This window comes from Canis lupus, chromosome 36 (genome assembly GCF_003254725.2).
Source record: "Canis lupus dingo isolate Sandy chromosome 36, ASM325472v2, whole genome shotgun sequence".
Lineage (NCBI taxonomy): Eukaryota > Metazoa > Chordata > Mammalia > Carnivora > Canidae > Canis > Canis lupus.
This window is the reverse complement of record NC_064278.1, coordinates 3,526,831-3,784,109: the sequence shown is the minus strand read 5'-3', so window position 1 is coordinate 3,784,109 and position 257,279 is coordinate 3,526,831. Positions and strand designations below refer to the sequence as shown.

At 39.3% G+C, this 257,279-nt stretch overlaps 2 protein-coding genes and 2 long non-coding RNA genes across 15 annotated transcripts; 2 read left to right on the top strand and 2 right to left on the bottom strand.

The window, feature by feature from the left end:
* The first annotated feature begins 16,052 nt into the window (after positions 1-16,052).
* Positions 16,053-95,469, top strand: ACVR1C (activin A receptor type 1C). Of its 3 annotated transcripts, none has more exons than XM_025471146.3 (9): positions 16,053-16,184; positions 46,422-46,652; positions 68,597-68,833; positions 73,618-73,848; positions 76,464-76,631; positions 78,189-78,345; positions 80,160-80,284; positions 82,444-82,574; positions 88,327-95,469. In XM_025471146.3, the coding sequence occupies exons 1-9, from the start codon at positions 16,115-16,117 to the stop codon at positions 88,450-88,452; spliced, it is 1,476 nt and encodes a 491-aa protein (XP_025326931.1). In that variant the 5' UTR covers positions 16,053-16,114; the 3' UTR covers positions 88,453-95,469. The 3 variants fall into 3 exon arrangements, with proteins under 3 accessions (XP_025326931.1, XP_025326932.1, XP_035553416.1); XM_035697523.1 differs by lacking the exon at positions 16,053-16,184 and adding an exon at positions 16,353-16,487; XM_025471147.3 differs by lacking the exon at positions 68,597-68,833.
* On the bottom strand, positions 73,378-133,996 carry LOC112674729 (uncharacterized). Of its 7 annotated transcripts, XR_007408540.1 has the most exons (7): positions 133,854-133,996; positions 132,659-132,768; positions 97,691-97,722; positions 96,514-96,587; positions 77,781-77,931; positions 75,395-75,540; positions 73,378-73,833 (listed from the first exon to the last, which is right to left on the bottom strand). It is a non-coding gene; the product is annotated as an uncharacterized LOC112674729 (long non-coding RNA). The 7 variants fall into 7 exon arrangements; XR_003145542.3 differs by lacking the exon at positions 77,781-77,931; XR_007408542.1 differs by lacking the exon at positions 97,691-97,722.
* LOC112674728 (cytohesin 1 interacting protein) lies at positions 127,407-200,524 on the top strand. 4 transcript variants are annotated; one of them, XM_035697560.2, is made up of 9 exons: positions 127,407-127,658; positions 128,147-128,237; positions 175,971-176,020; positions 176,249-176,303; positions 180,265-180,367; positions 180,576-180,669; positions 183,500-183,569; positions 194,540-194,606; positions 197,141-200,524. In XM_035697560.2, the coding sequence occupies exons 2-9, from the start codon at positions 128,235-128,237 to the stop codon at positions 197,596-197,598; spliced, it is 900 nt and encodes a 299-aa protein (XP_035553453.1). In that variant the 5' UTR covers positions 127,407-127,658; positions 128,147-128,234; the 3' UTR covers positions 197,599-200,524. The 4 variants fall into 4 exon arrangements, with proteins under 4 accessions (XP_035553453.1, XP_035553446.1, XP_025326933.1 ...); XM_035697553.2 differs by lacking the exon at positions 127,407-127,658 and having other exon boundaries at positions 128,082-128,237; XM_025471148.3 differs by lacking the exons at positions 127,407-127,658; positions 128,147-128,237 and adding an exon at positions 169,495-169,758.
* LOC112674730 (uncharacterized) lies at positions 150,342-173,107 on the bottom strand. The gene is made up of 4 exons (XR_003145545.3): positions 172,978-173,107; positions 164,712-164,817; positions 151,089-151,621; positions 150,342-150,893 (listed from the first exon to the last, which is right to left on the bottom strand). It is a non-coding gene; the product is annotated as an uncharacterized LOC112674730 (long non-coding RNA).
* Positions 200,525-257,279: the final 56,755 nt, after the last annotated feature.

Here is a 257,279-nt window from a genome sequence, read left to right as displayed (position 1 = left end):
GTGATGAGAAAGTAACCACCATTGTGTGCTTTATCACACATAGAAATGAATTCAAAGAACAAATCCTAGTGCCACAGAGATGAATGTTATCTCACATCAAGGATGGCATTCTTAATGATTAGGCATTCACGTTCATAAATAGCTTGGGGGTAAAAGGTGTGCAAAAGCAATAATTCTGAACGTGGTTGTGGTAATAAGATGTATCCTAACTACTTGAAGACTGCCCTAGTATCCGTGCATGTTGAGGTATATTTAGGAAAATTTTTGTTATTTTAGGCCAGTAACTGATGCTAGTTAATAAAGAGGTTTTAGTTAGTAAATAAGATTAATGTTACACCAAAGAGTCAGTAAATACTGGTTGTTCCCAAAACTGGCTATGAATCTGAATGACCAGGGCTTTAGAAATTCCAAGGGTCTATGGGATAGATGAAGAGCATTAGTGGGAAAAATGGAATGGTCCAAGGTATTTGTGATTTGAACAACAAAAAACTCATAGACATTTTGTGACCTACAGAGTTAGAGCGACAATATATAAAATAAGCATGCCTGCTCTGAGCGTATTAGCATTCTTAAAGGGTGAAAAAAATGTATTTAGGTGTGAGTAGAAACCTTCGTTTAAAAACAACAACAACAACAAACCTACTTGTGTTTGCTTCTATGCAGTAGTTTTCAACTTTCTTGGTTTGAGGGCCTCATTGAGAATCTGAACAAGATTATGGCAAGTTTCCCAGAGTTTCGCATTTGCATATTCATGCAATGTTTTGAATATTAATAACCTCTTCTCTAATGTTCTTGGTCCTATTAAAAAAACTGAAGCAGCATAACTAACAACTAACAATAGATACCATTAATCCAATCCTTACCAGTTTTCCAAGTTCCACCTAGATCTCCTGAATTAGAAGCTTCAGGATCTCAAAAATACACAATTTTATGAAGTTCCTTCATTGGTTCTCATGAAATTAATTGGATCTCTATTAGCCAGAGAAAGAAGGGCTTTTTAGAGTCAGACATACTTGAGTTAAAAATAAAAACTTTACTCTTAACAATGAACTAGGGCAAGCCTTCTGAGCCTTAGTTTATCCACCTAAAGAATGGGAATGGTAGCTGTCCTCACACCAGTGTGGCAAAGAACGTAGGACAGCATCAGCACACACTTCTAGCATATAGTAAGTACTAGAAATATCTGTTATTTATTGTGCGCACTCAAAAAAAGCCTGCTTGGTTTGCAGTGAGGATATTGCCTGAATATTAAATAGTTATTTGAGCTAAGAGATTCATGGTTGTATTATTTACATTAAATGTTAAGAACAGAAATAGTGATACTAGAGCAAAGATAACACTGCAATGGCATGAGCTGGAGATGGCTTTTATTTGAGCCACATACTGTGTAAACACATTAGCAAGTCAGAGCTGGCAGAAAACAAAGCTCACTGACCCCTAGATCCACAGGCCTTATCTTTAACCCTAATGTTGCGAGGCTTTTGGAAGTTTTCCAAATCTTAAAGCTCTAAAATGTTCATGCCAATACCATAAATTCTTGGTTGTATGGAAGGAGACTCTTTCAAGTATTCAGAATAGTTCTGAATTGGGGAAAAAATAAAACAAGCTATGTCTTATGTCTAGCAACAGCAACAACAAAAGTATCTTTGAACAGGATGCGATAAACTGTGGAAAAGAGTTAAGGTTTTGAGATTTATCCTGATTAGTTTTTTTTTCTGATTAGTTATTTGGTCAACAAAAAGAATAATTTTATTACAAATGCTAGCTTTTAAAAGGACAAAATGGGGAGTCTGGGTTAGAGAGGGAAAAAAAAAAAGGGCAGTAGAGGCACAAGGTAAAATAAGTCCGGGAATGGGAGAAAGTAGTCCCAAACAGGAGAAGCAGTGATGATTGCTGGCAATTTTGGTGGGATTTTAAAGTAATTTTGCACAGCTCAGTAATTCACCTGGGAGTTTTTCTGTCATTTCTTATGTTAATGCGTCTTTGACATATCCAGAGATTTCTGGGGTGAGCCAGGCATACTCAGGTCAATGACAGAGTGTCCAGAAATAGAACCAGATCAATAAAGGAGCTTCCTGACTGACACTTAGTGAGCCATGAGGCCACTATTATTTTTTAGAGAAACAGCTTATAAGATAAATATATGCTCAGAGCTCATGAATGTTCCATTGAAATGGAGAGTAGAGAAGAGTGATTGTGAGTCAGTATCTTCATAATGAACAGAGCCAACTTACATTTGCCTTTTTGCAGTGATCTCCACATTTTTCATTCATGGACTTTATTGAAAATCTGAAATATGATTCTATATACCCTTCCTGGAGAAATATTTTGCATTTACATATAAGCATAGTGTTTTGTGGATTGATTACCACTTTTCTAATGTTCTTGGTCTTTCTTTTAAAGATTTATTTACTAATTTATTTGACAGAGAGAGAGAGAAGTAGGGGGAAGGACAGAGGGAGAGGCAGGGAAGCATGCTTCCCGCTAAGCGGGAAGCCCAACTGGGAGCTTGATCTCATGACCTTGAGACCATGACCTGAGCCAAAATCAAGAGTCAGACGCTTAGCTGACTAAGCCACCCAGGCAGGCTCCCCTGTAATGTTCTTGGTCTTATAGGGAAATGAAAACAATAGAACTAGAAATTATAGCTTCAATTAATCATTGGTTAACTAAACCAATGAGAAACAATAGCTATTAAGTCCTTACTATGCTAGAGACATTGTGCTAAACTCCCTCTATGTGTCATCTCATTTAATCCTTACCTTGATGCTATGAAGTAAAAATTTAATTGGCCTCATTTTATAGATGGGAAAACTAAGGCATAGGGAAGTTACACAGCTTGCTTAAAGCTCTACAGCCAGCAAGGAGCAGAACCTGGAATCAAACGGAACACTGTTTGATGCCAGAACATATACTCTTAAGCAGTTTCTCATATTATCTGATTTTTTACGTAATATTTTTTTTCAGGCACTTGAGGTCCAATGTTCCAACCTAGGCTCTGAAGGATTAGTGAATCCTTTGAATTTATATACTACATTGTGTGTGTGTGTGTGTGTGTGTGTGTGTGTGTGTGTGCAACATGCGTGCATGTAATATTTGTTTTGCTGGAGGTGCATAGTTTAATCAGATTCCCTTAGGATATCTCAACCAAGCAGTTAAGAGTCAGTCATGTAGCTATTCCAGGGTTTAGCTGTGGATTAAGTAAGGCCATCAAAGAGTCACATATTTGGGCCACATGGGTTATCTCCCTTCTACTTCTCTCACTTCACAGAATTGCTCGTATGGATTTGGTTTCAGAATCAGGCCCTAATCTTGAACTGAAGCATACTACCAGAAATAGCTGTACAAAATCGACTACTGTATTTTTCTTCAGAGATATTTTTGAGTATATTTTTAAATATATCATTTGGAGTCCTTTAAAGAAAACCTCAAGCAATAAATGACTTTTGGAAGAAAGAAAATACCTTCCTTGTGTATGATGAAGAATGTAATGATGTATCCCTTTATTCAAAAGCAGAAATGTCAGACTCAAATCTGCAACGCAGCTATAGTGCTTATGCAGGGGCCCTTGGCCTATATATTTGCACTTTACCTTTTCCTCAGTCATAACCATCTGCTCCAATTTGTATTTTTCCTTGTTTTGAATATATATATTTCATATGTTACTGTAAGGCATCTCAAATTCTTCATGGAACACAGAGAAATATAAATTAAAAATTTACCTTTGGTTGCCTCTGCCTTTTCTGCCACTCTATGCCTAAAAAGAGGCAGAGCTCTGAAATCTTGCAGAAATTTGTTCTTTAATACCTTAACCTTCACCAATACAAAAAAAAAAAAAAAGATCCTCACTTAGGGCAACATAGCTGCAATAATACAAACACCTTCAATGGCAAACACTTTTCTAACTGATTAACTTAGGAGAGGATTGTATCTTGTTTCCCTCCTCCCCCACGAATGCTTATCTGAGGCGAGAAAGATGACTTTCATTCACGATTAGATTTTCTAAAAAGTACCTCTATTATATAATTTTGTGTTTTGAATCCAGTGAAGGCCATATGCTTTCAACCCCAGATTCAAAGGGGCAAAGTTCTCTGTCAGTTATGTATATAAATGTGTTCATAAATGTGAGTACATAAATGTGAGGTCTATCCCAGTCAAAAGCCCAACACACCAGGACAGGAATTGGCCAGTACAGTGATATCTATGCATACAGTCGGTATTTTTTCTCAGGGAAGAATTCTGGATTTTTTTTTTTTGAGTAGTTACAGTAAGTAATTGGTTGAGAACCCAAACCTTGGTGCCATAGAGTATGGCTCTTGAAAACATTTTAAGTCAGGATGAACCAACCAACTGAGCTTTTCTAGGAGGTTATAAAAAATCAGGAAAAAACTCAAGACACCTTCACTGGATGTCTAGTTTAAAAACATGTATCCAGAAAACCTTATTACAGGTTTTAATTATCTCCTGTATACCAAGAGAACTCTCAAATTCTTGCTTCTAGCCAAGACCAATCTTCTGAACCCTAAACCTATTTTTTAAATTCCTGCGTCCTCAGCTCCACTTGGGGTTCTCACAGCCACTTCAGACTCAAAGTCTTAGGCAGGATTCATACGTATCCGATCTGACTCTTCCCTTTTTTAGTGAATGACATCTTCGTTCCCTCAGTATAGAGATCAGAACTCTTGGGCATACCGAGAATATTCCTCTCTTTTCCTGCCTACTCCTTCCTCAATAAAATTCCCTTCTTTCCACCTCCCCTGCCCAGTGGGTTCTTGCCAAAACTCTTTTATTGCACAGATGACTGAATAATCCTCCCAGCTAGTGACAGATTTCGCTCGTGCCAAGGCACAACCCATTCTCCACACTAGGATCTATAAGTGATGTTTTACTATTTCAGTTTGATAATGGTATTCTCTTTCTTGAAGTTTTTCAATGACTTCCCATTACCTTAGAAATTAGGAAACTAGCCCTTTATCGGATACTTCATTTGTAAATATCTTCTCCCATTCTGTAGGTTGTCTTTTGGTTTTGTTGACTGTATCCTTTGCTGTGCAAAAGCTTCTTATCTTGATGAAGTCCCAATAGTTCATTTTTGCTTTTGTTTCTTTTGCCTTCGTGGATGCACTGCTGGGGATTTACCCCAAAGACACAGATGCAATGAAACGCCGGGACACCTGCACCCCGATGTTTCTAGCAGCAATGTCCACAATAGCCAAACTGTGGAAGGAGCCTCGGTGTCCATCAAAGGATGAATGGATAGAGAAGCTGTGGTCTGTGTATACAATGGGATATTCCTCAGCCATTAGAAATGACAAATACCCACCATTTGCTTCGATGTGGATGGAACTGGAGGGTATTATGCTGAGTGAAGTAAGTCAATCGGAGAAGGACAAACATTATATGTTCTCATTCGTTTGGGGAATATAAATAATAGTGAAAGGGAATATAAGGGAAGGGAGAAGAAATGTGTGGGAAATATCAGAAAGGGAGACAGAACATAAAGACTCCTAACTCTGGGAAACGAACTAGGAGTGGTGGAAGGGGAGGAGGGCGGGGAGGTGGGGGTGAATGGGTGATGGGCACTGAGGGGGGCACTTGCCAGGATGAGCACTGGGTGTTATTCTGTATGTTGGCAAATTGAACACCAATAAAAAATAAATTTATTATTTAAAAAAGTAAGAAATTAGGACCTAAGTCCTTCATGTGGCCTAAAAGACACCCACCTGATCTAAATGTTTATTTTTGACTCATCTCTAGTACTTTCCCATCTTGTCACATTGGCCTTATTCAGGTTTCTCTAAAACCATGCACCCTCTTGCCTGAGTCCGTCAGACACACACACACACACACACACACACACACGCACACACACATGTACACATGACACCTAACTAATTTCTATTCTACTTTCAAGTTCTCTTCAGCATACTTGCTACTATAAACTTTCTACTGTAAACTTTCCTTGCTACCTCCGACAGATCAAATTTATCTTCTTACATATTATAGAACCCTGGATTAACATCTCCCATGTTGTAGATGTTCAATAAATATTTCTAAACAACTATGTTGATTTATTTAGAGTTTTATTAACAAAAGAAGTTGCTGGAATCTAAGTCTGTTTGACTTGTGTGTCAAGAAACCATTTCCATTACATAATGATCACTTCTGAAAGAATGAAGAAAAGATAGCTATTAGCAATAGTGCTTTGATACATAAACTAAAGATGTGTTAATGGCCCTGAAAACTTAAAACTTAAATAAAACTTTGGGGCTTTGTAGAAGTAGTCTTCATCTAATCAAGGTGGAAAACAGCAAGTTTTCTATCTTGACATGTGCTATTAGAAACTTTGACCTCTGAGGTTTATGAAAGCATCTAAAACCATTCTTGTTCTCCATTTCATTTATCCTAAGGACATTAGAGCTTACTAGATGTGTCTGTGCTATGGCATGACATGTTTCAGGACCTTGAAGAAGCAGATGACAGCTGGTTGTCCATTTCCATGTCTCTATCTTATTTTCTGGGCTTGGTTTTTTAGAGACAGCTGCAAGTGGGTAATGGAATTGGCCATCCTCTTCAGGGAAACTCAGCTTAGGTGCTCTTGATTTCAGACTTGACTGCCAGTCATCCACAGAGAGATAAATCTGGTGTTACAGAGAGTTGAGACCCTTGCTACTGTGTGTGTGTGTGTGTGTGTGTGGTGTGTGTGTGTGTGTGTGTGTGTGTGTGTGCATTGTTTCTCTTCCATGCCTTTTTGCATTGGATTCTGGTATGGTTATTCTGTGAAGTGGTATCTATGTGGGTGGGAGGAGAGTGAAGAATTTCACTTTAAAGAGTTGGATATTCCTGGAGTCAATGAGGTGGTAAAGGGGAGGATTCTTGGAAAGAATCAACATTTAGAAGGTAGGCTTAAAAATGCAAGAGGAAATATCTGTTGCTCTCTGGGGTCAGCCTCCACTTCATTAAAGATGGCCCCTGCCAAAGAGGGGCCACAGAGAAAGGAACCTGGAGCTGGGGAAAGAGGCATGAAGAGTTCTCTAGAGACAATAAGATAAAACAAGAGCAAATGATATTTTGTGAATTATGTTGCCTAGTTGTATGGTTTTGTGTTTATCTGGTTTGTTTCCTTTTTTATTGTATCTGAGCTTTAAGTGGAATTTATTTAAATGCTCCATTCCTGCATTAACTCTAGTACTAGATATTTAGAGACCAGTTGTGGTCCACATTTGACCCAGAGTGTTACAGGTGGACATTTGCTTCTACTTGTGTCCCTCATGTCCTCACTCTCTGGGACCATGTGATGGTGGCAGAACTGATTAGTAGATATCTATCCATCTATCTCTTCCCCACTTACAATATTCTCCCCATTGAAATCACAGAAGATATTAGACGTATTGAGCAAGATTCTGGTCTCCTTAGAGGAATATCTTTAGAATCTTCTTACAGTAACATTTCAAGTTTCTCCAGAGCTCTCAGATTTCTGCCTAATCAGGTTGCTGTTCTTTGAAAGTCATTGAAGAAAAAATTTTCTCAAAAAAAAAAAAAAAAAAGCTGAAGGGCACAGTAAACAAATACCTATAGTAGTAGTCTGATAGAATTTTGTTCATTCTGAAATACAACATAACAACCCACAAACATACTATTTCTTGACATTTCTTGATTGAACGGGAGGAATGGGCCAGAAATAGGATCCTTTTGTGTAGGGAAGAAGGAAATAAGAGAGGCTAGGAATATCAAAGGCAAGCTGGGGTTACTTTGCCTTTTTTCTTGGAATGAGGCATATTTACTTTCAACTAGATATGGGTAACAGGCCCTGTTCTGAGTCCTTTTGCTCTGTGGGGAAAGTGATAAGCTATGAGCCTGGTTATGAGCTATGAGCCTAACTCACATGGTTTGGAGTGATGGGCCAAGTACTGGGTGACTTTTTCCCCAACCATAGCAGGGTTTCTTAGAGACCATCTGACTCCCAGAGAATGCATAAATACAAGTATCAGTGCATTTTACATTTCTACACAATAGATAAGGAGGAGGGGAGTACCAAGAAAATAATGAATCCCATCATCCAAAATGTCATGGTTTGCTGTATGTTAGAAGTCCTGATATAAGAGTCATCTCAAAGGAAATAGGTGGGTTAATAATGGCTTATGAATTCTCAGAGCAGAGATACATTTGGGGATCTTACCACAAGACAAGTACCCCAATTTGGCAACAGAATTATGAAAGATATTGGGTCACATAGAAAATCCAACCCTGTTGGATTTTATTGAGATGGTCCACCATCCTTCTCCTCAGTCTCATACTTGTGTTTCTGGAGCTTCAGACAGTCGTGCTTTCCATCCTTGTTCTTTTTAGTTTCTTTCCTATTAGGTTTTGGAAGAAGCCCTGATTTCTGTGTTTAGGGACAAGAGGCCTCATCTGAGGGAACAGAAAGTGATTCTTTTTGATATATGTATATGTATTTTTAGGGCTTTTGTCATTTGCAATCTTTTTTTGATTTTTTACATTTTATGTTTCACATTTTGTTTTGAAAAACATGGAGACCCAAGCCCCTGCCAGACAAAGAAACAGGCAAATAGGAACAAACAAAAATACATGGTCCCTTTCATTTGGAAATAGGTCACTCATGCCAACCAATATTTGCGCATAAACTTCATTTATCATCAAAACAGAAAAGGCAAACAAAGATCCAGTATTTTTCAAAAATTTTAGCAACAGTGTGACTTGTGATTTTTTAAGTTACATTTAAGTATTCTACTCTTTTCTTTCTCAGGCAAGTGATTAAAAATCTGTTCCTTGCGTTTGTTCAACTTTTTTGGAAATTCAAAAAGACTCCGCATGATCTTATCTCATATCAACAATTCTATACAGGGGAAAATAGTATACCCAGTTCACGAAAATAATATTTATACCTCTTTATATTTGCATAATAAAAGAGTATAAAATGTGGTAAAGCTGTGGCTCATAAGGCGTACAGGAAAAAAATCTCAATTTCTGACTGTAGCTTTGGAAAGATTAAGTAATGTGCCTAAATTTTGGAAAACTGAGACTAGAACTCTGGTTTGTCATTTCTTTTGGACCACCAGCACCTGTGAGTATTCATCCAGTTTGAAGGGAATTCCCTACTTTATGAATCCCTGCATCTTTATAAAAGCCTGATGCTCAGCTCCGAAGTCTCCCTCGAAGCTCCCATTAGGATGAAGGAAGTTGCAGCTAGTATTCAGATGCAGTGGTTGGAAAGGCTTTAGCTGTCCAATCTCAGGGTGGTAATGGTGCAAGATGCATGGTCTGTGCTTAGTGAAGTGACAGAGGCAGAGTATCTCTGAGGCCAGGTGTGTGGCAGGATGGGCACACTGTCCCTGGCCATGTAGCTTCCAAGCCTGGTTCATAGACTTTTCTAGAGAAGCTACGAGCTACTTAAGATTCTTTAATACGTTTAACTCTTGCTTAAACTTATTAGGGCAGCTTTCTTTGTTTGCAACTGAAATCTTTGACTGATATGTAGCTCAAGTTATTTACTGGGATGACTTAGCCCACAAGCCAGAGAGTCTTTAATGAACACTCTTTGGTCACTTAAAAATGTTTACTCACTCTCAGCTTTGGCAATCACTCTCATTATGTGTACTTTACCCAAACCACTGTCTCTGGCTTGGCAATATGAATACAAAGGGAACAAATCTTTAGTTATAAAAATGCCACTTGTTGTTCAGCTAACTCATTCACTCAACAAATATAGTGTCAGTGTGAGGAGAGCGGAGGGGAAGATGAATATACACTTGGTAAAGCAGGTTTGGGGTAACACAGTTGAGGGTTTTAAATGTCATTTATTCGTTCAACAAGTAGCTATTGAGTGCTTATTATGAGCTAAGATGATTTCAAATGCCAATGTTAGAATTGCTGGTGTTAGAAATGGCAATATGTCTTAGATAGCTTTCAGTGCTAGGATCACACCTTTGCTATAAAAAGATCCCTCTGGCTGAAGGTTCAGTGGGAATAGATTGGAGAAGAGTGAACCTTAAGGAAGGGAGAACAGTTAGGAAGCTTTTTTGACATTTCAAGTAAAAGAAGATGGTTGATCTGAAGTAGAGTGGTGGCAGTGAAGTGGAAAGAAGTGAAAAAAATTGAGAAAATTTTTATAAGAGTTAAAATCCATGGAAACTACTGATTAATTGTTATGTGAATGATGAGAAAGAAGGGAGAGAAAAGGAAAAACACCAAGGTATCTGGCTCAAGTGGTGACAATTACTGAGATAAGTAAGACAGGGAGAGTAGGTTTGGGAGCAGGTTCTGTTTTATACATGTCAGTTTTGGCCACTTTTGGAATATGTAGGTAGAGAGGACTGTAGGATATAAGCACATATCATAAGCACATAACACAGAAATAGACATGAAGTCATGGAAAATTATTAGATCACCAAGGGGAAGTGTAGAGAAATGATCTAGTGCAGCAGTTCTCGATGTATGATTCAGGGACCCCTGAGGGGTGCTCAAGACTATTTTGGGGATTCACAAGGTGAAAACTATGTCTATTAGTATTGCTAAGATGTAACTTTTCTTTTCCAGTATCATTCTGGCACAAAGGTACAATGGAATTTTCCAGAAGCTGCAAGATGTGTTAAGGATGTCATTGCTTTGAGGGCTAATGGAATGTATGCTTGTGTACCCCTGTGTTTTAAAATTTTCTCAATTTAAATTTCTAATATGATAAATGTTGATAGTTCTAACCCACTTAAACATAAGCTCTCAAGGGTCCTCAGAATTTTTGAAGTGTAAAGGGATGATGATATCAAAATGTCTGAGAACCAGCAGCCTAGAGAATTTAGCCTTGATTCTACATGCAAGGGTGATCGTTAAAGATTTGAGGGCATGGGAAAACATAATCAGGGTCATGTTAATAGAAAGTTATTCTGATGGCAGTCTTGAGGATACATTGTGATGGGGATGACATAAAGTTGTGGAGGTGTTTTGGTTGGTAATTATAACAACTCAGGGAATGAATATACTAGGGGCTTGAACTTTGGAAATAACAGTGTGAATGACAACGGACAACACAAAAGGAAAATAAATGTGATTTTATTATTGACTGATTGTGGGTCACTATTAAAGAAAGGAAAGGAGTAAAAGATAACTGGTGTTGGAACTATGTGTTTGGAAGAAAGGTCTTGTTTCTCCTACCATTTTAAGTATAGGAAAAATGATCCTTGACATCTGATGAAGATTCATGAGGTAAGCACTATCTAATAAAAATATGATGAAAGCCATAATTCTAGATTTCCTACTAGCTGCGCAAAAGAGGTAAAATTAATTTTAATAATATATTTCATTTAACCCAATATATCCAAGATATGATCATTTCAATATGTAGTGAACATAAAAAATTATTGAGATTTTGGGGGATATTAAGTCTTTGAAATCTTGTGTATATATTACACTCACAGTACCTATGAGGTCAGACTAGTCATATTCCAAGTACTCAAGAGCCACAAGTAGCTAGTGGCTACCACCTTCAACACAGCAGCTTTAGATTATTATTTTGCTTGAGTCAAGGTCATCAGAATGCCAATGCTGATTTGGCTGGGAGTGAAATAACTGTTTCTTTCTTTTTTTAGTTCTTTACTCAGGAAGGGATGGATTTGTACTGAGTCCCATAACTCACTCTGATAGAGTATAATTACTGGCCCTTTCTAAGGAAATGAGCCAAGGGGTAGCGGCCTGCTTACCTGGAACTGAATCTCTGACCTGCATGTTACAGACAAAGCCTGTATTGAATGCAGCTGATCAGCCCAGCACACTGACACTAGCCAGTGCGTGGGAAAACAGACAAAACTCAGACAAAGTTTGAGTTGTGTGGAGAGACCATAGTTATAGTATTAAAAGGATATGGAAAATCAGTGAAGGGGTGCAACCATTTTGGAAGGTGGTGAAAACAGTTAATGTAAGTACTCAAAGACTTTAAGCTTTTAGAGGTGGTAGTTGATTAAAGAACTGTTTGATGCCCATTATCATATCCACAGAGATGCCATTATTTTTCTCCTTTATGAGACTCGAGCTGTCCCATGAAGTAGACATAGTGAAGGTACACACTGTAGATCCTTAATAAAGCTCCTGAAACACACGACTATTTTTATGGAATGGCATTATCAAAAGGAGGAGGAGAATAGAGGTGAAGCCTAGGTTCCCTAATAGAAAGATTTCTGGGATTACAAGATGAGATAGATGAGCGCAAATGAGTGTGTTGTAGGCTCCTTTAGGGAGAATGAGTTTAGGGAAGGAAAAATGCAGTCAAATGAGAACAGATTAGACCTTGATAGTATATAGCAAATTATCGTAGTATGCCTCCTCACCATATGCTCATTCCATGATAAGTTCATGTTCCAAGATGAAATGAAAAATTAAGATGCATGGCATTGGAGATTCTAGAAAGGATAACAAAAAAAGAAACATGTATGATAAAAAAAATCCCAAACGATCATACCCAACAAGTAGTCATTTTCAAAGTTCAATTATTATACACATTTATTTGCCTTATTAATTAGGGATGTTAATCTGCAGATGTATCAAGTCTTTATAGCTTAAAGTCCTTATACTTGTTTCCCTTGGTTATGTAAGATTTATTAAACCAAAGTCTATTTCACTGGTGGGTTATGAACTCCTTGATTATTGCTGTTGTTTTCTTTTGATTATGAGAATCCAAGAGTCATGATGTAATGTTGCTATGGTAATGAATATGTACAAATAGATGATTAAGGGTGGGGGGGAGGTTAAATCCTAAGAAACACATTTGCACATAAATTTTTTCCAGTGAATAAAAAAACACTCACACATGAATTTTTGTTGTGTACAAAAAATATAAAAGATGTATTATATTATGTCATATCTTTTTTTTTCTTGGGGTTCGATTTTGCCAACATATAGCATCCTCAGTGCTCATCCTGTCAAGTGCCCCCCTCAGTGCCCATCACCCAGTCATTGCCTCCCCGCCGCCCACCTCCCCTTCCACCACCCCTAGTTCGTTTCCCAGAGTTAGGAGTCTCTCATGTTCTGTCTCCCTCTCTGATATTTCCCACTCATCTTCTCTCCTTTCCCCTTTAATCCCTTCCACTATTTCTTACATTCCCCAAATGAATGATGAGACCATATAATGTTTGTCCTTCTCTGACTGACTTACTTGACTCAGCATAATACCCTCCAGTTCCAACCACATCGAAGCAAATGGTGGGTATTCTCGTTTCTAACGGCTGAGGAATATTCCATTATATGATATTATATCATATCTTCAACAAGCAGTGCATTGTGTTTCTTATATTAAATGATGGAAATCACTCAATATGCTTCAAAGGGTATTTTCTCAATAATAGTTCTCACACAAAATCTACTGGATTAGAACTGGATTAATTTCTATAGGGGTGTGTGTGTGTGTGTTAAAAGTATACTCTTTTAAGTAAAGACTGGACACATTATGAGGATTAAGTTTTTTTCTTGATTGTCACAAAGGTGGTATATACCAGAAATATTTATAATTACCTAAGAATATACTTTGCCAGCTCTTGGGGTTTAATACCTTTAGAGTGACCAACTCTTTACTTCAAAGCTTCTATAGAATTGATGTTGGAAGAAGAACATGCACAAGGGGACAGAGAGAAGTAGTATTTGAAGATGAAATTTAAAATACTTCTATGGGGCGCCTGGGTGGCTCAGCTGGTTAAGCAGCTGCCTTCCGCTCAGGTCATGATCTCAGGATCGTAGGATCAAGCACTGCATGGAGCACCACATCGGTCTCCTTGCTCAGCAGGGAGTCTGCTTCTCCCTCTCCCTCTGACCTTCTCCCTGCACGTGTGCTCTCTCTCTCTCAAATAAATAAATAAAATCTTTAAAAAAGTAAAATACTTCTACAAATTAAGTACTTAGCTTTTGACATACTAACCTTTTTTGTGTGGATATGTCACAGAACTTTGTGCAAAGAATTCAAAAGATCCTGATTCCTTTACTGCCTGGCCATCCGTCCACTGGCAAGGCTCCTAACAACTCTTTTTTTATACTGTGCCTAAGACAAAGGTGACGATCCTTGCCATTTGATGAAGATTCATTAGACCAGCACTGTTCAGTGGACATATAACACAAGCCATACGTAATTTAAAATATTTTAGTAGTCGTGTTAAAAAGTGACAAGAAATAGGTGTAATTAATTCTAGCAATATATTTATCCCAGTACTTCCAAAATATTATCACTTCAACATAAACAACATAAAAGTCACTAATGATATATTTTATATTCTATTTTGTACCAAGTCTTTGAAATCCAGCACGTATTTTATACTTCTAGGCCATGCCAGTTGGGACTACACATTTTAAGTGCTTACTCCCTGGACGTGGCCGCCGTACCACAGCGTGTGGCCAGTGGATCACCGCAGCAGAGCGTGCACCCCTGGCCTCAGAGGGCAGTGCAGAGTTTTTTTTTTAGAATACTAAAGTCATTCAATATTAGACTTCTTGGGTACGAACCTTGCTTTTTGCACAAGATGAGAGCTTTCCAACAGGCAGGGGTGTTGCTCACTGTATTCAAGAGACAAAATAGATATTGAAAGTAAATATTAGTACATTAGTACAATGCCTGATAGTTTAACAGCGCTTTCACATTCACTCCTCCTTTAAATCTTGGATCCATGGTTCCAAGAAATCAGGGGGAAAAGGGGAGATGAAGTTCCAATTACTTTTGAAGAAGCAGGCGCAGACACTAAATCCTTCTCTTTCAGCTCCAAATCTCATGATCCAACGGCAGATCACAAACTAGGGTTCAGTTATCAAATAATGAGTGAGCCAAGTCAGCCAAAATATAACGTGCCCTAGCATTTTCTTGCTTTTTTTTTTTTTTTTTTTTTTTGAAGCATCTGTTTTGTGGGTGTGTGGAAGGGCTCAGTCTTGTCCCACAACTCCATTTGTTTGTTTGTTTGTTTGCTTGGATCCAGAATAAAATTAGAACAAAGTCTTTTTACGCTTAGGAATGTTTTGATTCATCCGGGGTGGTGGCGGTGGGGGTGAGATCCCCAGGACTGTCACCAAATCCAACCACCCCCCCCCCCCCCCGCGATCTTGTGATAGTGAAGTGAGGGAGCTGCGTGGCTTCAGCTCTGGTCCCTCGCAGCCCTCACAAAGAACCCGCGTTCTTCGGGGCTGAGGTGGGAGGAAGCAGGTCGTAGCTTTTACTCCGAAGCATTTAATTCGTAGGACGGTCGATTTTCAAGGAACCCCCCAACAGTGGCGACAACTCCAGCGTTGGGTTTTGGGCTTTTTGGGTTGTTCGGATGACAACCATGCCATCCGTTTCGCTGTGCAGGCTGCCTGCAAGGATTGGGTTTGGGCTACTTTCTACCAGCTGTAACGCTGCCCTTCCACGTCCCATCACAGCCCGCGGGGGAGGCTCACTCCCTAGACTCGCGGCTTCGGGAACTGGGCTCAGCCGAGCTCCGCCGACACGGCTCTCCGGTCTCCCGCGATCCGGGCCCACGCCGCCCTGTTCCGGCCCCGTCCCCGCGGCCCCGGGGTCCCCCGGGGGGGGGGGGGCGGGCGGGTCCCGTGCCCCGGGCCGCGGAGCAGGGCGCGCGCAGGTGGGCGGTCGGGCCGCGGGGGGTTGGAGGGGCCGGCGACCGCCCTGAGCCTGCTGCGCCCCGACCCGCCCGCGTAGAGACCTGAGCCGGCTGCGCCCCGACCCGCCCGCGTAGAGACCTGAGCCTGCTGCGCCCCGACCCGCCCGCGTAGAGACCTCGGCCGGCTGCTCGCGGTCGGGGCGCGGGGGCGCGCGGCTCGTCCGCGGGCGACCGTCCGTCCGGGGCCGCGGGCGCTCAGCTGTCCCGAGCCGCAGCCTCGGCGGCGCCGTCCCTCCGCCCCGGCCCGTCCCCAGCTCTCGGGCCCCGCGGGGCGCGGCGGGGGCGGGCTCGGCCCCCCCGGAGCCGGCGCGGGGCGGGCGGCGGGCGGCGGGCGGCGGGCGCGCGGGATGGGGGCGGCGCGGGGGGGCGCCCGCGGGGCTTAGTGCGGCCGCGCCTCCCGCCCGCGCCGGGAACTTCAAAGCGGCCCGCGCCGCAGCGACCGCTCGCCGGGCTCCGGGACGGGGGGCGGCGGGGCCATGGCCCGAGAGCCGCGCGCGCCGCTCCGCCAGGCCCTGCTGCTGCTCGCCACGGCCGCGCTGTCGGCAGGTACGCGGGCGCTGCTGCGGCCGGGGGGCAGCTGACGTCGGGCAGGTGTGCGGCCGGGAGGGGCGGGGGGCGGGGGCGGGGGCGGCGCGGGGGGCTCCGGGGCCGCGGGGGGGGCGGGGGGCGGGGGGGGCGGGGGCGGGCTGAGCCGCGGGAGCGGGGACGTCGGCAGCAGCGGCGCCAGGTGCGCGGGCGGACCCGGAGCGTAGCCTGCGCGGTTTGCAGCCACACTGCTTTCGAGGTACGGTCTTCGCGAAGAGTCGCAGGGAAAAAACCTTCCGGCAAGCGCCCCAGCGTTTTTAGCAGGTCTGTGCCTTGATAGGCTAAATAGAGCCCTTGGCCCAAGCTAGAAACCAAACATCTCTTTTGATGTTTACTAGCAACTGGGGCACATGCAGGTCCGGTGAGATCCCAGGGTGCCGTGATGAAAACCCTCCAGCTCCGGGACTGTCTTCCCAGGATATAACGTTATCCCAGGATACGTGAGCGGCAGCAGCTTCCTTGCTAACTCATTCTTTAAAACGTTTGGATCAGACATTTGAAGACATTTGCACACAAAAACCTGGTGTTTTTTTCCCCCCGTAGAGCTGTACTTTGTCCGAAGCTGATTTTTATGCATTTCTGTTTTCCCAGATGACAATCTGTTTGACATTAATAGCTATACTCCAGGGTGGTTAGTTTTCCTCTTGGTGACATGTGCAGGGGAATGTTTTGAATAGTGTGATTGCTGTCATGTGCAGATTTCATGTTTCAGATGGTGTGAGAGAATCACTAAATACAATATTCAGATGAAAATTCATTATTGGACTGATTAATTAATACAATATGAGGATTCAAGCATTTTAGTTATCTTTGGAAAAGCACAGCCTTTTAGGAAAGCCGTTACTCAGAGACTGTCCAGAGGATAGTGGGACAAAGTGAAATACTTGCAGAGTTAGTAAATTCATCAATGGGAAGAAAACCGACAATGGGAGAGTCTTTATAAGAAATAACTGGAAACTCCACTGACTTGGAATACTCAGAGTACTCCTGACGAATTTAATAGGTTTTCCAAAAAACAGAAAAAGAGAATGAAAAAGCCTTCTAGATATCACAGTTTTGACTAGGCACCTGTGAAATGGCCTCCACACGCTGTCTGTACAACCCTTTTTATTTTAGGGAGTTAATAACTTTGATGCAGACATTTAAAGAAATACTCAATTTTTAAAAAAATATAGCTTGAAAGTCATGTTTTATTATATGACAGACTCTTTAGAAAGTTTCGAGGCCCTGGGCATAGCAGTACAGGAGAACATGCCAGGCTGTGGTCTTTAAAAGAGATGGAAACTTTTGACATCGAGATGTACATAAAGGAAAAAAAAACAGATTATCCGTTCAAATGTGATTTTCCTCCTCAAACTTTGAAGGCTAAGAAAAATGCCCAATATGGACATGATGTGTCAGTACAGAAGAGAAGTACTTACCAAAATTGAACTTTTACAATAAGCTTTTCTATGTCAAATGCAGTCACTTTCAAATCTCTTTTAAGAACTTTATCCCTCTTTGTGTCCCACAGTAACAATGTCTATTGCTGTCTACTTTTTTGTTTTGTGTGTGTGTTTTGTTTAAAGATTTTATTTATTTATTCACGAGAGACACAGAGAGAGAGAGAGGCAAAGACACAGGCAGAAGGAGAAGCAGGCACCATGCAGGGAGCCCGATGCGGGACTCGATCCCAGGACCCCGGGGTCATGCCCTGGGCCGAAGGCAGATGCTCAACCCCTGAGCCACCCACGTGTCTCTCTGTCTACTTTTTTTTGAATCTTAACTTTTATACACATCTATTATTTGGTAGAGGGAGTCAAGTTAGTTTCTTTATTTCATTTTTAAAATTGTTTTTCTCATGTGGTTACCTACATCATTTTTTATCTAGTCACTTTTATAAATTACATGGTTCATCATAATGGATATTTTTGAAAATGTAGGATAAGTTGCTGCTAACTCTGTGATAGCTGGGTGACAGAAAACACCAACCTACCAGTTTGACTTTGCTGACCACCAGGCCTAGGAATTTCATTATCTGGAGACATCGATAAGCCAATAAACCCTTTTTTGCCTGGGCTGTTATTCCCCAGCATCTCTGTCACCTAAGGCACGTCTTGCGCTAGCAGTAGGGTAGAAACCATTGCTCCTTGATGAGGCTCTTAGAGGGTTATCACTGATGGAAACAGAGAAGGTATTTATTGGTCTGGGCTGGCTAAGAAATTAGTCTATCATGAGTTACTCTAATTATCTAGTTTCCAGTTTCCCTGTTACTTGGTAAGAGAGGCCTGACATGATCTCACATTTATCAGGATATTAAAGAGTTGGCACAAACTATCCTGGAGATCTGAAGTTTGAAGCTGTGATTGGAATATTCTATGAATTTATACATTGTGCATTCTCTACTAATTTCATGAAAGTCCTGGGGCTTCTGGTTGGGAAAGGATTAGTTAGAGTCCAGAAAGCTTAAAAAAAAAAAAGGAGTCCAGGGGGTGTCCGGGTAGCTCTATTGCTTAAGCGGCTGCCTTCAGCTCAGGTCATGATCCTGGGGTGCTGGGATGGCGCTCCCACACCCCATCCCCCAGTCTGCTTCTCCCTCTCCCTCTCCAGCTCTCCCTCTGTGCTGGTGCTCTTTCTCACTCTCTCTCTCAAATAAATAAAGTCTTTAAAAAAAAAAGAGTCTGGAAAGCTAGATGCTGTTGCTCTAGAAGTAAAAAGATAATCATTTCATTTAATAACCAGGGTAGGGGTTTCAGGTAGGGAGATTTTTTTCACTGCACAGTTTAAGGTGTGCTGGAAGTGAAAGTGAAAGCCCTGGGCTGGCTGAGTGCATAAATGCAGATGTTGCTACCTTTGCCCTCCTTTAAGCAGGGTCATTTATTGGTCGGTTGACACACATGTGACAGGAGGCTCCTGGTTCCAAGGAAGACACTTCTTTGGCCCGGGAGAAACTCTGTGCAGAAGTCCTTGGGGGCATATTTCTTCATTAACTATAGTGCCCCAACCTGCTATCTAGCCTCAAGTTTACAGGAGTATCAAATAGAGTTCCTCTGCTTGGCTATCATCCTACACAAATAATTGTAAGGTATGAGAGAGGAATGGGGGAATGATACCAAAGTTTTGCCCGGAGCATTGGAGGAGCAGAGCCCTGTGTGAGGCCGGTGGATCACAGCAGGAGCAGGTCTGGCCCAGGCGGGCCGGGAGGGGTGGAGCCCAGGGCGGCTGCTCTTTCCTTGTGGGGACTTAGAATGCCTCGTGCACCCTAAAGTGGAGATACCAAGTAAGCCATCGGTTGTTTGGGATCCAGGGTTCAGGGCGCAAGGCTAGGCTAATGCTAAAAAATCGAGGGTTAAGTTAGTTGCTGTTTCATCTGATTTCACGGGTGTTCCGGGCTTTGGCCTGGCAGCCCGACGAGAGAGAAATACTGCGGTGAGCTAAGCTGCTCCCCTTGCCTGTGGGGCTGACCCTTTGATCAGCAGAAGTACAGGGGAAGTTGCAAAGTTCACACACACACAAAATGTTTTTTTTTTTTTTTAAGATTTATTTATTTGTTTATGATAGAGAGAGAGAGAGAAAGAGAGAGAGAGAAAGAGAGGCAGAGACACAGGCTCCATGTAGGGAGCCCAATGCGGGACTCGATCCCGGGTCTCCAGGATCACGCCCTGGGCCAAAGGCAGGCACTAAACCACTGTGCCACCCAGGGATCCCCCCTGTTTCTCTTTCAGGGGAAGTGCTTCCAGGCAGTAGGCAAGATGCAGTTCGTTGTATTTTTCTTGGCAGGACTTGTATGTCTTACTGTAAATAAGAGAAGGTTAACAGGACTGGAGAACGGACAGAGTCAGAGCCAGGGAGGTGGTTGGCCTCACAGGCCCTGTTCATCGGAGGCAGACGGAGGTTTTCGAGCAGGTGCCTATGAGACAGTCAAGACTTAGGAGCAGGAACTAAAGAACTTGTAGCTGATGTTAATGTAGCCCTGCCCATTTCCCAAAGGACTTGCAAGTCTTGACCTGCTACCAAATGATTAGTATTGGCTTCAATTTAGGATTTGTAGAGGACAGTGACCTATAAATGAACAACTCTATGCCTGGACCATTAACAAGCTCAGATGGATCTGTTCACGTGTTTGTAAAGAGTCGAATTAATAAAATAAAGAGAGTTTATTTCTAAATATAAGTGGAAAACAGAACTAAACAGGAAAAAAAAGGGGGAAAATTCTAAGCACAAAGAGTGGTCTGTGTATTATTCCTTTTCACTTCCATCTGTGAAGCCACCTCTGGATCTTTCATTGCTTTGGCCTTCTCTATTTTAAATATTCGCAGCTGATTGTCAGATCTCAGGTTTTATCCTTATGTTGTTTAAGAAACTGGGATAGTAAAGGGATATGTTTATAAGTGATATAGAATTTCCACTTTTCCTAAGCGAAGAAGGGATACCTAAATGCCCTCCTGTCTCAGCCGTGCCTCCTGCAGTGTCAGAGGGGTTACTCAGGGTGACACCTGGAAAGGAGAGGCAAAATAAAGCAGGTTGGTTACCTGGTACTTCGTCCCCAAATTGCACGGCAGATCTCTAACGTACTCCTCTTTTCAAAACTAGTTTTAGTAATTAAACAGCCTAAGGATAAAAGGGAGGAGGCTGTGGTCCATCAGCATCCTGGATCCTGACGCCAACTGAGACGCTGTGTGCTGCCTGCAAGGTGAAGCCCGGACGGCCGAGCGGGGACCTCTTTCCCTTGGGCCTCACGTTAACCCAGCCTTCCTGGGAGCTCGGGCGAGTTTCAGGCAATAATGTCAGGGGCTACTGCTCAGGGAGGAAGGGGTGGAGAGAGGTGGTTGGTTCTCTTCTACGAGGAAGCGGGTCCTGCCCTTCCCACATGTGCTGCCTCCGGAGAAGACGGGACTGTGGTCATGAACCCCATGCCTTTCCCATTCTTTGAAAGCTGCTTCCCTAAAGCCCAGAACCTCTTGGTTCCCTGGAATGAGGACAGTAAAACCACTACTCCTCATTCTTAGGATCCACTAAAAAGTAAAAAGGAGGGAGGAGGTGAGTAGGAGTGTGAAACAGGCATGAAGACTTTATTTCCGTAGATGCCAATGCCCCTGTTTCTCAGGGGATGCTCCTTTGCCTTATCATGTGGCTCTTGAATTCACTTACTCTGGCCAACGAGGAGAATAAGGCCCTGCTCTGTCCTCATTCTTTATTTTTTCTCCTTTAGAATAATTTCCCCTTTCTGTTGTTCTCTTCTGTTTTTTAGAGTAGGTATGTGAAGATACTGTTTCTTTGGAACTGTTTTAAATTAATCCCCTCAAGAATTCATGGGTGAATCATTCAGTATGACTCAAGAGCTTGGCTTATTATTTTTTTAAACAATTTAAATTTGCCAGTGACTTAAGGATCCCAAATTAGATCAATCTACTTTTTCATTAAACTTTTCACATCAAGAAAACGATTAGGATGCTTTAGTTTTGAAAGTGAGACACATATCTTTTCTAATTTGTTTTATCATCCTTATCTCATGATAAGGTACAATGATAAAGACGCCATATCTGGTGTTGATGGAGTTCCTTTTACATTTTTCGCTTAACGCCATGCTTGACTGAAATAAGTACTCCGTGGTCAAAAACAGGATTAGAAATAAATCTAACCCATTATGGTCCGGACAATGATCATTTTAAAGCAAAATGTTTAGTTTCATAAATGCGTGCTTACCCAAGAGATGTTAACTCAGAGGGTGGTAATCCAGATTAACACAGCTTTAAGGAACCAGATTGTTTTAAAACAGAGCCAAATATATTAAAGAGTATTAACTCATCACATCTCATAATTTTATCTGATGACATTTTTCTGGCCTGCTCCCCTAAAAGTGTGTTTTTTTCTTTTCTCCATCACTATTATTGCTCTTCAAGAGTAAAGATCTGCTCTGTGAATATTTGCCTGCTCTAGTAATCAAAGTGAAACTTTGTTCTCACTCAAATTCCATTAAAATCTGTAGTGTTATTTCCAGGAAGTAGATAATATGTTGTAAATTTGAAACACTAAATAAAGAATAAATATATGATTAACAGAACGTTTCTTACAGAATAATAAATGTGTAATTAAATGAACCTCTCTTTTAAATTTTTTTCCTACGGCTATTCTCTAGCTGTATATTGAGTATATTATATTAAAAGGTATTACTTTTTGCACAGAGAAGAAAGTTGACTTCATTAAGACAAATGGACCTCTTTAAAAGAATGAGATTTATTGTGCCAAATCAAGATGAAGATGCTCCTTTAGAATTGCTTTTACTGAACTCTGCTTTAGGTATTGCCATTATCATGAAGTTTTTCCTAGTGTTTCTTTGTTATGTTTTTAATATCTATAGAATTTATAGTGCTGTCTTCTCTTATATCCCTGGCATTGGGAATTTTAATTTTCTTTCTTTTTACCTTGATCGATATAGTTGGAAGTTTATCAGTTTTATTGAATTCGGGACACCTGGGTGGCTCAGTGGTTGAGCATCTGCCTTCGGCCCAGGGCATGATCCTGGAGACCCGGGATTGAGTCCCATATTGGGCTCCCTGCGGGGAGCCTGCTTCTCCCTCTGCCTGTGTCTCTGCCTCTCTCTGTGTGTCTCTCATGAATAAACAAATAAATAAAATCTTTTAAAAAAATTATTGAATTCTTTCAAATAAATAGCTTTTGGTTTTCTGGATTTTCAGGGTTATTTTTTCTTCTTTAGTTGTCTTCTACTCTAATCTTCATATTTCCTTCCTCTACTTACTTTGATTTATTCTTTTTTATTCTAGCTTCTTAAGTTGGTACTTTAAATCAGCAGTGGGCAAGCTTTTTCTTAAAGGATCAAATAATACATAATTTAGGCTTGTGGGCCAGTTTCCGTTGCACCTCCTTAATTCAGCCATTTTCATATAAAAGCAACCATAGACAATACATAAACAAATAGGTGTTGCCTTATTTTTAAAAAAGATTTTTAATTTATTTATTCATGAGAGATGCAGAGAGAGAGGCAGAGACATCAGTAGAGGAAGAAGCAGGCTCCCTGCAAGGAGCCCGATGTGGGACTTGATCCTAGGACCCCCAGGATCACGCTCTGAATCGAAGGCAGACACTCAACCACTGAGCCATCCAGGTGCCCCTAGGTGTTGCTTTATTTACAAATAGGCCAGCCAGTGGACCATAGTTTGATGGTCTTTTCTTAAATCATTCATTTAAGACCTTTCTTCTTTTCTAATATAAGCATTTAAAGCTTCAGGTTTCCTTCTTGGCAATGCTTCAGTGCATCCATGAATCATGCTATGTTGTGTTTTGCCTTTCAGTGAGTTCAAAATATTTTCTAATTTTCTTTATGATTTTCTGGGACTTGTGGGTTATTTAGATGTCTGTTGTTTAATTTCCAAATATCTGGGGAGTTTTCAGGTTGTTTTTTGTTATTGACTTCTAATTTAAATCCACTGGGGGTAAAAAAAGTAAAAAAAAAAAAGTAAATTCACTGGGAAAGAACATAATCTGTGTGATTTTAATTTTTCTGAATTTGTCTATTTGTTTTAGCATGTGTCTAGGCATGTGTCTGACCTAGTGAATATACTACATGCTCTTGAAAATAACATATATTATGTTGTTGTTGGGTGGAATATTATATAGATGTTATTTAGGTCAAGTTGTTTGACAGTGTTATTCAAGGCTTCTATATCTTTTCTGATTTTCTGTCTTCTTGATTTATCAATTACCAAAAGACAAGATGTTGACATCTCCCACATCCATGTGAATTTGTTTACTCCTCTTTTTAGTTTTTTGATTTTTGGTTCATGTATTTGAAAAGTTTTTAAATTAGTACATATACATTAAGATTGTTTTATGTCCTCTTAATGTGTGTTTATATCATTAGGCAATCTCCCACTTTACCCCTGGTGGTGTTTATTATTATGACACACATCTCTCTTTATCACTGGTAATCTTTAAAGTCTGCTCTGTCATTAGTATCCCAGCTTTCTTACGCTTAATATTTATATATCTCTTTTAATATAGCTACTCCAGCTTTCTTTTACTGAGTGCCTGCATATCATAAATTTCCTATCCTCTCATTCTAAACTCTTATTGTATATAAATGTATATACTTATGTGTGCACACACATAAATATATGTTTAAATTGGGCTTCTTGAAGAGAGCGAGCTTTTGGTTAGGTCCTGCTTTTTTATTAGGTCTTATATACTTGTCTTTTAGATAGAGAATTTAGACCATATACATTTAATGTACTTATCAATATGGTTGTGTTTAAATCTGTCATCTTGTTATATCTCTATTTCTTTCTATTTTTGCCTTTGGCTTAATTTAAAAAGGTTACTATTCTGTATTTCCATTATTAGTTATTATAAGCTACATCTCTTTTTTTGTGATTGTTCCAGATTTTATAATAACCATCTTTAAATTATTGTACTTTAAGAACCTTATTATCATATTCTTCCATTTTCCTCTTCTTGTCTTTTGTGCTATTAATCTCATATATTTTACTTCTAAATATCTTATAGACCTTGAAAAAATAGTTCTTATTTTGGCTTAAATATTTAATTACCTTTAAATGAATTAAAAAGAGGAATGTAGGATTTTGCATTTACCGACCTATATATCATTTTTGTTCATTGCTCTTCATTACTCAGTGTAGATGTGATTTTACATCTGGTGTCATTTTCCTTCAGCCTGAAGAACATTTCTTGTATTTCAGTTCTTGTGACAATGAATCCTAATGCTTTTTTGTTTTCTGGAAAAGATTTATTTCATTTTCATTTTTCCTCAAAAATTTTATTAAACTTTTCATCAACTGACTACCTCACACCAGTCAGAATGGTTAAAATTAACAACTCAGGAAACAATAGATGTTGGCAAGGATGTGGACAAAGGGGAGCCCTCTTACATTGTTGATGGGGATGAAAACTGGTGCAGCCACTCTGAAAAACAGTATGGAGGTTCCTCAAAAAGGTAAAAATAATAGAACTACCTTAAGACCCAGCAATTGCACTACCAGGTATTTATCCAAAGGGTACAAACAAAGTGATTTGAATGGGTACCTGTGTCCCGATGCTTATAACAACAGTGTCCACAAGAGCCAAACAATGGAAAGAGCCCTGATGTCCATCAATAGACAAATGGATAAAGAAGGTGTGGTATATACATATACAATGGACTATTACACAGCCACCAAAAATAATGAAATCTTGCCATTTGCAATGATATTGATAGTGAACTAAGTCAGAGAAAGACAAATACCATATGATTGAACTCATATGTGGAATTTAAGAACCAAAACAGATGAACATAGGGGAAGGGAAGGAGAAATAAGATGAAAATAGAGAGGGAGGCAAACTATAAGAGACTCTTAACAATGGGAGACAAACTGAGGATTGCTGGAGGGGAGAGGGGTGGAAGGATGGGGTGACTGGGTGATGTAATGAGCACAGGTTGTTATATACAACTGATGAATCACTAAATTCTATCCCTTAAACTAATAATAAAAAAATTTCATCACCTAGAATTGAAAGATATTTAGTTACCATCCACCCATATATCCACCAACTAGATTATACCATTTTGCTTGCTTTATCACATATATATCCATTTATCTATTCCTCTATTCATTAATACATATTATTTTATATGTATTTCTAAATAAATTACAAATATCAGTACCCTAGCCTCTAAATACTTCAGTATGCATATTACACAAGTTCAGTATGTGCTATCATTTTTCTCTTTTGATGAAACATTTATATATAATAACATTCATAAATCTTATATGTGCATTCATGGTGTTTTGAGAAATTCATTCTCTTAATCTTTTCAAGATATTAATCATAAACATCACCACAATGAGTTTCCTCATGTTTCTACCCATTCTTTAGTACTTATTTTTTCCACTTTAGATTAGTTTTGACCGTTGAGTGTAATGCTTTGTAAATGCCAACTAGGTAAAGTTTGTTGATAGTATTGTTCACATCGTCTATATTTTTACTGAGAGGGGTGTTAAAAATCTCCAACTATACTCGTAGATTTATCTTTCTCTCCCTTTAGTTCTGTCAGTTTTTATTTCAGGTATTTTGAAACTCTCTTATTAGGTACACACACATTTACAGTTGTCATGTCTTCCTGATGCAATGACTAATTATTATGAAATGTCCCACTTCATCTCAGTAATCCTTTTGTCTTCATATCTACTCTGTGTAATGTTATATATAACCATGCCAACTTCTTTGTGCTTCATATTTGCATGTTTATTTTTCCCATACTTTTACTTGCATGCTATCTGTGTCTTTACATTGGATGTGCAACTTTTGTACATAGTATATAGTTGGTTCTTGATTTTTACCCATTTACTATATGGCAATATCTGCCTTTAATTCAAGTGGTTAGGCCATTAACATTTAGTGTAATTAGTGGTATGGATTCAAGCCTACCATGTTGCTATTTGTTTCTTTTTATTGTTTCTGTTTCTCATTTGTTGCCTTTTTTGAGCTAGTCACTTTTTTGAGTATTCCATTTCATTCCCTTTATTGATTTCCTAACATTCTCTTTTAATTAGTTTTTTAGTAGTTGTAGGCTTGTGTGTATTTTTTCTTAGTTTAATATTCATTTTGAGTCAGTATTATACTATTTCATACATCGGTCTTTACACTTGACACCTCATTTTGCCTACTTTACTTCCCCTTTTATCCCAGGACACCTCCTTTACATTTATAGTAAAGACCTTATAATAGTATGATTACATTTCCCAGTAGTGTAATTATATTGACATCAACCAAACATAATGAGACACACAAATAATCAAGGAAATAACTTGACTTGCAAGAAACAGGGCACTCTTGATTTAGGTATGATGCAAATGTTGGAACTATTGTGTAGGAATTTAAAATAATTGTGACTAAAACCTGTAGTAGAAAAAGTAGAAAATATGCATGAAAATACATGGCATTTTAGCAGGAAAAGAATATAAGGAAATTTCAAATGGAAATGCTAGATGTGAAAGCATGAGATGAAGAATTATACTCTTGATATGCTCATAGACTTAGCACAGCCAAAAAAAGAATAATGAAATTGAAGATAGACCAATAGAAATGACCTTAGAAATGTGTAATTATAGTATTATAAAGTCATTACACTAAAGTGGAAGGTGTCAGGAGGTAAAAAGGAAAGAGTGAAAAGGCCTCAAACAGACATCTAAGAGCTGAGACAATATGAAGTGGTATAACATATATGTAGATGGAATCCTAGATGGAAAAGGGACAGAATGGGATAGAAATTTGAAGAGATATTGGTTAATAATTTTCCAATTACAATGAAATATATCAAATTACCAATCACAGAGGCTCAGAGAAGCTCAAGCAGGATAAGTATCTCTTTTCCCAAAACTCACACTGTTAAACACATCATATGTGAATTGATGAAATTCAAAGATAAAAGTAAATCTTGAAGGCAGCCCGAATAAAATAGATCTATTACAGAGGAACAAAGTTAAGAATTACAGCAGACTTCTCATCAGAACTGTGCAAACAAGAAAACGATGAAGTGACAACTTTAAAGTGCAGCAAGTATAAAGCAACCAAGTTTTCCATACCACATGAAGTTATCTTTTATTTTTTAGAGATTTAGTTTTTTATTAAAGAGAGAGGGCATGCGTGCACAAGCAGGGGAGGAGCAGAAGAGGAGGGAGAAGCAGACTCCTCGCTGAGCAGGGAGCCTGATATGCAGCTCTATACCAAGACCCTGAGATTATGATCTGAGCTGAGGGCAGACGCTTAACCAATTGAGCCACCTATGCACCCCTGAATTTATCTTTTATTTATTTTATTTTATTTTATTTTTTTAAGATTGTATTTATTTTTTATTCATGACATAGAGTATCTTTTAAAATAAAGGTGAAATGAAGACATTTCCAATAAATAAAAACTGAGAATTCACTACTCCCCTGTACAGCAAGAAATGTTAAAGGAACTTTCTCAGAAAGTATCATAGATTTGAATGAGATTTGAATGCACAAAAAAAAATATCTCTGGAAATAAATGAAGATAAATATAAGATATATTTTCCTTGACTTTAATCACTCTAAAATATCATTGACTTTCTAAAGCAAAAATAGCAATGCTCTTTGAGTGTATAGCATATGTATAGATAAAATGTAGACAAAATATACGACAGCCTTAGCACAAGGATGGGGAGGAGAAATTGAGAATATACAATTGTTTAGTTTTTTGTATTTTATGTGAAGTATTATAGTATTATTTCAAGTTATACTGTGATTAAAGATGCACATTGTACAACCAAGAACTACCCCTAAAATACTGAAATCTAAATTAAAATATTAATGCATAAATAATATAATAAAGTACATAAAATGAAATAAAAAATTTTAATCCAAAAATATGACAAAATGGCAAAGGTGTACCAAACACAGTCAGAACAAATAGAAAGCAACCAGAAAAATGGTAGATAATAAACAAAATCAAAGACTAGATGTTTCTCACTACAAGTGAAAACAAGCAAAGATGTCTGCTCTTACCAATTCTAATCATTACTACATTGAAAGTCCCAGCCAATGCATTAAGATAAGAGTAATAGGGACACATGGATGGCTCAGTAGATGAACGTCTACCTTTGGCTCAGGGCGTGATCCCAAGTCTGGGGATCAAGTCCCACATCGGGCTCCCCACAAAGAACCTGCTTCTCCCTCTGCCTATGTCTCTGCCTCTCTCTCTGTGTCTCTCATGAATAAATATAAACAAAATCTTAAAAAAAGAAATATATAAACGGCATACGGATTGGATAGGAATAAGTAAAATTTTCTCTATTCACAGATGATTTGGTTTTATATAGAGAAAATGCCAAAAAATCTCCAAAAAAAGGAATTAGAACTGATAAATTCTAGTTCAAGGTTTCAAGACACACATTAATACACCAAAATCAATTGTATTTTTATATATACTAGCAATGAAAAATTAGAAATTGGAAAGCCATTTACAATAGCACCTAAAAAACCATGAAATACTTAAGTGAAAATCTAACAAGAATATGGAAAGTCTGTTGAAAGCTATAAAACACAATTGAATGAATTTAGAGAAGATCTGGATAAATGGAATGTTATACTACATTCACAGAATCAAAGTCAAAATGTTAATATAACAGTTATCCCTCTATTTGGCTTATAGACTCAGTGTAATCCCAATCAACGTCCCAATTAAAATTCCAGTGGGGATTTTTGCAGAAGTCACCAAGCTGTTTTTACAATTTATGAGGAAAGATAAAGGAACTAAAATAACCAAATCAGTTTTGACAAAGATCAAAGTTGTCATATTTACAGTAACTTATTTGAAGACTTATAAATCTACAGTAATTAAGACTGTGTTATTGGCAAAAGGAGAGGCACATTGATTAATGGAATAGAATAGAGGGACCAGAAGTAGACCCATATGTATGTAGCCAATTGATTTTTTTTTTTTTTTACTAAGGTACAGACAATGCTATGGTCTTTTCAACAAATTATTATGGAATAATTAGATATTCATATTCAAAAGAAAGAAAGAATACCTCAAAATATGCTTTACATGTGTACAAATATTAAAATGGACCATCAACCTAAAAATAAAATCTAAAACTATAAAAAATTTTAAAAGAAAAGTAGAAGAAAATCTTTTGATCTTGGTTTAAGCAATATTTCTTAAATGTGACCACCAAAAGCATAATTCATAAAAGAAAATATTGAAAAATTGGATTTCATCAAAATTGAGAACTTATTTTGTTTTGAGAGATACTGTTAAGAGAATGAAAAGACAAGCCATGGCCTGGGAGTTAGTATTTACATGACACATATTTAATAAAACACTTAGAACATATAAAGAGTTCCCAAAACTTAATAGTAAGAAAATACCCAATAAGAAGTGGGCAAAGAATTGAACAGGTATAAAGAAGACATATGAATGTACATAAGCACACCAAAATTGCCGAGTATCATTAGTCATTGAAGAAGTCCTTATTAAACTACAGCGGTATGCCCCTGCACGTCTATTTGATTGGCTAAAACAAACAACAACCAAAAAAAGAGCTCAAGAAACCAAAGATGACAATATCAAGTATTGGTAGGAATCCTAAGTAGCTAGAACTCTTATCCATTACTGGTGAATATAAAGTGAAAAAACACCGGTAATTTTATATAAAGTTAAACATACATTTTATATAAAATATAGTCATTTCAATTCTAGATTTAGCAAAGAGAAATGAAAATTATTCCCCACACAGAGCTGTATATTAATGTTTATTACAAGCTTATTCTTAAATCAGAAAAAACTGAGGAAAAAAGCCCACATGGCTTTTAACTTGCGAATGGATAAACAAACTGTTGTATGTCCATTCAGTGAACTACTGATGTATGCAAGAACCTGAATGAAAGCCTTAAGAAGTAAATGAAAGAAGCCAGAATCAAAAGGCTGCATTCATTTGACATTCTGGGGAAGACAAACCTCAGGGACAGAAAGTGCCAGGGGCTGGAGTGGCAGGAGTTGTCTAAAAGAGTCTGAGAAAATCTGGGAGGAGGGGCGATTGAACTGCAGTCGTCAAAACCCATAAAACTGTACACTAAAAAGGATGAATGTTACTACATGTAAATTCAATCTTAATAAACCTGATCCTCCTCCCCAGATTGGAGAGCATGTATGAGAACTAAGAAGTCTTATATCAATCAAGAAGTCAGCCAGTACCGTTTCAAATTGGTTAATTAAGAACAGCAGTGTAGTTTTAGAGTTAATGTCCCATATATGGAAACGTCCTAGAGAACAACGAAAACGGTTAAAATTGCCTTTGTGAAGTGAGACAGGGGAGAGAAGTGGGTCACTAGATAAATGCTTTCTATTTTAATTTTTCCTATATATATATTTTTTACCATATGCACTGATAGGGTTGGTTGTACAAACAAAAGATATTTTAAAATGACACAGAATTGATTTGCTTTTGCTATGTAACTTCTATGTAAATAAGGGATTTCTGTTAAAATGTTTTTTGTATCATCCTCAGCCTGTCAAATGGCATAGATTGAAGTGAAATCAAATTAGGCTAGATCAGACTATGTTTAATTTATTAGACTGGAGTAGTGATTTCTTCTCTGGGCAAAGAAAATTTCAAGTGAGGGACATTTTCCACATGTAGATAAAGCCTATTGTAAATGCAGCATTACTCCCCTGCTCTCCTTAGGTGAAAGCATTTGGTTCGACTTGAAAGGTCATTTATCACCTACAAGGGAGCACTTATGGGCTGCTTGGGCTGTTTTTGTTGGTTTCCTGTAGCATTAAGCTTGCTTATGGAGAATTTTGCTTGCGTCAGCAGTCCATACACAGGCTCATTACTGCATTAACAAACCTCATTTTGCTGAGTTAGATTAGAGGTACCCCTTGTTCAGTACAATGTCATGTACACAGTGGGCAGTCAGCATTTTCTTGATTGTCTTCCACACAGTAAGGGAAGTCACGATACCTGTCTCAATCCTCTACCAAGACAGATTTAAAGATGAGGGGTAAAATTATGGAAAGATCATCAGGCTAGCAAGTCTGTTGGTTTACATTTCAGGATCAGGGATGTTTCCAGTGTTGAGTGGCAGTCATTCTGTAATAATCATCTATCTGAATTTTCAGGGACAACCAGCTTTCAAATATGCTACCCTATTTTCAGACCACAAATTCCAATTTTTGGCCTAGAAAATAGAGTTGCTATAAGCTATGGAGTAACATGGCAGTGGGCATGTGGATGTTCACCAGACTCCACCAGCAGTGTGATTTTAAAGGCTGTGCACAATTGCTGACTGATGGTATCCCTGTGATTTCCAAAATAAATCTCCATGAATGAAATACTTCTACAGAGTAAGACATGATTTTAACAAAATATGATCTTAGTGTCATAGTATTAATATGTGTTCATTATAGGAAATTAGAGAAAAGTGTTGAAAAATGTAAAAATCACCTTTAGTTTTTAGCTCAGAGGAAGCCACTATTAATATTTAGATATATTTTCCTTCTAGTTTTTATTCCTGTCCATATATATGTAAATTGAGATCATATCCTCTATGATCCTACTTTTTTTTTCTTAAAGATTTTATTTATCTATTTGAAAGGCAGAGAGAGAGAGAGACAGACAGAGAGAGGGAGTGCACAAGTGGGGTGAGGGACAGAGGGAGAAGCAGGCTCCCGCTGAGCAGAAAGCCCAATTTGGGGCTCCATCCCAGAACTCTGGGATCATGACCTGAGCTGAAGGCGGATGCTTAATGGACTGAGCCACCCAGGCATCCTATGATTCTACTTTTCATTTAATATTCACAGTGAGCAATTTCCATTCTATTTAAATATTATTAAAAACAGGATATTATGCCATCATATGTTTTGTCAAAATTTACTTAAACATTTTGATTTAGGGAGATTTTTTATTATTTTCAGTTTTTACTTTTGTGAATAATAAACTGCAATGGAAAATTAAAATAAAATTTTGTTTTCTTGATTATTTCATAAAGAGGAAATACAAGCACAAAGAGTATAAACATTTTAGGAATCCTGAGACAAACATTTCAGATTGCACTCCCCAAAATTTGTACCAGTTGTTACTCTACCAGCTATGAAAAAAGGTGAAATTTCACTGATAGCCCCTTATCACTTCTGGGTGTTTTAATTTGCAAAATCATTTCTTAATTGGCAAGTGGAAATATATATTGTCATTTATTTTGTTTATTTTTTCATTGACATATTTGTCCTTCCCAAATTTATTTGTCAGACCCAAGGAATAATTTGTCAGACTCAAGAAGGGGAGAAAATTAATGTAGTAACCAATATAAGAATTAACATTCTGCTCTTATGTCCGGCCTATGCTCCAGGATGTGCTCTGCTGAACACCACGGAGTTCTTTATTACCAGTTATCTCTGCCTCCTTTTTAAAATGGAGACAGTGGGGAGCAAAACACACTTCTTCTTCTTCTCTAGCATCCTTTACGTCATGCTTCAATTTTATTATGGTTTATGAACCAGGAAAGAACAAGTGAACCCCTTTTGGGTTTTGGTGGGGGAGAGACCTCTTCCCACTTACCTTCCTCATGGAGCCTCTTCCTGTGGGACGGTCAAGCACCTTTTATGTGTGTCACAGCAGCATTTCTCCTATCACGTTTCTAGACTGAGCCTGCGAGGCCTTGTACTTAAACAGACACGTCTTTTAGCCCAGTCTGCCTCTCCTGTTCATTCCTGGTTGTGCTTGGTTTTACTAGTGGAGGGGACTTCTTAAGTACAGGACCTTGTCTCCCCCCATCCTTTAGCCTCACCAAGCAGAGTCTTAGGTACTGAGATCTAGTGCTCTCCTAAGCGGAGCCCCACTTTCCCACCTTCAGCAGCCCCCCGACTACAAGACTGAAGCTTCCCTGCGGACTCAGCTCTGGAGAAGACTCTTGCGGAGTCCGTTGGAAGGGCAGGGTGGGCTCTACACGTTCCCTCCTTAGGGAGCCTCCAGCCTCACCTAGGAAGCAGATTCCAGCTGCTCCAGAAGAGACACTAGCCTTTGGGATCAATCCAAGAGTCTGAATCTGTTAAACTGATTGCCAACCCCCAAGATAATTGGTTTTTCTGAAAAGCTAGTTTCTTCACTTGATCTTAGCCAAAAGGCCAAGAAGCGGTATTTGAAAAACTAGTTTCTTAAAAAAAAAAAAAAAAAAAAAAAAACTAGTTTCTTAACCTAAGTCCATCCCTCCGTTAACTCAACAATTCTGACTCCTGTCGATCCCGAGTTTTTAAATGCTGAATATTAACATCGAACATTAACCGTCTTGTCAAGCAAAGGGCCTTTTCTACAACCTAGTCCATCTTGTTTCTGAATAGTAAAAAACAACAACAACAAAAAAACAAAACAAAAAAAAACAAGAATTAACATTCTAGATACTTCCACTTTTTAAAAAAGATTTTATTTATTTATTCATGAGAGACACAGAGAGAGGCAGAGACACAGGCAGAGGGAGAAGCAGGCTCCCTGCGGGTGGCCAGATGTGGGACTCGATCCCAGGACCCTGGGATCATGCCCTAAGCCAAAGGCAGACAACCATTGAGCCACCCAGGTGCCTCAGCTCTTACTCCCAGGTACCTTCTATGAATAGAGGAGCAGGAGATGCTGCCGTCTTATGCTTGCATAATATAAGCTCTTCATACTATCTAAGCCAGGCCTTAGTTTTGGGGTCAATTTCGGAAAGAGGCCCAATTAGGATCAGCCTTTAAGAAAAAACTTTCCTTCTAAAATCACTTGCCCTCCTTTTCCCCTTTCAACTCTTCACTTGGCAATCTATTTTTAGTTAGATCATCTTACTTTGGATAGTTTCCTTTTATTTCTAGATTGAGAATTATCTATTCCTTACCATATCTGATCATATAAATGAATAGCTGTGGATCATGATAAAAATTTCTGACAAGTGAACCCCTGAGAACTCAAGGACTTTAACTTTTCAATTTTTTTTTTTTTTTGCTACTTTCATTTTAACTTGGGATAGTTTTGTCTCTTTTCCTATCCGCATATTCTTTTAGCCTTGTGGTTTGACTATTAACTATTGATTACTTGTTTCTTTACTGATTAGTTAGTTGCTTCCCTTAAAAAAGTCGGAGCTTCCTTAGCTTTAAAAACTTACGTTTTTATCATTAAATTTTGTAGTTTATTTCTTGTCTCCCAAGTAGATTGACCATGTCATGTGCTCCTGTTTTCCTTCCATGACCAGGTTCTTTGTGATCCTCTCCCATTTGTTTTCCTTCTTTTGTACCTCATGGGGATTTGAAACATGAAACTAGATTTCTATGACTTAATGGACCTCCAAAGTATGAACTCAAGATTATTCACTTCAGTCCTTATCAGAATGATACAGTATTTTCCTGAACAATTTGCTTTGTTAACTATGATTCCAGGACAACAATTTTTTTATATATATATCAGACACTCATATTGTTCTTGCTGATATTACATGGCAGCCAGGGTTTTCATTTCTTTGGGTATTACAACTTTAGAACAACTGGCGATCATCAAATTGAATTCTTTCTTGGACAGATCAGTTGAAGGCACAGAAGCCTCGAAGGCCACATTAGTAGAACTAGGATCAGAACCTCAGGTCTCCTAACATGACCCTAATGCACCAGACTGGATTAGAACAACTACACTCTTCCTCTCTTTACCCAGGTTCATTTCCTCATGCAACACAACAGCAATCTCTGCATATCACCACAAGTTGTTGCTGGAAATTGTAGCTTACTGGAGTTGGTTATAATTGGTCATAATTTCCCATGTGAACAGTATTAAAATTATATTGGATGTTCCTGATCAGGAGTTTATTATCAAGTAAATCATAGATACAATAAGCAAGTTATACAATAAGCAAGTTGAATGCAGTTGTGTAATGATCCAAAAATTATATATCATCCTCCAAATTTTGTAAAATAGACTCTAATGTGCAGGTTGATCAAATATAGTGCTAAGCTCTGTGCCCCAGTACTGGTGGAGGCGTTGCCTAGAGTGAACTCATTGAGTTGAGGCCAAAAGGCCCAGTAGCCCACTCACTAAACAAGGAAGTTCCTTGTTGGCCAGACCACTGATCTGGGACTATTAGCTTTCTTTATTCAGCTTTTTTTCAGTTTTCCAGAATATCCATATTGAGTAGAGATAGCAGTATGGAAAATTGCCTTTTCCATTTTAGAGAACATTCCTACGTGGGTTATGGCCATTGATTGTGAACAAAACAAAGCGCAGGAACAGGTTGGGCACTCAAGCTCTGCCTTCTGATACATAGTCAACCCCCAGATTAACAATTTGTTTCAGAAAAAGACAAAAGAAATTGAACATTATAGAAGATAATTATATTTTTCAACATTTGAAATTTTAAAAAGATATCCTTGATCTATCCCTCAGTCTATAATTCTTTATATTGTAATGTACTTGGTATTATAATAACCTTTCTTTTTGAGATGGTGGTATGGGGTGCTTCCCCTGGTCCCCAGTGTTCTTCCTTGGGGAAAGCAAAAATTTAATGCAATCCTGATTGAATCCCAAAATTATTTTTGAAATTCAACTCGTTGATGAAATCTCACAATCTGGTAATCACTATCAAGTATGATTTTATGTGAATATCAACAGCTATATGGCCAGGGGCTGACAGGTCTGGAATGCGCTCATGCCAGTGCCTGGCTGAAAGCCTGAGGGTCCCCCGTGACCCAAGAGGAGGCTGGCAAATGGGTCAGTTGAAGAGAAGGTGGAAGACCCAGGGCCCTGTCCTAGGGAAGGGTTCCCAGTCCCATCCTGCAACTCCAGGGAAGGCTGAACTTTTCCAACCTCTGTGCCTGGGTTGCAGAGATGCCTTTGGAACTGGAAATGGGGATCCAACAGGGTGTATGTGTGTGTGTGTGTGTGTGTGTGTGTGTGACAAGAACACGTTGGCAAGTTAAACCCCATACATATCAGCCCCACCCACAGGAGACATTTCCCACCGTCTGTCTCATTTTCCCCAGGGTGGTAGGGATTGCTGGAGGATCTATGACCACTACTGAGAGGGTAGGTCGGACAGTGGAGGAGGGAAGTGGGCTGGGGATGGTGAAGAACTATTGTGCTCTTCAAGACTCACCTCAAAGAAAATTTCCTGCCTGCACCTGTCCCTTCTCCCCCAGATTGGATTAAGCAGTGCTCAGCCTCTGTGCCCGAACACATTGTGCGCACGTCCCTGACTGTTTCACCACACTATTCCAATGTGCTTCGACTCTACAATGCCTTTAGGGAATGATCTTTTTTTCTTTTCTCAGCTCTTAGCATAATATTTGACATACAGTATATGTTTGGGAAGGTGTATTTTATACATCAACTTGGCTAGGCCACAGTACCTGCCTGCATATTTGGTCAGACACTAGTCTGGATGTTATTGTGAAGGTATTTTTTGGATGAGATTATTATTTAAAGCAGTAGACTTTCAATGAAGTCGATTACCCTCCATAATTGGATGGGCTTCATCAAATCAACTGAAGACTTTAAGAGAAAAAAAACTGAGGTCCCTAGAGGAAGAGGGATTTCTGCCTCCACACAGTCATCAGATTTAAACTGCAATATCAACTCTTCTCTGCAACCTACCTTGGAAATTTTGGAATTATTAGCCTCCACAATCCAGTAAACCAATTCCTTAAAATGAAATCTCAGCCTCTCTCTCTCTCTCTCTCTCTCTTTGTGTGTGTGTGTGTGTGTGTGTGTGTGTGTATACATGTACATCCTACTGGCTCTGTGTTTCTGGAAAAGCATGGCTAATACAATATTCTTTAAATAATAATTTAAAGAAAAATTTTAAAAACTAGACATTTACCATAAAATAGTTCAATTATCACCTGTCAAAGAGATTTATTTATTAGATTTATGTATTACCTAACACCACAATCAAATCCACATAAATTTAGGGGTTAGATGTATTACAAAAAATCATAAACTGGATGAGGATTTTCTAAGCTTAAAGGCAAAGGAAGAAAGTGCTAAGTAAAAGATGGATCAACAGAATTTCCATCTATTACATTAGTTTTTTTGATAGCTATAAGTAAAGCTCCATAGAAAAATATTTGGAGAAGATGTTAAGTCATTTTGGGGATATGGGATTAGGAGTGATGTATTTGATTTTACTTCTTTATATTATATGTATTATATAATACATGTAACTTGACTTCTTTTTGACAAGGGATAAGTACTTTTTTTCCCTTCCAAAACAATGAAGGTGGTACATTAGGAAGAAATAAATAAATGTGATAGTGGGGAAAGTTGTATGTAACACATATAGCAAAGGATTTCTATGTTTATAAAGAGCTCTTTAAATCGATTAGAAATTTAAGACTAATCAAAGAGCTGAATGGCATGGACAAAAAACTTACCCAAGAGAAAATCCACAGGAAACATTTGGAAAAAAAGTTCAACCCCAATCATAGGGAAATGCAAATTAAAATAAGATGCAACTTCCACCCACCACTTTATTAAGATTTTAGTGAGAATAGCTAATGCTGACAAGTGTATATGAAATGGGTACTTTCATACAGGGCCAGTGGAAATCTTAATTGGTACAACATTTCTGGAAAGCTATTTGACAGTGTCTCTCGAGAAGGTCTGATGTTGTAATTCCACTTCTGGGACTCTAGCCTGGGAAACTAAATTTGGTTAAAGATTAATCCACAGAGATATTCAACACAGTGTTATTTAATTGCAAAAATTGGAAACAAGTGAAAGGCCTGAAAGCAAGAAAATGCTGGATATCATCCAGTTACACTAATGGGAGGTCTGTAAATGCCATTAAGTGACTATAAACAAGAGATCATAAAAGCTTATGACATGATGATAATAGAATAAAAAGGCAGCATGTAAAATTGTGTTTATAGATAGAAATCTATTATGGAATAGAAGAAAACTGGAAGATAATATACCATAATGAGAATAGTTACAGGGTTGTGAGTTTTTTTGTTTGTTTGTTTGTTTTTTGTTTGTTTGTTTGTTTGTTTTTTGGTTGTGAGTATTATGTGTTTGGCCATTTTGCATTCTTCTGTAGAGTTTTTTATACTTTTTAATTTAATACATGTTTCTTGATTTTTTAAAAAATCATCTGTCATACCCTATTGTGGGCACTGGGATGTGATGGTAGATGGTAGTAGGAAAGATCCCTGCCTTCGTGGATTTTTAATTCTGGTAGGGCTGATACAATAAATTAGCTTACTACAGATTACGGTATATGCCAGAAAGGATGGGGAGCAGATCACTCATCAAGAAGAATGTCTGATGATTTCCCTGAGATGGTGACATTTGAGCTGAGCCTGAAGAATTAGAAGCAGAGGACGCACACTACAGGCAAAGGGAATAGCCAGAGGAAAAAAACGTGAGGCAGGAAATAGCTTGTTATCTAGAACTATGAAAAGGAGACCAGTGTGTCTGAAGGGCTGTTATAAGCAATGAGGTTCAAAAGTGGGAAGCACCCAACCCAGACCTACTGGCCTATTAGGTCACAAATAATGATTGTGGATTTTATTTTATTCTAGATGTAATTAGAATCCATTGAACATAGATAGCTCTTTTCTTCATTAGAAGACAATAAAAAAAATGCAAGACTAAGAGAATGGTTTGGTGAGGAACCATTTAGGCTGGTAGCCCAAGAATATAACTTGTTGTTAAATTAAATGAAAATTACATGGGAGAGTGGCAGAGGAAATGTGTCTTGTGATTAGGAACACTATTCTTTGATATGATCCTTTGATATAGGAGGCCCCAAATGAGGTCCTTTTCTTCCATGGATGACCATAAAGTTTTAAGTTGGCCAGAAGATTGCAGGAAATGTGCCCTCCCTAAGGAGATAAGCATATACTCTAAGAGATGTCACACTGTTCCCAAAAGCAGTCATCATGCAACCGCCACCCCTGCCAGCCTGCTGCTAACTACTGCCTTGACTTCCAAAGGCAGGAAGGAAAAGGCTATCCTCTCCACAGCTCAGAATCCTTCTGCATTTCATGCTTTCACAGGGATATTTTCAGAGAATCTGCACAAATAATATTGCCATCCCCCTTTTAGACAAGTTTATATCCCTTTATGGTTGACTTATTTTTGTACCATACTGTACGAGCTTAGGGGCTAATGTTATTAATAGTAGTTTTGGAAAAGCATTTCTTTGAAAAGTGAACTTTTCAGTTAATAACTGTGCTGATAAGCAAAAATGTTAAACTGATCATTTTTCCTCTTTTAAAAAGTTTTTAAATTGTACTGAAAGCTTTTTGACATTATGCCGCAGTACATGTCCTTTCTGTATCTAGTCCTCATTTTGAGGCTATAAGTAACTAAATAAATAGCCTAATCCTGGCCAATTTTGAACTCTACTCTTTTTGTCAGCCATTTAGACATTATTGGGAAGTGTTTTCATTTCTGTTTAATAGAATCCGGTTGCTATGGTGTGGTACCCTTGAATAGCTTTTGGTCTTGCGTGCCATTTCTGTGATGGTATATGATATATATGTCATATATATATCATATTGGGGGATTAGACTCTGGGTGTCTGGCCCAAGTCAGAGAAGCTGTGAACTTTCCCTTTACTTCCTAAAAATATTGTGCTGATATTGGAAAAAGCATTAGATTCCCATATGATACAGGACAAGATAAATCATCTTTAATACCAACTGGAGAAATTTTGTTGGATTATAAACTAGTAGGATCCTTTCATCCACTGAAATACCAGTGCGTGAATTTTGGGGTATAAACCTATACTTTGGGTGCTATCTCTTTTTATCTGTCATACATAGATAACCCTGTAGTTACTGGTATTGAGAATTGCAACATGGGCTCAGAGCAGGAAAAGACTATAAAACTGGGATCTTTAAAAATCTTTTAATCTGCTTCCTGACCTGATCACATTTCAGGTGAAGAATCTAAGATGTGGAGGTGTAGTGTTGGGTGGTTTGTGGTGGAAGTGAGCCGAAACCTCCGGTTTCATTGAGTGTTACCTGTGGACTGAGGACATTCAAAATGGCTAGTCCTATAATTCGAAGTGTGCTGGACTCTTCCTAATTTGAGCCCTGCAGCTGGAAGTGAAAACAACTGTCCTGGATGGAATCCCTCCCATGAGAGTAGTTCCTTTTCCTTCTCAGCTATAAGGATGAGGCCTTCCTGAACAGGGAGCATAATTACCACTTAACACAAAAGAACAGTTTTCCTTTATGCTGGATGTATTCTCATATTTTAGGAGTTCTGAATGTCCTTAGATACAGCCTGGTAAATAGAATTTCTAAAAGTAATGTCTCTATTGAAAACTCCTTTGGCCAAAAGATTTACATTCATATTGTCCATATTTCATTAATGCTGCTTTCTTTCTCTATCATATTTTTCCCTACCACAAAGAAAGAGAAATGATTTGAAACGACCCCATGACATGAAAATCAAATGTTGAAAAGGAAAAGAAGGGAAGATAGGTCTTTGCCTGATTTCCTTTGACCCCGTCTGGCTTTCCTTTACATATCCTAGTGCTGGTTGTCCTGGTGTTCTTTTCATATTCAGCACATGGATGAGCTTGAATTGTTCCTTTGTTAACTCAGAAGCCTGCAAATGATGAAAAGATTATATATGCAGCAGGTCAAATTTGAGACAGTTTTCTGAATTAAAAAAAAAGTTGTGTTCAGTACCCTACTCTAAAATTAGGGAAATGGAATCAACTGATGTCTAGAGAAGAGGGAAGGGCATATGTGTCAGAAATTGGTGTAAAGCACTGGTCAATAGATATTTCAGCATATAGACCCAAAATGTAGGCAACCAACTTATTGAAAATAGTATCTAATTCAAAACAACTAATATTTTCCAAGCAAATATTTGGCCATTTAACGAGAATAGTGCAAGTGCAAAGAATAAATGCAAATCAATGAATTTGGTTCTTTTTCTGTAGTCTGATGGTTTTTACATTTCTGGACACCAGGATGTGCTTGCCATCACATGTAAATATGGATGAAAATTTATTTTCTGGTTGATTAGGAATGTGCACATCCTTTGGTTTCATGTGGGTAACAGATGTCTTGTGAGTAACAGATGTCTTGGCTTTTACAGACTAATTGGCAAAAAGGGGGAAAGGGGGCTAATTAAAGGGGTGGGAGGAGACGCAAGAAAAGTGCAATCTTTCTTGTGGGGAAAACTCTAATAGACCTCCTTATTCTGGGTAATTACCTCCTTCTTCAACTTCATTTGCTATCTTTCCATATGACTCAAGTACATTATAATGGGAAAGTACAAAATAAAGAAACATAAGGCTGGACTACTGTCTGCTAACAGCCAGATTTATCCTGTCATGGAATATTCTAGTATAATTGACTCAATTAACATCAGTCTTTTAAAAAACAAAATATGAAAGCATAAGTCTAATCACTAAGGGCAACTTATGTTTTAATTGGCAGCACAAGGGTTCTATGTTGAGGGTGGTTGATATAAATATAATTTAATTATATACCAAATGTAACCATATAGTGGTTTGGTGGGAAACGAAAAATGCAAGACTGAGTATGTTGTATGTTAGTGATACATCTTAGGTTTCTTTCAGTTTGTTGTTTGTTCTCCATCAGTGCTCTGGTACTACCAGTTGACCTGGAATAGATGAAAACATTTAGCCGATGTTTGAAGCTGTTATCAACAAATTCTCAGTTTTGTCAGTGTTTTCCATTGTGCACCATTTAAAGTGAGGTGGTATTTACTGTGTCTTAACTCTATCACCTGGGTCTGAATTACTATTCTTATTCATACCTTTTATTTAAAACTGAAGGAAATTTTTATAGCTTGTTAAACATTCTATGAGTATCCATATCATTCCTTGATAAGAGCTATTATATAATCATATTTATAAGGAGCTAGTAGTCTTTCAAAGAAAAAGTATCAGGTTAGGTATTTAGAGGTTTACACTTGATACAAAACTTAGACAATCTGAAAGATAAGGTTACTTATGTAGATGCACACACATGATAATTGACTCTTATTTAACCTCCTGTCTTCTCAGAAAATAAGTAGGTACAAATTTTTTTTAAAAAAGTATCATTGTGTTTTAAAAGATAATTAGGATAATACAGGGCAACATCTCAATCATCAATTGTTAATTATTAACTTCTTTCTGCTGTATTAGAATTATATTTTATTCAATTGCGAGAAATTGGTGAGGTTGGAAAATGTTTTATGAACCTATCATTTAAAAAAATTTTTTTAGATATGTATCAGCTTTGGTGGGGGCAGAAACAACATTGCTTGTATAATCTAATAACTGCTACATTAATTCAGCCACTTGATCTTTTTGACCCTCATATTTCATTATCTAGAAAACGGAGACGATGGCATCCCACATTTGCACTGGGAATTATGCGTAATGATAAACATACATGAAACTAACATATGTTTAATTGTTGAGTGCTTTATGGTTGTCTTCCTTCCATGAACCCCTCTTCTGTAGTTAATTGCATTGATTTCCAGGTAGGCTTTTCCTGGAAACAGAAAATTCATGGAGACTCTGATGAGGAGTCCAGTAATAACTGGTTTGAGACTGTGTGTCAGGAGACTTAGTCTTCCCAACTTCAGCGCCTTAAAATATGAGGATAAAGAATAACCACAGTGGGTTAAGTTTCTTCAATGTCAAAACGTTTTCTATATTTTGCAGTTGTAAATTTCTGTGAATTAAAAAAATCATGGAGTCATAAAATGGTGGCACTCTGAGATTTCAGGATTTGGGATCCACTACCCTGACCCCAGTTCATTTCCCATTTTCAGAAGTAGGCACTGAGGCACTGTAAGGTCAAATATCATCTCTAAAGGCAATGAGCATGTTAGTGACAGAGATAGAACTGAGACTTTCTTTTCCTGAGTTCTTTATCTAGACCATGGCCAAACACCACCCTGCTGTGTGACTCTCTAGATTCTAATCTGGGCCATTTGAAGAAGGAGAACATTCAAGTTACTCCACAGAGTAGAGAGGGATGCATTTCTTTGTTATGCCTCTTAAATTTTTTTTTCATTTATTTATGATAGTCACAGAGAGAGAGAGAGAGAGGCAGAGACAAAGGCAGAGGGAGAAGCAGGCTCCATGCACCGGGAGCCTGACGTGGGATTCGATCCCGGGTCTCCAGGATCGCGCCCTGGGCCAAAGGCAGGCGCTAAACCGCTGCGCCACCCAGGGATCCCTGTATGCCTCTTTTTTTTTTTAATTTTTTTTTATTTATTTATGATAGTCACAGAGAGAGAGAGAGAGAGAGAGAGAGAGAGGCAGAGACACAGGCAGAGGGAGAAGCAGGCTCCATGCACCGGGAACCCGACGTGGGATTCGATCCTGGGGATCGTGCCCTGGGCCAAAGGCAGGCGCCAAACCACTGCGCCACCCAGGGATCCCCCCTGTATGCCTCTTAAATGGTCTTACAGCCTAGTCCATTCAGCCATTCCTTTATGGATTATGAATGTATTTCAATTGTTAGCATAAGACAACCAGCTTTACCTCCTCTGGTAGGGCAAGTCATAGTCACTGATGGTTACATAGGCTTCCTGTGCGCCAGAAATTGTTCTAAGAGCTTTATGTAGATTAATTTATTCTTCACAACAGTATGAGGAGGTATATTATTCTTCTCTTCATCTTTCATATAAGGAAATGGAAGCATAAAGAGGCCAAGTAATGGCCAAGATTCAAAGCTAATATAACGGGGATTTGAAGGCGTTTGTCAGATTGGAATTGAAAAGTACTAGAGAGAGATTCCACTGACAGAAGACACCTGATTGGATGGATAGTGACAATATGAGCTCTCTTTTATACAAGGAAAGGGACTTAAAACATTTTTCAGATCACCTGGATTTTATACATCTAGCTCTACTGAATCCTAATCAATGTAGATTACAAGGTTCTACTGTAGCACATACATACCAACAAATGCGTATAGTTGACTGCTGAACAACGTGCATGGAAAGGCACCAACCCTTCACACAGTTGAAAATCTGCTTAATGTTTGACTCCCCCAAAACTTCACTAATAGCCTCCTGTTGACTGGAAGCCCTACCAATAACATAAACAATTAACACATATTTTGTATATTACATGTATTGTATACTGTATTCTTACAATAAAGTAAACTATAGAAAATAAAATGTTATTAAGAAAACCATAAGGAAGAAAAAGGATATTTAGAGTATGGTACTGCATTTATTGAAAAGAAATCCACTTACAAATGGATGGGTGTGGTTGAAACCCATGTTGTTCAAGGGTCAGCTGTAGATTTGTTTATATTAATCTCCCTTAGAATAAACAGAGGAGTGAGCTATTATGTTTGGCCCAATGTCGTTAATAAAAGAATACTTTATTTTATGATGTATTTCTTTTATCCCATAATAAATATGTTTATAGAAATGGTATTTTTATATCAATCAAGAAAAATGACCAGAGGAAAGATAATTTTTATTGGTCAATATGTAATTTGTTCTTTCTTACACAGTTATGTAAGAATATTATCCATATTTGCCCTTATATTGATATTTGAAGTCAAGTATAAAAATTATTATTTATGTATCAAAAATTGTACAGTTATAACAGTTCCAATTTCAGTAATTAGCGATTTAAAGACTTCAATTCCAGTAAAAAATGATTTTTATTATAAAACTTGGTGCATTCAGATAATTGTGGGGAGTAGTTATGATTTAACAGAAAACTCATTAGAATAATAATACAAAAGGCTTATTTAGTACTGTACTATTTAAAAACAATGTAATTAAATAAAATTTGAATAAATTGTCACAACCACTGAACTTCATGCTGATGGATATTTTACATCAGCACAGAGGAATGCTGTGTCACTTGGAACATGTGAGTTCATGAGCGTGTGGGGGGGGGGTGTTTGTGTATGTGTAGTAAGTGAGGAGGATCGAGGAAATTTATACAGTGGACAGATTAGCAAAGTCCAATTTTTGAAAGTTTTATTGATGTTGAGATATTAAATTCTACTGTTGATGTATTTTGCTTCATGGAATAGATGTGTTCATTAAAGAAAATTGCCTGAAGGTCATGGTCTCTGTTCAGATGACTCTTATTCTATGATGTATTTCTTAGTGAAGAGGGGGAAAGTGTCATGGCTCATCAGTGCCTACTATGACAATAGCAGTAATATTAACACATCATCGAATATAAGGGTAAAGAATCACACTTTTTTGTTTTGTTTTTAGAGCGGTAAATTTCTATGATTAGGTTTGTGTTTAGAACATTCACTTAAAAGTTCAAGGGAGAAGGGGTCAATGAACAGAGCACCCTGGATGGTTTGGTTACTTAGCTCTCCAACCACAGTTTACAAGTGATACTGGACAGCACCCCTTGGTTGCTGTGTGGCGGTATCCCAGCATTTCATGAGAGCTGTTGACTTAGAAATAGGCCAATTGAGTTTGAGAAGGAGGGACTTAGACCATGGCCAAGAAAATGGTTTTATAATGTAGTAGCAACTGAATAAAGTCACAAAAATACAAGCAGTAGTAAATGATGATTGGGCCACCTGTGTAATAAAATGCATGACTGCTGAGAACAGTAGCCTGTGTTTATCCAGTGCCGTTCATTGAAATCCTTCTTCAATTCTAATTAAGATTGAATTCTTAAATTCAAGTATTATGAAATAAATTTGCATGATATTTCTATATCTTAAAGCTTTCTGTCTTACACTTTTCAGGATTGAAATGTGTCTGTCTTTTGTGTGACTCTTCAAACTTTACCTGCCAAACTGAAGGAGCATGCTGGGCTTCAGTTATGCTGACCAATGGAAAAGAACAAGTGATCAAGTCCTGTGTCTCTCTCCCAGAACTGAATGCTCAAGTCTTCTGTCATAGTTCCAACAATGTTACCAAAACAGAATGCTGCTTCACAGACTTTTGCAACAACATAACACTGCACCTTCCCACAGGTAATGCATTTATCTTTGTTCATTCCAAATGTAATTGTACTCTTGGGAAATTATAAGCATAGTAGGCCTTCATCATCCCATGATGTTTCTTTAAGTAAGAAAATCCATTTTATGTCTCTCCTTTTTTTGACTGGTGACATTCTCTAGAGCCTAGATGAGGTTGATTTTTTTTTAAATTGCACAAGACTGTCAAAACATTGACAACAGCATAATAATTTTGAAGACATTTGTCCACGTGGATTGTATTTTTTGAAGTGATTAATGGACCTAAAGTAAAATGTCAATTTGTATGAATTCTTGTAAAGGAAAGAAATTAACACATATATGAAGAAAAAAAAAGATAAAAGGAAGCAAAACTAAAATTAGTAGATTGCCAACTTTTATGGAGACAAACTCTTTTTCTCATGGGCACCTTCTGCATATCTTCTTTGCCTGCCCACACTCAAGTGCAAGCACTTATGAGCAGAAAGATGGAGGTAGGATGGAAAGTAACTCTTCCTTATTGTGCAGATATAGTCTTGCCTTTCACCCAGTTTCATGGTGCTTTATCCTAATTTACAAGACACTGACAATCAGTCTGGTGTTTTTTCAGTAATTTTGGGGATGTTAAGGGGCAAGTAATTAAAATCACAAGCTAATGTATGACCTGAAAATACTATGTAGTGGGTTTTCTTTATTGTTTATTAATTTAGTAATAATCCAGTGCTTATTGATATGCTAATATAATATCTTCACACAGATATATAGTCTTATTTACAAAGTGACATTTTAAGGTACCATTATCCAATCTCAGGTCTTCCTGCGTCACCCTATCAATATCCTACTCCGGTATTTTTAACCAATTTTTTTTTCAATAAATTCACGGTTCCCCTTTCCTACCAAAGAACATTTATTTTATGCAGAAACTTGGCGTCACTACCACAAAGGAAAAACTGGTTTCCTTACCATATGTAGAAGACAACTATGTACAAAACCAAACATAGCTACTGCATTCCAGTTAAGTGTTTTGGATTTTCTCTGTGTTTAAGAGGGAGAAGAATGCGATGTTCAAGACATACTGGTACAAAATGAGGCTTTTTGATCATCAGCAAAACTAAGAGAACTAAAGAAAAAATTATCAATCATTATGTGATTCAGTGTTATTTAAATCATGTTTGTTGACCACTCCAAATGGTCTCAAGAACCCTTAGAATCATTTCATGAATCACCACCGGTACTTGTCCCACTCTGGGAATGTTCTAATTCATTATACTACCTATTGCAGCCTTAGAAGTCATACTTGCCATATTTCATCTTGCAGTCTTGATTCTTAGACCACACTTACTCCCCTGCCTCAGATTCCATAGACTTCCTTGGTTTGGTGGTGATCTGGCATTTGTTCTGGGTATTTTTCTTCCCTTATATTTTTCTCCCAGGGTTATGTATGGGCCCAAGACAGCCTGAAACGGAAGTTCCCTGTATCTGATGCTGGTCTTCCCGTGACCAAGATCCAAAAATTAAGGGGGCGGTAGGTCTGCGTTAGGCTGTAGTGGTGGCATCTTTGAGGAGGCTTCTCAGTAAAGAATCACTCACAAGACCACATTCAGCCATTCAGGATGGACACAAGACCGTAGTAACGCTGAGAGCAACAGTTCTTGGAGGACAAGATGGTTCATATGCAGTTGGGCAAATTAAAGAAACTCGGTGTAGCTAGAATGTAGGACCTCTCCAGCCTAACAGTAAGCTCTGCCTAACAACTACTGAGAACCTTATGTTCTACCCTCAAGTCCATGTAGGAACCAGTCTTTTTATTTAAAAAATCAATTTTATTGAGGTATAATTTAGATATAAAATGCAGAAATTTTGAGCACACGGTTTGATAAGTTTTGACACACATATACCCCATGTAACCACCACCACTTTTCCATTGCCTCAGGATGTTCTCATTCAGGCCCCACTTTGACCAGGGCTAGATTGATCTATTTTCTATCACTATAGACTAGATTTATTTTTCCCAGAGTTTCACAAAATAGAGTCCTTCTGGAAGATACTATTTTGCACATGGCTTCTTTCATTCAGCATCTTTTTGAGATTCATTCATGTTGTTGGGGATATTAGTAGCTTGTTCCTTTTTTTATTCCTGGGTGATACCCATTATATGAATATAGTATAGCTGTTGCTGTTTTCCCCGTAACCCACTGATGAGTATTCAGATCTTTTCCATGTGGGGGCTGTTAATAAAGGTGCTAGGAACATCTCGGTATAAGTTTTTGGATATATGTGTTTTTTTATTCTCATGAGAAAATACCTAAAGGTGGAATCCTAGGATCATATAAGTATCTACTTTACAAATATAATCTCCCAAGTAGTTTTTAAACTGTACTGTTTTACACCCCCCACAGAAATATACAATAGTTCCAGCTGGTCCTATTTTTACGGTCACCTAGGATAATCATTTTTTTTAAATTGTAGCCTTTCAAGTGATTCAAGTGATTGTGTAGTGGTATTCCACTGTGGTTTTAGTTTGCATTTCCTTGATGATTAATGATATTCAGTTATTTTTAGGTGCATATTGGACAGTTGTGTATCTTCTTCTATAACATGTCAAATCTTTGCATGTTAAAAACATTGAGTTATCTTCTTATAGTTGAATTTAAAACTTCTTTATATATTCTGAATAACGAGTCCTTTATCAGATATGTGTATTCTATTTTCTCCCACTCTGTGGATTGCTGTTTTCATGAACATGCCTTTTGCAGAGTAGATTAACATTTGATGAAGTATGTATTTTGCTATTGTTTTTATGTGTCATGCCTTAAATGGGGAAGTCTTTGTGTACTCAAAGGCTGTAAATACCCTCTTTTATGTTTTCTTCCAGAAATTTTAATATTTCAGCATTTACATTTAAGCCTATATTCAGTTTAACCATAATTTGTGTTACTATGTGAGGTTTGTGCTACTATGTGAGGTTTAGGTGAAATTTTATTTTGTATATGGATCTGAAGTTGTTCTAGCATCAATTGTTTGAAAATCTATCCTTTCAATTACCTTGCCACTTGGTTTGAACCATATATATGAGTGACCATATATATGTGGGTATATTTCTGGCCTTGCTCTTCTGCTTCAGTATTCTGTATGTCTATGTTTATGTCACTATCCAACATTCTTTATTATTGTAGCTATTGTAGCTTAATATAGTAAGTATCAAAGTCAGGTCCTGTGACCTCTCCAACTTTGTTCTTTTTAAAAGTTGCTTTGGTTCTTCTGAGTCCTTTGCATTTCCATTTAAATTTTAATTTTTTTAAAATTTATTTATGATAGTCACACAGGGAGAGAGAGAGAGAGAGGCAGAGACACAGGCAGAGGGAGAAGCAGGCTCCATGAACCGGGAGCCTGATGTGGGATTCGATCCTGGGTCTCCAGGATCCCGCCCTGGGCCAAAGGCAGGCGCCAAACTGCTGTGCCCCCCAGGGATCCCCATTTAAATTTTAGAATTAGTTCGATGCTTTTTGCAAAAACACATGCTGAGATTTTTATGAGATTGAGTTGAACGTGTAAGTTATTTGAAGAAAATGGTCATGTTAACAATATTAACCAGGAATATAATATGCTTTCCCATTTTTTAAATTCTTTTTCAGTTACTCTTAGCAATGTTTCGTAGTTGACAGAGAACAGGTCTCGTATGTATTTCCTGGAATGTATAAGTATTACCTGTGTTTGGGTGCTGTTGTGAATGGTGTGTTTAATAGCTCCATGTTAATTATTAATGTATGAAAATAAAATTAATTTTGTATATTGGCCTTATTTCCTACAAGCTTGCCAAAATGAATTATATGAGTTCTGGTAGCTCTTTTTAAAAATTCTTTGGGATTTTCTACATATATAATCATCATATCCGTGAGTACAGACAATTTGACATCTGTTCTGATCTGTATGCATTTTATGTCTTTTTCTTGCTTTTTTGCACTAACACTGCTAATATGATGATGAATAAGAGCGCTAAGAGTGAAGATCCTTGCCTTTCCCTGACCTAGGAATAAATGCACTCCCTCTTTTACCATTAAATATGATTTTAACTGTAGATTTTTATGGATTCCTGTTATCAGTTGATGAGATTTGTTCTTATTCCTAGTTTGGGGAAGGTTAATCCTATATGGATATTAAATTTTTTTCAAGTATTTTCATGAATTTATTGAAATTATAGCATGATTTTTCTTCTCCAGTGTATTGATGTGATGATTACATTAATTGGTTTCCAAATATTACTTATAACGGGGAAGATATGTGTTGTCTAGCCAGTAATTAATGTGTCTACACAAAATGCTATGTGACATTTATTGAATTCAAATTTTTGCACTGAAACTAAGAAATTTTGTCTTTTAGTGACATGGTATGGTCAATGGACATGAAATTGAATAGGATCGTATGTGTAGTCATCTTGTGTCGGGTTGTTCTGTCTGTAAGGCAGCACTAAATGGTTATTAGCTGTATTTGGAACAGCAGCTGTTTGGAAAGGAGCTTCCAGGCTGAGCACTGACCCAGCCACAGTGCCAAGAACTCCACTATTTTTGTGTCATCAGTAAGCGTGATTGATATCCATCCCCTGCTCTGCTTGGAGGACATTTATTACTTTCAAATGTGGTTACATATACATGAAATATACAGAAGCACTGTGCAAAGTAAAGAGTGTGACATTTCGACAGTGTTCATGTTCTGCATCACATTGTGAACAAAATAGGAAAAGAGACAGTGGTTCACTGGAAGAGATTGGAGAAAACCTGGACTTCCCTTCTTGGTTCCTCTGAAAGCCAGGTGGATCCTTGCCTCTTTGGCTCTTTCAGCCTTCACCCCAGGCTGTGGGGCCATTTCTGGGTAGTGACTTGATGGGAAGTGTAGTAACCAAGGCTTGTGATCTTTCAGCTGACCCTCTTCTGTCCTTAAGTCCTATGTGTAACCATTGGGCTCTTGCTTTGTTTCTTTGTGACAAAATCCCTACCTTGAATACAGCTCAGGACTTTTCTTCTCCCTGCCCCTCTCTGCTTGTGCAATTGTAACTCAGCAATTGGAAAAATGTAGACCCTCACCCTTTACCTCCTAAAAATCCTTTTAAGTTTGGTTCTAATTTCTAAAGCCTTAGACTAGTGGCTTTTATACAGGTTTCCACTGTGGCACACAGAAAGAAATACATTTTATACAATTTCCCTCAAACTGCATGCACACCAACTGACGTAAGAATTTTACAGAATATGGGATCCCTGGGTGGCGCAGCGGTTTGGTGCCTGCCTTTGGCCCGGGGCGCGATCCTGGAGACCTGGGATCGAATCCCACGTCAGGCTCCCGGTGCATGGAGCCTGCTTCTCCCTCTGCCTATGTCTCTGCCTCTCTCTGTATGACTATCATAAATAAATTTAAAAAAATTAAAAAAAATAATTTTACAGAATATATCCTTAAAATGTATGAGGTTCCATATGAATTTTCCTTGAGTAAGAATTCTGGTGAGACTCCATTAAGAAATTGTTCACAGTTAAAGAAACACCACTTTAGTAGGTATTTAAAATGTGGTAATTTAAAATGGAGCAAGGACACTTATTATTTTCATTTACTTGCACAAAAATCTATTAAGAATCTAGTTACTGTTTTAATCTAAAATGCTTTCTAAATGGCCTTTAAAAGCCTTTTACCGATTCATTTTTAATACTAAGTTGTATTAGATTTAAGTTGAATTAATTTAGATAATTGTAAGCAAGGTTTGATTTAGATCACATTTAATTCAATCATTTGCCCTTAAAAAACATACTTTTTTCTTTGACATTGCACACAGGTTTAATTTTTAGGAGTTAATAATTTGGGGGATAGAAGCAATTTTATAGTTTGATAGAGATAAAATATCAGAAAAAATTTGCCTCCTTCCCTGAAGCTTATTGAAGTTGGTATCTTTGATGTCGCTGGAGTGACCTTCCAAGTTCAAGTATTATCACAAATATTTAGAGATTTTTTCCTATATAAAATTTTGAAAGACAACATCCATTTCCAAAAAATAGCCTTTTATTTGACTAGTGTTTTGAGTTCACATTTTTATTAACAGCAAATATGTTACTATTTTCACAAAACAAGTTTAGTGCTAAATATTTAAAAGTTGAATATAGACCATGCAAATCGGTTAAACAAGAGAGACATATACTTTATGTAGTGTTCCCCGTCTAATGTATCCTTCCTGTTTATTTTTAGATCAGATAAGAATAGCTATCTGCAATTCCCAAGATATCTGCTTACCTTTCTGGATATTACTTTTCTCACTCTGACTCCAGCTCTGACTTTAATTTAGTACTCCAGGCTTCAGGAAGCTTCCTGCCTAGTAACTCCTGCAATCGTCCACTCTCAGTTTCCTCTGAATTTAGGAGAGAAAATTTGTCTTCCAAAGTAACTGATAAATTCTTCCATTTCAAAAATAAAAGACTTATTTCCACAAATTGCTGTGCACTTGGTGGGGAGCTGGGGAATCAGGTAGGGTAAACACATAATAATAGGTTCCATTCGCATTGGAAGGCGTTTGGGTGTGTCTCTATGATGGATTTTGTCTGCAAGTCTTCTGATGGGTTCTCTTCAGTTTTTCTCACAATTCTTTCACTGAGTTCGTGTGAGCTGGGCCTTCTGTATCTATTTCGTGTCTCTTAAAATCTTTCCCCCATATTTTCTAATGCTTGAATCTCTGATGGTTTTAATATTTACAGTTTTTGTGGGTTTGGATGTGCTGTTTTTTTATTTTGCTGACTCATATTTTGGTGGCTGCTTACCTTGTGTTTTGTGATTTTTGAATGTGAGCTCATGTTTTTGGGAACTGTATCTGTAGGACACTTTCGGGCCTGTATTTAAAATATGTTCCTCTAGAGAGGATGTACATTAGCTTCTTTTAGGTACCTGGGGATCTACCGACTGAAACCCATTGTTTCAATTAGGTTTATTTTGGCCAACATATAATATGTTTAGTTTTTTTTTTAAAGATTTTATTCATTAATTCATGAAAGAGAGAGAGAGAGAGAGACGCAGAGATACAGGCAGAGGGAGAAGCCCCAACATATAATATGAATTCAAGCTCTAAGCCTGCCTCTAGTACATACTTGGGGTATATACCCTGTATTCTAGTATTCTATGGTATATACATGGGGTGGGGGAGAAATTCTTGAAGGTTTTTTTCTTCTGTATCAAAGTCAAGGTTCAGATTCTGTCTCTCTCTACAGAACACTTTGTGTGTTGTTTATTTCCACTGTAATGCCATTCTTAGCTGCCTGATTTATATGAGGATCTCTGATCTGGCCTTTCGTTGTCTTAGGAACCATGTTTCATCTTCTGATCTTGTGCTCCAGTCTGGTAAGCTGTGTAACCACCAGAAGCTGACAGATGCCTCCAGGGTAAATAGCAGTCCCAGTGCTCAAGTGTCTCTCTGGAGTTTTGCTTTATTTGTGGCTCTGAGCAATTCACTTCTTTTCCAACAAGCTTAATCATGTAATAGAAAAAAAAAAAGACTTTTTCATTTATATTTTATTCAGCATTTTTGTGTATGCTGTACCAAGAAGGGCTTCTGTGGACATCTAAAGTGTAACTTGGCAGAAATGGAAATTCCAGGATAGTTTATTTTTGAAATGATGCTGGCATAATTATCTATCCATCTGGAAGAAAACAGGGCTGTACCACAGTGTCATACCATATACAAAAATAAATTACAGCTTGATTAAATATCTAATTGTGAAATATAAAACAATTTAAATGTCAGAGGAAAATTTAGAAAAAAGATTTTTATGACTTTATAGTATGGAAGCTGTTTTTAAATAAGACAGGAAATCCAACTGTTATAAAAGGAAAAGAGATATAATTGCATGCAAACTAAAATAAAAATGAGTAATGAAAGATAACATAAATAAAACCAAAGATAAGTTAAATATGGCATAGAAATATTTGCAGTATGTGTGACTGGAAGGAAATTAACCATGAGAAGGTAAAGAGCTCATATGTGTGTACGTGTGTTTATGTGCCTGTGCATGGCAAGAGAGTGGAGAGAGAGAAGGACAGGGGGCACTAAATGAAAAAGTGAGCAAGAGACACAAACAGAAATTTTATGGAAGAGAATGTTCTAAGTGGTCAGAGTATTGAAAAGATGTTCAACATCACTCATAGCTGTAGAGATGCAAATTAAAACAACCATTCTTTTCCATCCATTAGATTTACGTAAGTTAAAAGAATAAGGTATCAGTCAAGATGTTTTCTAGTAAAAGTACCAGAAACCTAGATAATAATGTCTTAATAAGGCAGTTTGCTAACTCATCATGGTAGGAAATCTGGAGGTAGATTGGTTCTAAAATTTGTTAACAAAGAAACTCAACAATGTCATCAGCGTATTTCCAGATTTCTTGTTATATGAACCAGTAAACACTCTTATTTTTACGACAGTATTATATGACTTTCTGATACTTTTATCTGATACTCTTTTCCTCATGTGTGTCTGCTTTCTCTAATATGGAACGTGTTGAGTTTTATTATTAAGGATCTCAAGGTTGAAGGATGACGAAGGTCAAGAAACACAATTTGCTCAAATTAGATCATCTAATAGAAGTCACCATGTTGAGCAGTGATATCAAAGGTCTCTTTGCTTATTGCAGGTTTAAATGAGATATAAACCCATCTCCTTCTAAGTCCAGGGGGGCAGGTTTGGGCTTATCACTAAGCAGAACAGGAGCAATGAACGACAAACATAAAACTTGTTCCTCCGAAGCTATGCACAGGGCCTGGACATCACATGGATTTTAGGCCTATGTTCCCATTGCTTGAGTGAGTGGTACGGGGACTCTGCAGAGAACAAACTTTCTTTAAGGCAGTCCCAGACTATTCTCACTCCCAAGTCTGCCAGAAGAAAGTACTAGCTCTCTAGAGAAAGAGACTTTAATGCTAGGCCTCAAGCAGATAAAATAGATACTTTTTCAAGGACAGGAACAGTACATAGTGAAGAATAAGCACCCCAAGCACACAGGGATGCAAGGCAGCAAGCATGAGCCAGCAGAAATTTGGAAATATTTTTAGGGAATAGAATATTATAAAAAAGTGACCTACCAGATTTGAACAATAACAGAATAAAACTTTTTAAAATTAAAAATATAACAAAAGTTGAAAACTTAATGGATGAGTTTAATAACAATTAGTATAAGGAGAGAATTAGGAATCTCATATAGAGTTCAGAAGTTTTTTTGTATGGAGTAGTACAGAGAGTATGTGATGGAAAATATGGAAGAGAGAATGACAAATAGAGGAATGCATAAAAAGATTTAATGTATACTTTTACACAGTGGTCCTAGGAGAAGGAAGAAATATTTGGGAAAAAGTCTCTGCAGAATTAACAGCTCAGAATTTTCTAGAATTGATGAACAGCAATCTATAAATCCAATAAATTCAATCAATATCAAGAGAAGAAATAAAATGATAGCCAAACCTTGAAATAGCATAGCAAGCCTGCAGAACACCAAAGACAAAGTGAAATCCTAAAAGTTGACAGATGAAAAAGGTAAATGAAATTCAAAGGAGTTACAGAAGAACTGATATCCTTTCAATAGCAAAAAGTAAAAAGAGAAAAAATGGAATTATATCTTCGATATTCTCTAAGGAATTAACTGGTGATCCATAATTCTACAGAGCAAAAATATCTTTAAAGAATGAGGTTAAGTAAAAGACATTTTCAAAGTAACACAAATAAGTGAGTTTAACATTATCAAAGTCTTTGATTAAGGAAATTCTAAGGATGAACTTTAGGCAGAAAGGAACTGTACCAAAGTTCTGGCATGCAAGGAGGAATGAAAAAAAGGTACTAACTATGTAACTAATTCTAAAGAGCATTAATCTACAAGAGCAGCAATGTCTTCTAGGGTTTTAAAAATAGAGATAAAATGGTCACTCAGTATAAAAATAGCATACTGTACATATCAAGAGAGGGGTAAATGGAATTAAAATTTTCTAAGGGCCTTTTTTTTTTGTCAAGGTAAAAAGATTGTTAATCCTTATGCTTTGAAATGTCTCTGTTGTCATTTCTAAATTACTTCTAAAAGAGTAGAGTGTGACTACGTTCCTTCTAATCTACAATAGGAAAAATAAAACAATAAAAACTATCCAAAAGAAGTAACGAGAGAGAGAGGCAGAGAGAGAGAAGCGCGTAACAGAGGTGACAAAAAGAAAGCATCCAAATGCCAATAATAATTAAATGTAAATAATTTAATGTAAATAGACTAAGCAAAAGTTACCAAACTAGAGAAAACAAATCCAATTAAGTATCATTTTAAAAATGTCTTGAAAAAGGAAAGTTTACAAAAATGTTGAAGTTATTTTGATGGAAAAGACAGACCATACATACATTAAAACAAAAAATGTTAGCTTCTTAAAAAAAAAAAAGATTTTATTTATTTATTCACAAGAGACACAGAGAGGCAGAGACAGAGGCAGAGGGAGAAGCAGGCTCCTCACAGGGAGCCCGATGCGGGACTGGATCCTGGGACTGGGATTCACGCCCTGAGCCAAAGGCAGACACTCAACTGCTGAGCCACCCAGGCATCCCTGTTAGCTTCTTTATATTAAGAGAAGACAAAATTAACTTTAAGGCAAAAAATATTACTAGAGTTAAGAAGGGTCATTTTGTAATGATTAAAGTTTCAATTTACCAGAGATTCTTAATAAATTTAAATTTCTGTGGACTTAAGGATGCGACTAAAAAATAAAGAAAATATTTCGAGATCTATAAGGAGAAATGCAGAATTCTACAATCTCAGAGGGAGATTTTTATGTCAGTCTTGGTAATTGATAGAACAAGTAGAAAAAATAATTAGTGAGACCATATAGAGTTGAAACAATATGGTTTTCAAGCAGCCTAATTTTTAGAAAATTGCAATTAATCAAATCTGAATAGTCTTATGATGATAAAGACCATAGTTTTTAAAAGGTAGTGAAAAATATTCCCAGAAAGAAAATTTCAAAGCCCATGAGGCTTTACCAGAAAATTTTGACAAACTTCCAGAAACAGATAACTCACACAAACTCTTCCAAAATGTAGACAAAGAGGAAACACTCCTTCATTCATTTTATGCATAATCTTTTCTGAAAAAGATTTTATTTATTTATTCATGAGAGGCACAGAGAGAGGCAGAGACCAGACAGAGGGAGAAGCGGGCTCTCTGTGGGGAGCCTGATGTGGGTGGGACTCGATCCCAGGACACCAGGATTACGGTCTGAGCCGAAGGCAGACATTCAACCACTGAGCCACCAGGTGCCCCATTTTATGCATAATCTTGATATCAAAACCCAACAAAGACAATATAAGAAAAGGAAATTACATGCCACTCTCATATTTGAACATGTATGCAAATATGCCAACTTGAACATGGAACCATATAAGAAAAGGGATTCTGGGAACCACAGTACAAGGGTAAGGAAATCATTTTTCATCAAATCAGAGTAAAGGTTACCCTTGATGAGGGAATAAGGTTGTAATCATGTGGGGGTATCTCAGAGTGAGGGCAGAGGGGGAAAGGGGATGAAGGAGGGTGGTGATGCATGGGAACTTATCAGTCTTTTTATACTCAACCTATGTACGTATGCACTTTTCTGTATATTCACTATATTTAAAAATAAAAGAAGAACAAAACATCAAGTTTCAAAGTTGTTTGAGTTGAGGTGGCACATTCTATTAACATCTAAGTTGGTACTGGAGCGCTGAACAGCTGAGGACATTATGTAACTCCTTATCAATTCTTGTACAGTCTGACTTGTCTCTTTGCACATATGTTCTTTTTCTACCGAAAAAATCTAATAGATCAAGGTTTATCATGCTTGTAAATAAGAGTTTCAACGACATATTGTTTTCTCCCAATACCCACTTAGTAGCAGGCCCTAGACTTTTAGCTGATAATATCAGCTGTCCACCTAACACAGTATTTTCAGCTACTCTTACTGATGCGTGTGGCCGTATGACTAGGTTCTGGCAAATGGGATGAGTGGCCAGAGGAGTGTTTTGGAAAACTTCTGAGCAGACCCGTGAAAACAGAACTGATACGTTCTTATGCCACCTCCATCATGCTGCCTGGGTGTAGAGGGTGGAGTTTCAGTGGCTCCCTCGGACCACGAGGGTGCAGAGCCATATGCGTGGCGCCATATGCGTGGCAGCATGGGAGGTCCTGGCTGACCACTTACCCTCCTACCCTGGACAACCCATCTTCAAATTACTTTCACACGAAAGAGAAAAAGGAACTGCTGTCTGATTTCCTTTGTTATTTGTGGCTAAACCCAGTTCCAATGAACATAGAAACGACAAGTCCTCCAGAGTTCTTTCTGCTTTGGGGTTATAGCTGGTTCACAGACTGGGTTTGTTTGACCTACAGTTTCAGCAAAAGGAAAGAAACATGAATTTCATGACATTGTTAAAAATTAAGAGTTTTATTATAAAACTTCTAGATATCTGGCTTGCCTTGAACAATCAGGCATGGCATCCTTGAAGTCTACTTGGTGGTCGAAGCTGAGAAGTAACTCAGTCTTCCTTAGCAGACATGGGCTTTCCCTGTTTATTCACTCTGTCTCTGTGTAGCAAGCCTTTTCTATTTTAAAACAATTTTATGTGTTTATTTAAGAGAGAGAGAGAGAGAGAGAGAGAGAGACCAAGCAGGGGGAAGGAGCTGAGGGAGAGGGAGAAGCAGATTCCCTGCCGAGTGCAGAGCCCAACTCAGGTCTCCCCCTGGGGCTGGATGCAGGCTCATCCCAGGACCCTGAGACCATGACAAATCACGATTTGGCTACTTAACCGACCGTGCCACCAGGCGCCCCAGTGTGTATAGCAAGCTTATACCCACTGGCCTAGAGTTCCCACTATCAATAGTTTAGTAGATTTCTACTTTAGCATAGTTGAGTTACTCTGTTTAATACAATTTTATTTTAAACTTTATTTAAATTCAATTTACCAACATATAACACCCCATGCTCATCTCATCATGTGCCCTCCTTAGTGCCCGTCACCCAGTTACCCCATCCCGCCACCCACCTCCCCTTCTGCAACCCTTTGTTTTCTGTTGAATACAATTTTAGATCTCACTTTTCTTCCTGATTATTAAGACGTATGTCTCTCCTTTGTGAAGGAATCGCATTTTGTGGCTTGATTCTCTCATGGTTGGATTGCATTTCGGTTTGTAACATGATTTCTTGTGACTCTAGGTGACATCAGAGACATGCTCAGAGAAATAGCTGTGATATCAGATAGCATTGAGAGCACTCTAAAAATTTCTATGAAGAGTCATCGGGGATAAGGTCAGGAAGCCCCGGCAAGAGAAGCTGGGTATTTACTGGGTTAATTTTGATAGGAATTGCTATTTAGTTCGTGCTCACACTAATTACCACCTTTCATATGGAAATCGACTATTCAACAAAAACATCCAAATTCCAGGTATCTTTGTTTCCATTTTGCTACCAAAACATACAGCACTTGAAAGGGTAAATGTGCTAATAATTTCCTTTCAGGTTTCATACACTATTTTAATAATGCTATTATATTTTTTTGCTTTCCAGATAATTGGTTTCAGTAAAGAAAAGACACGCACAACATTAAAATATTGGGTGCTTTATTAACCTCAGTACAATTTCCACCTTCCTGTTCTGTTCTCAGATGTGTAAAGAGAAAAGGGGAAATTGATTATTTATATCAGTCAGGGTAGGTAAACAATGCATATTGATTAGGTCCATGTCTAAATTAGACTTTCATTTCAACCAAACTGAAGGATAACATCTGAAGGAAGATAAACTGCCAAAACAGTACAATTAGATTGATCAAAAATTAATGATTTTAAAGGATGCTATAAGTATATAAATTGCGCTCTGATCATATTATTCTTTTGGGACTTTAAAGGTCTTGTGATCTACTATCTTTTAAAAAATGCATTGTTGTTTTCTAACTTTCTTATGCTTTTCTATTTTAAACCAATTCATCGCTCTAGTCAGTCTAAGGTGACATCTACATGCTGAGAAATACTCACGGGACCCCTTGTGGAATTGTTCTGCTATCACATGAACAAATCCATTTATAGCTCATTCTCCAAGGACTCGGTGCACACCTGACAGGTGTGCCAGACAGGGTTTTTTTTTTTTCTCCCTCCGTAAACTGAAAGGTGCTATGATTTTTATATTTAGGAAAGTGCTCTGAAATATAAGGATACAAAGAAGTCAAGCTTGTGCTTCTAAAGTCTAATATAGGAAGGATTTCCTACCCCAGGAAACAAGTACACTGATTTCAATTATGAAATTTTGTTCATAGGGATGTAATAGGAAATTGGAAGTAAATTTATAACTAATTCTAAATTGAGAATTTCACACTATGTGAGCACCTACTCTCTCAGTTATGTAAATACTATTACCTGTTTACTGAAATCCTTTTTGGGTGATTATTATGTATAGGATATTGGACTGGGTCAAAATAGAATCATCTCACACCAGTCTTTTCCGAGTGAAAAGACAGCTACTTTGTGTGACTGTGTATGCTGTGGGAGAATTTATAGTAGTGTGAGCCTCAGGACAGAGAAGCGTAACTTCTCCCTTGTGGTCAATGTCTTTAAATGCCTTCTCTGAACGAGGGGGAACTGTGATAGGACATGTGGGTGCTACTTTCAAGGATCTTTCCTTTTTTCCATGTAAAAGTTTGGCTTAAGGAAAAAAAAAAACCCTGAAATATTCCTTGAATAATTACTATCTAATTTCTTTACAAGTAGGTATCATTTGAGAATATGTGTTTTGATGACAGATAAACTCACCTCTGGGTGGATGCACTGAAGTTGAGAAAAACCATGGAGCTGATTTAAATTTTCCTTTCTACATTTGATTAATCTCATCTCTGTTTAATTCAAAGTTCTACAGACCCCAAGTCAAAGATTATATTCTTCAATCTCACATTTCTAATTCCTTAATGTGTAAAAACATTATTCTTAAATTCAGACAAAAGTGGACAAGAGAAGATTTGGAGATACCCAGTGTTCCTCACCTACGCCCAGAAGCCCCATAACACAAGGAGAGTGTTATACTTTCCTGTTATACAGGAAATACTTTCAGGTGCAGTGCGACCCACATGCTATAAAATCATGAAATAATTCCAGGGGAAGACAGCATGTGCAAATAGCCATTCTCTGAGCACAGTGGAATGGCCCATCCGTAGCTCGTCTGATCCAGTTAAAAGGCAGAGATCAATGCTCTTGTTATTTCTGTCCCCTTCATTCACCCAGTTGAATCTCTAGATTAGAAGGTATTATTTTTTTAACATTTTTATTTATTTATTCATGAGAGACACAAAGAGAGGCAGAGACACAGGCAGAGGGAGAAGCAGGGTCCTCATGGGGAGCCGGCTGCAGAACTCGATCCCAGGGCCCCGGGATCATGAACTGAGCCAAAGGCAGATGCTCAACCACTGAGCCACGCAGGTGTCCCTAGATTAAAAGATATGCTGCCCTCGTTCAGTACTTGAGCTTCATGTTGATCACAAACAACCTGTTCGACATGATTATTCTTGCTCTGTGGAGAAGGGTGACCATTTGCTATTCCCTATAGTGGAGTATGTTGGAGGAATCTAACCGAATTAACTTCTAACTGGATTATTCCTGATGACACTTATCACTTAAGGGTCACTGTGAAGAAGTAGGAAACTAGGACAAGCTCCAGGGAGTGGAGGGCTGCCTGCAATTAGGGAGTGCAGAATTACATAGGAGTGTTAGACCAATAAAACTGATATTTTTGACTTAGCAGCTGAGATCCATTCTACTTCATGTAAGTAAGTGTAGTAAGTACATGTTCCATATTTTTTTCCATATTGTTTTCTATTGGACTGATTGATCATGAATGGAATTCTTCATCATGCTCTTTCTCTTATCTCTCACTTCCCTTGCTCTTATGTAAAGTTGTCTTCATATTTTTACTTTTGGAATTGCTTTGGAATTGTTCCCTAGATGGATCATGTATTTTTTAGTAGAATTTAAATTCCATGAGGATGTGGACTGTGCCCGACTTTCTGGCATCTTCACTAGACAGTTGTTCTCAGTGCAACATTATACAAAGCAATCCATTTGGAGCCAGTCCTTTAGTTGAGCAGTAAGAAACCGATTCAAAATGTATTTTCGTTATCATCAAGCAAATGTTTTGAAATGACGGTATCCACATTTGAGGAGGATTTGAAATGGCAGGTTAAAGAAGGTTCATCAGGAAGATTTGGGGGACTTCTCCATGCTTAGCCACTCTGTTTTTGACAAAAGAAATTATTCCTGTGGAGCTCATGAACAACATATGTCTTAGAGGCAACGTATTCTCTTGTTTCAGTTGCATGTATTCCTTCCACGATTTCCCCCAGAAACCTGTGAATGAAACTAAACAAAGACCCTTTCATTGACGTCACGTACCTGTGTAATAGAGGATTTAAAGGGTAGGTGGATGGACCACAGCATTCAGTTGACCCTGGTGGCATTTCCCCCATGTGCCAGGACAGAAGCAGACCCGTCAGAAAGCATCTCAAGCAGCGTTATCTTTTTTGGTTGGCTTACTACCTGAGAACACGCTCCAAGCTGGAAAAAGAAATGCTTTTCCTTGTAGGGGGAATGGGTGAGGAGGCAGTTGAAGACTTTGATATTTATACATTCATGAATGTTATCTTGCAGGATGGTATCTTTTCACTTGGGGCAAAACTTTTAATGAAAGGAATAAGAGTGGTTTAATATTAAATTTGCCTGTGGTTTCTTTAGGAGTGTTTTGGATTCTCTTCAATTTCTCTAGGCTACTTGCTCCAGAGGCTTCTGGGAAGGAAACACTAACCTTGTAAAGTCTTACAAAACTTCACTTTGGATGGATGGAGACCTCTGTTTTCTTTGAAGTTTTTTTTTTTTTTTAATATTTTATTTATTTATTCATGAGAGACAGAGAGAGGCAGAGACATAGGCAGAGGGAGAAGCAGGCTCCCCAAGGGGGGCTGGATGTGGGACTTGATCTCAGGACCCTGGAATCATGACCTGAGCCAAAGGGCAGATGCTCGACCACTGAGCCACCCAGATGCCCCGTCTGAAATTTTTTTTTTTTTAAGATTTTATTTATTTATTCATGAGAGACAGAGAGAGAGAGAGAGGCAGAAACACAGGCAGAGGGAGAAACAGGCTCCATGCAGGGAGCCTGACGTAAGACTCGATCCCGGGTCTCCAGGATCACACCCTGGGCTGAAGGCGGCGCTAAACCGCTGCGCCACCTGAGCTGCCCTGATTTTATTTTTTAACCGCTGTCCAGCCAGCACATATCTCTTCAGTTACTCTATTTTCAAAGAGCTGCTTTTTTTTTTTTTTTTAAGTTGGTGGAGGCAGTGCAGCAGACACAGAAGGAGAGAATCTTAAGCAGGCTCCACATGCAGCACAGAGCCCAACTCAAGGCTCAATCTCACAACTTTGAGACCATGACCTGAGCTGAAATCAAGAATTGGATGCTTAACTGACTGAGCCATCCAGATGCCCCTTTTCAAAGAGTTACAGTTCCTCACCCCATTGTAATGTCTTAGTTCGTAGTCAGTTGAAGGTCATTTAAATGTAGTGAAGAAATGTGTCTCTACGTGGAACAGACATTCTATAAGATTTCCGTGCCAATGGTCAATATGGACTATTTGAAACAATTGATCTGTCCATAGATCGTTTAGTTCTATGTTAGCTCCACTTAGTTCTAAGTCATCTCCTACTAATAGCATATGCTAAGAAGATATAAATTAATTAATTTAAAGGTCACATAAATCTCATAAACATCAGTAATCATAAAAATTATTTTTAATAAGGAAAGAGAAGAGGTCAGCAGAGGAGGAAACATGGGGGTCATGGGGATCATACCCATATTATCTTTTTCTTTTAATCTTGAGGATTGCTTACCTAAAGCTGGAAGTAGGGAGTGGCAAGGAGGCGCTGTCCTAGGAGAAGCTGAAGCATCGAAACTAGTCCTGATATTTATTTGAGCAGTGGCAGTGACCATTGGCTTTCATCAACAGTTCCACTCAGGTTTGTAGGGGAAGTTGCAAAGTTCACACACCAAATGTTTTTTTTTTTTTTTTTTTAAGTCCTCCTTTTTCACTTCCTCCCTCTCTTTCTCTCTTCCTTCCTTCCTCCCTTCTTCCTTTTTGGTTGTTGTTGTTTTGTGTTATCTTTCTTACATCCATCTACCTTTCCCATGACTCTCTCCAGCTATCCAAAATCTTCCATCCCCATCTGGTCAACCCTTCTGCCTGCCTTGTAAGTACTTCATTCTCTGTGTTGACTTGGTTCAGTGTATTATAGAGCTTATATAGGGAAGATACTTGTGAGTGAGGCTCCTCTCACCCATCTGGGCTAGTGCTCCCCCACCCCCATTCTATTCTATTTAATTCGCTAGGGAGTGAAGTAACATGAGTGGACAATGCAGTACTCCCCAAATCTCACTTTTAGGTTTTTTTGTTTTTGTTTTTTTACTTAAAGATTTTATTTATTTATTCATGAGAGACACACACACAGAGACATAGGCAGAGGGAGAAGCAGGCTCCTCGCAGGGAGCCTGAGGTGGAACTTGATCCCAGGACCCCGGGACCATGACCTGAACTGAAGGCAGACGCCCAACCGCTGAGCCACCCAGGCGTCCCTCACTTTTGGGTTTAACATAGTCCCCGACGGAGCTACTCAGATTATGGAGAATGCATTTCATTTGGCACAGTCAATCTCAAATTGGAAATTATTGAATAATAAGAGTTGTCCTGTGATTTAGAATGTAAAACCAGCTAGGAAACAATGTGCTCATTAAAGGTAACTTATTGGGGATCCCTGGGGGCTCAGTGGTTGAGTGTCTGCCTTTGGCCCAGTGTGTGATCCTGGAGTCCCTGGGTTGAGTCCCGCGTCGGGCTCCCTGCATGGAGCCTGCTTCTCCCTCTGCCTGTGTCTGTGCCTTTCTCTCTCTGTGTGTCTCTCACGAATAAATAAAAAAATCTTAAAAAATAAATAAATAACTTTAATAAGGTAACTTATTAAAATGTGTTCTTAACTACACTACTATCTCCTTTTGCCATGACTCGGTGGGTGTAGACTACAGTTTTTTTTTCATTTATCTCCTGCAGAGATTACAATCAACATTTGGTTTAGAAGATGGCCTTACAAATGTTTGCTTTAAAAATTGCTCAGTGTTGAAGGAGCTCTTTCTGGATATTGCTTCTAGCCTTTTTCTAGCTGAGTAATCTTTTTTTATTACTAACGCCTATCAGTAAATTTGCTCACAAAAGTAGAAACATTGCCCATCTGTAATAAACATCTTTGAGAGCAGTAACCTTCACTAGAGCAGTACACTTTTATTCTATTTTCAGGGTTGCTGACCTTTTGCCTCTTTATCGGTTACCATAGTGATGATCTGAGCTCTGCTTAATAGGGCTTTACTAAAATGAAGACAATCAATAAGCTTTTTAACTCTAATGTTTATATTGATAGCCCCTGATAACATATATTGAAATAAGATAATCATATAAATGTATCTATAGCGGAATCTTATTCTTTAAATTTTATTTTTATTTTAAAAACTTGTTTAATTTAGATGTTTATGGAGGTTCCAAGTGATTAGGCGCTTTCTGTGGCTTTCATAGGATTCCTAGAATACCATGGTGAAGGACCTAAAGATAGAGACACAACTTGAAATGTAGATATGAAAGATCATTGTGAAATGGATAATAAAACTCTTTTATAACAGCAAACGTTAGAAGTGGCAGATACCACGGTTAATGATTTCTAAAGCAAAGTCAAGTCCGAGAACTCTTTTAGTCCCTTGTCATGAGGATATTCAAGGCCAAGTTCTCCTCATCTGCACCTGTACAACCTCTGATGCCTTCAGAGGAATCCTGGAACACCTGGAGCAGGAACATTGGTTATCTGCCAGAATTTCCTGGGCAAAGTAAGAAGAGCAGGGATTATGTTTGTTTCCAGAGTTCACGTGACATTTTAAGATCTTTTACTTAGGGATAGTATAAAAAAACCCAAAAAAACAAACAAAGAAAGAACCCCACCTAGTTTTTTGGATTATAATGAAACTCTTATGAACACATTTTTGAGGAATTTGATTCCTTTTCCTTGAGAATGAAATAATATTTGTTTTAAATTTATATTTACATATTCCGGTTGACATGTTTTAAGTAAAACGTAAGTGCATTTAATGTAATAAGCTCTCCAGGATTGTCGTCGTACAGGAGGGAGACGGAGGAATGGTTAATTCACGAGGTCTGTTTTGTCGGCAGGGTCATTTGTTTAGACTGTAAGGGACAGGTGTTGTGCTGCTGCTTTGGAGAGAGGTCGTCTGCAGGCCTGGGGGGGGGGTCCCCTCGGTTTGCTCCAGGCACCGAGGCCACAGATGGAGAAAACAACGTCGGTTCGCTTTGGCTTCTCTTTCTCCAAAGCCTGCGTCCTTCTACTTCTGTGATGTTTGAGAACCCGAGGCTCCAGAATTGTGTTCCCATATCCTACAAAATACTTCCTAAGGTTTATTAAAAACGAAAACCAACGTCCCTGATGATAGGACTTGGGGATGAAATGACATGAAATGGATCCTGAGGCTGTCTTTGGCGAACGAAAAGAAAATGAACCATGTGCTCATTTCAAGGGTCAAAATTACTTCTTTGAAAAATATCTGTCATATGGGTTTTTCCTGTATCACTGTTTTCCCTAAATTAAGATTTCTTAAGTGCAAGATGAACTTTGGAAAAAGTGCCTAGCTGTGTTTTCATGTCAGACCCGCAAATTTAATTACATCCTTGCGCTGCCTGGCTTCAGTCACCGTGTTTATTTTTCTAAAACTAAAAATCTCATCCCTCCCTCCCGAGAGCGAAGCCGGCAGGGCCTCCGGTGCTCGAGGCCTGCCGGGGCCCAGGTAGGCGCCGCCGCTTGCTCGCCCCCAGCGCCCGTTCGCGGGGTAGACACAGGGGAGTGGCCGGGCGGGGCGGGGGGGGGGCAGCCGGGCATCGGGGCCAACCGGGATCGGGGCCAACCGGGGGGGGGGGGGAGGACGACCGGGACCCACCGCAGGGCCCCTCGGCTTCGCTCGCTCACGCCCGCCCGCTCCGCCGCCCTCGCGCCCTGCACGTGAGCTCCCGCCCGGCCGCTCGCCCGCAGATGCAGCTCGCTGGGGGGGAGGGGCGGGGGGAGGGGAGGGGGAGGGGGCGGGGGGGAGGGTAGAGGGGCAGGGAGGAAGGGAGAGGGGGCAGGGGGCAGGGGAGAGGGGGCAGGGGGGAGGGGAGAGGGGCCGGGGAGAGGGGGCGGGGGGCCGCACCTGCGCTGCCCGGCTTGGGGGGCGCCTGGCCTCGGGGCTCCCGGGCGTGCCGTCCCGCAGCCGGGGTGGGGTGGGGGGGTGGGGGGGCCTGTCCTCCCGCAGCCCCGGGTCCGCCCCTTGCGGCCCCCTGCGGCCCCCCATTGCCCCCCGGCCCCCCTGGCCCCCCTGGCCCCCCGGCCCGGAGCGGGAGCCCCCGACAGAGCGCGGGCGCCGGGGTCCGGTGCGGGGTGGGGGGTGAAGGCTGCGCTCCGCGGGAGGGCAGCCGGGAAATGGGGAGAAAACAGCTGTCACCCGCCTCGGCGGATTTTATTTATCATTATTATGTTTTAATAATAAATTTATTTTTTATTGGTGTTCAATCTGCCGACACACAGAATAACACCCGGTGCTCATCCCGTCCAGCGCCCCCCAGTGCCCGTCGAGCCTCGAGCATTCTGGGAAGCCGCCCTGGCCCGCGTGCCCCGGGCGCGGTGATGCTCCCGCCCCGCCCCTTCCCGCCCCTTCCCGCCCCGCCCCGGGCCGCCGAGCCCCGCAGCGCAGATGCCCGACCCCGCGACCCACGGCAGTCCGGGTTCGGGGAGTGTCCCGCTGGTTGACTTACGCTCCTGTGCTTTCTCTTGTAACCGAAGCCTCCGCAGACGCCCCGGGGCTCGGGCCCGTGCAGCTGGCGGCCGCCGTCTCGGTGCCGGGGGCCCTGCTGGCGGCCGCCGCCCTGACCCTGTGCGCCCGCCGGGGGCGCCGCTGCGGCCGCAGGAAGAGGAGGCGGCGGAACGTGGAGGAGGCGGTCCCCGAGCGCGCCCTCGTCGGCGCCGGCAAGACCCTGCAAGACCTCATCTGCGACGTGGCGGCCTCTGGATCCGGCTCCGGTAGGTGCTCGGCGCCGCTTCACAGTGAGAAAGAGACTTGGTCAAAAAGATCTAACACCAAGGACGCGATTATTCCGAACTGTGTGGCTCAGAGGGCTCGACGTGCCGTAGCATCCTGTTGGGGGGTTGATGAAGAAACACGCTGTCGGGGCCAGAAGGTTGGAGTCTTCCCCGTTGCCTTTTCTGCCTTTGGGTAGTAAGATTCTCATTTTTATATTCGTTCAGAATTTATTTCTGAAGCAAGACAGAGTTCCCCTTCTCCCTCCTCCGTGACGGTCAGTAGTAATCATTGCTGCTCTCTTAGGATGTTTCATGGGCACAAAAGTCACCACATCCAGGGAGCTGAATTCTGAGGCAAAGATGTCAGTTCTACAAAGTGGAATTCCTACAGTGTCTTTGCTTGGTGTAACCAAAGTCTTCAGAATCCATAGTTCCCCACCCCCACCCCTCCCCCCGCCCCGGATGTGTGTGTGAAGTGAACAGGGAGCTGACCTGAAATTAGGATCAAGAATGTATTCTTTTTTTTTTAAAAAGATTTTATTTATTTATTATTTGAGAGAGACAGAGATAGCAACAGGGAGCACGAGCAGAGAGGAGAGGGGGAGGCAGACTCCCCGCTGAGCAGAGAGCCCCACGCAGGGCTCGATCCCAGCACCCTGGGATCATGACCTGAGCCGAAGGCAGGTGATTAACCCAGTGAGCCCCCCAGGGCCCCCAAGAATGTATTCTTAAAGCATAGAAGCGGAGATGGTAGGGAGCGGCAAGCACTGCTGGGCTGGCGTTTGCTAAGATGCTATGATAGTTCTGTTCTTCTCCAGAACCAGGGGAACTCCAGGACCCCTGGTGAAGCAATTCAAAATACCAAGCTGTTTTATGGCCTAAATGAGTCTCGTAGCACAAGCTGTATGAGGGCATTTTGGGTTTCTGGCGACAACGCAGATTTCTCTATAATACCAGACTTTCTAAAATGCCCGTTCCTCATGTATATGTCCAGAAATCCTGTTGGCATGTGGTACAGCGGAAATGTGAACCAGGATAAGCCTGGGGGGGGGGTCACTTCAGAAGCCCCTGGGTCCCCCTCTTGCTTGGAAGGGTCATTAAGGATGATTACCCCAAACAGACTTTCAGAAACTCCACAGCCCCTGGCCTTTAGGAGCTTCCAGACAAGCACAGTTAACAAGGGCAGATGACCGAGGGGCGGTAGCATCTGTATGAGCATCTGTAGTGAACATCAAGCAGCTTTAGACTCACCAAAGAGTCCAGAAAAGAGAGGCCTAGTTCTGTCATTCACAGAGCCCAGGTAGTCTGTTGCTTCTGGGGGCAAGATCGCCTGCTCTGTCATTGACAGTGGTCACAATGTTTATGCCACAAAGGAGGTGGCAGGTTTTCAAAGGAGGCATACCAGGAAAATTTTATAGAACTAAATTCCAAATTAAACTATTGCATGGAAATCTGACATTCTTCCTTTAAAAGTAAAACTGTTCAGATGTAGTACTCATTCCTTCCCTGACTTTACATCCCAGGCCCAGCGCTGGCTAATTTCCTGAACGCTGGTAACATTTTAGGCACAAAATATGAACACAGAGAGCTCTGATTTGTGCCCACTTCCTCTAATATAATTTCTTTATAAAGTTCAAGTGATTAAATAACCATCTATTTAATGCCCCCCAACATTTCAGTTCCTCTGAAGACATTAAGTAGAAATATGTATTTTAGAGCTCTTCCTTGAATATATTTAAGATGACTAAGAATTTCCTTTTCAAATAAAAGTAGTGGAGATTTTATAACCGGAGACTGGATATTTATTTAGTTTAAGAAAATAGTCGTGAGCCAGGGCATGAAATTAAAAAAAAAAATGAACATTAAGATTTTTGGTGTTTTTATGCACCTTTAAACCTAAATCTGGATTTAATGCCTGCTGGACTCTCATCTTTAGATTATTCTAAGATCATTCTTAAAAAGAAAGCTGTAAATGTATCCAAGCCCAGATGACTTTTTTAAATGACCAAATCTAAAGAGTTGTAGGCACTTTCTCTCAAAGCCAGCTACATCCACATCCATGTGGCAGTGAGCACTGGCCAAGAGTAGCTGATGGCAGCCTTTGGTAATCAGAGAGAACGGGTCTAGCTGCAGGGAGGTTTCCATTACGAAAGCTCATTCATTGGGAGGAAATCAGGTGGTTCTGCTCCCTCTTTGCTTCTCCTAATTGGCCAGCCAACTTTAGGCAAAGGCAGTTTGTTAGAGGGTAAGAAGTGAACAGTATGAAGCTTATTCCTGACCAGGTCAGGGACATATTTCAAAGAGATGTGATACCTGCAAGAAAGGAGAGTGGACTGATGTGCTGCTGGACTGGTTCTGTGAATGGATGGTGTCTCAGGTGGCTCCTAAGAGACTGGGGGAATCACTGCTTTCCTGTCCTAATGTAACATTTCTGAAAGGTGGTGACATTCCCGAAAGATGCCTTCCCATCAGACAGGCATTCCCTTCTACAAACCCTGGTTAAAATTAATAATAATAATAATAATAATAATAATAATAATAATTAAAATGAACCTACAGGGAGAATTGAAGTCTCTGTATCTTTAAACGAAATCTCTAAGCCTATGAACAAGAACTAGATTATTTGAGGTGGTTGCCTGGAAAGATACAGAAGCAGCTTTTACAGAGTTTTAGTGTCTTAGCTTACTTGCTGTGCTAAGTACCTTCGATGTTGTCTTACTTTGTCTACGGTCTGTGGCATTGGTCTTGTGCTTTGGTCAATTTGCAGTTTGAAAACATGGGCTTATCCAGCTCTCTGGTCAGCTCTTGTTGGTTGCGGTTGACAATGGTGATGTTTTTGCGAGTGTGTGCCTGCAAGACTGGGCCCGGGGGGGTGGGGGGAGGGGCTGGGGGAAGGGAGGAGAGAGATTGAGATTGCAGTTTGACCTGATAATTGCTAGTACAACTTTTATTGTGCTGTCAAGTAGTAAACTTGACCGTATTCAGTAGAAACAGCCCTTAGAGTTATTGCTGGAAGTGTTCCCAACAGGAGAGGACAGCAGGCACATCCACTGAATGGGGAGATCAAGAGTTTGGACCGAACACCAGTATGTTAGTTTAAGGTCGGCCTCCCACTAAAGCATATTTCTGGGCGAGTCTTGGATTACTGCAGGGCCCTGATTTTCTCAGCTCTAAAATGATAAAGTGGAACTAGACAATCTCAGAACTTTCTGGCTATGGGGCTCTATGACTAATTGTTGAGATCCATAATAGCAACCTTATAGTCTGTGCTTATTTAGCCACAGTGGGTGGTTCTCATGGAGAGGAGAACATCTGAACAAACCACGGCTCGTTTCAGGAGCAGAGGCCGAAGCCTGCAGAGCTTACAGGGCTGCAGAATGAGAGTTTCCAAGCCATCTGAGTACGAGGATAATAACTAAACATGACTTCCCAGAGTAAACTTCTACTGTAACCTCTTAACTCTTTTCTTCTAATTATAAGAGTAATAAGTACCCGTTGTGGAAATTGAGAAAATGTATATTAGAAAGAAGAAAATCACGATTCACCCTGATTCCACGAAATAGGAATAACCATCATAGCATCTAGCAAATTTCCTTTCCAGTCTATCTCCTGTGCGTATTTTGAATGGCTAGGTACACTTACCTAGATGGCTGGTAAAATTTACTGTGCTATTTTCATTTAACATTATGGCAAAAGTATTTTCCCATGTCATTAAGAAATGCCTCCTCATAAGCAGCAGCATCATTATCATTTGCTCGAAGTAATCTGTTCCAAGATAGAATATTAAGGGCTCACCATTATTGAGCGTGTACTCTACCAGATACTGTGCTAGGTGCTTAACATGCTTATTCATTCTTGTATTACCCCTATGAGACAGGGGTAATATCCCCTATTTTTTATCTAAGGAAGCTGAAGCTCAGAGAAATCCCGTTACTTGCCTGTGGTTACCATGTGGCACGGCTGAAATTTGAACCTAGGTCTTTCTTATCTGTCCTCTTAATCGCTGCACTATGTTTAACCTTTTTCTATTATCTCAAACATTCCCTTCTATTTCCCATGAATAATAATGTATCAAATATTTTGACGTAAGTGTTTCTGTGTTTTGCATTAAACCCTTAGGATAGAATTCTAGGGGCGGGGTGGGGGGGTTATTGGTTCAAAGAGCCTGAACTTTTCACATACACTCAGAATATATTTTCTTTGAATTTTTTTTTTCACAAAGGATACCCGTTTGATTATTTTCTTTTTTTTTTTCGTTTGATTATTTTCTATGACGATGCCTTGCTTTTTGTGTAACATGATTACCTCCCTTGATTGTTGAATCTGATTCTTCACTGTGCAATTTTAACTTGGTTTAAAAAAAAAAACTCACAAGGGATTCTTCTGCTTCCCTAGTTGTACTAGAAACAACGCATTTTTTTTAGAGGCTAATGGCAATTTTTTTTTTTTTTGACCTTTGTGTATTTAGTAACTTGACTAGCTCTCTGGGCAAATCAGGGAGATTTGCAACAGTTTTGGAAAATCAGGTATCTGTATCAGTAGGCTATGTTCAAGAAATCTTTATTTGGGAATGTGAGAAGAGAAATTCATATTTAGAATTTGGAGGGTTTTTTTGAGCATGGTTTGACATTAAAGTTTGGTATAATGGTGCTTAGTTCTTCAAAATTGGTAAGATTATGAAAGCGCTTAAATGTTTGCCTTTTTATGAGAAAACAATGGTCATCATGACAGTTCTTTTCTGACACTTGCCTGTTTTTAATCAATTCCATCTTTTCTTTGGTTAGGTCTACCTCTGTTGGTTCAAAGAACAATTGCAAGGACGATTGTGCTTCAGGAGATAGTAGGAAAAGGTAGATTTGGTGAGGTCTGGCATGGAAGATGGTGTGGGGAAGATGTGGCTGTAAAGATATTCTCCTCCAGAGATGAAAGATCTTGGTTTCGTGAGGCAGAGATTTACCAGACGGTTATGCTGAGACACGAAAACATACTTGGCTTCATTGCTGCTGACAACAAAGGTATTTTCAATGTAATTGGGTTCAGCAAGTAAATATGTTATGTCTATCATCAGGTCAAGATAAATAATTTCTTTGTTTTAATAAAATCTACATAAAAATCTAGTTTATTTATTGAGGGTAGAAAATGCTTTTCCTCTTCCTCACAGATAAATGTACAGAGCCATACAATAAAGGCAGGGCAAACAAGTAATATGAAACCATAGTGACGCCATAGCCAGGTTGATATTTAAAATATTGGGTGACTGGTGTGTCACAGGAATCAACCAATCAGAAGAGCACCTTCGGCTGGCACAGAGTCCTGGGGAAACCCTGCCATGCTAACTTTTATGCCTTATTTGCCCAGAGATCTGAAAGCATCTTGTCAGGGGGTGTGGTGGGAGGTGGAGGAGGTTGCTTTGTGTATCTAGGGCAAAGAAAGGCATTGGAATTTTGAATACCAACTGTTAGCCAGTGAGGACAGAAATATTTCAATATTTTAATAACTGGTACAGACATACCAGCAAGTGCTAGCTGAATATTCACCTTTGCTAGGACTGTAGTTATCATCTATATAAATAGGCTTCGACTCCAGGACTCACATTTTCCATGAACACAGAATGGCAGCAAGCAAATTAATTTTAGTGAAATTTTCTATTAATGTACTTTGAATATGAATTATATCTTGAGGTTTAACATCAACAACCCCAAACAGTGTGACTTTTTGAGTTTTGTGGCACAAGACAGAGCAGCAATGTTCTGGTATTTAAATCAGTATTCATAAAATATGGCATAAATCCCTGAGTCATCGGGGACTAGATATAGTTTGTGGGTTACCTATGCTTTCTTTCTTCTTTTTGCATAGCTTTTACTCATTTAACTGTGCATCAGTTCCCATAACAGAGGGAAATAGGGCACAAGGATGAGCAAAACTTGACCCAATCAATTTTTTTATTCAAATCAGTAATACTTCATGAAAAATTTTGGTGAGGCAGAGATTGCAACCTTTATCTAAAACATAGATTATCTGTGGATATCAGGGATCCATCATTGCCTATAAAAATTAAAATCTATGATTATTTTTGTCTAGTATAAGCTTGATTCTTATTAAGTAGATGACAAAAGAGGGGCTTAGAACTATTGTACATTTTGGCCATAATTATGTTTGCTGATGGCATGTGTTGTCTGATTTGCCAGGTATAAACTGAGTAGAACCAAGATGAGCTTTGAACAAAACGGGTTCTTTCCAAATTCATAACTTCATATATATATATATATATATATATATATATACTTTGAAAATATATCCAGACTATCAAAAATGAGATATTTCTTAGTAAGCTTTGAACTTTTTCTTTTCCTTGCTAAAATTGAGCTGAACTGCACCTACTGATTAGATTAATTAGCATTCTTGTCAAAGCAGTAATGACTTTAGTTATATGGATTATTTTGATGTGGCTAATTTAATCATGATGTTTATTTGATTATAAAACAATAGGCCCAAGAAAGATCATCCTTGATTGTCTCTTCTTCAGTTTAACAGGTCTGCCTCTGTCACTGGCTTACTTACCAGTGGCTTTGTGGGTGATTTCAAATGACCGCTAACATCCTGTTACATTCTCATTTCTAAATCTTTTGTGGTATTTTTATAGTTCCACTTGTTAGTCAACTGTCTGACAAAGACGTTGATGTGAGAGGGCAAGACAGCCCTTGGTGCTGAGCAGGGAGAGAGAGAGGTATGAGTAAGAATTAGTTTTATACGTGGTCAGTTTATGACTGAACTTTATTATGCTATGTTGATTTCTGTATTCCTAGGAAATTTTATCACTACCCAGATTTGGAAATTAAATATTTGAATTAAGAGTAGCTTTTGTACATAAAGCATTTAATAGAAAAGTCCTTAGCATATGTTCATTATACCTTCCCTTCTCTGAGCGTCAGAACTGGTCAGGACTGCCCAGGGCTGTTGTAGACACTATTCTGAAAGCTAAAGCTAACTCTAGGGATTCTAATACCTGGAGAAGTTTTAGGCTAATTTCTGTTCTGCTAAAAATATTTTATAAGCTGGGTTAGCTTTTGGTTAAACGAAGGAAATTATTTGAAAATGTCTAATAACTGTATTTGACTCTTTAACGCAAGCTTTTGGAGAAAATCGACTTCGTATTTTGAAAGGTGAACAAGGTGAACATTCTTAGACTTTTAGAGCTTTTATTACAGTAATAACACATTGTGTAAACTTGGTGCATTTCTGGCTCGTGCTGAAGCAATCTTTCTTAAAAGCTCACCATAATTTATAGCACAGCACTGAGCCTAAACGCAGCTGTCAGTAATTCCTCTTAGAATGTGGTACTATCAATACATAGAGGGAATAAGAAAGGAGTTGTCACTTGGTCAGAACCACTCTCACAGCTTCCTGTAGCTATGGTGGGTACATACAACAGGTCCCAGTACATCAATATCTTCAGGGATTCGTTGAGAAATTTTACTTTGCCATCTTGGACTGTCAGCATCATCACTAAAGGAATTAACTTTGCTTTGTTAACAACATAGATTTACTTTAAATGCTGACAGTTGCTAAAAGCTTTTGGTTTCTTCCTCATCATATACTTACAGCAATACAATGACTTTTTCCCATTTAGATAACGGAACTTGGACTCAACTTTGGCTTGTCTCCGAATATCACGAGCTGGGCTCTTTATATGACTATTTGAATAGAAACATAGTGACAGTGGCTGGCATGATCAAACTGGCACTTTCAATAGCTAGTGGTCTGGCCCACCTACATATGGAGATTGTTGGGACACAAGGTATGCGTTTTCTTTCTAAGTTTTTTCTGCTTGAGTATGAGGGTAGAAACATCAAGTTGTGTTTTAGTGTTTTGCTGTATTTCAGTTTATTACAATGATCAAATGTAACACTAAGAAACAGTGATCAAAGGAACACTAAGGTACTTTATAAAGCTGAGGGTACTATCATGGTATAGCCAACTCTCATCTACATACTCATCATTTTATATGTTAGCCATAATAATATTTTTATACTGGGTGGCTCCAACTTTGCCATTTAGTGTATATACCTGGGAGATCTTGCTTTGGTGGTAAATGCTCTATATTCAGAGAATATAAAAAATTTAAATATTTACCTTTGATAGATAAAATAGTTGGAGATGGTAATGTGATCTTGAAAAAATATTTACTTATCATGTTCTCAGAGGCCAAATAATAGCCACTGTCTTTTCTATTTATTGAGTTAATAGAGAATTTACTCTAGAAAGTCATTTATCCTGTCAGAGCAGTGGTTCTCAAATTTGGATTTATGATCCTTTTAAACTCTTAAAAATTATTGAGAACCCCAAAGGTTTTTATGTGTTTGGGTTCTATCTTTTAATATTTACTATATTAGAAGCTAAGATTGAAAAATTGAAAAATTATTTATTGATTTGCTTAATAATTAATCAATTAAATATTAAATAAGTTTCAAAAATTTGGATCTTTTTTTTTTATAATACAAAACCAACCTAGTGAAAGTGATGGTTTTGTTTTACACTTTTGCAAATATCTTTACTGTCTGACTTAATGTATGGATTTTCATGCATATTCTTCATTCAGTTGTTCCATCATATTGTTTTGTTGAAGTATGTGAAAAAAGGTAACATCACATAGACATGTGTTTGGAAAAGAGTCTCAAGACTCCCAAAGATCTGGGGGGTCACATCTGAGAACTGCTGGTCTAGGGTAGTAGAAGTTTGAAACTTGTTTTATAAGAGAATATTTGCTATGTTCTAATGTGGATGTAGCAATGCTAATTCTTTCCCTGTTCATGCAACAAAAATTTATTAGTGGCCACTAAGTGCCACCTAGTGTTCTAAGCATCAGAGACATGCTGATGAGTAAGACAGAGGCACTGCCCTTAGGCAGCTTAAAGTCTAGTTGAGAGAGACAGATAATTAAACACACATGTAAAGGGGCACCTGGGTGGCTCAGTGGTTGAGCGTCTGCCTTCGGCTCAGGGCGTGATCCAGGGGTCCCGGGGATTGAGTCCTGCATCAGGCTCCCCTTGAGGAGCCTGTTTCTCCCTCTGCCTATGTCTCTGCCAGTCTCTCTGTTTCTTATGAAAGAATAAATAAAATCTTTTAGAAAAAAACCACATGTGAATGAACGATATAATTTAGATAGTAATAAGGGTTATGAAGAGGGCAAAATGGAGTACTCTGTGGAGAATGACTGGGAATCGGGATGTATGGACAGGGAAGACCTGTCTTAGGAGGTGACATTTGAGCCAGGTCTTCAAAATGATTCCTTTTGGAGAGAGTCAGTCTTCAGTAACAAAAAGGAAAAATGAGTATTCTTTCTTATGTTTCATAGGTAAACCTGCTATTGCTCATCGAGATATAAAATCAAAGAATATCTTAGTGAAAAAATGTGAAACTTGTGCCATAGCAGACTTAGGGTTGGCTGTGAAGCATGATTCACTACTGAACACGATAGATATACCTCAGAATCCTAAAGTGGGAACCAAAAGGTAAGATAACTTTCATAGCACACTCAGATGTATGACTGCCCTGTAAGCATGAAATCCTGGGATGAGTATGTGGGGTTTTTTGGGGAGTGGGGTCGGAGTGGGGGTCTAAATGGAAAATCATTAGGCCCAGGAAAGCGGAGAGTCTTTTCTGGGTCATTGAGAAGTCAGTGACACAATGCTTATGAAGCAAGGATGGTTGGCATCTCAGTCATATAGACAGTAGCCATTTGAGTGGCGAATCCAGTAGAGAGGGAGGGAGGGTGGAAGAGATGATGATACATTATTTTGAGTGCACCACTTTCTGAGAATACATTTTCCTATGGGTAGGAAGGAAAATAAATGTCATCAGTATATAGCTCTCCAAAGCCATTACACTCATAAATGAACTGAAGCTCGGGGCTAGATCTGTTTGTTCACTGTTCTAAACAATAGATGCAGGGTCGATATATGGAGATAGATAAGTGAGGGACTCTAAATAAATGCGTACATGTACTACTGTACTCCCCTAATATTTAAGAATATGTAACATTTTTTTTTGTATTTACTGTAATTGCACAAGTCTCCCAAATTGATGTATATTAGGATAATAGGAGCTTGGACATAAGTCCCACATTCAAGGAAAGAGTCTCTGAAAGTTCAGAACAAGTACAAGAGAAGCAGAACGTACTACATTTGTATTACGACAGGCCCATTAGTAATGGGATTTCTGCTGTTTTCTTGTTCAGGACAGCCTGTGGCCATATGGCCAGCATACTTCCATTTCCTTTTATTTGAATATCAGGCTCATGCTACTTTGACATAATTCGTGGGTTCTTGACCTTGAAATCAGAAAACAACCAAAATATTTTCCCGGAGTTGTTAAAGACTCTTGGGACTACGGACTTTCTGGTACAGTTGGCCTCCAAACCATATTTGAGATTCCAGGCCCGTCCCTCGGATCCCTTCACTTGGTTCCCTAGGAGAATTTAATGAGGCTCCAGGAACACTTCAGGGAAGTTTATTCAAACCCAGTGGCCCTGTGGGACTTCTTTTCTCTGAAAAGTAAGCTTCAACTTGCTCATCTGACAGCCTCCACATTAGAGACCCCCAGGGAAGTCTTGGATGCTGGATTCCTTCAGAGGATCTAAAACTTTTAAGAGTTTTTTTTTTTTGGGGGGGAGGGTAGTAATTGCATCCTCATCTTAATATTCTGGGAAATCGTCAAAATCCCCCTAGGACAGCTAGACTCCATCAGCTCCAATGGGCTGTACTTTCTTTGATTTCATCTTATTCAACTAAGGCTGTGCTTTTCTTGTAGCCAATATATAATGTGTATGTATTTCTTGAAGCCATAAAATTGTTCATTCAGAGAAGGTATTTATGGAATGCTGCTGAGCACTCTGTTAGAGTCCTGGGCCTACCACGATGAATAAGAGGTGCTCTTTGCCCTCAAGGAGCTTTCCATGGCAACGTCTGTTAGTGGAAGTTGAGTTCCATCTCTCTTATTGAGTGCTTTGCTTACTGAATTTCCCTCTAGCTTGTCCTTGCAAGTATTTGGCTCCTGGCACATGTGCTTTGACACACTGAGTAGGATGACCTCTAGTTTTATTTAAAACGTTTTTAAAATTATAGTTCAGTCAAAATAAAATAAAATAAAATTATAGGTCAGTCAATAACTGTATTATTTAAATTTAATTTATTACAGTGGCTTAGATCTACTTTCAAAATTGATGTAAGCTATTGATTTATATTTTGTGTGAGGATTTATTAAGGTTGTATTTTACCGGATTGCTATAAAGTCATACAGAGGATCTGAGATGTGCGTGTTTTTGAAGGTATATGGCTCCTGAAATGCTTGACGATACAATGAATGTGAATATCTTTGAGTCCTTCAAACGAGCTGACATCTATTCTGTTGGTCTGGTTTACTGGGAAATAGCCCGAAGGTGTTCAGTTGGAGGTAAGGTGTTGGAAGTATTCTTCGCATCTGTCTTTCCTTGATGCTCTGAATATAAGATATGATTTCTATGTATTTGTTAAGCACTATATTGAATCATTTTTTAACATTTAAGAGAATACCTTTTGCTGGTCTTTCCAGTGGCAAAAGTGGAGCATCCTACATAAAATGATGATTTTTGTATTATGATTACAGCTCAAGTAGGGGTGACAAGTCTCTTGATAATTCTGATTTTCTTAATGATATTTTGCAAAGCACTTGAAAATTTTCTTGAGGTTGTATGAAGTTAGCTGGATCCCTACTTTCTAACAGAAATTGGACCCAAACGTGTTAAATGACTTACCAAAAGCCACGGGACTTGAGGTCTTCTAGTTTTCAGGCTTTTCCTGTTGCTGTTGTACTTGTTTTTCCCCTGTGATAATGAATATGGAGGGGAGAGCGTGGAGGGCAGAGGTGGGCAGAGACTAACTTCCTGACTCTACCTCTCCTAGCAGTTTAGAGATTAATAATGAGAGGAAGAGTTTGAAAGGATGAACCTTCCAAATGCAGCCTGACGACGTTGTGGCATCCGTGGAGAAGAGTTAACTACTGGTTGAGAACGGATTAGAGTTTTCACTTTCCAGTGAGATAGATTTAAAACTGAGCCACAGTTTAGCAAATTCCTCAATGTCTGACTTGAGGCAGGTTGCTTGGTCTCACTTTCCTCATCCGTAAAATGAATAACAAAACTGGCCCCTTGGCCTTTGAGGATTTCATGGATTAATTTGGTTAATTAATTAGTACAGAGCGTGCCCATAGAAAACATTATAAAAGAGCTGTCATTATCAAATCAGTGTCACTTTTTATATTTTGTATTGCTGTCATTTTGCCTTACACCAATTTCATTTTTTAAAAAATGAGTAAAAACAAATGTTTTCAACTTACAAGGGTAAAATTCTTTTGAATGAGAGAATATGCTTTTCCCCTTTTATTCACAGATAAGATAGTAAACCATTCAGGAAGGTGAAGCTATTTGTAGAAGCAGTAGAATTATAATGGAATTCTTAAGCCTGGGATTGAGTTCCAGATCTGCCATTTAGAAGCTCTTTGACCTTGAGCAAATTGATGACTCTGTGCCTCAGTTTCCTCATTCTGTAAAGTAGGGATAATATGGTTCTTCTTAAAACATGTGAAGGGCTTAGGACAGTGTGTGGTAAATAGCAAGATTCAAACATGCTTGTAATAATTTTTAAAGTTTTCATATTAATATTTTTCTGGATCTGCTTTTAGGTCATTGTCCTTAAATTTTCTTCAACTGTTGAAATAGTATATTAGTTAACATAATATTAGGGCATATTTTCAATATTTAAATTGAAAGGACTGTTAATCCAAACAATTTTTTGAGGAAATTCTCAAGTTCAGGTAATATTCTGATAATTAAGGTCAGGTGTTTGTATTTGAGACTCTTTTTTTTTTTTTCTCATTAAACTTTTGTTTTAATGGGTCTCAAAATTCTGTGACAGATTTTTTGGATTTTATGAACCTTCATGTTGAACTCTCCATCTTTAGTACCTTTGCTGCTGCTGTGGCACATTCTCAGGTCCAGTACTTCCAAAATCCAAATGTAAGAAATTCAACTTTTAAAAGACTATCAATTTTCAAAAGGAGAAAGCTATTCTCTTTTGAAAAGGTTATTTAATTCAGAAACAGACTCTATTCTCAAGTGAGGCCATGCTATAAATTTTGCAATTAGGCATAACTTTTGAATTGTATGATGGTATTTTATATGAATCAGAAATTACATAATTTTTATAATATAAAATTATCTTTTATGTAATTTAAATTATGTAAATGTCATTTATATAAAATTATATATAATGTAATTGTATGAAATTATGTATTTTATAAAATAGATACAATTTGTTTTATGTAAAATTTTTGTAATTATCAAAATTATGTAAGTTTTCATAGTACACATTTTATAAACTTATGCAATAATTATTCAGCCAAGTGCTTTATCCTTATATCCTCAGTTTTATAGTGATGCAAAGTTTTCATAAACCTGACTTTCCAGTTTCCCAGGGTGACACTTGTGCTTTTAAGGACTTAATTGGTATTCTTTTGAAATAAGCATCTTTGTTTATTATTCACTCTGGGAAATTTATTATGCAAATTTCTTCTAGGAATTGTTGAGGAGTACCAGTTGCCTTATTATGACATGGTGCCTTCAGATCCCTCAATAGAAGAAATGAGGAAAGTTGTTTGTGACCAGAAATTTCGACCAAGTATCCCAAACCAGTGGCAAAGCTGTGAAGTAAGACTATGTTCCTTTTTGTTGGGCAGAGGGGGAGAGGCAGAGGGACACAGAATCTCAGGCAGGCTCCATGCCCAGCGTGGAGCCTGATGGGAGGCTCCATCCCCCAACCCTGAGTTCATGGCCTGAGCCAAAATCAAGAGTTGGACGCTTAGCCAACTGAGCCACTCAGGAGTCCCAGGCTGTGTTCTTATATGTTTTATCTGTTATAATTTTGGGGTATCAGGGAAGATTTTCAAAGCCCATACAGTTCTCTCTTAATCTAGGCATCCAGTTCCTTTCACATATGTAAGTGTATGTCCTCGGATCAGTCTTCAGAAAGATTTTATTCCCTTTAGTCATGTGTATACAGAATGCTCAGTTAAGTGGTAGTAACAAGCTCTGGTATCCCAGTGAGTTTACCCAACAAGCCTTTATTTCTTGCTGCGTAACGTCCCCTACCCGTCAGGCAGCTGTGCTCCTTGTGGTGATTCAGTAACCCAGGTAACTTTGATCTTGGGGTGCTGCTGTCTCAACACATAGTTCCCAAGCGTCTAGGTCAGGAAAAGAGAAGAGCTGGAGGGGCACACGTGCCTCTGTGCTTTGGCTTCAGGTGACCCGCATCACTTGCATTCACGATTCCTAGACCAGAGTCAGTTGCACAGCCCCCCTATCCCCGCCAGGAGCACAGACACATTTGGTTGTTTTGGATGATTACAGGTTCAATCATCTTTATAGCCAGTAAATTATTTCTAACCCCTCACTGGCCCAAGTTTGAGCTTATCAGCTTATTTATCAGAAAAGCTTCCTCATGGCAGAGTCCACTGCTACCTCCTCATCCCCAACGATGCATCCAGTGAGCATCATGTCGTAGGCCGTAGGCATATGACGTGGCTGTGGCAGGGCCTGTTCTCCCTGACAGGCAGGTGGAGACTTCCTGTTCCCTCAGGGAAAAGGCAGGGAAGATGAGGGAAAGACTACAAACCATCTAACTAGTTCCACAACTATTTTGAGGCTTTAATCTCCCCCAGCCCCATTACTGTTAGATTTTGCTGTATTATAATACTTGAGGTCCTTTGATTTTTTAAAGATTTTATTTATTTATTCATGAGAGGCACAGAGAGAGAGACACAGAGAGGCAGAGACACAGGCAGAGGGAGAAGCAGGCTCCTCGCAGGGAGCCCGACGTGGGACTCGATCCTGGGTCTCCAGGATCACACTAAACTGCTGAGCCACCCAGGCTGCCCTTGAGGTCTTTTTAAAGTGTCGCTTGTTAGTTTGGCTTTGTCATAAGGGTTATTTATATAGTAGTTTTTTTTCCTCATTTCCCCCTCCTTCATGTTTCACTCTTTCTCTACTTAGGAAAGGATTTATGTCTTGACGTTTCCTATTTTATATAGATTTCTTACCTACCTACTTATTTTAGAAGCAGGATTTGAGACATTTACAACCAAACTGAAATTGAACTAAATTATTTCTAATGTTAACAATTTCATGTATAATACGAAATTCAAAGCATAATAATAAAATGAAAATCAGTGAATTCACTACCAAGTGCAAAAAATAGAACCAAGATTCCTTACCCCTCTGAGAGATTACTATGGTGATTGTTTATTATTGCCTTGCTTTTCCTTATGAGAGAAAAAAGTGTATATGTGTATATATACTCACACTAAAAATACATTGTTTACTTTTGTGTAATTGTGAAACATATTATTGAAACTTGCTGTAGTTATTCTTCTTAATCTCTTTTCTCTTTCCTTTACACGTGTAGCTATGATCTATTCAGTTTCATATTGGTGCAGTAGTCCATTATATGGCTAGAGCACAATTTTTTCTTCTATTGTTGATTTATGTACGATTTTAATATTTTTAAACAACGCTGCTATACATATGCATGTGTGTGGAGAAAAATGTCTTAGAGTATAAAACTGTAGATTTTGGGGGAGGTGTCTACATAGACAATCATATCTCCAAAAAATGTGAGTTCTGGGACCAATCCTCGAGCCTTTTCTTTGTTACTTTAGTTTCTAGGCCTTCAGTATAATGTTGCTCGAAGGTTAATAGTGGATATCTGTGTTTTACTTCTTAAAATTGTGTACATTTCTCATGAAATCTGATATTTGCTGCAGGCTTTGTTTGTCAAAACTTTAATCAGGTTAAATAAAAGCTGACTTTGTTTTGATAAAAGCTTTCCTCTTATCTATGAGGGGATGATATGGTCTTTCTACTTTCATCTCTTAATGTGATAAATTGCATTTACAGATTTTCCCACTGTTAAACCAATCACATTTCTAGAATAGACCTAACATAGTCATTTTTTAATGTGATCAATTTTGTACATTGTGGATATGAGCAATTTTTGACCATTTCTGTCTAGTATTTTTGTTCTATTTTGTTTTGTATTAATCCCATGTATTAGATACTGTTGTAATTTTATACTGTTATTATTTATTTAGACTTAAGAACATGTTTATCATTTTCTTTGTTCAACATTCCTTTTTGCCTCTCAGAGCTTCCTTTGAAGATCATTTTTCTGATTTCCTGATGAACATTCTTTAAACGTATTATATTTACATTTTTTTTTTTTAGGAGGACCTAGGAATTGTAAGTTCTTTCAGTGCTTAGGTGTCTGGAAATATCTTTATTTGGTTTTTTATCTTGAACAAATTTTGGTTCAGAACAAATTATCTTGAACAAATTTAGGTTCAGTTATTTTCTCTAAATACTTTGAAGGCGTTATTCCACTGTCCCTGGCTTTCATTATTGCTGTTGAGAAGTCAGTTGAGCTTTCTTTCTTTTTAGTTAATTTATCTTTTCTTCCAGACTACCTTAAGAACTTCTGTATGTCTGGTATTCTGCCATTTCTCTCTGATGTGTTTGGTGTCTCTTCATTAATCTTGCTTGGAATTTTTGGACTTTTTTTTTTTATTAAATTCCTAAAAATTTTATTTTAAGTAGCCTAATGTGGGCCTTGAACTCATGACCCCAAGATTAAGAGTTGCATGCCCTACCAACTGAGTTAACCAGGCACCCCTGGACTTCCTAATTCTGAGGATTTGTGACATTCCTCAGTTCTGGGGAATTCTGACCCATGATCTCCAAATAGTTCCTCCTTTCATTGTCTCTTTTGACCATTTTTTAAAAAAGATTTTATTTATTTATTCATGAGAGACACACACACACACAGAGGCAGAGACACAGGCAGAGGGAGAAGCAGGCTCCATGCAGGGATCCCAACGTGGGACTCAATCCCAAGTCTCCAGGATCACGCCCTGGGCTGAAGGCAGCGCTAAACCGCTGAGCCACCCGAGCTGCCCTCTTTTGACCATTTTTAGAGAATTCATTGGATGCATGTTAGACCTTTTATGTTTTTTTTTCTTTTTTTTTTGTCTCTTATTCTTCTCTATTTTCCATATTTGTGTCTTTGTATAGTATCTCTCATATTTATCTTCCAGTTCACTAATTTTGTCTTCAAATGTGTCTTATCTGCCATTTATCTCATCCATTTAGTTTTTTATTTTAATATTTTTCATGTCAAGAAAGTTTTCCTTCAGTCAGAAAAAGATGGGAATTTATTGTTTTTGTTTGTTTTTTATTTAAGTGTAGTTGAGACACATTAGTTTTAGGTATACAACACTGACAACTCAATACATTATACTGTGCTCACCACAGTGTAGCTACCATCTGTCAGCATATGATGTTATTATGATACCATTAACCGTATTCCCTATGCTGTACCTTTCATCCCCGTGACTTACTCATTCCATAACTGAAAGCCTGTACCTTCCACTACCCTTCATCCATTTTGCCCATACTTCCTATTCCCTCTCCACTGACAACCGTCAGTTTGTTCTCTGTATATATATATGGTCAGTTTCTGCTTTTTTTAAATTTATTCATTTGTCTTGTTTTTTAGGTTCCACATATAAGTAAAATCATGTTATATTTGTCTCTCTGATTTATTTTACTTAGCATAATACCTTCTAGGTCCATCCATGTTGTTGCAAATGGCAAGATCTCATTCCCTTTTCATGGCCAAATAATATTCTACTGTGTATCTATAGCCACATCTTCTTTATCTACTCATCTACTGATGGACATTTAGGTTGCTTCCATATCATGGCTATTGTAAATAATGCAGCAATAAACATAGGAGTGCATATATCTTTTTGAATTAGTGGGGTTTTTTTGAAGGGGGCAAATACTTAGTAGTAGAATTACTGGATCATATGCTATTTCTATTTTCAAGTTTTTAAGGACCTTCCCCACTGTTCTTCACAGGGGCTGCACCAGTTTCCATTCCACCAACAGTGCACAAAGGTTTCTTTTTCTCCACATCCTCACCAACACTTGATATTTATTTCTTTTTTGATTCTAGTCATTCCAACAGGTAGGAGGTGCTATGTTATTGTGGTTTTGTTTTGCATTTACCTGATGAGTAGAGATGTTGAGCATCTTTTCATGTCTGTAGGCCATTTGTATGTCTTCTATGGAAAAAAATATCTATTCAGGTCCTCTGTCTATTTTTTAATCATACTATTTGTTTTTTGTGTGTATTGAGTGGTACAAGTTCTTTATATATTTTGGATATTACTCCTTATCAGATATATATTTTGTGAATATCTTGTCTTATTCCATAGGTTGGCTTTTCATTTTGTTGATGGTTTTCTTCTCTGTGGAAAAGCTTTTAATTTTGTTTTAGTCCCAAAAGTTTATTTTTGCACTTTTTCCCCTGAGGAGTTGTCAAGATGTTTTATTCATACTTTTTCTTAAAAAAAAAAAACTCTTTTTAACTTATCTTTTTAATTTCCTCTTTGCTTTTTAAATATTTATTTTTATGTATTTTATACACTTAATTCTAGCATCTAATGTTTTGATGGTTTGATTTTACTTTTCGTTGTTTCAATTGATTCCAGCTTATGATACTTTATTTTCCCTTGTGCTCATGAATTTTTGTCTTGAGCTTAGGATTACTGTAACATTTTAAGACCTGGGCTTGGTTTTTTCCTTCCCAAAAGTCAAGATTTAGATAATTTTCTTTACAAAACTCCTGGTAAGAATGATTCATCCTTATATTAAGGACTTTTTTGGAAACATCTTGACTTGACACCCTCTGTGTGCTTTGGGCTGTGTTTCCTATCTTTCACAAGTGGTTCATCAATTCTGAAATTCTAGGCTTTGAGATCAGCAAATGTCACCAGAGTGGCCACTTACTTCAGTGATTTCTTATAGCTCTCTGGATTCATGCATTCTTCTTGTTTTCCCCTCTGAGTATTTATCTTATTTATTTAGCAGTTCACTTGTACTTTTTTTTAATTCAGAATTTTTGATATTTACATTTAAATCATTATTTTGTTATGGCATAATTTAAATATATTAAAATGCATAAATCTTAGTATATGGCTTGATGAATTAAAAAAAAAAGAAGTATACACATACGTACTCACCATCCAGATCAATATAGAGGAATTTACAACTCATCCCATATCCCTTTTTGTCTTTCATGCCCCTTCTCAGATTTTAAAAGATAGCTACTCTACCATATTCTCAGAAAATTCCCAGATTGAATTTTCATTTAAAAGAGTCTGTATAAGGTTAATGTGTATGTTTCCACTTTTTTAAAAAAGAGGTTTGGTCCTGATCTAATACTGTTTTAGGTTTACTGTTTCTTCACCAGAGCTTAGCATCAATTCCTGGGCTTGTGGTTATGCTTCTCTTGTACTGTGTTTGTGTGACTAGCTAAAATGTTTAATATTTTTCTCTCTTAAAGGCACTCCGAGTCATGGGGAGAATAATGAGAGAGTGTTGGTATGCCAATGGGGCAGCCCGCCTAACGGCCCTTCGTATTAAGAAGACGATCTCTCAACTTTGTGTCAAAGAAGACTGCAAAGCCTAATGATGATAATTGTGTTAAAAAGAAATCTCTCACAGCTCTTTTTTTCTCATTTTCCCTCTTTCTGTGAATGTATTTCTCCTTTTTGTTGTTGTTGTTCTACCTCAAATATAATGCAGTACAGTATTTAAGAGCCCAGAGGCAACATGGAAAAAATAACTCTAAAGTCAAGCACGGGCCAGAATTGACTTCATCTCCATGTTGTCTTTAATTTTATTTTGAAAAGCAGCACGTCAATTCATCTTTTTATTTAACATGAAAGATATTACAAAAATGTAAAATAAGCTAGACAAAAATAATACAAGTCATTAAGGTTTTATTTTACTTGAATCAAGAGCACATGAATGAAGAAAAAGAAATGTAAAAGCATTTTTTTGAGATGAAAACATATTCATTAAAAATGTGAACTAGAACATGTTATATCTCAGCAGAATTTTAGATTGCATAATCTGTGGTTTTCTTTTTCTTTATTTTAATTAAGAAGGATCTTTGAAAAAACTACATATTTCTCTGAACTCTAGTGTCTAAAACATTTGAAAGGGGAGGTGTTCAGTTGACAGATGGAAGTGAGGTCAAAGTAGCCAGAAACTGCCTCCCCTCTTCCTGCTGCCCTGCTCTTCATAAATCGACTACCACAGCAGCCCCTGAAGCAGTATGAAAGCCATACAGTTGTTACTCTCTCTCATTTACAAATGAGATATCTGACAGCTTGAGACATTGAGAAATCCCGAAAGTCACATAGTTAGTGGTGGAGCTGGCACTAGGTCCAAATCTTGTGATAATCCACACTGTAGACTTAGCTAGCTTCCTACTTTCCCTTTAATTCCCCTACAGTACTTTTCTGCCTATGCAGAAACAAGTCTTTCGTGATGGTATTTGTGATTTAGTCAAACAGAAGACAAATTGGGTCATTCTGCACAGTCATAATGGACCTGCGTGAATTCTGAGGACAATATCCATTGACATTTTCCTCATAGAAATTTCATAGTCTGCCTATTTGTTAGATAAACAAAATATTTTCTGAATTCTTCCAGAGATTAATCAGGCATAAAGATTCATTGTTAGAAGAGATCTTTAAGACTTTTTTCAGAGGTCCCCACTACTTTTGTACATACACACTTAGAAAGAATAGGAGGAGGAGGAAAGTAGGAAATATTCTGAGAAAAAATATGAAAACTCTTTCAGTAACTAGAAGTAGTTATTTCCCTCCTCTTTCAAAATGAGCAAGTAGAGGCAAAAGAAGGCTCCTGACACTTTAGCCTTTATTCTACTTTCTGTGGGGACAGAAGTGATGAATTCTGAATAATACATGGAACATTGAATATTTCATTCAAATCTATAATTCTGCTTTGGTAAAGGAGATTTAACATGGTATCTTTTGTTGTTCTAAAACATTATTTCCTAAGCTCTGTTCCTTGGTACATTCTTCTGTTGAGATGTTCCAAGACTGAAAGCGTTCTTTGATAGATTCTTAGAAAGTGATAGTACACATTAGCATATCATGTGCTTTGAGGAATCTAGCAGTAAAGAAATGTTACTTGAATATCTTTGAATTAAATTTCCCAAGTTATTTGACCATAGAACTTTTTTATGAAGAGAGGGGAAACCTTTTTACTATCCCACATTTTAGTGTTCTACACACCATAACTTGAGTAACAGTGTTTGAAAGGATATATCTATGTATTTTCATGCAGAGCACAATCTAGTGATTATAGTTCATTTTGCCATGGGATCTGTTACTGAATCCATCTTCATTTGACTGGGATGAGATATCGAAGGCAAATATCTGACAGCTGTGGTACTCTCACTCATGCAGTTATCCATTCATTAAATAAGATAGGGGACCCCATTTCTTCATTGCCACAGTATTGGGGCCAATAGAGAAAAGTGGATGGGATCTGCCCTCAGGGATTTTAAAGACTAATTTGGAAATGGGAACAGGGATGTAGGTGTCAGGTTGGCGGAAGGAAATAAATACAAAGTAGGAAGTACAAAGTAGGAAGTCTTGAGTTCCCTACAACAGTGGGTTCCAGAAATTATTTTCAATTTGCAAAACATTTAGAAAGTGTCTTTATTTGGCTATTGCAGACAATCCAAATTATGTAATCAGTTTTTTAAATTGCGTATATGAAGGGATTTTAAAAAGAACTTACGTGAAGGAGTAATCTTGCTTGTGCTTAATACCTTGATTTCTCATAGATTGTTTTTGAATATATGAGAATAAAATTATTTATTTACTGTGGTTGTACTATAGTTATATGGTTGTTCAAATAAACGAGAATAGTATTTTCTGCTTTATTCACTTGTGTTGGGTGAATATACTCATTTAATTTCTGAGAGAATGTTTTAACATCTCCATTTTCCTTGATACTATGTTTTATAATTTATTTGGGTGTGTCCAAATAGAACTCCATATTTTTGTTGGTTCAGCTTCTACTCTAGAGAAATCTGTACATTTTGAGATGTTTTTTTCTTGGTTTTGTCTTAGTTTACTATAGCTTCTGACTGACTAGTCTTACATCTTAATTACCAAACACACTTCTTAAGAAATAGTTTAACAAAAATGGTAAAAAAAAAAAAAATTAAAAGCTCTAATTTTCCTTAATCCTCTACATGATTACAAATGGAAAATGCTCACTTAAAAAAGCAGGATAAAGTTTAGAGCATAAAACAAATTTATTGTATATACCTAGGCTGTTAAAGTATGTATTATTTGTTTTTGATGGGGTGTCATCGTATAATATTTATTTCTTTTGAATTGTGTTATAAGAAAAAAAATATTCTTCTTAGGCTCAATGTGTCAGTGTTCTTTGCTCCTTTCAAATATTTTGACTTTGAGTATAATATGAACCTTGGGAAAATGCTATTTATGAAATGTTGGTACTGTATAAAGTGGTGATGGGGTTTCTATGCAGCATCACTTCCTTAAAATAAGGGAAACATTATTTGTTGTCAATATTAAGCATGAACTTGTTGCCTTTAAGCTACGCATTTAAGTGTGTAATTGTACAGATTCTGTTGTGTGCTTTCTTCTATGTCTAAAATATTTGGCATGTCACATCTAGAATTCTTAATTTATGTTCTGACTTGAAAGTTAAGTGAAACATGACTGTGTCGTGCACTATTTTAGGCATAGCACTTGCTTTTCATCTTTATACTTTCAATTAACTTTGCATTTTAAATTTCCATGATTGTATGAAAATAGTAACCTGGTTGCAGTGTCTGAAGACTTCAAAATCAGCTTTTATTTTAAAATGAAGATCTACGATAGATTCATTAGGTTATGAGTTCCATAAGAATTTATTATTCTTAATACTTCTACTATAGTAGAATTATTAAACAAAACTACTGTGATGGAATTTTGCCACCATGTGACTTACTGGGGCAGAGAATACTCAGGGCTGTCTTAGAGTTTACGCAAAAATACCAGGGAACCTGCTGAGCAAGTTATCTGAAAGCAGGGAGCCCACGTTTGCCATTACATGAAATTCAACTTAAAATTGCTTAGGAGGGGATATGTTTTGATTATTTATTTAAAATAAATATGGAGATTTTTTTTTGTTTTAATAAATTCATTTAAAGTTTGGACATTTTATTTCCCATCAGGAAATTGAGAAAGTAACAGTAGCAAATGAGTCAAGTTGATGGCGCTCAATGCCTTCAATAAGCATCCCTCTAAATAAATTTACAAATACAGCATTTTAGGTTACTTGGAAATATTTAAGAATTCATATCTTAAAATGGTGTCATGGTTTTTGAAGATATTTTAAATATCCTCTCCATGTGAAACGTGTCCCTTCTATGTTTGACGCTGTTCTGTATTGGCTCGCTCCCTAAGGTAATGCCTACAGGGACTTTATGCACTATTTAGTGAACACAGTCATCCCTTTGCTTCTGGTGGCTTCTTCTAAACAGAAGGAAAAAATGTTGGTTGGAATACAAAAGTTTCGTTAAAAATGTTAATATTAAATAGAATTTCCATAATAGGCAGCTTTTCAAAGTGTTTCAATGCAAATTTTCCAATATTTGACACTCCCTTTTCTCTCTAGCTTTGCTTTTATGTTTATTTTTTCGCCTCCTTTTAAAAAATTCCCTACTGTCTTCCAAAATTATATTTAGTCCCAATTGTAAAAAGCAACTATATTATTTAACTTAATCTAATATTTTGCCTTCCAATGAAAAAGAATTCCTTGGTTGTCCTAAGTTATTTAATATGTGTCACAGACAATAACAAAAACCAGAACTCGGAAATTGTTAAGGATGTAAGAGATTTTATAATTCAACTCCCAAATCGTATAGATGGTGAAACCAAGGATCAAAGATTAAAGTCACTCATTATTAGCAAAAATGATGACACCCACCACAGGGCTCTACCACATTTGCTAATTAAAAAATAATTAGCATGCATTGAGACCTACCTGGAATGTATACTGATAGAATGCACCGTTTAATGGTGTTGATCAAATCTCACTTCTCTTTTTTTTTTTTTTTTCTGCTAAAATAATTTGCTCACTCATGGTGGAGTCAGTGAGAAAAACTACAACAGACCAGGGAAAAGTCGTAAAATAGTTGTCATGTTAGGTAGGCAACCACTAAAGTGCTGAATGAAATTTAGGAATTGTGAGAATGTAGAATTTCTTTGTGCAAGTGGCAAGTAATGATGAGACACCTCATGCCTCTTGTTCCTCCTTTCTGTAAGGATTGTTCTTTTTATGCCTGGGAATGGGAGCGAGAGATGATAGGTAGTTGAATCTCAGACCATGGCTAGTAGCATATTGTCTTCTCTCGTCTCAGTTTCTCATTACCTTATGTTCTGCTTTTCTTCTGTAATTCCTGTTCTTTTAGTCTTCTAGCCCATGTTCAGGTTGCTCCACACTGAACTTCCTGGCAAGATTTTAGTTTGCCATGCCCACATGTGAGAGGTCTTGTCTCCTGCCTTTTCCAGTGATTTTTCATTTGGCACAATGAAAAGAGTATTTCTTAAAGGCAGAGAAGATTTTCTTTTACATTTTAAAAAGACTACCAGTTAGTTACATTCTAGCTTTTAGCTAACATGTAAGGAATGTCTACTTTTGCCTTAATGCCAAATTCTTCTTCAGAGATGATGACTTGGACAGAGAATGTGAAATCCAAGTCTCATAATGTGATTGCTAAATTTATTTCTGCTGTTTCATACAATTGCTTTGTTTTGCATCGGCCATCTTTTAGAATTAAGCTGTTATGGCATATGGTTTGTAACATAAGATTGTATTGAAATTAAGTAATAGTTCCCATTTTTAAAATCCCTCTGTTAAGAACTTCCAGGGTACTTCTTAATTCAGTTGTAGATTAACACAACATTTGGGAGAATATGCACACTGTCTCATTCTAGATTTTAATATATTCAGATAGGACTATATTTTCTCATCACTGGTCCATGTTATTGTACAAGAAGAATTTCTCTGCAGATCTAACGGTTTTAATATCTTTACACTGGGGCACGTGAACCTGAATGTTAATAGAGCCACAGAGCCCGAATGTATTAGGAAATGAGCTTTATATTGAGTGTCACCAGATCCAGCTGGGTATATTGTACTTTACACAAGTACTCTCCCCTGAGGGGCAGATAGGAGCTGAAATCTAACCCGCAATTGGCTCCTCCAATTCAAATATTTTTATATTTTTCAGAAATGCACCTTATGTGCAGAAAAAGGGTCCTGCTTGTACAACCTCAGAAAATGAGAATTAAACTTTCAAAATGCTTCTTGACATCTGCAAATTGACTAGAGAACTTTGGTGGGAAATTCTTTAGATCTTCATCCTAGCATTTCCAAGACAGGAAAAAGAGATTGTGTGTTTATTCTGTCGATTTAATTTTTCAGCCCCGACAATCTGCAGCAAGACACATGGGCCCACATTTAATATCTCCGTTGAGTTGTCTTTCCATGTGTAAGCCTGTTCATCGGCTTTGCCTGTAAAGAGGCAACTACATGCCTACATTCTAACTAATGCAAGGATAAGATGAGATTTTCTAGTATCTCCATTTCCTTAAATAGGCTGAAGACAAGTAATTAAATACTTTCCAAAAGTCTAACTCTTTTTTCTATTTATATAAAGGATGTCTGACCCAAAATATTAACTTCTAGTTTCCACAATGACTAGTGTCAAGCTCTTGTACTCATCTGAACCTAGACTGGAGAAAATTATTCAAACTTAATCTGTATTTCAGGTTTTAAAATGTCCTAAATCAGAAAATTAGATTCATATCTCAAAAAAAATTTTTGGATTGACTTTCAAAGTACTAATATTAATTATACTTTTCTTTTGGTAGTGTGACTTTTCTTATACCTAAGAACATATTACAAATGTCAAAACCACTGCATTTTGACATCGCAAAACATGCCTTGAACTCTTGAACTACTGTGAAAAGAATCACTGGTGTAAAGACTTATTGTAAGCTGGCTGATATTCATAGGTATGTAGCAAGATATTACTCTTGAACGGGCAGGCTCAAATGAATGTATATAAAGAATATGAAGAAATAAACTAGGTTTTAAATAAGAACTGGGCAATAAATAGTATAAAAAAATGCAGATGGAAATTTCTGTAGTTACAATTTTAATTGTTGAAACTGAAAAGAATTCCAAATTCCAAAGAGAAATGAATGATACTCAGATGTTTCATTAACTTCTAGTCTATGGAAATATGCATTTTGTAGTAACACGTATACTTATTTTCTTTAGAAATAATAGTATTTTAAAATTTAGTAAGAACTCAGTGATAGCCTTCATACCAAAATGTTTAACTTTACCAACAGCAAGTCAGAAAAGTATTTATTTTAAAGCTTTTTAAATATTATTGCATAACTTTCAGCTGCCTCCAATGTAAAGACTTATCAGCCTAAATGTTATATTTTTATGTATGCATTTCTGAAAATGTATTGTTTTGTAAAGTGGCCAAGTTAATAAATCAATCACTCCTTGCACTTGTTTCTGTGAAGCATATAGAGCTCTATTTTAAATAAAAAGAAAATGTGTCCTATTTCAGTTTTTATGTTCTATTATTTTAAAATTGTCTTTATATTTGCATGCAGTAAATAGGAGGGTTTTGTAACTTCAAATGTTGGCTCCAATGGGTACTGGATTTTTCTTCCTTCTTCCTGGAAAAGACACTTGCTTCTTCAATAGGCATTTATTTCTCTATGTGAAACTTACAATAGTCTGTCTTGTTTTTCCTGTAGAGTAACCATTCCTTGTATTTATTGAAGGATGTATTGAAAGATTTCTGGGTAGGCCTGCTCTCAGGCCAAAAATTGCTTCCTTCACTTTTAAATAAAATCCTGAACACTCACATGGTCTACAACCACCTCCAGGGTATGGGGCCTGACAACTTCTGTGCCTTCATTTCTGGTATCCCCCCACCTCCAGCCCCAACTGTTCTCCAGACTGAGCTTCTTGGTGCTCCTTGAACTTGCAGGACAGTTGCCTGTCCCCAGGGGATTGTTCTATTCCCTCTGCCTGGACCATCCTTCCTGCAGGTAGTCGGGTGGTGTAGGTCTCTGTCAAATACTATCACAACAAATGGTGTTTTGGGGCCGTTCTTTCTAGAGTAGCGCCCTTTATTATTCACTGTCCACTTAACCTGTTTTGTTTTTCTTTATTGTACTTTGCATTAACTGGCATTATACTGTATCATAGACCTTGAACAGTAGAATTAGGGATCTTTTCACGTAAGTTTGAAGATGTCATTTTAAAACATGAAGAATAATGTGTTGTGCACAGTGAGAAATCATCTGTGGGACTCATCACCCACCCATCCCCTCCCTCATGTCTGTAATAAACCCAGTCAAGAAGAGTTTATCCAAATTCATAGTGGCTGCTGCAAAATGACATGATGGGAAAAATAGGTTGTGTGGTTTGTACTTTCAACCCTATGAAGCCGGTTGTTTTCTGGGACTCAGCATAGACATGCAGAATACTGCATTGGTTTTACTGTTGGTGTGGGTTTTCGGTCCCTTTACTTCATTTTTTTCACGTTGAGGGCAGTTTTATTCACGTATCCTCATTGCATTAAGTAGGTACTAACCAGGTTCACACTTGAATATTCTCCCCAACAATCATTAAGTCAGGTTCTCATTTGGCTTCATGATTAGCTTCTTCCTGGAATTGTGGAGAAAAGCAAACTATTTGTCTTATGTCAGTCTAGATTGTGAAACTCCTGCCTGAAATAAGACAAATGATTTTGTTTCAGCAGGCCTGGTAGTAGCGGGTTTTTTCAGTTATGACTTTGCAATAGCCTCTCAGCATTTTTATTTTTTAACACCAATGTGTGCAAAGTGGATGAACATTCACAATGATGAAATAATTTACCTAATGAGTGAACTTAAAAGTGGGTAGTCACCTCTTTTTCGCTTAGGATAGATTCCATGACATTGGGGGATAACTAAATCCAGGCTGTTTTATGGGATGTTCTACAGGTGCAATTTTAAAGAAATGCTCTATGACTTTGAGCCTTGTTGTGGTTAAAGAGAGTATTTGAACTTTGAATAGTTTCTTTAAAATCTGTTTAATGACAAAAACTTTTATATAGAAACAAAAACTTTTCTATAGAGAAATTCTTTATTATTGTTGTTGTTAATGCTGTATGTAACAAAATTGTAATTACCATCAATCCCTTCCGTACTTAAAATAGATTCAAATTCTTTCCCTCTCAAATATTAATCCTTATCAACTAAATAGAAAATAAAGATAAAAATAAATCTTTATCAAACGTTGCTGCAAAGTGCATAGTATCATAACAGTTATTGCAGATGCTACTAAGAAAACAATAAGCTCCTGCATTTCAGAAAATAATCTGTTGAAAGAACATGAGGCGTGCACACAAACGGCCTGTCTAACCTTAGAAGCTAGTAACAGAAGAGATGTCATAAGGAAGAAAGTTATTGAGGCCGAGTGTGGATACAGATATAAATGATAGCAAAGAGTTGAATGAGGCATGAGGTTAAGTTGGAATATTCAAGAAAATTAAGGAGTTGATGCTATAGGATGGGAAAGACTTGGGTAAGTGGGACAGACAGAGAGGTCCCTGGTAGGAAAACTGTCTGAAACAAAGACAGGAATGCTCAAGGCACTGAGCAATCTACAGGAGTAGAAAGGAGGGTTTTTTATAAATTCAGATTACAGCATTTAAGCTTGATCCTGCCTTTGAGGGAGACTGAAGGTCTTAAAGCAGCAATGATAATAGGACTTTGGGACAGGCATACCTTGAAGATCCTCCTAGCTCAACTTCAGACCACTGCAATAAAGCAAATAAATACCACAATAAAATGAGTCAAATGAATTTTTTGGTTTCCTAGTACATATACAAGTTATGTTTACACTCTACTATTGTCTTTTGAGTGTGCAATAATATTACATCTAAAAAAAGCAATGCAAATACCTTAATTAAAAATACCTTATTGCTAAAAAGTGCTAGCCATCATCTGAGCTTTCAGCAAGTCTTAGTTTATGACCCCAGATGACCATAACAAATAAAATAACAATGAAGAACTTTCAGATATTGCAAGAATTATCAAAATGCAGCACAGAGGCACAAAGTGAGCAGATGCTGTCACAGAAATGGCACTCAGGGACTCACTTAACACAGAGTTGCCACAAACCTTGAATTTGCAAAAAGCACAATAGCTGTGAAGTGCAATAAATTGAAGCACAATAAAATGAAGCTACGCCTCACTTTCATAAAGGAATTTTAAAAGTTACCTTCTTAGGAGATATATCAAAGAGACCTGAAGATTCCTCCATTACCTTTCCTCTCTAATTGCTGGATATTTAGAGACAGCAGACAGGTGAAGAATTTTAAGATGAGCTGTACAGTTGGTGTGATGTAGGTGTCTTTATATGGTGCTTTCCCCCCACTTTTTAATGTGTCTTAAAAGCAAAGCAGAATATATTCACAAGGAAGATAAAAAAATTAAAGATTATGAAAGATTTTATCCTTAATAGTTTGGTTTTATTGCAAATATGAATTTTATAACACACACATAGAAACAAGCATTTATAAAGGTCTTCCTCATAATTCCATCTCCACATGAAAAATTTCCAGGTGCCACTGAACTGTGTGCAGTACATTTCAAATATAATCAAATTGGGCTTAGAAATACTAATGGTGATTTCATAGAAGAACCCTTGCTTCAGCAATTTAGGAAATTACACTTGATTTTCTTTTGAGTGTTACTCAATTGTGCTTGAAATTGTTCATTTGAACTCTTCCAAACAAGAAGCAGGTGGTTAAATGTGGGCACTGTTTAACATTTACACAAAACATTCCAAACACAATGCACTTTTGCCCTTTGAATGTCAACCAGCTTTCTTCTCTCCCATAGCCCGTCCTTCCTTAGCCATTTGATTTGACCTCGCTACATCCCTGAAAGGAGAATTGGTTCAAAAGTAGTTACCTGCTAGGAAGCATTAGGCTATTTTTATAATCTTCCTGCTAAAGCTTTTAATGTGGCAACTGCTGGTTACTGAAGCAGTTTAAGATAAAGGAACTGCTGAGTTTGCCTTTTTTTTTTTTTTTTTTTTTAATAGTAAAACACAAGGTGACACAGAGATAGAAGTGAACCAGAACAGGGAAATAGAGCCTAGTTTTCTGCACAGAGCAAAAGCAAGACTGCAAAACACATTTCAATTCTATACTGCAATCAAGATCTTTGCTTTTATATAATACGTGAACTAGTTCATGAAGTGCACTTTTCTCAAAGTCAGCTTTTCCTTTACCAGAAATACATGGGTGATATCATGAACTTCTTACTGAGAATCCATTTGCTACAAAGTACTTAGTAAATACCCCAAATTTACAATCAGGTAGGAAGATGACATTCAGAAACACATAGACTTGGCTATTTATTATTTCTTCTTTCCTTCCTGAAACAAACTTTTGTAGAAGTAGGGTACCATTTCCTGTCCCCATCTCCTTTCTGCCCATCCACTTTCTCTGTCCACCACAGTGGACCTTTTGCTCTCGTTACTCTTCTATCTGCCTTCCCTATGCTTACAAATGGCATCATGTAGCCTAGAGCATCATTAATTTATCACAATCTACCTTTAATACTGTCATATCACTTTATATATAATGTAAGAACTTTACAAAACAGGTTTTCATTTTCTTTCTCTTGTCCTTTGTGGTTCTGTTGTTGTATGATGTCCTTTTATATATGTTATAATTTCACAATATATTGATTTAATTTTTGCTTTAAACTGTGAATTATATGTTAAAAAATTAAATTACATTTAAAATTTTAATTTTTGTTTTTTTAAGATTTTATTTATTTATTTTGAGAGGGGGGAGGGGCAGAGGGAGAGGGGCAAGCAGATTCCCCACTAAGCATGGAGCTGGACACAGGGCTTGATCTCATGACCATGAGATCATGACCTAAGCTGAAACCAAGAGGCAGATGCTTAACTGACTGAGCCACCCAGGTGCCCCAAATTTAAGACTTTTAAATGAAGATTATTTCCCATCATATTTACTATATCTTCATTTTCTTGTGTGTAGATTTGCATTTTATTTATTTTTTTAAATATTTCATTTACTTATTTGAGAGAGAGAGAGAGAGAGCACGAGCAGGGGGGAGGGGCAGAGAGAGAGGGACAAGCAAACTCTCCACTGAACGGGGAACCCATTTAGGGGCTTGATCTCAGCACCCTGAGATTATGACCTGAGCTCAAAGGCAGACACCCAACCGACTGAGCCACCCAGGGGCCCCTAGATTTGAGTTTTAATCTGATATTATGTTCTTCAGTCAGAAAATTTTCCTTTAACTTTCCTTGTACAGAATTGAATTTTCTCAGCTTTTGTTAATCTGCAAATACCTTTTTGCAAATATTGTTGAATATTTTCATTGGACATAGAATTCTAAATTAACAGTTTCTTTTTTTGTTTGTGAGTCTCTTTTGTCAGTACTTTAAAGTCATTGTTTCATTATCTCCCCATTTGCATTGTTTTTGATAAGAAAGGCAGCATTAATTCTTGTCTTCTCCTGTGTTGTGGCCTTTTTATACTGTTCTAAGATTTCCTCTTTTCCCCATGTCTTCATGAATCAGATTATGATGGGCCTTGGTGTAGTTCTTTGTTTATATTCTACTTTTGTTTCAGTGGATTTCCTGGATCTGCATGTGTACAGTTTTCATCAAATCTGGAAAATTTCTAATCCCCATAATTTCTTCAGAATGTTTCTACCCCATGAACTGTCTTCTCTTGTAGAGATCTTCAAATACACGCCTGTGAGACATCTTGGAAATGCTCTGTTGGTAACTGAGTTTCTGTTTGTTTTTTCTGCTGCTTTTTTTTTCCTCTCTGTGCTCCAAACTTGATTTATTTTGATTACCTGTGACTTCAAGTTCATTATTCCCTTCTTTTGCATTTTCCACTCTCCTGACACACCATCTTGGTGAAATTTTCATTTCAGAAATATTGTATTTTTCACCTTGAGAAATATCACTTAAATCTTTTTCTTATACCGTATCTCTTCTCATTATTTTCATGTGTACTTTACTTTGTGTACTTTGTATTTTAGTCCTGAAGTGTTTTTATAAAATCTTTGTCTTCCTCTAGGGATGTTTTTTGAATTGTCTTTTCTCTTGTTTATGGATCATATTTTCTTTATTTGCATGTCTAGTAATTTTTAATTAGATTCTGGACATTGTATAGGTTAAATAATTGAGTTTCTAGATTTTATTGTCATTTTTTTCCCCTGGAGATTTGAAGTTTGATTTAGAAGGCATTTAGAATAGTTTTATTCTTTCAAGTATTGTTTTAATCTTCATTAGGATAGGTCTAGAGTAGCCTAATCCTAGGTCTACTTTAGCCATACGGGAAAAGTGGGACTCTTAGGATTTCAACCACGTGCCCCAGGTTTTGATAAACTCTCTATACTCTGCTGGTCAGAACTCAAACATCTGCTAGCCTGTGTGAACTTGGCAAATTGTCCAGTTCACAGATTCTCAGTATGTGTTCTTTGCCTTGTCTTACGAAAATCCACCTAAGTAGTCTTAGCACTTAACAAAAGATTCAAAGTTCTCTCAGTGCAGACTTTTGAAGCTATTTCTCTGTAAAACTCCCCCTTATTCTGCAAATATGAGTTATCTTAGCCTTCTCAAATGCAGTCTCTGTCTCTACAAATCAGCAAACTGCCACACTTAGCCTGCTTCCTCCTTTCTCACATTCCTCCAAGAAGTGCCTCTGGGAAAAGAACCCAGGCAATAATGGGCGTGCTTGTTTCATGTGTTTCCCTTGTTTTAGGGATTATAATCCTGTATGTCCTATTGTTAAATGTCATATATATATATATATATATATATTATGTATATATATAAATATATATATATAATTATGTATATATATAAACATGTATATTATATATAAAACCTTACATTTCTATTTCACTCTTATATTGCACATATATTTATTTCAGATATTTAACATTTTAAATTCAATTTAGTTAATATACAGTGCAGTACTGCTTCAGGAGCAGAATCCAGTGATTCTTCACTGACATACAAAACCCAGTACTCATCCCAAGTGCCCTCTTTAATGCCCATCATCTATTTAGCCCATTTTCCCACCCACCTCCCTTAGCAACTCTCAGTTTGTTTTCTAGTTAAGAGTCTCTTATGGTTTGGCTTCCTCTCTGTTTTTATCTTATTTTATTTTTCCTTCCATTCCCCTATGTTCACCTTTTTGTTTCTTAAATTCCACATATGAGTGTAATCATATGGTCTTTGTCTTTCTCTAAGTTATGTCACTTAGCATTATACACTCTAGCTCCAACCACATTGTTGCAAATTGCAAGATTTCATTCTTTTTGATCACCAAGTAATATTCCATTATATACATATCATATCTTCTTTATCCATTCTTCAGTTGATGGACATTTGGGCTTTTTCCATAATTTGGCTATTGTTGATGTTGATAGTGCTGCTATAAACATTAGGGTGCATGTGCTCCTTTGAATCAGCATTTTTGTATCTTTGAATAAATACCTAGCAGTGCAATTGCTGAGTCATAGGGTAGTTCTATTTTTAACTTTTTGAGGAACCTTCATACTGTTTTCCAGAGTGGCTGCACCAGTTTGCATTTACACCAAGAGTGGAAAAGTGTTCCCCTTTCTCTGCATCCTTGCCAATACCAGTTGTTTCCTGAGTTGTTAAGTTTAGCCATTCTGAGTGGTGGAAGGTGGTGTGTCCCTGATGATGAGTGATGTTGAGCATCTTTTCATGTGTATATTAGTCATCTAGATGTCTTCTTTGGAAAAGTGTCTATTCATGTCTTCTGCCCAAAACTTAACTGGATTATTTGTTTTTTGGGCATTGAATTTGATAAGTTCATTATTGATTTTAGATACTAACCCTTCATCATCAGTTATGTCGTTTGCAAATATCTTCTCCCATTCCATCATTGCCTTTAGTTTTGTTATTGTTTCCTTTGCTCTGCAGAAGCTTTTTATCGTAATGAGTTCCCAATGGTTTATTCATTGCTTTTGTTTCCCTTGCCTCTGGAGACATGACTAGTAAGAAGCTGCTGCAGCCAAGGTCAAAGAGGTTGCTGTCTCTAGGATCAGGATGGGGTCCTGTCTTACATTTAAGTGTTTTATCCATTTTGAATTTATTTTTGTGAATGGTGAGAAAGTGGTCTAGTTTCATGTGGCTAGAATGTGGCTGTCCAGTTTTCCCAAGACCATTTGTTGAAAAGACTGTCTTTTTTCCATTGGATAGTCTTCCTTGCTTTGTTGAAGATTAGTTGACCATATAGTTTTGGGTTCATTTCTGGGTTTTCTATTCTGTTCCATTGATCTATGTGTCTGTTTTCGAACCAGTACCATATTATTTTGATTGCAGCTTTTAAATACAGCTTGAAGTCCAGAATTGTGATTCTTCCTGCCTTGCTTTTATTTTCTACATTATTTTGGCTATTTAGATTCTTTTCTGGTTCCATACAAATTTTAGCATTATTTGTTCTAGCTCAGTGAAAGATGCTGGTGTTATTTCGATAGGGACTTCATTAAATATATAGATTGTTTTGGATAGCATAGACATTTTAACAATATTTGTTTTTCCAATCCATGAACATGGACTGATTTTCCATTTTTTGTGCCTTCTTCAATTTCTTTCATAAGTGGTCTATAGTTTTCAGCAGATAGATCTTTATCTCTTTGCTTAGGTTTATTCCTAGGTATCTTATGGTTTTTGGTGCAATTGTAAATGGGATAAATTCTTTCATTTTTCTTTCTTCTGTCTCATTGTTAGTGTATAGAAATGCAGCAGATTTCTGTACATTGATATTATATCCTTTGACTTTGCTGAATTCATGTATCAGTTCTAGCAATTTTTGGGTGGTCTTTCAGGTTTTCTACATAGAGTATCATGTCATCTATAAATAGTGAAAGTTTGACTTCCTCTTTGCTGATTTATTCTTTTTGTTGTCTGATTGCTGAGGCTAGGACTTCCAGTACTATGTTGAACAACAGTGATGAGAGTGGACATCTCTGTCCTCCCTCTTAGGAGAAAAGCTTTCAATTTTCTCCCATTGAGGATGTTACTAGCTATAGGTCTTTCATATATGGCTTTTATGATATTGAGGTATGTTCCTTCTATCCCTACTTTCTTGAGGGTTTTTATCAAGAAAGGATATTCTATTTTGTCAAATGCTTTTTCTGCATCTATTAAGAGGATCATATGGTTCTTATCTTTTCTTTTATTCATGTGGTATATCATATTGATTGATTTGTGAATACCGAACCACCCATGCAACCCAGGAATAAATCCCACTTGATCATAGTGAATAATTCTTTTAATGTACTGATGGATTTGATTAGCTAGTATCTTGTTGAAAATTTTTTGCATTTATGTTCAACAGGGATATTGGTCTATAACTCTCCTTTTTAGTGGAGTCTTTGTCTGGCTTTGGATTAAAGGTGATGCTGGCCTCCCAGAATGAGTTTGGAAGTTTTCCTCCCATTTCTATTGCTTGGAACAGTTTCAGAGTAACAGGTATTAATTATTCTTTAAATGTTTGGTAGAATTCCTGTGGGAAGCCATCTAGCCCTGGACTTTTGTTTGTTGGAAAATTTTTGATTAGTAATTCTATTTCTTTGCTGGTTATGGGTTTGTTCAGGTTTTCTATTTTTTTCCTGTTTCAGTTGATATAGTTTATATGCTTCTAAGAACTTACCCATTTCTTCCAGATTGCCCAATTTATTGGCATGCAACTGCTTATTATAGTCTCTTATAATTGTATTTCTTCAGTGTTGGTTGTAATCTCTCCTCTTTCATTCATAATTTTTATTTATTTGGGTCCTTTCTCTTTTCTTTTTTGATAAGTCTGGCTAGGAGTTTATAAATTTTGTTAATTCTTTCAAAGAACCAGCTCCTAGTTTCTTTGATCTGTTCTACCCTTGATGTTGTTTTTTAAATTTCTGTGTCATTTATTTCTCCCCCAATCTTTATTATTTCCCTTGTTCTCTGGCTTTAGGCTATACTTACTGTTCTTTTTCTAGCTCCTTTAACTGTATGTTTAGGTTGTATATTTGAGACCATTTTTGCTTCTTGAGGAAGGCCTATATTGTTATATACTTCTCTCTTATGACCACCTTTGCTGCAACCCAAAGGTTTTGGACTATCACATTTTCATTTGCTTCCATGTAATTCTTAAATTTCTTCTTTAATTTCCTTGTTAACCCATTCATTCTTTAGTAAAATGTTCTTTAACATCCATGTATTGCGGTCCTTCCAAATTCTTTCTTATGGTTGACTTCAAGTTTCATTGCATTGTGGTCTGAAAATATATGTTCTATGATCTTTTTGTACTAGTTGAGGTCTGACTTGTGACCCAGGATGGGATCTATTCTGGAGAATGTTCCACGTGTACTTGAAAAGAATGTGCATTCTACTACTTTAGGACGAAATGCTCTGAATATATCTGTTAAGTCCATCTGGTCCAGTGTGTCATTCAAAGCCATGATTTCTGTTTTGATCTTCTGCTTAGATAATCTGTCCACTGCTGTGAGTGAGGGGTTAAAGTCCCCTACTATTATTGTATTATAATCAATCAATCAATCAGTTTCTTAATGTCTGTTATTAACTGATTTATATATTTGGCTGCTCCCAAGTTGGGGGTATAAATATTTACAATTACTATGTCTTCTTGTTGGACAAACCCTTTTATTATTATATAGTGCCCTTCTCAATCTCTTATGGTTTAAAATCCAGTTTGTCTGATGTAAGTATGGCTACTCTAGCTTTCTTTTGATGTCCATTAGCATGATAGATGGTTCTCCACCCACTCACTTTCAATATGGAGATGTCTTTGTGTCTAAAATAAGTCTCTTGTAAGCAGCATATTGATGAGTCTTGTTTTCTTTTTCATCTATTCTGATACCCTATGTCTTTTGCTTGAAACATTGAGTCCATTTACATTCAGAGATATTATTGATAGATAAAAATTTATTGCCAATGTATTACCTGGAAAGTCACTATTCTTGTAGATTGTCTCTGTTCCTTCCTAGTCTTTCTTGCTTTTGGTTTCTCTTTCCTGCCCAAAGGGTCCCCCTTAGTATTTCTTGCAGAGCTTGTTTAATGTTCATGAATTCCTTCAGTTTTTGCTGGTCTTGGAAACTCTATCTCTCCTATTTTGAATGATAGCTTTGCTGCGTAAAGTATTCTTGGCTGCATGCTTTTGACACTTAGCACATTGACTATATCATGTCACTATCTTCTGGCCTGCCAAGTTTCTGTGGCCAGCTCTGCTGCTCACCTTATGTATCTACTCCTGTAGGTTAAGGGCATTTTTCCCTAGCTGCTTTCAGAATTATCTTTTATCCTTGTATTTTGCAAGTTTCACTATGCTATGTCTCGGGGTTGACCTGGTTTTGTTGATTTTGAGGGCAGTTCTCTGTGCCTCTTGGACTTGTGTGCCTGTTTCCTTCCCCAGATCAGGGACATTCTCTGCTATAATTTGTTCAAATAAACCCTCTGCCCCCTTTCCCACTCTTCTTCTTCTGGGACTCCTATGATACAGATATTATTGTGCTTTGTAGAATCCCTTAGTTCCTTAACTTACATTCAGTCAGCTTTGCAACTCAGTTATAGCATTTTTTATGTTCCCTGTCTAGGTTTTAGGTCTTTTATCTCTCCAGCTAGGGTTACTCTGGTGTTTTCTATGCTTTTTTCAAGCCCAACTAGTATTCTTATGACTGTTGTTCTAAATTCCTATTCAGATATATTGTTTATATCTGTTTTGAGCAAATCCTTGGCTGTGATTCTTTCTTTTGAGGAGAATTCCTCCATCTTGTCATTACATCTAGGTATTATGTTTCCTGCTCCTGAGAGTAACGCTGTATTAAGAAGGAGTCCTACGTTGTCCAGGGCCTAGTGCTTCAGGAAGTGTTTCTGGTGTATGCTTTGTGCACTCTGCTGTGTTTTAGCTGTTCTTTCCCACAGATCAGTTCTCTGCAGAGTTCCTTCTTGCTTGCAGTGGGGAGTTTTTGGACCTGAACTAGGTGTGCTTTGATTTGTTTGTTAAGATTAGCCTGGTTGAAAAAACAAAAACAAAAACAAAACAAACAAACAAACAAAAAACCGACCTGATCCTAGAAAAGAGAAAAGGAAAAGGAACAAAAAAGCAAGCAAACAAACAAAAAACTATAAGCCTGATGCCAAAGAATAAGAAAGAAATAAGGGGAAAAAAGGAGAAAGAAAAAGAAAGAAAGAAAAAAGAAGCCTGATCCAAAAAGGGAGAAAAGGAAACAAACCAAGAAATGAACAAAAAACTATAAATCTGATTCCAAAGAAAAAGAGAAAAAAAGAAGAAAATAAAATAAAATTAAAAATTGAAAGAAGAAAGAAAGAAAGAAAGAAAGAAAGAAAGAAAGAAAGAAAGAAGAAAGAAAGGAAGGAAGGAAGGAAGGAAGGAAGGAAGGAAGGAAGGAAGGAAGGAAGGAAGGAAGGAAGGAAGTTTGGCTCCCTTTCCACCAGACTCCTGAAGCTGATGCTTTGGAGCACTCTATCAGTGGACCTGGTACATGTGGCATGCCTGTGTTGGTCTTCTGAGGGAGAGGCTGGCTGGACTGACTCACAGTCATATCTGCCCTGGTAAAGATTCCCCTGCCAAGCACAGAGTGGTGGGATTTGGTGTAAGTGACTCTATTTTCCCTGGAGGTGCTGTTACTCTCTGAATTGACTATGTTGAGGGTGGGGGAGGGTGGGGTGGAAGATGACATCACCCTGCCCTCTCATCCCTGGGTAGGAGAACTCACAGCTGCTGCTGCTCAGGAGGCCCTCACAGAAAGGCAAATAACCTCCCCTCCTGTGTCCCAAGCTTTGGTCAGATAGATCCCTGCCCCCAACCTGTCTGTGCCCAGGCCATGGGCATACCCAATGCCATAGTTCTCCTGTGTTTTATCTCTGGCCGGTGACTGGGATTCAAAACTCCAAAACTTTAGGTGCCTGGTAAGGCACAGATCCGTTCACCTCACCCAGAAGGGAGGTTTTCATGTGGCACCATTCTGTCCCAGAAAAGCAGTCACGTGGTGCATGCACGGTGGCTGTTGTCTATTGTGATGCACAGGGAAAAGCTGTGACCAGGTTATCTGTCCCCTAAATGCTCCTCTGTCCCCTGCTACTGATTGGCTGCTCAATGGCTCCTGGTGGGCCATTTGTCTTTGGAGAGGCAAAATATTACCTTCTAAATGTACTTCAAGAAGGGCAGTGAGCTCTCCCAGTGCAACCTAGGGGATCCCCTCACCATGGCATATTGTATAAAACCCATGTGCCATTCCCTCTCCTATTCTCTCCCTCTCTCCCTGACTTTTCTCCACAAAAAGGGCTCCCTCCCCTTCACCACTCCAAGGCTTTTCTCTCCACCAGTGCATGGCTCCAAACCTCACATCTGTCACATTCTCTCCCTCCAATTGTGCACATTGTTTTTTCTTTCTTTCTTTCTTTCTTTCTTTCTTTCTTTCTTTCTTTCTTTCTTTCTTTCTTTCTTTCTTCTTTCTTTCTTTCTTTCTTTCTATTTTATTTATTTATTCATGAGAGACACACAGAGGCAGAGACACAGACAGAGGGAGAAGCAGGCTCCATGCCAGGAGCCCGACGTGGGACTCGATCCCGGGTCTCCGGGATCACGCCCTGGGCTGAAGGCAGCGCTAAACCGCTGAGCCACCCGGGCTGCCCGCACATTGTTTTCTTAATCCTCAGATGGATTTCCTAGTTGTTCAAAATGATTTGATGTTGCTCTAGCTGTGTTCAAAGGACAAGGTAAGCTCAGGGCCCCCTACTAAACAACTCTGTCATCTTAACTCCTCCATTTCAGATTTTTAACTGTTTATGGTAGAAGGATTATAGTACCAGCTTGTCTGTTATGAATGGAAGCAGAAGTCTCTTTATTTCCTATTTTTTTAAAGGTTTTATTTATTTATTCATGAGAGACACAGAAAGAGAGAGAGAGGCAGAGACATACAGGGAGCCTGACGTGGGACTCAATCCCAGGTCTCCAGGACCAGGCCCTGGGCTAAAGGCGGTGCTAAACCGCTGACCCACCTGGGCTGCCCGCAGAAGTCTCTTTAGCTTTAAAGTTGTTTTACGTATTATATTTGTTTTTCAATTATTTATCCAATAATTTATCTATTCTATGGACTTAGTTTATTAAAACTGAATGAGGTCAAGTGCAACAGAATAAATATCTAAAGTAAAATTTTGGACATGTTCAATTTATTAAATGTGTTTCTAATATGAAGCATGACTAGGGGACAAGTATTGAGAGAAAGATCACAAGAGCTTCATGATCATTTGCTCATATTGATGGGTTAGTATAAACATGATGGGAGATAATGAATGATATTCATTTTGAAGAATGGGCTACTTGTACGCGGTGCAAAGATCTCCAGAATCATACCAACAATGCTCAATTTCATCATAGATGTAGCTTGAACATAATGTTTCGTATGGCACCTATGTTACTTGGATCTTTAATATTAGTTCTTTACAAATTTGCAATTTTTACAGAACTCTAGAACAAGACCATTGATTATTATTCTAGTGAATGTAGGTAATTATATATACTTTCGATACTTCTACCTTATTTCTGACAGTTATCATGTTTTTCTCCTCTTGAATGGTGGGGGCTGGAGTGGCAGGTGCTTGACATGATTCTTAATGTGGCACTTATGCTCCCTTTTATTCCTTCCACTTTTTTTCTCCTTTCTGATTGTGTGTATTCTTTCATTTCCTACCCTTTGTTACTCAAGAAGGAGTAGATATTGGGAATTACACTGTTGAGAATTGGTATTGAAGAGGAAAAGAATTTTGACTCATTAGTTCCTCCTTCCCATGGCTTGGTCACCTTTGATTCATGATCCACATAAATTTAGTTTATAGTCTTGTGAGGCTAGATTCATGACACCAGAGCTTGTTTATTGAAATTGAAGGAAAAAAAACCTCAAGGGGCAGGTTGATACAGTGGCTTTCAGAACTATCATAATATACGTTTTTTTTTTTTTTTTTTTTTGGTGGCCATTCTAATGAAATAGGAATGCTAAATTACTGCAAATTGGTTTTGTTTTCAGTTCTGAGAACTTATTTAGGGACAGGATGGAACAAAGAGACAATATGTGTTTGCTTCAGAATATACAATGCAAATTGATTGGATTATAAAGTGATACAAAATTTACTTTTTTTTTTTGTATCAATGCTCCTTTATCTTTCTGCTAATTTCTCTATAGGAAACATCTATAAAATTGACCTTCAGCACTACAGGAGAAATAGATTTTAAAAAATGGTGCACTCTATGATGCAGACCACAGCAAATAGTTTCCAATCATGTTTTTCCTGGTCATTGATATTTTAATACTCTAATGGCTTCTCTCCATATTAAAAGATATATGTACACAGATATATACTAACCAGATTTTACATTAAATCCAAGTTATCTTTAAAAATCATGAACAGGGGTGGCTCTGCGGTTTAGCGCCTGCCTTTGGCCCTGGGCAGGATCCTGGAGTCCCGGGATCGAGTCCCTCGTTGGGCTCCTGCATGGAGCCTGCTCCTCCCTCTGCCTGTGTCTGTGCCTCTCTCTCTCTCTCTCTCTGTGTCTATCATGAATAAATAAATAAATAAATAAATAAATAAATAAATAAATAAATCTTTAAAAAAATCATGAATATGGCAGCCTCAGTGGCGCAGCAGTTTAGCATCGCTTCTGGCCCGGGGGGTGATCCTCGAGACCCGGGATCGAGTCCCATGTCGGGCTCCCTGCATGGAGCTTGCTTCTTCTTCTTCCTGTGTCTCTGCCTCTCTCTCTCTCTCTGTCTCTCTCTGTCTCTCTCTCTCTCTCTCTCTCATAAATAAATAAATAAATAAATAAATAAATAAATAAATAAAATCTTTAAAAATATTTTTAAAAAAATCTTTAAAAAATAAATAAAAATAAATAATTTATTTAAAAATAAATAAATCTTTAAATAAATAAAAATCATGAATATAGCCCATGTTAAGTCCATATTTTGGGTGAAGATAGAAATGTTTATTTTGCTTCAGACAAGGAACTGACATATATTGAACATCTATTTTTTGATATAAATTATTTTGTTTAACTCTTTTGAGGCAGACTATATTTTCCAAAAGTGGTGGAATGTTTTTTTGGTCTCACATGCCCTTCTAGAAACTTGTCACTGTCCTATCTATGAAATCTGTTTTTCTGCCACTTGAACTTAGGACCTGTGTAACTATCTCAATGACAAGACAACAGCAGAAGTGACATACATAACTTTTTAGACTAAGTCATGAAAGGCAATACATATTCTATCTGGCTCACTATTTTTCTCAAAATATTCACTCTTGGAATTCAGCCACATGATGGAAGCCTAGGACACATGGACAGATCATGGGTAGGTATTCTGACTAACTGCCCCAGTAAAGATCTCAGCCTGAACAGCCAGTATCAACCATTAGACATATGAATTAAGAAGCCCTCAGGTGATTCTAGGATCCACCCTGAGTCATCCACTGGCTTTAGGTCTACCATCTGGGGTACCAAACCCATCATAAAGCAGAGGTGAAATGTTAATTTCATCCTCAGTCTTTGAGATGCCCCCACTAAGGCTGCGTTGAGCAGAGATGAGCAACCCACAGAGTCTTCCTCAAATTGCAGATTTTCAAGCAAAATAAATATAATTCTTTTAAGCCATTAAGTTTTAGGGTGCTTTTATAGGCAGCAGTAGACAGCTGGAACACATTTTAATTTCGGGGAGTAGAGTGTGGCCAAAATTAAACTTAATATATGTAGTAGCAGCTTAGGACCAGGAGGCAGGCAGAAATGGGAAGCATCTGTAAGAGTGTTAGTGAAATACTAAAGGGGTCAAGGAGACCATTAGAGGAAGCCTCATGGACCTGCTAAGACTGTTGGTAAAGACTTAAAAGAAAGAGAGAAATATGGCATCAGAAGCTGGAGAAAAGGGGACTCTTGTAATATAGTGATAGAAAGTTTAGCAACAATGTCTCCTGCAGTAAGGTGGAAAACAAGAAACATACCTATTTTCTAGCTAAGAAGATTTGCAGAAAGAGGGTTGAGAATGCTTTGCCACCTGTCTGTTTCTAGCTGCCTGTAGTAAAATGTAAGGAAAAGAGATGAGCTAAAGAAAGAACTGTTATATATAAAGTCTCCAGGACTTGCTGGGTTGGAAAAGAAAACTGTTTCTCATTCCCAGCCTCTCCAGATGGCAAATGATACTAAAATTAAGATGTGGCTTCTGAGCAGAGATCAAATCCAGGGTGCTGTCAGGAAAACATGGTCTAAATATAAAACCATTTGTTAAAGCCTCATAAAATTTTAAGATAGTGCCTTATAGACCATTTCAAATAGACGAAAGTACCCATAAGAATCTTAAGGAGTGCCTTATAGTTTCCTTCTGTAAAACAATAGGGCTTCTGAGAATCTTAAGGTGGGTGTCTTTCAAGAGAGCCCAAGTTGGGAAAAAAGGCTTATCTCAGTGAGACTTGGACATATTACTTTTGTATAATGGGGTGGGTTATAAAGTGATTCATAAGAAACCCACAAATTGTTTAAAGGAATTTTGTCTTCTTGTACTAAAAAGGATAGAGACAGTACAGAATTAAGAGACCATTGGATCCCCAAAAATCTATGGGCAGGAAGCATATTAAGAAAATCATTCAGATGCAAAGACGATCCACATTTTATGGAATAGAAAAGATAAGGTACTGGGTTGAAAAAGCCCAAAGACAGGGCAAAGAGCCATGGGGAACTCTTAGGTGATAAGGCTGAGTCCTGGTCAAGGAACTGGTAACTGTTTCTGGTTGTATTTTGGAATGAACCAGTGACAGCTGTGTTTTGTCAAGTTTCCTCATTTTGAATGTGAGCACATTTGATGGTTTTCTTCCACCTATCACATTATTGTATGTCAGGTGTGTGTGGAATAAAGGAATCATCTCTTTAGTTCACACATCTGCATATCAAGAGGAAAGTCACTCAAGGCTAAACCCAAGGAACTACACCCAAAGAATGTCATCTGATTTTGATGACAAGATCCTGGATCTCAAGCCCAAGCCTGATGAGCTTCAGAGAGGGATCATGGCAAAGAAAGTGGGTTTATTTTGCATCTGGAGGAGATGTGAATTGGTGTGGTCAAAAGTGGATTGTGGCAGATTTTAGTTTCTAAGAGCAGCCTCCACAATACTTCTGGTCCCAAACGCTCTTCCAGGATGTTGCCATTTGCCAATTAATAGGATACATATCTCATCCTCTAAAACTTGAGTAGACCTTAGTGACTACATCAGAGAATAAAAGGCTGCAAAAGTCATGCTGTGTGGCTTCTGAGGCCAGAGTATAAAAAGAAATAGAGCTTCCACTTGACTTCTTTTTCTTGGAATGCTGACCCTTGGAATCCCACCTTATGAGGAGGGCCAAGTCACGGGAGAGGCCATGTGTAGATGTTCTGGCTCTCTGCACCAGCTGAGGTATCAGACAGCACTCGGAATCCATTGCCAGACTCGTGAGTGACTGAGCCTTTACGTGATTCTGTGCCCAGCCTTGGAGCTGTGACCCTGAGTGGAGCAGAGATGAGTTATCCCTACCAGACTTTGGTCAGTTTATGGAATTATGCCAAATAAATACCAAAATTTTGAGGCCACTAAATTATGAGGTGATCGTCACACAGCAATAGATAACTCAAATGAACACCAAAAATACTGTAAGCTAGATATGATCATCTATTTTACAGATGAAAAAAAACGCTAACAGCCACCTAGCATGTAAATGGCAGAGCTGAGCTGTGGATTCCAGGGTGTCTGAATCCACAGTTTGAATTCTCTCCACTCTTTGACCCACTCCTGTGAGAAGGCATAGGTTGACCAGAAAGATATTGAGCTGAACTAAAAATTCCATTAAGCTCTAGCCTGAGAAGATTGAGCCCAGGAGAAAGAAGATGAGATTTGTAACCTGCCAAGTACATGGGCCTTCCTTGAAAACAAGGCACACTTTGCAGTCAAGAAAATTTATGGTCAAATTCTGCCCTTATATTTACGGGCTTTGGTATGACCTCGAGGAGGCTATATAACTTCTCTGTATGCAGGTTTCCTAAGCTGAGAAATGATGATATATCTGCCTTGCAAAATGGTTGTAGCGATTATAATTTTTGTATGGAAATAAGAGAAATTATTATTATGAGTCTAGATGTCTGAATGTAGTCATCTGAAAATCCTGCTGGAATATGGGTGGTGCACACACTCATTGCTCTCTGACTTCAGATCAAAATGTCAGCATTGAACTTGGCCATTATCTCTCTCTCTCTCTCTCTCTCTCTCTCTCTCTCTTTTGAAATCCCGCTGCCACCTGCCATCTCTTCCCCTAGTTTCAGACACTCACTTCCCTCAGCGCCTCTAGCTATGAGGACTCTGCTGCTTCCCCTATGCCTCAAAAAGGCTCTTCACATCTCCCTGGTATCACAAAATTTCTGCCTCGAATTTTAGCTAAAATCGATTATTTGTTTAATGACATTCAGGTGCAAATGAGGCTTAACCCCATGAGACCTTTGCACTTTAAAAGAACAGCTCATTAACTACTATGAATCTTTAATTGTTAGAAGTAGTGGGAGAGACAATTTTGTTCCCAGAGTTCTTTGCCTACTCTTTCTTTCCACCCACAATAAGCAAAAAATATTCCTGAAAGCTACTTTGTAACCTCTCTGCACCCCTTTTGGAAAACAGTCCATATCCCAACAGGGCCCAATGGAAATGAATTGTTGCCTGGGGTGAGAACTGAGATTGTCAGCAAAACACAAATGAACTTTATTGTGACATTTTTTTTTCTACTTCTTATTCTCCTTAAATAGTGGATGGAGTTGGGTATGGGAGGAGGCTACTATTTATTGATCGCCTTGACATAGGAAGTACTTTATTATGTAGCTTTCGTTTAATGCCATTGTCTGCTTGTGTGTTTACTTTCTGGATTAGCCAAACTTTATTTTCTTAGAAATGTATTCACTATTACTAATTATTTGAGTTCTATGAGACATTCAAATGAGAGAAAGAAAGAAAGAAAGAAAGAAAGAAAGAAAGAAAGAAAGAGGAAAAGGTAATTACGTATTTCCTTTGACTAGGGCAAGGTGACTTTACTCCATCTTATTTGACAAAAGTATTTCTCTATGTTGAGCTGCAGAGGCTCCTGAGGTAGAATTACAGAGAATGAAGTATATAACTGCAAGGTCTTTTGAACAGGCATTTGACTCACTCCTTAGGAAATACTCAGGAAAGGTTTTTACAGCTCAGGGTAATGAAGGAGATGAAGAAAGGGAATAGGAGTAGATAGAGCTTGTATTGTGTCACACATGTTTTTATTCACTGGTAGTGTCCTCAAAACACAAACTAAAACACAATAACAAAATCAAACTTTAAAGGCATTTTAATCTAATCAAGATGTGGCAATATTTTGGCCTAAACAATATTGAACAGTCCCATCCAAATCTCTGGCTCCATTTCCAGTCAATGTAAAGTTGTTAATTTCATTGCATTTCCTTTGGATTTATTACTTTGAATTTTTATTTTGTTTAAGTGCTCTGTCTTTAAATAATTAAACCCACAATTTTGTTATGGTAATTTTCCATTTTCTTTAGCCTCAATCTGGTTCCCCTTGACCACTAATTCCCCCATCCAGGGGTCCATGTCTCAATTAATGTTACCTTAAGGTGCCAATACCTACTCTAGTCTCAAAGTTCCCATGGCTAGCTGTGTTTCAGAATTCTCTGGAGATATTTGAAAATTAAAGATTTCTAAGGCCCATCCAAAGCTAGTGCACCATAATTCTTTGCATATCTGTCCCTTCCTTTCTATTCTCATTAGAATAGTACCTTAGTACCTAAGTCTACATTTTCATTTGCTAGGCCAGCAATTATCCATTAAGTGGTGTCTCCAGCTAATCTCCTGTCTTCCCAAGAATGCTTTTGGTGGATTAATACTCCTAAAATAGTACATCACATATGTTCCTATGTTCAACAACTGTTCATTTATTCCAGTTGCTCTCAGGAATACAATTACCTTTAGTCCTACATTTAAGGCTTCTGACCACTTATCCTGTACACACCTTTCCAACATATGCCAGCTTTTAACTGACTCGAGTTTTCATTAGCACATAAGGTTTTTAAACTTTATGTTGAAAAACTTCAGACTTACGGAAAAGTTGCTAGTATAAAGAATTCCTGATTACCCTTTATTCAGATTCCTCATGTTAACATTTTACCATATTTGTTTTATCATTCTCTCTTTCTCTCTCTTTTATCTATATGGCAGACATGATGCTTCTTTACCTCTAGCTACTCAAATATGTAGGGCATTCTCCGAGATGACTGTGGTACAGTGATCAAACTAAGAAGTTACCATTGATACAATTCTATTCTCTGATCCACAGAAAACGAAGAGACAAGGCATTAAATAGAAAATATTGGCAAAATATACATGTGCAAAGATCTTATATTGAGAATATAAAAAGAACTGTCATAATTCAACTCAGAGAAGATAAATGTTTCCCTGTCCACTGGGCCAAAGACAAGAGCACCTCACAGAAGAATATTGACAAATGGTTAATAAGTGCATGCAGAGGTCCTCAGAAATGTGAGTTAAAACCACAGTGAGACTACTATATACTCGGTAAAATGTCTAAAAACATCAAGACAATATAACATCCCCAAATGTTGCAAAACCATGAAGTGATTGGAGCTATTATGCATTGCTTATGGAATATAAAATCATTCGACCACTTTGAAAAACTGCTTGGCAATTTCTTTAAAAAAATAGATCTTCCCTGAGAATCATCAATTTCACTCCTTTTTTTTAAAAAAAAGGTTTTATTTATTACTTGAGAGCGAGAATGAGAGAAAGCACAAGGAGGGGGAGCCTCAGGCAGGAGAGGGAGATGTAGACTCCCCCGCTGAGCAGGGAGCCTGATGGGGTCATGGCCTGAGTTGAAGGCAGACACTTAACTGACTGAGCTACCCAGGTGCCCAATTCCACTCTCCTTTAATTGAAAAATGAAAACATATGCTTACAAAAATATTGTACAAGGATACTCATAACATCTTCAGGTATAAAAGCCAATAAATAGAAGCCACTAGAATGTCCATGATTAGGAGAAGAGGTCAATTGTAGTCTACTCATACAATGGAATAAGACAGTGAAAAGAGACATGATTCAACTATATGATCAGTCCATAGATGTGATGTTGAATGCAAGACACAAAAGAATAAAAACTATATAATTAAATGTATACAAGTTCAAAATAAGCAAATCTAACCGATGGTGATAGAAATCAGAATTGTTCTTGCCTCAGTAGAGAGTACACTGACTGGAAAGAGTCATGAGAAAACTTTCTGATGAAATGGAAATGTTCTATAGCTTGATTGAAATGTGGGATTTTCAGGTGTGTATATTTGTCAAAGTTGATTGGCTGCATTTCACTGTGTCAATCATACCTTAATAATAAATGTAATGCAAACGTTGTAGGTAGGGTGCACTTGAACTACAGAGATGTGTAGGAACCCAGGTTTACTAGAAATAGAGCTACTAACATCTCTGGAAGGGCAGGCCTGGGTGGGAGCAGAGATTTCCAAAAATCAAGTGAGTGAGTTTCTACAGCAAGCCAGTGAACTGACTTCACTTAGAGACAAAGACAACTTTTGGTGAACTTGCAGGAATAGAACCAGACAGAACTCAATTATCCTTTATCCCTTCCATTTCCTGCCAGGCCTATCCGTTGCTTGAACCATTTGAAAGCCAAGAGGGTATGGTTGCTCTATAGTATGTGGTCCCTCTAGGTCAGCAATAGGTAGAGAGGAGAAGGAAGGAGATTGGATCTTAAGATGAAAATAGAAGATACCTGCATTCACCTTATTTTTACTCAAGTTCAAAGGGCATCATTTAATTGTCATAATGGGGGATGCCCGGGTGGCTCAGCGGTTGAGTGCCTGCCTTTGGCCCAGGGCGTGATCCTGAAGTCCTGGGATCCAGTCTCATGTCGGGCTCCCTGCGTGGAGCCTGCTTCTCCCTCTGCCTGTGTCTCTACCTCTCTCTCTCTCTCTCTCTCTCTGGATCTCTCATGAATAAATAAATAAAATCTTTAAAAAAAATTGTCAGAATGGTAACTTGGACAAGAGATTCTGCAGATTGGGTGGTGGGGGTGGTAAGTGAGTTGGAGTGATTGGAATGATTGGTTCTGGAATTTAAGCTTTTTAGTAATGGACTTGAGCACATGATGGGATGAGGGACAGTGTGATCTTGGTAGTATCAATGGAATATAAAGCCCAGTAGGGTCAAAGGATTATTGGAGTTGGAGTACTAGAAGGGGCTTTTGCAAATAAAATTATGGATGGATTTCAATTAATAGTGGCAAAAGGTCAAGTATATGACCATGGGAATCAGTGGTTAAGGTAGCATAGAATACAAAATGATTGAAGAAGAGGAAATCAAGGAACCAAACAATCAGGGTAATGGAAGAATTGTTTGCATATACTTTGAAATCATCAAGAATTATCATAGGATGGTGAAAATGACAGAGTGAGGAGCTTAAAGTTTCAAAAGAATGTTGAAGGGTAATGAGGGGAGAACCAGAGATTACTGCCACCAGGAGGAGAAGTGGGTGGTATAGGCTGTTAACTTGAGTCATCCTTGATACCTTCTCTTTCTCAGCCCCAGAGTTAACCAATCATTAAGTCCTATCAGTCTATTGCTTTTCTCAATATAGCACAACTCTAGTCACCAGCCAGATTTTTGAAAAAATCATTTCTCCCTGTTTCAGAACATTTATTTTCTAATCGGTCTTCCAGTACCCACTCTCGTCAATTTGTTTCCTTTGCTGCTGTCACAGTGAACTTTTCTCAGTAAATAAGCTCATGTAGTTTCCCCTTATCTTCTTCTAATCCAGCACTTAAAATTTTTCAGTGGGTCTCCACTAATTTTAAGATTAGGAGCAAAATCCTTCAGGTCTAAAAGGGTCTGATCTGGCCTCAGATCTACCCATCTAGTCTTATCTAGATGGGGGGTGTATTCTCCTATCACCTCTCTGTGCAAACCAGTCACGTCAGCTCTCCTGTTCTGTCCTCCAACTGGTTCTTTTCATATACCACTTGCTTTGCACGGGATGTGCACTGTTTTACCCCCCCCCCCTCCCGTTTTACCAGATTAATTAGGAGTTATCAGCCAAAGCTTGTTCAAATATCACTTGCCTAAGAAATTCATTCCCAACATTCCCAGACTGGGTTTATGCTGGCGAGACCCTTTATATATGGAACTGTATATGGAACTGTATGAGTGCTTCTTAAGGAAGAATCCCAAGGGCTATCTCACATGGCAAATATTTAAAATTTATATTGGCTTCTCCTCTGTCTAGGGTTAAGCACAGCTGGTTGCTGGGACAAAAAAGACCAACAGACCCTGAGTAAGAGAACACCTTTAAAGAAGTCACAAAGTCTGATTTAATGACACAGTTTCATAGCGCAAGAGTCTGGTGGAGGAGAACCGGTTTGGACCAGCATGTAACTTTTGCTAGAAGGTCCCTCCAATGCCATTCTTACAGCCCAGTGATTCTAAGGATAAGGACTGATTTTGGCCGGAGTGCTTTTGTTCAATGTGAAACAGTTCCGCTGGATCTAAACCAGCAGGGGCGCTGCAGTATAGGAAAAGCCCGGTGCCTCCAAGTAGCAGACCGGGCCTTTAATAGTGACACCATGTGGTACCATGTGGTACCAACAATAGTGTACCAGTTGGTGGAATTAAACTTGATTTTCATTAGCTTGGAAAACATATCAATACTGGTGATGTTTGTACAACTCTATAAATTTATCTTAAAAATTATTGGATCATACACTTAGAGTGTGTGAATTTATGATGTAAAGTATACCTCGATAAAGTGACAAAAAGTATTAAAAAATGATACCAATTCTTGGTTGCATTCTTCAGCCAATTATATCAGAACCTCTGGGGGCAGGGGGTGGACATTGTTAGGTATTAAATATCCCCAGGAAAATTTAGCAATATCTAACAAAGGTATACATGCATTGCCTTTTGGCTCAATCCTGTTTGTAGATAGTTATTCTGAAGACAGCAATACAAATAACAAGTATAATGTTATTCATTAGGGCACCATTTGAAAATGCAAAATATGGAAAAGCATCTAAATGCCCATATGTAAGAGAATACTCAAATAAACTATGGTACATCCATATAATAGAGAGTATTACGCAGCTATAAAAAAGAATGAAGAAGATCTTACCAAACCAACATACAGTAGAATCTAGAATATACTTTTATGTGAAAGATAGCAAAATGCCAAAATATACCCATAGTAGGGTATCTTTCAAGTAAAAATGAGGAAGATCTAAGAAAATATACATAACGTCTGCTCACTTGGGCAAAAAGGAATATGGAAGGCATAAATTAGACTCTAAAGTGTTGAATTAACCTACAGAGGTGACTGGGAATGGAGTGGGAAGAATGGAGGAGTGGGAATGGGTGGAAGGCATGAGTAGGGGCATATCTCTAAGCTCACCTTCTGTTATAGTTCTGACCGTTAGGACCATGTAGTGTTTCACATATTAAAAAATAGGTAATTAGTATTAACTAGGATGTGTGGGGACCCAAACAGAATGCACATGGTAACCAATGAATCCAACTGCTGAAAATGAATACCACAGCCATAACAAATGGGATAAAAAAAGAAAATAATAAGCCCAATATTGGAAATATTTGGCCTACAAGGCCAAAGACACACAATTATGGCACTCTTTTAAGTAAATTTGTTTTTCACAGAGGTTTGTTTTGGTAATTCTGGAACTACTTCATGTATATCCAAAATTGAATAAATAAGTAAATAAATTATGGACTGTGAGAGCCAATTTATTACTGTCAGGGAAAGGAGTTAAAAATGAGGAAAGAGGAAAGCTAGAATGAACCCTGTGGATTAGGATCATAGGGCGGAGTTTTAACTAGTGGTTTTCAATACATATACAGAGAGGTAGATACAGAGATAGATGCAGCTGTGCATGTACTTGTGTGTACCTATATGTAGTTCCTTGCTCTGTTCACTTAGAAGACATAGAAGCAATGACAAATCAGCAGCAATGAGTATACCTAATGCCCAAAACTTGGTTTGTAATTGTTGTTTTTCAATAAAATAGCTGAGTCCAGGGCTGAGTGCAAGGTAAGCTTGGATTATCTTGTGGTGCCAGAAAGTGAATGTTCAAAAAATGAGGGAAGCATGTTGAAAAGGTTAGATACCAACCTGAAGTAGTTCCCAATCACCAAAGCTGGGAATATTGGATTATAATTCATCAGTTAAAATAAATATCCAAGTCTGTACTGATAAAACAGATAATTGAACAAGTAACTACCTACAAAAGAAAGGACTGTTTTTCCTTACAGTGGAATTCCAGTGAGTAAATGCAAAAGGAACAGTGGAAATATAAAATCACCATTTGGCAAATGCCACTGTAATAATTGTTTTAGGGAAGCCTCAATGGATGCTAAAATTAGTGGGCAAACATATAATTAGAAACAAGATATTTGCATAATCTCAGAATATCTCGCCACAAGATACTAATTACAAAGAAAAAAAAAAGTAGTATCCTTACAGTAGAGAAACTTGGCAGACACTAACTTCACCAAGTAATCAAGATTAACATTACCAGTAGCGTGACACATCGACATCCTGGACTTCCCAACATGATGCCCTGAGAAGGGCACGACACCGTTTCTGTGGTTTCTTGTCAAAAATACGCAACTTTCATTTAATCGTGAAGAAACATCAAACAAACCCCAACTGAAGAATATTTTACAAAACAACTGACCAGTACTCTTCAAAAGTGTCAAGGCCGTGAAGGACAAAGGAAATGAGACTGAGGGCCAGTCCCAGATTGGAGATGACCAAGAAGACACAAGGGCCAACGGCAGTGTGGGGATTCCTGCTTCTGTCTTGCTTGGGGGTTGGGGGAAGCTCTCTGCAGAGCCAGGCAGGACTTGGGGCTATTCGAATAGGTGATTGCTTGAGTAATTGAAGAAAGTGGGCCAAGTGCGTAGTCCGGGAGGTGGTATGAGTCAGAGGGTTTAAGAATGGTCTTGTGGGCACCCCTAGTTTTCCAGTGTAGCATTTATCAAATTAAAATCACATGTCTGTTTCCCCTGTGAGCATATAAGCTCCCCGAACACGGTGCCCATCCACCTCATTCACCAAGCTGTCCCAGGGCGGAATAGTTATCCAATAAACGTGCAGAAAAGCACACCCTTAGTCTTCCTTTGCTGGTCAGGCCCCTGCAAGCACATTTGTCTCTCACATTTGCTGTGAGTACCTCCACTGCTTGGAATACTCCGTTCACAGGTGACTGAGGCCTCTACCCCTTTATTTAATGCCTCTCCTTCCTTCAGGCTCAGTGCAAGCCCCCTTTGTATCGGGAAGCATCTCAGGCTTTAGAGACTTGATAGAGGTATTCGGGTGCCCTTTCTTTCGTACTCGGGCCTACAGCGCACCTCAGGTCTTTCCTCCTTTCCAGGCTCAATTACTTCAAAAGTGAAGAGAGGCCTTTGTATTTTTGAGCAATGATTTTCAAAGTGTTTTTAACATTTATTTTGTTGTTTTGTAATTACTGATGAGTAGATTGTTTGCTCATGTTTACTGGCTCCTTTTCTTTGAAAAAAAAAAAAATCATTATATAATACCCAGAGGTGTTCGTGAACAATACAGGTAGAAATGGAACTGCTCTCATCTGGTTGGAGGAGATGAGGGTGGGGGTGGGGGAGAGTCCTTCCAACTGACCACCCCACTGCTAGCCACCACTCCACTCTGGGAGGCTTTGAGGTATGGGTGACGAACTTTTTGTCCATAGTTTGAAAACTCTGGGATAGAGGATTGGTACAATATTTCTGCCATCTTTAGAAGCACTGGTTGGTGTCTTCTGGAAACTGCGGACCGCTCCCTTCCGTATTGTATTTACCATGCTCCAATCTGGACTAGAAAGAATGGAGTGTATCTTTTTAGGCCCAAGACCTGGTACAAAGCCTTCACCTATTGGTCCATTTGGTGAAAGTTTCTTGATGATGAGCACAGGACCAGGAATTCTAGAAATCTTCCTGAGATAGCCCCAGAATTGGGCCTGGGGACCTTGAAGGGATTTGCATTGGGGACAGAGGTCATTATCTCTTATCAGTGGGGGCTGTGCGGTAATGTCAAACAAAGGAGGCCAAGCAATGAGGAACCACCACAAGTTTTGGAGGACACACGGAGATAGGTGTCCCCCCAACAAGGCCTATAAGTGTAACAGCTCACTGCAACCCCAGACAGCCTAAAACTAGAAACAGAAATGATCACGCTCTGTCTTATATTAATCCCCGAGGGTGGCCTCCTCGGCAAGTTATTCCAGGAAGATAATTGGAAGTGGCTAGTTTCCAGGTACGTGAAGGATCAAATCCCCCAAAAACGTGGGCAGGCCCTGAGGCAAAGCCTTCCCTAACATTCCCCAGTCCTCATCCCACAGCCCCTATTCTCAGCTCGAGCCTGATCTTTTTCAGATACAGATGAGCAAATGATGACGGTTGTAATGCTGGATCACTCTCTACTTGGTAGTGGTGCTGGTTTGATTGGTGGCACCAGCTAGCCGGCTGTTGGTGGGAGCATCCTGCCCTCTGCTGGATTTGGCAGGAAGAATGAATTTGCGTTGCCTGCTAAGGAATTAATTAGATGGAAGGTTTTTTTATTTTATCTGAAAACAAATATTTGCTTGTGTGTTGATGGGGTCTAATTAATCAGGGAGCACATCCTTTAAATGACATCTGGTTTCTTAGGGGGTTTTCAGGTATCCAGGAAGATTCGTTATCACAAGTATACTCTCTGCTCAGTAAACAAGGGTGTGAAATACACAGTGCAGACATTTTAAAAGCCATGTAAAGAATCAAAGCCACATCTCTAATAATTTTTAATGTATTTAGATGGTGATGGAGAAGCCTTCAGGAGTACCGTGAGCCTGCCTGGGTTTAATTCGCAAGATACTAAATCTCCCTGAGACTGAGTCTCTTCATGTGTCAGATGCCAAACCCACTATGAAAGTTTTTTTGTGAGGATCAAGCAAGCTAATCATGTATGTGAAAGGACTTTACTGTGCCCACTAAAACTGTGGCATTTTATACATATGGACTATGCACAGGTTCATGCAAGAGTACATGTACACACACACACACACACACACACACACACACACACACACGAGGTTCACACAAAAGTACCAGGCAACACTGTTTGATTATTGGCTTTTATTGACTTCCTGAAATTGATTTTGGGTAAAACTAGAAAACAGATACCAATATTTCAAATCTAGAGAATGAAAGAAGCCTTCCTAAACATTGGAAGAAAGCAGGATGGCCTTAAAATAATTTTTGTAACAAGATCTGGAGACAGAGCAACTTTTTACAGTGTAGTATTTACCTTCTAGTGCCTATCACTATGTTCTGGATAAGCCATAAGAACATCTATATTTATCACCTTCATAAATAGATAAATGGCCAAAATGAATTCTAAGGATAATCTTGTACAGGAATCCAATCCCTCTCTTCCCTCTTTTCCTCTTTTGTTCTGGGTTCTTCCCTATTCCTCTCTGTCCTGTTCTCCCCTGTTTGATTTGAAACCTGAAGTCAGTTGTTTCCACTAGCATTGTCATTGCTGGTGAGGGTGAGCCATTTCTTGTCCATATAGCAATTCTATAAGCATACCGACTTTTTGTTCTTCAGTGCTGTGATTAGGATTGGGGTAAAATATGGTCCCAGGTCTTAAGTCATTGGTCATCCAAAGTGCGAAAAGTTGAATGCCAATGTTTTTCACATTAATGTAGTAGCTCTTTAATAAAAAAAAACTTTTTAAGTGAAAATTTGTTTAATTGATTTTGTTCTCTTAGTTAGCAGCTCTGCTTAATAAAGGGTTTTAAAACCTCCCATTTGTGCTTCCAGCTGAAGAGTAAACCCAAGTGTAATGATCTCCTTGCCAGCCTCAATCAGTGCTCTATTGATGTTTTGTAGAAAATGTTACTTCAACAAAAATTTAATATTAGTTGCCGAAGATACAAAGGAATAAGACAATCTTAGATACACATATGAATAAGTATGTGGGAATTGAGGAGGAAATAACCAGAAAAAGTCATCTAATCTTGAAGAATGAAAAATTTTCCAGGTGGGCAAAGTGTGTGTGTGCGTGTGTTGAAGAAGTAGGCAAGGGAGCAGCCTTCATGGCAGTGTACCAGGTAAGTGTGTATAGTTTATGGAAATCTGTGCTGTTGCTAGAATGACTGGAGTGTGGGTGATCTTGAGCCTAGAAAGGTAGTTTGGGGCCAAATGGAGACCCTATTTAAGGGCTGAGAAATGGAGCTTGACTCTCACTGGGTATGTGTATTAACCAACACACTTGAGTGGCGGATCAATATCATACATCTATAATCTTCGTTAGTCAGGGAAGTGTTTACTAGGGAGGAAAGTTGGGTTTTAGAGTGATATTATAATTCCCTAGTCTTTTAAAATATGTGTAAGTTGCCAAATGAAAGTGAGTTGAATTAGTGATTCCTAGAACAGACTAGAATCCTTACTTAGCATCTTTGAAACAAAACAGCTTAAATCCCTTTTAATGCATCAGAGAGTCATGCATCTTTTAAAAGTAGTAGTGCCTACTCAGATAACCATAGGCTTAGATGACCATATCTATCTACTATAGATAACCACATACTCTAAAATATCTGGAATCCAGTGCCTGAAGAAAAGACTTTGCACATGGCATGAGTCATTTCCTCTATCAGACCTGCCATTTTTTCACATTAAAATAAAAAGGAGGTCAGGAAAAGACCTGTGGATCAAGGCTCTCTGCTTCTCTGAACACGCTTGCCCATCTGACTAATCATTTTTCAAAAGCCGGATTATTTATATAAACTGGCGTGATATTACTGATCTTAACTCTCCTTGTCTGACTAGTGATCCCATAAACATCGCAAGAGACGGGATCGCTCACAATGAGGCTTTATGGCATCTTAAGAGAAAGCACTTTGAGTTGATATTCCCAGTTCCTCTCATCATAATGAGATTTACAGGTAACTCACACAATTTTTCTTTTGTGCGTTTGCTCAGCACTTAGCACACTGCAGGCCATCTGAAGAAGGGGGCACGTTCCATTAAATAATTTGGACAGAAATAACGTGTACATAAGTGTACGCAGGGTAGCCTGGTGCCTCGTGCTGTAGGGGCCCGACCCTGCCCGGGTTGCTTGTTCTCCTCTGGCAGGTACCTGGCGCGTAGCAGGTGCTCAATAAACACCCGAGGAACAAGGGAGCAATGGACAGTCGCCCTTTCCTCGGTGCTTGGCTAGCCGTGGTCCTCCTAAGGGCCCCATGAACTAGTGCTTGCTCCGAGGCTCCCGGGGCTCACGAGTGAATGTTTGCAAAGCACTCTGAACTTCTTGGGAGGAAGAATGGTGTTTTTGTTGGCTCGGTGGCGTGTTTGCTCACGAGCTGCCCCTCCTTGTCTGGCTCCAGCTGCTGGCGCGGGGCCCTCCCCCAGCTCAGGGCCAGGCCACGATGGCACGGGGGGCAGCTGCAGGCCCTTCCTGCCTCCCTCCAGCCCCTCCAGCACCCCAGGACGGTGGGGGGGACACAGCAAGGCCTGGGAAGATTTCTTTTAGGCCTCCGAAGAGGCTCTGGGGAGAGGGGTGCCGGGCCCCCATGAAGACGCCCTTAGGTTCCCCGGCTGGGCCCCGAGGACCAGGTTGTGAAGGAGAAGCAGGGCGCGTCACTCAGGCGCCCGGCAGGATGTGCCAGCGCAGGTGGCTGCCTGGTGTCCACGGGTTTGCACACATAATGCAACGCCTTGACCAGCAGCTGGAGAAAGTAGTGGCCTTACAAGGACTCCTGAGACGAGCCAGATGGCCTTCACGCGGGTAAAAGTTTCAGCTCTTATGACTGCTTTCTCCATAATTTTTAAATATTCGGTAGTGGCGAATAAAGGGGCCTGCCTCACGAGGGATCCAGGCTTCCATGTCCTCCCACGTATTGAGGACTATAAAGATTGCCTTCAATACCAGCTCAATAATGAAGCAGTCCAAGTGTGATTTGGGAAACAAGATTTTTGTTGTTGTTGTTGTTTTCATTATTTATTTATTTATTTATTTATTTTATTTTTGTTGTTGTTTTGGTTGTGTTTTGGTTTATCAAGGATGGCTGTCCCTTATGGACAGACTCCGGAGAGAGAGGTTTGTGGGGTTTTGCAGGTCATAATATACTGGCTTTCAGCTGCTCACACTCAACAAACATCTCAAAGTAAAGCAGGAAGGGCTGGTTGGACGCAGAACAGCCGAATTGACCCTCGGGGCAGAGTTTGCCTTAAAGGCAGGAACAGGTCCTGTTTTCCACAACTTTGAAGTGACTTGTTTTCCAGACCAGCTCACGAGGGTTCCTCCGTGTGTGGAAAATTTTCCATGATATATATTCATTTTTTCCATGATACAAGTTCATATGCCTGTTGCTGGACATGTAGCAAATTTGTTCTGGCCCTAGGTCGTCCCTAGGGACTGGAAGTGGGTGCTACGTGGACAGAAATGAACACGGTTTCCCATTGAAAAGACCACATAGACGATGTCTGTTGTGCTTCGAGGAAAAAGCTCAGGTAAGTCTGGCTTTTGCTGAGAGCATGAAGCCAACCAAGAGTCTTACATTTTGTTTAAAAGGAAATTGTGGGAGAAAATGTGTCTCCAATTAAAGTGGGCTCATCTACCTGAAGACACACAGGGCCGGGCACGTTTACAGCTAGACTACAGTGCACACTTTCAAACTCTGAGAGCTCAGTGTCCCCATAAAAGCCACATGTGGGACATTTATTTGGGGGTGACTCCAGATAAGAAATGGTTTCTTTCTCTGCTCGATTCATTATAAAATGAAGAACCCTGATTTTCCATTTGTTTGGAGCTTGAGAATCACATGGGGGTTATTGAGTTTTTATTGGTTTCTCCCCCGTCTCTTTGTGAGGTGGTTGATACTAGGCAGTTTGCCCAGGTTCTAAAATAAACAGGCGGGATCTCCCTTCAGGAAGGAGGGGGAGGGCCGTATGAATTAGGGGGAGATCACATTTCTTTTTCCGAATGCTGGTGTCCCGAGGTGTCGCAGGGGGCCGGACGGCAGGGCACCCCGTGAGCTGGGGCCTGGAAGCCGGGAGGGATCGCTGAGATTTGCCAATCAGAGCTCTATGGTAAGTTGGAGTTTGAAATGTGTGGGTTGATTCTCATTTTGGGTTATTTTCTTGCAGCCAGGAGGGGAGGAAGGGAACAAGTTTTACCGAAGTGTTACATAGTAAGATAAATAAAATATTGAGGGAATGGTTGCCGGGAACTCCTCATTCATGCGTTGAGTGAGTAAGCTGATTGGCTCTTTCGGGTTTCTTTCCTAAATATTTTGGACTTCTACTTGTTTTTAGAAGTTGGTCTTTTTTTGTTCTTGTTATTCTTGTTACTAGAATCCTTCTACTGTTTCTTTAGTAATAGGGTCAGTGGATCTGGTGGTGGAATGTCTTCTGTAAAGGGAGATGATGAGCTTGTGACACCCCGACTATTGTTGTTAAGAGCCAGGAAGGTCCAATAAATACGAGAGTGTGATATTACGGAAAGGAAAAGGGAAAAAAGAGAATGGACTAGAAAGTTGCAAGCTCTTATTAAGAGAAAAGAAAAGAAAGAGCTGGAAAGGAGCCGAGTTTAAATTGACCAAGCACTGGAGCTCAAACGTGATGCCCTAGTGATGAAGACTGTGTAAAGCAGCTCATGGAAATTCAGTGTGTGTGTGTGTGTGTGTGTGTGTGTGTGTGTGTCTTTAGCTCTGTATCATCTGCAAAGAAGAAACAATCAAATATTTATTGAACAAAAAGCTATCTCTTTTTATAGCTGCTCCAAGAAAAAAAAGCAAACTGGTTGCTCTCAGGTCCTTTATGTGTGATGGACCTGGGTAAGGTAGGCAGGGCTCAGACACAGGCCGCTGCAACCCAATCAAATGAGTCAAAAGGTGAGCAGCTCAGCAGGTGTTCCCCTCAGAAGGTCCTCACCGCCGGCACACTGTTGGGTTAGACCACCAGGGGTCAGCGCATCGTCTCCAGGAAAGCTTTGTTAAAGGACAGTGGGTGTCAGACGGAACAGGACAGTGGATCTCAAACTTTTAAGAATGACAGGTGTTCGAGTACTGGATCCCGGGTTTTACCTGTAATGATTCTGATTCAGGAAGCCGGGGTGGGAGGTGGGGAATGAATATATCCCTGGGAATCTTCATTTTGTAAAAGGTGCAGGTATTGAAGGACCCCACTTTTGAGAAAAATATGTGGGGTTTCTCTGGGTTGTTAATCCCATTGGAGGACCGTTGGTTCGGAGACCACCAGGAGCCTGGCTCTGAGACTCCTGGCAGTTGGGATGAAGAGGCACTGCCTGTGTCACACGGGTGTGGGCTTGAATCCCCCGTGGCTGTGCACAAAGTGCTTTTCTTCTCTGAAATTCAGGTTTCTCCTTTTTAAAAGAGGACAACCATATTGTCTACCTCTAGGGATTTAAAGAAATAATGCACACAAGGCACTTAGGAGAGTGGCACCAAATAACGCAAGTAGGAAATACTACCTCCTGTGGTGGAGAGAGAAGGGAAATGTCGGTGATAAGCCCTCTGTGGCCAGGAGGATGGTTTGGGGCCCGCAGAGCCAACGTGTGACCGACCAGGAGGCCGGCTCTTGGATCCTGGGGGTCCAGGGAAGAGGTCTGAAGATAGATCATAGACCAGAAAATGCATAAACATGAGGATGGGAGACACATTTTCTCACCATTACAAATGTTTCCCAAGAGCGGTAATCAGAGCCCAGATGGCACAGTTAATTGGAGTTGAAATTGATCCCCCCGTGCTATGCAAGTCAGCAGTAAATTGATTTTCCTTGGGAAAACCTTTATAAGGGCCTCTAGAGGGGATCGAAGGGAAATGCATGCAATTCGGTGGCTTGTTCATACCTGCCGCCCACTGTCCACGAAAGGAGGAATGAAGGAAGAGAATGAAAGGAGCAGGGAGCACCAATCATAAGGCTGTAACGAGATGACCCCCTGCCTGGTGACTGAGCGCGGGGCCGGGTGGTACTGAACCCGCTGGCTCGCCCTCCGACGGCTGCCAGGTGCTCCCCGGGGCCAGGCGTGAGGGGCAGAGGAAACAGGCCGACCCCTGGGGAGATGCCTGTCCTCAAACACAGGTAAAATTCAGAGGCCCTGCAAGGTATGCCGCGACTGACACAGCCAACCAATGAATGGGTGGGGGATACAAGGCCCAACGGGGGTGAGATGCCACCAGACTGATCCGAGCACCTCGTTCAGCCTCTTTGGGCCTTACTTTTCTCCCTAAATGCCCGTCTCGTCCTGACACACGGTGGTAAGGCACGGATGGCGGGACACATCCCGATGTTGTCATATTTTTACCTGGGAAGTAATCCCCAAACGAGGGCACCTAGGTTATTGTAAATGCTAGCTATTTTGAAGAATTTTGTTTACCCTGAAATACAAATATTTCAGGGCTTTTCCACAAACACAAATTTCAACTTAAATACATTTTAGCCGGTGCTGTTATTTCTCTGCATGTTCCGGATATCTTCTCATTAAATAAGTATGATAGTGCATGGTGATGATAAATAAATGACGAAGAAAGAAATGTGAACAGTAGCCACCATTTTTGAGCACTTATGATCTCCTAGGTGTTATGCTTGTTCTCGTTCCTCTTTAATCTTTATTCTGGCTCTGTTAGGAGGCATCACTGTGGCCATTTCGGTTTGGTTTGGGTTTTCTGTGGCCAGTTTTGACGAGGATTCTATGATGACTTCTATGGGAAGTCACAGAGGAACCAAGAGCAGAGTTGGGATCCAAGGCCAGGTCTTTCTAACTCTTCACTCCATGTTTCTATCCTGTAGGACACCGTAAATCTGCTCTATTAGGTGCGTCCATAGTAAGCCTGTGTAGTTTGCACCCTGATCCAGACTCTTCTATTATTCAAAAATACAGTGCAAAGTGTGTGTATTGTCCTCCTGCTACATTTTTCACTTGTGACCACGTGAGGGGAGCACTTTTCCTAACAGCAATCTCTCTCTCTCTCTCTCTCTCTCTCTCTCTTTTTTTTTTACTTTGAGCACTGAGTTTACTGACTAGTCTGAACATGCCCATGTGTGTATTACATGAAGGTGACAATGCTTTCTTCTCCAGTTACTTAAGCTTTGTCAAATTTCCCTTTTCATTGGGCAGAAACCATGATCTACAAAAAAAAATGAAAGCAAAACACAACCAACTCCGTGTTATATAAATTCAATCTCAATGCAACTTAAAAGTATCTCCTTTGACATCGTCGGTTAGTAGAAGATCTTAGAAGGAAGGTTGGGGTGTGGTAGGTCTCTGGGATACCATCTGTCTCTCCTTCTTCCAGACTACTACAATTTGAGGAGATTTGGGGCAGGGAGGAAGGAGAAGAAAGGACAAGTTTCTCACATGTCATGGAGAAGTTTTCATCCTTCCTCTTCAAGATTTTGACTCTTTCTCTGGTTAATGTTGACCAGGCAGACTGAGGCCCTGTGCATGGTAGGCATCCACATGACCATTTTTGGAGTGCCCATTGGGGGCCTTTCCAAATTACTGATGGGAGATCCAGCTCCAGCAAGATTTTATAAATGTAACAGCCCCTGTTCCCAGCACTACCACCCAGCCTACTGCTGCTGGGTCTGCGAAGTCAGCAGCCCATGACTACCCCGGGAACCCCACAAGGTAACACGAACTGGCTTCTTCCCCTGAGTTCACTTGGCCCAAGAGGAAAGCTTGCAAGTTGCCCCAGCGCTGTGCGCCCTCTCTCCTCTTTGCTCCCTCCATTCAAACAGATACAGGAAGTGAATGGACAAGGCCACTGCCTATGCAGATGTCAAAGGTAGCCAGGCCATGCTGGCTGGTGTCCACTTGCCACGGCCCCCTCCCGGGCTTTAAGAATGGTTGCCCTGGCTCAGGGGTGACAGGTATGTCTGGGGAGTGGCCGAAGAACCTGCAGCGTCACCCTCTTCCACCCTTGTCAAGGCTGCCTCACAGCTTTGAAGACTTGCTGCTTCTCCTTTCCCTCTCCAGTCGTCTGCTTAGACTGCCCTGGGGAAGGAGAGGGCAGTGGGGGGTGGCGGGTGAGAGCACTTGCCATCCTATCAGGGTGCCTGGGAGAAGGTGGAGGCTGCAGGAGGAGATCAGGGCCCTCCTGGCTCATTGCGGGGTGGCAGAGAAACTTGCACTTAGCAGCTCTGTTACATTTGTGCCCTTCTGGGGGCAAAATTTAATTGATATAAAATGAAAAACTCCTTATTTGCAAAAGACACTGTCAAGAGCATAAAAAGGCAAGCCGCAGACTGGTAGAAAATAGTTGCAAAAGACATATCTACTGAAAGATTGTTATCCAAAAGGTACAGAGAACACTTAAAACTCAACAATAAGGAAATGAACAAACCGAGGAAATAAATGTGCAAAAGATTTGAACAGATTCCTCATCAAAGAAGATACACAGATGGCAGATAAGCATTTGTATGCTGCCCAATATCATATGTCACTAGGGAATTGCAAATTAAAACGACAATGAAATACCACTACGTACCCATTGGAACACTGAAATCCAAAATATTGACAACACCAAATGCTGGCCAGGGTATGGAGCAACAGGAACTCTCATTCACTGTAGTGGGAATATAAAACACTGCAGCCACTCTGGAAGACAGTTTGGCAGTTTTTTACAAAATTAAAAATGTCCTTACCCTGAAATACAATGATTGCACTCCTGGATATTTACCTAAATGAGTTATATGTCCATATAAAAACCTGCAAAAAGATGTTTATAACAGCTTTATTCCTAATTTCCAAAGCTTGAATACAACTAAGATGTCCTTTCGTGAGTGAAGAGACTGTGGCACGTCCACACAATAGAATATTATTCGGTACTAAAAATAAGCTATCAAATTATGAAAAGAAATGGAGGAACTATAAATACGTATTACTAAGTGAAAGCAGCCAACCTGAGAAGACTACCTATTGTATGATTCCAATTATGTCAAATTTTTAAAAGGCAAACTATGGGGACCGTTAAAAGATCGGTGGTTCAGGAGGAGGGAGGGATGAATAGATAGATAGAGGATATTTAGGGCAATGGAACTAATCTGTACATATTACAATGGTGCATATATATCTTATTTTTTCAAACTTCTAGACTGTACAACACCAAGAGTGAATCCGAATGTAAACCATGGACTTTCAGTGATAATCATGTGTCTGTGCAGGTTTAATAATTGTAACAAGTCCCAGGACGCTGGGTGGCTGAGTGGTTGAGCATCTGCCTTTGGCTCAGGGTGTGATCCTGGGGTCCTGGGATCGAGTCCCACATCGGGCTCCCTGCAGGGAGCCTGGTTCTCCCTCGGCCTGTGTCTCTGCCTCTCTCTCCATGTCTCTCAAGAATAAATAAATACAATCTTTTAAAAATTGTAACAAATCCCCTGGTGTGGGATGTTGATAGCGGGAGAGACTGTGCACGTGTAGGAGTTAGGGGTACATGAGGACTCTATACCTTCTGTTCCGTTTTGCTGTGAACCTAAAACTACTCTAAAAAATAAGGTCTATTAAACATTTACAGTAGAACTATTCTTATAAAGAGTCACAGGTAGCCAAAACAGAGCCATCTGCTTTCCAAATGGATAACAGATTTCTTCACATCCATATGGGACCAAGTAATCTGTTATATGTTTGTCCATCTCTTGGACGGAGAATGCCTAACAAACGATAGGTGCAGTTTAGTTTTCTACCTCCTGTCTGTAGTTCATGCTGGGAGATACTGATCCTGAGATGACTGGGCAACAGCACAGGTGGAGGGGTACAGAGACCTCTTCCTGGAAGCCTTCTCCTAGATGGTGCAGCCACCTCAGGGCTGCAGAGAACCCTGCATCAGTTACGGTTCTGAATGATGTAACTCCACAGTGAGTCATTATTACCTTAAAAAAAGCATCTGGGATTCTGTTTTCTTAGAACACTCTTTTCTCTGTTCACAACTTCAGTTGGTCTTTAATCAGCGTGAGAAGCAGAGAAAGACAAAACTGAAGCTGTCAAGTCAGGCGTGGTGTAGCCCTGAGACATTTAGTCACTTGGACAACACTGGCACTTGACCACTGTAGTATTATTTCACATTTAGCTGTAAACATCCATTCTGGGTCTTGGTCTCTCCGACACCTTCTGTCAAATTAAAATGTTTTACACAACTAACGAAGAGTGACTATTTGGAGATTTCCTGCATGTATCTCTAGGTGATGGGGTTACAGGTGATTTCAAAGTACATTTATGCATTATCTAAAAATTGTCCTTAAGATGAAGATGCATTGTTATATCATCAGAAAAAAATAAATCTATTTCCTTTTGAGAATTTATATTGCTCAAAAGAAAAACAGACAAAGTAGCTATGAAAATTTTGAAGGATGAGCATTACAGGGGCTTCCTCCGTTAACACAGAACGGGCACTCTCTATGTGCTGAACACTATTCTAAGCTCATTATTTTATAAATGAATTTAGTCTTCAGAACCTCATGAGGGAAATAATATTGGTGTGCCCATTTTACAGAGAAGGAAATTGAATCAGAGAGAGGCCATAACCAGCCCACTGTAAGATAGTTCGTTAGGGGTAGAGTTGAAATCTGAGAATAAGCATCTGGCTCCAGTGCAGGATCTTTATCACTCTACTGAGTTACAAAAAAGAAAATAGTAAGAACAACATAACATTCACTGAAAATCAGAGCTCTTAAAGTAATAAAAATAAATAGACTGGAAATAGAATATAGAAAAGCTTAATAGGAAAAATGAAGCACCATAAATCAGTGAAACAGAAGGTGGGTAATTTTACAACTCTATTTGGGGAAAGTAGTTATTTAGATTTTTAAAATTCAGTTTATCATACCCTCCTCCATAAAAATAATTACCCATTTTATTCCAAATAAATTAAGGCGTTAAATCTAAATATGCGAACCAAAATAACTTGGAAGAAATATAGATAGGTATGTATCTGATCTCTGGATGAAAAAGGATTTTCTAAACGTAAAAGTAATTTAAAAAATCACAGAGGAAAATACTGATGGAAAAAAATAAAAGTTTTAGTATATCATAAGACAGAAAAAATAAACAATGAACATATTTAAGAAATTATAATTTTTTCATACACACTTGTGAGAAAACCACAAAGGAAGAATGGAAGTGGCTAACAAAATATGAAAAATACTCGCAAATTTTCAAAAATTCAAATTACATAAAAAACCAGGTGACATTTTACAAGAAAAACCAGGCAAGTTTTAACTGGTAATAATCAAGTTTGTCAGGAGCACTGCAGGATGGATGGATGGTTTCATGTATAGCCTTTCTAAAGATAATTTTCCAATAGCCATTGAAAGTTTGAAAATAGCCATATTTTTCAAATTAGTGTTTTTATATGTGGATTCATCCTAAGAAAATGGCTATGTGGACAAATATTTATGTTCAAGTTTTCATCGTATCATCATTTCTAATAGTGATATGTTAGAAACTACTTAATATTATATATTGGATTAGCTGGTAATAACTGGAAAATATGGCATAGCTGTAGGGTGGACTATCCTACCACAATTAAAATCCTGTCATGAGTAGTTCTTAGTGAGAAGTGAACATGGTTATTAGATAGTGCTTTTTTAAGTGTAACAAAGGATGATACATAATTATTTATGTAGTTAAAAATAATAACAGTAAAAGAGGACTTGAAGGATTATGACAAATGCTCACCATGGCTATAACTAGTGGTAGGGACTTCTATCTTTTACAAGCTGCCTAAAACAGAGCCAATAATGGGAGGAAATGTATTTTCAATAAAAAAATAAGTATAGGGGCAATACACAGACCAAGGGTAAAGGGCAGACAGATCATTGAAAATGGTGAGAGGCACACAAATATCTCAAATCAGAGATGATGGCAGAGCCAGAAGAAAGTCTAGAGTGAATAAAAATATTGAGACTGTTCACGCTCTTGGCCGGCTCCTTCAAAGCAATGGAGTCAATAGCAAAACTGCAAGGATAGTTGCTTCTCTCTCTACCTTTGGCAAGACCTGCCAATCCATCCCCTGGGGTTTGTTGATAGAAGCCAGTGTTTGTCTAAAGCAAACCAGTTCTCTGCCCAAGCTCTTGTTTGTACAGATGTCACATAGATTTTCAGTGCTACCTCTCAACTGTCTGGCTAAGATGTTTTCAAAGGAATGAGTCTTGAAATTCAGTGTGCAGCATTTCTTCTTATTTAAGCCCATGGACTTTCCAGTTCATGCTGTTATAACTTGGCGGGGGGGGGGGGGGGGGGGGGGCGGGGGGGCAGCAACAAGAGTAGAGGTAATTGGTCTACTAGCTGTTGCTTTCAGTTTTCTATAAATATACACAGAATTTTCCAACTTTCCCCACCCTCACTTCAACAGGACTTTCTAAAATGTCTTAGAGAAATTTGAAGTTCTAATTGTTTTCTTCAAACGCTTGTCTACCCCAGGAAGTTGGATGTATTTATGTCTTATAAGCTCTGCTCCGTGGCCAGGAGGATTGATTACCGTGCATTTTTAGTTCTCATCTTGACCTCTTGGTTCTAATCAAACCCTTCCAGAATTGGACCCTAACCTGCTTGTTTTCAGCATGCTGGATCCTGGTGCACACTCAAGTTTACGCTCTCAGTGCCTGTCTCCTCACAACCCCGGATCTCTTCCTGTGTTCCCTTGCGCCAGCCTGCCTACCACCACCTCAGCCGTAGGTCCACAGTGAGCGGCCATTTATCCAGACATGGTAGAAAGGAATGTCATTTCTTCATTCCTTTTTAGGAGGTATCAATGTATTTGGTTCAGACATGAATGTAATTACCTCTAATAAACTTGAAGAGAAATAAGGTGTATTTAAAGCTGGTATTTTCCATTGAGTCATCACTGGATTGTTTATTTTTTTTAAAGATTTTATTTATTTACTTGAAAGAAAGAGAATGAGAGCACTAACCGGAGGAAGGGAAGACAGAGAAGCAGGCTCCTCGATGAGCAGGGAGCCTGGGATCATGACCCAAGCCAAAGGCAGGTGTGTAACTGACTGAGCCATCTAGGGATCCCATGAAGTGTTTTATGTGGAGAACATTTTCTTTCCCCTCCCTTAGTAAGATCCTGTGGGGTTCTCCCTCAGCCCAGGATATGAGATTCGGGCTGTTGGCTCTCAAAAGGTGGCGTCACCAATCACCATGGCGTGTGCGTTGTTTCACTGCTCTGCCCTGTGGCGCCGAGGAGATGATGTGTATGGATTCACACTCTTCCACGCTCACCTTCTTTCCTCTCCCATCTCCATTTCTTTTGGCCATCACCAAACACTGTCCGCCAAGTGCCAAATTTTCAAACCAAGTGGCGTTGTGCCTATTTATAGGAACATCTTGTCACTTGGGCCAGTTCGTCTTTTAGTGAGTCATACCTACTAGTAGTACAGCTATGGTTTTTGCTGCTGTTTTAGAAATACAGAAGTCACAAACAGAACTGTAAAATGCTAATTTAAAATCAGAATGTCTATAGGTAGGTTCAAATGCCTGTGGAGCCACCAAATCTCTCCAGAAGCGTGGAGCCAGTTTTAGGCTGGGATTGCACCCCATGTTCCATAAGCCCCCTTTGTTTCCTGTTAGAAATCCTGGTGCTGTTAGCCTTTCATGTAACCCTGCCACTGCATCTACCTGTAGCATTCAGTAATTTGTTCAGCAAGTAGAAAGAGCACCAATTGCCAGGCATTCCAACAGGTGCTAGAGACACAAGTGAGAAAGAGTTGAGACCCTGCCCGGAGGGAGCTTACAACCTATTGGAAAATACAGGAAGGAAAGAGCCAATTAATAATATGCTGTGGAGGGATCCCTGGATGGCGCAGCGGTTTGGCGCCTGCCTTTGGCCCAGGGCGCGATCCTGGAGACCCGGGATCGAATCCCACGTCGGGCTCCCAGTGCATGGAGCCTGCTTCTCCCTCTGCCTGTGTCTCTGCCTCTCTCTCTCTCTCTGTGACTATCACAAATAAATAAAAAATGTAAAAAAAAATAATAATAATATGCTGTGGAAAGAAAAATCCCCCATGTTATAGGAACACGAGTACAAAAGAGGGGCACCCAGAATGGCTTTGGAGAGGATTGGTCAGGGAAAGTTCTTGGAGAAACCGCATAGAAGCTGAAGAAGAGAGGCAAAAACTATGTGCGTCTGATGCTTTCAGGTCCCTCCTCCATGGGATGCACCGGCATGATGCCTGTGACACAGGCACATACAAGACTTCCAGAAGCCCCAGGGTGAGAGGGTAGTAAATCATCCAGACCAAACTTGGCCAGGCTCTGGGGAAACAGCAGTCATTATTCTCTGGTTTTGGTGGTGTTTCCATTTGTTAAAATTGGGGGGCATTTTCTCAGTGTTAATACATGTTAAACAAAAAATATATATATATATAAATGGTGATTTCTTTGTCATGAACAAACATCCTGAATGTGTCTTGCTGGATCCCAGGGTTTCTTCTGGTGTCTGGCTGCAGATCTAACTTTCCTGGCAGTTCGCTGGAGGCCCAGAGTGACCTCTGAGAATGGACCCACCTCGTGAATAACCCCATTCGAGAGGGTCCACGTGGGCAAGGCTGAGATGCCGCTGAGGGTTCCCTGGGATGCCTTCTGTAAATTCCTCTTTGTTTGCCTCAGATTCTTTGAACCTTAGTGTCCAGCTGCTGGCCACAATCGCTCTCCAACTTGATCTGCCTGTAATGTCCAACGTCTCTATCTGGCTCCTCCCAAATATCCTCATTCGTGTTATTACTACTTCCACCACCACCACCACTTTTATTACTTGCACACCCCACGATTTCACTATGGCTGCTATTTGTACTATACCTCCTGCTGCTGCTACTACTATTAAACTACTACTTGTACTACTACTTACACTACTACTATGACTTTTACATCAACAACTACTACTTCTACTGCTGTTTATACCCCTACTACTTCTCCTACTTCCACCTCTCCTACCACAACTACCACCACCACTATTTCTATTACTACTACCACTACCTGTACTGCTGATGCTACTACTACCACCATTTCTACCCCTCCTCCTCCTACCACCACTACTAAAGCTTCTTGTTGTTTCTGTTGTTGTTATTGTTGAGTGACTATATTCCAGGCACTGTCCAAAGCATTTTTTCATATCTGCAGAACAATCCTGCAGAATAAATATATTATCTTCATTTTGCAGGCGAGGATATCAAGGCACAGAGAGTTCAAAAACTTTCATCCATTGAATATTATCCTCAATTTATTATGGAGCACATTAGAAGTTAATATACAATATGGAACAGCAAATTGCTGTTGAGCTCTGTTTACAGTCCCTGTGATTCAGGAGGCCCATGTGTCCCAGGAGCGTTCCCGGTCTGTGACACACTGGCAGCAAAAGCCTGGGTTTTGACAGTTATCACAGGTTTTAAGGAATCTTAGTCTTGGGCTGCTATAAAAAATAGCACGGACTGGGTGACTTAAAGAACAAACATTTATTTCTCCCAGTTTTCCCAGTTCATGTGACTGGGAAGTCTAAGATCATGGTGCCAGCATGGTTGGGTTCTGCTGACAGCCTGCTTCCTTCTTGCTGTGTGTCATATGATGAAAAGATCAGAGACAGGGGCAAGCTCACATGGCTTTTCTTGTAAAGACACTAGTCCCATCATTAGGGCTTCACCCTTATGATGTATTTACCTTCCAAAGTCCTCCTCATCAAATACCACCACACTGGTATTAGGGTTTCAATATATAAATTTGGTGATGGTAGAGATGTAAACATGCAATTCATAGGACAAGGCAAACAAAGGGTCTTCCTGGGGGCGAGTGGGTCTCACTAAAGGAGAAATACAGTCCAGGAGACTCGAGTCAGGAATCAGTGAGGAGCCCTGGATACTCCATCCTGGGGCAGGAATGTCACTGGGCATTAGTTTTCTGGTTTGTTTTCTTTTTGTTTTTGTTTGTGCTGTCTGCTGAGTGTTGGTTGTCACGGGCTTAGCGATGTTATTTCTTGGCAAAAAAATTAATCTGAGGTACTGTAGTTGAAACCACCCTTCTTGGGGGTTAGGGAAACAGGTGCCCGGATTATGAGATCACCATCGTGACCATCAGCACTTCCTTGCGAATATACGGACTCTTTGACATGCCCTAAAAGTTTTACTATTTTTTTAAATAAACCACTTTATTATGAAAAAATTTTTACTTATTGTAAGAATACATAAAAATAAGAAAGAACACATAAATTAATTAAAATTTTCTATCTATGCTAGGTGAGGGGCTGTGTGCTTGTGTGCACCTCGACAGATGGATTAGAAAGTGTCGAAATTCCTCCCCTAGAGGGCATGAAGATAGAGCAGGTGTCAAATTGGTTCTAATCAGATCATTAAGAGGCACTTTTAGTGGCGGAGAAAGAGGTATGGCCTGCGCAGCTAAGAATAGAAGGTGCATCAGCCTCAGGTCATGAGTTAGTGGGGCTCTGTCTCTTGTTGTTTTGAAGTAATGTCAACCCCAGTAGACGTCTTTCTCCTCCCTCCAACTTTATGGAGGCAAAATGGACAAAATGGTAAGAAATGTAAAGTGTACAGAATGATGATTTGATGCATGTAAACACCATGAAATCCACCCCCCCCCCCTTTAGCTCATTATCACATCCATCACCTCACCTATTTAGCCCTTTCTCTGGTGTGGGGAAAACATGTAAGTTCTACTCTCCTTACGAATTTCAGTTATATAATATAGTGTTAGCAACCGCAATCCCACGTTGTACACGAGAGCCTCAGAGCTCACCCATCTTGGACTGCCAGCCTTCTTGTTGATGTGCCCCTTGTGCTAATGATGATGATGATGCTTTTTGCTGGTGGTTTGAACCAGCTTTCAGAAGTCCCAGCTAAGGGGGACTAATTGCCACCGAACCTTTGTAGATAATGCTTCTCCCCTTCGAGAACTCCATGTAGAGCGAACTAGGGAGCCTTCGGGTCCCCATCCCAGTCCACCCCACGTGTCAGGGAGAACCCCGAGTATGCGTTTGCACAATGTACTCTTTGTACTCATTACAATTCACACGGACATTTGTTCATGTTCACTACGCAGCGATGGAACCAGCAGCATTTGTTTGTTACACAGTCATTCTCTTGGTTTATTTAATTTTATCCCTGTTGATACCAAAAGGGATTTGATGTGGCTACATTTTAGTCAAATTGAACAAGTTGGCTCTTGACCACATTTAGCATGATTTCTCTTTTCTTTTACTATTTTTTTGCTGTTGCTTAATTCATTGTGAGCATAGAGAGTTCTCTTGCACTTGGGAGGCTGGTATCATCTCTAAGTCAGGGAAAGGAGAATGGAGCTTTGAAACTGTTCCTGAAATGCCAGAAATTTGGAGGAGGAGAAACGCTTGATTCATAAGAAAAGACATCAAGCCGGGTCACCTTTAAGAAGCCAAAAGAATAGTTCATCTGTTTCTAAGATACTTGGGGAAGTTAAATCAAACAGGAAACAACAGAAGTTTCTGAGTCAGAGAGGAACTGCTCGTTACTCATTTGGCTTTGCAAGCACCGCGGTGATGCCACTGCCCTGAAACGTACTGCCCTCAGGGTAACGCACTGTCAACTCTGACATACTAGGCTGATACTCTCGCATCATGTCATCTCATGGGCATCTTTGCCTTCTCCATCTCTTATAGAATATTCCAATCCTTCCGACCTCTAGAACTAGATCACGTCTTCGCAAATGCTTTAGAACACAGGACACCTTGAGGGAGAAGTTAACTTATCCTTCTCTACCTTCTGGGTGGCCTACCCCATCCTACGTAACCCGAGTGGGGAAACCATCCATGAGGACAAATGGAAAGATCAGTGTTCCTCTGACATAACCCACGCAATGCCCAGCTTCTCAAAATATAGGGGAAAAGTGGACGTTAGATGCGAAGGTTCTGTGAGCACTAACCTCGGCCTCCCGCGGACGGCAGTCACCTGTAAGACGCAGGCAACTGGTTACACCCAGTGAAAACCCTGAAGGGGAAGCACAATGGGGAAGTGGGATGGAAAGTTTGAATTTAGTGGTCTCTTCACATTTTGGAAAACGAGTAAGTCAATGTGGCATTTGCAGAAGTTGTCACATTGTAATCACTGCCGTCATGCGCTTGTGTAATTGTACCTTAGAACACCGGTTCCTTTTTATCCTTTAATCTTCGGAAGAGAGAGAGGGTCTTTCTTCCTAAAGCAACAGTCTGATTCTGTGACTTGGGACCCTCTAGTCCACCTGCCATGGCAACTCTCAGCAGTTCAGGATTGCTTAGATCTTTTTTTTTTTTAAGATTTTATATTTATTTGATAAGAATATTTTTTATTTATTTGACAGAGAGAGAGATTGAGAGAGAGAGAGCGCGCAAGCAGAGGGAGCTGCAGGTAGAGGGAGAGGGAGAAGCAGGCTCCCTGATGCAGGACTCGATCCCAGGACCCAGGATCATGACCTCAGCCAAGGGCAGTCACTGAAGCGGCTGAGCCACGCAGACACCCTGCTTAGATCTTTTTATCCATGTTTGTTGAGTGCTTCCTGGTGTCAGGAAGCACTTGTGTGCACTAGAGTCTTCGAGGTTGGTAGTATTTCCCACAGATAGGACCACTAAGGCACGCGGAGAGAAGATGCAGCTCTTCTAATAGCTTCCTTGCATTCTGGCCTCATAAGGTGCTGACAGCACTAGTTGATCTCCCCCCCACACACACTTATTTTATCATTATTTTAGGCAGTTAAGCTGTTTTTGAAGTTTCAGAAGGAAGGATGTGTATAAATAAGGCAGGGCTCGAAACATTCAAGGAGATGCACACAAGACTCCCTTACACCCAAACGCTACTCCATGGAGGTAATTACTATTAATTTTAATGTATTCAGAAATTGCCTCTACCCAAACCAGGATGTACACACCTCTGCGTGCACATTCATTTGCACTTGTGGATCTCTTAAGGTCCTTGTGTTACACTTTGACATATTATAGTTGTTGTGAACATGCTTATTTCCCTAAACTGACAGTGAGCACTCGGAGGTCATGCTACGCATGCTGTTCTGGTCATCTGTTAATAAATGACAAGTGATCCTGAGACTTAGAGGTTAAAACTAATGATAACTTTTTTTTTTTTTTTTTTGCTCACATATCTGCAATTTGAGTGAGGCTCCAGGGGTAGGGGTGGTCATCATCCTTGTTCCACTCAGCGTTGGTGGGGACGGCTCAGAGGCCGGGGCTGGAGTCATGTGAAGGCTCACCCGCTCATATGTGAGTGTTCCAGCTGGGACCCCAAGTTAGACCGCAGCTGGGACACCCTCCCGTGGTTTTTCTGTGGAGCTGGCTTCCTCAATATAGTGGCCGGGTTGCATGCATCCAAAGAAAACAGGGCAGATACTATATATACTTTTTGTGTGATGTGCTCTTGGATGTTGCAGAGCATCATTTCTGCGGTAGCCACAGCCTTCCCCAGACTCAAGGCGATAGAATGTACACCCTGCCTCTCAAAAGTCACATTGTAAGGAAAGTTTGTGGGATAGCCTATCGACATCGATGAGGCCATCTTTAAAAAATACAATTTGCCTCGAGGAGCCTATCATCTTAGGCTCATACCTCTACTGTCCAGATTTATCTCAGAGCTTTGTATATAGTCGTGCTCAATTAATGTCTATGAAACTGAATTTTTCCATCCCAGTTAAGAGGAGGAAGAGGAAGAAGTTTTCTGCACTAACTGGGCTAACAAGGATGGAGCTCATGAAGATACTGTCCCATTATCCCATTATGTCTAAAAGAAGATTCAGGTCAGCCTGGGTGGCCCAGTGGTTTAGCCCCGCCTTCAGCCCAGGGCGTGATCCTGGAGACCAGGGATCAAGTCCCGCGTCGGGCTCCCTGCGTGGAGCCTGCTTCTCCCTCTGCCTGTGTCTCTGCCTCTCTCTCTGTGTGTGTGTGTGTCTCTCATGAATAAATGAATAAAATCTTAAAAAAAAAAAAGAAGGAGGATTCAGGTGTAAAATCTCACCAGAGACAATTGCTAGGGGTTGCTAGAAAAGGTGCTTATAAAATGACTCCCCTGGGGAAACCTGCAGATGCCTTTACTCTGTCTTCTTTGTCCGCGAGGTGTGTGAAAAGTGCTATTTGACTGTGCAAGAGAAACCGGGACTAGTGCCGTGCTGGGTTTCATGTGAGCAGGTGCACTAAAACTGCATCCTCCGGGGACCACAATCAGCGCCTAAAGCCCTGCCCCTTCCTAGCAAAGCTCACCTGAGTTGCTCAAAAGTCTGAGCAATGGTTTGACAGTAGTGAAATGAGGATGAAAGTGAAAGCCTGCGTAGAAAAGATGAAGTCCGAGGGTCTAGGCTGTGTCCTATTGGCTCTTAGACTTGGTAGAAATCGTTATTACAGGTACTAGGAGAGAAAAGGCCTGGACACGATGGTGTCTCTGTTGGCCTTCTGGTACCGACACTACGGCGATAACACCAACTAAGGTCTGGCATCAAAGAACACATCTCTTGACCAAGCAAAGTGGAGTCAGCTACATGTAAGGAGATGTGAACACGAGAGGGAAGTCTCTATTCATGGGATTTGTTTCACAACCCATTCCTAGTACGTCTTATTTTCTCTTTTTTGTTTCTTTACCTTTCTCCTCTGTCCTGCCCTACATCCTTTCACACTTAGCTTCCTCACTCAGCTATCCACCTCCTCTGCTCACCGGTCGTTGACACGTTTGTTATCTCTTGGTGTCACATCACTCAAACCGATAACCCCAAAGTAGACCCCCCTGACGCCTGGGAATAATCTTTCTCCCATCTCCCACCACGTTCACATGTACGCCTGCAATATGCATACTTGTGTAAATAGGGGTGTAAATAGGGCATTCAAGTTCCAAGGGCTCTCCTCTTCCTAGTTTGGCCTAGATAGAATCGTTAAGGTTCCGTGATGATATGCTTACGAGAGCTTCGAACCAGAGATATAACTTTAAAAGAGTTTGTGCTCATATTTAATTGTGTTGAGAAAACATCTATCAGAGGAACAAGGACACTATCTTTGGCTAAATGTTTCTGGCTATCTGTAGGAAATTTCTGTCACCTTGCCCTTGCTGACTTCTCCATCTGTATGGGTACTCATTGTGTTGTTTGTATTGTACCCATTTCCCTTTTAGTTTCTTACTATTTTTTTAATATTTAAACTACTTTAATAAGACATTATTTTTGAATAGGTCATCAAAGGCCAACCTTCAGTTGCCTACCAATCACTGTCCACATTCTTCCTCTACTGATAAGATTTCACTAGTGGAGTATAATTTCTTGGTAACCATTGGGAAGTTGTCTCATACAGGAAGAGGAAGCAACTGAAAGAAATTCCACAACAGTCTTTGGATGCTCAGGTTGGATTCTCTGGTTGGAAATTAGTCTGAAGGGATGGTCAGACTCAAATTATCTAGTGACTTTAGGATATGCACTTAGTGTGGCTTGCAGAACTATTGTTTTTCAAAAATTGCAGAATTTTAATACTTGTTGACCTACTAGAAACAGCTTCTGTAGTGTAGGATAAAGAAAGAATTCAATTTCCCAATGTGATTTAATTTTTGGACCTCAAAGGTTAAGCACCATTTGCTGGGACTTTGGTTGCAGAGGGGGGCAGTAAAATTGGAGTCAGACAGTGGAACAAAATCATTAGGCTCCTTGCCATCACTGCGCACGGGATCATCATCCTTCCTATTCCCCAGTATTTCTCAGAGTTCAACTCCCACGCCCATTGTGTCTTACACCTAAGAGTCACTATGTAAGTCCTATTCCCATCCTCCTGTGCTTCTGGCTTCTACTCTTTCCCATTTTTCTCCATGGATCCTGCTGTAGTTCAAGCCTTTATTGCCTATTTCTAAGATTATGGCATTAGTCAAACTAGACTTTTGCTTTTTCCCTTCTAATTATTTTACAAGCAAGCCCATTTTCCTAAAATGTCCATTTAGTTGACTTATGCCTCTGCTCAAAAAATTAGTGATTTCCCTCTGATTCTTGAATCAAGTCCAAAATATTTAGCATAGTTGATAGAGCCCTCACCCATCCAGTCCCAGTAAGCTGTTGGGAGCTATCTCTTACCCAGCAGCCCACGCTCCTGAAACACCAGCCTTGATACCAGTCTCTGATCAGTTCTCTGTGTTTTCTCCTCCTGACAATTCTGTTTGTACTGTCTTCTGTATACAAAATGTTGATTCTTCCATGACCACCGTATCTAACTGTTGAAATTATACTAATATCTCTAAACTTGTCTTCCTCCTTCAAAGACAACTCCTGTCCCATCCCAAGGAGAAATTAATCTCTCGGTTTTGTCTTCTTGAAATTCTTTGTACCATTCTCTATCTTTTATTCTGTAGAAGCGGGTATGTTGATCTCTTACTATACTATAGACTTGTTCTGAGCAGAGATGATGTTTTAAAAACTTCAGCATCGCTTTCCCTTAGGTTAGAGCCAGATATATAGTAGGCCTTTGCTAAAGGTTGTTATTTTGAATTGAATTTTCACAGAATCTCTCTGGGGAAAAAGTTAAATTTAATCCAGACTATCAATTCAAGTTTTTCTCTATACAAAGTGTGTAAAGCAAGTGTGGTGAAAATGTATGATTGGTTTGTTTTCTTATGACTATGATTATGTGTTCCGAGTAAAACATTTTAAATATGATTGAATAAAGAATGCTTAAGAGACATAATTGTTGAAGGACAATAGGACTGTTTTCTCAAACACTGGATGTACAGTATGTGTTAGAATTTATCAACTCTAACAGCTTTTACAGGAGTAGATACAAACTCCTGATATTTGGTAATACCAATAGTTGTTCACCCTATATGCTGACATGGGAAGTCCTTAAATATTTTTGGTATATATATATACACACATCTTATGCCTTTATTTTTCCTATTTATTTATTTATTTAAAAATATTTTATTTATTTATTCATTAGAGACACACAGAGAGAGGTAGAGACACAGGCAGAGGGAGAAGCAAGTTCCATGTGGGGATCCTGATGTGGGATTTGATCACAGGAATTTGATCACAGGACCCTGGGATCACAGCCTGAGCCAAAGGCAGATGCTCAACCACTGAGCCACCCAGGTGCCCCCTTCATCTCTTTTTAGAGGTGATTCTGTTGTGTGGTGTCCTTATGAGACATGAGACCACCAATATGTCTTCCTGTCTTCAACTATACTAAGAAGCTGATGTGTGAACTAGCCTGAGAATTGGGGTCACTGAGAATTGCATAGTAAAATTGCACAAAACTACTATCTTTAAAGCAAAACTGTTTTTGTGATTTGTTATGAATCTTTCTTCTCCTGCATTAAAAATGATCACTTTCAGAACTGACTCTCTTTGCACCTTGTAATAATATTTAGTTATCCTGTTTTCAGTTTTGAATGGTGCATCATTTTTCCATCATTACCTTCAGGTAATGTAGACTTTCTTGGGGTAATGTTATTCATAATGGACTTGCTTTTTCAGTCCCCACCACACATTTACCTATTTCTCTTGGGCACAGATCTTTTTTTGAAGCCAGTGGGAACTTTGTTCCCACCTTCCTCTCTCTCTCTTTCATCAAGTGTAACAATATTTTCCACTCCTCTGTAGATAAGAATCTTTTTGTGAATTTTCTATATTTAACACCAACACCAAATGCTGTTAAGCAACATCAGCCATTCTCACCACATCCACCCAGATTAAAAGTGAGTCAAAGACAATTAGGTTACTCTAGCAGGAACTGTCATGCCACAAACTGATAATTTTTGACAGTGTCTTCCAGTCCTTATAGGTGCAAACACTGTGTTCTCTTCTGCAAATGCTAGGAGATAGCCTAAGGCTATTGCCCTTTTTACTGCCTTTTCTTTTTAATTTTAAAAAAGAGAATAGAATATATTTTCTTTATTTTACATTTTTGATCTTTTGCTTGACTTGTTAGGGTGAGAAGTGTACTTAATGATACTCGTTTTCTTTCATGATTTTTATTTATTTATTTTCACGAGAGACACACAGAGAGAGGCAGAGACATAGGTAGAAGGAAAAGCAGGACCCCTGGATCATGACCTGAGCCAAAGACAGATGCTCAACCACTGAGCCACCCAGGTGCCCTGATACTCAATTCTTATAAGTAATCACTGGATTTCATCCAATCTTCTTCCCTGGATGTCTTACTGATGTAGGAACAAGTTAGGGGTAGATGGGGCTAGGCAGGGAAACATAAGGAAAAGACCCCAGAGTGAGGCTCCTACCCATCCCAAGAAAACTGAGATAAGACAGTAAAAATAGAAAAAAATAAACCTGGCTCCCTAGCTCTAAAATATGAGGGAGTATCACCTTTTTAATGGCTACTAGGTAATCACATAAACATGTCATTAAGGTGTTATTAATAGTCCCTGTTCAAACCAAGATGGGACATGAATCTCAAGGCCATGGGCTACCTGACTAGGCTCACAGAAATCCCAGATGTAGAGAAATATTATGAAGGAGATATTAACCAGAGATAAGGAAATGCCTTGTTTGGGCTCATGATATTTACAAAAACATTTTGTTTGTTGTTATGATAGTTACAAGTCAACACCTTTGTTCTAAATATCCACCTGATATTGACAAGAAATTTACCAAGTTTCCTGGTCAGTTTCCTATAAAAGACAGACCATGAAAGCCCCCAGTGGCAACCCTATGGGGAACCCCTCTTACTTTTGAGAGCTTTCTCTATCTCTGCTTAAGTCTCTACTGTCCATGAGATTCATTCTTTGACTCCATGAGACAAGAACAAAGCTTTCCCATATCATTACCTAATTTTGTAAAACTTCAGAAAAAGAGACTCCACAAATGCCTTGCCAGTACATGTTCACGTTGAATGGTCTTTCCTTTCTGGAAAATGTCACCTCAGGTAGTCACAGAAGAATAATAATAACCAGTCACTTAAAGAGTAATAAAAGAAATTTGGTAATTGCTCTTGCCTGGACATCTGAGGATGTCAAGTCTTGTCCTCTGTCAGCCAATCAAAAGGCCAATATCATCAGGTCAGCTCTAGTGTTTTATTTCAAACCCATGTCACTCAGGGCTTAGATTCTTCCTGGTTTCTTCTCTGCATCTCCTTCCAAATATCTGCAACTTATGGCAGATGAAAACTGGGGCTTTCTTTACTCTAAGTTAGTCTCCATATTTAAGTTTTTTTCTATATGAAATAAACCAAATGGGGAGAAGTTTGCTTTTCACCAACCAGTTCAACTCTGGCTCTTCTGGTTCAGGAACTCAAGGACCAGGAAAAATTACCCTGGTGACAAGTTTTTAATAAAGGAGATTCTTAGTCCTCTAACTTGAGTGTTTTCATATGCATGGGATTAAACAGTTGAGGGCAGCCAATAGATCTTTTCTAAATATCCCACTGTGATAAACTGATCTAAAAGACTGGTGCTAACCACGCGCCTGCCCCGAGTAATTTCGTTATGGAATTAATTTATTTCTTCTAATTTATTTAGAATAATTTTCTCTGTTCTTGGACAAATCTAATACCCTGTTTCTACCTGAGTTTCTTTGTAAAATGCAGTGGAGGAAGGGAATGTCCCAAGGATTTTTTTAACTTTAATTTATATATATATATATATATATATATATATATATATATATATATGTATTTAATTTTGTGATTTTAGGTAACTTTAGTGTTCCTGGAAAGGTGATTGGAAAGGACAGTGGGGTAGAAAGACATGAATTATGAAGTTAAAAATAATTTGGGTGTCAAGCCGAACCCTCTTCCTCCCTCTGCAAGAGTCTTCCCATAAGTCAGGAACAGTCTTTGACCTTTTCCTCCTCCTGGTGCTTTTCTTCTTATTCTTCTTTGTTTTCTATTTTCCTTCTCCTTCCCCTTATGTTCTGCTTTCTTTTTCTTTCTTTTCATTTTATCCTTTCAGAGGCAAGAAGGCACAATTTTCTAAGCAGCATACTTGGAACGTTTTGGGAAAGACTACCCCAGGTTCTTATTCTTAGGTAGACTCTTACTGAACAAAAAAGACTGTGGCAGTGTCTGTGTGTCGTTTTTAAACTTTACTATTAGCGTATTAAGTTATGTTTGCATTTCCCCAGTTTTCCACGTGAGACAACAAGGGCTTAGGAGAGAGAATATTTATTAGATTGTGAGATGCCTCCCATATGCACAGCCTTTTTATTTCTCATGACAAAAGGGCACGCTAATTCAGTGTGCAGTTTTAGTTCAATGGATTTTTATTGCTTTAATATGTTAATCTTATTTTCTTGTGAAATTCCAGTTATTAAAAAAAATTAAAAAAAAAGAAATTCCAGTTATTGTGGTTGAATATACCTTCTGTCTCCTCTCCTACCCCACATCAAATAATCAAGTACCAAAAGGTATTTTAGCTTATTTAATTTAAAAGAAAAAGCAGAAAGAAAATCAGTATTTCACCTAGTGTTATCTCAGACTGTTTCCAGGTAGAGAAGAGTGCATTTTTTTCTTTTTCTTTTTCCTTTTTTTCTTTCTTTCTTTTTTCTTCTTTTTTTTTTTGCTTTCCTATAATTATGTTTTAGTATTGAGGGTTATTTTTTGTCAGAGTATATTTCTAGCAATTTGGTTAAATGTTGTAAATCAGTCAGAGTCTTTAAAAAATTTGTCCTGCCAAGACTGTGAAATACATTCCTACATATTCATTTTTGAATTGATGGACGGCTGACAGGCAGTAGGCAGCAGGATTGAGTACTGAACGACTCTTGTGTCAGTCTTCAGAAAATCGTAGCAGTCTGATCTGTAGCACATGAGAAAGAATAGGAAAAGAGCAAAAACAGAAATACGTATGAGAGTTTAGTTTTAAGTCAGAAAATAGCAGCAAAGAACTATTTTTATTAAGAGGAACAGAAAAATAGTAAGGTTAGAGAGCTGGAACATTAGATACCATTATGAGCAAATGAACTGATTGTTTTGTATTTTATTGAAAAGTTACCTGCTATCTTATGCCATGTCAAAGTTTTAGAGATTAGTTGAAAGAGCATAAAAATGATCGAAGGCTGGACTTCTGTGGAAAAATGAGAAAAAGGCAAAGCAGTTTCCAATGATGATCTTCCAGTAAAAGGTGGTGCGGTTTGGCAGAAACAGCAGTGGTCTGGGAAGCGGCAGGCCTGTGCCTTACTCTGCAGCTACTCCCAGGGATCCACGTGTCTCTAGGCAAAGTGGTTTGACCTGTTTGGGTCAAATCCTCTATAGCAGTAAAATGAGGGCATTGTGTTGAATGATTTTTAAGGTACTCCTAGCTCAAACTTTATAATGGCTTTTCATCTACTAGGAATATAGAAGAAATGCACAGAGTATATGAAAAATGTACAGCATTTTTAAGGCTAGGAATGAAATACTCATAAAATTTGGGAAAATTTTAGTCAATCTATGATGTCGGCATTTGGGTACAATGCTTATCTTCTTTTCCTTCCCTCTGCAAAGCCCATTGTATCTTGCTTATTCTTAACAGTTTTCAAATACCAGCTGTTAAAAAAAGGAAAGAAAAAAACAGTGTAAATAGAAAAATTATTGCCAAGTACAATTTCTTCTGGGAGTCCACTGGTTTCCTCTCAGTCTGCCCTGTTTTTTTCCTCCAATCTTGTTTGCATGCCCATTTCATGTTTCCTTGCAAACCTTGTTTGAGTTTTTACAAAAAAGTGGTGGCAAAAGGAAAAAAAAAGGCAACTAAGCAACTAAATAAAACTACCAGACTACCAGTGCTTAAAAGCAAGGTAACACAGAATTGCATTCTTCTCTGTACCTAGATCTGTCAGGCGCCCAAGAAATTAAGTAAATAATTAACTACTGTTTATTTGGGGAATGACAAAGAGGGCCTCAGAGTTTGGTAAACAAGGACTAGATGATCTTCAAAATCCCATTTAGTCCATAGTTTCCATGACATGATCCTTGCCCATAAGGAAATCACATTTCAAAAGTGGTGGAAAGGGGAAATTTACACTAAGCCAGGTGGTTCACTTGAAAATGACTAAAGGCACATAACCTCCTAGTGTGTCCCTAAACACTCCCAGCATTTTCAAGTACATTGTTTTTTCCTGGGGAGTTCACTGGTTTGACTTCTCATTTGTTGCTTGGGAGAGTGAACCGTGTTCCGAAAGCTAAACCATTAAGCAGAGGATAGCAAACAGCAAGCCAGGGATATGGTAGAGAGTGACAAATCTATAATGGTGTGCACTTGTGAAGCATTTACTCTTGAAGGGAATTTTTACCCTTAGAAAAATTCAGAGACATAAGTTTAATAAAGTCATCAGCAGTTATTGGAAAACAAATCAAAGTTCATATTGTAGTGAATACCATTGCTCATATTATCCCCACGTTTTGGAAAGAATATTTCAAAAGCATTTATTCTAAAAAATCTATTCGAGAAGCCAACTAGTAAACTAACTCTCTAGGCCAGAGGAAGGTGGGAGTCAACAGACTGGCAAAAAAACCCCAAACAAACAAAAAACAAAAAACCCACCTTGTATTCCCTGGTTCTGGGAGTAAAACCTTAAGTCTTTTCTGGAGTGAAGAGGGAGGGGAACATTCCCCTTTGGGCTGCCTATCAGTTTGTAATAGGTGCAGAATTTTTTTGTCAGGTGTATGGGTGAGACAAATATGTGACACAAGCAAACTTTGCCCCTACGATTGCTCTTATTTGGGGAGATGAAATGCGGCAGTTCCAGAAAGGCCTAGGGAATATTCACAATCTGCTTACAGGGAGTGCGAGTGTTGTCCTCACACTGATGATGGAGCTGAATATCCTATCATAGATGGGAGCGACAGATCGATACAATCTGGCTTTTCCTTCATTCACTTTCTTAGCTTGTGGCTAGAAGCCAGTGATATATTTTCCTGTCTTTGTTCCTCCCTCCACACGTGCTCTGGGGAAGCAGTAGTTATGCTTTCCTTTCTTTGCCTAGCCATGATCAGTGCTTCTCTGAGGTCTTAGAGAGAATTTTAATCAGTCCTGGCCAGTAATTACTGTCTCTCTCCAGATGCATCTCTTCTACAGACTTCATTTTTATTCTTCTCCAGTGTTAGAGAGGAGGGTGGTGCTGAAATTCTCCGTGTTGTAGAGCTTGTCGGCTGAGGTTGAACCGCCAGTAGGGAAGACATAAAAATGCTTCCTTTTCGCTTTTCATAAAATGGCATATTTTCCCATCCTTTTCTCTTTTCTATAAAATGGTGACAACTTTTTCTGACACTGCTAACCTAAAGCAGGTATTTTACTCATTCCATATACTTTAGTGTTTCCCCTCTATGATCCCAAGAATTTTAAATATTTTATCACTTCTACTTTGCATTTTTCCTACTTAGTCTAAACAAAACAAATTGGCCAGGGACAATGGCTGTTAAACCACCTAGTACATCCTTAAACATGCCAACTGTTCCTCTACCACGCTTCTGAGTGCCCTGCCAAATGAGCACATGAAATAGCTTGAAATAAAATTCTTATTTTGGGTAATTTTTATCTGCTCTGACTGCCTCCATGCCACCTCAGAAACCTCCACGTGATATTCAGTCAACTGAATTATCTTTTCTAAAAAGCTTATTTATTCATTTGATGTATATTCATTCAATTTTTACTGAACTAACATGTTGTTTAAGCCTATGAAGGTGACAAATATATATAAAATAGGGTTCTCATCCTACTAGAAGGATGGCTCTTCAAATAAATAACTAAAATATCTGGTGATGTGTTAAGGGCTGTGTGAATGGGGCAGATTCTAAATTTTTATAGGAGTTCAGTGGTGGTAGTAGTGAGATATGCTAGCTGCTGTCATCAGGGAATACTTCACAGAGGAGGTAGTGTTTGAGAGTAGCTCTTAACAGTGGGGGAAATTTCAATGAATAGCAATGGGGATTGGGTTTTAGGAAGAGAGGACAGTTTAAACAAAGATGCAGAGGTATGAGAGTGCTAGGTGTATTCTCAGGAAGAAGGCTTTCATGTCTTAGGGCCTCTGAATTTATTTAGATTAAAAGTTAAGACTGGAAAATTAGGTAAGAATTAGATTGTGGGTGATTTTTAATGCAAGAAGAAGAAGTCTAAACTTAAATTAAGTAGGTGTGGGCTATGGCATAATTGGATAGGAATAGTTAGGTTGGGAAGACTATATGGAGGGAGATCAACTGCCTGCCATTTTGTTGTGTTGAGGGCTGAACCCAGAGGGCTGAGCTTGAAGAGGTAGGTTGGGGGGGGGGTTGTCAGATGTTAGACATTCTAGAGGCAGAAGTGACAAAACTTGAGGTTCAATCAAGTAGGAAAAAAAAAAGTCTGAGACAAATGAAATGAGAGGCTCCATTCTGCCTTACGGGACTGGCTAGGTGAGTCTGGGTTAACGTGTGTACAGCTTGGAGTACAAAAGGGGCTATGTTGGGAGAAATGAACCCTAACTGCACCTCTTGCATTCTAATACATATCTTGTTCACAATTTACAATTCTGATATTAGGATGCTTCTTATCATCTATGGATACATTTAAGGTGGAAGTTTTCCTTGAAAAGTAGAGTAAATCAGTGGTACACATTGCAGTTAACGGCACCTTATCATCATAGAAATAAAGTATAATATGTATATTATTACTGAATTAGGTTTCCTTTCAAACTGCCAAATTATTTCATATTCATTACAATTAAGCCAAACAATCTAGAAAACCTAAATTACATTTGAATATTAAAAACACAGCAAATGTTATTCATCAAATACCTACGTTGCCCAAAGTAAAGAATCACCAGGAGAATAAATCAACTGCCAGAGCTCTGGGCAGGTTATGAATGTATTCATCAAATGCTTACTGAGCAGCTCTTATGGGAAAGTCACTCTTCCAAGTGCTAGAAGGATACAAAAATGAATGAGGAAAGAACTCTGTCTTGGGGTGGGGAGGTGAGCTCACAACTTATTAAGGGAGAAGAGATAATGTGATTCACCGTAACAGAGATGCCCAAGATGTGTTTTGGGTGCCCCAGAGAGGTGATGCACATATCTGCTTGGGGATATCACGCAAGGCTTTATGAAGGATATGGCATTTAAGCCAGATGTGGAAGAATGGGTAGGTTCCTATCCTCCAGATAGAGCAGGAGTAGGTAAATTCAGGTCAACGATGTGTTATGAACAAAAGTAAGAAGGTGGAAAAAAACCACACGTATAAAGGGAACATAGCAGCCCAGGGTAGCTGGAGGGCAAATATGAGTTAACAGTAATAATGACTGCAGGAAACATCTATTGAACAATACCATATGCTGGGTACTCTTATGTTTTATGTGGTGATAGGTGGTATAATTGGTCCTGTTTTATAGGTGAGGACAATAAAGCACAGATCAGCTCAGTAACTTGCCCTGGGACCTAAGAACTCAAACTGGACAGGTTGACTTTGCTCTTTTCACAGCAGTGTACATGTAAGGTCACATACAGCTCTGAAAAGGGGTAAGACACAGGCCAAGGAAGGTGCTACAAACTATGTGAAGGACTCCGAAGTTTACTCTGTAGCTGTTGTGACGGCATTCATACAATGTCACCACTGCTATGGTGTGTGTAATGGAATTGGACCAGAATCGTTTTTAGAAATATGATACCAGAAGAGTGTTGGTTCGGTGTCAAATTCCAGCACCCTCCGGGAAATGCAAAACTTTAAGACTCTCAAGTTCTTATAACACTGTAATCTCATAGATCTTTTCCATTTCGTATGTTATTTATTTCAATTATCATAATGATATGGTATTTCTCCCTGCATTGGGTCCATGGAGAAATAGACCCCAAACTGGCACTGATGTCACCAAAGCCCTAAAGCTCATAGGTGGTGGAGCTGGGGTAGGAAACAAGATCTTCTGGAGCCTACATCATTGCTACTATTTTACTCATTCCTCACTTTTATCTTTTTTTTTAAAGATTTTATTTATTTATTCATGAGAGACACAGAGACAGAGAGAGAGAGGCAGAGACACAGGCAGAGGAAGAAGCAGGCTCCATGCAGGGAGCCCGATGTGGGACTTGATTCTGGGTCTCCAGGATCCTGACGTGGACTGAAGGCGGCGCTAAACCGCTGGGCCACCCGGGCTGCCCTGGCTTACTTTTACCTTATAAATTCCCTCCTTACAATCAGATATGTAAATGGCCATCCACATAGCAATTGATGCATTTGCTCAACCCTGGAAATAGGTAGTCGTTTAAGTAGATCATATCCTTGCCCAGTAAGACAAGTGGATCACTTTCTGGCTGATACTGGCAGGACCACATGATCAGGTGCTTGTCCAGAGAGGCAATAGCTTCTGTATTTTTCCACTGGTGAGGAAGGAAAAGCCCTAGCTGGCTGTCTCTGGAGACTTAGTGTCCAGACTTCATGGCAATTTCCCAAGACTTTTGTTTTGGGATATAGGCCAGCTGTCTGCCTATCTTAGGTTAAATCATTCATTTCACAACATTCCTGCCAGCTCCACCCAGGTCATTAGTAAAAAAGTATGTCCAGTGGTTGGCTAAAGAGAAGGTATCATTGTTTCCAAGTTCAGCATAATTCTTTATCATGAATTGGTGTATAAAATTTCAATACTTCTTACTTCAAAGACCTTTCACTGTGTTTTGAGTCAATACCCAGACCAAGGAGGTGCCGAATGATCACCTGTTCCTAAGACTGACTGCACATTTCACCTTTGATATTGTTATGTTATCTCTAAATATAAGAATGGATGTGTATGAATTTCCTAGGGCTGCCATGACAATTTACCACAAACTTAGTGGCTTAGCTCAGAACTTTTTTTTCTCATAGTTCTAGAAACTAGAAGTCTGAAATCAAGGCATCATCAGGGCCATCTACCCTCTGAGACTCTGGATAGTATCCTTCCTTGCTTCTTCCCAGCTTCCGCTGGTGGCCATCGGTCCCTGTTATTTCTTGACTTGCAGCTACAAAACTTACAATCCAACATCTGCCTCTGTCACATTGTTGAGTTCTGCGTGTCTTCCTTCAACAGGATTTCTTCTTATAAGGACACCAGTCATAACACTGGATTGGGGCCCACCCTAAATCCTCATCTTAACTGGATCATATCTGCAAAGACCTCATTTCTAAATAAAGTCACAGGTACCAATGGTTGGGACTTCAACATATCTTTTTAGGAGACACAATTCAACCTGTAAGCAACAGTTGGCACTCTTCCTTTTATTATAGTTACTATATACAAACCACGTCACTTTATCTGATTGTAAGTTTCTTAGGGGGATGAGCTGAGCTACAGTAGAGGAAACACTTGGCCCCTATTTGATAAATCCATAGCATTTTTTAGAATTGTGGTTTTAACTGCAATCATATGGAGGCTTTTTTCTCTACCTGGATTCTGATCTCCATGAGGAAAGAGGTTATATTTGGCTCATCTTTATATCCCCACAGAATTAGAGCAATTTTGGGGAATCAATATTGCACAGTGGTTAACACTCTTATCACTGGAAATGCATGATGTGGATTTTAATCCTGGCTGTCCTCGGGATTAGCTGTGTAACATTATGCAAGTCTGTTAGCTTCAGTATCTTCACCTGAAAAAGGATGATAAATATGATACTATTCTCATGACTTAACGAGAGTAAACACTTCAGGGTATTACTTAGATGTTACTATGGTTATTTACTCAGGAAATACTTGTGGAACTGAAGGAAAGCAAGTAGTCTGGTCATAGCTCTGCCATGAAAGTACTGTCTCTTCAGGGCGACTGACATTTCCTAGGCCTTAGTTTTGTTGCTTTGTCTGTTTTACCTGAAATTTAAGGGAATTAGGTGAGATGGCTCTGACGTTCTTTCCAGTCAAATGTTCTATACATTCAGCTACTATCATCCTATGACTTTAAGGATATATATTTTTTCGGTTCTATATTTAGTTGGTTCTATATTGAAGGTTCTAACAAATACTGGGGATTTACCAAAGAGGATGTATTGTTATTGGTTTGTCTCCTGTGCTCACTGCTTTGTGCTGTTTTTATTTCCCCAAGATTTTATTTATTTATTCATGAGAGACACAGAGAGAGAGAGGCCAAGATATAGGCAGAGGGAGGAGAAGCAGGTTCCCTTTGGGGCGCCCGATGTGGGACTTGATCCCAGGACCCCAGGATCATGCCCTGAGCCAAAGGCAGATGCTCAACCACTGAGCCACCCTACTTCGTGCTCTATTGGACTTTATTATTTTGATTAAATAAAGTTAGGAAAGATGTATCGATGCCCATTGTTAGGCTCTGTGCTAGGCTTATGGGCGTATAGAAATGACTAATATACTGTTCTTTCCTATATTACACTTGAATCTCAAAGAAATTAAGATTTCCTGTCTTTTCCTCTTATTGTAAGTAGACAGGGATGGAAGAAGTAAAATAGAGGATCCTGCTATTCTAAGAGGCTATCTTATTGCTCTTCTGTGGTTCCTTCTGCTGCACAAGTACACACACATACACTCTCACCTCTCTAGACTCTAAAGAAAAATGGAGAAGGTGAGGAACACTGAAGTTGCTTCCTGCTATACTTTCTCACTGACTCTCTTACTATCCTCAAAGTCAAGTCCTTTACAGGTGGCAGGGGGAATCCAGGCAGCTCGGGATGTTCAGTAGATTGGAGAGTTGTCTACTGAGGGGACTCCAAGACAAACCCTCTCCCCAGAGTTGTTCCATTTGAATGTGATTTTTCTTTTAACACCTTTATTCATTCCATTGGGAATAGTTGGGGCCTCTCCAGTAGGTAATATCTGAACTGGGATTTGGAGAGGGAGAGAGAGGGAGAAGGACAAGACACCTGAAGATTGGTGGGGAGAGCACTGTTTCAGGCAGAGGGAAGAGTGAGTGCAAAAAGCCCTGAGGAAGAACTGCTTTCAGTTGGAGGAGCAAGAGGAAAAGCCAGTGTAACCGGGATGCTATGAGGTCATAGGATCTACTAGAACACACACAACCTCGAAGGCCAGGCTAAGGAGTTTGGACTTTTATCCAAAGGCTGGGAGGAAATTACCTACCTGTCAGGCAGGCTTTTGATTGTTCCAAGTAGTACCCCAAATTCTAGTCCCAAACAGGTTTCTGGCTTTCTAAGAAGCTACTTTTTAAGGCTCCCAAGCCCTTCCCAGTTCTGTTGGGTGGACCTGCCCACAGCCCCTGGGCAAGTGAAGAAAAAACTGAAGGAAGAACTAGGTGACCCAGGGTGTTAGCTAAGGGAAGAGGAAGGAACGCTGTCACTCGTTTACTTTGAATTTTGATGAAAGATTTGGGTTTTGAAATGGAACTCTGCATGTGTAGCAGGGGAGGGGAGGGGTAATAAATGACTAATGGGAACTGAACTAGGGAGCTGAGAGCTGCCGCTTCACAGTGGGTTTCCTTAGAACAAACCGATGCCCTTTACCTGTATAAAAATTAGTGGCCTGTGATTGTGTTCCTCTCCTTTATTACAATACGTCATGGGGATATCGGCAGTCCTTTCTGAGGAGGAAGACTACTTGGTTAAAGAAAATGATAAAGAAATATGAAAGAATTTCCTAAATGGGTGAAAAAAATCCCACGAAGCAGAACATAATGTGAGCCAATGAACAAACAGCAAACATCCAACAATTTTCATCGATATGCATAATATGAGGACCTAGATAATGTGAAGATATTATTACCAATGAAATGTGATTGGCTCTTTCAAATTCTCTGTGAATTGTTGGTATTTTTAAAACTGACCAACTAATATATGAATGCATACTAATTATAAGAGGTTTAAACCTGGGATCCCTGGGTGGCACAGCGGTTTGGCCCCTGCCTTTGGCCCAGGGTGCGATCCTGGAGACCCGGGATCGAATCCCACCTCGGGCTCCCGGTGCATGGAGCCTGCTTCTCCCTCTGCCTGTGTCTCTGCCTCTCTCTCTCTCTCTCTCTCTCTGTGTGACTATCATAAATAAATAAAAAATTTAAAAAAATTTAAAAAAAGAGGTTTAAACCATACACAGACTAAATTTTGTCAGTCTTCCTTCACACTGTGCCCCCCACAGCCCCCACTACTCCTTATCCAGAGGTGACCACTACTCACAGGTTGGTATATATCTGTGCAGACTTTTTTTAGGTCTATACATGTTATAGTACATATACATATGTGATCTTTCTTTAAGGAAAAAGCATGGGATCCCATTATACACATTGTTCTTTTCTCTTGCTTTATTTGCCTTAAAAATCTTTATGCATATGGATGTTTCTTTTATATTATCTAACAGGTGCAGAATATTCCATTGAATTATCATCAGTTATTTAGACACTTCTCATCTGATATATATTTAAAACTCCAATTTTTCACAATTACAAACATTACCACAGAAACATTCTTGCACTGTTTTCTGAACATTTAAGAGTACCTCTGCAGGGTAAATTCTTAATAGAATTCGCGGTATGTAGGTTTTAATTTCAGTACTGTCAAATTACTCTACTATTAAAGGTTTATTGATTTATATTCCTATAAACTGTGAAAAGTCTACTTAATTGTAACTTTAACAATACTAGATGTGAACCATTTTTATTTCTTGTTCATTTGGTGGGCAAAAACTTGTATCTGTTATTTCAAATTTTACTTTCCTGATTGCTAAAGTGTTTGAATATCCTTTAATAAATATGTTGATGCTTTATTTTTTGTTTGTTTGTTTGTTTTTTTGCGAATTATCTGTTTACAGCCTTTACTCATTTAAATGTACTTTTTTGCAAAGTGTAACTCGAAGCACTCTTTATGTTGTATATTATGGCCTAAATCAATTGTACATCACAAGTAATTTCTTGTTATTTGCCATTTAGCTTTAACCTATGTACATTATAGCTTTCATTGAACACAAATTTTTAATCTTTATGTCGCTAATGCTGTCTGGACTTTTGTATCTTTAGGAAAACCATTCCCAACCTAATCTTACTACAATATTCTATATTTTCTGCTATTATATCATCTATGTAAAATTACCTTTACATTTAACTTTTTAAGCCATCTGGAATTTATTATTGTATTGTAACAAAGGACTATGACTTAATTTTTTCCAGATGGGTCCCAACCCCATTTATTGAAAGGTCTATTCTTTTCCTAATGAAATAACTTACCTTGATGATATGATACATTTCTGAATATGCATGGATAGGTTTTGTATTCTCTCTTCATTTGATGATATTCCATTTGTTAATGTTCTTTTTTATTGACCCATTCTATCTGACAGTTTTAACTCTTATAACATTTTGTGATACCCAAGTAGGGCAGTTTTCTCAATGCCCATTCTCACCCACCACTAGTATTTTCAAATTATTCTTGTCCAGTCTTGTGTAATTTCTTGTTCAGATGAATGCAAGAATGTATGTCAAATGTGATAAGGAAGCAAACTGAACCTGTGGGGATTTTGATTTGCAGTGCACTGAATACTTTAGAAAATTTGGGGATAATAGGCATCTTTACAAGAAGAACTTTCCTCATATGAGGTGATGAATGTTGCCTATACTTATTATGGTAATCATTTCACAATTAATACATATATCAAACCATTATATTGTATATTTTAAGCTTACATAATATTAAGTGTCAATTATATCTCAATAAACTAGAGAAAAAAAGAATACAGAAGTAAATGGGTATGGCTGCAGTCTAATGAACGGGACCCCCTGGTCTACTGGATCATCAGTCAGTGATATATATCTGATCTTAAAATCTCCACATAATGTAGTATCTGAGAAAGCATTTAAAATCCCTCACTTGGGGGCACCTGGGTGGCTCAGTGACTAAGTGTCTGCCTTCAGCTCAGGTCATTATCTCAGGACTCTGGGATTGAGCCCCAAATTGGGCTCCCTGCTCAATGGGGAGCCTCCTTCTCCCTCTCCCCTCAGCTTGTGCTCTCTCTCTCAAATCAGTAAATAAAATCTTAAAAACAAGAAGAAGAGGGACTCTCCTTATATAGGAACATGGTATTTATTTTCCTTAGTCTGGACTTTATAATGTTATTCATCAAATCTTAAGCGTACTGAGTTCAATCCTATTTTATGGCTTTTGGCTATTTTGATAATATTTCTTTCCTCTGTTAATACAATTCTTTTTATCCATTGCTCCAGAATGATGAATTCGTTTCTCTTTATATAGTTGTCCTTTGATTTCTACACTTAAGAAAACTGTCTTACTAAGTCTGTTCTTCGGGAGACTGTGGACTGTCTTGAATATTCTAGTTTGCAACCATATCATCAATAAAGCTTATGGTTTTGTCTCTCTCTCTCTCTCTTTTTTTTTTTTTTCTTACACATTTTCTACCTCCTATCTGTGAAGCAGGGTACAACAGTGACAGGCATGAAGGCTATTGTTATCACTGTCTCCTTCTCACTCCAGTGGAAACACATGTCAACATTGAGGATGATATTTGGTGGGTGTTTCTGGCAGATACTCTTCATTATGTTAAAAAAAAAAGTTTTCTTCCTATTCCTACTTGGATTTTTCTATTCCCTGGATGGCTTTGGCATCTATTGCATTGAAATCTTCTTTCATCCGGAAACTTAGTGATTTCTGTTAATATTTTAAATCCTATTGTTGAACAATTCTCCTTTTCCTGTGATACACTGTACTTAGTTGAGAGGCATTATTTTTAATTCACTAGAGGACTCAATTTGATATTTTAATTAGGACACTTGTGTCAGAATTAATAAGTGAGATTGACTTAATTTCCTCCCTCCTCTTCTTCCCTTCCATTTTTTCCTCCCTCTTTTCCTTCTCTCCCTCCCTCCCATCAGTCTTTTCCTCCTTCCATTTTTTCCTTACTTTTTACCCTCTATATCTAGTTTGACATCAGGTTACTTAACTTTATCGAATTCATCTTGTTTTATGCTCTATGGCAATTAATATAAGATTTACCTCAAAAAAATAAAAAATAAAAAAATAAATAAAATAAAAAAAAAAAGATTTACCTTTACCTTGACAATTTGGCATAGCACTGATAAAATCACCTGGACCTCATGATATTTTTAAACGATAGGCCTCTGACTACTTTTTCAATTTCTTCTATGATATTTGGTCTATTTATAATTTCTACTTTTCCTCTCCCTCTCTCTTCCTCTCACATACACATACATATGCATACATATATATGTATATATATACACACATATGTATATTTATCTATTTATAAATATTTTGTCTTCTTGCCCAAATGCTTAAGGTCCTGCTTTTTGACTCAAATGGTTTTGAATACACTCATTTCAATGAATTACCCCTATATTCAATGGAAACTACTTACTTTACTGATGTAGTTTTTATTAGGCATGGTTGATATTATTCACTTATTTCATGGTTATTAGAGCAATAAATATATATATATTTCTTGGTATAAATATATATATATTTCTCTCTCTTTCTCTCTCTCTCTCTCTCTCTCTCTCTCTCTATATATATATATATATATATATATATATATGCCTTGATCTTTAAGTTTAAACTTGGTTGGACATATTCCTCCCTATTTTACCAAGTAACTTTGAAAGAAAAATAGCTACCTGTTTTTGCTTGTTTTTGTTTTGGGTAAGGTAGTATCTCTCAAGCAAGGAAAATACTCTGGTGATAAGTGAGTCTCTTATAAGTCTCTTATAAGTCTCTTAGAGACTTAATATTTCTCAGAAATGTGTCTTCATTTCATAGAATGACTTTTTTAGGATGCAAATGCATCTCAGTTTGGTTAAACCTTCTCCACTTATGTCCTAATAAATTCATGAAGAAAAATTGTGTAAACACTCTTTTCAGCAAATCCAGAATTAGGGATCTTTTGACTACTGATTAGCTGGTTACTTTGTGTTTATGCTTAAAGAGAGTTTTTACTACTGGTATGGGAGCAACAGCACCTACAGGCAGCAGCTAGGTAGCCATTCCCAAAACCAAGGGAGGCCTGCTTTTGTGGAGAAAGTATCCTCTTCTTAACCAATTGGAAGAGCCTCGTCCTGATTGGTCAATATTGGGAGGCGACTCGGGAAGTTCATTGGTGCTCTTTGGAGCGCGGGTCCTATTGTTTTTAAGTTCAGCTTGTGTATGAGGCAGCGTTCTGGTGCAGCTCTGGAGCAGAAGCAGGTTAACAATAGCAGGCAACGGAAAGGGCCTGGGTCCCCAGTGCTTTTCACTGGTAGCTCATTACCGTGGAACTGTCTCATGATGAGGGAGTCTCCCTCCAAAAGGGAGCCGTGTCTGTGGATTTGGGGAAGCTCATTTGTGGACTGACACTTTCTTATAGAGTGACTTCAAAGGCTACTGTTCTTTGCACAGTATATGTTGATTCTTTTCTCTCTTCTATAAGCCTATTCTTTTCATTCACTTATCTTCTAACCCAAGGAAACTATGTGATAGGAGGAACAAAGTAGAAAAAATATAAAAGCAGAGCAGCTGTGGTTGAAGTCAGGGATGGAAATCTCAGAAGCTCTCACATCTCCTTTTTCCTCCTCTCCAGGTAACTCAAAGGATCTCCTTACATTCAGAGGAGGACAGCCTTAAAATCATGGTAGAGACTTTCTCCTAAAGACTTATTAACTCCTCTGTACCTATGGAGCATTTTGTCTAGATAACATTGATGTGTCTACAAGATCCCATAAAAACCCTGCATACCTACCTATCACCTCCAAGTGGCCCACGTGTAACTTTATATCTTTAACATGGACACTCCCAGAGATCCATCTTTGGTATGTTTCACTGTGCTCACAGGACTCTCCTTAAACCTGAAGGGGGTTAAAAAATAAATAAATAGAATTTTTTTAAAATGCAGTTGATGACTTTTCTATAGGATAAATGCACAAAATGAACATATCAAGATCATGCATTTTTACATTTAAAAGAAGGCTTGAAATTATCTTACTGAGTGGATTCATGAAACACTGATCTAGATAATCTGTTTAAAGACCCAGATGAATTCAGTGGCTAAATCTCTTGTCTGATACTGTAATTACCCATAGCTTCATGATTTGTTTGGATTTAGCTTTAATGGATCAGAAAATCTTTTCCTTGCACTTATAGTAAAACATAATGGATATGATCTATTGTTAACTGTTATTTATATTAGATTTAGAGTTGTGCGTATGTGTGGTTTTAAACACGGACGTCACAACTCTTAGCTAATATTTGGTTTGTACCCACATTAAGATGTCCAATATAGAGACTTCATGACCTCGTTTTCTGTTATTTCCCTTTCCTGAGCTCGCTATTTTTCAGAACCAGGCTTAGTTGTAATTTACCTTTTTCTGAAAAAGGTTCCTCCTCTCTAGGGAATGCTCTCATAATCCCAGTGACCCACACTGAGTGTTTGGGGAAGACAGAGACACCCATCCACCCAGTCCAGTTACTCAAATAAGGTGAGAAATAGGACAAAACAGTTGTCACTATTGATTGGCTCTCAGATATGAGAGTAAGCTTACCAAACTAAGTTTACTTTATATAAATTCAAATATAAAAGACTCAAATATTATCTGGATGACTTTATCCTGTCTCTTATTTCAGTCCATGTAGCCAAATAAGGATTTCCTGAACAAATAAATAAAGGCAAAATGCTGAAATAAAACAAATAAGCAAAACGAAGAAGCCAAACAAAACAAAACCCTATGGTATTTTAGGAAGCAAATAAAGGCCTCCTGTGCAAATAAAGGCAAATGGCCAAAATAAAACAAACTAACTCAGCAACTATCTTAAAATCTGAAGGACACAGAAGAATTCTTGTTTATTTTGAACAATCACTTACTCCTCTCCCATATCTACGCTAATGAATAGATGAATTGGGCTGATGGTAACCCAGAAATTCAGACATTGGCTTTCACAATGCTTTACAAGCATAACCTGGTACACGACAGCAAGGATTTGCATATGCATTCTAGCCCCGTCTGCTCGTGGATTCTTGCTTTCTTGCTGTATATAGGAGCATTTGGTAATAGATAAGACAGTTTGTAGGAAATTCGAGTAATTTCCTTTGAAGTTTTTCCTTTGAATTCTTATTACTTAAAACTATTGAGTAATACTTTGTACCAAGTGCTATGCTTGGGCTATTTTATCTGTTCCTCCCTATAAATTTTTATTTAAGATATGTGAAAACTGAGGTTTAGAAAGCATATTAGGCAGCTTGGACCAATACCATAGTAATGAATACCACAGACCGGATATCTTAAACAACAGAAATTTATTATAGCTCTAGAACGTGAAGCGTCAAAGAGCAAGGTGCCAGTAGATTGGGTTCCTCGTGAGAGCTCTCTTTCTGGCTTGCAGACGACTACCCCCCTCTCAGTCCTCACACGGCAGACAGACAGAGGATATTAGTCCTGTGGGATCACGACTCACCCTATGACTTCATAATTTTAATTACCTCCCTAATTATAGGTCCTTTCTCCAAATACAATCACATTGGGGTTTGGAGCTTCAACGTATGAGTGTAGAGGGACACAATTCAGTCCATAGCAGAAAGATTAAGTGATTTTCACAAGGTCACAATACTGTTGAACAGCAGAACCTGGATTTGAATCTAAGCAGTTCAACACTGAAACCCATGTTGTCAACCTCCTTATAGCTGTCTGTGAGTCTTATGGTTGTCACAGAGTTGGCCAAGTTTGTCTTCTAGACCCTTCTGCCTTTCTGTGTTCTGTACTCTGGGCATACCTTTCTCACCTGCTCCATCACATCTTCCCCATGTTCTAGCTAGTTCTTCAGGGGTCATCTAATTTGTGCTAAAGCTTTATCCACTCCAAGAGTGTTTGTACATTTATGAACAAAATGCCTCAAATAAAAAGGCTCTTCCCCCCGATAATGAGATGTTAGCTTTCTAAATACCTGACAGACATATTTTAAAAGAGATTCCACATCCCTCAGATTACTCCTTGCAGAAGATTGTGGCACTTTGGAATATGAGTGCATAATACAAACATTTTCTGCTAGTTTAGTTTTTCTTCTGTGATGCTTTAGAAGAATATTGTTTAATTCATTTTGTTAAACATCTACTTCCTTACCCTTTTCACTTTACTCACAAACATATCTCGAACACTTTTTATATATACAACATGAATGTAAATTTAAAGATACAAAATGGCCCTTGCTTCCAAGGTATAATCTAAGTATATTAAGTCTCAAAAGACAGATCTGGAAAAAAAAAAAAAGATATGACGTTTCAGAGAATAAAGTTAGATAAGAACTGCAATTTTTTAAAGTTTTATTTTATTTAATGAACAAGGAGGCCTTTCTGAAATCTTTTGAGTGGGTAGGTAGCTTGATCTGATTCATTTTCAGAATCACCTTTATAAAATAAAGGGGAGAATGAAGACGAGGAGAGTTCAGAATAGCGTAATTGTCCTGAGGTAAATTCTATAGAAAAAAAGAAGTTGTAAATAATAGAACACCTTTGTGAATCAAAGGTTTGAGGCTTGAAGTCATATTTGTATGAAAAAAATTAGTGTTTCCCCACATTATATCACAAAGGATATGTTTGATTCAGAATATTATTCAGAATATTTAATGACTGGTATGATGTGATACTTTAACAATCAGAACAGGGAACTGGCCAATCAAACCAGAACAGGTTATATATATATATATATAAAATTAACAAATGTGACCATGCTGGTATGTTCTGGCTGAATGTGAGACCTGCCTTAGTCTCTGGTTCTACAGCCATAAGTCTCATGATTTGAAAGATTCTTCTCAAATGCATTTCATAAATTAAATAAAAAAATTATTTTCCAATTTCTTAATTTAATAATATACTTCTGTAATTTATATTAGCTTAATATCAGTATAACCTACTAAACTGATACAATTTTGGCATCCATCTATAACACTTGCTTGTCAGTTGGCCTATATGGCCTTATATCAGGCAAATGCATAATTTCTGCTTGGCATTTTGAAATATTAAAATATTTACCTAATTTCATAAAATTCCTAGGTGACAGATGGACTGATGTCCTTAATTAATAGTGTTGATTTAAGTCATGTACCTCATAGCCTAGAGATGTTTTAAAATCTCTCTCTTTCTCTGAGACACACACACACACACACACACACACACACACCGTAAATGTCTTCATAATTGACATATCATTTAGCTGCCAAAGCCTCTACCACTCTCTTTTGTCTTACACATTTACGTTACATTATTTTACCCACCTGGCCCCTGAAGGCAAATGCATTTATAATCCATGATTTAGATATTTTTAAGTTTTTTGAGACATCATTTTGTTCATGTCATAATCCAGTTCCAAGTGTAGTGAATTAGCTGTGATCAGGTTTTAGAAACTTCTGAAGTAGTTCTATCTCTTGTAGCACTGTTAACTCAGAAGATTTTACCATTTATATCTGGCAAGGTCTGCTTGAACTGTATCACCATAGCTTCCATTTTAGTTTAAAATGTTCATGAATAAATAAATAAAAGCCTTAAAAATAAATAAATAAAACTTTCTCACCTTTCATGTTCTACTACTGACCTTCAAAATTATTTTGAAAACCACAGTTGACTTTTTGTAGTACGTTAAACTTCTCTTTTTGATTTTTGTTTTGATTCTTTCCTCTGCTTACATCCCCTGCTCCTCCTTTGAAACCAATTCTCTTGAAACTGCAATGCCCCACACCCTCACCAAAAAAAGTATCTGTGATCTTGTGTACACCATGATGGGGCCGTTGGCCCATATGAGCAAGCAGGGGCCAACAGGTGACATGCTTGTGCTACCTTGGTTTACCTGATACCTTCCTGTCCTTTCCATCCTGCCCCCAGGACCTCATGCTGATGCTGCAGCAAAGTTCAGTCTAAGAAAGGGCCAACTTGGAGCTCTGAGTGTGCCGGTCTTCTCCTCCAATTGTTCCTTGTAAAGATGATGGATAACTTTAGTCAGGACAAAGTAGTAGAAGGGCAACCAGAAGAGTGCTGAATGGTTACAGCCCAAGTGGCAGATGTAATGTCTTTTTGATGAACATTAATGAGCTAGGGTGTGCTTTCGGGAAAGTACGTTACAAGGACTTCATGAGAGACGCTATGACTGGACCCTGTAATTCTTGCTTATGTCCACAAGAACTGAACGTCTGCATATCCTGACTTTGACATTGCGCTGCCCATATTAAGTAGGAGAATGGGTGGATAACAAATGGCAGAACTTGGGGACATTTTTCTTTCTTCCTTTAAAAAAAAAAAGGCAGATGGTGTTTTGAACACAACTTGCGGTAGAACATAAAAGCATGAGAGTTCTGGCTGTTTGAAAGAGAAAAAAATAAGTTGATTTTTTTTTTTTTTTTAATGGCAGAACTAACTTTAGTTTCTCCCAAGGCCTTAAAGAAAAAAAAAAGCCTTGAGAAATGGGAGTGAACTGCAAGAGAGGGTTTGTGTAACAAGTACCTAAAACCACAGAAGTCACATGGGCTCTTTCTGCTTTGCTACTTTTGATTACTTGTCAGAGTTCTACTCTTAGCTTCCCCCATCCTGCGGCCGGTCAACCATGTGCGAGCTGGAGTGATCTTTATTCACTATGTCTTTGCAAAGGCTCCTGCAGCAGAGCAGCAATGGCAACCCCAACCCGGTGGACTACTGTGCTGGTCCAGCCTATAGCTCTTACTCCCCCCTCCCGGCCTTCCACATGGATGACAATAGAAGGATTCAAATGCTGGCAGACACGGTGGCCACTTTGCCCCGGGGAAGAAAGCAGGTAGGATTACTCTTTTGTACTTTGAGAGTGTGTGTGTTCTCTTGAGAGCAGACTTGATAGGTTTGTCTGACTTGACACTGAAATGGTATTTTAGAGGCTTTGCAGTGAGTCACCAAGAGTGTGGGTGAGGAAGGCAACAAGGAGTCCAGAGAGCTCGTGGACTAGTCCAAAATATGTTAAGATCATAATAAAAAAAAGGGGGGGGGGTTTCGAGGCAAAACTTAAAAGGAGACTGTCTTTCTCATTTGAAGAGGCGTTAAGGTAAAATGAACATCATTAAGGACATGGAACGTAGACAGTGCATATAGACACGGCCAGTTGGAGAGTTAGCGATGTGTTCTCCCCGCCTGGGTCCCATTGATTCCGTCCCTCCCAGCTTCACTCCTTGGCAGTCACTTCCAGTCCAATGAGGCTACTTTTTCTTCAGGACGAATTTTGTCGACTAAATTATTTCTAGCGCTGGGGCACAGGCACGCACCTACTGCTATTGGGAATGAAGGCTTTTACTGGATAAGCGGATGGCTGATCGAATACAGCTCAGCCACGTCCTAGCTGTGGGACCTTGGGCAAGTCACTTGCCTCTCTAAGATTTAGTTTTCTTTTTCCTGCAATGGCGATTATAACAGAAGCACCTGAAGGAGCTCTTCTGCAGCTTCAGCGAGGAAATGTGCAGTGCTTACAGAGACTGACATGTAGTGTGTGCTCTATCATTATGCTACCATTTTAATTTTTACTGCAAGGTATTTCCCTAGAGATGAAAACTTGTTTAGAAAAATCCACATCCAGTCGCATTTGTCTTTAGTTTCATTCATGCTACAATTTCCAATTTTTATTTTTATTTATTTATTTTAGATTTTATTTATTTATTCATGAGAAAGGGAGAGAGAGAGGCAGAGACACAGGTAGAGGGAGAAGCAGGCTCCTGCAAGGAGCCTGATGTGGGACTTGATCCTGGGACTCCAGGATCACGCCCTGGGCCAAAGGCAGGCGCTAAACTGCTGAACCACCCAGGGAATCCCCAATTTCCAATTTTTAAAACAATGTTTTGACTGTAACACCTCGTCAGGTTTTGGTAATACAACTTGCTATCAAGCCTCCAAGTACGTTTCTGAATTTAACATTAGAATTGGTTTAAAGCATGAAGTTTTGCCCTTAAATCCTGCATTCACATCACGGGCTCCTCTTAAGCCGTCTAATTTCAGGATTAGAGAGTCAGAGCGCAGTGGGAGAGTCATGATCTTTTCTCAGTGATGTATATAGCTGATTCCTCGTTATTTTTTGCAACGAAGATAAGGGCATAATTTGCCATGGTTTGGATTTTTGATCTTTTTTAATCCAAAATGCTTTTATGACATTAAGCTTAATCAAATGATGAACATGTCTACCAATTTACTACTTGCCTGAAAGTAAAGCTGCTGTGGGAAGCACCAAGATCTTTGTTGAGGTTTCAGATATAGAGCAGTGTGGAAGGACAGAGGTGAGAAGAACCTGTTTCCCCGCCTTGTAGGGTCAACAGTTCAGTTCGCAGGACCAGTAGGCCTGATACACCATAAATGCTCTAACCCAAGGACACGCCTTTTAATGTAACCTTTAAGGACAGACGTTCTGGTTATTGAAGGGTATTCCAGAGCAAGGCAGTCATTAGCGCCGAGGCACAGATGTCAGCCTTTAGGGTACGTTGAGGTAACAGCATCTAGGCGCGTCAGTGGGAGGGGAGGGGAGCCCTCGAGCTGGGCTGCTTTCCTAGACACTTGAACACTCCCCCCTGAGGAAGTGGTAATTTGACCAGCACAGGAGCCACGGGGTGTGTCTGAGCAGAAGAGGGTTTTAGGAACCTTACCCTAGAAACGTGGTGTTTGGGTAAGTGGGTAGGGAGCAACTTTTGCAGTAGTTGGAGGAAGAGGAAAGGGGTGGGGGTTAGGGAGAGGAGACCCAGATACGTGGCCGTGAGAGGCAGGGAAGATGCAGGAGTCCCATCTGGCTTTAGGGCTGCGAGAAGCAAGCATGGCCTAGAAGGCAGGCGCCTTTGTAGGGGGTTGTTGGAAGGAGATATTGAGGGGAACTGAGGCACACCAAACACACACATTGTGTGTATGAATCTACCACTTCCACTTCCACACACACCCCGATTGCTTTATCTCCTGTTCACATCTTTTTAGGCCCTTTCTCCTCCCTTTTCTCCTATTCTTTCCCAGAGTAAATCCCTATTGAAACAGCTTTTTCTTCCTGTTGTGAGAATCACTTGAAGGGGGAACAAAAAAGCAAAACAAAACCTCTTCTACGCGATACTTAGGGTTCTGTACAATTATCATCAATGAGACTTGATGCAAGTTTATCCCAACATTTCAGAATTTTCCAAATGGATGTTCATTTCTTTTAAGTGGTTTTTAGAGAATAATCACCCACTTGGCACCGACTGAATTGCAGGCAACAAGATCCCTGTGAGGCAATCACATGAGCAGGTGTTTCTCTGCCCACTGTTATTTTCAACACTTTCAGGGCTGACGTCAACAATTCATACTTCTCGTTATTGTTGGCTTTGGTTTCTGCAAAGCTGTATCTGTGAGCCTGTAGTTTCAGATTAATCTTCAGAAGCATTTGGGTGTTTACACTTGGAATGGCTTAAAAATAGACTGTGTGTGTGCCTATTATCTGAATACCTGTGTTTGTGGGAGGTGACAGGCGCCGCAGTGCAGCTTCTCCTCCTGAATGCAGTTTCAGGGGAAAGAAATCCCTGCAATGTGTGGGAAGGAGACAGGAGGAAGTGAGCAGAGGCTTTACAGGCGGCGGATGGCAGAGGAGCCCCGCGCAGGGTAGGAGGCTGCATTTGGAGGCCAGGTTTCCCCAAAAGCTGCGACGGGAGCCAGGGACCTGAGGCGCACAGGGAGGAGCTGGACTGTGCCTCGGTGGCACCACCGGCGCCTTTGCCCGGCAGCCTCCGGGGCGCGGCGTCCAATTACTGCCAAGTAACGGGCAGCTTCTGCAGGGTGAGGTCACTTAGCGGCTCGGACGCAGGATCCGTAGGAGGTGCAGCTCCGGCGTCCGTTCCGCCCCTTGGGGGTCTTCGCCCCTTTCTGGCCGCCCCCCGCCCCCCGCCTGCTGCCGAGCTCCCGAGCTCCCGAGGGCTCCTATCGGCGATCGCGCCTTCGTTCACCAGGGTTTAGGGGGGAGGCGGATGGTTTCACTACAAGACTTGGGAAAATCTTCTCCAGTCCGTACCGTGACACGTTCGCGACCAACAGCCAACTCCCCTCGGAAGAGAGGCTCCGGGGTCCGCGGTGGGGCGTTCCCGGGAGCCGCTGGCCTTTACCTGGGCTCCTGGGGCGCTGCCGAGCGCGTGATGCCCGCGTCGGGGAGCAAGTCCCTTAGGCGCAGGCGCGGGCGAGGCCCCGGCGGGGGGGGCGGGCGGGGCTGCGCGCAGAGCCGGGTCCCCCTGCGCCCCCCGCCCCTCCAGCCCGCCCGAGGCTTCGTGCCGCGGCGTCGCACGTGTCAGGCGGACGCTGAGGTGCGCTCGGGTCTCCGCGTTCCGGGATTCGGGCCTGACACGGGGCGCGGCCAAGGCGGCGCGGAGCCGGGCTCCCGGGGGGAGGGGGGGGGTCGGGGCGGGCTCGCGCCTGCGCAGCTGCGCCACCTGCCCCGCCCGGCGCCCGCCGGACTCGCACCCCGAACCCGGGACGTTGTCTTCGGGCCCGGGTCTCGGCCTCTCGGCCTCGCCTCGCGGACTTCAGAGACTTTGGCTTCGAGTCGGAGCAGCTGGGCGTGGTTTCTGTTTTGCGCCCCCTCCCCCCGCTGCAGGTCGGGCGGGTGCTCGCCGCGGTCCGGTCCGGCGCCGCTGGCCTGGGGGCGCTGCAAGCCCAGGGGGCCGGGAGTCGCGGGGACCCGAGCCTGACCGCGGGACAGCGCGGCTGGGCCCCTGCCCGCCTGCCCCCGCTGCGGTCCTGCGGCTCGGGTCGGGAACGTTCTTCCTGGGCTGAGCTTTATTTTCTTTGAATTTTAATTATTCATGAGAGAGAAAGAGAGAGGCCGAGAGCCAGGCAGAGGGAGAAGCAGGCTCCACGCGGGGAGCCCGACGCGGGACTCGATCCGGGACCCCGGGGTCACGCCCTGGGCCGGAGGTGGCGCTAAACCGCTGGGCCACCCGGGCTGCCCTGTCCAGCCATTTGTAACATTCCGCCCTATTCCAGGCCCAGCACTAGGCCCTGGGGTAGAGAGGAAAACGAGAACATTCCCCAGGAGGCCCAAGGGATACTGTAATTATGGACGGAGGGGAGGTATTTGGCCCAGCCTCCCTTTGTATGAACCTGCATCCACGTCTCACAAGTATGAATATACTGAATAAGGTGATGAATATTGATAGCAAGAGGAACGTTTTTTAAAAAGTATAAGTAATATAAGTAGATTTGACCTCCCGAAGTACTTTAAAATCGGAAATAAGGGTAAAAGCCAGGGAGATGCAAATAATGAACATAGACGAAGACCATGTGAGTATAGCATAGGGGAGAGAGGAGAACGCTTGGGAATGTCGTTTGCTGTCCCCTCCGTAAGAAGGTGGCCCCATCACATAGCTCAGTGGTCCCCATGCTTGTGCAGTAGGTAGGACAAATCAGGCTGAAATAAACCATCACAGTAGGCCTTCTACGGTCAGTCCTTGCAAATTAAAAAAAAGGGGCCCTTGGGTGGCTCAGCGGTTGAGCGTCTGCCTTCTGCTCGGTTCATGATCCTTGGGTCCCGGGATCGAGTCCCGCGTGGGGCTCCCCTGCATGGAGCCTGCTTCTCCCTCTGCCTCTGTCTCTGCCAATGTGTGTGTGTGTCTTTCATGAATAAATAAGATCTTTTTTTTAAAAAAAGCAAATTGAAAATACTTTTTTCACGAATCTAGAGACTCTTTTGTTCTGAGCCTTCCTGTTGCAGTTTTCAGGGTGATATAAATGATGTGAGGTCCAGAACTGAAAAGACAAGCAATTGCAAAATGTAGTTAATTTACATCAAATCCATGAGAGAAGATCAGCTCTTCTTTACTGTGGCGTTAGTGATCAATAGCCGAATTCTGAACACGGAGCCATTCCAGGAAGTTTGTGAGAACGCTGCCATTTGGTACTCGGTAATTCAAATTCATTAACAGTGGTAATAGGCTTCTCTCCTAACAAATGCCTTAATGAGGCTTTTGTTGGTGCATTCATTTCTTTTACATGTTTTTCTCCTGATTTTCATTCTCTGTTTGTCTTGTTTGTGTTTGTTTGGACTATGTGTCGATGCCCTGACATTTTTTTATGTATTCACTGAAAGATGACAAGCATACCAGGTTGACAGTGAAACCCCATGGGTTAGCTAGAACCATAAGCTGACATTTTGGGTCCCCAGACCAAGACTTGAGAGAGAGCCAGTTAACATGTGTCAATTCCTAAATGAATAAAATGAAAACACACCAAAACTCACAGCAATTATCTGAAAAACGAGGTGCCGCCTTTTGTTTATTTTTTCTACTCACAAGGGTAGAATGTATCCTGGAAGTTTATGTTTATATGATCTCTTTCCAAAGCATGCATGGGAGTGAGGGTGACAATTCACACTGTTTATACCATTCTGTAATTCCTTTCCTTTCTTGGCTGGAAATCTCATTGCACTTTTCCAAAATTATTGTAAAAGTAAATCATAAAACAGAACTGAGGTTTTGAGTCTCTGGTTTCACCTGAATGGTGTTCCTGAATAGGAGTTGGTTCTTTACAGATTAGTTTATCTTGCTAAAAACAGTAACATATTGAATTATTAATAATAAATACAGTCATTTTATCAGTATGTCAAAAAACTATCAAGTATTGGAGTTTTATATGCCATTCTATGGGTGGTGTTTTCTTTGGATTTCCGTGTGATTATAACTTGCTATGGTTAATCTTTCAGGGGCTATTTTAACTACAGATTAGATATGAGGTTCTCTTGGGAAGCTTTGGGGTTTTGCCACATTATGGGAACTCTTTTGCCATGGTGTCTCATTATCTGAGCCTCTTGTAGCCTTTTAATGCTTGAATGTTGCCTTTTCTGGCTCTGGCTCTCCTTCGCTACCAATAGATAATGGAAATGACTTCCTTTACGTAACAATTTCCCAGAGCTGGGCCAAAGAAGGGTGATAAAGAACAAAGTCCTTTGTGATTTAGAACATTTTATAGATGTGTATTGGGACCTTGTAATAACTGTGTGCTTGTTATATTTTTCAGCTTGCTTTGACGAGATCAAGTTCTTTAGGTGACTTTTCCTGGTCTCAAAGGTAAAGAGATTCATGTATTTTTTTGGTCTCTCACCAAGGCATTTAGGACCACAGCTCTTTAGACTGTGGTACTGGGTGTGCACGCATGTACACGCATGCACACACAGTCTTACATACTACAGTTTGCACGAATGTCAGCTATCTGTAATTGTGACAGTTATTTCGTGATAAGAATGTGCCAAGTGTGATTATTTGATCTTCATGCATATTTTTAATTTTTTATTACAGAAAGCTCATTACCGTGGAAAAGCAAGATAATGGGACATTTGGATTTGAAATTCAGGTGGGCAGTTTTCAATTTTCCAGACTTTTAATGAAGAAAAGTGGTGCTGGTAGTTATATTTGCAAAGGAAGAATGAAGTCAGGATTAGAGAGTGATGAACACTGTGACTTTTCTTCAATATGCTGTGGTTTGAGGTAGTTTTTCAGCACGCTAGGTACCATCAGGCAAAGAAAACATTGAAGCAGATAAAATAAAACTCCCGAGACATGCTCAGCTCCTTGTTCTTATTGCTTTAGTTTTCCTCTAAGTCTGAGACTGATTAGAAGTACTTAGAGTGAAACACTCTCTACAGGTGTGCATTTTTATATATCTGCATTTCAGATGTGTTTTGGATAATCACTTTTATACCATATATCAGGTTTTAAATCTGTACTTTGTTATTCAAGAAATACTTGAAAGAGTGTAGAGTTGTGTGTATGAGGCTACATGTATTCATATATAACTCCTGTTACATTTTTAAATACTAATGATTGTGTCTCAGATATAATGAAGGAATTGGGACCTGTTTCTTTTTCTTTTAAAGATTTATTTATTTTGAGAGAGAGTGAGAGTGTTCGTGTGCATGAGCAGGGGGAAGGGCAGAGGGAGAGGGAGAGAGGATCCCAAGCACACTCCATGCTGAGCATGGAGCCCATGCGGGGCTTGATCTCATGACCCTGAGATCACGACCTGAGCTGAAACCAAGAGTCAAAGGCTTAACCAACTGAGCCACCCAGGTGCCTCTTGGCTTTTTTCTTAATGACAACACCTTATAATTATTATTTGAAATTTCTTTTGCATTATCATGCTCTTGCACTGCACATCAGCCTCTAGGTCTTAGCCTTGGTGCTGCTTTCAGAAAACTCTGGTGGCTGAATACCAACCCCCAAATGGGAAAGTCAGTGTGTATTTGAACCTTAGGAACAGGAAACTGCCGAGTAAAACATGCTTTCTGAATAAGGAAGCAAAGTGGAACTCTAGCGATAATGAATAGGGAGAGGGCTCCAGGAGGAGGAAAGATGCTTTCCACTTTCTGAGCTATTCTATTTTTAAATTTGATGAAATCTATAATTTTTCTCTCAGGTTTTACAAGCAGCGTACTCTCACTTATTCCTCATCCGCATGAACCACTCCCTTTCTGACGTGGACAGTCTATGCTTTTTTGTGACTGCTTCCTTTTTAATGAGAATTGGGCAGCCCTGGTGGCTCAGCGGTTGAGTACCTGCCTTCAGCCCAGGGCATGATCCCGGGGTCCTGGGATCGAGTCCCACGTTGGGTTCCCTACATGGAGCCTGCTTCTCCCTCTGCCTGTGTCTCTCATGAATAAATAAACAAAATCTTTAAAAAATAAATAAATGAGAATTAAATGCAGGATTTGAAACAGTTGCTGCTGGAAACAGGATCAATGACTACTCCCTGATCCTATGTAATGTAACAAATGGGGATTATTTTTCTCACTCTTCTATGATATATGCCACTGTTTCCCCATGTTTCTCCCCCACAGCGCGGATGCCGACTCTACAAGGGAGCGAGAGTCAAAACTTCCATTAGTGGACTACAAGCTCCAGCCCCTTGATCCCTGGTAGATGAACATGAGCTCATGATTTCATTTCTGAACTGCAGCGTGTTCCAGAAAAGCAGGAACCCACTCCTCTGCCAATTTCTATTTGTTTTTTTTTTTTTTTAATTTTTATTTATTTATGATAGTCACAGAGAGAGAGAGAGAGAGAGAGGCAGAGACACAGGCAGAGGGAGAAGCAGGCTCCATGCACCGGGAGCCCGATGTGGGATTCGATCCCGGGTCTCCGGGATCGCACCCTGGGCCAAAGGCAGGCGCCAAACCGCTGCGCCACCCAGGGATCCCCCAATTTCTATTTGGTGTACACTTTCACTGCCAGCTCCACACCATAATCCATTCTTTAGCACTTCTAAGATTTGCGGGAGTCATCAAATAGGGGAAATGCCCTGAGAACTCTTAGAAGACCGGATAGAGCCTCATGTACCCCGATTGTGTGCCCGTCGGTCACACGTATTTGGGTCCTGGTCTTCTAGCATGTTGGAAAAGAAGCTAAGTCCACCTCCTCTGAATTTCCATGGGTGCTAGTTTTATACTGCTAGTGAGAATCGTGGGGGTACGGTAGCGGCACAAATGTTAGATTCATAGAAACAAGTTCCTGTTCTCTCAACGCTGCCTTGTGGGGTTTTTAGGAGTTTCAAATGAAATAACACATCTTGTAAAGTACTTAGTAACATGCCTGGTACCATAGATCAGCCAGTGGCAGGTGTTAGCATGAAGGCCATTGGACATGAGAGAGGGCAACGTGACTTTTGTATCTCTAAGAAATGCAGTGGATTGTTCTGTCATTGGCTTCTAAAAATGGGACCAAGAAGTTCTGGTGAAAGAGAAAGACGTATTTGACTATTTCTGTTCATAACTTTGGGGCCTCTGTTTTTCTCTCTGTCGCCAAGCCGCACATTTTACCCTGGTTGCAGATATATATGCCCGCTGTGAAATCAGCACGTTTCTCTCTCACTGTAGTCCCTTGGTCACTGGACCTGGAGGGGTAGACGCTCACTGCTAATAATTCAAACTGTTAGAGGAGTGGTTTCCCGAAGGAGTGACTGTTAGAGCCTTGGTTCCTGTACCAGATCTAGATCACCTTTCCATTCCTGGAAGGGTCCAGGCCCTAGGAAGACTTCTGGCAGAAAAGCCATTAAAGAGGTCTCTGTCATAGATGGGAAGTATATTAAATGATCTTTAGAAGGTCTCTTCTACCTTTATGATATGGGGATTCTAAATGCCTTGCAGAGTGAATAGCAACTCCTTAGATGTTAACCAAGTCAAGCTTCTGGCAGTTACTTGCATGCGATTGACTTCTGGTTCTGGAGCCTGTGGGTCTATAAAATAAGGAATGAACATCAGACCTTAATTTCTCCATGAGGAAGCAGTACTGTAATGTGGCTTAATTTTAGGAATCAGATTACTTAACTTGGATACTGATTTTGGTTCTAAATAGAATAGGCTTCATAACTTAAACGAGTGAAAAAGGAAATATGTTTGGTATAGGTCATCGGGCCACTGTATCTAGCAATATTTGTGCAGTATTCAGTGGTACAAGTTGAAACAAAAATAAAAACAGAAAGAAACCAAACTGCTTTTGCCAAACTGAGGCAAGAGACGAAGCATAACTTTTTCTAATTTGGTTGGCGAACTAACGAACCGGTGAGTATTCAGGGCAGGCATACGAGACCACTTAGACAAGAAGGTAATCGCGTCAATTATAGTACTTTTGAAAAAATGCAGGGCAGATTGTCATTATTTGCAGAGCTCTGATTTAAAATAATTATTGTTGGCATATCTCCCTCCCTGGATATGTACTGTTCCATATGCTCCTGTAATGAGTACTTTAGCTTGGGAGAACTACACAGAGATTTTTTTATTTGCTTTTGTTTTATCCTATTGGGAAATAAGAAACCTGATTTTTCTTAACAGATACCAAATAATGACAGCATCAGGTGATCTCTTGGGCTTGAACATTCAAAATCTTGAGCGAGCCAGTCTTATCCTACTTTGTCTCAAGCCAAGATTCTTTTTTCTTTGAGAGAGAGCACCAGTGGGGGTGTGGGGACCAGGAGCAGAGGGAGAGGGAGAAGCAGACTCCCCGCTGAGGAGGGAGCCCATGGGGCTGAATCCCGGGACTCCAGGATCACGACCCCAGCCAAAGGCAGACGCTTGACTGACTGAGCCACCCAGGTGCCCCCCACCACACTTTTTTAAATGAATGGAGTTGGCATCATAGAATTGCATCATAGAATATCAAGATTGGTATCTTTGGTTCAGTTTATATTCAAGAAAGCCTTTCCAAATTGTTCTTTGTACTTACCTACTGTACTGCTTAAGGTAATCAACACCATTTTATTTTTGGACACAGAGATTTTGAGTTCTTTGAATAGTAATTATGCATCACTCTAATTTTTGCAGACTTACAGGCTCCAGAACCAGAACATGTGCTCCCTAGAGATGTGCACTCTGATTTGCAAAATCCAGGAGGACAGCCCAGCACACCATGCTGGCCTGCAAACTGGTAATTTGTAGCTTTGCTCTTGTTAGGAATTATTTAAATAGCAAGAAAAGAAAACTTTCTGATATCAAAGGTTGAGATTTGATCGTTGCTTTGAATTTTCTTAGCTCTTTTATGTTGCTAAGGTTTGGGGCTTGCTTGTTTTCTTTTCGTGTCAGGAGGGATTATTTAGGCAGCATTTTAACGACTCGTTTTTCTTGGCATCTCCCAGGTGATGTCCTTGCAAATATCAATGGTGTGAACACAGAAGGCTTTACCCACAAACAAGTTGTTGACCTGATCAGATCTTCAGGAAACCTGTTAACGTAACTATCCATCTGCTTCCGCGGGGCTTCAAAAATGTTAGAGTCTCCTATAATGCCTGTTGAGTGAATGAATAGGCTTTTTGTTCAGGATCACAAGAAGGGAGGCAGTGCACCATAACTTTGGGATTGGGTACAGACATTTTTTATCAGTTCCTTTTGTTTCTCAAGGTTTCCTCAAACTTGAACATACTGTCAACATCTGAAGTCAGAAGACATCAATAGCCCAAACGTCTGAGTGGGAGGGATAGCATTTAGAAAATTTATTTTTCTATGTCAAATTCAATTAAACTGGCACACATTCTCTTTGGTCAGAGAGGAACTGGTCCAATTTCCATGGTTGATATAATCTTGTGGTTAGAACAAATAAAAGGTCAGAAGGGCTGAAGTTTTTGCTCTTATACCACAAGGCAATTGTTACTCTTTTCTAGTGTCCCATTTGGAAGGAAGAAAAAAGTCTGCTCAATCCTCTCTGCCCTACAACACACACACTCACACCTACTAATATTCCAGACTTACTAATGGGAGATTGGCCTCCTCAGCTAGAGATTTGACTGGCTTTTCTAATAAGACTTCAGTATTAGTTAAAAGATGGAATTTGCTCAATCATTTAAATGATATTTACTGAGCAAATATGATGTTTCCAGTTTTGTGATAGACTTAGGAGAGACAGACAAAAACTCTTGTAGCGCTTTATTAATTGTGGAAGGAGGTGGACAAGGAAAGCCTCCAAAAGAAGTAGTTTTGATATTTCAATTATTAATTACTGCTGTTAAGAAAGTAAGGTAAGGAGTGGGATAAAATAGTGAGTAAGGGGGCTGCTCCGGTAGCTTGGGTGTTTAAAGGGATCTTCTCTGAGGAGGGGAAATCTGAGCTGAGACCTAAAAGAAGGGATGGTCATGTGAACTCCTGGTGAAAGCATTTGAGGCAAAGAGAGAGGCCTCTGAATTCTCAAAATAGGCTTGGCATGGCTGAGAGAGAGAGAGAGAACCAGTGTGATGGCTGGTTGGTAGATTAGAGAGAGTATAAGAAATGAAGGCAGGGAGCTTGCCAGGGGACAGAGCATGGGTCTTGTCAGGCTTAGTTCAGGATTTATTCTAACCAAGGTGGGTCTTACATGATCTCCTTCATTCTTCACAGGCACCATGTGAGGTTAGTTTTTTTTCTATTTATAGATTAAAGCGAATTGAAGCTTAAATTAGGTGGAATTAAGATCAATGATCTCATAAGTGACTGGGCTAGGATTTGACCACCTGCTCCGGATGCCAGGATCCATTCTCTTCAGCTACCCCACAGCTGCTCATTGCAAGCTGCCAATAGAAAGAAAATCTGCGGGATGCTCTACCTTTAGCGATCCTAGTCTAAAATTTCAAAGATGTCCTGGGAGTGTGTGGGTGTCATTTTAAAAAATGACTCCTGATGGTGGGGGACTTAGTCCAACTCTCGATCCTGTGAGTTCAGGGTAGAGGATGGGGGTGCTCTTTACTCCAGAGAGCTTGCATCTATAAGGTTGGAGCCATAGAGAGTCTAAGGGGGAAAGGTGGCAGTTAGAAACAGAAAGCTACGTTCCAAATGGGTAAAGTGGCAGGACACAGGCATACAGTTGGGGAGTAAGGGGTGGAGACAAATGGAGATCCAGAGATCAGGAAAACGAGCGACATCTGTGTAAATACTGAAGCGAACAACTGATGTGTGCCTGTGGTTTTGTGCATAGACATCTGTTGCTTGGGCAGGTCAGATGCGCATTAGAGTCCGATTGAAATGGATTCATAGGATCCTCCCAAATGTCCAGACACAAGTCCACACTAATGAGAAAGCAGACATCTTGGCTTGAATTGTCATCGCGTTATCTTGGGAAGGGTGCTATTAGTAATAGAGGAAAATAGGTCTTCATATTTAATGCTATTGTTTTACCATGACTTGAAAAATTTCTGCATCTGAATATAATAGTTCCAGCTAACTTATCAGAAGGAATCTGAACCGATATTTTAAAAATGCTTAGGTGTGTGACTCACACATGAAATGTCTTATCCTATTCAGATTATTGACTTAGTAGTCAAAATAAAGGCCTCAACATGAGCCCATAAGACAAATCAAATCACTCAGGATAGAACAAATCTTTTTATTTTTAGAAAGGCATTTGGTATAGGGAGAAACAAACGCCATTAAACTGATAATTCTAGGATTGAAGTTTATAAACTTAAAAGGTTCTGAGATGTGAGAGTCATATGAAGGCTATTGGCTCATAATGGTTCTGGCTCTGTTTGTTCTAGTTGCAAAATGAAGGCAATTTCCAGAGACACAGGTTCCTAGAATCCTAGGAAAGAAGGATTTTCCCTTTTCCAAGAAATGGCATGTTGATTCCACTGTTTGAAAATTCCCATTACATGTTGTTCTCACTGCTGGACCACTCATGCTTAGCATGGTGTCGACAGTCTGGCACGTACTAAATGCCCCGTGAGCATTCACTGAATAAAATAGGTGATTCAGTCAGAGCTCATAAGAGTAAATTCCAGGAGAGACCAATAATCATTGCCATAGAGTGGCATCTGTACAAAAAAGAGCTACAGTTTACAAGTTAACCAATATCTTTTCTTTTCAACCACCCTCTCAACGGGATTTTTGGGATTTTTTTGTTTTTCCATTTTCTTTCTCTGAATGTTGTCGGAAGATTTGACCTAGGTCCAGGTACTTGAAACACCATGAGAATCATAACATTTAGGTTGCTTTTCAAAGTATTGTCTGTGCTCAAAGTGTAGTGCTCCATAAGGATGGTGCTAGTTTGAAAGGATCTCTCATGCTGTCCCCCCCCCCTTTTTTTTTCTTAAAACAGGATAGAGACTGTTAATGGAACAATGATTCTCAAAAGAGCAGAGCTTGAAGCAAAACTGCAAGTTTTAAAGGTAATTTAATTTAATACAATGAGGCACATTTTTCATCCTTGAATGTGTGAGTAGTAGAATAAAAATCTATTTGAGGGATTGAAATAGCCCTTGAAGATGAAATGTCTTGATGAGTCTAAACTGCTGAATTATCAAGAGCCACACAATTACCTTTACAGGAATATTAAATTCCATAAACCAGTGCAAATCACTTTCTTCCTTCCTCCTTCCGTGTTTCTATGAGGCTCAGGAAGGCAACAGGAAGGCACGTCACTTGAAGAACTTTTCACTCATGCACCTGTGATCTCTCTTGATTTACATTTGTCTGGGGAAAAAACAAAAAACAAAGGAGGAGTCGCTGGTCTTTTCCACATTTTTCCAAGTGCTGCATGTGTGCAGGCGGGCCTGGAAGTTTTGCTTTTCCATTGTTCTCTTCCGTGTCCTGTTCTGCTTCATTCTTCCTACAGACACCGTTCTCCCTCTGCTCCTGTGGCTGTCCTTGAATCTGCTCTCGTGGCAAACACGCAAGCAACTGTGGAGTGGGAAAGAAAGTTAAACGTTTCCAGGAGATAGCACCTGATGCAGGATGTTCAGAGAAGATTCTCTGGGATGGCTCTTTGAGGGTCTTGAGAATCTCAGTTTGCTAGCCTGTGGCTCTGGCCAGCCTGTCACGTGCAGACCCCCGTCCGAATGCGTTTGAGTCAGTGTCCCGCGGCCCGCCTGACCCCTCTCCCCGAGACCTGCCCCGCGTGGCCGTGCTCTGGCCAGTCTGGGCAGGGACTGCAGGGCTTCCAGGCGGGTTGTCGCTTGGACTGTGTTTAGTGACAACTGGCATTTATGAATTTTCTTTATGAAGTATGTGTTCTTAATTATTGAGCCCGTGAGGATAGAATTACTATTTTTATCTTTTATCTTGTATACCCCCCTCGTATCTAATTCCTCAGTGAGCCCTGCCTGTTTCCTTCTGTGTCAACTCTGGTTTTATACTCTTGCCATTTTACTTATTGTGATATTTTGAATTAGTTTGTAAAATTCCTCTATTCAGATGATGATCGGAATTGACATCTATAGAATAAATATCAATTGACATCTTTATGGTGTTCACCTTTCCTCCTTCAGACACAGAATCTTGACCTTTTATTTATTTATTTTTTAAGATTTTATTTATTTATTCATGAGAGACACAGAGAGAGAGAGGCAGAGACACAGGCAGAGGGAGAAGCAGGCTCCTTGCAGGGAGCTCAACGTGGGACTCGATCCCGAGTCTCCAGGATCATGCCCTGGGCTGAAGGCGGTGCTAAACCACTAAGCCACCTGGGCTGCCCGAATCTTGGCCTTTTAATTCAGGTCTTTTAGGTACTTCGAAAACATTTCATCATTTCTGTATACACATTTATATATCTTTTATTATACTTATTCTGATGTACCTTCTAAGTTTTCTTGCTATAATAAAGGTGATCTTTTAATTTTAAAAGATCTTTTATTTTGTTGCTATTGATTTTTGAGTAATTTTTTAAATCTGACAGTCTCGCTGAGCCCTCTATTCCAATAGGTTTGTTGATTCCCTTAGATTTTTTTACATAGGCATAACATCATCTGCAGATACTGAAAAATTTGCTCATTTACCCCTGATGATTCAACTACTCCCGAACTTGCATCAGGTTTGAATCGCATGGATCCACTTATATGCAGGGTTTTTTTTTTTTAATAAATATGTTACAATATTATAAATGTATTTTCCTTGTGATTTGCTTAAAAATACTTTTTTTCCTCTAACTTGCTTTATTAATACAGTATATAATGTAATGTATAAAATATATATTAATCAACTATTTATGTTATTGATAAGGCTTCCAGTCAACAGTAGGTCTATGAGTAGTTAAGCTTTTAGGGAGGCAAAGTTATATGTGGATTTTTTATTGTGCAGGGGTCAGCACGCCAACCCCCTGTATTGTTCAAGCGTCAACTATACCATTTGCTTCTCTTCTCTTACAGCATTGGCTAGGACTATTATAAATAGTGATAATCTTATTCTTGATTTTAAAGGGAATGCCTCTAACATTTTATCATTAAGTTTTTGTATGGAATAAACAGTACTTCATATTATATTTATTTTTTAAAGCTGTCAAAACATAATTTGTTTTTATAAAAAAGAGAATATTAGTGAGGATCTTTTATTAAGTAAACCTAGCTCTTCTACCTCTCTGCAGAAAAAGGAAAGAAACAAAACAAATTGGTGGTGTTATTCAAAACATAACTGAACAAATAGGTCTGGATTTCATGGAATATAGCCTTGTCCTGCAAAAAACACACTTCATGTCTCTAAGCAATTTCTGTTCCTTCAATGTTTTCTCTTGAAGTTGTAATATCCATACTTAGCAATTTTTTCAAATGAGGGATAAATTTTTCAATACACCCATCCTCTCTCAGAGCATCATGATGGCCTCAACATTTATTATTTTTTATTTTTTAAATTAAATTAAACTTAATTTAATTTATTCATGACACACACACACACACACACACACACACACACACACAGAGGCAGAGACACAGGCAGAGGGAGAAGCAGGCTCCTTGCAGGGAACCCAACTTGGGACTTGATCCTGAGATTCCAGGATCACGCCGTGGGCCAAAGGCAGGCACTAAACCACTGAGTCACCCAGGGATCCCCAGAAGACCTCAACATTTAAATGTTCATCTTAAGACTCCATCTTTTTTTATTATTGTTTTATCAATTTATAGAATGAAACACTACAAATGGTTGTTCTGAGTAGCTGGTAGTGAGCACACAACACTCACTCGTGTTGAACTGTACGTGCTTGCTGCTTATTTCTCTCCCTTCTCTGTGGGTTTACTTTTTCGCTGTGGGACTTCCTTTAGCAAGAGTAAGTAGGGCTTACCCCCAAAAATCTTTTACTGCTAATGTTGAAGGAGAGTTTGATTAGGTGATTAAACTATTCTCAGTTGTTGTTTTGTCTCCTTAGCATTTTAAATGTATTATGCCTTTGATATTTTTGCTTATGAAAGAGCTCCTATTGTTTATCCTTTGTAGGTAATCTGCATTTTCTATATTTTCTTCCAAAAGTTTTAAAGTTTTTCCTTTTTTTTGTACTTAAGTCCTCAACTCATCCAGAATTAATTTGTGTATGTGGTAGATATGGGATTCTAATTTTCTTTTCTTTTTATTTTACTTTATTTCTTTTATTTCCATATTCTGTTCTCCCAAGTATCATTTATTTTAGTCCTCCCCCCACCCCCCCAATGCTCCTACAGCGAAGCCTCTGTTTTTAAGCAAATTTCTTATATGCATGGATTTTCTTACTGGCTCCATATTCTGATCCATTGTTTCTCTCAAATTCAGTATATATACCTTTGCAATAAATATTGCTATCCAGTTAAACAAGGCTTCCAGGTTATTCTTGGTTCTTCTGACCATCTATATAAATTTTAGACTCAGATTATCTAGTTCTATAGATAAATTTTGGAATTTTGATTGATACTACATTTTGTGTAGATATTTCAATTTGAAAACACTTAACATCTGTTTGGTAGTGAGTTTTCTTAGTGATGAAGGATCTCACCATTATTTTCCTCTTCCCCGTCTCCCTTCCTCACTGGTAACCACCACTTCTCTGTATTTATGAATCTGTTTCTGCTTTTTTGTTTGTTTGATTGTGGGGTTTTTTTTTTTTTTTTTTTGCATTCTACTAATAAGTGAAATCATATGGTATTTGTCTTTCTCTCTGACTTATTTCATTTAGCATGATACCCTCTAGGCCTACTTCTGTTGTCACAAATGGCAAGATAGTATTTCTTATATGGATGAGTAATATTCCACTGTGTGTATGTGTGTGTGTGTGTGTATATATATATATATATATATATATATATATATATATCTCAACACCTTTATCACTTCCTCTATTGATGGATACTTTGGTTACTTATATATCTTGGCTATATTTTTAAAATGCTACAACTTAGGAGTGTGTATATCTTTTAAATTAGTCTTTCTGTTTTCTTTGGATAAATACTCAGTAGTGGACTTAGTAGATCATATGGTATTCCTATTTTTAATTTTTTGAGAAAGCTCCATACTATTTTCCACAATGACTGCATCAGTTTACATTCCCACCAATAGTGTATGAGGGTTCTTTTTTCTCCACATTCTTGCCAACACTTGTTATTTCTTGTGTTTTTAATATAAGCCATTCTGACAGATGTAAAGTGATATCTCATTGCAGTTGTGATTTACATTTCCCTGATGATTAGTGATGTTGAATGTCTTTTCATGGGTCTGTTAAAATCTATATTTCTTCTTTGGAAAAATGTATATTTAGGTCGTCTGCCATTTTTAATGGGATTATGTGGGGGTTTTTTTGTTGTTGAGTGGTATAAATTATATTTTTTGGATATTAACTCTTTATTGGATATGTAATTTGCAAATATCTTCTCCCATTTGGTAGGTTCCTTTTTGCTTCATAGATGTGCAAAAGCCTTTAATTTTGTTGTAAGTCCCATAGTTCATTTTTGCTTTTGTTTCCCTTACCTGAGGAGACATATCCAAAAATATGTTTTTAAGACCAGTGTCCAAGAGATTGCTGCCTATGTTTTCTTTTAGGAGTTTTATGGTTTCATGTCTCACATTTAGGTCTTTGATCCATTTTGAATTTATCTTTGTGTATGTTGTAAGAAAGTGTTCCAGTTTCATACTTTTGCATGTAGATGTCCAATATTCCCAATTTATGAAAGACTGTCTTTCCCTCATCATATATTATTAACTACTTTGTCATAGATTGATTATCCATATAAATGTGGGTTTGTTTCTGGGCTCTCTATCCTAATTCATTGATCTATGTATCTATTTTTGTGCTAGTATCATACTATTTTGATTACTTTGGTTTTATAGTATATCTTGAATTCTGAGATTGTGATACCTACCTCCAGTTTTGTTGTTCTTTCTCCAGATTGTTTTTTGGCTATTTGGGGTCTTTTGTGATTTCATACAAATTTTAGGATTATTTGTTCTACTTCTGTAAAAAATACTAGGATTTTGATAGATTACCACTCTGTAGACTGCTTTGGGTACTTTGCACATTTTAGTATTAATTCTTCCAAATCATGAACACTGTATATCTTTCCATTAATTTGCATTGTCTTCAGTTTCTTTCATCAATGTCTTCTATTTCTTAGACAGTAGGTCTTTCACTTCCTTGGTTAAAGTTATTTCTAGATATTTTTTGATGCAATTAGAAGTGTGATTGTTTTATTTCTCTTTCTGCTATTTCATTATTAGTATATAAAATGCAATAGATTTCTGTATTTTAATTTTGTATCCTGCAAATTTACCAAGTTTATTAGTTCTAATAGTTTTTTGGTGGAATCTTTAGGGTTTTCTATATATAGTATCACATCTACAAATACTGACAGTTTTACTTTTTCTTTAACCAATTTAAATTCCTTTTATTTCTTTTACTTGTCTGATTGCTGTGGCTAGGCATTCTAGTACTATGTTGAATAAAGGTGGTGGAAGTGGACATCCATGTCACGTTCCTGATCTTAGAGGAAAAGTGTTCATAATATTACCATTTTTATTTTTCTATTATTATTTTTTAAATCAATGTTTTGTGGGTTTTTTTTTAAGATTTTATTTATTTATTCAAGACACACACACACACACACATACACACACACAGAAGCAGAGGCAGAGGCAGAGGAGAGAAGCAGACTCCATGCAGGGAGCCTGACGTGGGACTGGATCCTGGGTCTCCAGGATCATAGCCCAGGCTGAAGGCAGCGCCAAACTGCTGGGCCATCAGGGCTGCCCATAATATTACCATTTTTAATTGTTTTTTTTACATCTTTCAATAAAGTGTGATCCTTTCATGCAAATAGATCCTATATATTTTTCACTAGATATATTCCTTTCTGCTTATGATTTTTGTTCATATTATAGTTTCTTTATAAAAACAATAAACATTTTGATTGAGGTTGATGTATGGATATGTAAAACAATTTTATGCTGTTTTTCAAACTGTATATTTCAAACTATTTCTAAACTATACAATTTCTAACAAATTATCTGTAGATAATTTTGGGTTTTCTATGAAGACAGTGACTATTAAGGTTAACAAACAGTTCTCTTTCTATACTGCACTGGGTAGGGTTCACAATACAGTGATGAATAGAAACTATAATAATAGGTACTTTGGGTGGCTCAGTCAGTTAAGCATCTGCCTTAGGCTCAGGTCATGATCCCGGCTGGGGTCCTGGGATTGAGGCCTGCATTGGGCTCCCTGCTCACTGGGGAGCCTCCTTCTTCTCCCTCTGTTGCTCCCCTTGCTTGCGCTCTTACATGCTCATTCTCTGTCAAATAAATAGATAAAATCTTTTTTTAAAAAAATAATAGACATCCTTGTTTTGTTCTTGATTTTAAAGGGGATTTCTACTTTTTCCTGTCAGGAATGAGCTCTCTCTATGAACATACTTTTCAGATTTGAGACACTCTCTTCCATACTAAATTTTCTAGTAGTTTTCTTTTTTTTTTTTTTAATTTATTCATGAGAGAGAATGAGAGAGAGAGAGAGGCAGAGACACAGGCAGAGGGAGAAGCAGCCTCCTTGCAGGGAGCCCTATATGGGACCAGATCCCGGGACTCCAGGATCACGCCCTGGGCTGAAGGCAGGCGCTAAACTGCTGAGCCACCCAGAGATTTTCCCCCTCTAGTAGTTTTCATAGTGCTTGTGTATCAAATTTTATCACACACTTTTCTTCTGCATGTGTTATTCTCATTTATTTATTTTAAAAATATCTGTCAATATGGTGAATGACATTTAAAGATTTTCTAATGTAAAACCACCCTTGTGTATCCAGAATAATACAGCCTGGTCATAATTTGTGATTGTTTTTATCTAATTGTAGATTTGATTTTTTAATATTTTCTTTAGAATTTTTGAAAGTAGCTTCATTTTATAGGTAGTATGGGCTGCAATTTTCTTTTCTCAAACTATCTTTCATTAGTTTTGGTATCATGTTTACTGGACTCTTAGCATGAGCTGGGGAGAATCTTTCTCTTTTTCTTCTCTGGTAAAATTCTTATAACTATCTGAATCATCTGGACTTAAGGTTCTTTTTTGCCCTTCTAGCTTCTAAACTTCTACTTCTCAACTCTGTTTCAGTTTCTTTATTAATTATAAGATTTCTTGGGCTTTCTGTTTTGTTTGTTTTGTTTTGTTGGAGCTGGTTTTATTGAATTAATGTTTTTTGTTCTTAAATTTTTAATTCAAATTTATTGTATGTGTGGATAATAAAAATTCTGTTCTCATAATTTTCTTTTCTTCACAAAAAAGATTGTCTTCATTTTTTTTTGATTGTCTTCATTTTTATTTGTACTTCTTTTTGTGCCTTCTCTATCTTTCTCTTTTTTTTTTCTTGGTAGTTCTTTCTAGAGGATTTTGTTTTTGAGTCTTCAAAAACCAGCGTTTCAATTTGTGGCAATCTTTTGTCTTTCTGGTTACTTTTAAGATGTTCTTTTTGTCTTACTGATCTAAAGGTTCACTGAAATGTGATTAAGTCTAGATTCGCTTCTAAATCTTTACTGCTTAGACATTGCAGTACCTTTTCAATCTAAGGACTTGTGAGTTTCTTTAGTTTTGGAAAACTATCAGCTTGATCTCTTTGAATATACCTTCTTCACCATTCCCTGAACTATCATCTGGAATTCCTGTTAGACATTTTTGAGCATCTTTTCTTTTCCTTGCTTCTTAACCACTCTTTTATATTTTGTATCACTTTATGTTTTTTGTTACTTTCTTGTTGAGTTCTTCAGTAATGTCTATATTCTGTACAGAATGAGTTGTTTCCATTGAGTTTTAAGAGTTATTTTTTTTATTTTCAGATCATTCTTTTTCATGTTCATCTGTTCTTGTTTTATTTCTTTGTTTCAGATTTCTTGTTCTGATTGACATTGATCTCATTTCTTCCTCCGAGGACTATAAATATTTTTGTTTTAAAGTCTTCTTTGGACAGTCTTCTGTTTTCCTTTTCTTTGGAGAGAATCCATGTCCTGACTTTCAATTTTGTTGTCTTTCATACCTTTTGGAGTTTATATTGCTCACTTCCCATGCATGGTGGTCTTTCACCTCCACTCAGTATTGTACTTGGGTTGTCTGCACCCTGCATTGTCAAGGCTCCCAATCTAGAGCCAGGCGTGGCAGCTAGCATGCTTTCCTAGAGGGTTAGTGTACTGTTTGGCTCAAGTTATAAGGCTACATTTATGTTCTCCTGCCTCTCTGGGCATGTCTACATGAGCCGTAGCCACCGTCATCAGCTTTTTTTTTACTGTCTTTTTCATGGTAGTAGAGCTTCAGCCAAGGTTCTTTTCTCAAGCAGGAAACTTGTCTTTATTCTTTGCTTCAGATAAATAAGTGCATTTAAACTATATATTGCCACAGGATCCAAATTCCTACCTACCTGTTTCTGTTTCTCCAGGCCCAGCAGATCTTTGAGTTCATTCCTTCTTATCTTCTTGCATTTCTTTTCCTCTTCTAATCTTGAAAATTATGAGATTTCCAGTTCACCTCTTGAACCAGAAATGTCTGGATCTGACCTATAACTGAGGTCAAGTTGGCTCCCCCTTCACACAGTGACATTTTGTTTGTGTGTCCTATGTAATTATGTATTCATCTTTCAAAGACTCCATGAGGCCACAAGCTCTTCTTTAGAAACAGTAGTCCCTTCTGAGCCATGTTTTTCAGGGATTCCCTTTATTATGACCTATGATTCAAATGTTCAACATGAAAACAGCACATCCCCTGTGCTAGCTGGAGGAGCTACATTTTAATCTAGCTCTGCTTTTTATTGGGTTTGTAGCCCTTGGGAAGTATTTTTACTACATTACACCTTTATTTTATAATCTGGAAATTTGTAGGACAGTTAAGAAAATTAAAAGGCATATTATCCATGAAAGCACTATAAAAGTAGTAAAGATGGAAATGTATAGCTGTATGTCTTATGTATATTGAAAACATTGGAAATATATCCAACTCAAAATATCCATCTGTGATAGTTGAGTTTTATTTCAGGGAGCCATTCTTTGATATATTTATTCAATCAATATTTACTGAGCAGCTGCTATATCCCAGGCTCCGAGCTTGATACAATGAGGTGATAGGGCCCAGTATGGTTAGAGCTCCCAAGTGCTTTAATTTCCTTCTAATGGTGAGAGGTCTCATTTGTCCAAATATACAACTATAATGTTAATAACAGGCAGAAACAGATTGTGAGGAAAATGGGGAAGCTGAGAGAGAGACTAAAAACTCTTAGTCACTTTGACACATCTGCTCTTTACACTGGTGTTTTCTTGGTTTAAGTGATGACGTACTTAGATGACTGGGCCAAATCAACAGATTCGATATTTTAAAACCTTTATTTTCACAAAAATTAGCTATTTGGCAAGGCCTGACTTCGTATTTCTGAATAGCAAGTGCAAAAATACAGTTTCCTCTTCTCTCTGTATTTAGTTTTGACTGTCAACCTATCCTTATGCTCTTCCCCTGGACTCTCTTCTCTTGCAGGAGATAGATTCCTTTAAGAGAAAAGGAAGGGACTAGATCCTTGCTGGTTCTTTTCTCTGTGGGTCCGTAACTCTGACCTTCATAGGACCACAGTTTGCACAAATAAAAGGAGCTGTGGCTCAGCTCAGCAGTCTCATAGCCATGCTGACTATCATATAGTGCAGAAAGAACAAGAAATTTTAACTAAGCTGGGCATTTTATGGCTTTGATTTAGTGCTTGCATATTATATACGTAATCATAAGGATTAATGCTAAATTAATCCTAAATTAATGCTAAATGTTACGGTTACCAAAGCTTGGAAATCCGGCCCAGTGAGTGTTCAGTCTCCAAACTGAGGAACCAGTTCCCTTAAGCACTTGATGACATTCTTGTGATTTTATTATTTTCTTTTCCTTAGGCCTTCCCCTTCCAAATGTACTTTTGTCCCCCGCTCTTCCTTTATAGCCTCCATCTACCTTTCCTAGACTGCTTCTTACAAGGGAGCGCTCCTTTCCAACTAGGCTGCCTTTCCTTGGGATTAAGTGGCCATAGGCAAAGCTGAGCTGTGCCTGTCTGCTGGGCTTGATGTGGGGATCTGAGCCGGCAGGGCAAGGCCGAAGGGCGGGAGGGAGAGTGAGCCTCTAACTGTCCTTGTCAGATGTCTCTGGGTGGTTTGCTTTGATTCTCATCACCCCCTTTGATGGAAGAGGGCACGCCTCACGAGCAGTCTTGACCATGACAGCAGCCACTTCATGGCCACCCTGGGCCGCTGCTCGCATGTGCTGGGCAGCTGAGGAAGGAAGCAGCTAAGAAGTCAGGGTGCTTAGCGGTGTTCTAAGTTTAGCCCTCCAAGGAAACCTTTCAGACAGGCTGGCTTCCCCTTTTTGTTGTGAAAAGTACATAGGTGTGCAGCGATAAACACTGCTTTAACAGTGCAGGCTGATAGAATGATGATACTTGCTGAACATTTACTAAGCTCTGTTCACTGTTTTGCACCTTTTCTGTCCTACTGACTCTACCAATTCTCAGGATAATCCCAGGGTTTAGATACTATTATTGCCTTCATCTTACACACAGGGGAAGCCTAGAGTGTAAATCCTTGCCTCAACAGCTGGTAAATATACACAAACCCAAGCAATATGGTTCTGTAATATTTTTAAGAATATATAAATAAATAAATGCCATTGTTTCTATTGCCGGTTGTTTCCTTTGTCATAGTTTCAACTTGTTGATGCTACTAGATTATTTCTTGCAGAAGTAATGTTCCCAATATCTCCCTTTTGTGTAGAAAATAATCTTTCAAATGAATGGAGGAGTTTGTTAGTGCTAGGAAGGAAGGAAAGATATTAATGACAAATCGCAACATCTAGAGGTAAATTGCTACCTTCACTGGGGATTCCCAATAATTAACACTTCTTTTTCCTTTTTATCAGCAAACCTTGAAGAAAAAATGGGTGGAGTTCAGATCTCTGCAGTTACAGGAACAGCGTCTGCTTCATGGTAAGTGTGATTTCCTGTTCAGAAGAAACCACATTAACATTCATCTTTTTGGTATTTCGACCTCTAAGTTGTTGTAAGATTATCATCATTATAAGAAAACATTGTCTAGCATGGATCAAAAATACTGGTCTCTGGGGGTTTTTTGGCATGACCTTTGGATTTACTTGTGCTTTCAGAGAGTAAGTCAAGTCACATCCCTTCTTCCATGCATATAACACATATGCACACAAAACCACACACACACACACACACACACTCACATGTGTGCACACACTTGTAAGAAGCACCTGGAGATTTTAGAAGAACAGTGGGAATAATAGTCTGATTTTCCTACTATTACAATAGATGAATTAAATTTCTGAGAATGCTTGTGGCTCAGGGTTGTGTAGTTCTCAGAAATTACTGAGGCTGGAATGGTAGATTGCTTCTTGGGTAGAGCTCCTACCATTTGTACATATTATATAAGTTATGTGAATGCAGAGAAATGCTTATTCATGCCTGCAAACCCAAGACGGGAAATACCAGCGATCATTCTAACAGTAAATGCATGGCTCTTGCTGCTGTGTAAATTCTGAAAGGAAAGGTTGAGTTTAAAATTAATTGATTTGGGGGCACCTGGGTGGCTCAGTTGGTTGACTGTCTAACTACTGATCTTGGCTCCGGTCTTGATATCAGGGTCATGAGTTCGAGCCCCATGTTGAGCTCTGTGCTGGGTATAGAGCCTGCTTAAAAAAAAATTGGGGGACGCCTCGGTGGCTTAGCAGTTTAGTGTGAAATACAGGTTATACCTTCTTCAGATAACCCTGAGCTAAAGTCTATTTATAACCTTTAGCTTTGTTTGTTTCAGGTAATAATTTATTTACAGAATAAAAGATACATTTAACTCATAATTAGGCACTAATATATGGCTTTGATGTTTATTTTGAAATTCTGTTTTTTAAATGAAGCTTCTATATAAATTATTTCTCTTGTCTGTTTTTAAATTAATATTTTATTATTTTTAAATTAATATTTTAAAACAATTGTAGCAGATTTTTTGGGGGTCTGACCTTTCCTAGCAGGACACAGGTTTAAATCCAGCCACTCTTGGATTTCTGTAGACTTTGAGGATGTCTGGGAAACCTCTGCGTCTGCTTCTGGAACATTCTAGAGTGGAGATGAGGTTTGGCCTAATGTGTATAGGCAGTCCAGGGGTTCTATAGGAATAGCTTCTGTAGACAAGATCTTTAGTTCAGGATTAAGGGGAATGACTCCTCATTAAAGCCATTGTTTTACACTTTTTTTTTTTTTTGAGAGATTGAAGGAATTCTTTAGTTTGCTTTTTCTAGACCTAGAATAAATACACAGGGTATGAGATTCTCAATTGCTTTCCAATCAGGCTGTTGCCAGATGAAATAAAGTAGGTTTTATTAGGAAAAAAGGAAAGCATTCTGACGAGTCAGTGCAGAGCTGGCCATCTTCAACCTTGCAGATTAAATGGAAAATCAGGCTCTTTTTGTATTGCTCATCAAGGACAAAGGAAAGTGACAGTAGAGAAATAATCAGCGCAGAGTAAAACCATTTCTGAGTGTGCAGTGTTCCATTGCTGTTCCTGAAGCAGAGTCCCCTTCTAATTACCGTGTTCTCAGGCTAGTGTAACAAATAATCCCCTTCCTTTTAGCAGCATACCAGCCAGCTCAGTGCATAAGCAAGCGGGGCAGGGACAGGATGTTGGTGTGCAATTAAAATCTGAGCTTGGAGAGCCCAGATGCAGGTTATGAAAGGTTGATGAAAAAAATCAGCTAAGCAGATAAAACTCAGCTCCTACAAATAAATTGTTACTTATTTGAGGACAGGGATGTTTTCTGGGTATGGTACTATTCCAGAGCATTTAAGTATTAAAGTATTCTAGGAAGAAACATGGAATATTGAGGTTGGAAGATACCCTTTCTGTTTTGAATTATCTATAATCAGCCTACAGGTGGAGGCTACATGTGTTTCCCATACACTTCGGGTGATGTTATAAGAATTTTATAAGTCCTTGAAAAATGTGGTAACTAAAAATCAGAGGAACTTAATGGAAGAAGTCCGTAAGACAGCATTTCCTCAAGTATATTCTTTATTTTTTTTTTTCTGAGTGTACTCTTTAGAATGCCATTTCTGTGAGAATTTCAATAAAAGGTTGCAGGGTCACTTCTGTTTAAGAAGTGATACTTTTGGAGCTTGACAAGTCATACCAGCATACTCTCAGATGACTTGACTATTCTTACATGAAGAAGCTATTTAAATTTATTTAATTTCCAGTACTATTTCTGTGACCAGGGAACATTTTTTACATGGAAGCTAGTCCATGAACAATAGTTTGGGAAATACCACTATAAGGTTTATCAAGCAGTCTCATAAATAATCACTTATTCATACAGGTGAAACTCAGGGAAAAATATTACTCACCTTTACTCTTTCTTACACCCTTTGAAGAGAAATTTGGTTGTGTTTACTTATGGGGAATGATGCTCATACCCATTCCACAGTAGACTTTGTTTTCTGCATTCTAGGTAACACAGGTAACTGCCCAAGTTTGGAAAACATGGACATAGATGAGTCAGTTTTGTTTGGAACCCTGCCCGGGCCAGGCCCAGCCCTCCTGGACCGGAATCGATTATCAAGTGAGAGCAGCTGCCTGAGCTCCATGACCGTGGACAGCGAGGATGGCTACCAGACGTGTGTGTCTGAGGACTCAAGCAGAGGAGGCTTCAGTCGACAGACAAGCACAGATGATGAGTGCTTTGTCCCCAAGGATGGAGATGATTTTCTGAAGAGGTCTTCTTCGAGGAGGAACCGAAGTGTTAGTACTGCCAGCAGTGGGTCCATGTCCCCCTTGTGGGAGGGCAACTTCTCAAACATGTTCGGGACCCTGCCCCGGAAGAACAGAAGGGGAAGTGTCCGGAAACAACTCTTAAAATTCATCCCTGGCCTTCACCGTGCAGTGGAAGAGGAAGAGAGTCGGTTTTGATGGGTTGTCCTGACCTTTCATATTAGCTTATTTCGCAAATATCTCTAGACTCTTATAGATTAATTCCGCCCAGCCTGGTGGGAAATTGCAGATGGGTTGCAAAACTGAAACCCCATATCATGACAATAGTGACCTTTATTTAAATTTTTGTATCCTAATTTGTGCTTCTTAAATCATTTTTTAACCAGAAAAGCTCAGGTTATAAACAGAAAGTAGGGAAACTAAGTATTAAGTTGGATAATATAACAAATTAATGCACATTCCTGCTCATTCTAATGCTGCCTGTGAAGGCAAGGGTGATATTTATTTTCTAGATTATGTGAAAAATTGAGAGCTTTCCAGAGTCAAGTGTAAATAAAAGAGTGTTGGAATATAATTGTTAGGGATACCTTCCATAGGTTAATTGGTAGGGCAAAAAACTTTGCTTAAGATCAGTAGCCTCCAGGGAGGCTTGATAATAGGTCATTTTGAATGTTTTTGTTTAAACCTGTAAAAGATTATAAACAAAGATGATCATCAACTATTTTTCACATCCATAGCAACAATAAAGCAGGAAGTATAAGGTACAATAATATGAGGGTTTGAGATCCATGGGAACATGTTGTCTAAGATGAGTGCTGAGCAAGATTATGATAAAGTTTCCCTTTTTATAGACAGCCTCAACAAAATGAGTGAGAATGTCATTCTCACTAACTCAGTTTTTGTTTTGCCTGAACATTGATGGCAAGTCTAGAATTCTCAAGATCCTTCATACAGCTTTATCATTTTTTTGAGCAAATAGCTTACTATTGAAAAATTAGAGCCAGGAAAAGGATTTTCCTCCTATAGATTTTTTCACATTACTCCTCACTTTATATTATATATTCCAAACAATTATTGCCTCAGCCCTCTCTTGCCTATTGGTTACATATTGGTATCATATTACTTCTAACTTTTCAATCACATTTTTATTTAGTACCCGTTCCAGTCCGTGATTTCTCTGTTTCGGTGATACAGCTGCTAATGACCTGTGTTCTAGAGTAGATAATCCAGACAATTAAATAAATAGTCCTTATTGAGTTAAAGCTTTGTGGGGTGTGTGTGTGTGTGTGTGTGTGTGTGTGTGTGTTTGGGAGGAATAGAGATATTTGGTAGGTGACTTTGAATGTAACCACACTTAGATAAATTGAGTAAAGAATGAGTCATTTTGAGAAAAAAAGGGGAGAGTAAGGAAGCTTGTAGGGTAAGAAATGAATATTAAAATAAAGTATAAAAAGATTTCTAATTGGAACCTGCTTTCTATTAATTATTTGAACTCCGAATTATCCAGTGGGCTCTGCTTAGGAACCATTCATATGAAAACAGTGTGCTGTGTTTCTCAGGAACAGTAACAATGCTGTCTACCATTTACTGTATATCTGGCAGGTTAAAGATGTTTTCCATATGATTCCCTGAAACAACCCTGTTAGATGTTATCCATACAGATAAAGAGCAGGAATTCAGAGAAGTGCTCATGGCCAGTGGCAGGCCTGAGACTGGAAGCTAGTGCTTTCTGGCTCTGGCCTATTCTCGGTCTTTCTAGATACTGTTTTCACTCTTGTGCTGATTGTGTGTGGTCATCACCACAGGACCCTCCACCCCACCCCTGTCCCGCCCCTCATGGAATACTTAAAACAGAAAATTGTAGATACTGCATGGATAAAAATTATCTTTGGTAAATGAGAGAACAAACACATTTGTTTTTCTCTTGGCCTCCACAAGCAAGTTTTCAAATATAGGCACATTGATAACTGCATGGTTAACAATACATTTATTTTCAACAAGGGCTTGCAAACCAGCTGTGATTGGATGAACACTGCTAATTTCCCATTGTAGACTAGAATTATTGTGTTAACGGTCTGCTTACATGAATGCAACATATCTTGTTAATCCTATTTTGCCAAATCCAGGGGAAAGAAATAATCAAATTTATTTGAGGAAAGGTGACTCTAATTCTTCTACAACATGATCGGTGTTTTGAGAACTTCTGTAAGTCACCTGGGAAAGCAGATTATAGGTCATTTGCTTTTCTCATGGCTTTAAGTGTTAAATATAGTGTAATTCTTCTTCCTTACAGTAAATATCAAACCCAAAAAGGTGCAGGAAAGGGACAGAACAAGTTTCACCATAGTCTGAGGTAAGAATTAGACTCAAGAGTTTGAGATGTTCTGGAAAAAAAAGAAAAGCATTTCTTCATTTCTTAACCAAAGTACAGGAAGGAAGGGTATGTCATGTTTTGTGTGTTCACAAGTATAAGAAAACTAGCTATTGTTTAGTGGAAATGCGGCTAAATTTCTCACAGCACAGCTTTTCAGACTATCTGACCTCAGTGGGGCTTTAGAAGATTTCATTTCTGTAATCTGGTGTGCAATGACTCTGATGTGACTTACTGGGAAAAGAATTGAAAAGTGAAGTGTTTTGTTTTTTGTTTATCCTGAAATGATCAAATAATGTGATATTGGTGGATTTCATTAATTGACAATTGGTTATGAAAATGCATTTTTGTAGTATGGCATTGATAAACCAAACTCCAATCAAGCTTATTGAGAATTACTCTGTTCTGTGGCTAAAGGAACACCACACCACTCAATATATCAAAGTGGTTGGTACTCTATTTTTTGAAACTTTTATTTGTCACTTTCTACTTTGCAATACTTTTATATCTTAATTGCATGTACAAACAGTATTAAAAAAATCCTAGCTTGAACTGAAGAAATCAAACTTGGGTACAATTCATGTGTATTGATCATATAGTCTTAAGTATTTATGGATGTATATAATCTAAGTATAGTAAATAATACATGACAACTATATTGAACCCCTTAGATCAAAAGATTATTGTACTTTATATATCCATTTCCTTATAGAAATATGAGCAATAAAAAAAAAACCTTTCTGAACTAAAGAATGCTATTCTTCAGTATGAGAGCTCTCTTCTCTCCCTTTTTCTCTCTCCTCATCTATTTTTCTGTCTTTGCCTCTTTACCTATCTACCTTAAATGAAATGATTCTTTCCAAAGCAGATTTTCCAAAAATCTGGGGCAACATCTTGATACCTACCTCTCTGAGGTTTTTAAAAGGCATGGACTGCTTAAGTGAGGCTTTGCACATATATTAGCTTTCTGGTTAACAAATTTCTACACACTTAGAGGTTTAAAACATATTTATTTCCTCAAAGTTTCCGTGGGTCAAGTACCTGGGCAAATCTTAGCTGGGTCTGCTCAGGGATTCATGAGGCTGCAGTCAGGGAGTCACCCAGCATTGAGTTCTCACCTGGAAGTTTGCCTGGGGAAAGATACACTACCAAGCTCTCTCAGGTTGTTGTCAGAATCATTTTCTTGTGCCGTAGGATTTGCGGCAGCTTGCTTAGCAAAAGCCAGCAATGAAAAGAGAGAGACTGCAAGCAAGACAGTCTTAAATAATGCAACATAACCATAAGAGTGACATCATCTTTGCCATATAGCAGAACATAATTACACAAGTGACATCCTACCAACTGGGCCATATTACGTTTGCTAGACACAAGTCATAGAAACCATCCACACTCAAGGAGCAGGGATTACACAAGGCATGAATATCAGAAGGTAGGGATCAAGGAGGTACCTTAGGATCTGTTCAGAACATCATTCATGGAGTTCACAAATTTGGTAATATATTGTGTCTTTCTAAACTCCTTTGAGTAAATACAAATGGTGAATGTTTTAATTTTTAAAAGAGAGGTAGTAAGATCTCTGAAATTTAAGAACCTGGGCAAGACTGTTTAGCTAAAATGTTGAGTAGGAAACTAAATTCAGGTCTGTTTCTGATCTGATTTTGTACTAAGTGCATGAAATTATGGGAGATTTAAAAGAATATTAAAGTGTGAGCTGGTTACTTGCCTTAAAATTCTTCTCGAGGAATTTGAGTGTATTTAAGTGAATTCAGTGATTGGCATGATGAAATTTATCACATCTATATCGGTAGATCTTTATGAGCACAGGACAGGAATTCCACAGAAAAAATATCATAATCAAAACTACAAAGCACAAAAGGAGATAATCAACCATGAGCAAAAATTAGGAGATGGCACAAATACCAGAATTATCAAAACTAGAGAAAATATAGCAGTTTGAAAGAATATAACTATTTCTTAGAAATAGAGGATAAATGAAGAACATGTGCAAAGAACATTTGCAACTCAACAAAGAACATATGCAAATATCATAATGGTGAGAAACTGGCTGCTTTCCCCCTAAGATCAAGTACAAACCCAGGATATCCTCTCACCACTTTTATTTACCATTGTACTGAAAGTTTCAGCCAGTGTACTTAGACAAGGAAAGGAAACAAAAGGTATACAGAGCAATAAGGAAGAAATGAAACTTTTTGTTTGCCGATGACATGATTGTGGGAAAAATCATGAAGAATCAACAACAACAAAAAAATCTTGGAAGTAATAAGTGAATATAGCAAGGTCACAGAATACAAATTACTATACAAAAGCCAATTGATTTCTTATGTAAAAGCAATGAACAACTGGGATATGAAATTAAACAATTACTTTATAATAGTACCCCCAAAATGAAATACTTAAATATAAACTTGACAAGTATCTGTATCTGAAAAACGTTGTCCAAGAATATCTAAATAAATAGAGATTCTGTGTTCATGGATTGGAAGACTTATAGTGTTAAGATGTGACTTCTTTGGGGATCCCTGGGTGGCTCAGCGGTTTAGTGCTGCCTTCGGCCTAGGGCGTGATCCTGGGGTCCCGGGATCGAGTCTTGTGTCGGGCTCCCCGTATGGAGCCTGCTTCTCCCTCTGCCTGTGTCTCTGCCTCTCTCTCTCTCTCTCTCTCTCTGTGTGTCTTTAATGAATAAATAAATAAAACACTTAAAAAAAAGATGTGACTTCTTCTTAATATATAGATTTAGCAAAATCCCAATGAATATTCCAGTAAACTATTTTGTAGACCCTGAGAAACTGATTGTGAAGTGTATATAGAAAAGCAGAAGACCTAGACTAGCCAAAGTGAAGAATGAGGACGAGGAACAGAAAAAGGAGAGGAAGTTGAAGGAATGACAATACTCAATGTCTTGATTTTCTGTCAATCTACAATAATTAAGACAGCACAGTATTGGCAAAAGAATAGCATATAGATCAACAGAACAGAATAGCGTGACCAGAAATAGACCCATGCAAATATAGCCATTGACCTTTGACAAAGGAGTAAAGGCAATTAAATGGAGAAAGGACGGTGTTCTCAACACATGGTTCTGGAACATTTGGACATCCATATGCAAGACCTTACACATTTCACAAATTATAGACCTATATATAAAACATAAAAGTATAAAACTTCTGGAAGATAACATAGGAGAAATCAAAATCAGTGTGATCATTGAATTTTGGATTTGGTGATGAATTTTTAGGTACAATAAAAGGATGATTTGTGAAAGAAAAGGTCAATATTTGTACTTTATTAAAATTAAAAACTGCTATGGGAAAGATACTTCTGCTTTTCTTTGGGGGAAAAAAGGCATAGATTGAGAGAAAACATTCGCAAAAAAACATATTTGACAAAGGACCTGTGTGCAAAATATAAAAAAGAACTTTTAAAATTCAAAAATAAGAACACAAACAATTTAATTAGAACATGTTCAAAACATCTGAACAGACACATCTCCAAAGATAATACATAGATGGCAAGTAAGTGCATCAAAAGAATGCAGTATCTTTTGTCATTTGGGATTTGCAAATTAAAACAGCAATGAGATACCAGTACATGGCTGTTAGGATGACTAAAATCCAAAAAACTGACAATGCCATTTGATAGCAAGGATGTGGAGCAACAGAAATGCTCTTGCATTGCTGGTAGGAATGCAAGATAGTACCACCAGTTTGGGAGAGAGTTTGGCATCTATTTTTTTACTATGCTAAAGAAAGCTTTACCATATGGTTCAGCAATTGTGCTCCTAGGTATTAACTCAACTGATGGAAAACTTATGTTCACACAAAAACCCACACGCAGATGTTTGTAGCAACTTTATTCATAATCACCAGAAATTGGAAGCACTGAAATGTCCTTCAGTAGGTTAATGGATAAATTGTGGTTGTATCCATATAATGGAATATGATTCGGGTAAGAAAAACTGAACTAAGAAGACAGGAAAAGAAATGATGAATCTTAAATGCATGTTGCTAAGTTAAAGAAGTTAGTTGGAAAGGGATTTTAATATGATTCTAATTTACATGACATTCTGGAAGAGGCAATACTGTAACAATAGTAAATAAATCAGTGGTTTCCAGGGGCCTGGGTGTAGGATGGAATGAGGTGTGTGTGAAGAACGTTGAATGGATGGAGCCCTGGTGAGTTTTATAGAGTTGTCAAAGTCTACTTGATCTACTGAGACAAAATTACTTGATCTACTGCAGACTGGGGCTTAAACAACAGAAATTTGTTTTCTCACGGTTCTGGAGGCTGACTGCCCAGCAGCAGAGCCATGGTGGGTAGGAATGGCCATTTGAGGCCCAAACATCCTTCTGCAAGCTGGGGAGAGCTCTTCTAGAAATCAAACACTACAGAACCTTAATCTTGGACTAGACCCGGAACCAGCATCCAGAGCTGTGAGAAAACTGTTAAGTGAAGGATTGAATGCAGAATGGACAAGACACTCTTACTATATTACTAATGTATGAAACAGCCTACTCAAGAAAATAGAAGGACTTTGGAGATGATTAGAGTCTGTAACTTGGAGCCAAGGAAACCATACATAAACATTGTAGTCCAGTTGAGAAAACTGTTTCCCATGGGGATAGCTATTAACCATTATGATACTGCTGTACCTATATATTGGAACTGAACTAGTAATAAATGACTGACTGATGATGGGAGCCAGGGTTTTTTCTGTTGGAGTGGTAGTTTACAGATAAGCAAAGGAAGAGGCTAGGATGATCCATGTGGAAATAGGTTAGAGATGCTGACATCAATATGCACTCAATACTAGCTTAATATAGGTACAGATGGTTACATAGAAAAATATTTATAAATATGTTATATACAAGGGTAATATACATACACATATTAATTTGCTCTGTTAGCAGAAAAGACATAGAAGAAATGATACCTAGAATCAATGAACAAACTTAGCACCAAGATCTTGGTTTCTAATACTATTTCCAATAAAAGAAACCAAGATTCCCTGGGGGAAATGACTGATTCTAGGACTGGGACAGGAAATGTGAAAGAACCTAGATTATTTTGCAGTGCCATAATTTAAGGAAGTATTTGAAGTATAAAACAGAAACCTGGTCCAAGTCCCTGCTCCGCTGGGTCGGGTGCACTTGGACCCAAGCTCGAGCTTGTAAATCAACCCTCGTGTGTTTGCATCGGGGTGGGCTCCTCGGTGGTTTCTCGGATTCGAGGTAATCTTGGGCACAACATTTGGGGGCTCATCCAGGATCCGAGAGACCTCCAGGACCCTATCCGGAGGGTTTCACGCGTGGTGAGTGCACTAACTTTTTCCACCTTTTGCACGCAAATTCTCTGAGAGCTCTAAACTGTACTTTTACCTGTAGGAATTCCAATCTGTATTAGGTCGGCATTGGCTTAGGTGGACGCTCTGGCAGGACGCCGACCGGGGGTCTTGAGGAGACGTCCCTTGCCCCTGCCTGGAGGACGCTCAACAGGCAGAACTGACCGCACTGGCCAAGGCGCTGACCATGGGGGAAGGTAAACGAATCAACATCTACCCCGACAGCAGGTCCGCCTTCGCCACCGCTCACGTCCACGGAGCCCTTTACAGGGAGAGAGGGCTCCTGACCGCAGAGGGAGAGACTGTTCAAAACCAAACAGAGATTCTTGAACTCCTGAGGGCCCTCTGGCTGCCCAGGGCCCTGCCATCATCCACTGTCCGGGGCACCAAAAGGCACACACACCAGTAGCGGGGGAACCGGCCAGCCGATTGGAAGGCAAAGGAGGCAGCCCTTTTGGTGACCCAGGTCTTAGCAACCACGCGACCTGATCCGGGGGCACCGACCCTGCCTGACACCCCCAACTATAGTGATGCTGACTTACACTGGATCAAACGCTTGCCTGCGACCCGGTGCTTGCGTGGCTGGGGGAGGGCCGCAGACCCCAGCATCATCCTGCCAGAGGAACTGGGACGGCGAGTCGTGTCCGAAATGCATCCGAGTACTCACGTGGGAACAAGGAAGATGGAAGACCTCACACGACAGGCGAAGGTCACTATTAAAGACTCTCGAGCAAAGATCGAGCAGATCGTGGCGAGCTGCCGCGCATGCCAGTTAACTAATGCCACCGCCCATGGATCTAACCCGGGCACCGGCTCCGGGGGGACCGCCCGGGAGCCTACTGGGAAGTGGACTTCACTGAGGTAAAACCTGGAAAATACGGGTACAGGTATTTATTAGTGTTTGTAGATACTTTTTCAGGATGGACAGAGGCATTTCCCACCAAACATGACACGGCACACAACATGACCAAGAAACTGTTGGAAGACCTCGCACCGAGGGATGGTTTTCCTGTTAAGATTGGGTCAGAGAACGGCCCAGGATTCATCTCTAAGGTAACACGGGGAGTGGCCCTAGTACTTGGGGCTGATTGGAAATGATTGTGCATATAGGCCCCAGAGCTCAGGACAGGTAGAGGGGATGAACAGAACATTAAAGGAGACCTTAACTAAATCAGCCCTGGAGACTGGCGGGGACTGGATGACTCTCCTCCCCTTCGCCCTATATAGGGTGGGGAACTCCCCATATAAGATGGGACTGACTCCCTACGAGATCATGTTCAGTCTTCCTCCACCTGTTATCCCCAATTTAAAACCTGAGGTGCTTGCTAAATTTTTTGATCACCAACTTCTTTTCTCCCTCCAAATGTTACAATGAACCCATGAGCAGGTGTGGCCTAAGCTGAGGGCCCTCTACGAGACGGGGCCACCCCCAGATCCCCATCGATGTCGGCCAGGTGACTGGGTGTACGTGCGGAGATACCAACACCGGACACTTCAACCTCGCTGGAAGGGACCTCACACCGGGATCCTGACCACTGCCACCGCTCTCAAGGTCGACGGGATTACTCCCTGGGTCCACTACACCCACACACCACGTCCGGCCAGCTGACCCACACGCCTGACCCACACGCCGTTCTCAAGGACTTTGTTCCAGAATGGAAAAGCCAACCGGACAAGGACAATCCCCTAAAGCTAAGACTGCGCCGTTCTCACTTATTTCCCACCTCCAAGACTCCCTAGTCTGAGGTTGTCTTTCAAAATAGAAGGGGATTAGATTTAGTCTTCTTACAACAAAGGGTGGGGTGGGGATGGTTGTGTGCTGCCTTAAACGTAAGATGTTGCTTCTTCCCTGGAATGTAAATGGGAGCGAGAATAGCAACAAGGTTGGTTAGAATCCTGGTTTAATCATTCCCCCCGGCTCACTCTGAGAGCAACCTGGACCCATGATTGGGTCCTTCCTTAGGTTCCTCTGAGAGGGGGAAATGTGGAGGCCGAGCAAATGAAGGCCATTCCACTTTGAGTTCAGCGTTAGCACAAGTCCAGCCATCCCAGGCCCCTGTGAATAAGAGCTGAACGGCTCCTTACTTCAGTGACAGGAAGAAAACAGCTTACAGCTTAACGCCCTAGAAAGCCCCTATTAGAATGAGAACAGAGCCCAAGCCAAGGGCAGGAAGCCCCTATTAGAATAAGAACAGAGCTCAATGCCCTTGAAGGCCCCATATCAAAATGTAAACAGAACTTGAGGAATTGCTCCAGCCCTTCTGGAGGTCCCCGAGACCAGCCCTTAAAACTAAGCTGAAACCCACCTGGGGTCCAAGTCCCTGCTCCGCTGTGTCGCTGTGTCGGGTATACTTGGACCCAAGCTCGAGCTTGTAAATAAACCCTCGTGTGTTTGCATAAAAAAAAAAAAAAAAAAAAAAAAAAAACTCACAATAAGGGAGATACATCAAAGGGAGACAGAAATCAATTGAATGAGACTGCAATCAATGGTCAAATATGGAAGTCGGAGCAGCAAACTAAGTGAAAGGATATTAGACTATAGCCAAAGATACAAAATAAATATCCATGGATGGGTCCATACCAATGTAAATAGATGAACATTTATTATATTTATTTATTTTAAAATAAATAATAAATGGAATGAAGAGATGAATCTTCTATGCAGAAGAACTCCAAGTAACTTATGTAAGATATTCCACTCTGGAGGAGTTGGAGCGGAACACTTCACTCCTTAAACATGGTCACTTCCAAAGAGTACAGCATAGAAACGGGAGGAGAAAAGTAACTCTACAGCAGAGATACCTGACGAATGTTACTCAGTCAGATGATCAAGGTCATTATCAATAGTGACAGGTCATGTTGATTTTATGTACGCTTGATATGATGTAGCAAGAAGAGCTACATATTTGCAGTCTTCCTCCTTAAACCCATAGCTGAGTCCAGTAATGAGAAAAACATCAGACAAATCCTAGTTAAGTCATTTTACAAAATACCAAGTGGTACTCCTCAACACAGTCAAGGTCCTTGAAAACAGGTAAAGTCTGAGAAGCTATCATAGCCAAGAGAAGCCCAAGTGGGCATGATGACTAACGGTAATGTGGTATCCTGGATGGCACCCTGGAACAAGAGAAGGATACTAAGTAAAAAGAAATTCTGAATAGAGTATGGACTTTAGTTAGTAAAAATGTATCCATATTGATTAATTAACTGTAGCATATGTACCATAATAACATAAGATGTCAGGAATAGGGGAAACTGGATGCAGGACATATGGGAACTCTGAAGTATCTCCAGAATTTTTCTGTAAATCCAACATTGTTCAAAAAGTAAAGTTTATTAAAAATAAGTACATGGGGGGTGGCACCTGGGAGGCTCAGTTGGTTGAGCTTCCAACTCGTGGTTTCAGCTCAGGTCTTGATCTTAGGGTTGTGGGAATGAGCACTGCTTCAGGTTCCATGCTGAGTCGGGAGTCTGTTTGAGATTCTCTCTACCTCTCCTCTTACCAGCATGCACGTGCTCTCTCTTTCTCTCTCTCAAATAAGTTTATCTGAGAGAGAGAGAGAGAGAAGGAGCAGGAGAGAGGGAGAGAGAGCAAGAGCGAGAGCAAGAGAGAGAGAGAGAGAGGATGAGTGGAGGTAGAGGCAAAGGGAGAAGCAGACTCTCCTAGGGCTGAGAGCCCGATGCGGGACTCGATCCCAGAATCCTGAGATCATAACCTGAGCTGAAGGCAGAAGCTTAACTGAGCCATCCAGGTGCCCAAAAAATAAACTTTAAAACAAAAGTACATGAAAGTTGATTAAAGAGAATAAAAGGAGGGAATAGAAACCATATGGGAATTTTTTAAAATATCAAGATCAACTAGGACAATTTAAATAAAGACATTTCATTCTGAAAACATTGTCATTGAAATTAAGTCTTCCGGATGGGAGGAGCAGCACATCCAACATAGATACAGAGAATCTGTGAACTAAAAGGTGTAGGAAATTACCTTAATGTAGAGACAGAAAGAAAAAAAGAGCAGAGGGATTAAGAACAGGTTACAGATAGGGAAGAGAGAATGAAAACATCCAATAAACACAGAATGAAACAGAAAATGAGAGCAATGTTATATTTGAAAAGCTGATGAATGAGAATTTAACAGAATCATTAAAAAAACAAGCAACCCACGAATTAAGAGAATCAGAAAGACGATGTTAGGAGCAGGGTAAATACAATAAACCCACCCTCATACATTATAGTGGAACCATGGAGCACTTACATCAATGAGAAAATCTTAAAGGCAACCAAAGAGAAAAGACAGATGACAAGGCACCGTGAAGATGCTAGCAGAATCGAGTTCCTACTCGACCTCAGTGAGGACACCTGCCACTAACCAAATCCTGCATAAGAAAGAATACCACTTTGTGATAGCTCTTGTGAGACTGGCCGCTAGCCTTGTGCAGGCGCACGACTTCATTAACCTTGGCGGCATGTACAATTTTCCTTCTTATAATTTTGTAGCCATCAGCTGAAGACATTATTTATTAAAGGGACAGGAATTTTGAGTAGGAAAAGAGTGCTCATGTTCAATTTTCATTGGTTTCTTCAATCACTCAACAAGTCAAAGAATAATTGACCAATTATAATTAGTGGACACTGGGTTAGAAACTCAAAAACAAATAAAAGCCCCTCACCTCAACAGTTAAGAGTCATGTCAGAAGATGCGTATTGGGGTATGAAGTTCTAAAGGAGAGGAGATACATAATATATTTTAAGAGCCTCTCCAAGGGCCACCTAAATGTTTGAAGATAGAAAGGTGGTAATTTTTGTACATAAACCCTTCAGGGAAAGAGTGCAAAGAACTTCACTTAAGCTATGACATCAAATCAGATATATGATAAGGGAAATTACAAACTTGTTCATCCAAGAAAATAACCTGGATTTGAAGTAAGCTTTCCCTTCTGTTTACAACAATGTCAATTTGGTGATTATAACCTGAGAGCTTTCCAGTCGGATTACAAATTCATTACTGATGTCCATGCTCAGAATGAAAAAAAAAAGATACCACCTGGCACCCACTTCCCTTCCTGTGGGTGTTTGAAGTCAGTGTCTTCTATTCCACAATGGTTTATAACCCGGGTCTTCAAAAGCTAATGGACTCGTAGTGCCAGAAAGGAAACGAGAACACTATTTACACTGTTTGGAGGGTGAAATTTTGTAATTGCTTTTTCCTCAAATGTCTAGGATTGAGTTAATATATCTTTCAACCTCACCACTACCTCAACTAACTGGTGGAGAATGATAAACTAATTGACCAGACAATGCAGTTTAATACTATAAAATTCTATAATTATTCTTAATTACAGTAACTATCATTCTTGACCATCAATGGATGATGCCTAGGCAAATGCTTAGCGTTTTATTTTTTTAAATAAATAGGTAAAACGTAGAAGATGATAAGGGGTGTATCAATCTGTTCGTAACTAGCTTAAAGACACAGTTGTCATTTCCTCACCACAGTTTGTGACTCTTTTATTTTTGTTTTAAAACTATAGACAGAGCCACTGATTAAAAACAGGATGTGGGTGATTAGTCATGCATAAGACTTGGTGGACTAGACATGAGCTAAGATAGTGGTTCTGAAACAACAGTTTTCAGACAAGTGCTGGCTTGTTGCATAAGAACCACCTGGGAAACTTGTAAAATGCAGATTCCCAGGCATGGGATCCCAGGAATTCCATCAAATAGGTCTGGGTGGGGTCCAGGAATCTTGGTTTAAAAACAACTTTCCCGATGGATTGTTACACAGGTAGCCAAGGAACCATGCTTTGAGAAACACTGCTCTAAGAGCTATTTCTCTGCTAGCTCTGTGATTGGTAAAGAGTTGGACTCTGAAAAGGAAAAAAAGTATAAGAAAAATTATGAAAAATGTCAAAGAGTAAGTGTCTTTAGGAGAAAGCTACCTCCTAGTGGTTTCCTTTTAGATTTCCCATTATGGTTGTGTGAGATCTTTGCTCTTCCCGACCTCATTCCTCCCTCAGTTTTCGACAAGGAGTGATTCTGACTCCTACTTCACTGAAATGGAAGGCATCTGACAGGAATGCCCTCAATTCTTTTACCCCCAGTGATTTCTGTCTCCCTCTCCCTCTGCCCCTGTTTCTGGAAAAATATACTGACTGGTGTGAATCCATGTTTTTTTACTTACCTATAGATTCCTTCCGTCAGGCCTATGAATGTTTGTCATTTTTCTTTATTTTGAATTTAACCAACATAAAGTAAAAAAGAAGGTCATACGTCTTCAACATTGGAATTAATTTTGTGAGCCTCTGATTTGCTCCACTTAGCACGAGAACGTTGCCATTCATGAATCCTAGTCCATCGTCCTTCCCACGGTCCCTGAGACTGTTGGGGCCTTACTTGGTTGTGCTTCCAAACTTCCTGAGAAGAGAAACAGAGAATGTGAAAAGTTGATAGGCAGCCAGGTTCAGTTACTGCTGCTTCTGTTGGTGTCACAAAATGTAGTTACTGAAGCCTGCCCTCCAGACTTCAATGCACTGATATTGTTTCTGATCCCAAGGCTTCAATAGCTTGAGAGTTTTTGGAAAGAGGCCAGTCTAGGTCATCTGGTGCTTAATTCAGCGAGGGGAATGTGAGCTCCCAAGATGGCAGTTCTTTTACGTTTTCATTTGCATGCTTAGTCTTTTGTCTTCAAGATCCCTTTCGTGATGGGATGGCCGAATTGGAAGCACTTACGGTCTAATTTTCACACCAGAGCAACCTTCTTTGCATGTCTAGCAGGGTTCTGGTATTGAGCAAAAATCATCTGCTGAGACTACTTCTTCCCTTATGAAATCTCCTTTGCATACTTTTTCTGTGAGTGTATCTCATTAAGGACAATCTCCATGCATCAGAGGTCTGAAATTGCTAATTTTAGAAGCTAAAGAGAGGGATCAGGTTTCCTGGTTTCTTGAATCATCTGCAATAGTGTCCAACTTTGCATAGCAGGACACCTGTTGTTCGCTGATGAAAGGTCCTATTATTTCTTTGCATCTAGGATAGTGGGTTACATTTAGTAATTAAAGAGCCCCTGTAGTGGCTTCCTTTAATAATAAAATCATACTCCAAGATACCTTGTCTCCACTCCTAGATTGAGGGAACTCTGTCATAATTTTATACGTTTTAAATATGTGCGTATACCTAGAGGTGTGCGTATGGACAAGCCGCATAAATGCATATATAGGTACGTATACATCTGTATCTATGAACTTCTCTTGGCTGATTGCCCTTGAATCTGTTATTGTATCTTCTTCCGTTTCTTGACATAACGATCTCCTCTGAAGCATGTGGCCCCCGTTCACGGTCTCCACGTTCTTCTAACCCGACGACTTGTTGGCTCCTTCCTCTGTGATCTGGTTTCCGGGCCACTCCATGTCATCATTCAAACATACCACGTCTCGTCACTGATCGCCTTCTAAAGAACAATACTAATGTTTACTAGACTGGGTCTTTCTCGATCTTTTTGTAACATTTACTGTCTGGGATCAGACTCTCTCCATTACAAAATACTCCACTCCTGCCTTCCTGATCATTCCTTTTCGAATTCCTCTTTCAGCGAACTAAATGGAGCCATTCCTTGAGCTGTCTCCTCTGCTTTCTGCTTTTCCTTGTCTCTGCTCCTTCCCCTGGGGTTCTCATCTTCTGTCATAACGTGAAATATCACTTGTGTTCCTCAGCCATTTTCCCAGGCCAGAGTTCCTTGCTTCTAATCTAACCGTCTGACCCCAACACCCCTTTTCTCCCCTAGATATCCTGCATTTCAATTGTACCAAATGGACAAACTTTCCTGTTTCTATGACCACAGAGATGACGGAGAGTACAGCATGTGGGTGAGCCGTGTAGGCAAGAAAAAGACAGATCAGCCTCAGAGTCAGGACAACAGAAAGAAATGGGGACCACCGGGCTCCTGGCTAGCAGGCCAGTCGCTACTGGGCTCCTGTGAATTGTTCTCCAGGTGTTCTGTTTTTAATTGAGTTGTACATGGTCTCCTGGTTTCTAAACATCGATGCAACTAAGTTTTGAATTTTAGAAAATACAGTGCAAGCCAAAGAAAATCATGTCAGCCATATTTAGCCTCCTGGAAACCAGTTTGCAATTTCTGACCTAAATCTAGATTTTTGAAGAAACTCCTCACACAATCCACACTCCTACTGCACTCTCTGCCTATCCTCCTCGCCCTACTCAATTGCTAGATCAATCTTTCCAAGGGCAAAGTCAACTGCAGAGTGTGTCATTTCCCAAGAAAAATATTCTGTTATCCACTGGATTCATCACGAAACCTTAGCAGAGCTCGAAATGCCCCCTTCAACATAGTTACGATTTTATTTTCCTGCTTCCCTACACGCATCTCAGTACAGTAGTCTTTTTAAACAGACTTCTGCAAAAGTGCCTCATCAGACCAACACAAGCTCTCCATTCCCGCGTTAATTCGCATTTGGTGTGCTCATGCTACTTCTTCTCCCTTTTGTTGAGGTGGTGTCATGCTGTCCAGGGGTTGGTTGTCTGTGTTCCCAGTTGTCCTTGCTATTTAAAAGCTGTCGATGAAATTGGGCAGGACAGTAAAAAGCCTAGGAAGAAAATAGAAAAAAACTCAAATTCTGCACTTAGATTCCTTCACGAGGGTCTTTTCATTCTCCTCTCACTTTATTTTATTTTATTTATTTATTTTTTTCTCCTCTCACTTTAAAGAAACTGGAGCTGGATATTGTGGGTAATGCTATATACGAGAATGATACTGTTGGAATTCCAATTAGCGAGTCCATCCTCAAAGGTGGGGACCTGGTTTTAGGTCAAAATGTTGGTGAATGAATCTACACCTATCTATTTTAGGTGGAATCTTCAAGTTTTTATGATTACCTGCTTTAACAAACTTTGTAGATGGATCAAATGGATGTCAAATTATCTTAGGTTAAATCTGATATTTTGCACCCTTATTTCACCCCCAGCTTTCCTGACATTGCTGTTTTGTGGATGCTGTTCCCATAGTCTATGAGTCCCCCTCTTTTCATTTCTAATTTTCTCAAATTCAGTGAATTGTTTATAAATTAGTTCAGATGCTACCCTGCCCATCACCCTGTAGATGTGCAAATACACACAGGCGCACACACACTCATTCACACACCCACAGTTTTCCCTTTGGTTTCTCCTTGATTTGAACTCTCCATCCTTTACCCTTCTTTGGTCTTTACACTTTGCGTAGGACCTTTCATCAGCGAACAACAGGTGTCCTGCTATGCAAAGTTGGACACTATTGCAGATGAGTCAAGAAACCAGGAAAGAAACCCTGATCCCTCTCTTTAGCTTCTAAAATTAGCAATTTCAGACCTCTGATGCATGGAGATTGTCCTTAATGAGATACACTCACAGAAAAAGTATGCAAAGGAGATTTCATAAGGGAAGAAGTAGTCTCAGCAGATGATTTTTGCTCCATACCAGAACCCTGCTAGACATGCAAAGAAGGTTGCTCTGGTGTGAAAATTAGACCGTAAGTGCTCCCAATTCGGCCATCCCATCACGAAAGGGATCTTGAAGACAAAAGACTAAAAGGCAGTGACAAAATAGAACTGATTTTTTTTAATAGCACTAATTGTATTCCTCTTTGTTTTTCTGTATGTAACAGTGTACAATATATGGTCATTTCATGTTCTTAAGCCTCTAAAAAATGATACCTTCTTTAAAGGTAGATTTGTTTACTTATTCATTTTCATGTCCCCACAGTACCTAGTATTGTCTGTGCACCCGGGGAGTATTGAGACTGACTTGATTTCTTGTGCCTCAAAACTCTTTTCTCACTCTGATGAATAATGCTGACTGGCAGGCTCACCTGGGCCTCAGATGGGTGCTCAAACCTATTGTTAATCAGAAGGTTTTGAATGGATTGTATCTGAATACTCAGGAGACTTAGAATCTGCCTCAGAATTTGCCCGCCAGTTATGACAAACGAGTGTCTCCCCTTTCTCTGTCATTGACGGTAACAGATGAAGCAGCCCCTGGTAAAAAGACACACTGAAGTTAGAAATGGTGTTGCCAGACCAATGCTGAGTTGACGTTCATTGCTTTTAGCAAAATCTTTGGATTTTAGTGTGTGATCGATCATGCTTACAGTATCCATGTTGGTTGGTTTTTACACTTTGAGGGATCATAAAAAAATCCATATGCTTTGGGCAGCCCCGGTGGCGCAGCGGTTTAGCGCCGCCTGCAGCCCAGGGCGTGATCCTGGGGACCGGGGGTCGAGTCCCACGTGGGGCTCCCTGCGTGGAGCCTGCTTCTCCCTCTGCCTGTGTCTCTGCCTCTCTCTCTCTGTGTCTCTATGAATAAATAAAATAGAAAAATAAAATCTTTAAAAAAAATCCATATGCTTTACCTTTGTGTAATTGGAGAGGTTTAATTGTTGCTATTTTAGGGGGAAAATCTAATATACAAAATGATCCAAAAGACATTATTGACATTTTTTTCTTATAAACCAAAAAAATTTAAATGTTGTGTATGTATCACTAAGCACGGGACACACAAAAATTAGCAGTTGTTTTAGAATGCGTTTTATGCCCTTTGGACTTATTTTGGAAACAAGAAAGAATTTAAAATTGTCAGGTTTATAAGAGCAAAATCTCCTGTGAGGTGCCAGAAAAAGGAACATACTTAATGGGAGTCAAGCATGGATTACCAGACTATCCTCAAATGAGAATGTCCATGAGCATAGCTGCTTGGCAGTGACAAAATAATTTTTATGCTTTTATTAAATCAAATGAAAGATGTTTCCAGTTAACTCCTACTAACATCCTCAGAGATATTGTTAACATTTTAGTGAGCTTTCCTACAGACCTTTGGGCATTTATAAATTAAACTGTACTTAAAAATACTTATAATTTATATGTTAAATTGTAGTTTTTAATATCTAAAACCCATAAACATTTAATGTATTAACATAAACTGAATTTTACCAAATTAATGTTCCACAACTTTATTTTTAAACTTAATCAGATGCGTATTTTCTGATTCTTTGATATATCAACGCATCTCTGCTTTGCTTTCTCAAAAGAATGCTGTATTAGTGGGATATGCTTTAGGATGACAGCCCTTTCTCAAGATGGTAATATTGTTGCTCTTTTGTCTTCTCATTCTGCATGTAAACAATCCAAAGCCAGTTTTTTTTCCTCTTACAAAGTATATTTTTCAATACTTATTCTTGAAATTCTTGGATACTTATTCTTGGAAAACATTCTTGGGAAAATTTTGCCTATAAATCGGACTAAGAAGTAACTGGTGTGTGTGTGTGTGTGTGTGTGTGTGTGTGTACTAAACTTGTTTACATTGATCTTTTGATCTGAAAAATTCATCTTTTTTTAAAAGGATTTCATTTATTTATTCATGAGAGACACAGAACAAGGCAGATACATAGGCAGAGGGGAAAGCAGGCTCTCTGCAGGGAGCTTGATGCAGGACTTGAACCCAGAACCTGGAAATCACGACCTGAGCCAAAGGCAGACATCAACCACTGAGCCACCCAGGCACCCCTCATCTTCTTTTTAATCTCACTGATAGTTTACTTTTATTTTTGTTCTTTGATTATTGGCTCTAGCTGTTCTCTATTTTCTCTTGTTCTTGAATTCCCATCACTGGTAGTTTAATAATCTGAGTATTCTGTTCGCCAAGTCTTTTCTCTTTTTTTCCTCCAGATTGCCATTGTTTTTCTTCATTTCTGCTTTATTTATGATAGTGTTCCTTCATAAGTGAAGGTCTACCTTCCCTTTTTGTACCTCTACTTATTTTTGTAAAACTCAGAATCAAGTTCTTAATACCAGAACCCTTTAAAATTGAATTAATTGTCTTGAAATGACTAATTACCTTCCTAAAAATTCTCTTCTAATTAGTATATTAACTTGATCTTAGAGTCCCTGGTTCACTGTGCTCACACCTGCACATGCTAATGATTCCTGATTTTCTTATTCCTTGTCTCTGTTATTCAGATATTCAGATATTCAATCACACCCTCCCTCCCCATTCTCTGCATTCCAGCTGAGGTTTAATATTATCCCAAATTTCCTGTCATTGGCCATGAACTCTTACCTGAATCATCTTCATTTTCCTTATGGTAGCCCCGGGGACTATCAAAATAATGCTGGTCTAATGACAGAATCAAAGAATATTTCTTCTTTTTCTCTTCTCCTGGGAGTTTTTGGAAGATTGGCATGACCTGTTCCTTGAAAGCTTGGTAGTACTCAAGCTATAAAGTCATCTAGGTCTGCTATTTACTTCTAGGAAAGACCTTTAAATGTTTATATGACTTTCTTCACTAATTACAGGATTATTCAAGAATCCTGTTTCTTCTTGTGGTGTCTGGATGGCTCAGTCAGTAGAGCAGGTGACCCTGACCTTGGTGTTGTGGGCTCGAGCCCCACATTGGGGGTAGAGATTATTTGAAAATATAAAACCTTAAAAAAAAGAATTTTGTTTCTTCTTGAGGGATTTTTAATAATTTACATACTTCTAGGACTCTGCTTATGTCATGTAAGTTTCCAAACTTTTAGTATAATAGTCTTCATAATATGACTTTATTTTCTTTTTAATCTGTCAAATATTTAGTTATGTTATCTTTAAAAGTCTGAATATTTGTTTGTCTCTTCTCGTTTTCCCCTTTCAATCTTGGATGAAGCTTACCTATTTCAGCAGTCTTTAAAGTATACATTTTGTCTTTGTTGTACTTATATATTTTGTCTTTTATTTTATTAATTTTTGCTTTTTTAAAAATTTTCTCCTTTCTACTACTTTCTTCAAATTTCATCTACTGTAATATTTCTAATTTGTTAGGATAGTTTCAGGTTTTTTATTTTTATTTATTTATTTATTTATTTATTTTAATAATAAATTTATTTTTATCGGTGTTCAATTTGCCAACATACAGAATAACACCCAGTGCTCATCCTGTCAAGTGCCCCCCTCAGTGCCCGTCACCCATTCACCCCCACCCCCCGCCCTCCTTCCCTTCCACCACCCCTAGTTCATTTCCCAGAGTTAGGAGTCTTTAATTTTCAGATTTTTTAAAGTGATTATTTAAAGCTATAGATCTCTTTCTAATCCCTAGTTTGGATGCATCCCACAGGTTTTGACATATATTGGATATATATTATTCTTATTGCTTAGTTCTAAATATCTTTAATTTGCATTATGATTAACTTATTTTGCAAATGAGCTATACAAAATTATGTTTTATATTTCCAAATGCATGGGATGCTTTATTTAAGTTTTGTGTTATTGAATCTTTTAATTCATTACAATGCAGATAATATAGTTTGCATGATACTTAATGTATATGCATAGCTGGCATTTGTTTTTAGCTTGTTACTTGGTTGACTTTTTTGTTGTTGTTCAATGTGCATTTGAGCAGATGTGTATTCTCTAACTTCTGGATGCAGAATTAGGTATAATTCAATTTTTTATATTTGACCATTAAATGGAGACAAATATTTAGAAGTTTTTGACTTTGGGTTAGATTTTTCTATTTCTTGTGTTTTAAAATGTTTTTGCTTTATATATTTTAAAGTTATTTTATAGATGAATAAGTGTCTAGAATTATTGTATTTTTCTGATTACTGGAAACTTCCATCACTATGTAGAGATGTCATCTCAAATTCTTTTTTGAAATAAAATCAATATTTTTAACATCAAATAACTATTACAGAATTTTTTGTAGCAGTTTTTTATTTGATGTTTGCTTTTCCACAATTTCAACATATTTAGATCTTTATATTTCAGATGTGTCTCTTGTAAACAGAATATAGCTGGATTTTTAAAAGTCCATCTGCAAAAATTCTATCTTTTATTTGGATAATTTATTTGGATTATTTGGTTTATTTTATTTGTTTTGGCTATTCATTTTATGTGTCCTACTAACTTATATTGTACTGTTGACTTGCTTTTTCTCTGCCTTTAAAAATTCTCCTTTTCAAAAAATAAATACAGAAGCACCTGAGTGGCTCAGCCAGCTGAGGGTCTCCCTTTGGCTTGGGTCATGATTCCAGGGTCCAGAATTCAGCCAGAGTGGGGGTCCCTGCTCATCAAGGAGTCTGCTTCTTCCTCTGCCCCACCCCCTGCTCCTGCTCTCTCTCTTCAATCAATCAATCAATCAATCAATCAATCAATCAATATTTTAAAAATTAATATATAAATAAAAACAAGTAAATAAAATTCTCCTTTTTAAATGAGTGGGTTTTATTTTTGTTTTTTCACTCTACTAGGCTGGATTTGAGGGTATACATTTCTTGTTTGTTCTTTTAGTGGACACACTCGAACTTGTAGCATGTGCACTAAATAGCCTAGTAAGGTCCAAAATTAACAAACACAGTTAACCTTCTCATTTGAAGAAAGGATATTACCCACTAACTGTGATCACTCTTCTCTTGACTTGTATGCTATTGCTTCCAAGCATTTCAATTAGGTCTTCTACAACATACAAATTAAATATAATAACAATGATTCTTTTGTAAACATTTCTTACTTTCATTGTTATTAATTTCTTCCCATTTCTTCTTGTATTTCAGACAGTCCTTCTGAGATTATTTTCTTTCTTTCTAATATTGATTTTTTTAGTGAAAGTCTAATGACAAACTCATTTTTTAATATAAAAAAACCTTATTTCACATTTTTTGAAATGTGCCTCGGTGTTCATTTCTTCTGTTCATCCTGAATGGCATTCATTTCACTTTTCATACCTAAGCCTTCTTCTTTTTCTTCTTTTTAAAGATTTTATATATTCATGAAAGGCACAGAGAGAGAGAGGCAGAGACACAGGCAGAGTAAGAAGCAGGCTCCCTGTGGGGAGCCCGATGTGGGACTTAATCCTGGGACCCAGGGGTCAGGCCTGGAGCCAAAGGCTGAAGCTCAACCACTGAGCCACCCAGGTATCTCTAAGGCTTCTTATCTATCATCTGATCAGGGATTTTTCAGCCATATCTCTTGAATATCACTTTTCTTTCATTTCCTCTATTCTCCCCACCCCCCCAATATTGAATTAGATGTGTGCTAGAGAATCCCATTCTGTGCTTCTGTGTTTCACGTCTCTTTTGCATATTCCATTTCCTAGTTTCACTTTGTTTTCATCTTGCTTTATTCATCTTCAAAGCTACCTAATTCTTGATAATGTCTTCAGATAGCCCTTTCAGCTGTGCTTATCTCCTACTTAATCCGTCCACTAAATATTTATGTTCAGTGCCTCTATTCTCTAAACGTCCTACTGGATTCTTTTTCAAATTTTCATCACTACTCTTTGTTCCTTTCACATTAAAAGAGAAGTCAATGTTTTATTTTTAAAAATACCTAGTATACGGCTATTTTATCTTCTGTATCTGATAACTTCAATATCTGAAGGCATTACTGATACAATCTTGTTTCTTGTGACTCTTACTAAGGCTTACTTGTCTTTACAGTGTGGTCTTGATCACTGTAGGTCCTTATTAGGTCCCGTTTCAGAATCCATAATCCCTTTGATTTTGTAAAAGCATTGAACATGATAGCTTAATTGTCTTCTATTTCTTAGTGTACTATTTTATTTGCTTGTCCTTGTTCTTTAGATTCATTTTTAAAGTTCTTTTTTTTTTTTTTTTTTTTTTGCAGGATCTGGTTGAGGGTTTCATGTTGGAATCTTTATGTTTATTATTCTTCTTGAATGAAGAATTTGCTGTTAGTGGCACTTAGATTAAAAACTGCATGGAAGGGATGCCTGTGTGACTCAGCGGTTGAGCTTCTGCCTTCGGCTCAGGGCATGATCCTGGCATGGATGGAGTCCCACATCGGGCTCCCCACAGGGAGCCTGTTTCTCCCTCTGCCTGTGTCTCTGCCTCTCTCTCTCTGTCTCTCTCTCTCTGTGTCTCTCATGAATAAATAAATAAATTTTTAAAAAAAGAAAAAAAAGAGCTGTGTGGAAAAGCACCCATGGCTTGAGCAGGGGCCATGGACAGTTTCAGATCAGAAGTTATTGCCTTGTTAGTTCTCATCAACTCAACATAGTTTCCTGACCTTGCAGCATGTTTCCTTTCATGGTGAGCAGGTGAACTGGTCCAAGGTCATCTTGGGTTTCAGCAGAGCCTCTTGGCTTACTGTGGTTTTAGAAGTGATCATTCTGGATTTATTTCTGCTCAGTTGCGTTCATTTTTAACTACCAATCTGGTCTTTGTTCTCTTTTTATTCTTTTCTTCCTCATGTTACCCCTAGATGGTTTTTTGAGGTCAAATATCCCAGCCTTAATGTCCGTTTTTCCTATGCTATTTGCACAGTATTGACTTGGACTTTCTTAGGGCTAGTTCCTAAGTCTTTTGTGGACCACCATGCCCTTATTTTTTTCTTCTTTTATATACAATGTTATTGGAAAAGTCTTTAGCAATCCTCTGGCTTACTCTAAGATGTATGAAGTTTATAGTTTACTCCTTTGTTTTAGCCCACATTTTACAGAAATTGGTAGGTTTTGTTGGGAGCACGCTCCCATTACTTTTTTTTCTGTTTGTTTGTTTTATAGCTCTTTTCTGAACTTGTAATGTTCTTCCCTATTTAAAAAGTTTTTGGTTCTTTTAATAGATTCCAAGGGAAAATACAGAATAATATGTTTTTAATCTGCACTATTTTCTTGAAATTCCAAATCAAACAGTTTCAGAAGGATAAGGCTAAATACAAGGCCTGTTTCTTTTTCAATGTAAACCTGTAGGATAGTAGTTTCATGTGGGGTACTCTGAGATGCCATCTAAGGGGGCCAACCTGAACAGCAAAGCAAGAGACAGACTGTACACACTTCTTCCCAGAAAAAAACATTTTTAGGAGAATCTCTTTCCTCCATGTGGGCTTGATCATAAAGAAGTGGCATCTTGTGTACCTGTTTCTACACAAGTCTTACAAATATTGTGGATCACAGAAACAGTATGGGAGCTTTCACTTAGAGGGTCCTCTCTGCATAGAAATTGGACACTAGTTTATGTGGAGAGTGTGGTTGGAGGCACAGGACATAGCATTTCTATTCAAAGAATGTTGTTGAATAGAATTAAAACTTTAGTTGGTATTTATTTTAATGCTTACTTCTAGCATTCCTCAGGCTCTTACCTGTACATTATGTCACATCTGCTTATCTTACTCTGAGAACCAGTTATATTATTCTTATTTTTCGGGAGAAGATTGTGGCTCCTTGAGGTTATATATCTTGCCCAAGGTGCACACACCTAGTAAAATGTGACTTTTTAATTTTTTAAAAGATTATTTGTTTATTTATTCATGAGAGACACACACAGAGATAGAGGCAGAGACACAGGCAGAGGGAGGAGCAGGCTCCATGCAGGGAGCCCGACATGGGACTCGATCTCAGGACTCCAGGATCATGCCCTGGGCTGAAGGCCATGCTAAACTGCTGAGCCACCTGGGCTGCCCCAAAATGTGACTTTAATTGAATTTTACAATGATTAAGAGTTTGGGTTTATAGTCAGATAGCTCTGGAATCAAATCCTGCCACTACTTTTTGCTAGGTTTGAAATGTTGGGCGAGACAACCACGTATCTTTTGTGGGTCTGTTTCCTCAGCTATACCGTGGAGACGATAGCAGCATCTATCTGGAGAGATCTGTGAAAATTAAATGAGATAAATTATATAGTGAGCTTAGCACCATGTCCGGTCCATACTATGCTTTCAATAACTGCTAGCTACAGAAACAATCAGTACCTCCCATCTATCTCCACGGAAAGAAAAGGCCCATCCCACGGCTGAATTCCTGCAAGCAACCTCACAATCGGTGCTGGGCGAGAGGCTCACCTAGTGCTACTTACAAGAGGAAAAGAAAATCATTTTGCTTATGAATTCACTAAAAATAGGAAGCCCAATATGGAGACTTTCACAGGCTCTTAAGGGAAATGACAGCAACAAATTGTCAGATTCTGTCCCATGTCATCTGGCTCCTTTTGAAGAATTCAATCCCATAAAGTTCAATCCCTCCTGGCCCGGTACCAGGAGGCCGTGCAAGTAGCGATGCTGGGGCAGAGGCTCGCGGCGCCTACCAGTGTTGCCAAATAGTGCAGTGAAGGAGGTGAAAGCTAGGCCTTTGGAATCAGGTGCTGGGATCCTCTGTCTAAAAATGGTTTGATCTCGGCTTAGTTTGTTGACTTTAAAATGGATGTCAGACTATTATGTGCCTCCCACATCGTTTGGTGATTACATGAGACTGTTAATAGAAGCTCTCAGTGCAGTGCCTGACCACAAAAAAGATTCAGTAAATGTTAATTATCTTGAAAAACTGCCATACTTTGGTATCTACCTGCCCAAGTGTTTTAAAAAAGTGAAAGTTGGTAATGTTTTTTCATTGGCCTTAGAATTTCTCTTTATTTATGGATGATCCTACTTGAGTTTCTGTAACTTAGATCATTACTTTCCAACTAATAAAATTCACCTTAAATAATTCCACATCTGGTGCTCTTCTCTAGAAGCTCTGATCTCCTTTCTAAAAATACCATCAAGAGAGAAGAAATTGCCTATCTTGTTAGCCTCTTATCTTAACATACTCCCTTTATCCCTAAGCCTGTAAAAAAAAAAAAAAAAAAAAAAAAAGAAAGAAAAAGGCAAGTTTCCCATTAACTTTTATCCTGAGAGTCTAAGGTAACAGGAAGAAGTGTACTTGTGTAAATAAGTGGTTAATTCGTTGCCACTAATAAAATCCCTCAGTATACAGAGCGGGATGCAGTATTTTAAAGAAAAATGAAAATATGGAATTCTTTTAGCTTGCTTATTTTTTGAGTAAATGCAGATTTCCTTTAAATGCAAATTGATGTACTTTTGGTACCTACACTACTGAAAACATTGTGAATTAGATGTCAGTGTGTTTTAGGTATTATATACCATGGGTCAGCGCTTTTAATGTGATGGCTCAGTTACATCTATGAGATTAATTTTTGAATCTTAATTTTTACAATTAAGGACATTAAGGCTCAGAAAGGTGAAGTAAATGGCCCTAGATCATCTGGCTGGTAAATGTTAGGGCATGGATGCAAACATAGCTTACTTTTTTTTATAATTTTATTTATTTATTTATTTATTTAATTATTTATTTATTTATATTGTATATTTTTTTATTGGACCTCAATTTTGCCAACATATAGCATAACACCCAGTGCTCATCCCCTCAAGTGCCCCCCTCAGTGCCCATCACCTAGTCACCCCGTCCCCCCACCCACCTCCCCTTCCACCACCACTTGTTCGTTTCCCAGAGTTAGGAGTCTCTCATGTTCTGTCTCCCTCTCTGATATTTCCCACTCATTTTTTCTCCTTTCCCTTTATTCACTTTCACTACTTTTTATATTCCCCAAATGAATGAGACCATATACTGGTTGTCCTCTGATTAACTTATTTCACTCAGCATAATACCTTCCATGTCCATCCATGTCGAAGCAAATGGTGCGTATTTGTCATTTCTAATGGCTGAGGAATATCCCACTGTATACATAGACCACAGCTTCTTTATCCATTCAACTTTCGATGGACACCGAGGCTCCTTCCACAGTTTGGCTATTGTGGACATTGCTGCTAGAAACATTGGGGTGCAGGTGTCCCGGCGTTTCATTGCATCTGTATCTTTGGGGTAAATCCCCAGCAGTGCAATTGCTGGGTCGGAGGGCAGGTCTATTTTTAACTCTTTGAGGAACCTCCACACAGTTTTCCAGAGTGGCTGCACCAGGTCACATTCCCACCAACAGTGCAAGAGGGTTCCCTTTTCTCCGCATCCTCGCCAACATTTGTTGTTTCCTGCCTTGTTAATGTTCCCCATTCTCACTGGTGTGAGGTGGGATCTCATTGTGGTTTTGATTTGTATTTCCCTGATGGCCAGTGATGCGGAGCATGTTCTCATGTGCGTGTTGGCCATGTCTGTGTCTTCCTCTGGGAGATTTCTGTTCATGTCCTTTGCCCATTTCATGATTGGATTGTTTGTTTCTTTGGTGTTGAGTTTAATAAGTTCTTTATAGATCTTGGATACTAGCCCTTTATCTGATAGGTCATTTGCAAATACCTTCTCCCATTCTGTAGGTTGTCTTTTAGTTTTGTTGACTGTTTCCTTTGCTGTGCGAAAGCTTTTTATCTTGATGAAGTCCCAATAATTCATTTTTGCTTTTGTTTCCCTTGCCTTCATAGATGTATCTTGCAAGAAGTTGGCGTGGCCAAGTTCAAAAAGGGTGTGGCCTGTGTTCTCCTCTAGGATTTTGATGGATTTTTGTCTCACATTTAGATCTTTCATCCATTTTGAGTTTATCATTGTGTCGAGTGTAAGAGAATGATCTAGTTTCATTCTTTTGCATGCAGCTGTCCAATTTTCCCAGCACCATTTATTGAAGAGACTGTCCTTTTTCCAGTGGGTAGTCTTTCCTGCTTTGCCGGATATTAGTTGACCATAAAGTTCAAGGTCCACTTCTGGGTTCTCTATTCTGTTCCATTGATCTCTGTGTCTGTTTTTGTGCCAGAACCACACTGTCTTGATGATCACAGCTTTGTAGTACAACCTGAAATCCGGGATTGTGATGCCCCCAGCTCTGGTTTTCTTTTTCAATATTCCCCTGGCTATTTGGGTTTTTTTTCTGATTCCACACAAATCTTAAGATGATTTTTTCCAACTCTCTGAAGAAAGTCCATGGTATTTTGATAGGGATTGCATTAAATGTGTAAACTGCCCTTGGTAGCATTGACATTTTCACAATATTAATTCTGCCAATCCATGAGCATGGAATATTTTTCCATCTCTTTGTGTCTTCCTCAATTTCTTTCAGAAGTGTTCTGTAGTTTTTAGGGTATAGATCCTTTACCTCTTTGGTTAGGTTTATTCCTAGGTATCTTATGCTTTTGGGTGCAGTTGTAAAGGGGCTTGACTCCTTAATTTCTATTTCTTCAGTCTCATTGTTAGTGTATAGAAATGCCACTGATTTCTGAGCATTGATTTTGTATCCTGCCACGCTACCAAATTGCTGTATGAGTTCTAGCAGTCTTTTGGATTTTCTAGGTACAGTATCATGTCATCTGCGAAGAGGGAGAGTTTGAACTCTTCTTTGCCTTTTATTTCTTTTTGTCGCCTGATTGCTGAGGCTAGGACTTCTAGTACTATGTTGAATAACAGTGATGAGACTGGACATCCCTGTCATGTTCCTGATCGTAGGGGAAAGGCTCCCAGTGTTTCCCCAGTGAGAATGATATTTGCTGTGGGCTTTTCGTAGATGGCTTTTAAGATGCTGAGGAATGTTCCCTCTATCCCTACACTCTGAAGAGTTTTGATCAGGAATGGATGCTGTATTTTGTCAAATGCTTTCTCTGCATCTATTGAGAGGATCATATGGTTCTTATTTTTTCTCTTGCTGATATGATCAATTACATTGATTGCTTTACCAGTGTTGAACCAGCCTTGCATCCCGGGGATAAATCCCACTTGGTCATAGTGAATAATCTTCTTAATGTACTGTTGTATCCTATTGGCTAGTATCTTGTTGAGAATTTTTGCATCTGTGTTCATCAGAGATATTGGTCTATAATTCTCCTTTTTGGTGGGGTCCTTGTTTGGTTTCGGAATTAAGGTGATGCTGGCCTCATAGAACGAGTTTGGAAGTACTCCATCCCTTTCTATCTTTCAGAACAGCTTTAGTAGAATCAGTATTGTTTCTTCTTTAAACGTTTGATAGAATTCCCCTGGGAAGCCATCTAGCCCTGGACTTTTGTGTCTCGGGAGGTTTTTGATGACTGCTTCAATTTCCTCCCTGGTTATTGGCCTGTTCAGGCTTTCTATTTCTTCCTGTTCCAGTTTTGGTAGTTTGTGGTTTTCCAGAAATGTGTCCATTTCTTTTAGATTGCCTAATTTATTGGCATATAGCTGCTCATAATACGTTTTTTAAAATCGTTTGTATTTCCTTGGTATCAGTTGTGATCTCTCCTTTTTCATTCGTGATTTTATTAATTTGAGTCTTTTGTCTTTTGTATTTAATAAGGCTGGTAGGGGTTTATCTATCTTATTCATTCTTTCAAAGAACCAAATCCTGGTTTTGTTGATCTGTTCTACAGTTCTTCTGGTCTCTATTTCATTGAGTTCTGCTCGAATCTTTATTAACTCTCTTCTGCTTGGTGTAGGTTTTATTTGCTGTTCTTTCTCCAGTTCCTTTAGATGTGAGGTTAGCTTGTGTATGTGAGTTTTTCCCAATTTTTTGAGAGATGCTTGTATTGCGATGTATTTCACTCTTAGGACTGCTTTTACTGTATCCCAAAGATTTTGAATGGTTGTATCTTCATTTTCATTAGTTTCCATGAATCTTTTTAATTCTTTTTTAATTTCCTGGTTGCCTCTTTCATCTTTTAGCAGGATGCTCTTTAACCTCCACGTGTTTGAATTTCTTCCGAATTTCTTCTTGTGACCGAGTTCAAGTTTCAAAGCATTATGGTCTGAAAATATGCAGGGGACAATCCCAATCTTTTGGTATCAGTTGAGATCTGATTTGTGACCCAGTATATGGTCTATTCTGGAGAAAGTTCCATGTGCACTTGAGAAGAATGTGTATTCAGTTGTGTTTGGATGTAAAGTTCTGTAAATATCTGTGAAATCCATCTGGTCCAGTGTATCATTTAAAGCTCTTGTTTCTTTGGTGATGTTGTGCTTAGAAAATTTATCATTTGCAGAAAGCGCCGTGTTGAAGTCTTCCAGTATTAGTGTATGTCTTTGGTTATTAATTGATTGATATGCTTGGCAGCTCCCACATTAAGGGCATAAATATTCATGATTGTTGGGTCCTCTTGTTGGATAGATCCTTTAAGTATGATATAGTGTCCCTCTTCATCTCCTACTACAGTCTTTGGGATAAACTTTAACTTATCTGATATGAGGATGGCTACCCCTGCTTTCTTTTGAGGACCATTTGAATGGTAAATGGTTCTCCAACCTTTCATTTTCAGGCTGGAGGTTTCCTTACGTCTAAAATGAGTCTCTTGTAGACAGCAAATAGATAGGTCTTGCTTTTTTTATCCAGTCTGAAACCCTGCGTCTTTTGATGGGATCATTAAGTCCATTCATGTTCATGGTTACTATTGAAAGATATGAATTTAGTGTCATCATAATACCTATTCAGCCCCCCCCTTTTAAGATTTTATTTATTTATTCATGAGAGACACACACACACACAGAGGCAGAGACACAGGCAGAGGGAAAAGCAGGCTCCATGCAGGGAGCCCAATGTGGGACTCGATCCCAGGTCTCCAGGATTAGGCCCTGGGCTGAAGGTGGCACTAACAGCTGAGCCATCCGGGCTGCCCTTCAGTCCCCTTTTTTTGTGGATTATTTCTTTAGGCTTCCTCTTTCTTTTACAAGGTCCCCCTTAATATTTCTTGCAGAGCTGGTTTGGTGGTCACATATTCTTTCAGTTTCTGCCTATCTTGGAAGCTCTTTATCTTTCCTTCTATTCTGAATGAGAGTCTTGCTGGATAGAGTATTCTTGGCTGCATGTTCTTCTCATTTAGGACCCTGAATATATCCTGCCAGCCCTTTCTGGCCTGCCTGGTCTCTGTGGAGACGTCTTCTGTTAACCTAATACTTCTCCCCGTTTAAGTTAGGGATCTCTTGTCTCTAGCTGCTTTAAAGATTTTCTCTTTATCTTTGGAATTTGCAAGTTTCACTATTAAATGTTGAGGTGCTAAAAAAAATTAATGTTGAGGTGTTGAACGGTTTTTATTGATTTTAGGGGGGGAATCTCTCTATCTCCTGGATCTAAATGCCTGATTTCCTCCCCAAATTAGGGTAGTTCCGAGCTATGGTGTATTCAAATATGCTTTCTGGCCCTCTGGCCCTCTCGGCGCCCTCAGGAACCCCAATTAAATGTAGAGTTTTCCTTCTGAGGCTGTCATTTCCCTTAACTTATCATCATGGTCTTTTAATTGTTTTTCTCTTTTTTCCTCAGCTTCCTTCCTTGCCATCAACTTATCTTCTATGTCATTCACTTTTTCTTCTACCTCATTAACCCTCGTCATTAGGACCTCCAGTTTGGATTGCATCTCATTTAATTGATTTTTAATTTTGGCCTTTTTAGATCTAAATTCTGCAGTCAGGAGGTCTCTTGATTCCTTTATGCTCTTTTCCAGAGCCACCAGTAACTTTATAATTGTGCTTCTGAATTGGCTTTCTGACATAGAATTGTAATCCAAATTCTGTAACTGTGCCAGAGAGTACTGTTTCTGATTCTTTCTTTTGTGGTGAGTTCTTTCTAGTCATTTTGCTCAGTGCAGAGGTGGCTGTATTAGCAGGCTGCGTCAAGAATATCAACCACGACCTAAATAAATTTCACCCTGGAGGATTCTGCTAAAGTCAGAGACCAGAAATTGAAGACAAAGATCACGACAAAATAAAACAAAAGGACCACTAAAGTGAAAAACAAATTTTAAAACAAAGTAGTAAAAAATAAATGTCCAGGAATCCTAAAGAAGAAGAGAAAAAATAAAGAAAAAAAAGAAAAAGAAAAAAGAAAAAAAAAGGAGAAGAAAAAAAGGGGGGTACTGGGAGATGGTGGTGGTAATGAAGTTGTAGTGGAGGAGAATGTTGTCTACCTGAGGGGTGCTAGAGGGTAATCCTCTTGGTTCTGAGTATATTAAAGTTCTGTATGTTAGAAGATGCTCAGTCCCAAATTTATATAAACCAGCAATACTTGTAGAGGCCTCAAAATTGACCCCCAAACATAAAGGAGATAAAAGAGGGGGGCAGAATGGGAATGAGGAATCTCACAGAATGAACCAGCCTGGTGTACCACTTGGTCTGGGTGCTGCTGGTCATGGTTAGAAGGTATTAACTTCCACCATTGTAGAACAAAACGAGGCAGAGAAAACAAAAAACACAAAAGAAAAAAAAACATATCTCTGTATCTTCCAAAATTGAAGGGAATCTAGAAGTGGAAAATATATCTAAGGCCCGTAATTGTAGAAATGTGAAAGTCAAAAAGGAAGAATCTTAAAAATGAAGAGGTGGTAAGATATTGTAGTTAAGGAGGGAAAAGAGAAAAAAATTGGAAATTCACAGTCTGATATAAAAACGAGTTGTACTGGAAAATGGAAGAAAACAAACCAAGGAGGGGTCCCCTCTGGTTCTCTGTACTGTAAATCCCTGGACTTCCCCTGGAGCTTCCCAGCGCTGCTCGCCCCGGACCCGCTCTTCCGCGTCCTTCCCCTGGTCTCGGGGGAGGGGCTGCTGTGCTGACTCCCAGGTGTGTGCACCTGGGGAGATGCCCCCCAGGGTGCCGGGCTCAGTGGGAGCCGCTGACCGGGACGCCCCTGTTCCTGGCGGCTGCTCCGTCCCAGGCACAGGTGACACCGGGAGGAGCAGCCCCAGGGGTGGCGGCCCCTCTCCAGCCCAGGGGTCAGCTCCCCAGTGGCCACCGCAGCTCCCAGTCCGCACTGGTCCGGGTGACCCGGGGGCGGGGGCGCTCACCTGCACAGCTCGGGGCGCCCGGCGGGAGCGTCCTCCCCGTCCTGTGCCCTCCCCTTGCCCCCAGGCAGGAGGGTCCCCCGTCCTGTGTCCCCCCACGTACCCCCGGGAGCCGCAGGAGGGGGGGCTGTGCCCGCCGCGCCCTGGGGTCCGGGGCCTGCGCTGCTGGAATCGCTCCCGCCGCGGCCCGAAGGCAGAGGACGCAGCCCCCCGCCCGGAGCCCCCCACCGGCTTCTCCCCGAGGCCCCGGGCGCCCCCCTTTACCGAGCTCCCCGGTGCGGGTGCGCTCCCCCCGGGTGACCCCCCGACAGTGACCTGGGGACTGGAGCCCCCCGCCCCTCCGCCCCCTGGGTCTCCGCGGAGCCCTTTCCCCCGGGAGAATCCGGGGGGAGGTAAGGTCCCTGCGGCTGGGGGCTCCCCTGTCCCCGGGCCCCCCGCCCCCCAGCCGGGCCCCCCCGGGATCTTCCGTACCCCGCCTAGGTCCTGCCTGGTCAGGGGTGCAAGCCCGTGTCCCCCGCCTTCCAGCTGTTCTCTATTTTTTTTTTTTTTTTTTTAAGATTTATTATTTATTCATGATAGTCACACAGAGAGAGAGAGAGGCAGAGACACAGGCAGAGGGAGAAGCAGGCTCATGCACCGGGAGCCCGACGTGGGATTCGACCCCGGGTCTCCAGGATCGCGCCCTGGGCCAAAGGCAGGCGCCAAACCGCTGCGCCACCCAGGGATCCCCTGTTCTCTCTTTAAATCTCAGGCCGAATTGCTAGGTTTTCAGGATGATTCGAAGGTGATCAGGTCAGGTGGTGGGGACAGGTGACTTGGGGACCCTGCCCGCCCCCCCCCGCCACCTGGCCCCCCCCCCACCAGACGCGGCTTTCTTACTAGATACTCTGTGCTTCGTTTGTGCGGAACCATAGGGCTTTCCTGGGAAGGAGCCCAGCTATGGGCATTCCGCTGTAATCTCGTTTAAGCATCTTGCATTTGACAGTTTTTTCCAGACTTTTCTTTTACCACCCCTACATACTAGTTTTTTTTCCTCCCTCAGTGGAAAATATTGCTTCTAGAAGAGCACACCGGTACTAGAAAAAAGAAAAACTTGTTCTCCACGTTTCTGTTAAAAAAAAAAAAAATGTGTCCCTTCCTCCAGGCCCATTATCCAATTTACCTTGGCCACTTTACCATAATAGTTCTAAATAAATACTTATTTAATGAAGTAATACCTCCAGTTTTAATTCAACGGCCACTTTGTTTTATTTATTCATGTTAACAAAATATCTTCTGTAACTGCTAAAAAAAAATGAGTTAACAGAGTTCAGAGCCTTGAATCTTCAGATTCCTTCTGCTCTTTATTCGATGGCTAAAAGCAGCTGCAGCTGATCTGTCTCCCAGATGGATGAACTTATGAACGTTAGATGTTTACAATTACCTTGAGACTTACCTAAGTAAAGCTTTATAAAATTTTCTACGACCCAAGTCTACTTTCGTGACATTCTTATTGAAATCCCCTCACATCATTTATAAGGCTGAGAAACTAGGTTTGCCAAAATACCAAGACGGAGAAGTTCAAGGAAGAAGCTTTCTATGGGAAGCCTGTGCAATCGTATTTGTACTTCAAGGACTCATCCTGTGATCCGAATTATTCTTCTATTGAGAACAGCAGGTCCTGGTCATTATCCCTGTCACCGCAATACGGATTGCACACTTCTCCTCTTGATCGTTACCGTTTACCTCCACGAATACAAAGCTTTGACAGACGCAATGTCATTATTTCCAACTCTGGTCACAAAGAGTTCAGACCTTTGCGTTGCCTGGCAGCCTGACTCATGTTCCTAGATTAGACAACAAGGAAAGTAAAAACAAAAAACAAAAAACAACAACAACAAAAAAAAAAAAAAAAAAAAAAAAAGAGGAGGAGGGTCTAAAATGCAGTGGTTTGCAGCCCTCATTCTCTGTTGCATTTTCCTTTCAGCCTTTCATGAAAGTTGGTTCCTTAGACTCCACTTTCACTAAGAAAACTAACATCCTAAAGGATCAGGTTTAGACTTTTTTTCCCCCCACTGAGAAATTCATTAGAGGACTCCTAGATATGCCTGTCTTGAGTAGATTCAGTTTAAAATTTTTCCATTAACAAAGACACTTTAGCTGTCGTGGCCACCTTTTGAACTTGCTTAGTTTAAAACTTCCTCAGTTCAAAAGTACACAGGAGCTGATGATCAGAAATGAATTTTCTTTGTATTCCCCAGGCATGATTCAGGCTTCTCCCCTCTATTTCTTTCATCCTCCTTGCCTTTACATATTTTTTAAACTTTTATTTTGTTTTCTCTTTTCATCATCTACATCTAGGTCGACCAAATTTTATTGAAATTAGGTAATGGGGCTGTGTGCTTAATGCAACATAGTGCAAAAGGTATAGTCTTGTGTAAAATGGAAAGAAAAAATAGAATCATCTGTTACGATATAGGGAAAAAAGTAGAAAATTTAGGCTCTCTAGTCTTCCTACAGTGATCACAGAACCAGCCTATACAATGCAAAGACCAGTATAAAATAAACTGAGGGATAAGGTTCCGAAATTGCTGCCTCCACTCCTCATTTTCCTTCACATGTCACATCAAAAATCCATCGGCTTTGTCTCTATGTCTCCTTAACATGTCCTGAATCTGACCACTTCTCACCATCACCATTTCTCCCCACCCTCCCGTAACAGTGCTCCAAACCATTAGCTTGGTTTTTGATCTGTGCCACTAAATTTTTCAAAAGCTGAAATGATTTCACCAATTCCATTCCTATCTCCCAAATAATCAGACTAACCTCCTAAAAATGTAAATTAGATCTCATTGCTTCATTGCCAACACTCTAATTGCTTCCCATTCAATTTAGATTCGGTATGAACTCCTCATCACAGGGCGTACGCCCATGCAGAATCTGGCTGTTGTCTGCACGCTGACCACATCTCCAACTGCATTCTGATTTCTGTGCTTCAGCAATGCTGGCCTGTCTTCCCCAAATGTGCCATGCCACTGGAATTCCCTGTACTTTGACTATTTTGTCCCCCAGTGTTCAGGTGGCAGGCTTGTCATCATTCAGCTCCTCACCTCTTTGGGCCCACCATAATCACCCTGTCTAGATAAGTTCCTCATCCTCATCTCTCTTGCTCTTCCTTATTCTGTTACCCACTTTCTTTTCTTTCTAACAGTTAATTCCATGTGGAATTATCTATTGATTTATTTCTTTGTTTACAATCTGCCTTCCTAAAACAGAATCGTGAGTGTATGAGAGCAGATCACTCATTTGTCTTGTTGACTGACTGTAGGACACTCATCCTCAGCCCTGGAAGAAATGCCATAGTCCAGTGTAAATGTTCAATAAATGTTTGTTAAATGAAGAATGTCTAAAGATGATTGTGTATTAAGGAAAAAAAATGCACGGCATCTCCTACTCTGATGTAAATTCTTTATGAGTTAGCCACAATGGGAGATTGGTCTCAGACAAATCTATTGTCATGGACGTAAAGATGTTTAAATAACCCATTCACTTGTCTTTTTAGTAACCAAAAATTAACTGCAGCTTCCCAGCTACTCAGTGAAATGATTCCCAGAGGCTAAATGTGCAGCATATTAAAATAAACATTTCAAAAAAGCCTTAGATGTGTGTATGACAAAAACCACACAGGAAATCTATTTTTAGTAATATCTCATGTGATTCTTAATTATTATCTCTGCTTATGTCAGAGAACAAGAAATGTGTCATGGCAGTCTCTAGGGTATTTCCTCTAGGATTTATTGTCTCAGTTGTAACTCAATTTGGTTTGCAGAGATTAATACGAACTATCAAATAATTGGTGGTTCTACACTTATTAACCATTGAAGGAAATCAGATGGTAAACCGTGACGAAGAGAAAGGTTAAGAATCAAGGCAGAACATGGCCGGCAGTAAGGTCATCACCTTGAAGGATGCCTGATTTTTTGTTGTTGTTGTTCCTTTGAAAATTTGAAATGCCCGATTTTCTTCTGAATACCAAATGCTCAATTTTCTCCAGTTGTTTGAAAGAATTTATTTTGCTAACTGGATACTGAAGGAAATAGAATTCCATGATGTGAATCATTTGTGGATTATTGCTTAAGGCATTACAGAAATTTTTGCAACTTAGACAGATTATCACGCTCATGTTATAAAATTGATTCCCATACCCTGAAAGTTAGGTCATAGTTTCTATTTTTCAAATGAGGGAACCAAATCTCAGAGACATTGAGATCTGCTTAAGTTCAGCAAGAGTCCAGGGTGGAACATGTAAAATAGATACTTGTGTCCGTGTGCACTCACATCTTATTCTCATTTCTCTTTTGTCTCACTTGTTAATAAACGGTCTGGGTTAGAAGCTTTTATTAGAAGAAGTAACATTATGTTCAGTTATGTTTTGTATTAAATATGGTACCAGTAATCCATTATTTCTTTAAGACTCAAGATTTAGTTTATCAATATGAAGAAAAAATAACGGGTTAGAGTTATGTCCTAATACAATAGAACATTGGTGTTAGAAGGGACCATACAAGAGATATTATTTAATCTCATACAGAGCAGAAGTACCTTCTAGAGTATTCCTATGGGATGGTGGTATTAGATGGGTCATTCAAGTGTCTGCCATTTATTTACCCTCCTAATAATGTCTCTCATATAGGTTGCAGTGCTTGCTGCCATGTGATCACATCACCCAGCTCATGCTGAGTGGATCATGGCTCTGCGGCGGTCTCAAAGGCAACTGACTGGAGCGCACCATCTGTCAGACAGCGGTAAGAGAAATCTAACAGTGCTGCGCTCTACTGGATGCCAACAGGCCAATCCAATGAGATTGGATTATCTTCTAGGGGGGTTTAAGGCGAGTCAGAGAGAAAATCATCGGAGACACAGATGTCAGAAGACAAATAACAGGGAAACTAGTGAGCAGAAGCCACCAGGCCGCTCCTCCGGCCTCGCAGTGTGGGAAGCCGTGAGAGGGAAAGGCATTAGCTTTTGTGGGTTGTGGGGCAGGTCAGTGCAGTTAGAGTGGCAAAGAGGGAAGCACTGTCCCAAACGTAGTTAACGACTGAAGTCGTGATGGGGTCAACAGAACAGTTCTTTGAGAAACAAAGGTGCTATTCAATTCTGGAAATCAGTTAATAAACTTTTATTTCTTTTTTAAACGTGACTGTGGCATTTCTGGGACTTCCTTTTCCACTACTACTGAATTTTCAGTGTACCCCTATTAAGTGAGGCAACGGGAAAAATACCTCTATTCCTTGGTGACTTCTAAGAGACTATCTAATAAGCCTAATCTTCCATCAGTCCATTTTCCTCTGAGACAGCTTATTGAATCATTATATTATGTGACACTTAAACTTAATCCCATATAACTATAAATTGTTACTCCTAGTTCAGGACTCTAAGAAAGCACCGAGTAAGTCTATACCATTATCCTCATCACAATCTTAGCTATGGGAAGAATGTCACTACCATATCTTAGCAACATCACACCTCCAGTCAAATATTTACATCAATTAACATATTTTCAGATTCCCCAGTAAAGTCATATGATATAGTTTCCAGAATGTTCAACTTCACCATCAATGTCTGTTTTTCCTTTAATTTGTCAACATTCTATTTCAAAATTTCATTTAGGGTCAGATGTATGCCTCAACCTCCCTTAATATAGACAGCATACTCCTATTAATGCAGCCTAAGATTTCATTAACTTTAGCTTTGTCATCGTTTTTGGACTTGTGGTAGCTCTTTTCCTGGGCATTTAAAAATACATCCTTGGTCTGAGGCACCTGGGCGGCTCAGTTGGTTAAGCCTCTGCCTTCAGCTCAGGGTCATGATCTCAGGATCCTGGGATTCAGCCCCTTATAGGGCTCCTCAGTGGGGAGTCTGCTTCTCTGCCTTTCCCCCTGCTGTCTCTCTCTCAAATAAGTAAATAAAATCCTAAGGAAAAAATACACGGTTGACCTGAATTTTATTCTTATGTAAGTGGACTTAAAATATCTAATATCTGATTTAAATTTATCTGTAGTAAATTTAGTCTTATTGGTTTAGTTCTATTGTAGCCTTTGGCTGCCTTTTCCCAAATGCTTCCCGTGGAATGTTCATGTGGTCACAAAGGTAGTAAGAACATAGACACACATACACACATACATTTCCCATCATGTTATAGGTTTGAGAAGATCTGAATTAAAGAGATATTAAAAGGGTTAAAAAGACTGATCTCTGCATGACTTCTCAGGACCTAATCTCTAGAAGACAGAAAAGTATGAGCTGTTTTTCAAGAAAATTATTTGCCATGGAACTCATTTTGTAGAACACTTATGAACATCTGCAAGGAACACAAGTATCTATGATTTCAGGCATGTTATGAATCTTCCAGAATCATGGCCTCCTAATCCAAGAAGTAGAAATAAAATTATTCGTCTCCTAGGTTTAGCTTGATTATTAAAGGTGATATTTTTGACCCCATAGAGAGAGCTCAAGGTTTCCTCTTGTTCTGCTCTCTTTTATTAAAATTTTTAGCTTGCTCTTTACGAATTTTCTTCACGTCATTATACTTAGTCACCTAAATCCACAAGAATGTTGACATTTGTCTTCAATTTTCCAATGGAATTACCAGACTCCTCCATGATCCTTTCTCCATTCTTCACAGTATTCACCTTTACCTAGAGTTATTTTAGTCTTATATTCAAATATTGAGTTGAAATTCTACTTTGTTAGCTAGTTTTGATTAAGTTCAACTCAACAGCCATTTCTTGAGAGTGCTTGCCAAGCATATTGACCTGGCCTTCTTTATCTTGCATCATGAGGCCTGGAGCTGCCCTCCTTTTCTCACTTCCTAGAGTGTAATCACATTAAGTCTCGGGTTTTCAGACTTTCTTTGATTGTCTCAACCCAATCTCTGGATCAGATACACAGCTCTTACTTATTGAGATGAATAGTTTATTGCAATAAAGTAATTATTTCTTGTTTTTCTTGTAAGATTTTATTATTTATTCATGAGAGAGAGAGAGAGAGAGGCAGAGACACAGGCAGAGGGAGAAGCAGGCTCCATGCCGGGAGCCCGACGTGGGCCTCCATCCCAGGTCTCCAGGATCACACCCTGGGCCGAAGGCAGGCGCTAAACCACTGAGCCACCCAGGGATCCCCTAAAGTAATTATTTCAGTTGAAGACAATCTCAAAGTGATCTTGGCCAACATTTGCAAAGCCTTTTCAGGTTTTATTTTGTTTTGTTTTGTTTTGTTTTGTTTGCCTCTTTCTGCTTTTTCTGTGGTAGAAATTGAAAGAAGGGCTAAAGAAATACATGAAAATGAGGCAGGGATAAGGACCATATTTACAACTTCTCTATTTCGGCGATCCTCTCTTCATATAGAAGTAGCAGTGCTTCCCTGTGTCTCCCCACCCAGGTGTCTGGGGCAGTCCCAGAGAACGTCCCAGCTGCTCGTTCGGCTGTAGTGTGCAGTGACCCAGAGAAGAGTGAGGTGGTCAGGGGGAAGGAAGCCAGGGTGAGGAGAAGCTGTGGCTGCGCCAGCAGGTTTGCTTTAAAATACAACTCACAGTCATTCGAACATTCGAATCCACTTTACTTTCTCATTCCTCCTTCTGGTAATAATTAATCCACAGAAAATGTTATGTTAGGACCTTGTGTACTGGGAGAACTCTTGAAATTACTGAGTCCACCTTTCCTCTCCTTTGGGAATCTGTAGTCCCCAGGCTGAGCACCATTGCTCTGGAGAATTTTATTCGTGCCCATTTCTTGTCAGCCCTTCACTTGCCCAGGGAGTGGATGCAGGTGATCTGGACCCTCTCAAGCGCAGGCAGGAAATCAGTATCCCCACCTTTTCACGCCTCACAGTTTCCTTTGCTTTTTCAGGGCAGACTTGCTTCCTCAATTCTACAGACAGAAGCTATGATAGACACATACCTTCATTCCCATAAATATACATAACTTTAATAAATAACTTGTGTATGTGTGAAGTATGTGGGCAAAATTTAGAGAAGACAGCATTAATCTTTAACACCCTCTTCTACTCCTAATTTCCTTCTTAAAGTGAAGGCTCCTCCTAATTTGTCCTCCCTTTCATTGCAAGACCCCAACCCCACCCCCTCTTGTATCTAATTATAGGACCCTTTCTTCTTGTGTGGTCACACGGAAGTTAATGGGTTAATCAATATGTTTCCTTTTATATCACTTGAAAGTCTTGTAGTCATGTTATCACCCTTCCACTTTCTTTCTGGATGATTCTGGCAAGTCTCTTAATAATTCTGGGCCTCAGTTTTTTCATCTGTAAGATGAGGGCATCTGACTAGAATGACTCTTAGGTGCTGTCCAGTTCTGGGCTAAACTTTCGTTAGTAACCAAGGAGATGGAATTTTCCTAACTTCACAAATGTGCCATTTATTTCTTGGTAAAAAGAGCATGGGTCTCGGAGTCAGATAGCCTAAGTTTTCAATCTCACTTCTTATTAAATTATGTCACCATATCAGTCAGGGTTTAACCAGGACAATAGAAACCACTGTGGAGGATATAGCAGGTTCCCTGTGACTTAGGACACACTGCTTTCTCCTCAGAGAGAAGTGAAAGTCTGTTCTTACTGGGAACTGAAGAGTGGTGGCGATAAGCTGTTCCAATAAATGATAATAGTGGGCTTTCAGAAAACTGTGGTCCAAACACTTCTAGAACTTCATAGAAACATTCTTGGTATAAGAGATCCTGTTGGGGTGTCTTCTAACAATTGGTTTATTAGAAGAATTCAGGGAAGGGTGGCACAAATGTAGAAGGAGGGCATGTCTCAGAGAGTAAATAGAGTTTTGACCTAAGGATACGGTGAAGGAAAGAAAACACTATTTAGGAACATGAAGAAATATATGTAAGTATAAAATCCATATTCTCCAGGCTGCCTCTGCAATAAACAGGTGCTGACATGCATTCCTGGTCAGAAAATTTGGGAGTCACAGACTTACATATGGAAGTTTTTAGAAGGCAGCCAATTGTTCCAAGTTTTGTTTTTCTCTGGCTGAAATCTTGTCTTCTTTGAGAAAGCCGATAGACTATTTCCCAAGGTTTGGTATACATTTGTGGGAGGAGTGTTGTTCGCAGGCTGCTCATGCTTATTCCATTTCCCAGGGCTGTTGGTCTGTTAGAAATGCTATTAATGGGCTCCGGAGGTAAGACTTTCTTGAACTTGAAAAAAAGAAAGAGTCAAAAGCTATCCCTGGTAGACACACACACACACACACACACACACACACACACAGAGGAAGTAAGTAGAAAAATAGAAAACCAGAACTTGAACAGAAGACGCCTGGGAATCTGAATGATGGACCGTAAGCATTAGCAGGAAGTGGAAGTCCATTTATTTTCTGTTTTCTGCAGAAAGGGGTCAGAGCCTCGTAGCCATCTTTGATTCTAACCACATTTATACGAACTAATAGTGATAGCAGCTTAACAAAGGCAATGTTTCACCCTCAAAAGTGGCCAGAGAGGATACTAAATATCTTTCGAGAGTTGAATTTCTGATTGGACAGATAGGAAGAATAGTTGCTTCTTAGGGCAAATGATAAGCTAATATTGGATGCAAGTCAATTGAAATACTCCTTTTAATATTCTAAGACATTCTTAAGATTGACATTATGAATAACACTATTATGGAGCGGGCTGGTATAATAGAAAGAGAATGGATTTTGTATTCAGACAGACCTGGATTTTAACCTTGCTCTGCCCTTCACAAGTTGCATAACCTTGAGTAACTTACCTAACTTTCTAAGCTCAGGTTTCTTCCTTCATATAAAGCAGCCAGCAAGCCTACCTCCCTGGATTGTGGGGAGGATGACGGCAGAAATTGTTTATGGGCAAAATGGAGCTTGGTCTTTCACAAAGTAGTTAAACCAGATTCCTACTTGAGGGCAGATGGAAGACTGGTGGAAAGCTTGTTATCAGCGAGCAGTCAGCCAGCCCAGTGTGCAGAGGATTCAGAAATCTAGGCTCCAATGAACAACCTAGCATGCCAGACAAATGTCAGAATTTTGGATTCTAGCCAATTATGTTATTTTGGCAGTCATCCATGTCACTTTTTTATTAAGGGCCTTGAGACCAAGAGTCAGAAATAAAGGAAAAACAGTACTAGTTGAGAGGATTATATAGGCTTAAAGAAGAAGCTAATCAAATGGAATTGGTGCGAAGCCTGCTAACCTGGCTTCAAGGGCAGAGGATTTTAAATCTACCCCTGGCTGGCCTTTCTCTGCAGCTTTTGGATTTCCTTTTAGATATTCTAATGACAAATAATGCTTCTCATGAATATTTAAATATCTTCTATGATAAGGTTCTGGAAACATTCTGCATTTCTTTTTGGCTTAGGACTTTAAGCAACTTTCTTTGTGATTAGAATATAGAGGAGTTATTTTCCTTTTCCTATTGGTTCTATAGGATTCAGGTATTTCAGACCTTAAAAATGTCAGGAGCCCACAGAGAATATGGGTGTGGATGAGATCCCTGAAGAGTAACATTACAGGTCTCCCCTTATGACTGTTGATAAAGGCTCTCTTTATAAGATATGTGTTGTCATGGGGATGGGGAGCTGGGACTGAATTGGGAAGGAATTAGAGAAGACAGTATAGCATGGTAAAAAGGCTTAGCATACATAAACTATGGAGAAAAGTACACTTCCTTGATCTAGTCTTAGACATCCCACAGACTGCTTGCAGGGTACTGGTGCACATTATAGAATCAACTTACAGCTGAAGATTCTGTGATGGTCCCAACTGGCTTCTTTCGTCTCTAATTTATCTGAGCTGTAACTTCAAACTTGAGAGTGGAAGTTAGGTGTGGAAATGGTCCGGGTAGTTAACATCTGGAGGTACTCTGAGGAGAGCCGAGGGGCACTGATATCTTAAACATAAACTTTCCATAGATGCCTACATGTCAATTCAAACATTTGCATATTTACTTGGCAACAATTGTGCACTCAGCACTCTGGTGGTTACTGGAGGACCTGCAAAGGAGGCAGGATATTACCCCTAACGTAAGGGAGGGAAAAAAAAAATGAGATATCAAATGCAAGTTGTAGTTTTATCATTTATTGATGAGTCCTTTTAAAATTCTGGGTAAGGAGCTTTGAGAATCAGTCTAAGGAACATGTACCAAGCATCAAAGAACTATTTTTTCTTATAATAAGAAATAACTTCATAAGAATAAAACTTCACTGATAATACTAGTATAATACATTAAAAATTTGTACATTGAGTAATAGACTATTTCCTCAGTCTTTTATACACTAATGACTTTTGCCAAAGCTCAATCCATCTGTACTAGTTTTTACTTGTTATTTAAAATGAATCAATTAAAATGTTTAGTTTATTTGAAAAAGAAATGGAAAATTAAAAGCAAATATTGCTTGCCATAAATAGAAGATGATGTTAAAAATCAATATAATTAAAACAAAAAATACTGTAATTAAATTGTAGATAAATGCTGTTGCCAGTTGAAGGGGGGAGGCCTGTGACCTAGTCTCTCTCTGTTTAAAAGGGAGATTAACAAGTGCTAGAAATCTGTGAAACCGTGCTAACGCCAAACGGAAATTTTCTTCTTTATATAATTAGAAAGATTAAAGAGAATTGAAATAACTTCCTTACTATGTGACTTAATAGTGCTATTTAGTTCATGTTCAACAGCCAACTAAAACATCACGTCTCACACTTTGGAATTCACTGTCTTGAGGCTCTAAGGTTAAGCTCACGTACACTGTTTTATTTACCCATACAAGAACCTTAGGAGATTAGCACTAACAGCATTTTCATTCATTCATTCATTCATTTATTCATTCATTCATTCATTTTTATTTTTAAAAAAGATTTTATTTATTTCTTCATGAGAGATAGAGAAGCAGAGGCAGAGGGAGAAGCAGGCTCCCTGCGGAGTAGGGAGCCCAACGCGAGACTCCATCCCAGGACCCCAGGATCATGACCTGAGCCAAAAGCAGACACTTAACTGACTGAACCACCCAGGCGCCCCTAGCATATGCATTTATTAACCCAATTTTAGTGCTGTGGGAGCAAAGGCACAAAGAGGTTAAAAGACCCCTTCTATGTTTAGTCGGTGTTAGACAACATACAAACCCAGATTTTTGAAAAGCAAAGCCCTTTCCATTATAAGATCATTATATTATATCATTATGTTATACATTATACAACTATTATTTCCAGCTCTTTCTAATCTCCCCCCCCCAAGCTTTATTGAGATATAACTGACTTATAACATTATGTAAGTTTAAGATGTACAGTCCTTTGATTTGATACACTTATATATTGAAAAAATGATTACCACCATTAGCATCAGCTAACATCTGCATCATGTCACATCATTACTTTTGTGTTGTGTGTGGTGGGAATATTTAAGATTTAGTCTCTTAGCAACTTTCAAGGATATGACATAATATTATTAACCATCATCACCATGCTGGACATTAGCTCCCCAGAACTTAATCATCTTATAACTGGAAGTTTGAACTTTTGACCAATATCCCCCTATTTCTCCCATCCCACAGCCCTGGTAACCGTCATTTTGCTCTCTGTTTCTATGAGTTCAGCTTTTAGAAGATTCCATGTATAAGGGATATAATACAGTATTTGCTTTTTTCTCTGACTTATTTCACTGAGTTTTTTGAAGTAAGTGGATAACAATAGAAATTAGCAAATATATTTTTTTTCTTCAAGAATCAGGAAACTGAGTTTCTTTATTTCAATACCTCAATAATAAGCATTTGATTAACCAGAGAGGTGTTCAGCCTCTGCTAGTGATTTATTTCAGTAGGGATCTAGAGTGGAAATACAAATATGCATTTGTAGAGAGAGAAAAAGATGTAGGGAGAAAGAAGAGCTTTGATGTACACTAGAAAGTGTACTAGACTCTCAGATGACCTCCATTTTGGAACAATGGAAATATGGGAGATTAAACATTAAAAAAATATATAAGGTGACGACAGAGGGGAAAGCAAAGACTCGAAGATCAGATTTGGAAAGAGTCGGGTCCAAGATGTGTTGCAACTTATGATGAAACAAAACAATGATGAAAAGATCTTAGTTGCATTTAGGGCAAGAACAAGATCATCGTAAGAACGGGCTCAGGAATAGAGCAGTGTGTCATAAGTCTGGTACAAAGCCGATGGCTGACATAGCAGAGTAGTACTCTAATTAATATTTTGCTTTGTCTTTTCTGTGAGAGAGACTGACCTCGACACTACACGGGATAGAGCGAGTATTGAAGAATAAAGATAAGGGTGGGATGAAATAGTGTTAAGATAATCCTCCTGCTAAAAATGAGTTCAAATTTTGTGCTATGTGAAAAGCAAGCCCCAGAGAACAATATCCTAGGGTGCAAATGAGGACAGGGCTATATGAAGAGATTTTAAGGACAAAGGGGAAGTGGAAGGTAGGGAAATGCAAATGTAGATTCACATTTTAAAAAGAGAGACAAAAAAAGAATGTATTCAGCCGTTCCAGATTAGTGAACCTTAAATTAATGTTGGGCAAGGCTCCAGGATGAATTATTAAAGAGATGATTCATAAAACCCTAGAAGAGGATTAGCAGAAGTTCACTATGATCGATTCATGACAGAGCTCATCATTTCGTTTTTTAGCGAAAGAAAGAAAGAAAGTGAGAAAACATCGCCTGCCTTCCGAGCATATCTGATATTCCACAGGCGCACTGCAATGTTTCCTAAGTGTCTGGGGAGAGGATGGAGAAGTAGGTATTGGAAGCGGTGGTGGACCCCCCCATGGCACCACGGCCCACATGTGCCGGAACCAGGGATGCTTAACAGACAAGAGTCACCCAAAGACCAGGGTCTCAGTGTTGCTTTCCAGGGTTCACCCATGTTTCGCATTCCTTGCAGGACAGGTCTGCTGCTGATGAATTCACTCAGTGTTTGTCTGACAAAGTCTTTATTTCTCTTTCACTTTTAAAGGATAACGTCACAGGAACGTCGTTCTAGGTGGGTGGCTTTTTGTTTCTTTCAGCAATCTGTTTCATTCTATACTTTTTGCTTGCATGGGCTGTGATGAGGAGCTTGCTGTCACGTTTATTCTTGTTCCTCTCTAGACAAGGTGCCCCCACCCCCCCGCCAGCTTTCTGCATGTTTTCCCCTTCTTCTGTTTGGTTTTCTGCAGTTTGAATATGAGATGATGAGGTGTTTGCTTTGTTTATTTTATCTATCCTGCTTGGTAGTCTCAGATCTGCCTGTATCTGTGGTTTGATGTCTGTCATTAATTTGGAAAATTCTTGGTAGTTTTCCCTTCAAGTATTTCTTCTGCTCCATTCTCTTTCTCCTGATATTTTAATTGCACATATGTTATGACTTTTGAAATTGTTCTGTAGTTCTTAGATGTTGTACCATCTTTTTCGATATTTTTCTCTTTACATTTCAGTTCAGGAAGTCACCATTGACGCATCTTTGAATTTGTTGATTTTTTCCTTAGCTGTCATGGGTCTAATGATGAGCCCATCAAAGGCATTCTTCATTTCTATTACAGGGTTCTTTGCTTTATTTCAAGTATTTCCTTTTGATTCTTGTTTCAAATTTCTATTTTTCTTCTTGCATAGCTCATCTTGCATAGCTTCTTGTGTAGCTCATCATCTTCTTGCATAGCTCAACCTTGCATGTTGTATTAAATTTTCCATTAAAGCGCCTAACATATTAGCCATTGAAATTGTATTATAAAATCCCTTTCTGATTTTCAGTATCATTTCAGTTTCTGTGGCATCTTTGAGTTTGGTTCTGAGGACTGCTTTGTCTCTTCAGACTGTGTTTATTTGTTTCCTTTTTGGTAAGCTTCGTAAACTTTTTTTTGAAAATCAGACAGGTAAATAAGTAATAGGCCTTTCATGTAAGGATTTATGTTAATCTGGCTAGCAGTTAGGCTATGTTTATTTTTTTAATTTTTTTAAAGATTTTATTTATTTATTCATAAGAGATACAGAGAGAAAGAGAGGCAGAGACACAGGCAGAGGGAGAAGCAGGCTCCATGCAGGGAGCCCAATGTGGGACTCAATTCTGGGACTCCAGGATCACGCCCTGGGCTGAAGGCAGGTGCTAAACTGCTGAGCCTCCCAGCCATCCCTGGGCTATCTTTAATGCTCACTAGAGCTTTAGGTACCAGAGGCTTCGGATTCTTTCTTAAATGTGTCTCCTCCTGACTTGGGTTTCCCTATGCACTTTTTTCTTCAGAGACACTTTGTGTCTTGCAACCCCTTCATCTGTAATCCAATATTATTATACCAGAGCCCCATTGCTGTGGTGGGAAGGTGTGTGTGTGGGGGAAACATTTAATAATTTTATGATTAAATCTCAGTCTTTGAGACTGTGCTGTGTCTCTGGGCTGTCACATCCACAACTGATTTTTCAGTGGCCTACCTTTTTAATTTCTCCCCTGGGTGGTACAGAAAGGCTAGATGGGGATGGACTTAGGAGAATGCCTCTCTTAGCTGGAACAAGGCTCAGGAGAAAGTCTTTCCCCCACAAAGGTAGGACTTTGTTATGGAGAAGACCATTGAGTATTTCACAATGATGATTCTTCCCCATTTTCTGGCACAGACAATAAGGAATATTTCTCAGATCTTCAACATGAAGCCTGGCTGGATTTCTGGAGGTAAAGCTTATAAATGTGTGGGGGCACCCCTAAGACTGTGACCCCTAGGAATTTTTCCTCTAATCCTCACTCAGCTTCTAGAAAATTGTCAAAATTACTCTGTAAATGTTCCTACTGGTTATGGTTCAAGTACCTTCTGCTCTAAGTAAACATATCAACTGTGTGTCTCCAGATTACAGGGTAATGTTTTGTCCTGAAACCTCAGTTCTCTGATGGGTACAAGAAAATCATTGAGTTTTAGTTTATTGAGATATTTTAATCATAAGGATGGAAGTGATGACTTCCAACTTCATTACATGTTGAAGCTGATATGGAAGTCCTCAATTCTTCTGTTTAACATTTTAAATTCTTGATCTGAAGATGTAGTGAATATGGTTAGACAGTCCGAGGATAAGTTATACCAAGAGGAAAAATGACTACACGAATGACAGAGTTGTGATATTGACAAGGTGAAACAATGACATGACTCGACCAATGATAATATAGAAGGGATAAAATTAAGTTCCTGTCCTTGGGTTCAAAACGCATTTTTCAAGGATGGGACAAGCGAGCTGTTCCTTAAAAATGACACGAAAAATATGAGGGGCTCTGAGTCATCATTTAGATTACCATAACTCAACAATGAGGATCAGCTTCCAAAATAATTAAAGTGTTGGTTCACTAAAAGTGTTTTGGGTATTAAACAAGAAGAGTCAAACCTCAAATACAGTAGGTAAACCATTTTCTTTATTGAAGGCTGTCAAGAATCTTTAATGTGCTAAGTTCATCATGATTTTGTAAGAGGATAAAGAACTAGTAGCATTTCCCAAATTTATTTGACCATTGATCTGTTTTTTAACTCTGACATTTAATAGTTGTGAAATATGTAACCTTTGACGATCTTAGTTTTCTCATTTATAGAACAGGAATAATGCTGACTACTTACAGTCATTCTATAACAGCTAAATGAGAATAAAGTTTGAAAACACTTGCCATTGTGTGAGGCACGGAAGAATTTCTGGATTTTAAAACTTTAAAAAAATTTTGTTATTTCTAGACTTTACCTTTAAAAAGATACTTTGGAATGTTTAGCATACAATTTAGTCATTTACCAATCAATAAGACAGTAGTCTAGGAAAAACCCTTGGTTATTAGCCACAAAGATGTCAGGAGGGTCCCAGTGGATAGGGAAGGGTGGTGGTGAGCACTCAGGGAGAGACTTAGAATCATGGCTATTTTTTTTTTTAATCAATCACAGTGAAACTATTTGAATATTTTAATACACTGTGTCTGTAGCATTGTATATCTTCCCACTATCAGTCCCGTACATGGGCAAATAGGAATATGTTCAGAGAAGAATGTTGAACAGTGTAAAGAAAATCAATATGATGTTACATGAGGAATAGCTAAAGGAACCATAGATGATTATTCCAGAAAAGGGAAGACTTGGGGGACAGGGATGGGCATAAAGATTGTCTTTAAATATCTGAAAGACTGTCATATGGAAGACAGACTGGATCTGTTATGTGTGGCTAGAAAGGGTTTAATCAAGAACAATAACTGTGTGAAAGCTTTAAGACATGAAAGTTCAGCTCCACACAAGGCTGTTTTCAGAACTCAGAGTTGTTCAAAGCATGCTGCCCCCTGTGAAGTGCTGAATTTTTCGTGATTTAGGGATGTTCGAAAAGAAAATAGTTAAATGCTGGAGCAAATGATTTGCCCACTTGTCAACCTGACAAGTCTAAATAGTTAAATGCTAAGATGTTGTAGAGGATATTAAACTATTGAACACTACATGTTATAGATTCAGCTCAAAGTCTCCATCATCCCTGAGCAGCTGGGCAGGAGCCCCAAAAGGCAGAAATAAAATGAAAGCCAGAGAACTACAAAAATTAACTACATAAGCTGCTGGTAAGTTAGTCTACAAATTGAGAACTTCTTCATCCCTGAGCACTACTAACCCAAAGAGAGCCAGATAAAAGCAGTTTTCTATCATAGAGATGTACAGAAAAATTCAAGACCGAGGTCAGCTTATTTTCTTTTTAAGAGATGTGTTTCGATGTTTTAATCTTCCTTAATTTAGTATGTAAACAACATATGTTACTGTATGTAAACAGTAACATAGTTACTGACTAATGCCAGGTAGTTTAATGAACAAGGAAGCAAGAAAGATTCAGAGACATACAGAGAAAAAGATGAGAGAGATCTGGAAAAAAAAGAGAGAAAAGCATATTCTCTTTTATTTGCCTGACTCTGTTGCCTCTCTCATGCCTTAATTTCTGCTTCATGAAATGTCCACTTCTATGAGGTTTGCATTTTTCATTTATAAAAGAAGGAATTTAGGCAAGATGCCTTGTTTATTCATTCAACAAACATTTATGAAGTGCATATTTGGTTGGCAGGCACTGTGTTGGTTCTCTGCGGGTAGTGCAAAACTCCTTGCTCACCCTCAGGTTCTCGCAGCCCATGTCCATTCTGTGACAAAATGTCTGGGGTCGCCAGGCATTGTCTTTGAAGAACCCCTAACTGGAGACTCAGTCTGAAAGGATTCAATCATATCAAATGAATGCCTGGTTGTGAAAGACTGTGACCCTGGAATATTTATATTATATAATATTATATATATAATATATATATAATAATGAAGGGCCCAGGAGATATGAGGCAAACTAGTTTGGTGACCAGTGAGTAGCATAAGTGTACCCTGACTTTCGATCAATCACAGTGGCAGGCCCTTTCTAGAGCATGTGTCCGACACCAGCCCCTGGGCTCTCTGGCTAGGCACGTATGCAGTCTTCACAAAAGGCGTCCGAGGGCAGCTCCTATCATAATCTTAATTTTTCACATCAGCAATTGTGGCTTTCAAGGATTAAACGAGGGATCCCTGGGTGGCGCAGCAGTTCGGCGCCTGCCTTTGGCCCAGGGCGCGATCCTGGAGACGGGGGATCGAGTCCCACATCGGGCTCCCAGTGCATGGAGCCTGCTTCTCCCCCTGCCTATTTCTCTGCCTCTCTCTCTCTCTCTCTCTCTGTGTGTGTGACTATCATAAATAAATAAAAATTAAAAAAAAAAAGAAATCCAGTAAAAAAGGATTAAACGATTTGCCCATGATCTGCTGGTGAGCAGCATACTGAAGGATGGCATTGGGTCTGGCTGGCCAGGATCTGGTCCTAAACATATCAAGCAAGTTGCATCCTGTTGCAGCACATGGTGGTCCTCTGCTGAGGCTCTCTGCTCTGGTAAATCTGACCCAAATATTCACCTCCAAATTAGGGCTGACTCACAGGGTATGTAATACCCTCTTCGAATACGTGAAGATATAGTTGGCCGATGTATATTTTACAGAGAGGATCTGTCCAGTGAGCAGCCGGGAGGTGGATGAGAACAGCCTTCTTTTTGTGTGGCCTTAAGCTCTGTGTTCATTTCATTTTCTGACTTGAATTCTGCTTACAACCAGTGGATGGTGTCTTCTAAATCCTACACTGTAGAAAACCCAACAAATGTTTAGATTCTGAATCCTTGATTTTTAATAAAAACAGATTTAGAAAAGGAGGATGGAAAGTTGGGTCAAGGCTATGTTCAAATGAATTTTACTGTCACGTTCTAATGCTAGAAACCTCTAGGCCAATTAAAGTGTATTTATGTAACATAGACCATGAACCAGGGCAACGCTTGCTCCTGCAGAAATACAGAAATGAATCACAAAAAACTTGCAAGGACCTGATAATATATTAATAAATATCATAGCTATCATAACTCAGCTCTCACTGTATGTCAGACACTGTAGCAGGTTATCTACCTATATTTTGTCACATAATTTAATCTTTTCAAAAATTCCATGAAGTAGGCATTCTTTGGATGCCCTGAGGTTCTTTCATTAGCTTTTCCATGACAGAAATGAGATTTAAATTAAGGTCTTTCAATTACAACATGAGAATTTTTGGTAGTGAGGTAAAACAATTGTACAAATAATAATGTAAGGAAAGATAATGAGGTATCAATAAAACATAAAGATAAATCATGAAAGAGGCTCAAAGAAAAGCCCAAGCACAAGCCATGGTACAAATGTCATGAAATGCTTTGTAGAGAATATAATGTTTGTGAGGGGCCTTACAACGCGGCTCTGATTTTTGTACCGAGTGAAGAGGATGCGGAGTGATGTGAGGAGGCAGGTGTTCCATATACGGGAAAGAATAAGCCAAGACATGGAAATGGCAACTGGTAATTCAGAATAGCTGTCTGTGCCAAGGGTAGAAAAAAGGGCTGGGCAAATTTTAGTGATCCACCTGAAAAGTAGCTGCAGCCATTATGAGCTTGTGCTTAATATGACAAGTAACGGAGCAATGGGCAAAAGCTGAGTTTACGTGTGTGTGCATGTTTGTGCATGTATGTGTGTATGTGTGTGTGCGTAGGAGATCATGTAAAATAAAGACTTTTTAAAATTCATTTTTTATTGAACATCTACTATCAACCAGGCAACGTACTATGGGACTATTCACACTATCTCGATTTGGAGGTGAGGGCCAAAGGATTGTAGACTGGAGATGGGGAACAGTGATCCACGTGAACAAATCCGAGGGCCCAAATTCACATTACATGTGCTGACCCCACTGAGTGAGTGTGTTGCTCTCCCCAGGCTTGTCTTGAGTTGTTCATCTTCTGAAGTGCATTTTCTGTTTGTCTTCAAATGTTTGGAGGTGAGTAAGTGAATCAATAGAGCTCTAAAAACATTGCTTCCCCTCATCTGAAGGTCAGGAGAACCTACACAGCTGTCCAGTGTTCCTTTCATGGCCTCAACACAAAGACTTTGAAAGAGACGCTAATATATCTGCAGATTTATTTCACTCATTGAGAGTGTGTGAATTTTTCCTGTGTACCCTGAGACAAAGTTTACTGAGCCAAATTATCTAAGAGGCATCTTAGGAGAAATTAAATTTGTTCATGGTCATATCACTTTCACCTTCTTACAAAAAGCAGAGATGACTTTTTTTTTTCTTTAAGAAAAAAATGTGTTTAATTATTTTGTTGCTTTCTCCTCTGAAAAACAACATGTTGCCATAAACTCCTAGTGACATTCAAAATAGTTCAGGAGAGATGCTGCTGATAGTGATATTACTTTCATACAGCTCTGCTTCCCCAGGAGGATCATAAAATGCTTTTGAACTACCAAGCAGTCTATATGCACATACAGGTAAAAATTCTTTTTTTGTGTGTGGTTTTTTTTTTTTTTTTTTTTTTTTAAAGATTTTTTATTTATTTATTCATGAGAGAGAGAGAGAGAGAGAGAGAGACAGGCAGAGGGACAAGCAGGCTCCATGCAGGGAGCCTGACGTGGGACTCGACCCCAGGTCTCCAGGATCACACCCCGGGCTATAGGCGGCACCAAACCGCTGCGCCACTGGGGCTGCCCTTGTGTGTGGTTTTATAGACCCCTGTACACATTCCATTTCTATCCACTGAACACTTATGGACTCGTCGTGAATAGAGAAGCAATTCTTTCCATTAAAATGCATCAACAAAAGTCCCATTGTAAGTAAAACAGGTTATAGCTGCCTGGCTAAAAGCTCTAGAGAACCCAGTCCATTGGGGACACTCCCTTAGGCAGGTAGGATAGTACACTCTTACATTTACTTTGTGGGGCCTCCCTTTCCCTTATCTGTGCGATTGCTTCCCAATACTCTCAAGCATAATTCATCCCTACTGCATGGATTTGTGCAAGAGATAGAGTTATGGGTTGGGATTTACAGAGCCACCCTATTATTTCATAGTTTTTAAGGATCAGTTTCTACCAAGTCAATACACTGAGGTATTTGTAGTGGCCACAGGCTGGGACTCACACACTAATCCCACCCCCAGATCAGAAGGATGAGGTCATGGTGCTCATCCCAGTGTGTGTTATTAGATGGAATGCCACCATTGTTTGCAGTGATCCCCTACAACAGTCCATTTTAAAGGTGCCAATAACTGAAATTTTCCTGGGGACTATGGGAAGCGACAGGCCTGAAAAAGCCACGTTAGACCTAAGCTCCATGTATGTGCACAAGTCTCAGAAGCAGGCATGTCTTAGCCTCTACATTTTTTTCTACTGATAAAAAAGAGCCTTTCAGTGATTACTCTACCCAAACGACTACAAGTTTCAGGCAAACCTGTACTGTCAAATGAGAGAGAAGAAAATACAACTTTATTATGAGAAGTTTTTTTTGTTCTGTTACAAGCAGTCCAAGATAGTTGAGATTCAAAACTATGTATCCTACAAATGGCTGGAAAGCTAAACTTTCTTCCAATAGCCAGTCAATGAAAATGAGGCAAAGAAGCAAGAAATTCAGGGTATTAGTTTCCTATTATGGCTGTAACAAACTATCACAAATATAGTGGCTTAAAATGGTACAAATTTATTATTTTTCCATTCTAGAGGCTGAAGTCTAAAATCAAGGTGTCGATAAGGCTGAATTTCATTTAGAGGTGTCATGAGAGAACTGTTTCCTTGCCTTTCCAGCTTTTCTGGGGGTGTTCCTTAGCTTATGATTCTTTCTAAGTATCACTCCAACCTCTTGCTGTCTTGCCACATCTTCTCCTACTCCCTTTGACCTTCTTGCCTCTCTTTTATCAAGACTCTTGTGATTATTACAGTGGATTTGATCTGATAATCCAGGACGACCTCTCTATCTCAAGTTCCTTATTTTAATGTCTGCCAAGTTCCTTTGTACTAGGTAAGGTACCAATCCACACGTTATGGGAATTAGGACTTAGACATCTTTAGGGTGGTCATTATTCAGCCTACTATACTCAGCTGAGATATGGGACCCAGAAAAAGAGTGAGCCCTGAGGTTCCCTTAAGTACCTCCTCACCTCCTAATACTCACCTTAATTGTGATAGAGAAAGGTAACCTGTGACTTGTTTAAATGCCTGGATCCAAAGAAGTAGGAAACCAACTCTGGACTTTCTAGTTAAATGACCTGTTAGGTTCACAGAGTTTAAGATTCTTTAAATTGAGTTCCTATCATCTGCAACCCAAACAGGCCTGATTCCTACACTTACTTGCCCAAGGTTACAAAGCAGCAAAGCTAGGGTTCCACGTTGCGTCTTCTGATTGTTTGAGTCCAACTCTTGACCACTATCGAGGTCACTGATGATAATGCCCATTTGTCCTTTATTTGAGGGTTCTTCTTAATTTTTGGTTGGTGCTCTCCTCTCCATCCCCAACCCTTCCCTGTGTGGCCATAAGGGACTTACGTTGTGGTTCCTTTCTTTTAGAGTTACACTCTTCTCTAATCCTCAACAAACATCCAACCTGTTTCTCCCAGCATTTTGTCTTAAAAGGTGTACAGTGACTCACTGGGACTCCAGGCCCCAGAATCGAGGACCACAAAGAGATGCACCTTTACCAGGGTATAAGAAAGGCTTCATCTTTACAGAGATGAGGGACAACCCCAACCCCAACCCTGACTTACCTTCAAGATTGGAATGCATGCTTCTTGTGAGATATAGTTGAATTTCAAATTCTATTATGCCAAATTCTTCAAACTCACATGCCACCCACAGACTTCACTACTGGCTTTCTGGAAAAACAACAACAACAACAACAACAACAACAACAACAAAATCTCCTTTATACTTTAAAACTTTGAATTGCCAAAATGGCAGCTATTGTTTTATATCAAGAGTAAACACAAGGTACTAAGATGGTATCAGATAATCAACTTTATCTAACTTCTACTAGGTGGCAGGCAATTATTTTTTGAAGTGAAATACAGAGATACCAATAGAACTTATGATGTTATATTTTATATTTCTGTTCACTTTAGCTGGGTTATCCCTTTAATTTGGGATGCTAATCCCTTAAGTGAAGCAATTCAGATTATCCTATTAACTTCAGGATTGCACATTCTCTTGAGGCATCACCTATTCCTTATAGAAGTTTCTATGGCTTATTGGTAGGATTTTGAGCTAAAAATTTGCATGTGGTACCACCCTGGCTCAGAGAGATGCTGAAAGTCCATGATGCTGTTGTTATTTGTCAACCTGACAAGTTTAAACAACATTTTCCAAAATCTCCTTTCTTGTTTCTAGGAAAAGAAATTGGGCTAAAAAAGACATTCTTTTGTGAGATTTGTGTGACATAAGTGAAGCAGCAACTATATTGTAACAACACACTCTTATTAACCTATTGGTTTACCTATTGCATAGTAGCACTGAGCCTGCAAGTGCCCCACCTTCCCCTGGATCTTCTTTCAGCTTCTTGGATTCCTAGGCCATGGCAAGGGGACCACCTTTTCCTACGGGAAACTGAGGTCAGAGGCAGTGAGAACTGACCTGGATTTCAGTTTGTCCTGTGTGTTCTAACTTGTTTTTGTTTTTTACATCCATCTTCCTTTCCCAAATTCTTGCCCTTTAGGCTTCAAGCTCAAGCACTAGACTCAACCACAAACCTACAGAGACCCCTTAAGCAGCACTCACAATTGTGTAAAGTCAAAACCCTTCAGATAAGTATATAGATCACAATAGATCAATCTACTGACCTCTTAGTACCTCTACTTCTTTGTTTAAACCCTGATTGTTAGAATACCCCTTTCCCAGCCATACAAATCTGTTTGTATAAGAATTGGCTCCAAGCTGTCAGGATCAAAAGCTGATCTTTCAAATTCACATCTTGTTTTCATTCAGTGATCATTGGCTATCTCTTAGGTAGAGCATTGACTTATGGCTTGGCTCTTACATATTATTAAAGGTCAAGATTTTATGACTTTTCCCAAATCTTATTTCTGGAACTTAGCCTTAACATTTATCATTTGATATTTGACAAATGGAATGTGGATATTTATGTACTTTTATTTTGATACTTTACATTCCCAGGTGATGATCCTTTCATTATTATCATATTTTCATATTTTGTTATAGATGTGATAACGGTTACATTTATACGAGGTCTTTTATCATAAGCATAATAACTAGGAAAAAGACAACAAACAATCCGCTAAATCATCTAAAAATGTCATATTTCATGCAGTGGTGATTATGCAATAGTACTTAAATTAAGGATCATCAGTGCACATTCTAGCATACTGTACAAGTTATAGATTGTTACTGAGGGGGAAAAATGTTGCTGCCACCCCAATATATGCTTTTGGAATAGTGACTATTTTAAGCTGGTTATTTTTAAGGAACTGCAGAAAAAAAGAGAAGCTTTGAGAAACAAGTAGAAATTACCATGTTGTAAGAGATATTCAGGGACCCCTGGGTGGCTCAGCTGGTGTGTCTTTCTCGGAAGGGCCTTACTATGGCCTCAGGCCCTCTGCTGCCCTCTCCTGGCTACAGCTACTTCTGCTGCCAAGGAGGTTAATTCATCAGGCGGGATGGAGTCCACTGGGACCTCTAGCCCAAGGCAACGACAACAGCTAGGCCAGGGATGACACTAGGTTTCATCTATACTGCACATTCTCATCAGTAGGTTTACTAGCTGTGCGACCTTGAACAAGTTCCTTAATCTCTCTGTGCTTCATTTTTCTATTGTGTAAAATGGGATGATAATAGCACCGACCTTGATCAAATGTTTTATTATTCATGAAGCAATTTAAACAGTGCCTGGTAAGGTGCCTGGGTGGCTCAGTAGGCTAAGTGTCTGCCTTTGGCTCAGGTCATGATCCCAGGGCCCTGGGGTTGAGTCCCGCATTAGGCTACCTGCTCAGCAGGGCGTCTGCTTCTCTCTCTCCCTCTGCCTCTCCACCCTGCTTAGGTGCTCTCTCACTCTCAGATAAAATAAATGAACAGTGCCCAGCATATAGTAAGTGCTATACAAATATTAAAGAAGTTTAAAAAAAATAAATGAAGGGTAGCAGATTTTGTTACCTCAAAATATGCCTCTTTGGCATAAGGATTATTTTGAGCTGATTAGTTTTGAAAAATAGCAGACACTGAAGAAGCTCTGAAAACAGAGTAGAAGTTTCTCTTATACAGGGGAAACTGATGTTTAGGAAGAAAATTTTAACTTGTGTGTGTCTTTCTCTCTGTACCAGAAGAAAAATGACTCTGAATCACAGAAGAATCTTACCAACGGAAAAGACATGCACTTAAATCTGCCTAACAACTTTACCCTTGTTTACTATGTTTTTCCTGGTAACTCTTTGTCACTGCTTCCCTCTACCCCCAACACATACCTTTTCTTCTTTTGTCTTTAGCTGAAGATGATATTTAAATTGGTAGTTTGGGCCATTTCAAGAGTTTACTGAGTTACCCTGGGTATCTCCCTTGTAAACATGAAGTACATGTGTTAATAAACTTCTGTTCCTTTTTCTCTTGTTAATCTATCTTTTATTGCAGGGTTCTCCACCAAGGACTCAGAAGAGTAGAAGCACAATTATTTTTCCTCTCCTACACAAACAGTGTGTTGCGTAGGGAAGAGCTGGTGATGACAAGAGAGAACATTTTAGGGTCTTTTAAAGATGTCTTCCAAGGACATGGGAAAAGGGAATGAGGGCAGAGTGCCAGGCAGTTTCACACCTACTAAAGATCCTGAGGAGCTCAGCCTTACATGCAGTTTTATTTTATTTATTTTTAAAGATTTTATTTATTTATTCATGAGAGACACACAGAGAGAGGCAGAGACACAGGCAGAGGGAGAAATAGGCTCCATGCAGGGAGCCTGATGCGGGACTCAATCCCAGGACTCCGGGATCACGCCCTGAGCCAAAGGCAGACGTTCAACCACTGAGCCACCCAGGCGTCCCCTTACATGCAATTTTAAAGGTCAAATTTATAATTATTTGCCAACATCTATTCTTCTCCCCTTTACAAATGACCTGTAGCATGTTCTTTTGGGAGTAATATTTATTCATTTATTCTATAATATAAATTTAATAAAAATAATATGTATATTTACTGAGCACCTACCTCATTCAAAGCAAATGGTTCAAGCTGGAGACACATTTAGACAGGCTAAGCAGGTCTCTGCCTAGATAAATCTTAGATTTTGGTTGGTGAAAGAGACATTATATGGATAATTGTGCACTCAGTTTTTTAATCACAATTAAAAAAGAG

Bases quoted from the DNA above. Each gene is read 5' to 3' on its own strand.
- LOC112674728 (XM_025471148.3), top strand. From the start codon at position 169,582: ATGTCTTTGCAAAGGCTCCTGCAGCAGAGCAGCAATGGCAACCCCAAC. The intron at 180,670-183,499 runs GTAACTATCCAT...TTCTTAAAACAG, and splicing joins TCTTCAGGAAACCTGTTAAC to GATAGAGACTGTTAATGGAA. The intron at 194,607-197,140 runs GTAAGTGTGATT...TCTGCATTCTAG, and splicing joins GGAACAGCGTCTGCTTCATG to GTAACACAGGTAACTGCCCA.
- ACVR1C (XM_025471146.3), top strand. From the start codon at position 16,115: ATGGCCCGAGAGCCGCGCGCGCCGCTCCGCCAGGCCCTGCTGCTGCTC. The intron at 73,849-76,463 runs GTATTTTCAATG...TTTCCCATTTAG, and splicing joins CATTGCTGCTGACAACAAAG to ATAACGGAACTTGGACTCAA. The intron at 80,285-82,443 runs GTAAGGTGTTGG...AATTTCTTCTAG, and splicing joins CCGAAGGTGTTCAGTTGGAG to GAATTGTTGAGGAGTACCAG.